Source organism: Homo sapiens, chromosome 1 (genome assembly GCF_000001405.40).
Source record: "Homo sapiens chromosome 1, GRCh38.p14 Primary Assembly".
Classification (NCBI taxonomy): domain Eukaryota; kingdom Metazoa; phylum Chordata; class Mammalia; order Primates; family Hominidae; genus Homo; species Homo sapiens.
The window spans coordinates 60,100,899-60,389,256 of record NC_000001.11 but is presented as its reverse complement, the minus strand read 5'-3'; the positions used below and the strand labels follow the sequence as shown (position 1 = coordinate 60,389,256).

Here is a 288,358-nt window from a genome sequence, read left to right as displayed (position 1 = left end):
AATAAGTTCTAACCTAAGATCTAATGAAAGCATAATGAAAATATACCTTTTAGTACTTGAGAATTTGACATATATGGATATATATTTTTTAAAAATAGATCCGATTTTAAATTTGGGTTCATTAGCTATATGATATCAGACTGTTTCACATCTCTGTCCCTTAGCTTCCTCATCTGCCAAAATAGATAACAATACCTATCTCAAAGAAGTTTTTAAATATAAAAACATTTCAAAAGGGTGAGATGGCTGACACTGAATATTAATTCAATAAATATGAATGATTTGTATGCAATTTAAATTTTAGGTTTTGAGCTGATGATTCTTTAGTTTATAAATGAACTAAAAGCTGCCTGACACACAGGTGTTTAAATAAGAAAGCTAAACAGATGACTAAAAATTGTTTATTGAGCTGAACAAGGACAGTTAATACTACCCGGGTTAACAGGTGCTTAATTGCCATTTCCTGCCCATGGAACATGTTCCCAGGAGCTGTCTGCTCCAGTGGGTTCCCAGGGCACTGAAGCCTTGTGTGAAGCCTCTCTTTGAACACCTCTTCTAGAGGTACGACGTGTGTATTTTGACAATCTGAGCCCAAAGTGGCCCAATATTTTCAGCAAGATTCAGAGCTAGAGCATCTTTTGCAATAACAACCAGTTTAGCTTAAAGCTGGAGGCTGTGCTGACCAAAACGAAAGACAGCCAATGCTTACTTGGCAACTGGAGCACACAGCCAGTTGCAGCCAAAATGCTATCGCCCCATTCACAATGGGGTGCCAATCACAGCAGTCTAGCTCTTCCAGGAAGGGTGCTCATGGTGTCCCACCTAGGTCCCCTTTATGAGGCCAACAACCCATCTATTGGTGATGTGAGTGTTTGTTGCTAACAGCTCAGAGCTATCCTCTTCCTGTGGGAAATGCCGTTGGCACCAAAGAGGTTATGCCTCCTCTCTCCCTGGAGATATACTCCAGGAAATGAGTGATTAAGGTGGGTCTGCAGAAGGCTGGCCTCTTGCCTGAAGATGAGGCAATTCATCTCGCTCCAGTACTTGCTGCAGGATTAGGCTGAAGCTAGTCTCCAGTTGAGACCACATCTGTAGTTTTTTCCCCTTGCCTGTCCTGGTCCTCACACTCCCTTTCTCCTGGGAATATACCCTTTAATAAATCATTTGCACAAGAATCTCCATCTCAGACTGCCTCTAGGGAACCCAATCACATTTAAAGCATTGAATTGTTTCTTGGGAAACCTACCAATGTAAGTAGAAAGGCATCTGTGATGCCACAAAGTAAGACATCAGAGAGTCATAGCTAAGAGTATGGCCTGCAAGGCTAGACAGATACGGGTTCCGATCTTAGCAGCATCATTGACTGGCTGTGTGAACTTGGGAATGTCTCTTTAACTCTTGAAGTATCAATTTCTCCATGGATAAAAATGAGATGAGTGGACGTACCTCAAATGAGATGTTGTCAGAGATAACAGTTTGAAAACTACTTGGCCTTTAAATTTTTATAGCATGCTGCCTTACATAATAAAATTGGGTGATGAATGCTTGCTTATCCATTTATTTGAAAAATCTTTACTGACCATTCATTGTGTGCAAACATAGGAACCACGTTTGGGCTGGATAGAGACCAGTCCTAGGCAGATCAATAGTGGTTGTGAGAATGACAAGTGTCATACAGTAGTGACACTGAGGGACAATGACTTACTATAATTGGAGGATATGGGAATTATAATTTTGAGGAGGCAGTGTGAACATTTTCATGTTTCTGCATGAACGTATACTTTATGAACAAAAGTGATTGGCAACTTGGGTTAAATAATGACTGAATAGAAAATTTAGGATAGTAAAATGCCTTAAAGAGGGAGTGAGAGGTTATCTCACTAGAGGTAAGGATTCGAGTCTCAAAGGAGGATAAAACAAGGAGTCATTTGTATACATCCCAAAAGGTTCTAATAACTTAGATGTCATTTCCAGAGAGGATTTGATGATTTTAAATAAGATAGGCTTATGACTCTCTCTCTCAAAAAAAGAGGGGCAGCTCTCCAGTGGTTCCATAAATTCCCAGATTCATAATTTTGAATTTTGAAATTCCTCTCTCTGTACATACAGCATGACATCTGCCCTCATCACTTTGCTCTAAGGGGCAGCATGTCATAGGGAACTAGTACAGTTGTTTCTGTAAGTAGTAATAAGCCTGGTCTTTGATCCACAAACTTAATGCTTGCTCACAGGATAAAATAAATATAGATATTAAAATTGTATCAATGTTATAAGTTATTAGATAAGAAACCACAAGTGAATTATTGATGTAAGTCATAAAGCATGAATTGGGGTTCAGCAGGCAGAAGTGAACAAAGGCATTCCAGGCAGAGGAAGCAAAATGAGCTGCAGGACATATACATGAAAATAAAATATGGGGATACTATAAGTAGATAAACATTTCCATTGCTTATCATTTAGGTCTGCATTTCTTCCCCATTATGCATAGCCTATCTCCTTTCTGTTCTCATAAAGCAATAGTGTTTGGCCATCACTAGTGCTGTCTGAATGGTGTTCTGTTTTAGGGAGGAAAAAATTAAGCAAATATTAATATTAGGTCTTGAGGTGATACATTATAGATGATGGAATATTTTTTCCTAAACATCAAAAGCAATGTTAATTGAAATAGAGAAGTTTTGATTGCTCAAGGGGCATTAAAAGCCAGCAAGGAGTCAACCTGAACATATGCGTGGATTGGAGCAAGTTGGTCCACATAGCCCCAGTAGAGGGAGATTACCATCTGCAGAAACAAAGAAAGTGATTCAGGGGAGAAAAATCAGGGAGCACGTACAGAACATGCTTGAAGAAACCCTTTGGATGCCTGGTGTCATTTTTCTCCATCCTAGTCCTAATGGTAGCTGCCCAGGGCTAAGGGTTTCCCAGGGGATATTTCTGTGGTTAAGAAGTTCGAGTTATTTAATAACATATTTGGAAAGCTTTCTCAAGTCCACTTTAAATGAAAAACATTAACTTAATGATATAAGAAGACAGCCTTTACTCTTTGAATAATGTTATTTTTGGAAACATGCAAATGCACATACAGTTATAATGCTGGCAGGCACAAGCATAGAGATGCTACAAGGAAGTCGCTTACCTGCAGTAATGGTAATAGTAATAGTAACTCCTTACATCCAAGTAGCACTTTCAGTGTGAAAATATTGTTACATAGTCTTATTGGGTCCTTGAGGAAGACAACCAGGAATTATGAGAAAAGTAGGGGCTTTGGAATGGGACAGACCTGGGTCCATTTCCTGGCTCTTCCACTGCCATGTTATCATAAGCAAATTTCCTAACCTCTCTACAAATCAGTTTCCTTATTCACAAAAATTGGAACACAAACACCTTGCAGAGTCAACTCTGCATTTACCCCAAACGTGGAGGTCACCTAACATAGGCTGGCATAGTAGGTTTTTAATAACTTAACTATTTGTTAAGTTCAGGTGAATTAGGATACCCTGTTTAATTTTTTTTTTTCTGAAGAGAAAATGAAAACTTAAAAGAGATAAATGACAATACCAAGGTCACCAAAGTAGAAAATAAATAAGTTTAAAACCCACCTTTTGTATTCTTAAGATGAGTTCTTTCCATGAGACCATGCTGCAGTCTTGGGTGTGCCAGTTTTTGAGCAGCTCATTTGGGGCCAGTGAAATTGAGTTTGTAAGATAAACCTGCAGAAGATTGATAAAAGCCCTAAATCCTGACCCCACCAAAGATGTCCACATTCCTGTTTCCAGAATCCATGAATATGTTCCCTGACATGGCAAAATGAGCTTTGCGAATGTGAGTTCAGGATCTTGAGATGGGGTATTATCCTGAACTATCTGGTAGGCACAATACAAGAATCTTTATAAGAGGAAAGCAGGAGGTCAGAAAGGAGATAAGATGCTATGCTACTGACTTTGAAATGGAGGAAGGAGCCACAAGCAAGGAATGCAGGCAGCCTCTAAGATTTTCTCCTAGAGTCTCCAGAATGAACACAGCCCTGGTGACTCATTTGAGACTTCTGACCTCCAGAATTGTAAGATAATACAAATTTGTTGTATTAAGTAAGCCATTGAGTTTGCAGTAATTTGTTACAGCAGCAATACGAAACTAATACAGAATCCAATAAAAACTTTAGCCCAGGAAGTGGTAGAGAAAAGTGGACTTTCTAAATTTAATCTATACACATAACAGTGATGATGTTTTGAAAGTAAATGTCTGATACTGCCTCTTCCTGAAACTAGCATTGGATATAATACTCTTATTTTCCTCAACTGTAAAATGGGAATGATAATAATGGGTACTAGAGAACTAAATAGAAATATTTTGTGGATCATGATACATCAATTAAAGTCTGTTATTGTATTAGGCCATTCTTGTGTTACTATAAAGTAATATCTGAGACTGGATAATTTACAAAGAAGAGAGGTTTAATTGGCTCATGGTTCTGCAGGTTATACAGGAAGCATGGTGCCAGCATCTCTTGTGGTGAGGGCCTCAGAAAGCTTTCAATCATGGTGGAAGGTGAAGGGGAGTCAGCGCATCACATAGAGAGAGTAGGAGCAAGAAGTGGGGGAGGTGCCACACTGTTTTAAACAACCAGATCTCACGTAAACTAATAGCAAGAAATCACTTATGACCAAACGAATGGTGCTAAACTATTCATGAGGTATCTGCCCCCATGACCCAATCACCTCCCCCCAGGCCCTACCTCCAACATTGAGAATCACATTTCAACATGAGATTTGGAGGGGACAAACAGCCAATCTATGTCAGTCATTATTATATATATGAAGTTTAGAGTTAATAAAGTGTTCAATAGTAACAGCCTAGATAGTTTAGCTGTGGGTTAGAGGATATGCTAAAAATTCATTGAGAGAAGCTTACATTAGATAGATTTTAGTTGGTCCAAATAAACATTTTTAAGAAATGTATTCTTTATGCTTAAATGGGGATATCTAAGCAAATATAAAGAATATTCCAAATGTATTAAAGTGATTGTTAGACTTATGGAATTGTAGACTCTCACAGTTGGAATGGACCTTAAAGGATCCTGGATCCAGTTATTTGGTGAATGCTATGTTTTCTATTAGGCATACCAGATAAAAGATTCATGGGGAAGCAAGACTGTTCATTTCCATGGCATGTTTGGATATCTACCATTTATTCAGTGGCTGGATCATTGGAATCCCACCACAACCCTTTGAAATGGATCAAGCCCATAGCAATTGCCTATTTTTTAGGAAGAAGAACAAGCAGAAAAAAATAAACTTCTTGCCCAAAGTTATACAATTGGTTAAAGTAATCTCAAACAATTTCTGGGCAAATCCTTTCATGGCTTGGTTGAACTGTGTTTCATGGAAACCTAGGATTCTAAAGAAGAGCTGGGTATGCTGTATGGGGCCGGGGGGAATCAATGCTGAGCAAAACAGGCATAGCACTTGTCATTGTGGAATTCATAGTCTAGTGGAGAAGACAGATAATGAAGCATGGGAATTTCACATGGGAATTTCAGGTAAATAGACCCAGTGGGTGACATGTGGGATCACAGGTCAGTAAAGCCTTGACTCCTAGAATTTTGGTTCCAACTCCAGGTTATGTTTCTTATACAATGTGCCCTCTTCCAGAAGGTAATCAATTCATCATATTATCAAAGATTGACCTATCTGTGAACCTTATTTGCCTCTTCTCTTCCTTGGAGTGTATGTAATGAAAGCTAAAATAATGGCAGAGACAGACACGACCACGCCTAACAACATTGCCTAAATTTAAGAATCGCTCCAAAGAATCCTGCTGAACTTAAGGATTGTAAAGGCATTTAGAGATTCCTGTGGTGGTGGACTCCTTGCAACTTGAACTTCTTGAAGTCACCAAGTTAGATGAGCTCATTCCCGGTGTAGGTGAAGGGAAGGAGCAAGACTTTCTTTTTTTTTTTTTTTTTAACATATTACCAGAGTTCCATTTTTATTTTTATTTTTTTTCTCCTGATCTATAAGGTAATTTTTATCTTTATTTTTTTATTTTTATTTTTTTTTATTATACTTTAAGTTTTAGGGTACATGTGCACATTGTGCAGGTTAGTTACATATGTATACATGTGCCATACTGGTGTGCTGCACCCACTAACTCGTCATCTAGCATTAGGTATATCTCCCGATGCTATCCCTCCCCCGTCCCCCCACCCCACAACAGTCCCCAGAGTGTGATATTACCCTTCCTGTGTCCATGTGATCTCATTGTTCAATTCCTACATATGACTGAGAATATGCGGTGTTTGGTTTTTTGTTCTTGCGATAGTTTTCTTAAAAATCTGGCTTGTGTGGGAGATTGCCCAATGCGTAAAAATTATAGTTGGATAGAAGGAATAAATGTTGCTGTTCTATTGTACAGTAGGGTGACTAATACTAACAATATTGAATCGTATATTTCAAAATAACTGATGATTTGGCTTTCTGTTTGTCTGTTATTGGTGTATAAGAATGCTTGTGATTTTTGTACATTGATTTTGTATCCTGAGACTTTGCTGAAGTTGCTTATCAGCTTAAGGAGATTTTGGGCTGAGACAATGGGGTTTTGTAGATATACAATCATGTCATCTGCAAACAGGGACAATTTGAGTTCCTCTTTTCCTAATTGAATACCCTTTCTTTCCTTCTCCTGCCTTATTGCCTTGACCAGAACTTCCAACACTATGTTGAATAGGAGTGGTCAGAGAGGGCATCCCTGTCTTGTGCCAGTTTTCAAAGGGAATGCTTCCAGATTTTGCCCATTCAGTATGATATTGGCAGTGGGTTCGTCATAAATAGCTCTTATTATTTTGAGATACGTCCCATCACTACCTAATTTATTGAGAGTTTTTAGCATGAAGGGTTGTTGAATTTTGTCAAAGGCCTTTTCTGCATCTATTGAGATAATTATGTGGTTTTTGTCTTTGGTTCTGTCTATATGCTGGATTACATTTATTGATTTGCATATATTGAACCAGCCTTGCATCCAGGGATGGAGCCCACTTGATCATGGTGGATAAGCTTTTTGATGTGCTGCTGGATTCAGTTTGCCAGTATTTTATTGAGGATTTTTGCATCAATGTTCATCAAGGATATTGGTCTAAAATTCTCTTTTTTGGTTGTGTCTCTGCCTGGCTTTGGTATCAGGATGATGCGGGCCTCATAAATTGAGTTAGGGAGGATTCCCTGTTTTTCTATTGATTGGAATAGTTTCAGAAGGAATGGTACCAGTTCCTCCTTGTACCTCTGGTAGAATTCGGCTGTGAATCCATCTGGTCCTGGACTCTTTTTCGTTGGTAAGCTATTGATTATTGCCACAATTTCAGATCCTGTTATTGGTCTATTCAGAGAGTCAACTTCTTCCTGGTTTAGTCTGGGAGAGTGTATGTGTCAAGGAATTTATCCATTTCTTCTAGATTTTCTAGTTTATTTGCATAGAGGTGTTTGTAGTATTCTCTGATGGTAGTTTGTATTTCTGTGGGATCGGTAGTGATATCCCCTTTATCATTTTTTATTGCGTCTATTTGCTTCTTCTCTCTTTTCTTCTTTATTAGTCTTGCTAGAGGTCTATCAATTTTGTTGATCCTTTCAAAAAACCAGCTCCTGGATTAATTAATTTTTTGAAGGATTTTTTGTGTCTCCATTTCCTTCAGTTCTGCTCTGATTTTAGTTATTTCTTGCCTTCTGCTAGCTTTTGAATGTGTTTGCTCTTGCTTTTCTAGTTCTTTTAATTGTGATGCTAGGGTGTCAATTTTGGATCTTTCCTGCTTTCTCTTGTGGGCATTTAGTGCTATAAATTTCCCTCTACACACTGTTTTGAATGTGTCCCAGAGATTCTGGTATGTTGTGTCTTTGTTCTCGTTGGTTTCAAAGAACATCTTTATTTCTGCCTTCATTTCGTTATGTACCCAGTAGTCATTCAGGAGCAAGTTGTTCAGTTTCCATGTATTTGAGCAGTTTTGAGTGAGTTTCTTAATCCTGAGTTCTAGTTTGATTGCACTGTGGTCTGAGAGATAGTTTGTTATAATTTCTGATCTTTTACATTTGCTGAGGAGAGCTTTACTTCCATGTATGTGGTCAATTTTGGAATAAGTGTGGTGTGGTGCTGAAAAAAATGTATATTCTGTTGATTTGGGGTGGAGAGTTCTGTAGATGTCTATTAGGTCCACTTGGTGCAGAGCTGAGTTCAATTCCTGGGTATCCTTGTTGACTTTCTGTCTCGTTGATCTGTCTAATGTTGACAGTGGGGTGTTAAAGTCTCCCATTATTAATGTGTGGGAGTCTAAGTCTCTTTGTAGGTCACTCAGGACTTGCTTTATGAATCTGGGTGCTCCTGTATTGGGTGCATATATATTTAGGATAGTTAGCTCTTCTTGTTGAATTGATCCCTTTACCATTATGTAATGGCCTTCTTTGTCTCTTTTGATCTTTGTTGGTTTAAAGTCTGTTTTATCAGAGACTAGGATTGCAACCCCTGCCTTTTTTTGTTTTCCATCTGCTTGGCAGATCTTCCTCCATCCTTTTATCTTGAGCCTATGTTTGTCTCTGCACATGAGATGCGTTTCCTGAATACAGCGCACTGATGGGTCTTGACTCTTTATCCAATTTGCCAGTCTGTGACAAACAGAGAGCCAAATCATGAGTGAACTCCCATTCACAATTGCTTCAAAGAGAATAAAATACCTAGGAATCCAACTTACAAGGGACGTGAAGGACCTCTTCAAGGAGAACTACAAACCACTGCTCAATGAAATCAAAGAGTATACAAACAAATGGAAGAACATTCCATGCTCATGGGTAGGAAGAATCAATATTGTGAAAATGGCCATACTGCCCAAGGTAATTTATAGATTCAATGCCATCTCCATCAAGCTACCAATGACTGTCTTCACAGAATTGGAAAAAACTACTTTAAAGTTCATATGGAACCAAAAAAGAGCCCGCATCGCCAAGTCAATCCTAAGCCAAAAGAACAAAGCTGGAGGTATCATGCTACCTGACTTCAAACTATACTACAAGGCTACAGTAACCAAAACAGCATGGTATTGGTACCAAAACAGAGATATAGATAAATGGAACAAAACAGAGCCCTCAGAAATAACGCCACATATCTACCACTATCTGATCTTTGACAAACCTGAGAAAAGCAAGCAATGGGGAAAGGATTCCCTATTTAATAAATGGTGCTGGGAAAACTGGCTAGCCGTATGTAGAAAGCTGAAACTGGATCCCTTCCTTACACCTTATACAAAAATTAATTCAAGATGGATTAAAGACTTAAACGTTAGACCTAAAACCATAAAAACCCTAGAAGAAAACCTAGGCATTACCATTCAGGACAGAGGCATGGGCAAGGACTTCATGTGTAAAATACCAAAAGCAATGGCAACAAAATCCAAAATTGACAAATGGGATCTAATTAAACTAAAGAGCTTCTGCACAGCAAAAGAAACTACCATCAGAGTGAACAGACAACCTACAAAATGGGAGAAAATTTTCACAACCTACTCATCTGACAAAGGGCTAATATCCAGAATCTACAATGAACTCAAACAAATTTACAAGAAAAAAACAAACAACCCCATCAAAAAGTGGGCAAAGAACATGAACAGACACTTCTCAAAAGAAGACATTTATGCAGCCAAAAAACACATGAAAAAATGCTCACCATCACTGGCCATCAGAGAAATGCAAATCAAAACCACAATGAGATACCATCTCACACAGTTAGAATGGCAATCATTAAAAAGTCAGGAAACAACAGGTGCTGGAGAGGATGTGGAGAAATAGGAACACTTTTACACTGTTGGTGGGACTGTAAACTAGTTCAACCGTTGTGGAAGTCAGCGTGGCGATTCCTCAGGGATCTAGAACTAGAAATACCATTTGACCCAGCCATCCCATTACTGGGTATATACCCAAAGGACTATAAATCATGCTGCTATAAAGACACATGCACACGTATGTTTATTGTGGCACTATTCACAATAGCAAAGACTTGGAACCAACCCAAATGTCCAACAATGGTAGACTAGATTAAGAAAATGTGGCACATATACACCATGGAATACTATGCAGCCATAACAAATGATCAGTTTATGTCCTTTGTAGGGACATGGATGAAATTGGAAATCATCATTCTCAGTAAACTATCGCAAGAACAAAAAACCAAACACCGCATATTCTCACTCATAGGTGGGAATTGAACAATGAGAACGCATGGACACAGTAAGAGGAACATCACACTCTGGGGACTGTTGTGGGGTGGGGGGACAGGGGAGGGATAGCTTTAGGAGATATACCTAATTCTAAATGACGAGTTAATGGGTGCAGCACACCAGCATGGCACATGTATACATATGTAACTAACTTGCACATTGTGCACATGAACCCTAAAACTTAAAGTATAATAATAATAAAATAAAATAAAAAACAAAAAAAAGAAGATTAAAAGAAGACTACAATTCTAAATACTTTATTTAACTTTGGTTATATTAAAAAATCAAACTGGGACAATGATGAATGGTTTTAAATTTTCCTTTAATATGGTGTCTTTTATTTTGTCTTTACCTCTGACTGGGATAATCATCAGTGATAATTTGGATTTTATGGTAATGGAGGAAATCGGCAAGTCACTTGTGAAATATTATGGCGATAATGGTTTTGTACTAAAGATAAACCCTTTATCTTCTCCAAAGTAATATGATGTGTCAATAAATGTAAATAAGAATCACATATATATTTGTTTAGCCAGTAACCTTTAAAGAAGCTTGCCATGCATGATAATAAAGGTGTTTAAATATCTTTCGTTTTAGTAAAAAAAAAAAAAAAAAGAACAAAATAACTAAAAGAGAAGATTTTGGATATTCTCATTGCAAAGAAATGCTCAATGTTTGAGGTGATAGATATGCTAAATGACCTAATTGATTATTACACAATGTATACATGGATTGAAACATCAGACTATATCCCATACATCTGGACAATTATTATATTAATTAAAAATACAATAAAACTTGAAAAATCTGATTTTTTTTTTTTTTTTTTTGAGATAGAGTTTCACTCTGTCACCCAGGCTGGAGTGCAGTGGCATGATCTTGGCTCACTGCAACCTCTGCCTCCTGGGTTCAAGCCCTTAGCCTCTTCAGTAGCTGGGACTACAGGCATGCACCACCACACCAGCTAATTGTTTTGTATTTTTAGTAGAGGCGGAATTTCACCATGTTGGTCAGGCTGGTCTTAAACTCCTGACCTCAAATGATCGGCCTGCCTCTACCTCCCAAGGTGCTGGAATTACAGGCATGTGCCACCGTGTCCGGCCAAAAATCTGATTTCTAACCCGATTAATGACTGCTACCTTATGTGAAATCATGCTATGTCAGAAAGTACAGAAGTGATAAATTCTATAAAATTTGAGGCATTATTATTACTTCAATTAGAATTAGAGGCAAACTCTAGGGAAAGAATCACAATGTTTCTTGAGTATATTTCAAAATCTGGAAGAATGTTTTGCTCTTGTGTATGTGTGTCTGTGAGAGAGAGAGGAAAGAGAGAGAGAAAATAAAAAATTATCCTTAAATGTGGAGAATGTGCCTTGTTCCGGTGCCATCCTTTGCCATTCTGGGCTGGAGAAAATGCTCTATCAGGAGCTCCATTCTGAAGATTTTTCTGCAAGTAGGACTTGAATATCACAACTTAATCTCACATCCTCACTCTCATACTAATAATACTTCCATTTAGGTCAAGCTCAATAGCAAAATATGTAGATTTTAGCACCAGCTCCAAGTCCATTTGAAATATTGACCTGAATAATACTTTTAGGGGAAGAGAGTAAAGACAGAGGGAATAGAAGGGAGAATACATGATTTGAAATACACATTTATGCTGAAATAATCATCTCTGACATTCCAATTATCCAATCTATAGAATTTCTCTAAGAGCTCAATCAGGGCATTGCTTTTAACTTTTGATCAACTCTTTTCTTCTTTACATTGCTTCTTCAACTTTCCAGATTATATTTTTATCTAGGTTCCCTTCTATCACCATGTTTTCCTCTTGTCTTTTTTGCTATTTTCTATTTCTTTCCTTCCACTCCACATCTTGTCTTTTATGCCTAGCTGATTTCTTCTCTGTTTGTTTCTTAAAATTATTATAGTGCAAAATGGTTGAGTATGGATTTAAAGTACAGGTAATAATCTAGAGTCAGATTTCTTAAATACTGGTTCTACCACTTGTTGAGTGTGAAGACTCAAGAAAGTTACTAATTTCTCAGTCATTCCATTTGTTCATCTATACAATGAGTGTACTTGGTTGCAAAATGGTTGAGTATAGATCTAAAAGTACAGGTAAGAATCTAAAGTCAGATTTCTCAAATACTGGTTCTAACACTTGTTGACTATGAAGACTCAAGAAAGTTACTAATTTCTCAGTCATTCCATTTGATCATCTATATAATGAGTGTACTTCCTTTATAACATTAAGGTCAGGATTACATGAGATAGTACATATGAAGCACTTAGCATAGTGTCTATCACATGGGAAGCACAAAATGAAGATTTATCATCATCATCATCATCATCATCATCATCATCATCATCATCATCAGTGTCATCAACATCATCATCATCATCAACGCCATGTTACCACAACCAATAGCTCTAGCTTTGGCCACTGTCTTCTTAGCTTCCCATTTATCAGCAAAAGTCCGCTGGCATTTCCACTGACATCTTTGAATCCACATACCTAATTCCAAACTTACATTTTTCTTTAGAAATTCTAATTGGATTTGAATTCCCAGACATTCTGACTCATGATGACTGGAACCACAGAATAACTAATTAAGAACTTGGTTCTAAAAGTCTCTGAATAAATAAGGCTATAGAAAGACTTGTTGAGGTAGGAAGGATTTGATAACACAGGGAATGTAGATGGATAGATACACTGGCAATTGTGTTGTTAGGAAATTGCCAGAGCCTCCTGAGTAAGGTCTTAGAGTGACTAGGGTTTTATGAGCATTTTTCTATTGGAGTTGCTTCCATTGCATATGTTTTCTAAATTTAGATCACAGGTCAAGGCACACCACAGGCTCACGATTAGTTATCTCACAGGTAATTCTTTCTTTACATGGCTTAGGGTAGCCTGCCCCATTTGGAGCTACAATCCTAGGAGAGTTGAGATGTATCTAATTCCTATTTTAATGGACTTAACAGACCTTCTTGGCTCCCAGCATTTAGCCAGTGGGCTCAGTACCAGCTTTGACTTTCAATATTCTATCTAGGACACTAATACCACAACCTATTATTTATTGATTTTTTTGTCTTCCTTCTTTGCTTTAATTGGCCCAAGTGTCTTAAAATGAGAATTTTGACTGGATTTTATATTTCTATTACTCTCTGTCTGTATATATTGAAAATTACAAATTCACCGTAATAAATTAAATTCAAATCCAACAACAAATGACTCGTTCTATTTGTTTCCTGTTTGGAACTCTTTTCTCCAACAGTGAGTTATCTGGCTTCCATTATCCTTAACATATTTTCTTATCTAATCAATTCACCTGTATGCTTCCAATCTCCCATTGCCATTATAGCACCTTCCTGAAGCAGAGGCTCTCCTTATTCTACATATGCTTCCACACCCTGTGCTGGGTCTCTGTAAACTCCCTCTCACTGGGCTCCTTACCCTATATATGCTTCCACACTCTGTGCTGGGTCTCTGTAAATTCCCTCTCACTGGGATCCTCTCCTTAAGGAAGGCTCTGACACCTGTGTTAGACTGCCCCAGTGTGTGGAATCCCTTCTCACTATGTAGACTCCAATCCTTCCTTTGGCTCTCTGTCCTCCACACCCCTCCCCCATTGCCTGTAAAATGCTCTCCTACTATGCTTGGTCTCTGATACTCTATACCAGTCTTCTCCCACATGGATGCTCTACCCACTCCCATTTAGGCTTTGATACTCTGCACTAGATCATCAATCTCTGTAGGGTCTCACCCCACTTAGGCTTTCATCCTCCATGCAAGGCTGACTTTCTAAAGAAATACCCACCTCATACTGCCTGGACTCTGACATCACATACCAAGCCATATCCTTGCACGCATGAACATCCGTTTTGCCACACTTGGATTCTAGCTCCCTGTGCTAGGTTCTCCCCATGCATATATATTGTCAAGCCTACTTGGACCTTAATATTCCACATCAGTCTGCCTTCAAGGGGATGCCCCTGCATGATACTCTCTTTACCCTCTCAGGCTTTGACAGCCATGATCAAACATAATCTCACCCTGCTGTAGCTCAAACTCCCCTCTCTGGGACACCATGGCTCTCTTTTGTTTACCAAACATATTCGTCTTCTGGTACACCAGCTAAAATAAATAGTTACAGCAGTGAACTGTCCTGACAGGAAACAAATAGGAAAGGGAGAGAAGAAAGTGAAAAGAAACCCCAGCTCTTTCCCTTTAGATGGAGGTAGATTTCTGATTCACCTGGGAATTGCTGAGCTTTCATTTTTACATACTACTCTGGCTTTGAGTTTCTTCCTTGTTTCTTACAGCTGGAGAGAGATGTACAAGCTTATGCATGTATTTTTTAAAGTAATTGTTATATTGTATCCAGCATATTTTTATATGATTTAAACAGAAACAGAGGCTTCCTGGATCAACCCATTCTGGTGTATTGATGTAATGACACTTGAGTTGAAATCAAAAGAATAAGTGAGGAATTAAATAGATGAAGGAGGAGGACAGACTGTTAAGGCAAATCTGAAAGCAGAAAAGAAGATGTTGGAGACATTATGGTTGCAGTACAGAGAGTGAAGGAAAAAGTATGGTTGAGGATGAGGCTGGAGAAGAAGAAAGTAGCCAGATTACATATAGCCTTTGTGTTTAACCTAAAAGGAAAGGGAGGCCAGGTCTGATGTTCAGAGGAGTTCCCACTAGTTACCTTTCAAAGGCAATGGGTTGCCTCTAGCAATGAGGTTCTACCTTGTTCTACCAGGTAACCAGGTCAATGGAATCTGGCTAAAACAGTGGCAAACTCTTAAGGAAAATTCACCAGGCACTTTGTGTGTCAGATCCCTGGCTCTTTTCTTCAATTCCTGCTTACTTCTTCAGTTTTCTGACTGTCTTTCTTGGAGTTCAGCAGGTTTCTTACTCTCTGGTACATTCTCAAATGAACTCCCAGGTGGTAATCTGACTGTCTGCCCCAGTGCTGCCTCTGAAGTCTCAGACAAAACCTGCCTCCCAAACCCACATTCCCACTTAAATCTGGGTTCACACCAAGTCCCATTATGCTTAGATCAAATTTCACTCAACACATTTCAGCTACAGAGATGGATCTATAAGGTGAATGATATTGTCTCTATCAGGAGGTTTCTGTCATCCTTAATAAACACCTTATCCCCCACCAAGATTCTCTAGGATGGCATTTGTTTGTGTTTCTTTGTTGTTCTCCTGCTGATTTGAACTTTATGTAATTTATGCTGCCTTTACAAAGGTCCCTCTATTTTCTATTTTTCAACCAGAAAGGCCAACAACAAAGTTCATAGGGAAGTCTGGATTATGAGTACATGGAATCTCATCTGAGGATGAATTTAATTCACAGGCATCTCTAAATACTTGGTGATGGTTAAAATGCTTGCCGGCTGTGCCATGGCACATGAATACAATTAATTACAGTATTTTTTAAAAAGAGATGAAATTGGGGAATTGAACACTGACCAAACGTGTAATACCTCAACTGTGTTTACATGTCCATGTGTTGAGGTCTTTAGTAGAAAACTCAGATAAAGATTTCAAAGTGAGAAGAAGAAAACTCTGAAGTGGCTTGTAAAAACTTCAAGAACCATAGTCAATTGACTGAGGTTCCTTCCACAGAAAAGAAAACTGCAATGGAAACAACATTGACTATGAAATCTAGGAGAGTTCAGTTTTCCAGTCCTGGTTACTAGCTCTGACTCTGTTATTGCAGGTAAGTTAGGAAACGTATATGTCAAATATGGAAACATATTCCATACACCTAGCAAAAATTCCAAAGTGTAGGCACTCAATAAATGTTGACTCAGTGTGCTAGGCCATTTTTGCACTGCTATAAAGAAATACCTGAGAATAGGTAATTTATAAAGATAAGAGGTTTAATTGGCTTACAACTTTGCAGACTGTACAAGTATGGCACTGGCATCTGCTTGGCTTCTTGGGAGGTTTCGGGGAGCTTTTACTCATGGCAGAAAGTGAAGAGGGAGAAGGTGTCTCACATAGTGGAAGCAGGATCAAGAAAGAGAGAGTGCATGGGGAGGCACCACACACTTTTAAACGACCAGGTCTCACATAAACTCAGAGCAAAAGCACACTTATCACAAAGCAAATGGCCTAGGTCATTCTTGAAGGATCCACCCCATGATCCAAACACTTCCTACAAAGCCCCACCTCCAACATTGGGGATTATATTTCAACATGAGAATTGGGTAGGGACAAATATCATTCTGCCCTGGCCCCTTCCAAATGTTTTCCTTATCACATTTCAAAATATAATCATCCCTTCTCTAAGTTCCCCCAAAATCTTAACTCATTCCAGCATTAACTCAAAGGTCCCAAGTCCCAAATCCAAACTGAGTTTCTTCCACTGATGAACTTATAAAATCAAAACAAGTTATTTACTCCCAAGATGCAATGGAGGTCTAGGCATTGAATAAACAAAAGGGAGAAATTAGCCAATAGAAAGGGAATACAGGCCCTATGTAAATTTGAAACCCAGCAGTAAAGTCATTAAATCTCAAAGCTTAAAAACAGTCTCCTTTGACTCAATGTCCACATCCTGGCACACTGCTATAAGAGGTGGATTCTTAAGGCCTTGTGTAGCTCCACCCCTTTGGCTTTGCAGGGTTCAGTCTCCAGGCCTGCTGTCATGGGTTGGAGTTGAATGCCTGTGGTTTTTCCAGGAACAGGATACAAGCTGCCAATGGATCTACCATTCTGGGGTCTGGAGGACAGAGACCACATTCTCACAGCTCCTATAACCAGTGGCCCATGGGGCACTGCATGTGAGGGCTCCATTCCCACATTTCCCCTTGGCACTGCCCTAGTAGAAATTCTCTATGAGGGCCCCAGCCCTGCAGAAGCCTTCTGCCTGGCCACCCAGGCTTTCTCATACATCCTCTAAAACCTAGATGGAGGCTGCCAAGTGTTCCTTACTCTTTCATTCTGTGTACCTACTGGCTTAACACCATGTGGAAGCCACCAAGGCTTAGAGCTTATATTCTCCAAAGTGGCAGCCCAAGCTGTACATAGGCCCCTTTGAGCCACGGCTTGATCTAGAGTGGCTGGGGTGTGGGAAGCAGTGTCTTGTGCAAGGAAGAGGGGCCCTGGGCCGGGCTTACAAAACCATTTTTCCCTCCTACACCTCTAAGCCTGTGACAGAAGGGACTGCCTTGAAGGTCTCTGAAATGCCTTTGAGGTCTTTCCCCATTGTTTTGAATATTAGTCGTTCTCCTTTTTAATTATGCAAATATCTTCAGCAAGTGGTTGCTCTGCAGCTTGCTTGAATTCCTCTCTCAAAAAAGCATTTTTTTCCTCTGCCACTGACTAGTCTGCAAATTTTTGAAACTTTTACACTCTGCTTCATGTTTAAATATAAATTCTAACTTTAAGTCATTTCTTTGCTCCTACATCTAAGCACAGGCTGTTAGAAGCAGCCAGGTGATATCTAGAATGTTTTGCTGCCTAGAAATTTCTTCCCCTAGATACCCTAGGTCATCACTCTCAAGCTCAAACTTCCACAGTTCCCTAGGGCATGAACAGAATGCAGCCCAGTTCTTTGCTAAGGCATAGCATATATGACCTTTGCTCCAGGTCACAATAACTTTTTCATTTCCATCTGAGACCTTGTCAGCCTGTATTTCACTGTGCATATCACTAGCAGCATTTTGGTCGCAACCATTTAACCAGTCTCTAAGAAATTGCAAACTTTCCCTCATCTTCTTGTCTTCTGAACCCTCCAAATACTTCCAACCTCTGCCCATTACCCAATTGCAAAATCATTTCCACATTTTAAGGTATCTTTATAGAAATGCCCCACTCCTTGGTATCAATTTTCTGCATTAAGCCATTCTTGCATTACTATAAAGAAATATATAAGACTGGGTAATTTATAAAGAAAAGATGTTTAATTGGCTCATAGTTTTGCATGCTGTACACGCATGCCACTGGCAACTGATTGTTTTCTGGGGAGGCCTCAGTGAACTTTTACTCACTGAGGAAGGTGAAAAGGGATCAGGTGTCTCATAGAGTGGGAGTGGGAGCAAGAGAGAGAGATTCAGGGGAGAGGTGCCACATACTTTTAAATGACCAGATCTTGTGTGAAGTTAGAGCAAGAGCTCACTTATCACAAAGGGCATGGAGCAAGCCATTCATGAGGGGTCTGCCTCCATGATCCAAACCCCTCCCACCAGGCCCCACCTCCAACACTGGGGATTACATTTCAACATGAGATTTGGGTGGGCACAAATATCCTAACTATATCGCCCAGTCTTTCTGTTTGGGCTACAACTACAAACCCACTTCAGCATATTTAAAGTTTAGATTGATTCTTGAAGCTGTCCTTTGAGAATGGATAAAGACTAACATTATTTGATTAATTCTATAAATTGAGACAAGCCACTTTGGCTTCTAGTACTTTTCCCGGTTTCTAGGAATCTCTTTTTGACAAAATATATGTATGAAAGATACATTAAACAATTGAATCTTTATTTCTCCAAACCATTTGCCTCCCTGACCCTATCCCATTCGAAGAAAGCTGAAATGTAATTTCAAGACAGATATGCTTTTCCTTTTCATTCTAATTTGGTATAGCGCAAGCCACGGGTATAGTGGTTTCTTTTTCTTCCAAGTGTGCAAACTTCTCCACATGTAACATTCAAGAAACTTGTTTATTTTGAGAACAGGATCTTATGATGTATTCACTGATTCAATATAGTTTAAAATGTTATTGTTTTAGATGAGAAGAATTACTATTCATTTTAGAGCATTTGAAGACTGCAGAATATCCCCCCACATATAATATAATTAAATAAAAACCTACTGCATAAAAAACTGTTTTCCTGAGAAAGTATTCTTTGAGTGCCTATTCTGTACCCACACTTTGATAGGCACTAGACATCAGCAACACAATAGATATAAAGTTGTTGCTTTCATAGAGTTAGTAGAGGAGAAAGGAAATATAGAAATAAAGAAACAAATCAATGATTAATCATGATGAAATTTGTGAAGAAAGTAAATGAGGTGGTGTTTTTCAAAGTAATAACACATTAGATAAAATGGACAATATGGGCTTTCTAACATGGCTTCTGAGTGAAAACTGAAGGAGAGAATGAGGCACCCATAAAAAGAGTTATGGCTAGAGACTTTCTGGTGAAAGAAAGAGTAATTGTGATTAGGAGACAGAAAGAATCTTGGTGAGAAAGAGAAAGGAGGTAAGAGTGACTGGTATGTTGTGTGCTGGGGGAAAATGATACAGGATAAACTTACAACTGAAAAACTGAAGAACTTGGAGTATGATGTTGAAGGGCAGGCATCCAGCACGGGAGAAAGATGTAGGCTGGGAGGCTAGGCCGGTCTCGCTTTTTCACGTTTTTCTGCCTGCTTTATATTCACTGGCAGCTGATTAGATGGTGCCCATCAGGTTAAGGGTGGGTCTGCCTTCCCCAGCCCATTGATGCAAATGTTAATCTCCTTTGGCAACACCCTCACAGACACACCCAGGATCAATACTTTGTATCCTTCAATCCAATCAAGTTGACACTCTGTATTAATCATCACAATATGGACTCAAACTAAGTGCCTGTCAGTAGTGGATTGGGTAAAAAAAATGGTACATATACATCACAGAATACTATGCAGTCATAAAAAAGAATGAAATTATGTCCTTCACAGCAACATGAATACAGCTGGAGGCCATAATCCTTAGCAAATTAACACTAGAACAGAAAACCTAATACCGTATGTCTCACTCATAAGTGGGAGCTGAACATTGAGTGCACATGGACATAAAGATGGGAACAACAGACTGCAGACTACTAGACAGGGGAGGGAGGGAGGAAAGTGTGAGTTGAAAAACTACCTATTGGGTATTATTCTCACTACCTTGGTGGCAGAATCATTTGTATACCAAACTTTAGTTTGGTGCAATTTACCCATGCGACAAACCTGCACATGTGCTCCCCTATCCAAAATAAAAGTTGAATTAAAAATTAAAAAACAATTCTTTGCCTCTATAAGGAACCGGCTTTGTAAAATAACCTCTCCTTCACATTCATTGCCTTTCTAATAAAATAAGGACAATATTACAAGCACATTTCCTTCAGAGTAGTTGTAAGGATCAAATCAGGTGTATGTAAAACACCTGCACTAAATTCATGTTCAATAAATTTAGTACATAGCACAACACAGTAGGACAAATATGAACTTTGAAATCTAATAGATTAAAAAGAGTTCAGCTCCCAGCTCAGCATCTAATTGCAGGTGAGGCATTCCTCCTCTGAATTTCAGTCTCCTTACATATAAAATGGGAAAAAGAATTTCTTTCTCTCATGCAGGTTGTGGAGTTTTGGCGAAATCACGTGTCTAAAGTGCCTCCTCTGGTGGCACACAGTGGGGCTTATCAAACATGACAGGAGACAGTGCACACTTGCTCTGCTTATGTGGAGACTTGATCAACTGTCTTTTGCTGCCTTGATCTGATCACTTTCCTAGTTTCCCTGAAGGGCACTAAGAAGTGGAAGATGTGGCAGGCATGAGCTGGCAGAGGGCTGGGTGCTGAACTGCGGAGTGAAGACCTGTCATCCATTAGGAAGTCAGTTACTTTGTAAATTCTCAGAGAGAATGTTCCCAAGAAAACCCAACCCCCATCCACAGGCACCTAGGCACAATTTTCAAAACTCTTCACCATGCAACTTTCATAGTGAATAACAAAGAAGTATTTTTATTTCTTCTCTTTTATCCTGGTCGCCGGAGTTCTCTCAAACCCCAGTCTGAAAAAAATTTAGCCCTGGATGTGCAGGGTTAGTAGCTGCATGAACATGCGATCTTCCAAAGGGGCACCCATTTCTATCCCCTTTTGCATAGTGCTTCACCAGAAGGGGCTTTTGGAAAACCTGGCAGGTTCAAGGCCCCGACCGCGGCTTCTCTACCTTCTCAAACACAGATGGAGAGCGATAGGTCACATCAAGGACCAGCCTGGTAGCTACACAGCTCTATGCTCTTGTCACAGGGCCATGCACGCGTCTGCTTTCTCTTCACCCCATCTTAGATGAGAAAGAAGAAAACTGCAGAGAGATCATCTCTTCTGCCTCAAGCCAATTACTGAAGATGGTAAGATGGGAGAGTGGCAGAGCCAGAAAAAGAAGCCGCCTTGACTCTGCCAAGCACTCACTCCTGCTGCCAACTCCAACTCTTTGTCTGCAGACAGTCTGTGCAGCCGACTAGGACCTGCCTCAAGCACCGCATCTGCCCGGGGCTCTTTCCCAGTATAGTTTCCTGCTCTCCAGCCCACCCCGGAGGATGTCACTTTCAGATCCCTCTCCCAGTCCTCCGCGACAGCTTCCTGTCAGTTGACTCTCCCCCACAAGTCTTTTTTGACAAATCTCAGAGATGCAACAGCTGGTCACCCTTCAAGACTTCCACATGTCTCTGCTGCCACTTACACAGATTTCTTTCTTCCTTATTGATTTTTTTTTTTCCATTTCTCCTCTTCTGTTTTGTGGGTAGTCAACTAACAGTTTACAGTCTCTTGTATTGCTCAGTTCTGTCTATTTAAAGTCCCTACCTTGTGGCAACTCCTGCACATATGGACCTTCCAATTATAAAATTAAAAGGAACAATAATAGATACTAACATGTCTCTGCTTACATTCTGTTTTACTGTTCAAAAAGTATTTGCACAAGCAGTTGCATTATAACTTCTCTCTGAGATAAGCACCTGGTGCAAAGATTTAGTTTTAAATTTTTATGAAAGATGAAATAGCTTCAAAATAATAATTATAATGTCTGTTTAATTTTTTTTTTTTGAGAGAGAGAGCCTTGTTCTGTCACTCAGGCTGGAGGGCAGTGGCGTGATATCTGCTCACTACAAACTCCATCTCCCGGGTTCAAGCGATTCTGCTGCCTCAGCCTCCCGAGTAGCTGAGATTACAGGTTCCCGCCACCGCCCCCAGCTACCTGTATTTTTAGTAGACATGAGGTTTCACCATGTTGGCCAGGCTGATCTAGAATTCCTGACCTCAGGTGATCCGCCTGCCTTAGCTCCCTAAAGTGCTGGGATTACAGGCATGAGCCATAACACCCGGGATAATGTCTATTTAATTTTAAAAAGCATCCATGCTCCTACCATCAAACTTATGAAACAGAATATTATCAGCTCCTCTGAGTACCCAGGAACCAGTTCTCTATCTTGGTGCCCCTCTTCCCTCCTCTCCCAGAAGTCATGGTCATCTGGATCTTGGGTTTATGAATGCCTTACTTTTCTTTGTAGTTTTAACACATATCATGTGTCCCTAAATAACATATAGTTTTGTTTATTTTGAAAGACGGGATGTAAGTAAAATTATACCATTTGCATCTTCTCAAACTGTGCTGTTTAACATGATGGCCACCAGCCACATGTGACTGAGCACTTGAAACGTGGCTAGTCCCAGTTGAGATGTCCTGCACATATAAAATTCACTTCAGATTTCCAAGATTTAGAACAAAAAATAATGTGATATATATCGTTAATATTTTCATATTGACTACATGTTGACATGATAATGGTGAACATATTACCTTAAATAAAATACAAATTTATTGTTAAACTAATCTCACCTGTTTTTTCTTATGTTCTTAATATGGCTGCTAGAAATTTTAACATTAAATATGCATCTCACATTTGCAGCTTGCATCATATTTCTATTGGACAGAGCTACTCTGGAACTTGTATTTTTCTTAGTGCCTTCTTTATGAGTCTCATTTATATTGCTGTCTATAGCAGTATTCACTGTGTGTTGTAATATGCTTTATTCCTCTATTCTATTGTTAGTAGATGTTTGGATTTGTTCCATTTATGAATACTGCTGATAGAATCAGCAAGAGTTTTCTAGAGTAATTCTAGGTCCTAGGGTTTGCACCTATTCATATCACTAGATACATAAAGTTGCTTTCAGAAGTGTTTATGCCACTTTCACTCCTACCAGCAGTGTAGAATTCCCATGCTTTTTGTATCAGCGTCAGCAAACATTTTCTGTAAAGTGTCACATAGTAAATATTTTAGGCTTCAGCATCAAGAGGCAAAATTGAACAACTATTCTCCCTGAAAGGCTAATAGTCTTTTTAAACTCTTCATTTAAAAATGTAAAACCATTCCTGGCTTATGGGCTATACAAAAGCGGGTGGAAGGCTAGATTTGGCCTGTGGAATTCACCAACTTTGGCTCTACCTCCTTTTCACCACTTGATATTGTCAGTCTTTAAGTTTAGCCCATCTTATGAATGCAAAGTGATGTTTCACTGTGTTTTTAATTTTTATCACCCTGATTACAAAGGAGGATGACCATCACTTCACTGGTTTATTGACTTGTGATGTTTCTTTTTCTTCAAAAAATGTTGGTTTAAATCTCTGGCCCCTTTTATTAATCTGGTATCATTTCATAGGCAATGGAACTACATTTGCCTGAGAGGACAGACTATGTGAATGTTCTAAGATCCCATAGCTGGAAGGAACAAAATGTAGACCTATCCTTTTTCCTCTAATTATAATCTCTTTGATGCTCTCTTTAAAAACAAATTAGCCAAAAACTCTAACACTATTATAGTGATTTACAATCTTATTTGATACTGCTATTCATTTTACAGATAAATGTCTTTTCTTCTTAGCTTCTAATAGATTTTATAATGCCTGTTTGGATAAGGGTAGTAACATTCGTATAACTTGAGGTGAGCTTTAGAAGCATCATACTGCTTAGAGTGTGTAGCTGATTTTCTCATTGCCGATTTTGCACACTGTGTCTTATCTAGTCTCCATTTCTTCCTAATCAAGAAAGCCTAACTATATATGGACAGTACTTTGCCCAGCTGAAAAGCCTGATTTCCGAGGCTGTCTTGCACCTTGTGATAGCTATTTAACATACATGGAAGTCCATTAAGTGGTGCTTCTGGAAATGATTTTGTTCCCCTGATACAAGGGAATACATTCAAGGAGCACTGGCCTTTTGATTCCACCTCTACTTCTGCCTGGAGTTTAGCCTCATGCCCAACAGTGCAGGAGCCAATTTCAATCACAGAAACTAGAAAGTTCCTGGATTCTCAGTGGCTTCCTGAGCACCTGCACTAGCCTTGGACTACCTCCAGATGTCTTATTACCAGAGAAAAATGAAGCCTCTTCTACTGAAATAAGTTACTGTAGTCAGGCTTTTGCCGAAGCAGCTAAAGCCACTCTAATTGATGAAGGCAGAAACATGGGCTTGCAGAAGGTCTAGCTAATGTTTGAATCACTTTTAGTGACTATTTTTTTCAGGAAAAAAATAAATTCCAGAGAGGATACATCATATGAAGTCTTAAAAATGTTTATAGAATTATCATATATTTGCAGAAAACATTTCCCATTTCCCTGACAGCATTTCACTCTGTAAAAACTAGGAAACTAGGCTGTAATATAAAAGAACACTGTTACTTAGTTTTTTTTTTCTTCAGTTATCCAAGAAATGAATTAAAGAAGACTGAAAGAAGAATATTTGTAGAATCTGGGAAGAGGCATTGGGTCACCATCTAAAATCGCAGAAGGAGATAAGCATGGTATGGGAGAAAAAGTATGGGATTTTGAAGTTGATCAGACAGACCGGTATTCAAATCTTAACTGAGTCATTTAGCAGCTGTTAGGTCTTCGGCTTTCTGAGATTTATTTAGACCGAGCTGTTATAAAGATTAAAGGCATTTTCAACATCCATTACTTCTCTTAGGTCCTCTTTCTTCTTCTGAGAGTGATTTGGTAAAACAAACTTATAATGAATGAAGAATAATTAATGCTAGACACAATACATCCTGAAATGAATTGCAAATGGTTGTAAGAATCCTTGATAATTAAATGACTCGGTTAAAAAATAAAGAAACATACTGATTGTTCTTTAGCCTTAATCTTCACCATTTCCGGTACTTGGCAGACTAGTATAATAACCACACCATCAACTACCCCTCCACATACACATAATTAGTTAGTTGCCTTACTAACGTCTTCTAGTCCCCACTCATTCTTCTAATCTCAGCACTGATTTCACTCCTCACAGGATGCCTGGCCTGAAGCTCTCCAATACCCCACCTTTTCATACTGTGTTTATTCCTGATTTGTATCCTAATTCCTTGCATTACAATTTCTTGCTTACTTGCTGTTTTCTTCCCTAGATTGGGAACTGCCAGAAGGCAGGGGGCATGTTTAAGTCACCATCTTATCCATAACACCAAGCACAGTTTCTAACACAGTAGATGTTTAACAAATACTTCTTGAATGAGTGAGTGAATGTTTGACTTCTTGATGCCAGGTATGGTTGGGTCCACTTGTATGCAAGGTCAATCCAACTGGATTGCAACCAAAAGAGTTCAAATACAATCGCGTGCACTGTGAATCCATTTGTGGAATAATCATATAACTGAAGACAATAGCATTGTATGACGCCTTGAAAAAACAGAGACAAAGAGTAATAATGTGAGGCCAGGTGTGGTGGTTCATGCCTGTAATCCCAGCACTTTGAAAGGCTGACACAGGTGGATCACTTGAGGTCAGTTCAAGACCAGCCTGGCCAACATGTCGAAACCCTGTTTCTACTAAAAGTACAAAATTAGCCGGGTGTGGTGGTGCATGCCTGTAATCCCAGCTACTCGGGAGGCTGAGGCAGGAGAATCGCTTGAGGTAGGGGAATGTTAGGGGGAGGTTGCAGTGAGCTGAGATTGCACCATTGCACTCCAGCCTGGGCAATAAGAGAGAAACTCCACCTCAAAAAAAAAAAAAAAAAGAACAACAACAACAACAAAAAGAGTAAAGAATGTGCCTCCTCCATTCTCCATCACTCCAGCACCTTTCACAGGAATGGGAGCTCTTATTCAAAGAAACATAAAGGAGAATGCAGCAACAGTGTCCTTAGAATCTGAGACCTTTGATTAAAGAGCAATATTTCCTTAGCAGTATTTCTGGAGCACAGCAATAATATATTAAGGAACAAATGTGCCATTTATAGACTTGATCCATATAGTAATATAATATTTGTATGAATATAATAAAGTCATATAGATAAAATATGAGTAAATACAAATATTTATAAATCTATATAAAAGTAGATATAAAATAACATATTGTTTTATAGTTTAACATTAATATTTACACATTAATAGATTGTTTCATGTTTAAATTTTTGGTGAATTAACAGGGAGCAACTTTCTTAAAATGGCCTCAATTAGAATTCTAAGCAGAAGAGCCCTATAAACAGATATCTTCAACACCTCCTCCTCCATCCTGGTTACCCAAAGACCCTTCTCAATCAGATAACCATTAAGTATGTTAATATATTAATATAGGCAGAAACAAATGTGTTAAATTTGGGAATAAAGACTCAGAATTGATCATGCACAAGAAACTATTAAGAGTTCCTGATAAATATATGCTGTTAGGAAATGTGTGAGGATGAAAATTTTTTTATGAACTTGGTATGTTTTATCTCTAGAGGAATAACAATGGGGCCAGAACAGTAATAAGAGGAAAGCCTAGGAGATCTCACGTCTTTCAAAATAAATTTCCACTGAGCTGAAGAGCTAGATGTTAAAATAAAATAAAACAGTAAATGTGGTAGTTTAAAAAAATCGTATCAGAAGGGGAAGGCTTTCTAAGCTTAAAGGCATCTTAGGAACAAGAACAGAGTAGTGAAAAAATAGTGAATACAGAAAGGTATTTAAATTAATACAACCTATTTTTATTTCATTAGGATGGCAATTACAGACAGTAATAAAAGTTTTGGAGGAAATATATTTTAAATCTCGACATAAATTATTTTACCAAAATGAATTTTAAATTGATACATATATGATATATATAATAATCTTTTATATATAATATATATACATATATATATATATATACATATATATATATATGAAGAGTTTCGTGAGGCGATCTGTGCATGTGGAGGGGTAGTTAGTGGTGTAGTTGTTATTTAGTCTGCCAAGTACCAGAAACGGCAAAGATTAAAGCTAAAGAACAATAATACGTTTCTTTATTTTTTAACCTAATAATATATTAACATGCAAGATGAGAAATAGATTTTGCATAGAAATAAGTATCATAAAGGAAGTTAAAAGGAAATTACTAATTAAGAATTTTTTTCACCACTTTAGATTCAACACTGATTACACTACTTAAAATATACTCTTATAGATAGAAATAGAACAAGTCAATTTTGAGAAATGATCAAAGGACATGACTCTGTGGTTCTCAGAAAAAAATTAAGAAGAATTCTAAATGACCTTAGGATTTATGAGTAGATGTTCAATCATACACATAATTAGGGGAATGAAAGTTAAAGCAGGATCACTTCTTTTACCTAGAATAAAAAGCTTGATAAAACCATTCTTAGCTAAAGAATAGGGAGACATACTCCGCAATGTCTAAGTAAAATTAGTATAATCGTAGTGAAGGGAAATTGAGCCATTCCTAATTTTTTGTTTTAAATAGGTACTAGGCTTAATAGCTGGTGATGAAATAATCTGCATAACAAACCCCCATGACACAAGTTTACCTATTTAACAAATCTGCACATGTACCCCTGAACTTAAAATAAAAGTTTAAAAAAATGCATACATGTCTTTTGACTCGGCAATTTCATTTTTAGAAATTTTGACTGCAGCTGTAACAGATGCGTTTACACATGTAAAAGATAAATTAACAAAGATGTTTATTGAAGTTTTGCATGAAATAGATGATAACTGACAACAATGTAAATGTCAATGAATAAAACAAATTGTGGTACATCCATAATACGTAATACTATACTGCTGTAAAAAAGAATGAAGTTTTAAAAAAATTAACATATGCCTGTCTTATGCTTATCATGTGACGTTTAATCTTCATAACAATTTTATGAAGTAGGTAGTATTATTATATCCATTTTAAAGATGAGCAAACTGAGGTTAAATAATATGCTCAAGGTTGCAAAAGCTATTATGTGTTGAATTCAGAATCCAATTCTGGCAGCCTATCTCTAGAATCTGTCCTAATCACAGAATATGCTGCCTATGACAATTATATTGCTCATGTATACTTTTTTATAACAGCGCAGAATATGATTATCATAAGCCCATTTGTATTAAATACATCCATAACATATATGTTTATGAAGCAATCGATATTTCTGGAAAGATACACAAGCAACTAGTCACAGCAGGTATCTCTAAGTACTATGTTGGTAACATTTGCATTTATTGTTATAGCAAAATATTGGTAATATCTCAACTCTGAAAGTATTTAGTCTATAATACAATGGAATTATTGTGGCCATTACATTTTTTGCTTAAAAGAATTCATAGCAGTGGGGAAAATGCTTGTATTACTATATTAACACAAAAACAACATATACAATATGTTCATGACCATATTATATTGAAAAAGTATACTTAAAATTATTACAGTAAAAAATGCACAAAAAAATGACATGGCCGGGTGCAGTGGCTCACGCCTGTAATCCCAGCACTTTGAGAGGCCGATGCGGGCAAATCACGAGTTCAGGAGATGGAGACCATCCTGGCTAACACGGTGAAACCCCGTCTCTACTAAAAATATGAAAAATTAGCCGGGCATGTTGGCACTTGCCTGTAGTCCCAGTTACTCGGGAGGCTGAAGCAGGAGAATTGTTTGAACCTGGGAGGCGGAGGTTGCAGTGAGCCGAGATCATGACACTGCCCTCCAGCCTGGGTGACAGAGCTAGACTCCGTCTCAAAAAGAAAGAAAGAAAAAAAAGACATTAGTTAGTCATTTGGGGGTAGTCTAAGGGTTTTCCAGCTTTCTACATTTTTATATTTCTGAATGTTTTGTATGTATTGCATGTAGTGTAAAATACATTTTATCTACAAAAATAATGTCACCAATTCTGGGAAAAGCAGACTTAGAAGGCTGAGGGTTGGGCTTGGGACTATAGCGATGTCATTAAGATCTATTAAAGATGGTATTTGGCCAGAGGATTTCAGCAATACCTGGCTCCCACTCCCCACTTTGGTCCTATTGTAAGAGACCCCTCCCCTTAAGGTCTTGGGGAGGAGAGGGGAATATATGTATAAGGAACTATGGCTATGCCATGAAACCCCTAATAAAAATCCATTAAATGGAAAAAGAAAACCCGGGGCTAACACAAAGCCTCACAGAAAATTCACACTAAATTAAAACCATATGTATTGGACGATATTGGTCTAGAGGATCATCAGAATAAAGGAAATGCCACTGCAAAAGAAGGTTGAAGAAGGAACTTTCTCCATGCTCCTTGTCAAAAGTTCTAAGATAGTTTCTGGCATCAATTGTGCCGCTTTGTTACATTACTTACTAGAGCAGCATATGGCTGTTTTGTTAAAGCCACATAGACACACGTCTGCTCAAATAAATTAATGTTCCCATCTCAACTGGATGATTTGGCAGGAATAGCACACTCTGCAGCCAATGTGTAGACTGACCCACACAGCTCCCCAACTGAAGGAGCTGAAGTGGAACATTATATATTATGCATATAAGCAGTTAAAGGCAGTATATTTTCTTTTAAAAATTTTTTCATAACAACGTCTACTGATTTTTGCCTAGCATGCGGTTTAATGCATTTGTGTTAGAATTTGAAAATGCAGGAGAGGCTCTGGGAAATGGTGCACAAATTGGGAAGGAGGACAAGATGCGTGTTTTAAATGAAGAGAATAAGATAATAGGCTTCTCACTACTTACTAAAAAATGATACTTTGTTCAAAAGATGAGATACAGGTGCACACACACACACATACACACATTACACTTTTACGTACATGTACCACTTTCTGACTGTCTGGCTACCCTGAAAGTTTAAAAAGCTTTCTAGATCTATATTATTGGAGAATGAACAAAACGTATGTTGCATTAGGACTAATTTATCCTTGTTTGAAGATTCCAGTTCTTTCTGTAATTATCACTGGACTAAACAACTTAGGGTATCCTCTATTCTCTTACTCAAGGGAGTATCAAAGTATTCTGTGGTGTCAGTATTTTCCAGTTATCTGTTCTACTATACTATGAGAAATTGCAGTGTGCTCCCTCTCTGATTTGCATGGAAACACTATATAACTATAACTAAATATATTTGCCATGTAGAGTGTATGAACTGAGAGGTATAGTTATATTTCAATAGGAGCACAAATTCTGGTATCAAACGTTTACTATTATAGCCCACTACAGGATAGCAAAGTGGTTAAAATAATGGGCTTTCAAGTCATTCAAATCTTGAGTTCAAATTCTCACACCTTTTCTTACCAGCTGTATGATTTTGGGTTGTCCCTTCATTCTCTGAGCCTGATTCCTCCTTGGTAAAAGGAGGATAAGTATCAAGGTTAAATGCAATGATATATATGGGCAATTATCAAAATGCCTGGCATATATTGATAATTCAGAGACGGGGTAAAAGGCCAGGGTGGTGGGCACAGCACACTGAAGAGTAGGGCTAGTGAGAGTCATATGAGCCTGGAAAGTTCATGACCATGTTCAGGATTCTCAACTTTAAGGATCTGACTATCCTTAAACTTGGTTAATAAACATATTAAGAATTATTAATGCAACCTTAAGGGCATTAAGAAGGTACCTTTAATATACAGACACATTCTTAAAAGGCTTTTTTCAAGGAATATTTAAAAGGTACCTAATGTGCAGTAATACTTTTCTAGGCACTATGGAATACAAGACAGTCAATCAGTCAGAGAATCTGCTCTCAAGCTGTCTGAACTTCAATTCTACTCAAAATTCCAGTTTTACACCATATTAAGCATTTTGATGCCAACTAAGACATCACTTCCCAAAAAGTTTAGATCTACATTTTAAAACTAGTTTTTAACTTCGGGAGGCTGAGGCAGGTGGGTCAAGAGGTCAAGAGATAGAGACCATTCTGGCCAACATGGTGAAACCTCGTCTCTACTAAAAATACAGAAATTAGCTGGGCGTGGTGGCATGTGCCTGTAGTCCCTGCTACTCGGGAGGCTGAGGCAGGAGAATTGCTTGAACCCAGAGGTTGACATTACAGTGAGCGAAGATCGCGCCACTGCACTCCAGCCTGGCAACAGAGCGAGACTCCGTCTCAAAAAAAAAAAAAAAAACAACAACAATAACAAAAAACCCTAGTTTTTAAAGTATTTTAAAGATAATACATCTTTCTGTCTCTCTGTCTCCATCTCTAACTCTGTCTCTGTCCTCCCTTTCAATCCCTACCACCTCATCAGCTACATGCAGTTTCCTGTCCTCCATGTAGTAAAACCAAATCTCTGCATGGTCTTTGGCTGTTGATAGTAATGTGTCTCTAGAATGTACTTATGTATCTGGTTCTGTCAACGTTATTTTGTTTGGATTACCATTTTGGTACTGGGGATCTGTGCGTGTGATTTAAAAAAAATCTTAGTTGTTGTTCTGATGCTTATATAATCTTTCATACCTTATGAACACTTTAGATTCCAAAAGGTAAAGCTCATGAAGAACTTGCAGTTATAATGATACAACTTCAGAGCTTCAGAAACAGCTACTAAAAAACAGTGATTCCACCCAAGTGAATGAAGCTCTATTCTACTGGGACTGAACAGAGAAACTTAAGAGAGGAAATATTTGGAATTTGGAAATACTTGAATTCTTTGGAACTTCAATTAAAATACCAATTTAATTTTTGAAATTTGCTTTCACTTTGGGAATTTAATAACTGATTCATATCATTCAGATTGGAGTACTTTTTGTATTCCAGGCAATGCATTAATTTAAGTATTTTTGTGTTGTCATTTGAGCCCTTTACATAACCTCTGGTGTACTGTATCAGGTAATGTGCCTCCATATAATTTGAAATGAGATTCAGAACAGACAATGAACTTCCAGCCCATGGTGCAAGGTGGCCTTTAGTCAACATAATTGATGTACCCTGCTGATCCATACCCAAAAACATATCCACATATCTACGATCCTTCTGGCTGGAGGGCTGTTGTGTGGGCTGTAGAGATTGGGGGTGGGGATCTCTGTTCACAGAGACGCTCATGTGAGTGACATTCCCTAGAGAAAAGCCTGAATGATCATTCCTGTTTTGGCGCTAAAAGCTGAATTACCCACCAACCATCCCAGCAGCAGGGGTTGCTTCTGGTGGGAGAATCCCTCTAAAATCATTGTCTTGCTAAACTTCAGACCTTTGCCTCAAGGTAGACAACCCACCATGAGTTGACTTGGGCTTGAGTTAAGATCAATAAGTTGAGGAATGGTATTGCCTAGGTTTTCTGCTAGGGTTTTTATGGTTTTAGGTCTGACATTTAAGTCTTTAATCCATCCTGAATTAATTTTTGTATAAGGTCCATGTCTAAAACACCAAAAGCAATGGTAACAAAAGCCAAAATTGACAAATGGGATCTAATTAAACTAAAGAGATTCTGCACAGCAAAAGAAACTACCATCAGCGTGAACAGGCAACCTACAGAATGGGAGAAACGTTTTGCAATCTACCCATCTGACAAAGGGCTAATATCCAGAATCTACAATGAACTCAAGCAAATTTACAAGAAAAAAACAAACAACCCCATCAACAAGTGGGTGAAGGATATGAACAGACACTTCTCAAAAGAAGACATTTATGCAGCCAACAGACACATGAAAAAATGCTCATCATCACTGGCCATCAGAGAAATGCAAATCAAAACCACAATGAAATACCATCTCACACCAGTTAGAATGGTGATCATTAAAAAGTCAGGAAACAACAGGTGCTGGAGAGGATGTGGAGAAATAGAAACGCTTTTACACTGTTCGTGGGACTGTAAACTAGTTCAACCATTGTGGAAGACAGTGTGGCCATTTCTCAAGGATCTAGAACTAGAATTACCATTTGACCCAGCCATCTCATTACTGGGTATATACCCAAAGGATTATAAATCATGCTGCTATGAAGACACATGCACACATATGTTTATGGTGGCACTATTCACAATAGCAAAGACTTGGAACCAACCCAAATGCCCATCAATGATAGACTGGATTAAGAAAATGTGGCACATATACACCATGGAATACTATGCAGCCATAAAAAATGATGAGTTCATGTCCTTTGTAGGGACATGGATGAAGCTGGAAACCATCATTCTGAGCAAACTATCGCCAGGACAGAAAACCAAACACCGCATGTTCTCACTCATAGTTGGGAATTGAACAATGAGAACACTAGGACACAGGGTGGGGAACACCACACACTGGGGCCTGTCATGGGGTCGGGGGAGTGGGGAAGGATAGCATTAGGAGGTATACCTAACATAAATGACGAGTTAATGGGTGCAGCACACCAACATGGTACATGTATGCATATGTAACAAACCTGCAAGTTGTGCACACGTACCCTAGAACTTAAAGTATAATAAATAATAATAATAATAGCACAATAGGGACTAGTGGTTAGAAGCAGCCAGAGCAGGCCAGCCATATGGGGGCTGCCACACTGCCTCCCACACCTGGCTGTGTCAGCACGGTAGATGGAGTTGAAAAGACCTGGGTTCAAACTCCAGTTCACCTACACAGAAGTGGGAATGCTGTGGTTATAAATTGAATTCAGTTGTCTTCATCAGAAAAGTGAGAATAATACCTAACTTATAGAATTTTCTAAGGACTAAATGAGATCTATGCATAATATTTAGCACAGTGTCAGGCACAAAGTAAACACTAAATGTTAACTATGATAGACTATTCATAATCATGTGTATGTGGCTATGTTATATAAAATTGGGATAAGCTGTTTTCTCCTGACTATTCCTCGACCTAGACAAGTATCAAATGTACCTCTCAACAAGGTTGTATCAATTTACATGATAATAAAGGTATGAGTAAGCCCCCCAGAGAAAATAAGTTGCGGAAACAAAAATTCAGGAATTGTAGGAAACAATGTTCTTTTTTTCTCTTTGTTCTTTCTTCAGCCCATAAAATAGAAATCCTTTCCCTCTCAGAAATACTGGCAAGCAGCCTCTGTCATCCTCCCCTCCCCCTCCACCCCATTTTGTCATCAGGGCCAAACCATTTTCTCCATTACAGCTTTATCTAATGACTGACATTTTGCTCATTAAAAATTAATGCATTTGCAAAAAGGTATACAATTTAAAAATTTAAAACTTCATTTTCCCCATCAAAATCCCAGACATAATCTTTCTAGAACATTTCTATGTAGATAAAAGTATTTTTGTACATGTAAAACAAACATCTTCTACCTTCAATGTATGAGAATCTTTGATCCTCAAATCCTCATCAAATATCATCAAGTTAGGATGATTATGAGAAACTGTTAGTTCTAAGAGAAGAGTTGAATTCTAAGGTTAGATGTTAACGTAAACTGGAAATTATCTAAGACTCGTGAAACAAGTTGCAGTGCTGTTGCCACTCTCACTCTATAGATGAGAAAACTGAGGACCGAGGAGGTTAAGCTCAAGGCTCATATGCCCGGTAGGTGGCTAGAACCCATGATTTCTAAAGCCAATTTTTTCTTTTAGCTCTGTCACCTTGCTTGCCTCACCTCTATACCTTTCCCTTGAATTCACAGAATAATCTGGGAGACACAAAAGGCATGATTCTGTTGTTACATTTCAGATTTGGCTAAATTGTTCTCCATGTGCTTTGGTTAGGTCTACCTTGAGAGGAAGCTGAAGGATAAAATGTGTTTGAAGCTATCTGCTCCCTTACATAAATCACCACACACAGGGGTCTTCCATCACAACCTCTCTAGCATATCATTAAAGGACTGGGATATTTATGAGAAGCTGTTATTTCTTCTAAAAAAGAGTTGTTCCCAGCATTTGAGGTGCATGTCTCCTCACCCAAATGCTTTATGCTAGAGCACCTGTTGGTGGCAGAGTAGGAAACAGTTGGCAGTGAACTATAAGTGTAAGAATTTGAAGGTAACTAGGTCTTATTACCGTATGCCTGCATACAAATATTATTTCCCTACTGTGGATGGAGGAACAGAAGCCTTGTGTCTGCAAAGATATGAACATTTGTTTGGGAAATTTATGTTGATATATAACAGCATATGGTCTTTTTCATCATGGATTTATGTACAGGAGGCAAGCTTCATGTTCACAATTAGAAGCATTAAGGCTAGAGCCACGTGAAGTGACCTCGCGTGTGACTGCCTTGGCTGCAATAAGAAGCACTGTGCTTGGCACACATAGACAATCAAGTGCTCTCCGAAAGAAAAATCGTAAACATGACTCATAAAGAATCTGATCTTCGAAATTATCAAAGGGACACTGACATTACCCTTAGATACTGACTCTAGAGAGAACCACATCCGCTTGGTGTAAAACAGCCACCATATTTCAGAGAGGTTTTCTAGTGCGTAGCCTAAACAAACCGCATAAAGCTAGGAGAAGCAAGAATACATTATGAGGTTTTGCCAATAACTGAAAAATACTCTTTATACTTGCTTTAAAAGACAGAAGGTGGGAACCAGAAGACCCCTAGAAAAATAAGATTGCTAATGCTTATGATTAATAAGCTTTAGGTTTGTTGTGTTAATTTACTGGTTTTCTATGGTTGATGTTATGTTTTATTGATTGATTTTTTTGGTTCATGTTACTAGCAAATTTAATATTTATTTCCTTTTTATTTTTCATACTTATACCATGCATTCCAGAAATACTAGTGGTGCTGAGAGAGACTGGTTACATTTAGAGGATGTTGGACTTGAAAAATTAGAAAACCTGTATTCAAATTCTAGCTCAGTTATTTCTAGTAGTATCTGTGAGTAACTTATGAACTCAGAACCTCAGTTGCTTTATCCATGTAGTGAAGTTAATTATTGGCCTGCCTTTTCAACAAAAGTGCTATCAAACTCAAATACAGTAATATGCATGAAAGTGCTTTTGAAATTGGCTTGAGGGAGGGAGGGAGGAAGGGAGGGAGAGATGGAGAGAATAAATGTGGGTATAAATATAAAAGTATGTGAGTATGCATTAGTTTGCTAGAACTGCAGTAACAAAATACCAGACTGGGTGACTTCAACAAGGGAAATTCGTTTCCTCATAGTCCTGAAGACTGGAAGGTGCCAGCAGGGTTGATTTCTTCTAGAGCTCTTCTAAGGCTCTCTTTGGCTTGTAGATGGACATCTCACTGTGTCTTCAAATGGTCTTTACTCTGTGCACACAGATCCCTGATGTTCCTTTTTGTGTCCAAATTTCCTCTTCATATAAGGATGCCAGACAGATTGGATTGTAGCCCATTCTAAAAGACTTGTGCTAACTTAATCACCTAATTAAAGGCCCTATCTCCAAGTACAATCATATTCTGAGGTACTGGAGGTTAAGACTATAACATATGAATTTTGGGGGTACATAATTTGGTCCATAATCATACTGCATTTTTATTTCCTTCACACACTGTATTTAGAGTTTCTGGTTTTGTGTGGACTTTTTGGCTTTCTGTTATCATCATTTATAACATAAAGGAACTAGGCCACATGCTCCTTCCAACAATTCCATTTATGACTATAGGATAATATATCAGTTTTGTTAAGAAATATCAATAAGCATGAAAAGAAGATGGTAGCTTCAGTTTGAAGCAAATAGAGAAAATGAATAAATACATTCACAATCTGTGTAAAATTTTTATTGTCCCATTGGTATGTTTTCTGTAAGTCCTATGAGGAAAGCCTATTTGGGGAAGCATACAAGAAATATTCCAGCAGAAATTTAACATTAACAATTTTAATGATAAAACACTCACTTTTTTACAGCTTCAATCTGTTTGATGTCACAAGGCTAACTCTCCTCTGGCTTTCATTCTTTGGCTGCATTCTTCTCGTTCTACAACTACGGGCTTCTACCTCTACCTCCCCCTACCCCCACCTCCCCTTCGTCACCTCACAGCACAGCTCCTCCATAGAAAGTGCAAAGCCAAAGACCTGCCCCATCTCTCTCTGTTCTTTCTTGGCACCTAGAATCTTCTGTGCACAGTCTGGCCCCAGATGTGAGTCTAAATAATTGTCTAATTTACTATCCATCTGCATTGATAGATCACCTATGTGGAAGGCTATCACCAGGTTTACATAGCACTCACTTGTCCTCTCCTAGGTCTTCTCTGACAACAATTTGTTCACCCACATAGCACCTGTACTTCTCCTTATATTTCCTCTATTGGAACCCTTGTCATATTGCATGTAATTACTGTTACAATCTCTGCCTTCCCTGCTGGACTGCAGTTCCTTGAAGACAGGAAGTGTATCTGCCTTCTTCTTGGAGGTTTCTATTTAATTTAGCACAGTCCCTGATGCAAAGTAGATATTAATTAACCTTCAAAACATAGGGTGATATAACAGTTTAGAGCATGTATCCTGCAGTCAAACTGCCTCCATTTCAGCCAACATGTGATCTTTGGTAAATTACTTAGCACCTTTGTTATACCTAAAGTGGAGATAATAATACTACTTACTTGGCTGAACATGGTGGCTTACGCCTGTAATCTCAGCAATTTGGGAGGCCGGGGTGAGCAGATCACTTGAGGTCAGGAGTTCCAGACTAGCCTGGCCAACATGTCAAAACCCCATCTCTACTAAAAATACAAAAAATTAGCCAGGCACGGTGGCAGGCACCTGTAATACCAGATACTCGGGAGGCTGAGGCACAAGAATCGTTTGAACCCAGGAGGTGGAGGTTGCAGTGAGCAGAAGTCATACCACTGCACTCCAGCCTGGGTGACAGAGCGAGACTCCATTTCAAAAGGATAATAATAATAGTACTTACAGACTTGTGAGGATTCCATAGGTTAGTACATTTAAGAATTTAGAACAGTGCCTGGCACATAGAAAATTTCAGAAAAGGTTAGCAGTTGGTATTGTTATTAGTAGTTAAATGACTGAACAATGGATTAGTGGGATGAGGGAATCAATGGATGAACAAGTTTTAAGTTGATGTTTGACAATAAGTCTCCAGATTTGTATCACTAATATAGTTTGGCATATATATTTTTTTTCCTTTCAAGGAAAAGACATCTAAAATGTCATTAAAACATGATACATTTGTGCTTCACTATCAAGTTTTTCTTGTCAACAATGATAATATGGGGTCTGTCAGAATCAATATTCTGGCATGAATTTTTAAGAGGGAATGGACTAGGATACAGTTTTCCCTTAGTATTTCTGACAGTATCTGGAATACATTCACATCAGAAGGTTCCCCTTCATTGTATGTTGACTTTTTATCTTTTAAAAACTGTCATTCCCTATGGTGCTGGCAAGTAGTAAGGAACTCAATGAACATTTGTGGAAGGAATGAGTAAATAAGAGAGGGCAAACAATTTGATGAATTATTACTGTTCATAAAGTTCACTGCTAGAAAAATACTGGAAAATTGCAACTGGAGAATCAATAGAGATTACCTTGGGCTCTAACTTTTTGGATGTATGAGGTTGAGGAGCTCATTTATATTCTATGAGCTTCCGTTTCTCTTTGATAAAATAAGTATAATTGTATTCATTTTATGGTGGTATGGAGATTAAATGATATTATTAAGTTGAAATACCTGCTACATAGTAGTATCTATAAAAATTTATATTTCATTTTCTCTGATTAGTCATCAGCAAAATCAGGACATATTTTTCAAATGTTTTTCAGTTTCTCATTGTCATGAAGGAATGGTGATAATTACTGAGACACCATAATTATTGGTGAGAAATGTTTTCCATTTCTTTGAGACTGTTTAACTTTTTAAAAAAATCCCAAATGTTTTCCATTTCTTTGAGACTGTTTAACTTTTTAAAAAAATCCCAAGTTAAAAATGTTAGTTTTATGATGGAAAATGAATGTCAGGAACAGAAAAGCATTTTTCAAAATATTAGAGTTTTGGCCAATTGTTGGGATTTGAACTCTTGATTAGTTCATAGATCTACAGATTAAAGAGCGTCTGTGAACCTGATCAAAACTTGGGGCCTTTAGCTTGAAACAGACTGTCACAAGATCAATACAACTACTTCTACAAAGTATATAGGCAAGAGGTAAAAAATGATTCTACTGCATTTGAAATTGTATTTACATTTTGACCTAGTTCCTCTTTAATTCTTACATACAAAAACAATGCTGTTATACATGTACGTCTGTCAGTTGATGATGGCTATCATTGCACATCAATCAGAGGAAGTGATGATATGGGAGAATGGAGATATGGGTTCTAGTTCTTGGCCTATCCTGCTTAGCTGTGCACATCAGTCAAGTCGCAGCCTCCACCTAATGGCCAGTATGAATCCAGGGCAGCCTTTCTCCCCCAAAGTCATGAGGTTTTATACAAGGAATACCCATCTTTTCCTAACATGTTCCAAAAGCTCTTGAGGTAGAGAAGCTCAAACAGGCAAAGGCTATGAAAACAGTGAAAATTTTAAAAATAAGATGGTTGAGTTCATTTGTTGATAACTGTCACAAGGAAGAAGCCATATTCATCAGCTATTAATCTGATTCTAAATTTTCATTTTATTGTTGAGCCTTTTTTTATTTTTAAAAAATTTCAGAGGCAACACAGTGAAATGCAAAAGGCACTAAGTTAGAAATCACAAGGAACGTTTTCTTGCTGAATTCAGCTTTACCATTTTCTTAACATATTTCTTTGGGCAAGTCATTTAGTCTCTCTCTCTTTTATTTTTTGGTAAAAATAAAAATAAATTTCCCATTCTAGGTAATTCATATGTCCTTTCTGATCACCAAATTTAATTTAACTTTACTTTGTCCATAAGGTGCTATTAGCCAGTGCCAGGCACTGTTCCTTTATGTGTAGTTTTATTGCTACATTCAACAAAGAGTGTTTGACATTCATCATTTGCAGAAGGCTATGCTGGATTCTGGACTACTGTTGTAGTAGTTATAATCTGATGAGGGATGGTGTGTAAAATATGCTGATGTGTAAAATACTACGCAAGAAGTGTGACTATATCACAATAGAAATACAGGAGAAAGGATGGTTAATTCTTCCTGGGATGGTGGCAATGTCACCAAAGGCCTCAGAAAGGTGATGACACATAGGCTGAGTCTTGAAGCATAAACAGGATTTTTCTAGATGGGGAAAGATTAGCAAAACAGAGAGCAGACATAAAAATACTTAGAAAAATGTGAAATTGTGAAATATTACTGGTATTATTTATAACACCCTTACAGTGGTCTGCTCTGGACCTTGCAAGCAGCAGTGACTGTAAGTCTATCTTAATTAATCAACTGGTCAGAATGACAAAATAGAAAAGCCAGCTCCTTTGACCATTCATTTTTCCTCTTGGTGGAGTATCCATGTGTGATCACTATTTTGGAACTGGCTATACCAATTGCTTCTCCATTGTTTTTACCAATTGCTTGTACCATTCCCTCATTAATATTTATGAGGCACCTGCTATGTATAGGCATAGGCTATGTGGATAGCCTCTGTGCTGAGTGCTTTGCATATATTATATCATCCTTTTACTTACTATGATCAAGTGATAGATATATTTTTATTGCATTTACAGAAATAAAATTGGGTGCCTTGTGAATTGATGTGACCTCACCGATGACATAGACTTAGTCAGTGGCGGGATTACAAAACTGGTGTGTCTGAGTCCAGTGCTCATGCAGCTTCCATATTTTGCTGATTCCCTAAAATTTGGTGTATAAGGCTATGGCATAACATATTGGGTATATATAAACATATATAATCTGTAGTGAAGTCTGGTAGATTAGATAACCCTTCTGTAGCTGATTGGTCTGCAATGATTTTTCCCATTTGTTTAGAGTCGTCCCATTCACAGAAGTGAGACTCCATTCCCAAGTCTGTTTAATGTGATCATGCCCCCTTGCCAGAAGCTGACTGGCGAAGTAACAGGTTTTTTCCCCTTTGGATGCATATTTTTTTCTGTTTGTTTGACCTGAATCTGGGAACTAGTCAGTCGCTGGTGGAGACACCCACAATATATGACACTTAGAATTTCCTAGAGGCCATTTGCCTCAACCTGGGAAGAAAACCATTCTTTTTTTTAAATACTAGCTTTGTTGAGATGTAATTCGTATGGTATAAAGTTCACCCTTTTAAGGAGTATAATTCAGTGGTTTTACTATATTCAGAGTTGTATAACTTTTATCAGAAATTCCAGAGCATTTTCATCACCCCAAAAGGAAACCCTGTACCCATTAGCAGGCCCTTTCCTTTCCTCCCTCCCCCTAGGCTAGGACAACTACCAATTTACTCTCTGTCTTTGTGATTTGGCCTATTCTAAACATTTTATATAAATTGAATCATATGAGTAAGCCATTCTTTAGTAGAAGTGACTAAAGTTGATATATAGAAAGAAGTACAGAGAAGAAATAAGTATAGATGAATATAGAGACATTTTAAGAAGCATCTGCCTCTCTAATTTCAGTTGCCCCGAAACACACTTGCATTCCTGTCCTTTCTAGAATTTTGTTGTTCAGACTGTCTTTTGACAGTCTGACGAAGATTAACTTGTTTAACTCAGATGTGCTGATAAAGTTGTTTTGTCTATAAGTAATTTGAACATCCTCCCTAGCCATTCATTATTAATCAAGAGTAAAAGCTGTCCAATACAGTGTAAAGTTTAGTCTAATGCAATAATGTGAAACAACAATTTAGCTACTACTCAGATTCTTTTGAAGAAACACGCAAATCCTTGAAAATGTGAATCCTTCTTTGGTTTGGTGGAGAGAGGATGGGCTTTGGAATCAGCTCGTGCCAGATTTAAATCCATGTTCTGTCATTAACCAGGTAATCATCTCGGGCAAGTCATATCATTTATTTGAGGCTCAGTTTCTTTTTCTGATAGTCAGGATAATGCTAAATAGAGCTTTTGGAAAGATTAGTAAGATAATATATGAGAAGAATCTAAGACAGTGCCTATAATCCTATAATAAGCCATAAATGCCATTTCCTTTGGGAGTCTAGGCATATCTGGGGAATGTATGAATGGCAGAGTCTACTAGAAAGTAGTATTTCCCCCTCAGTAGTGTGGAGTTGTTATTTGCAAACTGGTTATGAACTAACCATGAACTCTCTGGTGAAATGTGAATGAAAGTGTATTACCCAGGGCCAGGGTTTAAAAGAAGCGGGTGTATCTTTGTTCTCTCTCTTTCACCTTAACTGGCTCAAAAGTCCTTTGGGATGGCAGAGCTGCAAGACTGTGGGAACTGAGTCCCTGAATTTCTACAAAGAGAAAAACTGCATGCCAAAAGGGAAGAGAAGTGTTGGACTCTCATATGAGTGAGGAATAAATTTTATTGTGTTAGGCCATTGAAATTTGCGATGTATTGATTATAGCAGCTAGCATTACCATAATTAATACAACATTCATTAAGCCCCTATCCTCAGGATCCCATTGAGAGAGCACAAATTATAATGTCCTAGGGTCCATGGCCTTGTTTCTTCATGGAACACCAAATTTTATTCATCTGAATACAATGGCATTTATGTTGTCTTTATGAGAGTGTTTTCAGAAAGATCAATGAAATAAAACTGTAAAATTCATGAGGCTATTCCATGACCCTTGAATTATTTTTTTCTACCTTTATTCAACATTCATTCAACAAATATTTATTCAGCACTTTGGATAAGAGATAAGAAATAGTGAAGTTATATTTAAAAAAATATATAGAAATACCATACTGGGTAATTGGAGGGTAGTGCTCAAGGTAAGTTGTAGATCATAGGTGTATTATAACAGCCCTTTGGAAAAATCCTCTGACTTCAAGATATGTTTGATTATTGTGTCCACCTTTAAGTTTTTAGCTGTTGCTCATCAGATATAATATGTCTAATTTTTAAAAACTTTTTTTCTCCCCAACATCTTAAACCTGTGAAAGTCCATTGCCAGAGGATTTCCAGGCACCACAAGTGATGTAATTGTTGAGGAAACAGAGACTTCCCCCATCAATTGAGTTTTATAGAAAGAGTGAGGCCTTGGAGCCACTAAATCCTAGGTTCAAATCCCATCTTCAACCTTTCTGAGACTCATGTTTCTTCTCTGTAAAATGGGGAAATTAAGGGCTATTTCATAGGGCCTTAGAGAGGATTTTGAGTCATTTACTTATAATGAACATAGCCTAGTTAATGCCCAGTGAATGGTAGGAGGTATGGTATTGCTCCAAGAAGTCCCATTTAATTCACTACTCCAGATTCTCTGGTGACCTCATGACTCACAAGCATTCTTGTGCAATTTGGCTCCTCTCTGTTTTTCAGATAAACAGAGGACTCTCTGACCAAGTCTGACACCAGTATATGGATGTATACACAGATGTGTGCATGACTGCACATACATATACGCATACATGTGCACATATAAACACACATGTGTGTGCACATACAAACAGGTACACATCAGTGCATGGTATGCACTCAGACACATTTTTCTTCTGTCAGGACATTCATGATGAAGGGTTTAATTTCTATGGCCTGAAGGTTCTAAAGATTCTGCTATTTCTGCCTACACATAAAAGTCTCTACTCAGCTTCCTGAAAGATATTTATTTGTTTTCCTGGTACCTGCTTTAGGTTTTTTATTTTTATCGTTTAGTCCCACAGAGGGGCAAAAACTCTGTGTATCAAAGGTCTAGAATATTTAAAAAGTTGTCTTGATCAACACTCTATAAATAAGCTAAATTAGAATCCTTTAAATATGATATGATATTTCCGGGAACTTAAAAGCCCTGGTGTGAATTGAATGTTCCTTGGTTTTCTGTAAAAACACTTGAGCTGGTGAAGTGCTTAATAAACTTTGACCTTTGCTCTGAAAGTATGCGTTTTCCCTGGGTATGCTGTTAGCTTTTTGTACCCATGTTACTGAAAGAGAAAAATAAAGGAGGAGAGGATTTAATGGGAACGTTTGTCTGTACATGGTTCTCAGATGAGAAAGCCCAATCTAAAACATAAAATAGTGGGGACAGCATTCAATCTGCCTCTTCTCTGACTGCCTCTATGCGTGAGTATAACATGAATCTGCATGAATCTGATGCTACTTTCAGATTTAGGAAAGTTAAAAATTCAGTCCACTAAATGTGCACGAGAAAAACCACCCTCCCTTTTCTGGTTTTTATGAGTTCCCACCCCCATTAGAACATTCAACAAAACCAGTTTCAGAGGAAAGAAAAATCATTGCCTAAGGATCAGGGGTAGCATTTATGTAACACTTACTAAGTGAGCATCTATACATTTTGAGCATCTAATTTAACTCCCAATATCATAAAAACACTCTGAGGAAGGTACTATTATTATTATGCATATTAATAGGTAAAGCAACAGAGACACACATTAAATATGTTGTTTAATAGTGGGGTCAAGGCTTGAACCCAGGCAATCTGGCTCTTGACAACTTGGCTTTAATGACCGTGAAAAGCATGTGTCAAGTATCTGTCAAATTATTAGTGAGAGGCTGTATGATACTTGTTAAGAGGATGCATTATGGTGTTAGATACATATAAATTGTAATGCAGGGTCTGCCATGTAGAAATAATTTTGTGTGACCTTGAGCAAATTATCCAAGCTACCTGAAGTTCTTTACCAGTAAAAGATATAGATAATACCATTTATCTGATAGGGTTCCTTATAGATTTAAGGAAGTACAAATGCTAGGCACTCAGTAAATGTTAGCTATTATGATTATTTCTCTGTCACTAGTTTGTGAGCTCCTTAAAGGCAAATTGCCGTCATCACTATTGTACTGTTCGGTGCCCTGCACCATGCATGGCACATAGCAGATAATCAATAGAGTTGGAATGACTGAAGAAAATGATACTTTTGTTTTGAAGGGCATTGACTCGCTTCTGAATGTGTACCTTCTATCCCAAAGGGTCTTCTGTGTTTGTCTTTGAGAATAAGGTCACTGGGATGTAGAAGACCCTAAGTATAGGGACCTTTATGAAAAGATAAGCCCTTTGCTTAAATAGCTCAGGTTATTTTCCTTCCAGGAAGCTCTGTACACTGACACAACATCCCCTTATGGCCAAATCTCATGAAAAGTTGTATGCTGTTTGGTATCACAGAGAGCCATCCTGACAAAAATACACACAGATCGCTCCGGGCTATTTGTTCATTCACCAAGTATTTATTGAATAACTTCTGTGTGTCTGACTCTTGAATACCAGGGGTGGAAAATCAAGCAACATCAGTTCTCACTCCTGAATTACCCTATAACCCAAGTTAAACATGACAAATATATTGTCCCCATGCTCTTCTAAACCATACCCAGGATGAGGTATCACTGGTTGCCTTCTGCTACTCTGCTTGGGCCGAGAAGTTACTAGAATGAAAGTCCTTAGCAGGAGGCTCTCTGATTTGGTCACTGTATAATTCCCAGGACATGGCCATAATACATGTTCAATAAATATTTGTTGGGGAAAGGGATTGAATGCAGCTGGCGCCAATGGTGAATCTTTTTGACTCCTTTGATTTTGGAGAAGTTATCATTTTAATTATATAAATTATCAGTTTAGCCAAGCAAAACTGGTCTTATCTCCTGGATTGTAAGGAAGGTAAATTCTTCCAATGAAGACCTTTATGCAATTGGTTTAGGATGGTTTTATCCCTTTTCCCTCTCCACATGCTCCTTAGGGATACATGTGTTATAGATGACAGGTGGTATGTGCTACTGCCCTTCCTTCACAATTAGTATTTAGGAAAATAATACAGAAAACTGCCTCAATGTGTGACAAATATAAAAGCTACAGATTACGTTAGTCTGGCACTCACAGTCACTGAGTAATCATCAAAGTGACAGAGACTCTACAGCTTCAAATTCTAAAACATTTGTGTATCTTGCTTGCAAATCCAACTTCTGCTGTGGGGCAGCCCTCTACTCTTAAAAAGAAGCTTCAGATTCAACTCTATGATGACCGTTGTCTTGTTCCTAATTTCAGTGGTTCTTCCTTCCAGATGGGATACAACCTCATTGCATTCTAGATATTTTCATCTCCTCTCACCCCAATCAACCTACCCTCATAACTGTGGAATGCTGTGGCCTATCTCTGTGACTTAAATGGGGAAGGTTACTTTTGATCTCAGTTCTTTTAGAAAATTCTCTTACCCATCAATCTAGGGAACTAAACAATGCAAATGCCTCTGAAAGTTGTTAGCCTCTTTGATGCACCAACAGTGGTTCACTACTTACTCCTGCTCACTCCTCACCACACCCAGCATCAGGCAACTAAAGTTCTAAAGGCTTGATATTTTATTGCTCTTTGTATTTGTATTTATGAGTCAGAGTGACTGCCTATGAAAATATGTAGCTTGTTAATAAATAAATGAAAGGATAAATGAAAGGTGATTAAACCACATGGATGAGACTAGAGATACTACACTTCTCATATTTATATTCACAGGTGAAACAGAAAAGTGGCTTAGTCAGTGCTCTTCCTTCAGGTCCTCAGCTTGTATCATCCATGAAGACGTGGCCAGTGTTCCACTACTGGAAGCCCTTTCTCAGCCCTGGATGACTGAAAATCCCTCCCAAGCCAAAGGAGCCCCGACTGTAGCAGATCAAAAGAGAGAAGAGAGAACATAGTACCAAGAAGACATACACCTCATGGTGGACGGTATGTTCAGCCTCCCAGACTGCACTTCAGTACAGAAAGACTTCCTCCAAATACTGTCAACCTCTCTTGGCTGAAGACAGCTGCCTTGACGAGGGTTTTGCTTCTTCCCAGTGCCAGCCTGCATCCAACGAGTAGTTGATGGGGACAGGGTATATCGCCCCTGCTCAAAAGGGCCATTCAATGTCAGAGTTCCCCAAAGTTGATTACAAACTGAACTTCTCCTCTAGCTAATCTGGTTTTCTTCCATTTCTGTACAGGTATTGATCCCAAGTAGTTCTAATGCCTTCCTGCACCTGCTCCCTTTCCCAGAGACTGCTTTCTAGGTAATCCAGTTTACAATAGATTTCTTCATTCTTTTCACTGGTGATCTTAAAATCTTGATATAGGAAACAGCTTCATCCCACTGGTCCCATTGTGTTCATGACTGTTTCACCAGAGGAAGGGTGCTAGGCTAGGTAGGTAATACTCACAATGTAGACTGTTGAAAAAAATGAAATGGTAGTGAAAAAACAGAGACACAAAAGGCTTTAAAATCATGTAGACAAAGGGTACTTCCTACTGGTGCTATGTGGTCTTGAGCAAAGTACTAAGCCTCTCTGGGCCTATCTTACATACTTCATAAGGTTGTTGTGATAATTATACAAGATCATGCAAAATGAGAGCCTAGGGCAGTAAAAGGCAAAATTATTGGTAATTTCTACTAGTAACCATTGTTTGTGTGATTCATCTTTTACATTAAATGTAGCCAGAATAAGACGATGTACTTAAAGTGTGTACTATTTTTCTAATTATCTGCTGGAATGTGATGTCAGTTTAATGAGTTTTAATTAAACTGCAGTGGAATTACAGGAGGGTCAGAGAATTGAATTCTAATCAGCCAGAGCACATAGTTTCAATCAGTGTATGTCTATGACCTGGAATTTCCTGTGCTCTTATCTCAGATGCTTCAACTGGCCAGAGTTGATTTCCTTTGCTTCCAGCCCCTTGCACTAAGACTTAGTTATCTTAGACAGTATCCTTGCAGCAGTAGGGTAAGGGACATTGTAGTAGAATGGGAAAATCCCAGACTTCTCAGTTATAAAAATATGGTTTCAAATTCTGCCTCTGTTACCAGCTATACAGATTTGGAAAGTCATGTAACATCACTGAGCATCAATTTCTAATCTCTAAAGAGTGGAGGATCTCCTTGGCTTTGGTCCTTAGCCCTTCAGATTCCTGTTCCAGTCTCTTCCTGGAATGATTTTCTAAAGTATAGATTAGACCATGTTTTTTTCTTTGTTAAAACTCTTCAAAGACTGGCTGTATCAGTATTAGTTGTTGGTGGTGATTGTGGGGGATGTTGAAAATACAGGTTCTCTGTCCCATCTCAGACTTAGTAAATCATAATCTCCTAGAATGAGGCCAGTTATCTATAATTTCATTCAGCTGCCCTGTGAAACCAAGTTTGCAATTATTACTGTTACCTCTGCATGGTCTGACCCCAGCCTACTGTCAGCATTATCTCACCTCCTTCAGGTCACTGGCTATCTGTGGCCAAACCAACGGCTGACAGCTTTTGATACAGTATATTCCTGTCCTTGCTGGTGCAGCTTCCTCTGCTGGAATGACTTTTGTATCTCACTTTTCTACTTGGTAATCCCTTACACATTTTACAAGACTTCACAGAAGAGATCTTCCGTGAGGATTTTCCTGCCCCACATCCAGGAAGAATTGATTATGTACTCTTTACAGGCTCCCCAATAGGCTACACAGAATCTGAAAATTAAGTGCATAACTCCCTAATATAAACATTTCACTTCTTGCTTGTGAACCTGTAAATGGCTGGATATAAGTAGTATTATTTGTCTTTATATCATCAGACCCTGCACATAGCATATGGCCAAGAAAATCCTGATGAAGAAATACAGTCCACCTTTTGAAATTATGAACCCTCTTATAGAGATGTGTAACTGTGATGATTGAGGGCACAGAGCCACAAGTTGTAAAAGATCCCTTTGCCTTTGTTATGGTAAGAAACAAATCAGTCACTCTCTTTGGATCATTAAACTTGGCCCATTTCATCTGGGGCTTTGGACAAGCTGTTTCTATTGAATGCTGCCTTCTCCTCTTCAGGGAAATTAGCAGTTTCAGTCTGCAGCTGTGGCATTAATACAGGTGCTGACATATCAGGATGCTCAAAGAGCAAAAGTTTTTTGCGTGGGAAGGTTACCAAAGCTTTTCATTTTAATCCAACCCACAGGCACAGGGATGATCTAAATGGCACACTATTTTATCCATCTGCGATTGCCCAGGGAAGTGTGCTGTATTTTATGGACAATCTCTTGGCAGGAGATATATCATCCAGTGGTTTTTCTACCTGCTGTCTGAATCACAGTTAAAGGTCAGATATATTATGGCTCACCTGCCAATGCTAACTACCTTTCATAAAATTATGGTCCTGCTGAATGGATGAATGTCCCTTAGTACACACTTTCCGTCAGAGTTTTGGAGGTAACGGTTACTGATGCCAGTTGGTTCTTGGCAACAGCAATAAACTTCAAGCCATAGACAATGAGAACCCTTGGACCTTCTGATGTGTGGCTCATGCCTTAAGATCTTTACAGAGAATACAAATGGTGATGCTAAATCAGACTGAACTTTCTCCTACTCTCCTTAAGCCTCTTTTTCTCTCCAGTGTCATTTTCCACTGCTATAAAAAAGTTAAGGTCTGTCAAACAGATATTTATTCTTTGCTGAGTCAGAAACTCACTCTATAGCTACATAATTTTTACTCTTTTTCCATGTAGGAACAGTGATTTTGGACTCTAGTTGGGTGATGAATTCTGCTGAGACATCCTCATATGAAGAGGGTACATGCAAATTAAAATTGAAGTATAAACTTGGGTATTACTTGGGGAATGAGGTACATAGGTTCACAGCCCAGCAACTGTCACATTTCTATAGTTCTTGACCTCTTATTAATTTTTACCATGTGTATTCTGAAAGTGATGCAGTAGAATGTTGCCAGTGTGTACTCTAAGCTAATCAGAACTGGGTTGAAGTCCTACCATTGCCACTATAAATGCATGGCCTTGAGTGAGTTATTCTATGTTCCTGAGAGACAATGGTGGCAAAGTACCATATAGAGCATATAGTAAGCACTGAGTAAATATTAGTTGTTTTTAATCATTTTATCAATGCCTACCTTCTTTTATGGTTATTAGTAATATATTAATCCTTAATATATGTCTCTGCCTCAACATTATAACAAGACAAGAGCTCTATACTGATCATTTCACCTACAGTTCTCCAAAAGTATGCATATTGGAATTTTGATTATATTACTATACATAAAAATTTTTATTACACTTTAATATAACTCTAGTATTTTTTCTAGAAATACAAGTTTCCTGGAAGTGACTTATCCAGATGTGTTATATGAAAATGCATATATAATAATAATTTTCTACTAGGAAGACTTTGTGTTGCACCTAACCTATAGCAAGATCCAGGAAAGATCAAAAACGTGAGTTTGGGTTACACTGCGACTAAAAGCATGGTGGCCACACCTTGGCTCCTTTAATTACATTCTGTATAAGTTTGGGCCAATGAACCTCTCTAAGTTTCAGTTTCCCTTTTCACAAAATGAGAACAATAAAATGTACCTACTTCTTAGATATTTTGTGAGAATAGTTTAAGAAAAACACAGGTGAAACACTTAGAATAGTGTCTGGCACATAGTAATTAATGAATACATGCTCACATCCAAATAGTAGACTTGACCTGTCTGAAATCTAGTACCTAAAGACATAGACAAAATAGGAACAAAAACAATTAAAGCCTTCTTAGCAATAAGTGGAAATCTATAGGAAATATTCGCTATTATTTTCTGGTGTCATTTCAAAGAACTTTCAGATTCACCAGTGTTTTGGGGAAATAGCATTTGAAAGATGTGCAACAAAGTGTATGTGGAGTACAAAATATGACCTATTTGAAATATTTTTTCATTTACAGGCTTCCTAATAGTGACCCTCCAGGGAGAAAGTGAGGCAGCACAGCTCAGTGTTGTGGTGATCTGATCCTTATCCTTCCACAGCCATTGCTGACTGATAAAGAAATGAAAACTGAAATGTGGTAACTGACAGGAAGGATTTCTCAGGCATATGTTAAAAAGTCGCTGAGTGACATAACCAGGTAGTGACATTGAAAGTGAGCACTCCAAGGTTTTTAATTTAGTGGGACTAATGATCAAGTCCCAGACTACCCTTTAGTACTTCTTTGGCTTAGCATAGCAGAACACAAGGCTTGAAAGTGCTAATGAATTAATAGATGAATGAGTAAATAAGATGTGGAGATATTCAACAAAAGCTACTTTTATCATATGCTTTGCAGAGGACAAGAGCTCAAGAAATAGTTAATTCATTAATTAGTTAATTAATTGGGAGATAGGGGCAGGTGACTCATGAACCCCAATGACTCAGGGATAATTGTAATTTTCCTTCAATATTTAAAAGCATTTCTCAAATAACCTTTGCTTTTTTACTAAATAATTTTGAGATTTTTCCAAATATTTACTGGCAAAAAAAGTCAGCACCTTTTCTATGACTTGGCCATTCCTATAATGTGCAGGGAGAAGGGCAGGCTAATTTTTGAGATGGAATGTGAGATGTTCCCTGTGGGAGACTGAATCACCCCATAGTTCTTGATTCTTAGTGATTGATGTAAAAATCTATTTGAAGTTGAAAAACTATATAGTTATGTTTCAGCTCTCACTCTTACCAGTAGTCACAACAATATCTCTATTTTTTTTTTTTTGCATGTAGTCCTTTAAGAAAAGTATCTCTATCTAAAATAGACCAATAGTATTTTGACTCATTGTTCTGTCTCTTTTTAGCTTCAGATTTTTAAAGGTTGGGGCATTGGGGCTTCTTAGTACAGACCTTAGGGTTTTTTTTTTTTTTTTTTTTTAGACGGAGTCTCACTCTGTTGCCCAGGATGCAGTGCAATGGCATGATCTTTCCTCACTGCAACCTCTGCCTCCCAGATTCAAGTGATTCTCCTGCCTCAGCCTCCCAAATAGCTGGGATTACAGGCACCCGCCACCACACCCAGCTAATTTTGTGTCTTTTTAGTAGAGACAGGGTTTCACCATGTTGGGCAGGCTGGTCTCAAACTCCTGACCTCAGGTGATCCACCCGCCTTAGCCTCCCAAAGTGCTAGGATTACAGATGTGAGCCACCGCGCCCAGCCCCTTAGGTTATTTTTAAGACATGGCATTCTTTTAGCTATTAGAAAGGGTCAGAACCTTTTGTGCTATCTTCAAGCATCTGTGGGAATATTGGCTATCATATCTGAAAGTGAAGTTCACATGCCTAGCAAGGGTTTATTTATTTGTCTAATTAACACATTGAAAATGATTACTGGAATGAGGCATAAAACTACAATACAGGCCATCCCAGGAATGGTAACTCCCAAAGAAGCATACTTTCTTTTAAGTCCAGTCATTTTAGCCATGAAACTTCAAGGGTATAATTGCGTTTTTATATAATAGGTAGGAATGTTTTCTAAGAGAATATTATTAAACAAAGATTACTGAAACTTTGAATTGGTTTCTGCTATTGGAGTTTGATATGTACTTTGATTCACTTAGGTTTTCCCACCCTTATTAAGAAAGTCCTATTGGCTAACTTTTTAATATCAAGAATGCATTATGCTGCATTATAAAGGTCCACATGCTTTTTAAGAGTTAGCTAAATACAGGATGTTATGACTCTTTCATCCCATAGGCATCTAGAGTTGCACTGTCCAATGTGGTAGACCCTAGCCAAATGTGGCTATTTAAATTTAAACTTAATTTAGTTAAAAGTAAGCAAAATTGGCCAGGCACAGTGGCTCACACCTGTAATCCCAGCACTTTGGGAGGCCGAGGCTGGTAGATCACGAGGTCAGGTGATCGAGACCATCCTGGCTAACATGGTGAAACCCTGTCTCTACTAAAAATACAAAGAAAAATTAGCGGGTATCATGGCGGGCACCTGTAGTCCCAGCTACTCGGGAGGCTGAGGCAGGAGAATGGCATGAACCTGGGAGGCGGAGCTTGCAGTGAGCCGAGATTGTGCCATTGCACTCCAGCCTGGGTGACAGAGGGAGACTCCGTCTCAAAAAACAAACAAAAAAAAAGTGAGCAAAATTATAAATTCAGTTTCTCAATCACAGTAGTCACATTTCAAGCACTCTAGAGGTGTAAATGGCTACGGTATTGGATGTCATAGTTTCCATCAGCATTGAATATTCCATTGAACAGCACTAATCTAGGGTGACCAACAAAGGTATCTCAAATATAAGAGACTTAATGGAGATCTGCAGCGTAAGTCACATGATGGTGCACTCATCACCATTAGCTCAGGAAATTGGAAGAAAATGTATTTATCCTGAATGACATAGAGTTTTCCATAGTCAATTACTTGCACGTCGCTATTTTTGTCCCCTGTGCTACTCCCATTTCTTCAATTAACTTTTTGTTTCTCAAATATTTCTTTAAGAATGGTGGCACACTGTCTGGTAGGGGGTAAGGAGAGAAAGGAAAAAGGATTAGAGGGCACACTGATGTCTAAGCAATAAAACCCTGGTATTTTGGGTTGAGAAGTTCTCACATTGTAAGAAGTTCTAAAGTTTCATTTTAGAAAAAAAGGACTCTTTACAGCATTTATTTCTGCTTTTTCTGGCAAACCTTAACTTCCTGGTTCAAAGAAAAGACGTGTATAAATGAGACCCACAAGGCTTCTTTGACATCAAATCTCTCTTACAGCAGAACATTTTGATAAGTTAAGTGTAAATGAACCAGAAACATATGGATTAAATTTCCCCATGATAGTAAGAGGTTAGAAAAATTGTGGGGGGAATGTACCTGGGAAAATGCATTTGGGGGCTTGCTGGGCCCTTGATGCTTAAAAATCAGAGCATATTATTTTGCTGGAAGCAAAATGTAAAGTAGAACCAGTCACCTCAGTTCTGTTCCTTTTGCAAAGCTTCTGAGGAAAATTAGAAATGACAGTTGCATTTCCCTTTTAGCTGATAGGACTGTGATGATGTAGGTTGAGAGGGAGCTGGTGCCCATACCTGGCACAGCGGTGGGAAAAACGGAGTGTGGAGTGGGGTAGAGTGGAGTGGGGTGCTCCCTTCCTGTGCCAGTGCACAAGAGTCAGCTGATAAGGTGGGGTGGCTACTGAGAAGAAGCAATGTTTTGTGAAAAGCAGTCCTCTTTGTACTTGGATACACCAACAGGGTCTTTCTGCCTTCTTGGGTGCACTTGAAAGGTTTTAAACTAGGGAAGTGACATGATCATATCACTCAGTGGCCCTGGGGAGCGTGGCTACAGAAAGACTTAAGTAAAGGAAAACAAGTCAGGAATGTTAGGCAAGAGATCATGGGGTCCAAAATTTAGGGGAAAATAGAAAGCATTTAGATAAAAAAGAATGTTAGGGCTCTGTGATCCACTTGATATGGAAGATGAAATAAAAACCTAAGGCAAGAATTAAGGAATCTGCTCCAACTCCCACAACTTTTTTCACATCCAGCTCTTTTCACTCCAAAGTTTCTGACATATAAATCAAACAAGCAATTCGTTCCTTCACTCATTCATTTGATTATTGGTAAGTATTTTTACCAAGTACATCCTATGTGCCAGACAGTGTGAGGTGTTTGAGATGATGATGCTCAGCTTTGGGCTGATTATGATTGTTGCAGGAAGATCAGCTCACTAGTATCTTACGATATTGTTATCCAAAATCATTCGTGGAGACAGACCAGATAATTGGTAAAACTTAAACCATTCACATTTCAGCTAGACTCATTCAGAACTTTTGCTGTTATAGTTTGGCTGAAGGTCTGAAAATGAAGCTGCTTGCTTTTCAAAATCAGTTTGTCTATCTCTAATGAGCCCTTGGTTAGAGTCACTTGTCAGGCAGTGATATCCTGCGTTAGAGGAAATTGCCATGTTAATACTTATAGTCCCTTATAATCACTTTCTCCATGCAAGATCTTAGACCCCAATGCACCAAGTCAAGCCATTGCCCCAAAGAAGCAACCCATTTTTTCAAAAAGGCAACACATCCCCTTATGTTGTCAACAGAAGTTACAACACTTCCACCCAAAGCTGGCCTTGGCCAAGAAGAAAAGCATCTATGTTTTCCTTTTGATTCAAGATCATACAGTTTGATGAGATCTCCTTTAATTAAAACTTGTTTAAAACAAGGGCTAGAGGGATGAAAGGAGGAAATGTTAGGATGATCTTCAGAATTTATTGCACTGACCCTTGTACTAACACCATGAGAAGTGATAGAGCTGGAATTTAAACTATCTACTTTTCAAACCCTTGTTCTTTCCACACCACCACAATTTGTCGATTTGAGGATATATAAGCTGAATTAATCAAGTTATTCACCTCTCCTCCAAATTGTCTTGACCAACAGGTGCTACAGTGAGAGTGGCAGAGAACAGACAGTCTGCAGACCAAGAAGTTAAAAAAAAAAAACAGTTGGCAAGTCACTCCTGAAAGCTAAAGACTTCTTTACTCTGCTACAGTATTTCTCACACAGGTGAAGCTTAGACATAAAAGACATGAAAGTCTCCTAATATATAATATATTGGCTGAAAATGTGATGATGTGGAGATTCTTGTATTCTTGACTGTGACTCTCTATGTGTTCCATGTTTTGTGAAAGATTGTTACTTTTGTGTCATTGTCAACTATCAATCGCTGTGTTCATGTATTGGGTTCATGTTACCCACCTATCTTCTGTGAGGAGAATAAACTATGTTTTTTTAATTTATAAAAAAGGAATGCAGCTGCCCTCTTGGTACCCAAGTTCTTGTCCAGCATCTAGGAAGAATCAGGTCACAGGAATGAATGGAAGGGTGGTGAATGTGGAGGATTTTATTGAGCAGTGGAAGTGGCTCTCAGTGGGGTGGGGAGCTAGAAAGGGGCTGGAGTGGGAAGATGATCTTTACCTGGAGTTTGGCCATCCTTAGCCAAACTGTTCTCCAAAGTCCTGCTATCAAGCCGTCCCTCTGAAGTCAAGCTGCTTCTCTCTGATGTCCAGTTGCTTCTTCTCTTCTCTCCTTCTCTGTTGCTCTGCTCTGCCACTCAGCTGCTCTGCTTCTCTGCCACCCCTCTGCCAGGGGAGACTGGGGTTCTTATGGGTACAGGATTGGGGGGGCGGGTGGGCCAAAAACAACATTTGAGCAGGAAAATAGTAATGCATGTTCTCACTTTGGGCCACAGTCCCAGGCTTCAGGGTGTGGCCCTCACTGGGGACTGCCCTTTTCTAGTCAGTATTTCCATGCCTCCTGTCCATATCACTAATATTTTGGGGATTTATTCAAAATGCATGGATAGGAGACCCTCTTTAACTATTACAGGTTAATACAAATGCTCTCTTGGCAGGTTTAGGTGAGAGAAATGCCTTATTTTCTACTGTCTTGGAGATCTCAAGATCATCATGCAGACTTCAGAGATAAAAAGAAAAGAGGCTACTCTAGTGTGAAATCTTATATTTACATTCCTCATCACTCACTGAGAACCTTAGCAAATATGATTTAACACGTAATATTTATCTGAATATTTCTCCATCTCAGGAGATTAGAAGTAGCAAGCTATGTGAGAAAAGGGAAAGGAAGAAGTGATAAGCAGATTAGGGAAAGTTTGAGAAAACCTATTAAGGAAGATGAAGAGAGTGAGTTAACGTGATATTTGCAATATGTATCACTTATAAACAATAACTACTGCTTGATTAATTAAAAACATATAAACCAAAAAAAGGAATGCTAATGAACATTAAAGATATATTTACACTGATAAGATCTCGCTATTTTCTCTTTTCTAAAACTTCCAAAGACTAGCCATTGTTTCATAAACAAAAAATGTAAGTACCTTAGAGAGACACAGCTCCTCAGGACTAGCCCATATAATAGAGATAAAGCAGGGCCCAGTACTTAAGAGCAAGCTGTGAAAATAGCCCCAGTTTGAGCCTAGGCGCTACCAGTTTCCTACTGAGTAAACTTGGCCAAGTCACAGGATCTTTCTGCATCTCAGTTTCCTCATCTGTATAATGGGAAAAGTAATAGTACTATGACATAAAGTTATGTGAAGATTAAATGATTTATTATACTTAAGGTCTTAGACCAGTGTTGGGTGCATAGTTAATATTCAAATGTCAGCTACTACTCTTTCCTCTCCTGTAAGAACTCCCAGCTGCCTCATCTACTACTCTATGTGTGAGCCCGAACTGCTTTTCATCAGTGCTAGTCTGTACTTATCATTTCTTTCTGACACACATGTATTATTTTAAAACTCAGTAAAAATATAGACTTTTCTAAAAAGGCTTTATTTGATTAAATCTTCATCTCTATAATGGAAACTTTATCTGCATTTTTTGAATCTTATGTCTTTTCTATATTTTTCACATTTTTTTACAGTATAAAGAAACCCTTCTAATACATTTCTTGCTCAACTACTATTGTTTCTGCTATTACTAACTCCTGCTGCTGCTTGCTGCTGGCTACCATTTCTTGGGAGCTTACTCTGTCAGGCACTGTGCCAAGTGCTTCATATGCATTATCCACTTTAAATCTTATAAAAACTTCAGGAGGTTAGTACTATTCATTCATTTAAATCATGTTTATTCAGGGCTTACTTTGTGCATGTCAATGTTCTGGACACCGAGGATATATTAATACTAGTGAGCAAAACAAAGTTCCTATCTTTGTAGAAACTTCATTCTGTTGCTCCCATTTTAAGAAGGTATCTGAGTCTTGCGCAGTTCACAGAGTGAAAGAGGTATTAGCCAGGCCCAAGGCTATTGATTCTAGGTCCCATACACAGCCACCCTTTCAAGGTGTCATTGTGAAATTTTAGTTTTCTTTCCGTTTCTATTTTCTCCTTTTCCTTCCCAACATCTTCCATTTCCTGTTTGGAGATCCATAGGGTTCCAAGGAAATTGATTCTATCTTAGCTCCAGGGATGGAGAATGTGACCTAGTCTAAGGGAAAATACCCCATGACTTTAACTCTGCAGACCACAGGGACTGGTTCAGGGGTACAAATGTGACCCAAGCTGGTCAGTGAATCCACTTTCCTTGGATTGAGGGACAAAAGTACTCTTTCTTCCGGTGGATAGCGTAACGTTTGTATATGAAGCCTGAAACTTCTATAGTCAATTTTGCCTCTATGAGAGAAGCCAGTGTGAAAATCAAGTCAATTCATGGAGGAAGGCAAAACCAAGAGAATTTCAGAGAAAAGAAATTAGAGCTCTAATGACATTATGAACTTCTCGTTCAAACTATGCCTAAAGCTCCTGTATTTCTGTACTTGTAAGAATCACAAGGCAATAAACTCCTTTTATTTTTAACCAGTTTTATTTTAGATGCCTGTGTTTTAACTGTTGTTTTTCTTTGTAACTGAAAACATCTTAAATGATAGACAAAACAAAGGTCAGTGCCTGTTCTTCCTCTTGGCTCCACTCATTACTTTCATCTCTCCTTCATCTCATCTTTACTTATCTTTTTTTACTCCACTTTCTTCTATTCTCTTTCCTACTTCCCCACCCTTCCATTCTCCCAAAATTCATATGGCTTCTATCAACACTACTTGTAGGCACATTAACAGATGTAATAATGAACTCACAAAATATTTATTTCATAAAAAAAATACATAGGGCCAGAAGGGACTTTGAGAGATAATGTGTTCCAGCTCCTTCCTTCACGTAGGTAAGCTATTATTAGTCTCACAAGGCAGATGAAGCCCAGAAATATTAAACAACTTGTTCAAGCTGGTTAACAACAGACTGGGAAATCAACCCTAAATCAGAGGGTCAGAGAATCATGGCATTCAAAATCTCTAAGTATCTCAGAGAGTCTCTGGGTTCAACCCACTCATTTTATACTTTGGGAAACTGAGTATTGATGAGGTTTAGTGACATGCTTAAATTCACATTGCAAATCTGAGGTAGATCTAGGACAAACATAAACTTTCTGAAGCCCTCTCCAGTGTTATTTCCACTACATTAAACTGGTTCTGCCTTTTAAAGTCATTTTTAAAATATGTTGGGTAATTATTGAAATTAATCTGCCATACTTGAGGAGATTCAGTGCTTTATCCAAATGGCTTGTTAAATCCCCTCTATTGCCTTGATCTCTGTTGGAGGCAGATTCATTCATAACACATGACCCAAGCACTCAGAAACAACTTTAACCATAAATCCATAATACTCTTTTACCCTTTGTTGAAATCAGTTACTTTACTCAAAAAGTGTTCTTAATTAATTTTTAATACACAATTTTCTTCCTTTCTTAAAATTAACTCCAGTGTTTGTGGTGGAGCAGGGGTTTGTGTAGTAAAAGCTGACTTCCCACCACCACCGCACTGACATGAAACAGTCTGGATTTTTGTTATAAAAAAACTTCCCCAAGTAAAAAACAATGACTTAGGGGAATTTTCTATCATTACAGCTGTTGAAACCTTTTTTCCATTTCTTTTAGCTTTAGTGCCCAGAAACAATATAATCTCATGACTCCCAAACAAGTAAGAGTTTTTCCAGCCCAGTGGACTAGGCCTGATGCCACCAAATTGCTGAAGCTCCCTTCTTAACTGTTTACACAATTCCTCCAGGTTCAAACATAACTGTTCTTCTCTCCATTCTCCCTTCATCTGCAACTAACACCACTGCGGATCAAAAGCTCTTATTCAGTTTCCCTTCCAAGTCCACAACTCTCAATTTTCTGAGTGGAGAGCTGGGAGTGGGAGGGAGACTCCATTCCTCACTAGTCTTCTTAAGCATTCTTCACACTTGATTATCTTCTCTAATGAAATAGGTTCTAATACACACAATTGTATCTGCCAGGACTTTTATGTTATGACTGCATACCAATAAACTCCAACTTCTCACTTGAATAAAGCAAGCAAGGTTTTTGTTTCATTTTGTTTTCCTCTCATTCATGTTGCATATGCAATGTCATCATCTGGAGATGCCCCTGTGTGTCCTCATTGTATGTGTTCACTACACAGACTGAAAAAGAAACTTGATGTTGCTGTGGCAGAGGGAAAAGAGCATTCTGGAAGGTCTAACTTCAGCTGATACTCCAGCCCAAAAGTAATACATACATCACTTGTGTTCAAATTCATCGGTCAAATAAATTCAAATTATCATCCCTAATTACAACCAGAGTATGAGAGAGAGAAAGCCACAATATGTGTGTGTGGCCCTAAAGAACCAAAGACTACCATATGACATTTAAATGACAATGTTTTTTGAAAAAATATGAATTGACTAAGGAAGGCAGAGAAGGAGGAAGAGGAGAAGGAAGGTGAGTGAACTTTAAGAATTTTCTTATGGTGCTTAAATACTGTTTTTCTACGCCTAGACCCTTGAATTGCAGCCATATGACATTGACAGAGGCAGAGCCAAATATCAGTCTCACAACTAGAATATGGACTCTTGTTTTTACTGGGAGATGGAGAGGGTTTGGGAGCCCACAGGGTAACTTTCAAACATCGTTAAGTTGCCAATAAGAAAAATTATGATCTGGGTCCTATTTACCTCGTTTTTTTTTTTTTTTCTGTTCACTGCTACACTCTGTCCAAATGAAGATTCTTGAGTCCCTTTTACTTTATTAGTGTTATATTTTGTTATTATTATTTAAAATTTTCCCTGATCATTTTCTTAAGTAAACATTTAAAAAAACTTATCAACTGAATGATTACCTTAGATCAGCCTTCTGTAAATAAAGTTGTTCTTTTTAACTTAATGCTGTTTTGTTTCATAAATTTGCATTCAATAAAGTACTTTAGAACTGTCTAGATTATTTTCAATCTATCATACTTACCAAAAAAACATGTTTGGAATGTAATTATTTTTATATGAAAAAGACCTAAAGATTATAGATAAAACCCAATACTTTTCCATCACTAATAAATGGGACAATCTTAAAAAAGCTCTTTCTGTCATTTTCTTGTGTTAATATAGGCCTCTTAATCTTTGGAGATCTGTTAAAATTAAAAACAGTTGTGCAAATCATAGCCTCAGGGACAAATCAGAAGTAGGCTTGACAAGGTGGTTAATAACAAACTCCTCCGAGCTAAAGGAGCATGTTTTAACCCAATGCAAGGAAGCTAGGAACATTGAAAAAAGGCTAGAAGAATTGCTAACTAGAATAACCAGTTTAGAGAAGAACATAAATGACCTGATGGAGTTGAAAAACACAGCATGAGAACTTTGTGAAGCATACACAAGTATCAATAGCTGAATCAATCAAGCAGAAGAAAGGATATCAGAGATTGAAGATCAACTTAATGAAATAAAGCGTGAAGAAGGTTAGAGAAAAAAAGAATGAAAAGGAATGAACAAAGCCTCCAAGAAATATACGACTATGTGAAAAGACCAAATCTACATTTGATTGGTGTACCTGAAAGTGAAGGGGAGAATAGAACCAAGTTGGACAACACTTTTCAGGATATTACCCAAAAGAACTTCCCCAACCTAGCAAGACAGGCCAACATTTAAATTCAAGAACTATAGAGAACACCACAAAGATACTCCTTGAGAAGAGCAACTCCAGGACACATAATTGTCAGATTCACCAAGGTTGAAACGAAGGAAAAAATGTTAAGGGCAGCCAGAGAGAAAGGTCAGGTTACCCACAAAGGGAAGCCCATCAGACTAACAGAAGATCTTTCTCAGGAACCCTGCAAGCCAGAAGAGAGTGGGGGCCAATGTTCAACATTCTGAAAGAAAAGAATTTTCAACCCAGAATTTCATATCCAGTCAAACTAAGCTTCAAAAGCAAAGGAGAAATAAAATCCTTTAAAGACAAGCAAATGCTGGGAGATTTTGTCACCACCAGGCCCGCCTTACAAGAGCTCCTGAAGGAAGCATTCAATGTGGAAAGGAAAAACCAGTACCAGCCACTGCAAAAACATACCAAATTGTAAAGACCATCGACACTATGAAGAAACTGCATCAACTAACAGGCAAAAGAACCAGCTAGCATCATAATGACAGGATCAAATTCACACGTAACAATATTGATCTTAAATGTAAATAGGCTAAATGCCCCAATTAAAAGACACAGACTGGCAAATTGGATAGAGTCAAGACCCATCAGTGTGCTATATTCAGGAGACTCATCTGATGTGAAAGGACACACATAGGCTCAAAATAAAGGGATGGAGGAATATTTACCCAGCAAATGGAAGCAAAAAAAAGCACGGGTTGCAATCCTAATCTCTGATAAAACAGACTTTAAATCAACAAAGATCAAAAAAGACAAAGAAGGGCATTACATAATGGTAAAGGGATCAATGCAACAAGAAGAGCTAACTATCCTAAACATATATGCACCTAATACAGGAGCACCCAGATTCATAAAGCAAGTATTTAGCGACCTTGAAAGAGACTTAGACTCCCACACAATAATAGTGGTAGACTTTAACACCCCACTGTCAATATAAGACAAATCAACAAGACAGAAAATTAACAAGGATATTCAAGTCTTGAACTAAGCTCTGGACCAAGTGGACCTAATAGACATCTACAGAACTCTTCACCCCAAATCAACGGAATATACATTCTTCTTGGCACCACATTGCACTTAATCTAAAATTGACCACATAATTCAAAGTAAAACACTCCTCAGCAAATGCAAAAGAATGGAAATCATAACAAACGGTCTCTCAGAGCACAGTGCAATCAAATTAGAACTCAGGATTAAGAAACTCACTCAAAACCACACAACTACATGGAAATGGAACATCCTGCTCCTGAATGACTACTGGGTAAATAACAAAATTAAGGCAGAAATAAATAAGTTCTTTGAAACCAATAAGAACAAAGACACAACGTACCAGAATCTCTGGGACACAGCTAAAGCAGTATCGAGAGGGAAATTTATAGCACTAAATGCCCACAGGAGAAAGCAGGAAAGATCTAAAATCGACACCCTAACATCACAATGAAAAGAATTAGAGAAGCAAGAGCAAACAAATTCAAAAGCTAGCAGAAGACAAGAAATAACTAATATCTAAGCAGAACTGATGGAGATAGAGACATGAAAAGCCCTTCAAAAAATTAGTGAATCCCAGAGCTGTTTTTTTTTTGAAAAGACTAACAAAATAGATAGACCACTAGCCAGAAAATAAAGAATAAAAGAGAGAAGAATCAATTGGACACAATAAAAAACAATAACGGGGATATCATCACTGATCCCAGAGAAATACAGACCACCATCACTTTGTGAATATTGTAAACACCTCTATGCAAATCAACTAGAAAATCTAGAAGAAATGGATAAATTCCTGGACACATACACCCTCCCAAGACTAAACCAGGAAGAAGTCAAATCCCTGAATAGACCAAAAACAAGTTCTGAAATTGAGGCAGTAATTAATAGCCTACCAACCAAAAAAAGACCCAGGAACAAATGGATTCACAGCCGAATTTTACCAGAGGTACAAAGAGGAGCTGGTACCAATCCTTCTGAAACTATTCCAAGCAGTAGAAAAAGAGGTAATCCTCCCTAACTCATTTTATGAGGCCAGAATCATCCTGATACCCAAACCTGTCAGAGACACAGTAAAAAAAGAAAATTTCAGGCCAATATCCCTGATAAATATCGATGCGAAAATCCTCAATAAAATACTGGCAAACCAAATCCAGCAGCACACAAAAAGCTTATCCACCATGATCCATTGGCCTCATCCCTTGGATGCAAGGCTGGTTCAACATATGCAAATCAATAAACGTAATCCATCACATAAACAGAACCAGTGACAAAAACCACATGATTATCTCAATAGATGTAGAAAAGGCCTTGGATAAAATTCAACACCCATTCATGCTAAAAACTCTCAATAAACTAGGTATTGAAGTAACATATCTCAAAATAATAAGAGCTATTTTTGACAAACCCACAGCCAACATCATGCTGAATGGGCAAAAGCTGGAAGCATTCCTTTGAAAACTGGCACAACACAAGGATGCCTTGTCTCACCTCTCCTATTCAACATAGTATTGGAAGTTCTGGCCAGGGCAATCAGGCAAGATAAATAAATAAATGGCATCCAAATAGGAAGAGAGGAAGTCAAATTGTCTCTGCTTGAGGATGACATGATTGTATATTTAGAAAACACCATCATCTCAGCCCCAAATCTCCTTAAGCTGATAAGCAACTTCAGAAAAGTCTCAGGATACAAAATCAATGTGCAAAGATCACAAGCACAATAATAGACAAAATAGCAAAATCATGAGTGAAGTCCCATTCAAAATTGCTACAAATAGAATAAAATACCTAGGAATCCAACTTACAAGGGATGTGAAGGACCTCTTCAAGGAGAACTACAAATCACTGCTCAAAGAAATAAAAGAGGACACAAACAAATGGAAAAACATTCCATGCTCATGGATAGGAAGAATCAGTATCATGAAAATGGCCACACTGCTCAAAGTAATTTATAGATTCAATGCTATCCTCATCAAGCTACCGCTGACTTTCTTCAAAGAATTAGAAAAAAACTACTTTAAATTTCATATGGCACCAAAAAAGAGCCCGTATAGCCATGACAATCCTAAGCAAAAAGATCAAAGCTGGAGGCATCACGCTACCTGACTTCAAACTACACTACAAGGCTCCAGTAACCAGAACAGCATGGTGCTGGTACCAAAACAGATATATAGACCAATGGAACAGAATCAAGGCCTCATAAATAACCCCACACGTCTACAACCATCTGATCTTTGACAAACCTGACAAAAACAAGCAATGGGAAAAGGGTTCCCTATTTAATAAATGATGTTGAGAAAACTGGCTAGCCATATGCAGAAAACTGTAACTGGATCCATTCCTTACACCTTATACAAAAATTAACTCAAGATAGATTAAAGACTTAAATGTAAGACCTAAAACCATAAAAACCCTAGAAAAATACCTAGGCAATATGATTCAGGACATAGGCATGGGCAAAGACTTCACGACTAAAACACCAAAAGCAATCACGACAAAAGCCAAAATTGACAAATGGGATCTAATTAAACTAAAGTGCTTCTGCACAGCAAAAGAAACCATCATCAGAGTGAACAGGCAATGTACAGAATGGGAGAAAATGTTTGCAATCTATCCATTTGGCAAAAGGCTAATATCTAGAATCTACAAAGAAGGTAAATTGACAAAAACAACCCCATCAAAATGTGGGTGAAGTATATGAACAGACACTTCTCAAAAGAAGACATTTATGCAACTAGTAAACATATGAAAAAAAGCTCATCATCACTGGTCACTAGAGAAATGCAAATCAAAACCACAATGAGATACCATCTCACACCAGTTATAATGGTGATCATTAAAAAGTCAGGAAACAACAGATGCTAGAGAGGATGTGGAGAAATAGGAAAGCTTTTATACTGTTGGTGGGAGTGTAAATTAGTTCAACCATTGTGGAAGACAGCGTGGCGATTCCTCAAGGATCTAGAATCAGAAATACCATTTGACTCAGCAATTCCATTACGCAAAGGATTATAAAGAATTCTACTGGCTGGGCATGGTGGCTCACGCCTGTAATCCCAGCACTTTGGGAGGCCGAGGTGGGCGGATCACCTGAGGTCCGGAGTTCGAGACCAGCCTGACCAATATGGAGAAACCCCGTCTATACTAAAAATACAAAATTAGCCAGGCGTGGTGGCGCATGCCTGTAATCCCAGCTACTCTGGAGGCTGAGGCAGGAGAATGGCTTGAACCCAGGAGGCGGAGGTTGCTGTGAGCCGAGATCGTGCTATTGCACTCCAGCCTGGGCAACAAGAGCGAAACTCTGTCTCAAAAAAAAAAAAAAAAAAGAATTCTACTATAAAGACACATGCACACATATGTTTATTGCAGCACTGTTCACAATAGCAAAGACTTGGAACCAACCCAAATGCCCATCAATGATAGACTGGATAAAGAAAATGTGGCACGTATACACCATAGAATACTATGCAGCCATAAAAAAGGATGAGTTCATGTCCTTTGCAGAGACATGGATCAAGCTGGAAACCATCATTCTCAGCAAACTAACATGAGAACAGAAAACCAACACCACATGTTTTCACTCGTAAGTGGGAGGTGAACAATGAGAACACGTGGATACAGGGAGGAGAACATCAGACACTGGAGCCTGTTGGGGGTTGCAGGGCTGGGGTACGGATAGCTTTAGGAGAAATACCTAATGTAGACGACGAGTTGATGGGTGCAGCAAACCACTATGGCAAGTGTATACCTGTGTAACAAAACTGCACATTCTGCACATCTATCCCAGAACTTAAAGTATAATAATACTAATAATACTATTTTGAAATAATCTATCATGTTAGTTTTTGTTTTGTAATGGAAATTTCTCTACTAATGTAAATAAAGCATTTTGATATGATTTTTAAAAGAGCTCTTGTTACTGTGGCATTGAAGAGAAATTTTAAGTTTTTGTGGGTGTTAAAGAAAAATGAACAGGAGAAGAAACAAGGCTATACCCTTGGATCAACAGATTGACTATAAATAGGAATAGGACAACTTCTCAGGGCCTTTTATGAGGACAACTCCCTTAGGCCTTATAAGTTAGGAACCTCCTTTCTGTAAAGAAAGACCATTGATTAGAAATGCCCCATGTAAGGGAAGAGTCAGTGGTATCACTACCTGGTACAGGAAAAGCTTCATGAAGGCAGAAACAATCAGTGGTATTTCTTTAAAGTATAAGCCCAATACTGAACACATAGTAAGTCCCACATAAATGTTTGTGGATTGGTTAAAAAAAAAACTTAAATTAAAAAATGAGGGAGGCCCCAGGAATGCTTTAAATAGACATGTCTAAAAATAGAAATAAATATTTCCCAAAAAGTATTGACATTGGCCAACTAGGAAGCAGGAGGTAAGACTCTGTGGCATCTGATTACATAGTTAACATAGCATCACTTAGGTTAAATAATTGATTTTTTCTAATGAGTGGAAAAGTCAGATAATTCCATTATCTCTAGGCATATTCTTGTGTATATTATTTTATTTTAAATATTAAGCTTACTTTATATCACCTTGAAAAGTAGAACTTGAGACAATGAATAGCAGTTAAAAGAGGCCTGCTTTCACTTTAATTTTTACAAAGAAATTTCTAACAGCCAGAGATTTTCAAAAATGAAATCAGTATTTTAAGAGTAGAGTGTCTATCTTCAGAGGACTTCAGTGGAGGTCCCCCTGGCATATTTATTGTGAAGTGAATTCCAGCATCAAATGACTTTTAGGGTTCCTGACCTTCAGTGGCTCATTTTCTTTTATTCATATTCATATGCTTTTTGTCTAGATCAATAATGGCAAATACCTGGCTCAAGTATTATCAATCCCTTTCCCATACCCATGCCAGACATCAGTAATCAATTACAGCCACTGTCAGTTAAGTGGAGTTAGCACTGAGGATGAAAATTCTTTGATATTGACCTCAGCCTTAGCTCATACCTGATTCTGTAGCCTCATTGTTTCAAATTCAGGATTTGGTAATGTTGGGTGTTTTTTGCCAAGATGCTACGGTCTCAAATATCTCAAATTAGCATTTAACATGAAGTCTTTAGTCTTGGTCAATTTCCTAATTCAATTATTTTACATTTTGACTTGTTTTTCCTCACCTATTTGGTGGAGTATCTCTCTCTTGCTCTCTTTTTTTTCAGGATTAATCTATAGATTTCCTAGCTAAATTAAAATTCATGTCCAAACCTCTGGAACTCAGGCTTATTCCCTAGACTGTGCATTTTTTAAATTGCAGGAATCAAATACCGTATAGTTGAAAATGTCATTTAGCACAAATACTAAAGGAGTATTTCTGTTCAGCCATGAATCAAGTGCAAAAAATAAATTGACCGGGAAATGCACTCAGCTGATCATCAATAAAAAAGAGAACCACCTATGTAAAAGGCATCTACTCACTAGGCAGGGAATTTCCATAATCCCCAACCTGATCATCTCTGCTGGTCTGCTGATTTCACACACACACGAGCATGTACGCACATGCATGCACGCGTGCGCGCACGCACACACACACACATCTGCTGGTTATCTCCATCTGCATGTTTTACAAGAATTTCCAACCTAACAGGCTCAATATGGAATTCATCATCCTCCCTTCTAAACCATCTCATCTTCCCACATCTTCTATTATTCATTAATTCAACAAGCATTTATAGAGCATTCATATGTGCTAGAAATTATACAAAATGTTGTAAATATAGCAAGGGATGTGTAGATCTATTCCCTGCCCCCATGAAGCTTGTTGCATGTAGAATATACAGAGTAAGCAATTACAGAAGTGATCAATTGATCCCTAAAGCTAGAAACTGAGAGTCATGCACACTTCTGTCTTGCTCTCATCCCTAACATCTAATAAATCACTAAGTTCCTCCAGATTATATCACCTAAATCTCTTTTAAGTCAGAACTTTCCTATGCAGTTCTATTTCCCCTACCAGGGTTTTGTTTCTTACCATCTCTCACCTGCATCGATATAATGGCCACTGGTATTTTCTTCCTCAAATGAATTGCTCACATCTTCATCTCCAAAATGCTGTTTCTAAAATGCAAAGCCCATCTTGAAAACCTCTAATGATTTCTTATTCCTAGAGTATAATTTCCAAATTTTTAACTAAATTTACAAGGCCTTTTAAGATTGTCTAAGATACTTGCTTCTAACCTATCACTTATCTCTTATTTTATGTTCACACAAGAAACATTTTCCGTGTGTATATAATGCATGACACTTTGATTTTGCTCATGGTGTCCTCTCTGCCTAAATGCCTCCCTCTGTTTGACTTCATTAACTCTTAACTCTCTCTAAAACTCAAAATTTATTTCTGAAACTTGTTCTGATTCTCCACGGATGAACCTGGAGTTTCCTCTTTGCACTTCCTGAGCATCTAGAGATGTTTCAATCATTGCACTCACTCCTTTATATTAAAATTGTCTTTTTACAAATTTAACACCCTAACATGACCTTGAAATCCTTCAGAACAGGGACCCTACCTTTATCATCTCTGAGCCCCAAGACCCATTTAAAAAATAAAAAAATAAAAAAAATAAAGTTTAACAGCTAGCAGGCACCCTATAAATATGTTTGATATATGGTAGAATTAATAGGATGTACAAAGAAGACATTCGTATTTTGGAGATAAAGTATTTGTTGGTTGAAAACTACCCATTTTTTAGCACAACATCTGTCTGTCTGTCCTGCTCACATGCATAACAAATCAAGACTTAATGGCTAGGTTTCATGTAATCCAATTCAGAGTAGTTACGCAGGCAGGGCTGTTCTTTGGTTAATACAAACACTGTACCTGACTAAACAATCACCGTTGATCTTTAAAAAAAAATGCACTTTTACATCTGTTCTAATGTACTGTCAAGCTGCAGGCTATCCCACTTTATACTGACTGATTTGATCCATTTCTGTGCACTTATTTAAGTACATTGACTTCATCCTGCTCTGAATCCCTTCACCAACCAGTCCAAGTTGTGCCCCCTCTTGAGTTGGTCTTGAGATCTACTTTGTCACTCAAACATATGCTATTTTGATATCTACATATAAATCTGTCATTCATAGAACAGACCAAGTAAGAAGGTCAGAGATGGTTGTAACAGGGCCAACTTTCTTCCAGGTTTGTGACATGTACTATTTCCAATCTTCCCAGTGACAGAGATGCATCCCTTCTACTTATCTTTGGCTTATCTTTGGCTGTCTTCACACCTAATTATGTCTTTGATGATTAAGCTGCCAGGCCAACAGGCAGCCCTTTTAGAGACAACCTTAAAAATTATGTAGAGAAGTCACTAGACCATCCCTTAGTAATCATCCACCCATAACTCTAAGATGTAAATATCTACTTATTTTCATTTACATAATTTCTCCCAAGTAAACAGCAAAATGGCTGAAGTGATTGGAACCAACTTATTTGCTTAAAGAGAGCAGTAGTCACCATTTCTTTTTTATTTTTTTCTCTTTTGTTTTTATGGTTTTATTTCAATCTTAGGTCTGTGCTCAGAATTTCATGTGGATTATATTATTATGTCTTAAAATGAACACTATGTGTTATACACTATTTACTCATTTTACAAATGAGAGAACTGAGCTTTACTTTAGCAAGGTTAATCTACCTTACTGATGAGACACACAGTACTCATCAGGTGGTAATTCACAGGCTTTGGTAAAGAAAATATTATGCAATTCTAGCCCTGCTGAATGGAGGCAAAAGAAACAGACAATAAATTAATTTATTTTAAAATACACATGCTTCTATTGGCTTAATATCTAGCATGTATAAAAGTTCAAAGGCATAGAATACAGAAAATGTAAACTATGAAAAAATATTCTTTTGAAAAACTACATTTTAAAAAACTATTAAACATTTGGAAAAGAATAGAAATTGTGTAGTTGATGTAAAGTAGTGTATTAAGTAATTCATCCCAGTAGAAATTTTATGAACAATTTGGCAGTCAGCAGAGAATCTTACCAAAATTACCTAATGAATTATGATTTTATTTTAAGCCTATTACTCATCTGTCAACAAAAATTATTTCAATTATATATATATATGTCTGTGTGCCCATTTCTATACTGTATTATATATCAATCTATCTGTCATCTAATGATGTCTTCATGATATTCGTATAGTCATCTGATATGGTTAATATAAAGACAGAAAAGCTTCACATTTGAATCGTCATTGTTTGTAATACTTTTCCAACAGAATTTTACAAATTAAGGTCTTAAGGGCAGTTTCTTTCTGAGTAGTAACAAGTTTATCACACTCTCGCAGTCCAAGTGATGCGATACCCAAGCCAGCAAGGGAAGATGAGGGAAAATGAGATGGATTCTAAAAACAGAGTGAAAGCCAGGTTGAGCAAAGTGTCAGATACTATGGATCGGGATTGAAGACTTCCTATTGTCAGTCTCAGATTTTCAATTGCTGAGACTGGCTTTTCTAAAGTATGTTCTCTATTTGAAGACTTCTCTTCATAGTTAATTTTTTTATATTTAAAATTAACTTTTTAATACACCTAATATTAATACATTGTGTACAGATGCTATGTACCATATTATAAATTCTGAATGAACAAAGATGATATTTTATTCATTTCTTTACTCAGTAATTCATTTAACAAAGCATTTTTTTAAAAATCACCTTCTCTGTGTCAGTCAAAGTTACAGACTTCAAATAACTTGCAATCAAACGGGGGAGACTGAAAAGCAAATTTACCCAACAAAACTTTATCCATTCTCAGATCCGAGCTGCATGATTGGGAGGGCCCATAGGGGAGAATGCTAACTTAGTGTTAAAATGGATTGTGCTCAAGAAAGAGATTTCCAGGCAAGAAGGCTAGTCCTCATAAACACTGGGGAATTAGACTACACTGCACATTTCAAAAAGTTATTTCAATAGAGTTCACAGGGTAGGATATATGTAAGGAAATGCAGTCAGAAACAGAACTGGAAAGAGTCAGTAATAGATCCTGGACAGATATAGATATCATGCTAAGAGTTTGTATTTTAACACAAATGAGGTAAAGCCACTGAAAATACAAGGAAAGAGACAGAATGCAACTTGATTTAGAATGATCTCTCTTACATCAGAGCAGAATGTGTACTGGAAGAGGTTAGACTAGAATTGAGGAGACCACTAAGAGTCTCTGGAAACACTGCAGGAAAAACACAGATATATATATTTTTAAAAGGATTGGTGGAAGGATATTAGAAATTATGTAGCTCACACATGGTGGTAGGAGGTTGAGAGCCAAGGATGTCTGATCTCATGTTTGACACACAGAAATCACCCAGGAAAATGTTTGTAGAATAAGTCAGTAGAAAAGTAAATGAAGCCTAAACACCATCATTATGGTCTCGTTATCATCAATATCATTGACTGAATGCTGATTAGGCACCATGGTCTTATTAAGTTACTTGGACCTATTAACACATTGAATATTCACAATAACCCTAAGCGATGGGTTCTATTATGCTTCCCATTCATAGAATAGGAAACTGAAATTTGCCAAAGATACTTAGTAAGTGGAGTCATAATTCCATACTCAAAAGTGCAACTAGAAAATCCTGTCTTCTATAGCATTCCAGGAGGTTGACATTTATCCACTGTCTTTTGAATGTTCAACAATGCTATGAAAAGCTAGTTTCAATTTTTTAAGGAAATTGCCATCAATTTTTTTACTATGAAATTTGTATTTGTTTTTTATTTTTAATTTCCAACTTTTATTTTAAGTTCAGGAGTACATGTGCAGGATGTGCAAGTTTGTTACATAGGTAAAATTGTGCCATAGTGGTTTGCTACACAGATCATCCCATCACCCAGGTATTAAGCCCAGCATCCATTAACTATTCTTTCTGATCCTCTCCCTCCTCCCACCCTCCACCCTCCAACAGGCCCCAGTGCATGTTGTTCCCCCAACGATATGTCCATGTGTTATCATCATTCAGCTCCCACTTATAAGTGAGAACACGCGGTATTTGGTTTTCTGTTCTTGAGTTAGTTTGCTAAAGATAATGACCTCCAGCTCTATCCACATCCCTTCAAAGGACATGATCTCATTCCTTCTTATGTCTGCATAGTATTTTCATATGTTCATTAGAGTACTATTCACAATAGCAAAGACATGGAATCAACCTAAATGACCATCAGTAATAGACTGGATAAAGAAAATGTGGTACATATACACCTTCAATATTTTACAAAGTACCCTAGATTTTCCTGTCACAGAAGTTGTCAGGATGGAATGCCATGGAATATGGATGGAACTCTGCCTTGGTACAAGCCTAGAAACTTGGGAAAATATAAGATGCATATGAAAGATAGCCGCGTTTCTTTTCTTATGTGAAAATCAACTCACAGGAAAAAAACTAGGAAAAAAGTAAAATGGTGCTTTGTATTCAGTTGCTCCACTGGCACTAAAAATAACACAAGTGATGCTGCATTTTTCTTTTCTCCATAACGTATGACCTAACTGCATTTGGTTATTGCATAAGACTAAAAATAATTTAATTGAAAATGAACTGTGGCTTTGCTTTTTGCAAATGCAGGCAATTGGTTTTCGAATTAGTTTCTTATGCTTCTACCAGGCCTTGCCCTTGTTTTAATAAAAGGAGAGCCCTCAACCCTTTGGACATCCATGGGACAATAACTGTCACCATGAATGTCAACAAGCCAAACTGTTGAGAGAGTTTAATGTTTTCTGTTGAGCTTTTTCATTTCCCTATTAACTGAAAAACAATTCATCATCATCATCATCATCATCATCATAGAATCATCATCATAACGATTCCTGTACCCTGTATAATGTTTGAGAATCTACAAAGCAGTTCCATTTAGAGTATCTCACTTGATACTTTCAAAAATATATCACGTGAGTAAAACAGATATTTCTTTATTGCTTATGAGAAAACAAAATTCAGTTAAGTGACTTCCCTAGATGGCATATTTGAAGAGCCAAAACATAGAACTAACAATCTAAATACAATATTTTTCTAGTGATTAAGGGCCTACCCAAAGATTAAATAATAAGGAACACTCATAATACACATGCCTTTAAGATAGGTAAGGAAAGTAGCCAAGAGGAATAGGCTTTATTATAATAAAAACATTTTGATTTAAATATTGAGAGATATTTCTGGGTTAAGAAGACAGAATAAAACTAGATCAGGATTTTTATTTTCCAGAATACACAATAAATGCAATAAAAATAACAAACAAAAAATTTGAAAATAGCCAACGAAATCATCATCATCACCAAGAACAGCCAACAACAAGAAGGATAAGAAAGTTAAACTAAGAATCAAAAGGTGGTGGCCAAGGGAAGATACAGAAGATTCAGTACAGCAGGCTGAATGGTGCATCTTTTCTGCTCCAAACATTATAAGCAATACTGAAGATAGAAGTTGAACAGATATAGTTGTGAGAATTCACACTCTACACCCTCCAAATTGGAAAGAAAACCAGATGGATGGAGAACTAGTGAACAGGCAGCCCTGGAAGATGTGAAGTAGCATTTCACTTAGGTATATAGCATGCATTTTTTCCCATTTAAAAAGATTTTGGTAAAATATGTGTAACATAAAATTTACCATCTCAGTCATTGTTAGGTGTGCAGTTCACCAGTACATTCATATTATTGAGCAACCATCACCACCATCCATCTCCAGAACTCTTTTCATCTCACAAAACTGAAACTCTATACACATTAAACAACTCCTTATTCCCCCTCCCCACAAACCTTGAAACAACCATTCTATTCTCTCTATGATTTTGATACTCTAGTTACCTCATTTAAGTGTAATCATACAGAATTTTTTTTTCAATTGCTCATTTCACTAAACATGTCTTCAAGGTTCATCCATGTAGTAGCATATTCCAGAACTGAATTTCCTCGCCTTTTAAGGCCTAGTAATATTCCATTGTGTGGTGTGCGTGTGTGTGTGTGTGTGTGTGTGTGTGTGTGCATGTGTGTGTATTATACAGATACACAAGACATTTTGCTTATCCATTCTTCTGTCAAGAAACACTTGGGTTGCTTCCACATTTTAGCCATTGTGAATGATGCTGATATGAACAGGGACTCAAATATAGGTTTGAGTTCCGACGAACAGAAACTCAAATATATGTTTCAGTTCTGACGAACAGAAACTCAAATATACGTTTGAGTTCTGACATTTAATTCCTCGGTATATATACCCAGAAATAGAATTGCTTAATCATATGGTAATTCTATTTTTAATCTTTTGAAGAAGTGTTAAAAATTTCCACAGTGGCTGTATTGTGTTACATTCCCTCCAAAAGTGCACAAAAGTTCTAATTTCTCCACATTCTCACCAACACTTGTTATTTTCTGTTTTTTGTTTGTTTGTTTGTTTGTTTTTGTTTTTTTACAGTGGGCTATTCTAATGGATACAAGGTGGCATCTTGTGGTTTTGATTTGTACTTACCTAATTATTAGTGATATCAAGCAGTTTAAAATGTGCTATTGGTCATTCATGTATCTTCTTTAGAGAAATATCTATTGAAATCCTTTGTCCATGTTTGAATCAGGTTGTGGTTGTTGTCGTTGAGCTTTAGGAGTTCTGCATTATTAATCCCTTACCAGATATATGATTTGCAAATATTTTCTCACATATCATAGGTTGCTTTTTTACTCTATTAGTAGTGTCCATTGGCTGAGAGTGGTGGCTCATGCCTGTAATCCCAGCACTTTGGGAGACCAAGGCAGGTGGATTACCTGAGTTCAGGAGTTCAAGACCAGCCTGGTCAACATGGTGAAACCCCGTCTCAACTGAAAATACAAAAATTAGCCGGGTGTAGTGGCGGGCACCTGTAATCTCAGCTACTCCAGAGGCTGAGGCAGGAGAATCGCTTGAACCCCACAGGCAGAGGTTGCAGTGAGCTGAGATTGCACCATTGCACTCCAGCCTGGACGACAAGAGTGAAACTCCATCTTAAATAAATAAATAAATAATGTCCATTAATGTGCAAAAGTTTTTAATTTTCATGAAGTCTAATTTGTCTATTTTTTCTTTATTTCCTGTTCTTTGATGGCATATCCAAGAAATCATCATCAAATCCAATGTTGTGAAATTTTTGCTCTATGTTTTCTTCTGAGAGTTTTATAGTTTTAGCTTATATTTAGGTATTTGATGCATTTTGAATTAATTTTTATATATGGTGTTCACTAAAAATCTAACCACTTTTTTTCCATGTGAATCTCTTGTTTCCCAGCACCATTTGTTGAAAAGACAAATCTTCAAACTTTCCCAAGTTTCAAAACTTTCCCCACTGAGTAGTTTTGGCACCCTTCTCAAAAATCAAATCTGTGAGGATTTATTTCTGAGTTTTCTATCCTATTCCATTTTTCTATATGTATTTCTTTATCCCAGTACCACATTGTTTTGATTACTATACACTTGTAGTAAGTTTTAAGATCAGAAAGTGTGATACCTCTAGCTTTGCTCTTTTTTTTTTTTCAATATTACCTTGCCTATTTAGGGTCCATTGAGATTTAATATGAAGTGTTGGATGGATTTTTCTATTTCTGCAAAAAAAAATCACTGGGATTTTTTATAGGGATGGCATTAAATTTGCTTTTGGTAGTATGGACATTTTAACAATATTAAGTCTTAACAACCCATGAACATGGGGTATCCTTGCATTTATTTGTGTTTGCTTCATTTCAGTAATATTTTGTAGTCTTTAATGTACAAGTCTTTCACCTCCTTGGTTAAATTAATTCTCAAGGATTTTTTATGAGATTATAAATGCAGGGGGCACATATACATACTTGTGCATGTGTATACACACACACACAAACACACACACAACACACACACACTCACACTGGGACAATTTAGACATGCTATTTAACGTGATGTGCACATATTTGGGATGTGGGGGGAAAGCAGAGTACCCAGAGAAATCCCACTCAGATTTGGAGAGAATGTGTAAACTCCCACAGACAGTGGTCCCAGTCAGGAACTAATTTTTTTTCCTTCTAATCAATGTTATAATGAGAACCTGCTGTATAATCCTTTTAACATGCTGCTGAATTCACGTTGCTAGTACTCTTTTGAGGATTTTCACATCAACATTCACAAGAATATTAGTCTGTAGTTTTCTTTTCTTATAATGTCTTTACCTGGCATTGATATCAGGGGAATGTTGGCCTCATATAAAGAAATAGAACGTGTTCCCTTCTTTTCAACTTTCTGGAAAAGTTTGAGAATAATCATTATTAGTTCTCTTTTAAGTGTGTGGTGGAATTCACCAGCAAAGAAATCAAGTCCAGGCTTTTCTTTTGTTGGGAAATTTCAATTACTGATTACATTACTGATGGTTATTTTTTAGAGATGAGTCTTGCTCTGTCACCCAGTCTAGAGTGCAGTGGTTACTACAATAACAGCTTACTGCAGCATCAAACTCCTGGGCTCCAGAGATTCTTTTGCATCAGCCTTTTGAGTAGCTGGAACTACAGGTGCTGCCACACCCAGCTATTTTTTATTTTTTAATATTTTAGACATGGGGTTCTCCCTATATTGCTCAGTCTGGTCTCAAACTCCTGGCCTCAAACTGTCCTGCCACCCTAGTCTCCTGAGTATCCGTGATTACAGGCACTTGCCATCACTCCCCTGATTCAATCTTTTTCTGAGTTATAGATTTATTCAGATTTCTATTTCTTTGTAATACAGTCTTGGTAGGTTTTGTGTTTCTAGGAACTTGTCCATTTCATCTAGGTCATCCAATTTGTTGGTGTACAGTTGGTTATAATGCTCTCTTACAATGTGTTTTATTTCTGTAGAATCAGCAATAATGTCCCCACTTTCAGTTATTTAAGCAATTTTAATCTTCCATTTTGTAAGCCAAGTAGCTAAAGATTTGTCCATTTTGCTGATCTTTTCAAAGAACTAACTTTTGGCTTTGTTGATTTTCTCTTTGTTGTTTTGTTTACTTTCTATTTTATTTATCCCTGCTCTCATATTTATTATTTTCTTTCATCTGCTAGCTTTGGGTTCAGTTCGTTTTCTTTTTTCTAGTTCCTTGGATTGTAAAGTTAGGTTGTTTGAGATCTTTCTTTTTTAATGTAAGCATTTATCACAATAAATTTCTTCCCTGGCACTGCTTTTGCTGAGTCCCATAAGCTTTGTTATGTTGTGTTTTCATTTTCATTTATCTCTAAGTGTTTTCTAAATTTCCTTGTGATTTCCTCTTTGATTCATTAGTTATTTAAGAATATGTGCTTTAATTTCCACAGATTTGTTAATTTTCCAGTTTTCCTTCTGCGATTGATTTTTACCATCATCTTGGTGTGGTCAAAGAATATACTTTGCGTGATACCTATCTTCTAAAATCTACTGAGGATTTGTGATCTAACCTATGGTTTGTCATGGAGAATGTTTCATGAGCACTTGAGAAAAATGTATTCTATTTTTACTGGGTAAAGTGTTCTATACATGTCTGTTAGATATATTTTGTTTATTGTGTTATTTAAGTCCTCTATTTCCTTACTTATCTTCTGCCAAGCTTTTTCTATCTCTTATTGAGAAGGGGATATCAAAGTTTCCAATAATCGTTGTAGAACTGCTTATTTCTCCCTTCAATTCTGTTAATTTTTGCTTCAAATATTTTGATGTCTGTTATTAGATGTATAAATGTTTATAATAATCATATCTTTTTGTTGTATTTAACTTTTTGTTAATATATAATTTCATTCTTTGTCTCACTCTTCTTTTTTGTTTACTGTTTATATGAAATATATTTTTCCATACTTCATTTTTAACTTACCTGTGTCTTTCAATCTAAAGTTAGTCTCTTACAGACAGCATAGAGCTGAGTCATTTAAAAATATTTCTACCAATCTCTGTCTTTGATTAGAGAGTTTAATTCATTTCTATTTAAAGTAACTAGTGACAAAGAGAGATTCACTTAGGTTATTTTGCTTTGTTTCTATATGTCTTACAGATTTTCGTTCTTCATTTCTTGCTTTAACTGCCTTTTGTGTTTAGTTCATTTTCTTGTGATGAAAGGTTCAATTCCCTTCTCATTCCCTTGTATGTATATTCTACAACTATTGTTTTTTGTGTTACTATAGGGATTACATTTAACATCCTAAAGTTATAACACTCTAATTTAAATTTATACCAGCATAATTTCAATAATAAAAACTCTGCTTTTTTCAGTTCCATTCCCAACCCTTTCCGTTATCAATATCATAAAATTACATCTTTACAGGCTTTGTGTCCAAAAACATAAAGAATTTTTATTGTACTAGTTTCTTAAATGATTTAGAAAACAAATATGGTGTTATAAACTACAGTTACAATAATACTAGCTTTGTAATTGCCTGTGCATTTACCTTTACTGAAACATTTATTTTTTCATATGATTTTGAGTTACAGTCATCTTTTCATTTCAACCTGCAGGACTTCCTTCAACATTTCTTGCAAAGCTGATCTAATGGTAACAGACTTCCTCAGCTTTTATTTGTCTTGGAATGTCTTAAGTTTTCTCTCAATTTTTAAGAAGGTTTAAATATAGAATCCTGGTTGAAAGTTTTATTTTTTTTTTAGCACTGTAGATGTCAGTCCACTGTCTTCTGGCCTCCAAAGCTTCTGATGAGAAATCTATGGATAACATCATTGAAAGTCCTTCATATGAGACAAGTCACTTCTCTGTCATTGCTTTTGAGATTCTTGGTGTCTCAGATGAGTATAGCAGGAGGGGAAAAAAAGATTCTCAATGTGGATCTCTTTGAATTTATCCTGCTTTGAGTCCATTGAGTTTCTTAGATATTTATATTCATATCTTTCATCAAATTTGAGCAGTTTTCAGCCATTATTTCTTCAGATAATCTCTGTCACTTTCTTTTTCTCTTCTCCTTCTAGGATCCCCAAAATGCGTGTGTTGGTCCACTTGATAGTGCCCCACAGGTCCCTTAGGCTCTGTTAAATTTTCTTCAATATTTTTTTTCCTGTTTTTCAAATTTGATAATTTCGGTTTCTTTCAAATTGTTAATTTCAAATGGTCAAGTTTTTTAATTCTTCTGCCTGCTCTAATCTTCCTTTAAATATCTCTAGTAAAACTTTCATCTTAGTTATTATACTTTTAAGCTCTAAAATTTATTTTTAGGGTTTTTAAGATTTTCTATCTCTTTATGGACATTTCCATTTTCTTCATACATTGTTTGCTTGACTTCCTCCACATTTTTCTTTAATTCTTTAAGCACCTTTATGACAGTTGTTTTAAAGTCTTTGTTTAGCTAGGTCCACCTAACTAGTCTTTCTCTGGGACAATGTCTATTGGTTTAGTTTTCTCTCTGAATGAGCTATTATTTCCTGTTTCTTTGTATGTCTTATAATTTTTGGTTGAAAACTGGGCATTTTGAATCTATGAAGTAATTTTGGAAATCAGATTCTCCCTTTTCCTCAGAGTTTGCTCGTTTTTGTTTTGCTTTTTAAAAAATAATGTTACAGGCCATCTCTATTCTGAAGATAAGCCTGAGGTATAAACTTAAGATCTTCAAAGGTATTTTCTGAGCCTATACTTTTCCCTGGGCATGTATGGTGCTTTTCTAATTTCTCCTGTATATGCAGTTTATTTTTGAATGCCCTAGTCTTCAACATCTGTCTCCCAAGAGGGGGGAAAAGAGCAAGATAATGGTGGAGGAAAAGCATCAGCCCTTTAAATCTCATGGAAGTTACTTCAGCTATAAAGGGTGAGGTTTGCAACAATATGGGGCAGGAAGGCAATAATGGCTACCTGCTTTTGTGTCTGCTCCCCCATGAAGCAGCAATCAGTAATCAGAACATAGAATGCCTGTTTTTTGAGGACAGGATTCTTTTTGCCCACCTTGGCTCCCACAACCTGCATGCAAGATGCGCCTGGAATACATGCACTGCTGATTGCCACAGGGATGGGGAATGGTAAATGGGTAGGTGCTGCTGAGCTAAGAGGTAAAATTAACTGAAATTAACCACCATTTACTATTCAAGGCTTTCCCTAGAAGTTGAAAGACTTCAATAGATTCCAGAGTTCCAAAATAGTTACATCAGACAGATTTTGTCAGTGCAATTGTTCTCTAGTTGGGGGTAGAAATTCCTGGTGATTCCTACTCTGCCATCTTCCTAGAATCTTTCTATAGCATAAATCCATTAATTTGTTAATGATTGTTTGGATTGTTTACAATTTATAGCTAACACGGATGAATGCTATGAATATTCTTATGAACAACTTCTTGACAGAATATATTTTCATTTACCTTGTTTAAATATCTAGAGTGTGGTTTTTGAGTAAAGTCATGTATGTTTAACTCCAAAATAAACTGCAAATAAAAGTTCTGGAAAGTAATTATACACACTATCATAATGTACAAAAGATCTTGCTCAAAAAATTGTTGATGTTATGTTTTCATTTCTGTTTATGAGAAACATTTTGTTTTCTCTTGTGATTTTTTTAATCCATGGGTTATTTTAATTTGCAAGCATTTTGAAGGTTTAAAGATACCTTGTTATTTATTTATAATTTAATACTGGTGTATAGGAAACTTTCCCTTTGTTTCAATCTCCTAAAATTTATTGAGACTAATTTTATGGCCAAGCCTATGCTATTTCTGGGTGAACATAATATGTACACTTAAAAAGAATATGTATTCTTCAGTTTTAGAGTGTAGTCTTCTAAACATGTCAATAAGATGAAATTGGTGGATAATGCTGTTTAGATCTTCTAACAGCTGAGTCTTTGATCCAATTTTTTCCCCATTTTTTTCTATAAATTACTGAGAAAAGGGTTTTAAAATCACGAACTATACTTGTAGATTTTCTATTATTCTTTTTCTGTCTGTCAGTTTCTGTTTCATGTAATTTGAAGCACTGTTATTAGATGAATACATACTTAGAATGGTTATATCTTTGTGATACATTATTCCTTTTATCAATATGAATGTCTTTTATTTTCTGAGACTACTTTTCCTCTTGCCAGTTGACTTAGTCTGGTCATTAATATAACCACACTGGCTTCCTTGCACATAATTTTGCATTGTTCTTTATCCTTTAGTTTTCAACCACTAAATCTTTAGAGCAGCATATAATTTAGTCTTATTTTTTATGCAGTATGGCAATCTGTTCTTTTAGTTGAAATGTTTCGTCCATTTACATTTAATAAAATTATTTAGATGCTTGGGTTTGAGTCTATGCTTCAGAATTTTTGTTCATTTGTTTTTGGTTATTCTATCTATTATGTTAATCTGTTTTTAATTTCCTTTTGTATTGATGAGTTATACTGTTTTAATATTTCATTTCATCTTTTCTTCTTGCCTTTTAATATACTTCTTTGTGTATGTGACTTTTAGTTATTGCTATAGAGATTACATTATCCTTGTATATATTCAAATAATATTATATGACTTTAAAATTAGTTTAAAACCTATAATAATATAAATGTTTTTTCCAATTGTCTTATCATTTGCGATTTTATCATATATTTCACTTCCACATATACTATAAGCCACACTATGTATTATTATTATTATATTAAATACATTCTCTTTTATAGAATTTAAAATATACTGCTCTACCTTCCTTCCTGAAATTTGGAGTATTTATATGATATTATTTCTCCTCATCATGATAAACATCTTCTAGCATTTCCTCTAGTGCAGGTCCGTAAGAGACAAATTCTTTCAAATTTTCCTTGTCTCAAAATGACTTTATTGTTGCCTTTATTTTTGAAAAATATTTTTACCAAATATGTGTAGTTCCCTTTCTTTCTCCTTTTTTTGCTTTCTACTTGTGTTAAGCATTGGAATGAAGTATTTTAAAATAAGTCATATTGACTTTGGTGTTGGAAGGAAGATAAAAATCATTGGATTTCTAATGTAAGGTTTATAGAGAAGATGGGGTTTAAACTGTATTTAAAAACAACAACAACTAGAAACTAGTGGCAACAGAATACATTGGAGAAGCTTGTTTCTTCTCTTAGTTCCATTCCTAAGCTGTGGCTCTCTACCCCTTATTTCCCTCTTTCTAAGGGAGGAGGAGAAATAGATCTGACTGGGAAGACATCATATCAGGAGATACATCAGGTAAGAGACTGGTGTTTATTGAGTCATATCGAAGTCGCTGCATTGAAAAAGACAGTATAAATCCTATTTCACTCTCTTCTGAACACTCTGACATCTTGCATTCTTACCAAGATTTTGTTTCTAGGTCAAGACACAATTGTTTACCTCCACAAGAGTAGCTACTGTAGGATAAGTATACTTAGTCTTTGCAGAATAAATTCTCTCCAAAGATTCAATGTCTGGACTTGAGGTAAGATGCTAAGAGTTGCTCTTTCTGGCATCAGGTAATTCCTCAGTTCTCCAATTCAGTCCTAGTAGGGATGCATGGAGAGAAAATGTTACCAAGGTCTATTAATAAAGACTGTTGTTCACTATTTACCATATATTATATTTTTATTACTTGTTGGAATCTGGTTAGGGGGAAAGGGAATGGGATAAGATGTTGCTGTTCCAAAAAAGAACTCCAAAACCAGTGAAAAAATAGAGGAGGAGAAGGAAGAACCCACATATTATATTCGCTATATAGCAACACTAAAGTATGAGGGACAGGTAGAAAGGTAAGAAAGATTTCAGTGATCAGGCATGGTGGACCATGCCTATAATCCTAGCACTTTGGGAGGCCAAGGCAGGAGGAATCCTTGAGCCTAGGAGTTTGAGACCAGCCTGAGCAACAAAGGAAGGCCTCATCTCTACAAAAAATAAACAAAATAAGCTGGGTATGGTGGCATGCACCTGTAGTCCTACTCAGGAGACTGAGGTAGGAGAATCACTTGAGCCCAGGAGGCTGAGGCTGCAGTGAGCCAAAATCACACCACTGTACTCCAGTCTGGGTGATAGAGTAAGACCCTGCCTCAAGAGAAAAAAAAAAAGAGAGAGAGGGAGAGATTCTATATTTATATAACACATACACACATATATATGTATACATATGCATATGTGTGTATGTATATATGTATGTGTGTGTATTATGTATATGTGTGTGTGTGTGTGTGTGTGTGTGTGTGTGTAGAGAGAGAGAGCCTCTATAAAGTGCTTGGCCCAGTTCCTGAAATGTAGTGTTCAATAAAATGTGTCTTAAACAAAGATAAAGACTTACCATTTATTCCTTCATCATGTTGAACTTTTTGAGTAGAGGAAGAAATAAGGGTAAAGAGGTGATATGAAATATTAGATCCAAGGAGGTAAAAGGTCTTAAATATACCTAATGTTAGCCTACCATATTAAATTTGAGAAGTGTAAGGCAGACCAGGGGGAAAAAGACTCCCATAAGATTATATGACAAGCTACAGGCAGAGCTGGTTAGAGGACAAGAGTATATCTCATATTGGGAGCAGAAAATGTAAATGTTAGGAAAATTTTTATGTTTAATACAGTTTATGTTATCAGTGACCAACCAAATGCTTGACATATATTCAGTGTTAAATAAATTATTGTAAAAATAAAAAAAGATGCCAGGCATTGTGGCTCATGCCTATAATCTCAACACTTTGGGAGGCCATGGTAGGTGGGTCACTTGAGCCCAGGATTTTGAGAACAGCTTGGGCAACATGGTGAAACCCTGTCTCTACAAAAAATACATACACACACACACACACACACACACACACACACACACACACACACACACACACACACAAATCAGCTGGGCTTGGTGGTGTGTGCCTATAATCCCAGCTAGTCAGGAGGCTGAGGAAGGAGGATCACTTGAGCCCAGGAGATTGTTGAGGCTGCAGTGAGTCGGGATTGCACCACTGCACTCCAACCTGGGCAACAGAGTGAGACTTTGTCTCAAAAAAATAAAAATAAAAAAAGAATAGAAAAAAAGTCAAGTATTTAGAATATTGATAGGATATAAAATAGATACAAAAACTAGAGACAGCATTGTCCGCCCAGAAATAACTAAAGTCCCTTGTCTCCTGAGGAGCTTCACCTTTGGCTTGATACCTTAAGTTCTTAATATACTGTCCTGGGTGGGGAAAGGGAGAGAAGGGCTTAATTTGAACTTTTTGAAATTGAGAAGGATGTTTCATTCCAGCAACTATAACTTAGGAATCCTTCAAGCTGGCCACTCAGAACCAACAGACTACAGAAAAATTCATTTTAAAAAGAGTCAAGTGAGGTTTATGAATAACAGAGGGTGTTGAGGAAAATAGGGCTGCAAGAAATTACGGACATTCCTCTGCTCTCCCAAACCTGTCTTTAGAGGGCCTCATGTTTAATCTATAACCCAGTTTAGATTCTAAAGGTAATGAAAGCTGGACCCAAGTAAAAGTGTATCTGTTTAGAATAATTCAACCTTGAGAGAACCAAATAGGAACTTAGTCCCAAACATCCAAGAATTATTTGGCATCAAGTAGGTGCCAGTGGCAATGTAGTAGGAGATCTATTGCAAAAGTACATGATAGAAAGTGGCATTTACAGAACAGTAGAGTAAGGCTCCAAAAATATGCTTCTTCAAATAAGCAATGTCAATACTGGCAAAAATGTCAGAAACAAAGTTTTCTGCACTCTGGAAATTAATAAAAGGTTTGTAACAACCTGAGGAGGGTTATTTCAAGAAAATTGATATGTCTTAATAAGAACAGTAAGCCTATTGGTGTTTTTACTTACCCTATTCCCATCTCTCTTTCCTCAACCTTGAAAACCAACAGACTTTCAACTACAGTAGCTGTGAAAAGCAGCAGTCCAGCAGACTTTGGAAAGTTCAGCATTTTCTTAAAAGCTCCATCTCCAGCAAATCGTCACTCTTTAACCTATCAGAAAATACCTGAAGAGCTATATTTAACTCAGGTCTTGATCTGTCTTAACATCCCTGTATTCAGTACATTTGTCAAAAATAATCATTGGCAATTGGTTAACATTGCAGCTTTTTGAGGTGGCAGTATCAGCTGTAGCTAAAAGAGGCTGGCCAAAAGAACTCAGAGAAATTAGAGAATGAGATGTCCCTAGGGTGCTCTGAAAAGGTCTGACATATTCCCGGGAATCTAGAAAGACACATGCATAAGCAGAGCTGTGTGCATGCACAGGAAAAGCCATAGAAGACTCCACTTTCTCACTTCTGGCTTACCTTGAAGCTTTGCACAGCAGAAGGTGAAGATTAAGACAATTATCAATTGCTTACCAGAGCCTTGAAGGCATGTCCCAACACAAACACACACACAGCCTCTCAACAAAAGTTAATTGGTTCCAAATAGTTAGGGATCTTGGTTCAATCATTAGCTGACCACTAAGCTAATTAAACACACATGACAAAGAATACAAACTTTACAAAATTAGACCAGGAAAGTTACCAAACAAACAGCAGGAGCAACAACAACAAAAACAGCCCTAAGGAGGAGAAAATCTGCTTTATCTACTTACCAAATTGTATTACTTAGCATGCCCAGTTTCAACACAAAAATCATGCAACATGCAAAAAAACAAGAAAATGTGGCCAATACACAGGGGTAAAAACAAAATCAAACCCAAAAACTGTCAATGGAAACTATTTCTGAGAAAGCCCAGATGCTGAACTTAATCGATAAAGATTTAAGTCAGCTACTATTAACATGTTTAAAGAAAAAGGAAATCATGTCTAATGCATTAAAGAAAAGTATGAGAACCATGTGTCATCACATATAAATATCAATTAAGACATAGAAATTATTTACAAAAAAGGAGAAGAAAAAAATTCTGGAGTTGAAAAGTAAAATAATTTAAATAAAATGTGTGTTAGTGGGGCTCAAGTGCAGGTTTGAGCTGACAGAGGAAAGAATCAGTGAATTTCAGTAAAACCAACCTCCAAATATTAAAAAGAAATTTCAAAAATTTTGAGATTTATCCAGTCAGAGGAACAGAAAGAAAAATAAATGAAAAAAATGAGCAGAGCTTCAGAGACTTGTGGGACACCACCAAGCATATCAACAAACATATAATGAGAGGCTCCGAAGAATAGAAAGAGGCAGAAATAATATTTTTTAAAATAATGGCCATAAACTTCCTAAATTTGATGAAAAACAATCTGTCCATCCAAGAAAATCAATTAACTCCAAGTAGGATAAACAAAGAGATGGATACCTCAGTGATGGATGGATAGTCAAACTGCTGAGAAATAAAGATAGAGAGAGTCTTGGAAGCAGCAAGACAAAAGTAATTTATTTATTACAAACAAGGGATCTTCAATAATATTAAAAACTTACTTCTTATCAGAAACTAGGAAGGACAGAAAGCAATGGGAAGACATATTTGATGTGCTTTGTCAACCAAGAACCCTATATTCAGTAAAACTAACCTCCAAATATAAAGAAAAATTAAGCCATTTCCAGATAAACAAAAACTGAGAGAACTCATCACTAGTACATCTGCCCTACAAAAAATACTAAAATAAAAATAAAAATAAACAATATCCTTTGGAATAAAATAAAAGAATACTAGATGGTAATTTGAATCCACATAAAGACAGAAAGAACACCAGGTTAAGATAACTACATAGCTAAATACAAAACACAGTATAAACTTATTTTTTACTTATAACCCTTTTATTATCAAGTTTAAAAGATACACAGATAAAGCAATAATAATAAAACTGTGTTGATAGGCATATAAAGTATAAAGATGTAATCTGTATGACAATAAAAGCACAAAGGAAGTGGTTAATGGAGCTACATTGAAACAAAGTTTTTTGTAGTACACTGAAATTAAGCTGGTGTTAACATGAAGTAGATTATTTTAAGTTAAGATGTTAGATGGTGTACTAGAAAATATATGTTTAACATAAAAGAAAAGAGTAATGGAGAAATAGAGAAACAAAAAAGTAAGATGTATAGAAAACAAACAGTAAAATGTCAAATGTCTTACCTTAGCAGTAGTTATATTAAAAGTAATTGGATTAAAGCATTTCAATCAAAAGGTAGAGACTGATAGAATGAAACTCAAAAACCTAATGCTATCATACTTTTTAGATTCAAAGTCACAATTTAAAATCTAAAGAGACTCACTTTAGTTTCAAAGACACAAATAGCTGAAAGTAAAAGGATGGAAAATTATATATATACCTTGCACATAGCAACCAAAAGAGAAATTGAGTGTTATACTAATATCAGACAAAATAAACTCTAAGAAAAAATGTTATTAGAGTATTAAAAAGACCTTATAATGATAAAAGACTCAATCTATTAGGAAGATATAACTATTATATATATATATATGCATCTAGCAACAAAGCCCCAAAATACATTAAACAAAATCCAAAAAAATTGAAGGGAGAAGTAGACAATTCAACAATGGAAGTTGAAGACTTAAATACTTCACTTTCAGTAATGGATACAACAATTAGGCAAAAGATTAATAAGGAAAAATAAAACTTGTACAAAAGTATAAATCAACTAGACCTAACAGAAATCTGTAGTTCACTTCAACCAACAACAGCAAAATGCATGTTCTTTTTACATGCACATGGAATATTCAGGACCTTTCATGACACATACACACACACACACACACACACACACACACACACACACAAAGTAGGAATAAAAAGCAACATCTTCAGCTTGATAAAGTCTACCAAACTCCCACACTTAACATTACACTTAATGGCAAAAGGAATGAAAAATGTCCCTCTAAGCTTAGAAATAAAATAAAGATGTCCACTTCTATTCAACATTGCACTGGACCTTCTAGCCAGGGAAATTTGGAAAGAAAAAGAAATAAATGCATCCCAATTGGAAAGGAAAAAGTAAAAATGTTTTTGCAGTTCTTTTATATAGACAATCCTAAGGAATCTACAATACAACTGTTAGAAGTAATAAATGAGTTCAGCAAGGCTGCAAGATACAAGATCAATATCCAAAAATCCACTGTATTTCTAAACACTGGTGATGAACAATCTGAAAATGAAATTTAGGAATATTTTATTTATGATGGCATCAGAAAGACAAAATGCACAGGAACAAATTTAACTAAAGAAGTGTAAGATAAGTACTATAAAACATTACTGAAAGAAATTTTAAAACTCTAAATAAATGGAAAGATATCTCATGTTCATGGATCAGAAGGCTTAATTGATGTACACACTCAGCACAGTCCCTATTAAAGTCTCATCTCCCTTTTCTGAAGGCATTGACAAGCTAGAACTAAAACTTTTACAGAAATCCAAAAGACCCAGAATATCTAAACAAATCTTGAAAAATTGAATTAGGGGAATTCACATTACCTGATTTCAAAACTGACTGCAAACCTACAGTGATCAAGATCATGTAGTACTGAAGAATAAACATATAGATAAATGGAAAAGAATCGAGAATCCAGAAATAAACCCAGATATTGTAAACTTCCATTTATATAAAATGTTCATAATAGGGAAATTCATAGAGACAGAAAGTAGATTGAGAAAGTAGATTAAGGACTGTGGATGAGAAAGGAGTTTCAGGCAGTGACTGCTAATGGGTACAGAGTTTCTTCTGAGGGGGACAAAAATGCTATAAAATTAAATAGTAATGATGGTTACACAACCCTGTTAATATACTAAATAATACTGGAGTTCATACTTGGAATGGCTGAATTTTGTGCTATGTAAATTATATCTCAATAAAGCTATTATTTAAAAGATAAGTAGAATAATCATCTCTTTAGGTTATAAATATTTTTAAAGAAGCTGTATATGCAATATAGGATAGTTTCATATAAAATGTAATATTTCTCTAAATTTAATATAGAAATCACAATACACTTTATTGAAAAAAGGTTTTATTTTCTTCTTCCATATTCCTCACTCTTTTTTCATCCCGTCAGCGAGTGTCCATTGTACTCTACTGTACAAGCCATCTCTACTCATTTCTACCATCTTACTTTCGGTCCCTTTCCTTTTTCATGTGTATCTACTTACTTTTATAAAAAAAAAAAAAGGCAAGGAAATAGCTTTTCTTTTTTTTTAAGTCTTAGTTTGCTTTTTCCCAAACTTTCCTCCAAGAACATTCTCTGAAGTGACTCATTTGTCAGGAATAACGGCTCACCTGCTAGAATGAGAGGAGGCTGAGAGCAAGGGGAATGATGGAAAACGCATTCACAGTTTATCAAGGTGAAAGCATCGACACTTCATGTTCCTTTTAGAAAGATAGAGAATTAAAAAAGGAAAGAAAGCACTCTCATTGACATTCACATGCCCGTTTTTGAATTATGAAAGTGGAGACAGAGATAGAGATGTGGGTGGGAAAGAGTCTCCTACAACACTGAGGTTGAAAGGATCTCGGAATTATTTCCTTCAACTCCTCACTTAAAAATGAAGAAACCGAGGACTAAATGACTTTCCATAGCGACTGGGCAAGTTACTGAGCTCTTCCGGTTTCTTTTTCAGTGTCTCTTCCACTTTGTCCTTACAGCAAAGATTCCAACTGTCCCCAGTCTTTGTTCTTTTCCCTTTACATTTGGAAAAAGGATACTCTGGATTTTACAGAATACATGACCTATCACTGCAGATATTCCAGTTCTCAGTAGGGATGGCTGGGAAATATGCAATTTATGCATCTCTTCCCTGAGGGAAATCAGGGGCCTTCCAATGCTTTTGTTTTAGTTATCTTCAACTGTGATGAGGAAGAAAACTTCCTAGGAAATGACAAATACATAGTTAGCAAAAACTGCATTTTGGTACAATTTTATGGTGCAGAGGATCCCCAACAAAACTCTCCAAACTGTTGCATGAAAAAAGGAAAAGAAAAAAACACCTCTATCTTACATAACTCAACTGTATTTTGGGGTCTTTTGTAGGAACTTAACCTGTACTTAACAAGTAAAAACATGAAAGAGGATTTCTTTCTTCATGGAAGAAGTGCAATGGTTCACACCTGTAATGCCAGTGCTTTGGGAGGCTGAGGTGGGAGGACCTTTTGGGGCCAGGACTTTGAGATCAGCCTGGGCAACACAGCAAGAGCCCATCTCTACAAATATTTTCAAAATTAGTTGGGCATGGTAGCACATGCCTGTAGTCCCAGATACTCAGGGGGCTGAGGGGATTGCCTGAACCCAGGAGTTTGAGGTTATAGTGAGCTATGACCATGCCACTGCACTCCAGCCTGGGCAACAGAGGGAGACCTCATCTCTACAAAGAATAATTTTAAAGAAAAATGTCCGTGGGAACAAGGAATGCACATTACCTGTCTGTCTTAGTCTTTTCTGCTGCTATAACGAAAATACCATAAACTGGGCGGTTTATAAACAATAAACATTTGTTTCTCACAGTTCTGGAGGATGAGAAGTCTAAGACATAAGTGCTGGTAGATTCAGTGTCTGGTGAGGGCTTTTTCCTCACAGAGAGCAACTTCTTCATGTCCTCACATGTTGGAAGTGGTAATGCAGTTCTCTGCGGTTTCTTTTACAAGGGCATTAATTTCATTCATGAAGGCAGATCTCTTATGACCTGTTTTCCTCCCAAAGGCCTCACCTTCAAATACCATCACCTTGGTGGTTAGAATTCAACCTATGAATTTTAGGGGGACACATTCAGACCATAGCACCATCTTTGCACTCCCAGTGTTTAGCAGAGTGTCTGCTGCATGACATGCATTCAATAAAGGGCTGCTCAATAAAGACAAAAGTGAAATAGGGAACAAATAAGAAAGCTAGAAAAGGGAAAATGTCTGTGGTAGGCAAAATAACAAAATTACTAGTTTGTGAAAACTAAAACTGCTTTTAGGGGAACATTTCCACAGGACCTTTTATCTTTCTTTGCTAATTCTCACAATTTAGAGTCCACAGGGTTAGCTAGACTGAGATGCAGAGGCATTTTGTTATTGAGGCTTCCCCTAGAGGTTCCAGATTGCTTGCTTGGCCCTGATTCTGGATTTGAATCTTATCTTTTAATGAAAGGATACATTTGTAGTTAGTTTTTAAGAGTACTGTGGTCGGCATTATTCCAAACCACCTGAATCTCAGGAAAAGATCCATCTACTCCCCACAAAACTCATGATTTCCTTCAGCCTGTGACCAAAGTTGCATCTGAATATAGATAAATCGGACAGCCAGGCCAGGTCAATGAACTGATGAGTGAAGCCAGTAATACCTTCAGTCCTTTCAAGGCTCCCCAAAGGGGGCTGATAAAGACGTTTGAATGCCCTCCATCATCTCAATAGAAGACATGTAATATACGAGAGACAGACCAGAGCAGAGTGTTTTACTCTGACCCTGAAGAGATCTATTTTCACTCTAGACAGCACTTTCTGTATTAATACTCAGCCAGTGAAAGGCAGTGCTTTGAAGAAAATAAAACTAGTAAGAAAATAATTATTTTAAAGAAGGCAACGATCAAAACTTAATGCCCCAGAAGTTGTGCTATGGAAAGTAGGACTTTAAGGGACATATCAATTTATCTTGCACATCCTTGGCCACTAATGGATTGTTCCCTGGAGCACATTTCCAATTATTTTAACCAGGCTACTTTTAAATGACTCAGGTGGAGAGGATTTTTACAGCTTCCATTGGGGGAGAGTATTCTGCGGTCTGATACACATCACTGTTTCGAACTGGTTGGTTTGGTAGGAAAATTTCCTTTTTAAATTTATTTGTTTTGTTATTTTCCACTGAGAACCTCCTATATTGGGAAGAATTGGGTTACCACATGCTGGTTTCGTATCCTTTTCATTTCACTGTGAATCTCTGTTCTCATGAAGTTTCAATCACACTTCTGGTTATCACAGCCTGCTGCATCAATTCTATCCAGTCTCAAGATCCTTGGGTGAAACCCCCTGGGGAGGGCCTCACAGTTGCCATCAGGAATGATTTCGACCAACACCTGCAGGCATCCTTCTGGCTGATCCATTCAGTTGCCCCCTCCTCCTTCTCTAAGGGCTGTTCCCTTCAGACATTCCCCCCGCCCATACACAGAAACTAGTCATTCTCCTCAAAGTGTTTGTGTGACAGTGTTCTTGAACTTTCAAAGACAATGAAAATATTGGGAATTATGAAACACTTTGTAATAACATTTAATAAAATACTGCTACTCAGATGTCTGTCCTATAGTATTTACTTATTCTCTCCAATACAGATATCATGGGCAAGAATCATGTCTTCTACTTTCTTGTATCTCAAGTTTTGTATCTCTCAGAGCTTGTGTGCCTGCATGTAGCAGGCACTTAAGATGTAGTTTTTAAAAATGTAACTGAAAGAATGTGATTATCTGGATGTTTTAAACATTGCTGTGAGACTCAGGAGATATATATGTATATATATATATATATAATATAAATATATATATATATATAAAATATATATTTGAACCGTGTCACCTTAATAAAATAGCTAGTATGTTGCTGTCTTCATAACTAGTTAATATATCTTCTAATTAAATTTGCATTTATACCACAGTCTCTCTCCAGTGAGTTGTCATAGTATAATTAAAAAATGAATGGACCTTGGATTCAAACAGTCTTTGGTTTGTTATCTACTTAAGGTTGCGTGGATCATCTAACCTCTCTGAGCTTCTGTTTCCTTGTCTTCAAAATTAGCTTAGCAATAATTATCCCATGACCTTGTCTTGGAGATTAAATGGGATCACTTATTCGAAGGTACTTAGTCTGGTGCCTGGCGTGTCGTTTTTAAGTTGAATCAATTAAGATGCTTTAGTACATGGCACAGAAAGTCAAACTAAAAGTGGATTAAATGGTAAGGAAAATTTATCTCGTATTGTAAGAAGTGTGCAGGAGGGCAGCTTCAAGGCTGGTAAATTTAATGGCTCAACAGTGCTCATGAATGTGCTTTGTACCTTTCTACTCCACCATCCTTCATGTGATAGCAATGTGTCTGCTCAGAATTACAGAATGGCTGCCACATATGTGCTTGCAGAGACAACAAATAGGAGAGTCATTTCATCTCATGTATCTCTTCTTTATAAGAGAATAATTTTTTTTCCAAAGCCATCAGCATATATTTTCTTCATATCCCGTTGGTCAATATTGGGTTATATGTCATGTCCCAGCAGCAAGAAATCCTGGAAAAAGAAGTTTCTGTCATTTTCAACCTTTCTGAAGGAAGTAGAATCTGCCAGGCAGGAAAAAACTGCAGAAAGCCTAGTGAGGGGCAAGGCTAGTGAGTTGTCAACCTCTTACCCTCTCCAGGTCAATGACATGTCCTATTTGGTAGGCATACAGTAGCTTGATAGTTGCTTTAATGTTTACCAATTTTATTCTATACCTGGGGAAATGAAGCAGATGATTATATAGAAACACATAGTCAACCTGAATTGTAAACTAATCCCAACTCTGTAATGCAGAAAAGAACTCTGGAGCTATACATTTGAATTATTTATGTGCCTACACATCTTCTTACCAGCTATGTAACACTGGGAGCAAGTCCTTTAATCTCCCTGATCCTCTGTTTCCCAATCTACATGAATAATTAAATAAAGCCCTTGTCTCATAAGCTTAGGATGAGCTTTAAAGAAGATAATATTCACATTGGCATCAAAATTGTAACTGACATATTGTAGGCTTGCCCTCACCATGGATTCAAACCAAATCTAAGTGGTCTGTTTAAAGGCATTTGCCTTTTCTCCTATCATAGCTATTCTGACAATCAAAATACATCATAGAAAGATGACTACTGAGACTGAGGATCCAAATCCTGTTTCTAGCTCCACTGTTTGTTTGTTTGTTTTCTGTGATCTTAGCAGGTAGATTTTCTTGTCTGCCTGTTTCATAGGGTTGTCACAAGAAATTACATGGGCGAGTCACTGTGCCTTCTCATGTAGTAGGCACTTGACTAGTGAACAGATGACATCTTTGAAGTTTTTATTTTCTTTTAGTAAGAAAGATGGAAAGATACCAGGTGCTGGTGATGTAGAAAAATGAGAATGCTCATACACTGCTGCTGGGAATGTAAAACTGTACAAGTTTGGAAAATAATCTGAGTTTCTAAAAAAAAACCATATATACCATATTATTCAGCCTTTCTATTCCTAGATGTTTATTCAAGAGAAAAGGAAATACGTATCAACACAAAGACTTGCATGCAGTATTCATAGAAGCTTTATTTTTAATTGCCCCAAACTGAAAACAACTCAAATACCCATCAACAGGCACAAGGATAAACAAATTATAATATATATCTACACAATGAAATGCTACTCTGCAATATAAAAAGAGACTATTAATCCATGCAACAACATGTATAAATCTCAAAATAATTATGCTGAAAGGATTCAGTCAAAGAAAGAACACATAATATACGATTCCATTTATATAAGCAAGAAGAAGATGTAAACTAATTGCTAGTGACAGAAAGCAGATCAGGGGTTACTGGAGGTGGGGGTCAGGGAAGGACAGGATGGAAAGATTGCCAAGGGACATGATGAAACTTTAGGAGGTGGCAGGTATATTCACTCTCTTGATTGCTGTGATGGTTTCACAGTTGTATACATACATCAATAAATATATGTTGTATACTTTAAAATGGGCAGTTTATTGCATGTAAATTATACAGCAAAAGGTGTTTTTTCTTAAAAGATGTTAAAAGTCATAACCCAGTAGGTGCAATCTTCTGAAGCATAGAGACACAATCAAATGATTAAGTTAAGTGGACCAGGAGCAATTACCATGTAACTGCATTTATAGGTCAATGACTAACAAAAGTCTAATGAGTTATTTTAACCTACATGAGAACTTTAAAGGAAAAGTGGCTTTGAAGATAGGATGTGGGTCTCAATTAGAATCTTAAGCAAAATAGGGCGTGTCTAGACTCACAATTCTTACCTTGCTTAATTGAAGTGAGTCTTGCCTTTGCTGTGGAGCTGGGAGCTTGTGCTTTCCATTGTCCCCATTTTACTTGATCCAAAGATCTTGATTTACTGTTAATCCCTCTACCCCCTTGCAATTTGATGGCCATGTTCTACTTCTCAAGCACGTCTCTAGCTTATTATTTCTTTAATTGCACCCCTTACGCATGCTGCTCTCCTTGGTCACATTTGCTCAATTAGTTTCTTAATTCTAGACCAGGGACATCACAGCCTTGTATATCACGGTTTTCTAACTACCCTGCACACTCATGATAAATGATGAATGTTAAATACCTTTAACAGAAGGAGTTGCTCCCATTCCAATGCCAAGGCAGACTTGTAATTTTGTAGAGGGTCTTGTAAACTGGTATCTTATTTTACAGGGGGAAAATCAAAAACTAGTAAGGTGCTAGAACAGAGGAGACATATAGTTTTCAGCATGTCCCACATGGAAATACAGGACAGAAGGAAAGCCGAGATTTCAACTGCAGAAACATGCAGTCTGCATTGAGTTGCCTACTTTGTGCTCATAATTGCAAAAGCCCTCTCTGTTTGGAAATCCTGGGCATGACATTCTATTCCCAATGTGCTTTACATTCCCCATATCATTTGAAAACAATCATCATTCTTTCCTCTCCTGGCAATGAATTGTGATAAAGAGAAGAATGCCAAGGTTCTGAGGAGAGAGAAGACAGATTATGCAGAAGCCAGAAATAGGAGGTAACCCATAGCAGCGGTGTCTAATCCCAGCTCCAGGATATCTTTCTATTCTGCAGGCACCATTTTCTGCTCTTCAAAACTCTTGGGGCAGGAAATGTGTTTCATGAGCTCAGAGTGTGGTCTTGAATTCTATTTGAAATCAGATAATATTAGATATGTAAGAGTTTTTACTTAATCCAACCTTTTTATTTTATGGGTGAAAAAAAACTGAAGTTTAGGGAACGAAAATTACTTGTCTTATGTCCCACTGTTACTAGGAAGAGTTGGAAAAATTGGGAGAAAGGAAACTTTTTTGACAATATAAAGGTAAGACAGCAAGCTGGGCCCATGACAGCAGGATGCATAACCAGCAGCTGAAGTCTAAAAGAGAGTGGACAAGGAGCATAGGCTAATACTTAAAGCAAGGACAGCAGAGGCTGAGAGGGTTTGACTGGTTCAACCCACTGCCGGATGGGTCTCTTGTTGAATGTGGTATCTTAATCAACCATCTCTAGTAGACTACACAACGAGGGCAAACACTCAAAATTCAAATTGAAAATTGTTTCCTCTGGGTTGGCAAGGCACAAAATTAAAAAAAAATCCCCATAAACCTGGACTCCCATATGTGGTTCTCAGCTGGTGTGAACCCCTGAATGAATTACATGCAGCCAGATAAATTAATGGTACACACATGGGGGACCAACTTGAAAGGAAGAATTGCGTCTGAGAAGACTGCCAGGCATTAAGGAACTCTGGAAAGCAGACAGAGTCCACATTGATATGGCATGCTACAGAGGACCCCCAGTGACATTATGATCAAGCACAGGAATAATGTATAATAAATGAGAAATGACACAAATTGAAAGAAGAGCAAAAAAGCAATAGCAGAATGCCTTAATATTCAGCCTCTATTAGTTGGATGGAACTAGGTGGGTGTTAACTCTCACTTTCCTGCCTGTCGGAAATGCTGCCATGTTTGTGTGAATTTAGTGCTCTTTATACCAGTTAAAGCCTGGAGCCAAATGATTTAGGATGACCCCTTTTCCTCCTGGCCTCATACTAATTGACTTGAGAGTGAGTTACAGTCCCTGCAGAATAGTAGCCATACACTGGGTATATTTTTAATGTCAATTTCTGCAGGAGCTTTTACCCAAGGAAATTGTTGTAACAAAGATTCTCTCTATCCTACATCCTAGGATAGATATTGATTTTTAGCCCATTAGATGGGGGAAAGAGTAGATGGGAATATGTAAATGGAAAGTGGGATGGCAGTCAGTCACTTAGGTCTTTATGTAAAAGGGTGATACCCAGATATTTGAGTGGTTGTGATTTTTGACCCCCCTTTAGAGAGTCCTATAGATTTGGAAAGCTGGAAAACAAGAAGTTTAAATGATTTTTGTGGCTATAATCACAGGGCTGGCAGGTAGAATTAAGGTTAGCAAACTCAGAAATAAGGAATATCAACAAGTGATTGTAGAGATGCTTTCTTTCTGTCATTGATGGCAGCTTTCTGTATTTATGTCTAAAACCTAAAAGTTAAGATTATTTAGATGCCCAGGAGACAGAATTGCTGTGGTGCACAACTCAAAGGACACAATTCACTAGCAAGACTGGCTGGAGCAACCACAGATGGGTGAAGACCATGTCCTGTAGTACCTTATAGGTCAGAATAAGGCAGGGAAGGCATTTGTAAGATGCAATCCAATGATGTGTTAAAAAATTGAAATGAAAACTCCAAAGTTCAAAACTAATTTACTTAAAAAGAGAACTAAAGTTAATTAAAGGTTTTCTCTATTGTGATATATTTTCATTTGTTTTTTTTTTCAAGCAGACAGAAGTGAAAAGGTGAAATATATTATGCAAGAGAGAGACATCTTATGTAAGTTTTGGTCAGAGGACACCGAAAAAGCTCTAAGTTACTAAAGGAGGCAACTTGAACAATACTGGCTGAAGAAGTATGGGCTCTGATTAATGGAAACAGACTTCCATGGTACAGAGAGAAAACCAGAACATGTTCACATTTTACCCAATGTCTATGTCCTAAAGTGGGTGAAGGGCCAGGTCTTAGAAGTCAATCAAAAACAACCTTTTGGTCAGGTGTGGTGGCTCATGCTTGTAATCCCAACACTTTGGGAGGCTGAGGCAGGCAGATCGCTTGAATCCAGGAGTTCAAGACCAGCCTGGGCAACATGGCAAAATCCTGTCTCTACACGAAATACAAAAATTAGTTGGACGTGGTGGCATGTGCCTGTAGTCCCAGCTGCTCGGGAGGCTGAGGCGGAAGGATCACCTGAGCCCAGGAGGTTGAGGCTGCTGTGAGCCGTGATTGCATCATTGTACCCCAGCCTGCATGACAAAGTGAGGCCCTGTCTCAAAACAAAACAATAATACCAACAAACCAAAGAAACCACAGAACCACACTGACCTTTAAATAAAAAACTCAGTGTTACCAGTAATTCCTAAAATCTAAGTGAAATGCCAATCCTTTTCATTGTGAGATAGCACTAGATACCTCATTTGGAAATGAGGAGATACAGTGTTTTTGTCCAAGGTCACAAACATAGTAATTGTCAGAACCAAATGAAGAATCAAGACCATCTAGCTTTGAACCCACATGATTTCTTCTGATCCAGCACAGCCTTCTTCCTACTTCGGAGGGGGCAAATCCCTGGCATATTAATTTCACATTCGCCTTCAGGAGGTAGCTATTTCTTAACAATCATGGTAGATATTTCTTATCAATCAGGATCCTCTGACTCACCCCTGATGTCTTTTCAGAGCAGGCTTTCAGCAGCTGCTGTCATCTGATGGGAGGCGGCATAGGCGAAGAAAACTCTTTTTTTTTTTTTTTAATTTTGCCTTAGACTAAGATGCGTTCATAATTTAAAGCCAGGTTAATTTTTTTACCCTTTTCACTTTCCACTTTGTTGGGATAATAGAACTCGATTGGTCAGCATCATTCTTGCTGATTTTACTTTATACTACTCTTACCAGCCTGGGGTTTTGCTAGAATCTATGATGCAATGGGGAAACATTTTGCTCTTAAGTAGTGTTTCATACATCCTGGAGGGAAACCTGAAAAAGGGCATGGGAGGGGAAGGGAGCTTCATCTAAAATCATTTCCCTTTAAGAGGAACCAAATTTCCTTTTAAAGTATCAAATTGTAAACATGGGGCCTGCATCCTCTGAGATTTTATTCTGAATCTTTTAATACGGTGTAAAATAATAACTGCCCATACCTTGTATCTGTCTGTCTGAAAGTTACCTCCACTGGTCTCTTCATTGACAAATGAGTACTTCTGAAGAATAGGTTTTATTTACAAATAAGGTAAATAATAGCTGATAAAGTCTTATGAAGAGAGGCAGAACAATGTAATAGAAAGAAAACAGAGTAAAGAACTGGTGTTTACACTAGCAACAGAGTCAGCTTTGTGCATCTGAATAATGGGAAAGGCAGTGAGGATCAAAGAGAAGGTACTTTTATACTATATATAAATGCTTATCATAGTTATCATCACTATTATTTACTAAACTTTCTCTGTATCAAAATTATGTGATAATGGGGGATGATGATTTTCCTGCAAATACTGCGAGCCAGGCAGAGCTGGCATTTTCCCCACCACTGAGATGAGGAAACATAGGCTTAAAGACATTAAGTTATGTGGTTAGTAACTTGGGGAGCTGGAATGAGAATCTAAATTTTCTAACTCACAGTCAGGGCTCTATCCATTTTGTGTTGGTATTTTAGCATACCTGATCATAAGAACCACCTGGAGCTCTTTTTTGTTTTTTTGTTTTTTTTGAGACGGAGTCTCCCTCTGTCGCCCAGGCCGGACTGCGGACTGCAGTGGCGGAATCTCGGCTCACTGCAAGCTCCGCTTCCCGGGTTCACGCCATTCTCCTGCCTCAGCCTCCCGAGTAGCTGGGACTACAGGCGCCCGCCACCGCGCCCGGCTAATTTTTTTTTGTATTTTTAGTAGAGACGGGGTTTCACCTTGTTAGCCAGGATGGTCTCGATCTCCTGACCTCATGATCCACCCGCCTCGGCCTCCCAAAGTGCTGAGATTACAGGCGTGAGCCACCGCGCCCGGCCGAGCTCTTTTTAAAGTAGAGATTTCTGGGCTCAACGCCTAAGCTTCCAAATCAGCATCTCCTAGAGTGGGATTTGTGTATCTGGTTTTTATCTAGTTCAAATAATGGTTAGCCAGGTTTAGGTACCCAAGCTGGAGAATTTCTGTTAGTGACTTAATTACTACCACAAGATATTCTCATGCTGTTTGCATTCATACAGTTTGGAGCAGCCAGATAGAGGAGGATGTATGTGACCTGTGAGGCCCACTAGACTGTATACAAAGCCCTTAAGTTCTGCCTCCTAACAGGCTGGACAACCACAGGCAATTCCACACCTCCTCCTGGGCCTCTGTTTCTTAATCTGTGAGTTGGGTAGTTAAACTAGATATTTTCTTGAGGACTCTTCCCACTCTTGATCCAAGATTTTCTGAAAATAAATAAGGGACCAATTGTTAATTTTATTTAGTATGCTCTAATATGACTAGATGCACACTCTGTTGGGGTCTTTGAGGAATGCCTGAAAATGATACCCTTCTTCCAACTTATACTCCGTTACCATGCTCTAGCTGGAGCGATTGTTTCCTTCAGCTACACGAGCATAAAAGCTCCTTCTTGCTCTATGAACTCTGCAATCTTTGACCGCTTCCAAAATATAGTGTTCCATGATCTTTGCATGGCTGGCTCCTCCTCATCATTAAACTCTCATCTCAACAGCTACCTAATCAGAAACAGTTTCCCTGATCACCTTATTCTCTGTAGCCCCCTTTCAGCGAAACTGTGTCATCTTGTTTTATTTTTTTCCAGAAAATTTACCTCTACAGGAAATTATCATGATTTTGTATGTGCTTCTTTTTTTTTGATACTTAATCTATTGAAAATTAAACTAAAACAGGTATCTTCACCAATGTATTCTCACCATCTAGAAGAACCTAGCACATAGTAGGTATTCATTACATATTTGTTAAATCAGTGACAAATAAGTATAATCTTCTTAAATGTACTCGAATATGTTAATTAGCATATTACTCATTCTGACTGGCCTTTTCATTTTTCTGGTTCTTCTTACTTTTTGGTATCTCATTGTCCACTGAGGTTTAAACTGGAAGGCCTAGGGAACACATATGCATTTCCTCTGCTATTTTACAACTATATCTGCTTGACTAGGTGTCTCAGCTGAGCAGAATTTTTGGACTGACATTCTGAGAGGCAGTGCAGGGCTACCAGATGGCCAGCTTCTCTCTCAGATGATGTGGAACCTGGCTTTGGCCTGCAGAACCCCCTCTACCTTCCAACCACAGCAAACACCTCAATGAGGACAGCATTGTACTGAGATGTCAATGCATAAAGCTTTCTCCTAACATTCTACTCTGTTTCTTTAGAGAAGTACTGTCTAGCATTTTGAAAGTGAGAAATGCAGTTGTCTATGCTCTTTTCAGAGACAGAAGGAGTAGGAGTAGGAGGAGGAGGACAAGGAGCAGTTTGTCTTACTGCATATTCCTCCTCCCTGCTGCCATTTAAAGACCTTAACAATACCCATATTGTCAGCCACACCTCTCCCATCCTCTTCTAACTTATGATCCAGACCTTCGGGGCTGCTGATAGACAGAATGGCTCCCACTTTATGTTAGAGTATCCATGCTAGCTATATTAGTCATTCTCACACTGCTATAAAGATATTACCCAAGAGTAGGTAATTTATAAAGGAAAGAGGTTTAATTGACTCACAGTTCTGCATGGCTGGGAGGCCTAAGGAAACTTATAATCATGGCGGAAGAGGAAGCAGGCATGTCTTACATGGTGGCAGGCAAGAGAGAGTGTGGGTTAGTGCAGGAAAAACTACTATTTATAAAACCATCAGATCTCGTGAGAATTTACTCAGTATTATGAGAACAGCATGGGGAAAACACCCCTATAATCTAATCACTTCCCTCCCTTGACACATGAGGATTACAACTTGAGATGACGTTTGGATGGGGACACAGAGCCAAATCATATCACTAGCTGTTTATAAAATCCCAGTGGCTAAACAAAGTAAACATCGATAGCTGTTCACCTCACAGTCCAATTCCAGTCAGTGGCTCTTCTCCAAGAGTGATTGGATCCACATTCCTTCCATCATGTGGCTCCTCCACATCCAGGATCTCCAGGATTTTCTGCACTTAGAAAGTGGGCAAAAAAGAGAACCCATGAAGGATTGCTCAGGGTGCTTCAGGGCCAGGCTGGAAAGTGGCAAACCTCACTTCTGCCCACACTCTCTTGGCCAGAACTCAGCCAATCTCACCAAAAACGAGAGAAACAAAATATTCCAACATGCCAGGAAGTAGAAATATGCTTGGCGATCACCTGGCCAGTCTAGATACTACTTCATTTGTATTCCCAGAGTACTATATTGCAAGCAGCAGCATTTCCATTTGCAATATTCACCAAACTTCTCTTAATTTTTTTGACTCAGAAATTTGTTGAAATATCTTATTTCATTTTGCTCTCCTGTAATGACTTTGTTCCTTTTCAAACTTAGGTGTTTTAATCTAAGTGGGATAAGCAGTAAAAGAAATGTTTGGTCTGTGCCATCATCTTAAATTGAAATAAAATATCTCAATTTTTAAAGCCATTCAGCCCTTCCCAACAATGAGGATTTCTCATTGACTATATTTCACTCTTAAGCCTCTAGCTCAAAAATTTTGACTTTCTCTATCTCTACAGAATATTTTTTTCACATGCACTTACTTAACCCTTCCATGTTTTTCTCTTTCCTTTCTTTCTTTTCTTTCTTGCTTTCTTGCTTTCTTTCTTATCTCTTTCTTTCTCTCTCCCTCTTTCTTTTTTCTTTCTTTCTTTTTTACGTAACCTGGAAAACCACAACATTTTTCTTAGTTTATTAACAAGGACAATTTTGTTTCTTCCTCATAACTCTACTTTCCAGCCCATCGTCTTGGGGCTTATGTTTTTACAATCAAAATGCATTTCTTCCACAGCACTTCCTCCTTAGTGAAAGTATGCAACTGCATGCACAGGTAAGAAAATTGAATATGTAAAGGCTCTGGAAGTAAATCACAGAGAACTCATGTTTGTACCAGACAGGTGACAAGGCTGGAGAGAAGAGGTTGGAAGCAGTGGCCTTAGTTCCTGGACAACTTTTATTCTCTAGTTCTAGTGACAGGGTGACCAAAATAAATACACCAAAATGCAATATTTGGAACTTAGAATATGCACAGGAATTATATATTATGAAATATTATAAATTAGGCATTTACCTATTTTCTCATTTAATCCTTCAGCTTTATGAGATAGATATCATTAAATGTTACGCACATAAGGAATTAACACTCAAATAATTTATCTAATTTTTAAAAACACACAGATAGCCAATTACAGTTTTCCTGTTTTAATGCCTGTGGACACTTTCTTCAACACACTTAAACATGTTGCTTAGAGTCTGCAGTCTGACATTCTAGACTAGTATTGAAATGTGGTAAGAATAAATACTAGAATCCTGCAGCCAGAGAGACCTTGGAGCAAGGCCTGGGCTTGTAACTTACTATGTGACTTTGGGTAAGTGAGTCAAACTCTTCAGTTTCTTCATATATAAAATGGTGAGGATTTTAACGACTTCGTAGGCTTGGGATGGGGATTAAATAAGATGTAGAAAGGCTAGCATAATGTTTAGGTCAAGAAAGCACCCAATAAATGTTAGATATTATTACTATTTTTTTCATCCAAGTATGAATTTTTTGGCTCAAAGAATGGAAACATCCTGGTCAAGGTCATAACACAGCCAACTAAATGACTGACCTGGGATGTGCAGCATTGTCTTCAAACACCAGAGAAACCCCAATCTGTCTTCCATGCCACTTTCTGCTATACAGGCCTTCAGCCAGCATTTTAACAAATAAAAGAGAATTGCCTGGCATAGTTATAGATATTGAGCCACAAGAAATTTGTAGACACCATTTTTTTCCCATGGACTCATCCTTGGAAGTACTTTAACATAATAGTTTTTCTCCTCTGTCCAGAAGAGTTTAAATGTAGACCTTTTTAGAAACATGAAGACATGGTAAATGAATTCTCAAGTGCATCTGCAGATACAGGAACATGAGCCTAGATTCACAACAGACATGTTGTGATTTAAAATTAGAATGGAGAGGCCTATTTGTTGAGCTTCAAGGACTAATAACTGGAGCACTTTATCTTGATCAAAAGATTTTTCACGGGCCTGGAAGAATAGAAGTACCAACCGCCGTACCCCATACTTTCTTTTTCTAATAACCCAAGGTACACACACACCACACACACATGTGCATGTGCACAAGCCCTGCCTGCCCACACTCACCAGTGCCCATCCTCAAGCCACCTACGCACATTCTTGGCAAAACAAAACAAAACAAAACAAAGCAAAAAACAACTATTTAAATCTTTTTATTCATCTTTGTTGAATAGCTTTCTCCCTCTGGTTTCCAGAATTCTTGCCTAAAAATTATGGTTTCAGCCTTATCATTAAAAAAAAAACTTGTCAAATTCTGCCATACTTCAGAATTGAGAAACTTGTGAAGTAAAAATAAGAGTATAAATTAGAATGATTTAACTGACCTCAACTCACTGAGTTAACAGTGTGTCAAAAAAATGAGTATTGGAAAGGGAATCATATATTTGAGATTCTGGACATTCTTTGACTCAAATTAGCCACTGTGGGGCAATTCACATCTTCTTTGTGCTTCAATTTCCTCATCTGTTAACCGAGTATCCTATTAATACTTCCTTCCCCTTAGAGTTTATTCATTCATTCTACAGTTTTGTTATTTTCTTTCAGCACCTTCTTTATTCTAGTTGCTATACTGAGTTCTACAGATACAACATGAAGTAAGACACAAATAGTTCTCTGAAGTAGCCCACATTCTATGGGAAGAAAGCACACAAAGTAAAAAGTGCTGTGATAGAGGTATGTCCAGAGTCCCAATGGGATCAAATACATCTCAAGGGATGTGTATAATATGAGTGCACAGAGTGCTAGATAAGAGGAGGGTGGGAGATGTGTCCCACTGGTGTCTGAGCTCCTAATAGAGCTTCAGTTTCTCTGGTCCAGTTCTCCTTTGCCCTAGCAAGTTGACTCATCCTTCTATGTCCAGGGCCCCACAACAGATTCCAGAGGCTTAACAGTGCTCTGGACCATTGAAAATGGGTGGAAAACTCTCCATGGGACGGAGAGACAGGGAACTGACATGTTGCTGGGCAATGGGCAATGATCTAGATATAGTCAGCAGGTCATCCTTATCAGGCTACAGTGAGAAGGATCACCTAATTTTCCAAGCGATGTACCGTGCTTTCTCAAACAGAAAATCTGCTATCCCAGAAAGGCCTTCCATGGCCTTGTGCTGCTCCCTGGCACCAGCAGCTGCAGGACATTTGCTCCCAATGAGTCAGCATTCTCCCTTTGTAGACTCTATGCCTGCCTGATTATCAGCTTTACTGTGGAACCTTCAGATAGTCAAGGGAAGGAACAGATCTCTTGCTCCTAACACCTTGACCATAGATCTTTAAATTGAACAACAAAAAATTTCTCATATGGTACTCTGCTTCTGATCTAAAAACTTGCTTTGGGATGAGGAATACAGGAAGAATGGTAATTCTTATTTACCCTACCAAGGGAGATATGGTAAATAAGAATTGGACACAGTGGTTAATTCCAAATATCATTCCATCATATGAGCTGTTGTTATTTGTGATGTTACTAGCAGCCAGATCACACCATCTTCTTTAGCAATCCATTCTGCCCCTAGCATCACAGCTTTAAAATGGAATAGGGTACATTTCATAGACTCACAAAAATCCAGCTTTATTTATGTAGCAAGTTCAGATAAGTGATATGATTTGTTCAAATTCATACAGCAGAACCAAGGGTAGATGTCACTTTCAAGTTCAGGCTTCCTCCCAGACCAATTGCTATTTTATTTTATTTTTCCAGACCAACATTTTGTTAACTGCTGATATCTTGTTTGTTGCACAATCCTTAAAGTCAGATTGTTTTCTTATCCTGGCCTTACTGTTTGCTAGCTGGATGTACTTGAGCAAGTCACTTTACTCCGCTGAGACTTATATTCTAATCTGTTAGATAGAGACTCTCATCTGGGGGAAATAATATATGCCCCTTATAATCAATGTGATGATTATATAATTTAATTCATATAAAGGTTTTAGGACAGTGACTTGTATATGATAATTTCTCCATAATTTTTTTAACATTTTAGATAAAGTTGTTTTTTAGATGCTCACCTGGCTCTTGTTTTTTTCCCCTCCTTTATAATTATAATTATTATGCAACAAATGTTACTGTGTTTTAAACACTATGTAAGGTAGATATTTTTAAAATAAGATTGATTATTCTCTAGGTTTTGTGAATAAGAAAGTAAATAAAATCCATCACTTTCTACACATGTACCCCATAAGTATATACAAATATGTAACAATGAAAACATTTTAAAATCCATAACTTCATAATTAATTTACTATATTTTATTAAGTTTTTGAGGTTATGTCTATTTTAAGCATATGGTAGAAACGTTATGTAATGATATACTACTATGAATCTCTTTTCAATTTCGTGTTCAATGACATTACCTTGATTTTGAAATCAACCATGGTGGAAATATTTATACCATGAAAATTGGCAAATGCTGTAAGTCAGGGCTTGATGTATTGTTTTGATGATTTCGCTAGACTTGATAGGTTAATAATGCTGTATTCTGTCTGTGACTATTGAGTCATAAACAACATAAATAACAGGAAATATTTTTCAGTATTAGTGGATTTAACACTATTAGTGAATTTAACAAAGATTCGGCTAATACCATTAACAAACAAGTGAAGTTTTAATATATGCCTTTGTCCATTCACTTTTTTGCTCCCAGTTAACATAAATGAAAATATCAAGCACCATTCATTTCACAATCACACTTGTTGATCAGTGAAGTAAGAGACATTTTTGCTGAACCAGACAGTATTTAAACGTTTATTTGCAGGCTGATATTGTCAAATAATGGTTGGATTGCAATAATAGCTTGGCCATGAATACAAGAGTTCAACAGAAATTAACTAATGTATTCTATGAGAATCAATTAGCTATATGGAATTTATAATAAAGATTATTGTATATTTTATATATATAACATGTAAATTGTGTGCTACTTGTCCTGTATATGAGTGAAATGTATAATAAACTTATGTACATGTACATATGCACATATTTTTCCCCCAGGGAGCTGGTTGTTAAATATTTATCAGCACACCACTGTCCCCAATTCATATCTACCTTCTAGTCATCACCTCTCTGGCTTTGGAGCAGATCATAAACTCTAGAATCCAGACACCAGCCAGTGCAGTACTTCACAAGCTCTGCAGTACTTCTCAGGATCTGTTTTCCCAGGATGACCTTGTGTGAGCTGTAAGTCATCAAAACCTGGTTCCTTTGATCTGCCCTGGGGAGAAAGGAATTATGTCCCTTTAACATGGACAAAACTCCACGGGACCTCAGCTTGCAAATTCAGGATTAAGAGAACTTGAAATTCATTGACATTCTACAAACTCAGAGCTAACGAAGCCTGTGAGGGTCATCCCTTCCAGAACTTTCGTCTTTATGGAATGAGTATCAGAACAGGCCAGTCTCAGGCTCATGTCTGAGTGATTTATCATTTTCATTCATCACCTCTAAGGCTGAGCTGGCCCCAGTTTCCCTTGTCTGGGCTATGGATGTCCCCTGCTGGAATCCAGAGCTCACTGCAGCTCAGGGAATTAGAACAAATGCTGCGGCCGTAGATGCATTGTGTGTATGTGTAAGAACACACTCGCTGTCTGCGTGCCTCTCGACAGGAAACCACTCCGGAAATTCACTCTCTTGTCCTGGTTTTACAGGTCTGCCCTCATTTACTGATTTCATGTCCCAAATGATTGAGAATCATTATTTATCAAGTCTTTTGAATAATGTCTACCACATGGTAAGCTCTCAATAAACATTTACTGAAAAAAATGAGCATAGCCTTGTAAGGTACATTATGCGTGATCTAATTTCATCCTCACAACAATCAAATAAATTAGGAACTATGGTTAACTCCTTCTTGTTTTCAGGTGTTGGAACTCAGGCCTAGAGGTTAGGTCACTTACATAAGGTCACTTAGCTTGGATGTGGCAGCATCAGCCTTAGGGCATAAGTGTCCCTGTCTGCAGGCTCGCTGCTCTGCTACAGCCTGCCATGCAGTCTCCAAAGGGTTCCTTCTCCACAGCTTCTCCAAACAGAAATACCTGCTCCTTTTTGCTTTCGTATTTCCCCACTCCCAGTATTCACCCAGGGTGAATCTCGTCCTTTGTCCTGCTTGCTGTGTACCCTGGCCAAATCCCTTCGCCTTTCAGAGCCTGAGTTTCTTCATCAGATAAATAAAGGGGATGGATTAGCTGACTCTTAATTTTAAAATGCCAATTCTAAAATGCTGACGCTTTCTGAATTTAATTTCAGGATAGACATGCTGAGGTCCAAATTGCTAGGGATTTCCTCTCTGGCCAAGGAAACAAAACTCAGTCATATACTACTTGTGAGTTTGTATCAGGAGGATGAAATTAAGCCCCAAAGTCTGCACTGCCCTTTGGGAACGTACTTTTTCAGATCAGAAGCCAACGATCACTTACATGAGAGGTTATCAGTAGATGGACAAAAAGCACCATTTCTCTCTTCTCTCCAGTGAGCCAAAGCATGGTTGCCAATTCAGACAGCCAGTTGGGAGTTTTCAACATGTGACAAGCCCAAAGGCATTTCTGAAGCTGCCAGCACAGAGGCCTGTCGAATCTGCTAAGGAACCAGATGCAGCAGATAAATATCTTCCACAGCTTGGCATCTGGGGCCTGTGCTTGCCAGCTGAGAGAAGGGGCTGTGTTGCACAGTGCTGGGGGTGGGGATGGCAGAGAGACAGCAGCTGAACAAATCACACATATTTCTCATTGAAGTAGAAAAAAAGGCAATTCTAGAGAGCATTTCAAAATTCTAAAAGGACCAGATTAAATACGGATGGTTATATGTAGGTTATTATTATATGATGGACTGGATTATAAATAGGTAAGTTATATATTGTGGTCTTTGATACCATTGTTTCATTCAGTCTGTTGATATTATTTTGCATTTCTAGAATGCAATAGTCTTTATGCAATTCATTTAGTGCAATTACATTTACAAGACAATCTCTCTCTCTCTCTCACACACACACACATACACACACAAATCTTGTATATCTAGCTCTGCACCAAATAAAAATTACAGAAATAAAGCATTCTTTTCATCATGAGGCAAAAAATGACTATGTGTTGAGTCATGTGTCCAGACTTTGTTTTTTCAAAAATATATTTCCCTTTTAGATTCTTCAAAAGAATTGATGAAATTTCATCAATTTCCTCTCAATATAATTCATAATTATTTATTGAATGCCTACTATGTGCAAGAGATTGCTTGGTGCAATTATTATGAAGAGAAAGAGACAAAGTGTCTTCAAGGAGCTTATTAACAATTCCTGGCATACTAATAATCAATGGGATTTTCCTCAACTTCAACCTGATTAAGGGCATCTTGAAAAACCTTCTGCTAACATCACAATTGGTGGGGAAAAACTGAAGCCTTTTTTCTTAAGCTCAAGTGTAAGGCTGTCCAATCTCACCACTTCAATGTCCTATGAAGGTATTAGCCAATGCAAGAAGGTCGGACAAGAAATGAAACCCATTCAGATTGAAGAGAAAGAAGCAAAACTCTATTTGCAGACAGCCTGGTTGTCTAAGTAAAAAATTCTTTTTTTTTTTTTTAAAATTTTTTTTTTTTATTATACTCTAAGTTTTAGGGTACATGTGCACATTGTGCAGGTTAGTTACATATGTATACATGTGCCACGCTGGTGCGCTGCACCCACTAACGTGTCATCTAGCATTAGGTATATCTCCCAATGCTATCCCTCCCCCCTCCCCCGACCCCACCACAGTCCCCAGAGTGTGATATTCCCCTTCCTGTGTCCATGTGATCTCATTGTTCAATTCCCACCTATGAGTGAGAATATGCGGTGTTTGGTTTTTTGTTCTTGCGATAGTTTACTGAGAATGATGGTTTCCAATTTCATCCATGTCCCTACAAAGGACATGAACTCATCGTTTTTTATGGCTGCATAGTATTCCATGGTGTATATGTGCCACATTTTCTTAATCCAGTCTATCATTGTTGGACATTTGGGTTGGTTCCAAGTCTTTGCTATTATGAATAGTGCCGCAATAAACATACGTGTGCATGTGTCTTTATAGCAGCATGATTTATAGTCCTTTGGGTATATACCCAGTAATGGGATGGCTGGGTCAAATGGTATTTCTAGTTCTAGATCCCTGAGGAATCGCCACACTGACTTCCACAATGGTTGAACTAGTTTACAGTCCCACCAACAGTGTAAAAGTGTTCCTATTTCTCCACATCCTCTCCAGCACCTGTTGTTTCCTGACTTTTTAATGATTGCCATTCTAACTGGTGTGAGATGATATCTCATAGTGGTTTTGATTTGCATTTCTCTGATGGCCAGTGATGATGAGCATTTCTTCATGTGTTTTTTGGCTGCATAAATGTCTTCTTTTGAGAAGTGTCTGCGTGGGCAAGGACTTCATGTCCAAAACACCAAAAGCAATGGCAACAAAAGCCAAAATTGACAAATGGGATCTAATTAAACTCAAGAGCTTCTGCACAGCAAAAGAAACTACCATCAGAGTGAACAGGCAACCTACAACATGGGAGAAAATTTTCGCAACCTACTCATCTGACAAAGGGCTAATATCCAGAATCTACAATGAACTCAAACAAATTTACAAGAAAAAAACAAACAACCCCATCAAAAAGTGGTCTAAGTAAAAAATTCTAAGTAATCTACAAAAATGCTACTAAAACTAATATGCGTGTTTAGCAAGGCTTCATATCAAGTCAGAAACAATAGTTTCCTCCTATTTGCAGGGGATAAGTTTCAAAACCCCAAGTGGATGCCTACAATCATGAATAGTACCAAACCCTAAATATACAACATATTTTTCCTTTTTTTTTTTTTTTTTGAGACGGAGTTTCGCTCTGTCTCCTAGGCTGGAGTGCAGTGGTGTGATCTTGGCTTATTCCAAACTCCTCCTCCTGGATTCAAGTGATTCTCCAGCCTCAGCCTCCTGAGTAGCTGGGATTACAGGCACCTGCCACCATGCCAGGCTAATTTTTGTATTTTTAGTAGAGACGTGGTTTCGTCATGTTGGCCAGGCTGGTCTCGAACTCCTGACCTCAGGTGATCCACCTATCTCGGCCTCCTAAAGTGCTGGGATCACAGGCTTGAGCCACCGTGCCCTGCCTAATATATTTTCCTAAACATACATACGATGAAATTTAGTGAATTGTGCAGAGTAAAAGATTAACAGCAATAATTAATAATAAAATAGAACAATTATGCCAATATATTGTAATATACTGTAATAAAAGTCATGTGAATGTGACCCTCTCTCTCTCTAACTATCCTATTGTTACTATATGCACCTATTTTCAGACCAAGGTTGACCACAGCTAACTGAAACTGAGGAAAGCAAACCTATGAGGAAAGGAGAACTACTGCATATAAGAAGTAATTTTATTTTTGTATACCAGCTGTTATGGATTGAATTCCGTCCCCTTAAAACTCATATGTTGAAACCCTGGCCTTCAATGTGGCTGTATTTGGAGAAAGGGGTGCTTGGGGTAATAAAGTTTAAGTGAGGTCATAATTGGCCTTACTCCAATAGAACAGGTGTCCTTATAAGAAGAGGAAGAGATACCGGAGGGATATCTCTTCCCCTCCCCCTCATGAGTACACTGAGGAAAGGCCACATGAGGACACAGTGAGAAGGTGGCCATCTTTAAGCCAGGAAAAAAAAAAGCCTCACCAGACACTAATCCTGCTAGCACCTTGATTTTGGACTTCTACCTTCCAGAACTGTGAGTAAATAAATTTCCATTATTTAAGCCACGTAGTGTATGGTATCTTATTATGATAGCCCAAACTGACTAATGCACTAGCCACAAATAATGAAAATTAAAATAAAAATGATACAATTACAATAACATCAACAATATGAAATGCCTAAAAATAAATGTTAACGAGCCTAAACATATGTAACATAAAGTCAATATACAAAATTTACGATATACAAAATGTAGTCTCAAAGACTAAGCTATTAAGAGTGACTTTCCCCCCTATATATTAGAAAGACAGATGCAGATAGCTATAGATAGCAGGAGTTGTCATGAAAACTCACAGAGAACTGAGGAAGCTTGTAGATGCAGCTCAGTAGCTACAAGGAAACTCGTAGACACCAAGTGCTTTGGTCATCGTATGCATTTAATTATATGAATTTCTGAAAGTTTTTGGAATGAATGTGTGAAATCTTCCTGTTCTTGATATTTCCTCTAGCTGACTTCAACATTCCAAGCATTAATTAATTTAAAAAAGACATCAGAAGCCATGCCAGAGAGACTCTTTGTCACAGTCTGATTATGAATCTGGAATGACAAGTAAGTTTCAACTTGAGAGCCAACTCTGATAGATTGGTAGTGACTACCTAGAGCAAAAACATTGAGAAAATGATTTTGAAACTTTATTTGAACTCAGTAGGGGAGGGATGTATGGTCAGAGAGCTATGCAAACTGTAGGGGTGTCAATATACATACCTCGTATTAGCCCTCCCTTCCTGAAACCTCACTGGATGCAGGAGGCAGAGGCAGGCCCTCATTTGGCATTAAATAATGCTGCATATATTCAACTTGTGACTTTCAGTGATCATTTAGTTTAGTTGCTATGTGTGGAAAAATCTAGATTTTTCTTGCTCTTTTTACAATTGCTAAACCATTTGATTATTTTGCAATGTTACATAAAAATGAAAAATTCTGTTGTTTAATTCGTATACACACAGGGATAAACACATACACAGAGGGGAGAACTAACATTCATATATGTATCTTGACTTGCCCAATCAGGCAATGGCTAAATGACAAACCCAGATCTGAAATTTAGTTATTTTGTTCCCAAGTCCAGTGTGCATTTCAATACTACAAATATCTTCAATTTATAAGAATCAGAGCCACATATCAGAGCAAAGTGATTTGTTGAGAAGTAGAAAGTTAACGAGTTGCGAAAGAACTCCATGGACCAATCTGGTTAGATATAGGATTATTTTTATTTTACAGTTAGGAGTCATTTATGGGACATTTCATCTACCCTACAATGTTTCATGATGATGTTTGTAATTATCTATTTTCTTGTCTCTTCCCTACTTGATCATAAGCAAACTGAAAACATTCCTTTAATTTCTACCTCTGTAGAGCCTAACACAGCACCTGGCAAACTGTAGGCACCCTAAAACAGTTGGTAAATGCATAATTGAATAAATAGAAATCATCTTAAGCCTTTTACAAGGTTATGACAATTGTCAAGAAAGTTATCTGGGATTTTGAAGAAAATGTAATAATATATCTCTATTGATTTAAATATAATCCATCGGTTGTTAATATCTGCTAGAGGTCCATCCTTGAGCTAGGCACTTAAATCTGCATTATTATTTCTTGCTCACTCACAATATTTGTAAAATGGATTTGATTTTGGACTTTTGAATAGATGAAGAAGTTGATGCTCAGAGAGACCAACCAATATATCCTATTTTACACAGTAAAATACAAATATTTACGTTGAAAGTCCAGCTCCTCTTTCCAGCATAATACTACTTAAACTGGGGGAATACAACTGTGTTTTAAGAATTGCCAGGAATATTTCTTACGATGATGATGATCAGTATTCTCCATAGTTTCTTCAGAGATTAATCTTTCAAATTATGAGATATAAGAACATATTTGTGAAATATTTATCTTCCATTTTTAAGTTAAAGCCTTCTTTGTATCTTAGAATTTAAAGTAAACTTAAAGTAAAACCTAGCAATGTCCTAGCAATATAATGTCTTCCTCTGCTAAGCCCTGAGCAGATCCAACCACGTTGTAATTCAAACTTACAACAATTTTCCACTTGTACCATACCTTCCCTCCCCATTTTGTCCTTTGGATAACCTCATAATGACTTTTACTGTATTTATGCAAGATCTTTCCAATTAGCCCACTGGAACTCTCAAACAGAAGAGAAACAGAAAAGAATGAAAAGAGGAAAGAAGAAAAACGATGATCTGGGGTAGCGTTTAACTAGCAGGAGCTTTTCACACTGTCGGGCCACAGAAACATAGAAAGTCAGAAGGTCCTAGAGTTCTCGTAATCCAGTCCCATAATATTTACAGATGTGTTTACTTTGGCATATGCAAAAGAACACAGGGTTCATAGTCAGTCAATCTGGGGTCAAATACTGACTTTGCTGCTTTCAGCTTTATGAGCTGTGGTATGTTGCTTAGCGTTGTTTTCCCTGATTATAGATAGGAATATTGATATCTAACTCATAGAATTATTTTGAAGATCAAACATGGTAATATGTAATCAGTTAGCACATTTGTGGCACACAGGAAGGGGGCTCTTAAATGTGAGCCCCTATTGTCATTATTCTTGTAATACCGTGGTACTTCATTGCACAATTCTAAATTTATAATCATGTGAGCACTGCTTGGTGTGGGTGCATATTGACCATACTGCTACTGTTCAGCTACTCTCAGGCAGGCCTAGAGCTTAGTAGAGGTGTTGAAAAGTAAATTTAGCCACAACCCCTAAAGATAATACTTTTTAAAAATTTTGGTGCTTAAAACACTATTTTAAGGGTGATACCTAGCAATTCTACAACGATTTTTCTATCTGAATATACATTTTTCCAGTGAGATCTTCTCAATTATCTTGTTCTTCCTTTTATTCATTCAAATTTATTGTATGAAGCTTATTGACTGACCTCAGTAACGTGGACTCAGTTCCTCTAATGCTTTTGAACTCTCTCTCTCTACAAACTCCAGTGCAGAGAAAATAGAATGACACATATGCATTTATAATAGGTAAATTTGGAAGCATGAACTAGTCATGCTCAGTGCAGCTCCTCCATTTTTCTTCGTGGGGCACATAACTTCCAGAAGGCATACATTCTCCCCTGCTCTGATATGCCATATTTTAATGAGAGACAGTCCCATTAGAGAAGACTTGTAGACTTTTGGCTATGACTGTAACTAGCTGGGTTAATCTATGTAATCTGGATCAATATTGGAGGTTTACTTCCCATGTATAAACTACATTCTCTAACTTAGTCTTATCAAAGTAAAGAAGGGAGGCAATATGTTTTGGCCCCTATCTGCTGACTAATTGTTTAAGAAGTTGAGCTATTAATATAAAGGAAAATACTGTTTAAACGACTCCCAAAAGACCATTGTGTTGAGTCTGGGATCATGAAATCTTTGATTCGGACTATTTTCATTTATTTTTCATGCTGCCTTTTATTTAATAGGTCTTTTGCACACTACATTCAAACATTGGAAGAATGATTAGTTTCATACCATGTAACATGCTTGTAAACTAGGTTTGTATACCATTCTGAGATATTTTAGGCCTTCAGATAATAAATATTGACCCTCACTTGGAACCAAGCCAAGGCTAGTCTAGAGTTGCATGTCTTGTCTAATTTTACATTATCTTTGAGGCTCTACATTGTAACAACTGCCAATTATGCTTATGAATATTGGAGATCCAGTGTGGCTTCATCCTTTGAAATAAAATATATTTTATTTATTCCAACGATAAATTAATGAGCAATTTAGAAGGAATGTAGGCTACTATCAATTTAGAGATGCAAGTTCTGCTTGTATGGAGAAAGCAGGAAAAATTACCACAAATCCAAAACAAAAAATTCATAGAAGAAGCATATTTGTGATGTTTTATTATTGGGAAATAGTCTGGCTCAAAAACAGTGCAAGAGCTATAGCAGCAGATTAGGTAATTGAAGGACATTTTGTAGGTGAAGAGAAAATGGGGGATTCAGCAAACATCTTCTTGTTCTGGAAATAACAGTGGATAAACTAAAATACTGGGAAATGAAAAAGTGAGACATGTATTTACAAAGGGAGTTGAGGTTTCTGAGGCCAAACTAGATCTGTGTGAATAGATGAATAAAAAGGAATTCATCAAAGAAACCCAGAGCTAACTGACCTAAAAGGTGAAAATAGAAAAATGGAGGATTTGGGCTGAGCATGTCTGGTTTATTCTCCCCAGATTTACCAATCAAATAAGTCGCTCACCCTCCCTTAGGATATATTGAGTAAACTGACAGAAAGAAGCCAGAAGTATAAGACTAACAGGGCTATCTCCACCTGAAAGAAAATAGAAGGAATGGAGAGAAAAGAATTTTCTCCTAATACGTAACAGTGAATCATGTACAATAAGATCAATAAGTGAAAATATAAAATTAAAACACATGAAAGAAGGGAACAGAAAAACTAGTGACCATTAGCTTTATAATTACCACCATTTGGTTTATAATTTAGCAAAAATTTTCCTAAAACCTACAGCATACAAGGCACCAGGCTAGTTACTATAGATGAACTGACGTAAAAGATACAGTTTCTGCTTTTAGGAGCTTACAGTAAAATGACGAAAAATATATTAAATGAATAACTTAAATATAATGTGTAAATGGTCATATAGAGGTATTCACAAGGGGCTTTAAGAGTACTTAACACAATCTAGAAATGGCTAAGCTTCGGGCTTAGTTCTTGGCTTCTTGGCAGCCAGGAGGAAGAGGTAACAATGGTGAATTTTATAAACTTCAACATCATAAAGAAAAAAATATAGCAATCCTTCAGGAAAGACCAATGTGTCTTTTTTTTCTGTCACTACATTGGAAAGAAGCTTTTTACATGAGATTTTGTAAGAAACGTTGAATGATGTAACGGGTAAAGTTCTCGGCATCAGTTCTTCAGCCCTTGCAGAAGTAGATATCATCTGCTTTGTCTTCATGAATTTTGATGACAGTAAAGAGCATAATATTGTAGAATATTCATTACCAAACTTGTTGCATAGCAGAATCATTTGATCTTTTAAAAACACATATTCCCAGGCATCATTCAATAAGTTCACCCTCAAAGTCTTAAATTCTCAGTTTACATTTTGACAATACCTCACTCCTTTTATCTTTTCTTACACTTTATAAACACTACAGTTGTCTTTAGACCTTATAGAGAACGCCAATTTATTAATCTTTCCATTTCTTTCCAGTCTATTAATTCTCCCCTTAGTTCTCTTTCTTTTCCTGGGTGATTATTTGGCTACTTCCTTGCCAGAATCCTCAACTCCTTAAGCTACTGTAGCACTACACATCTTCAGCCACCACTTTATAAAACGTTAACCCTCTGTGACTTCTTTTTAAAAGAAGTTCATAAACACATAGATGCAAGAACGAATTTTACAATTGATCAAATAGTGTTAAATTATCTTTAGGAAATGTCTCCAAATTATGAGTGAGGACATAATAGTGATAAAGAGCACAGCGATTGCATATGACACCTGCTTGCTATTTATGGAATATAATGGACTGAAAGATATGTTTGCAACACGCAAGGTACGGCAAATTGATAATAAGAGTAGGATGCACTCAGCTGTGTAATAGTCCTTTCCATGAGGAACTTATAGGCTACTTGAGGAGATAAAACAGATAACAATAATAAGATTTATTGAGTGTCTACTAAATTACAAATTTAAATTTGTAATTACTAAACTTCACGATATCCCTATTTATCGGTATCTTTTGCTATATTAACAAACTACTTCAAAATCTAGCAGCTTAAAACAGTCATTCTCAAAATGTGGTACCCGGACCACCTGCATCAGCATCACGTGGGAATTTACTGGAAGCGCAAATTTAGGAACTTCCATGCGAGACCTTTAAATCAGAAACTCTGGGAGCTCATTGGTCTATTGTAACAAACACCCGAAGTGATTCTGATGCAAGCTAAAGTTTGGAAACCACCAACTTAAAAAAGCCATATGTATGTATGTGTTTACAGACGCGTGCGTGCGCATGCGCGCGCGCGCACGTGTGTGTGTATACACACAGAGGACTGAAAGTCCAATATATATATTGGACTTTGTAGTATGCATGCAAGTTTGCATACTTCGTAAGTCCAATATATATATTGGACTTTGTATGCATGCATGTAGGTATATGTATATACATACATACATACATACATACATACATGCATATGGTTGTTTTAGTTGGTGGTTCCCAAACTTTAGCTTGCATAAGAATATACATACATATATATGTATATTCATACATACATACATGTATATTCATACATACATACATGTATATTCATACATACACGTATATTCATACATACACGTATATTCATACATACACGTATATTCATACATACATATATATGTATATTCATACATACATATATATGTATATCATACATACATATATATGTATATCATACATACATATGTATATTCATACATACATATATATGTATATCATACATACATATGTATATTCATACATACATATATATGTATATCATACATACATATATATGTATATTCATACATACATATATATGTATATCATACATACATATATATGTATATTCATACATACATATATATAGTGGATGATTCTTCTCATTTCAGCTATGTTCCCTCATACATCTGCTGGTGAATTAGCTGGGATCTGGCTGATCTACAATATTCTCAATTGAGACAGCTCATCTCTGCTCCATGTGGTCTCTCATGCTTTAGGAAGGTAGCCTTGGCTTGTTCACATGACAGTTGAACATGATTCTAGGAGAGCAAATGGGAGTCCACAAGGTCTCTTGACTCTAGGGGCCTATGTTCAGAACTGGAACCTTTCACATCTGTCATATTCTGTTGGCTAAAGCAAATCTCAAGAACAGTTTAAACTCAGGGAGTAGGGAAACAGACTCTGCCTATTGATGAATGAGCTACAAAGTCACAGTGCAAAGAGCAAAGATACAGGTTTGAAAATTGAGGCCTTTTTGCCAATGGTTTACAGCAGGGTAGATATTTTTATACTTAACATATGTAGGCGTAAGAAATTACAGCTCAGGAAATTTACAAGGTCATCCATCTAAAAAGTGGAAAATACTAAATTTAAACCTAAGCCTGTTTGATTCTGACTGACCAGATCATGTGCAAATAGCTATAATACAACATAGTATGTGCGAAGTAGAATAGAGGCCCAGAAAAGAGATTGTAATAGTTCAAAAGACAGAAAGATGATTTCTGGCTGGAGAAATCAGAAAATTCTCAATGAGAACAATGAAATTTGAAGGATGAGCAATGTAGGAGTGAAATAAGTTTGAGCATAAAACAAAACATTTGTTGAAAACTACCAAAATTCCATTGGTAAATACATGAAAGCTCTTTTAGCTGGAATTTAGGGTATTTAAAAAGGAAAAGAAAGAGATACATTTAGAAAAATAGTCACCAACATGGAGAACTTTGAATACCAAGGTAAGGAGTTCGAACTTGAAGTTTTTGAGCAACACTTATTAAAATAAGGTATTATCATATAAGTTCCAATTATATATTTATCTTCATGCAAATTATCTTTTTGCGGATGTATCCATGGAAAACACTTTACTTTGGAGTGACCTTCCATCCACTATTTTCCAACTGTCTTCCATTCTCTTTAAGGAAATATTCAGGGAATACAGATCTAAGAAGCTAATGTGGCTTTATTCAGATCTGATATTTAGTAGCTGGGGGGTTCAGTTAGGTCACACTTTCCTTAAACCAAAGTTTCCCTAGTGGGCCTATGCAGTGTCATTTATGAGTAATCCTCTCAGCAAGCTGGGAAGCCATATTGATTCTGGAGTGGCTGAAGGCCCCTTGGGTGGTTGCTTCAGGGCAGCCTACTGTGTTCCTTCATTCCAGTGTGCTATGTAAACATTAAGCATTATTAATTTCTATGTGTTCCATATGTATGAGTTAAGAGGCACCACCCTAGAGGCATTCTGTGACCAGGCTCCCAAAGCACAGGGGATGGGGAGATACCTATAAAGCTCCATAACTATGAAGAGATCCTGGTATGTCCCAGAAATGTGCTTGTATTTTGAAGACTCCTAAGTGACTCTAATAGCCCAGCAAATTTCTGGGCACTATTGTAGAAAGCTTCTATCCAGTAAACTTGTCTTCTAATTTCTGGACTTTGGTTCATGACAAACTATAATGGGGAATGTAATGGGTCCCATGCCGCTCCAATTCTGAACTCAGCCCACATAATGGGTTTTCTTACTAAGCACCTACAAAGGCTTTCAATTTCACCTCCCTGCATGCTTTTACTCCATGAGCCACACTTGGGATAACCTGAATTCTTTGAGAAGGCCAAACTTGGAAAGAACACAAACAGATATCCGAACACATGTTTTGATTTGCATGTGGCCCTGGAGCCTCATGAAAGACAGCTTAAATCCAGACCCATAGCTGTACACTAAACTGGAGCTTTGTGAAGACAGCTGAACTGATGGAGAATAAATTAAGTTTCCTGAGAGAAAAATCACACTAAGAGAAGTAGCCTGGCAGAAGGAAACTGACTGTTGGAGACAGCTGTGGTTTCACTTACACTAGCAGATTCTGTTCGAGCATGCTCACATCTAGAGCATCCCTTACCAGCATTAACTTGAGTCACCTGTGTATTCTGGGAAGAAGACTCATTTGAAGAGGAAAACAGTGTCACTAGGGCACATCAGCTCTATTTTAGAAGCCCCCACTGGAAGAACTGGCCTTGTCAAATGGAAAGAGTTGACCCGGTGAAGGAATCCCAGAGGTAGATGCAGGGGAGAAGTAAGAAGAGGATGAACACTTGCCTGAGAGAGATGGGGTGCCGTTGTCTAGAGGAGGTCAGGAAGGGCCCAGGCCAAGACATAGGCAGCAATTTGTGAGTGGCAGCATGATAATGGAAGAGTTGGCTCTCCATTCCAAAAAGGGTATGGTGACTGTAGAGGATGGTGGAATGAAAAGTTGTAAAGATACAGAAAACTTTGGTTATATTTATTAATTAATTTTAATACAAGCTATGTATTGAGTGATTAAAAGGTACAAAGTACTGTTCTAGATCATGGATTTTTGTCAGCAATCAAAACTCAAAAAAGAGAATATCTGTTCTTATGGAATTTACATTTTAGTAGTAGATTTTTTATATGGACAATTGTGGGAAAGTGGGCGAAGGACATGAACAGACACTTCTCAAAAGAAGACATTTATGCAGCCAAAAAACACATGAAAAAATGCTCACCATCACTGGCCATCAGAGAAATGCAAATCAAAACCACAATGAAATATCATCTCACACCAGTTAGAATGGCAATCATTAAAAAGTCAGGAAACAACAGATGCTGGAGAGGATGTGGAGAAATAGGAACACTTTTACACTGTTGGTGGGACTGTAAACTAGTTCAACCCTTGTGGAAGTCAGTGTGGCAATTCCTCAGGGATCTAGAACTAGAAATACCATTTGACCCAGCCATCCCATTACTGGGTATATACCCAAAGGACTATAAATCATGCTGCTATAAAGACACATGCACACGTATGTTTATTGCAGCACTATTCACAATAGCAAAGACTTGGAACCAACCCAAATGTCCAACAATGATAGACTGGATTAAGAAAATGTGGCACATATACACCCTGGAATACTATGCAGCCATAAAAAATGATGAGTTCATGTCCTTTGTAGGGACATGGATGAAACTGGAAATCATCATTCTCAGTAAACTATCACAAGAACAAAAAACCAAACACTGAATGTTCTCACTCATAGGTGGGAATTGAACAATGAGAACACATGGACACAGGAAGGAGAACATCACACTCTGGGGACTGTTGTGGGGTGGGAGGAGCGGGGAGGGATAGCTTTAGGAGATATACCTAATTCTAAATGACGAGTTAATGGGTGCAGCACACCAGCATGTCACATGTATACATATGTAACTAACCTGCACATTGTGCACATGTACCCTAAAACTTAAAGTATAATAATAATAAAATAAATAAATAAATAAATAAATAAATAAATAAATAAATAAGAAAATCGTGTCTCCTCTGCAATACTCAGCCAGAATAATTGAATGTAAGAATCTACGGCAGGTAGTTGTAGAAGGGTAAGTAATAAAGCTGTATTTCTGGTTAATCAAATTAGTTGGAGCTCAAAGCTTTGAGACTCGAGGTATTATTACTTACCAATGAAGAAATTTTAATATTATCCCCAACAAAATACATTTTAAAAGGCAAAATTTTTTAAATCATATAATATATTCTAGTGTATGACCCAAACATTTGGGGACTATCTCTTCTGGATTACTTCAATCACTCATTACTGTATAAATACATAGAAACAACAACTAACTTGCAATCTATTCTGTCCATGAACTTTGAATGAATCATTATTTAGCTCTTTGATAAGTATTGGGAAAAAAAAGATTAACAGAACACAGCCCCTACCTTCAATAGGCTCATGATGCACAAGCATAAATCCATAACAAATCCAAGGAATATCTACAGAAATCCATTTGTTCTGATTAAGGTATGTGCAAATTTCACTCTATTGTGGGAGTTCAGGTAAATAACTGAATAAAGGAGGTGCCATTTGTGCTGGTTCTTGAAGCACAACCCGAACTGAAGTCTGTCAGTCAACCAAGGAGATGAGGGGTATCCCTGCCTAGAGAAACAGAATTTGCACAGAAGTAGTCACATGGAAAAATGTGGAATATGCAGAGAACCACAAAATAGTTTAATAAGACTAGAAAAACTAGATACATAATATCTTTTCCTTAGATTTTTTGAGGCTTGCTTCAGTGCAATATAGGTTCTGACCCTGAGATGTGTCAATGGTGGGCAGTTTGAGGTTGCATAATGTTATGATGCTTACTTTGAAAAGGCTTTGAACTTTTTGTTTTGAACTTCTGAACTTTTTGTTCATTTGCCTAGTCACCCAGCAACTATGTCTGAGCATACTTAAAGGCTAACCAAGCCTTTTTGTGATTAGTTAGAATGACTACAGGGGCTACTAAATAAGGCAGTGGTATTTTAATAGCAGCAGGTGTAAATACATGCAAGAAATCACAATGATTACAATTGGGAAATCATCTTCTGCTACCCCCATTTCACCATTTCAGGACAGAGATAAGTAAAGATGGATTAAACAGAACTTTAAACGTGGAACAACAGGATAGGAGTGATTGGAGATTTCCTAGAACCTCAGTCCACATTATAGCTCAAACATAGCAATTAGACTGGTTGGAAAAGAGCTTCAGCAACTGTGGAGTGTTATGAAGACAGGGAGAAAGAGTTTTATTTGCTATTTATAAAACACTTCTCTCTAGACTTGTACTGTTCAGTACAGCAGCCACTAATAAAATGCGGCTGTTTAAATTTAAATTTGTATTAAATATTCAGTAGAATTTAAAATTCAGTCCTCAATTGCATTGTTTCAAGTTCTCAATAGCCCTGTGTAGCCAGTTACTCCCTTGTTGGACAGCACCAAAGTGGAACATTTTTTTTTTTTATCACAGAGAAGTTCTATCGGGTAGCTCTGCTCTAGATTATATCTTAAGTGAGGCATTCATTTATGTATTAGATTAAAAGGGAAAAATTATGTACTTCTATTGTGTATAAACCAAATACATTTCTATTGTGTACATATACTTCTATTGTGTATCTACCAAATATGTTTCATGCCCTGTGCTTGATTCTAAAAGCACATGTCAGGGAATGGCAGAAGCAAGGGCATGTGGAGGATCCCATGTCGATGAACTTCGATGAATGGTTGGTTTTTTCTTTAGTTTTGGGTTTTGTTTATTTGTTTGTTTGCTTTTTAACCTCCTTGGGGCCCAAGAGCATATTACATAGTAGAAGTTCAATGAATGTTTGTTGACAAAGGTATCAGTTGGTCGAAATTAGTGATTTTCAATCAAATCCTTTCTTGACCATTTTAATATCCAATCTGCTGCAAAATCCATTAGTACAATCAATCGAATCATGCTGTAAAGACATCCAAATCCCACTGGATCACTTATTTTTCAATGCAGAGCTTTTCACAGGGCAAATCCCACAGTAGGAAAAAGATATTAAGATATATTGGAATTCATTTTCCTCTTATTCATCCTAGAGGATGCAATTACTCTTTACAAAGACCTTGAAAATCACTGCATTCCCAGCCTTATCCCCCATGAAAATGGTTTACTCACTCATGACAAATATGCCTTTCTCTCCCCTACCTCTAAACATTCCCACACACATTTCCCTTCCCCTAGTATGCCTTATCCCCCCTTCCCCAACTTCACCTATAAAATATACTATTCTTTAAGGACCTGGTCATCTCTTTATTTTTATTGAGTTCTCTCCTCCCTCACTTACCCTAAAGGAGTCTCTTCCCCTCTAATTAAATCTCTGCTCAACAGAGTTCCTCAGCATTTAGCATAGGGTCTTACTCATAATTGGTCCTCAGTAGATATTTGATAAATGAAAGTATGAATTCTATAGAACTGAAAAATAAGTTTATGATTACAAATGTTGGTACTTTTAAGTTTTCGAAGTACTTTTAACATATATTATTTATCTTCGCAAAATTTCTCTGAATTACATGTTACTATACCCATTTAACAGATGGGACTATTGAGGCTCAGACAAAGGTGTGTCAGTCTCTGTCTCAACGTAGATGGCACACTCAGTGGGCTATGTGAAGACAGTTGAATGAAGGTACTCTGCTCCTGAAAGTTTCTATCTAAGAAGTATTAACACCCTCATGCCTGAAAGGACAAGGGGAGGAAGCTATTATAAGAACTTGGTAAAAGTTATGCTTATAAGAGAGCCACACTCTCCCACCCAGCTCCCAAGAGAAGAGAGCTCTTTAAGGCCTGGCCCAGTAGTTTGTAAGAAGTTAGGGGAAGGTGAAGGAATACCTTGAATTCTTTACCTTTCTCTGATGCTTCCTATTCCCCAAACCCAACAGAAAACAGATAGCAGGACAGCCTGAGAGATGCAGTACTTGGAGATCAGCCTCACAGAACCCATGAGGAGGCACAGGGATGGGAGTATTCTGATGGAGAATGGATGTAGAAAGAAAACCATATTGTATCCGGTATTTAGTCATGCGCTATTGGGTTACAGACCATGATACACAACCCAAAACTTCTGTTCATTTTACTACGCTTCAGCTTCGGCACATAAAAAATAACTCTTTCCCAAAAAAGTACTTGTGTTTGTGTGTCATGTGTGTGCATGTTATATTGTCTCAGTTAAATTAAAACTTCCATAAAATATAAATATCATCTGTGTGACCCTGAACAAGTGACTTAAATACATAGACATTAGTTTCCTTATCTGCAAACTAGTAACAATAGTACCTCTCATGGTGTGGTAGGAATTAAATAAGAAGATATTTATTAAATGCTAGCATGGTGTTTGGCACAGGGGAGGTGCTTCATATATTTCAGTCCTTTATTATTTGTATAACCATCCACAGGGCCTAATTAACACTAGAACCTCAGTAAATGTATATTGATCAAGTAAAAATTAATTAATCGAAAGAAACAAATCAGAAATAAATATGATCAGAGTGTCTTGGGAATATTGAGAAAGAAGTTTCTCACTATGGCCAAATTATAAGGTTAAGTTCTTGCAGGTTGTTTCTATAGAAAGGATGCCATAAAAGAAGTAGAAGATAAAATATGATCCCCTTCCTTTAGGAGATCCCTGTCTATCAGGAAAGAAGGATATTTAAGCAGCCTATTACAACATAGTTTGAGAAGTGGTTGAATATAAGCAGGTGAAACCTGGAAAAGGGAGCCAGTGCTTGGGGAATCAAACAAATCTTCAAAGAGAAAGTGATATTTGAGTTGAGCTTTAGAGAATAAGAGTGTGTTTGAAGAATGAATGAGAGAGGGTAAAAGAAAATTCCAGAAAGAGGAAAAAGATGAACTGTGAAATTAAAAGAGAAAATGTGTGCTAGATCATGTCAAATTTTCCATTAACTTCACTTACAAACATAAGTGAGAGAATGGTCCGGAAATATAGCTCTAAGCACTCCGTCACGAATGCAGAGTTTCTTTGAAGATAATTCTATCTTAAAATATCACGCCAGTGTTGCATTCTGTGCCACAATATATTAGTGTTTTAATAGAAGAAATTGTTTGCTCCCATATTTTCTTTAAAAAAGATAGGACAGATGTCTAAGGCTTATATAAGCTCTTTACAAATGTGAGTTACATTATTATTTACAGACTTTAAACTAGAGTTGGAAAAGTATGGTAAGTCACTCTGGCCTTTTCAACCCCATGGGAAAATTGGTTTTCATACTCTATTCTTCCTTCCAATATAGGTCCAAGTTCAGCGATCCAATGGCTCATTGCCATTTAAAGGAAGGATGAGAAAGTGCCTCTCGGTTTGGCAATAGAGTTTGGGAATTGGCCAGCCCAACTCACTTCAGTGATTTTAATGCAAAGCACTCAGCAAATTAAACTTGTTGATGATAAAATGCTTTCCATTTGCCCCCAGTTTTGGCACTTTTATGGAAAGTTTTACTTCCAATGAGAGAAAAGTTCAAACTAAGAATATGTATAGTTCCCAAACTCACAAGGACAGCCTTGAGGCAAAGGGCAAGATAGAGTGGTGCAACAAGTGGTCTGTCTCTTCCATCTCCAGTCCAAGAGAAAACTTTCAATGGGTAGAACATAAGCATGAGATTTCCAGTCTAAAGATAGGATGTAACTTAAAATGAAAGACTTCTCATCTTTCATTTGTTTATTCACCGAATAGTTATTAAGTGATATTTTCAGTACCAAGCATTATGCAGAAGCCGATAATGCAAAGATGAGTATGAAATATGATTAGCTTTTCAAGGAGCTCATCCTGTAATAGATGAGACACAAAAATCATGTAATTATGAAACAATGTGATAATATGCATTCAGCATTCTGGGGCACCAAAAACAAGCAACTAAGCTAGCATTCAGTAGTGAAAGAGTGAGCTAGTACTAAATCTCTGGACATATTCAACCAGAAGCTGGAAAATTCCATATCAAGGTCACTGTAGACGAATTCTACTTTGGGAAAAATATGAACTGAATTAGAAGTTCTTTTTGACTGCAATACTGTTGACATTTTGGGACAGATAATTCTTTATAGCAGGAGGATGTTCTGTGTATGGGGGGATACTTAGCAGCAGCCCTGGCCACTACTCACTACATGCCAGGAGCATCCTCTGCGCTATAGACTGAAAGCCTGTGTTCCCCCTAAATTCATATGTTGAACCCTAATCCCTAATGTGATGGTGTTTGGAGATGAGGCTTTTGGGAGATGATTAGGTCATGAGGGTGGAACTCTCATAATGAGATTAGTGCCTTGCTTCCTCTCTCTCTGCTCTCTGCCTTGTGAAGACACAGCAAGAAGATGGCAATCGGCAAACCAGGAAGAAGGCCTCCCGAGAACCCAACAATGCTGGAAGCCTGATCTTGGATTTTCCAGCCTCCAGAACTATGAGAAATACATTTTTATTGTTTAAACCATCCAGTCTATGGTAATTTGTTGTACCAGTCCACACTAAGACAAGCTAATTATCAATCAAAAATGTCGCCAGAGATTGCCAAGTGGCTTCTGGAAGAGAACAATCACCTTCAGCTGAAAACCACTAGACTAGATGGTCTCCAATATTTCTTTCATTTTTGGGAATTGAACACAGCGGCCGGCTGGCATTGTTGTAATACTCAAGGAAAACTTACTTCTACTCTCTGATATTGGAGCTACTTAGATTTGACCACAGCTCTGACATGCTCGTAAGGACACAAACCTAAACTAGGAGAAAAACTCAAATCATTAGTCTCAAAGCCACAAATACCGTCTATCTACAATGTCATCAGGCAGTCTCTGCTTGGTCGATGTAAATTGAATAATAATGTCCTGTGCTCAAGCAGTTATACTTCCTGGAAGCCACAGTTACTGACTGAGAGGAACGGCATTGTTACTTGGGCAGAATCAGAACTCAGAATAAAAACGTGCATTTAAAACTGTGCTCTGTGTAACCCCTCCTCCCATCAGAGTTCTGTCCTTTATCTGTTTTATTCATCCATCCTTCTGTGCGTATGTTAAGACAGAAAACATTTGGAAGAACTACTGGACTTCAATTGAGGCCCTGGCTTTTGGTCCTAGTCAGATTATTAAACTCACTGTGTTAATTTGGACAAATTACTTCATATATTGGCTTTGTCATTGAACAAATTATTTCAAGTGCCTGCTATACATGAGAAGCTCTAATGGATGGCTGGAGATACACAGGGGATGACACTGCTCTCCCATTCACAATAGAAAAGAAGGAGAAAAAGAAAGCAGCCCGTATTACATGGGATGGTGTTGGTATGTCATTCCCGCACCACTCTCAGGGGAATTGCAATCAGTTGTTTGCTCCCACATTGCCAGGTTTTTCCATCATGACACTTTCTCCATCAAGGTGACAAACATCCCTGTCTCTGTCCCATCAATTCATGTTGACTGGTGCTAACCATGCCTAGTAATGTCAATGGGCAGGTTATTCATCTGATGTGGTGTCCACACTCAAGGTTGTTCTGTGTTTGTTCTGTGTTGTAGCTTGTTCTGTGTTTCTACCATTTGCTCCCTGGCCCCTGATGAAAGTTGCTTTTTCTGCTTCCCAGTTAAAGGAATCCTATCCAGTCCCTCCTACCTTCTCTTATCAAAATCACTTTTCCATCTTCTCTTTTTCCTTCCCCCAATCTCAGAATTATCTAATCTCAAGGACTCTGAGATTATATTGTGACAAGTATGCATCTGAGAATTTTAGAATCTTCCTCTCTGTTTTGAGAGGCCCCAACTAAACTGAGGTTTTAGTACCAGAGCGGCTAGCAACCCTACCTTAATGGGAAATAAAGGGTGGCTGCACATGGGTATTCACAGCATTCCTTTCACAGGATACTTCCTTTGCCTGGTGGGTGGCCTAATACCTAGTTGTCCAACCTGTGATCCAGGGGTCTCTCATGCAGGAAACTTGTTTATGTTGGCAGATGCCCTTGTGCTCTTGTCTGACCTGTGGCCAGTTTATGCCTGCCTAAGCATCGCTGTGGTGCTGGGGGCCTGATCTTGTGTTCTCCCCAATATCTTGGGGAAAATCTAGCCTAGGACAATTCCTAGTTCTTCAGGTGGAAGACACAAATTCAATGTACCACCACCACCAATAGGAAACAACCTCAAAGATTTTTACTTACAGATTCTGGGCAGGGAGTGCTCAATGAGTTCGCAGGGCAGTCTTCTGGCCCCAGGTCATGGGTCATGGGAGGTAGAAATGAAAATTCAGGAAGAGAAAGAGACAACACATGACAACTAGCAGTATATATAAGGAAATAGGGTGTGGGTCACTTTAAGTATGCAGGCAAATGCCTAAAAGTCTATTTACAGGAGGTGCAGAAAGCGAGGGGTCTAGCCTGCTAGGAAGGAGGGATGCCTCTAAGTTTTATCTCTGGCCACTAGCTTGAGCCATTTGTGTGTCATGTGGAACTTGAAACTGTGTCAAGGGCAATTGATTGCTGCTCTTGGTATGAGAAACTTAAACTTGTATTCAAAATGGATGCTGAGGCAACTTAAAATTATAAGAATTCACTACACTGTCTCACAGAGGTAAACAGTTTCTTTGAGGCTTAATTTTTGCTTCATTTTAGACTGGAAGCAAGGAAAATTATTCCGTGAGAGAGCGAAGGATGAGGAAAATGTTCAGAAAACAGTGAAATAACTAGTCAGGTAGAACCATAACTTGACTCATGAGCTCAATGGTGCCAGTAGCCAGTATGGTGAGCTCAGAGACAGAAGTACCATATTGATACTTCCCAATAAATGGCAGTTGGCAACTTGACCATCAATTTGTAACTGTATGTACTTTTTCTCTAGTGGCCAAGCACTGGTTCTGATTGAAGAGAATGGATCATTGAAGTTATTGGCCAAGACTTCAAATAGCTCTTCATTTTCCCTTTTAGGGCCTCAAATACCCCCAAAATGAAAATAAAATGTTGATTAGGAGCTCTCTTAGATCTGTGAGAGCATTAATATTGTATTATTAGTAGGACTTGAATTCCTTTTCCTACCAGCATCCCTGGTGCACCTCTCTCTCTTACCTAAGAATTACTGGTTGGGGCCAGGCGTGGTGACTCACAGCTGTAATCCCAGCATTTTGGGAGGCCGAGGTCGGGGGATCTCTTGAGCTCAGGAGTTTGAGAACAGCCTGGGGAGCAAAGTGAGACCCTGTCTCTACTAAAAATACAAAAATTAGCCAGGTGTGGTGGCACATGCCTGTAGTCCCAGCTACGGGGGAGGTTGAAGTGGGAAGATGTCTTGAGCCTGGGAGGTAGAGGTTGCAGTGAGCCAAGATCTCACCACTGCACTCCAGCATGGGCTATAGAGCCAGACCCTGTATTAAAAAAGAGAGAGAGAGAGAAATGGTGCTTGATCCAGATGTGAAGGCTGCAACACTAGGTAAAAAGAAAAAGACAGACTCCATTTCTTAATCCACTGGGGAGGTCCTCCTGAGCCTTCATCCACTGGGTAAAGAATTTACCTGCTTTCAGAGTTTTCCTCTGAGAGGCTGATCCATCATGATATGAGCATTGCTGTCCTTTGTGATTCTATAGCATGGACTTGAAGTCAAACCTGAGTGGATATCTTGGTGCCTCCATTTACTTAGTACCTACTGTGATGCTGGACATAGCAACTGAGACTCAGTTTGCTCATCTGTGAAATTAGAAAAATAAATATATGTTGCATGGTATTTTCAGGGCAGTGCCAGGTACTTTTATCCCTACCTCCCAGCATCCAGCCCATAGTAGGCATGCATTAAATGTTAGCCACATTTACCTCCCCACTTCTCGGATTCCCTTTTTAAAGGAGACTTTAATAGCCTCTTGTGTCAGACCACAGAGATATCTTCTTCCTACCATAATTAAGCAACTTGAGAAATCCTGTGAGGTCGATAAATTTGGAAAACGCTTACATAAAACAGAATATAAAATGGCAAGCCCTGCCATAAGAAGCCAGTAAAAGTCAATTGCTTTATGTGACACCTCTACAAATGGCATTATGTCATTGCATAATATTAGTAAGAAATTGTAAGATTTTGTTCAGGCCTATAAAATGTAATGAGTCTCACATCATCTACCAATATAAAAATAAATTGAAAGAAAGTAATATTTTAAAAATAAAAAAATAAACCAAGCTTCCAACTTCTTGGCTTTGTCTATATTTGAGGAAATTTAGTCCATAAAGAAATAAATTTAAATGTTCTTTATTGTGGTTGATTGGCTTTCTCTTTCTTTCTTTCCTTTTTTTTTTTGTTGTTTCTCTTGATTATTTTAAATTTTTCTTTTTGTCTTTTCCATTTAACTGTGAACACCCAAAAACTCTGTTTCAAAAATCAGGCAGTCTTGGCTGAAAAATTCTCCCAATACATAAAAAAGGAACTTTAAATGTTCAAAAAAATGGAAAGTCTTCATGGTGCCAATAAGGAGATGGATTTATTCATCTGGGCTAAAGTACAGGACATTAACTTTCACAGATGCAGTGGTTCATCCAGAAGTTTATGCTAAACCAACTTGAAAAGTCTTTGTACTTCCAAGGAAATGAAGGCTGTATGAGTCTGGGCTAGCAGTGTTTATTTTTTCTTTTTTTTGGTAACAAATAGTGATATGAGAATCCAAAGGCTTCCAGCTAGCATTTCTCTAAGGCAAGGTTGAATGCCCGTTGGTTCTGGAACAGAAGGAATTGATCATTCTGATGAGATTATGCCACACTACCGAAACCCTGGCTTGCAGCTATATTAAATATGATTTGGAAAAATGTAGGCAATAATCTCACAGTTCTTCAACAGTGAAGTCCCATGGATGTGAGCAAACATATCCACTAGGAATAATATATAACCAGATCTAAGTCATTGGGCTCTCTAAATAAACGGTCTGCATATTCGGGGAAGAGAAAAACCAATGTGGTATGTTTGGCTCAAAGAATGAGCTGGGGTTTTCTTCTTTGTCAACATTACCATTCAGTGGTGCAGGTGGGCTAGAGACTCTTGTGGGTAGGGGTACTTTGCTGGTTCAAAATGGAAATAGCATAGAGTAGTTTAAGCCAAGAAGGAAGGCTTGGATCCATGTAACCAATTCAAGTCACTCATAGACTGAGAGAAATTCAAATTTGAATTGAAACCTACAGGTCATCTCTTCAACCTTTAACCCAGTGCTGGAATCCTTTCTCAGATGGCTGAAAGATGGCCATCTAGCCTTGAGATGGACCTTTTCCAGGGGCAGGGAGCTCATTATCTGTGAGTAGCTCTGAGTATAATACTTTGTGTTTATTGTTATTGCCATTGCCACATGGATCACTACTATTTTAAACAGAACTGCAACAATAGCAATAATCCCCAAGGAAACACAAATCTAAGATGGCTGTAGAAGCTCATTTCCTTATTCTCTAGCTTTGCAAGAGCCATCTCAACATTCCTGAGCTCTACCAAAACAGTCTGATACCAGAGGTTAAACTTGGAGAGTCCTCACTTTATAAGCAGGAAGTCATTGAGAGGACCCCTCTTCCTACTCTCTTTGTACAGAAACAGTTTTATGGGGTCAGGGTTCTTATCTATTGGAATACGTTTTGTGGTGTCCCCAATAGAGCTGTCTGCCTGAGTCAACTCTCTATGGAATAAGAACCCAAGGTCTGTGTGTGCTTCCTTTCCACTTGTAAGTTTTATTCTGTATAAATCCTATTTTAGTTTTATACAAAGGGAGTATGTATGTAGGACCCCTTTGCATGACACAATCAGTAACATTAATTGAGCACTTATAAAGTGTAGGCTTCAAGCTAAGCACTTGAGTTTTATTATCATATTTAATCCTCCCAAGGACCTCTGAGGGTAGATACCATACTGATCACCCATTTTGAAGAAGAGAGACCTAAGTCTCTAAGAAGATGACTTGCCCTGGTAAAAACTGGGCTTTTAGCCAAGGTCATGTTTTTAAACTCTGCTACATAGGTGGCCACTTCTGGTATAATGAATAAAGAATAACCTTTGAAGTCAGCCAAGCCTGGGTTCACCTCTTGCTTTTTCCCTTAGTGTCAGTGGCATTAGGTACTTTCTTAGCCCTTTGTAGTCTCAATATCCTTGTCAATAAAATGGTAACAGTATTTCTTCATAATTTTTTCATGAGGATTAAATGGGACCATGTATGTACCATGGATAGTAAATGGGATTTTTCTTGTTGTCCGCAGACTGGAGAGTAGGCCATCAAACAGAAGTAAATATGCATTACATTTCCAACATTATAGAGCAAGAGAAACCAAAGGGCTACCCACAAGCGAGTGTCTCTTAGGCTGAGGAAGAAGTAGGCAAACAATTCTACTACCACTGATGGTCAACTAGCTACCACCACCCACACCCCCAGAATATAAGAAGGAAAATGATAAAGTGGAAAAGCAAATATGATGAGTCATGATGAGTTGACCTAGTGTGGGGAGGGCTGCTCATTTTTCCTCCTCATCCCAGAGGAAATGAGAGGCCCCAGGAGAATCAATGCTAAAGAATGGGAGCACCTTCAAGAAGGAGAGACTTGCATCTCATTCCCTAGTGAGACAACTGTTAATGCAGAAGATTCTTTATTTGCCCACTGTCTCTTTGAACAAGATAAAAGAGAGTTATAAGGAGAAGGTGGAGTAAAAAGTGGAAATTTCCAACAGGTTTATGTCCACCACTTGATGTGGTAAGAATAAGTTAGTTTCCTGTGAATAAAGAGCCCCCAGGAAAGGTGACTTGGGTTGAATTACCTTGCCAGTGTCACCCAAGAGAACAACTCCACACAGGCATGGGGACCAGGACTGCAAGAGGCTGAAGCATATTGCTTATGGTATTGCTGTATGTATATTTTGTGGGGGAAAAATTGAGTAGGAATGGAATATTCCAATTATGAAACTGTGCAAGAACTCATACATGACCCCTACAAAAGCACCTTTGTGTGGAAACCTGCCACACAGAATAATTTGTGTTAGCCTGAGGAGGAGTAGAAACATCCAGGAGAAGATACAACTGCAGACCCAGTTAAATGTAAATGTTTTTCCTCATTTCCCATAAGCCTTTCCGCCTGAGGAGGTAGAACAAGAAGGAGAGGAAGAAGGACAACACCCCACATACACACACCTGCAATTCCCTGGAGCCATGGGTCAAATTTGAACTGGGAGAAGGAAGAGGGTGACTAATCAGTTTGGGGGTTAACTCTGTACCAGACTGAATTTTTAATAATTTAAAATAGTTATAAAGTCATAGCACTCACTTCAGAAGTTAATACAATATGATAATAAAAAGACTTACTATGACATATCTGGTGGTAGCGGTTAGAAAAAAAAAATTTCGTGTGTATACCCCAACCAACTTTATTACTGGTTTTATCCAGTAATGTATGTCAAACACTGGGCAAATAATATCTCTTCAATAAATGTTAGTTTTATCTTCCTTTATGTTATAGCATGTATTGGTTTTCTTCTCTGATTATAACATGAATTATAACTGTTTAGATAAACCAGCTGGAAAAGGCAAAAAAATATGAAGAGCATATTGAATATAAAACATAGCCCTCTTCCTACCTTTAAAAGCAGCATTGAGCAGCTCACTTAGCAAGATTTTCCTTAACATGAACCCATATCTGTTCCCTGAAATTCCCATGCACTGGTCCTAGAACTGCCTTCTGGAGACACAGAGATTCAGTTTCCTTCTTCCTCCATGTGACACTCTTCTAAAAATGTAAAAAGAGATAGTTACTTTTTTTTAACCCCTCCCTTTTATTAACAGGGGAAACATTTCAATTTCTCTCACCATTCTTTATGGATTCTGGTTTCCAGTCCTTTCCTATTCTGGTCAATCAATGTCTGAGGTTTTCTTGCTGGGCCAATGTCACTCTTTAAATATGACACAGAACCTAGCCAAGCCCCAAAGTTGACATGGGCTGATTGTTACCGCCTTCATTTGAACACTATTCTTAAATTTGACATTAAGTACAGCCAAAGAATGTAAAGAGACCAATTTGTCAGCTTGAAAATATTGCTTTAGATTATGCTGACCTATTTTCTTCTTAGGAACTTCTCAAAAAAAAATTCCTGGCTGCTTGGTTTTGAGATTTTACCAATTCAACAGAAGACATTTTTTCAGTCTCTTGAAAGAAATAGAGATTCCTGATGTCTAGGCGTAAGAAAGAATTGTTTCAGAAATAGGTGCTAGGAGAGTTAGAAGCTCTTTTTTCTCCATTCATTCATTCATTTGTTGTAAATAAGAAGGATATATTCCACAGCTTACAGTTGATAAGAAGTATAGTTAAGGCTTTTTTCAAAGCCCTGACCATGCCTATCACAGGCACAAATCATCATTACCATCCTCATCATCCTCTCCACAGTAATCCCCACTGTCACTATCATCATCATTATTCACATTGTGAAGGGCTTGGCATGTACCAAGCCTCTTTCCACAGGGGCATTTATCACAGTTTTCTTCTCTGCCTTTTGCTTATATTAAAAATTACATAATTCCTACTAATAGTGCACATTATTCAGAAGAATTTACTAAGTTTCCCACGGGGACGATCTCATTTAACTCTCACAGTTGCCCAATAAGGTAGAGACTATTGTTCTCTTACTTTACAGTTGGGAAACTTGAGGCCTAATAAGAGCTAATAAGTGGTAGAGCCAGTTTTATTCCCAATAATAAATGACATCAGAGTGTGTGCTTTTTTCCACGCTTTATTAATTTCAAGTGAAATAAAATATACATGTGCTGTCAAGTATAGGTGGTACAAAAATATGTCAAATGCTTAAGGATGCTTCTAAGGTAAGCTGACCTACAAATTGATTTGTTAAAATAATTGAAGGCGAAGTTGGAAGTTGAAGGAGAATGGTCCCTGCCTCAATAGTCAGCTATGGTTTGTCTTCTCCAGTGGTTTCCACAGGAAGTTGCAGTTTCTGTAGCATAAGGGGAAATAATAAAACTGAGTAAAGACTTATGTTTTATGTGACTTGTCCACTCCTGTATTTATTCAACAATCTTATTTAGAGTGGACTACAACTATGCACATGTATTAACTATCTCACCTTGGAGAGGCCATTTAGACTCTTTAAGTTTGGTTTTCCTCATCTGCAAGCTCAGTTTAATTAATAATCCCTGCCAGGATTAACCTCAGTGGTTTTTTGTGACCATCAGATCAATTCATAGATGGGAAAACTTTGTTATTACTAAAGAGTTACATAATCTGATTATTTTTGTTGTTACAGTCGTAATTGTTACCAATATTATTACTTTAGGAGTCCTAAAGAGAAAGTAGAGGGCAATAAGCTCTGTACCATCAAGCCGTAAGACTTTACATTTTTGTATTTTGTGCTTCTGTTTCCTCAAAATAACAATAAAATAGCAATTTACAAGCCCAACATACCTCATAAAACAACTATGGCTATTTATGAAAAATTTTTAAACTGCTTTAGAATTTAAACAGATTAACAATATCTCAGTAATGCATCAATATGTACTGGCTGTTTACTGCAACAAGCTGGTTTATTCAATACCATACTCAGCCCTGTTCATACTCTTTGTATCTAGAAAGGCCTAACTTCCCTTAAAAAATCTTTTGGCTTGGACACTCTGGGAAATGTGTCCCACTGGCAGAGAGAGACTTAAAATGATAAAAGCTGCCATTTATTGAGCACTAATTATATATACCTAATAATATTTCCAATACTAGCCTATGAACTTATTACTATCTTATTATTCTCACAAGAGGCTGCCATTTAAAATAAGAAATGGAAGGCAAGACAGTAACATTTATTTAATATCCACTGGGTTCCAGGAATGTAATACACATATATATATACATATTAGATATAATAGATATTATATATCTATTATGTCTATTATATATAAAATATTTTATTTAATACTCATAACATGTCTATGAAAGAAGATGCCTTCAACTTAAATATATGGAAATTTTCCATTAGAGAAATTAAGTGACTTGCCTATTTTGTCCTTCACTCAACTAGTAAGCAGCTCAGTTGAGAGTCAGTCCCAGAGCAGTCTAGGGCAGAGGCCATGCTCTTTCCACCACAGTGCCCAATTGGTAGTCATACTATGGACTGACTAGTTCAAATTCTGCACTTTACTCACGGTGCTCTTGAGGCCTCTCAAATCGTCCCAAGATGGAAAAGCAAGAGAGACAGTTGTGGAAAAAGTCTCCTACATAGGTGTTCTGAGCCTAATTGTGCTCCTTCCCAAATTTATATGTTGAAGTCCTAACCCACAATACTTCAGAGGGTGATTGTTTCTGGAGACAGGGTCTTAAAAGACATAATTAAGGTTAAATAAGGCCATATGGGTGGGACCTAATCCAATCTGACTTGTGTCTTTATAGGAAGAAAAATTTGAACACAAAGAGACACCAAAGATGCTAGTGCAGATAAGAGACCATGTGAGGACAGTGAGAAGACAGCTCCTTGCAACTTAGGAGGGAGGCCTCAGAAGAAACCAACCCTGGTGACATATTGATCTCAAACACCTCGCCCTAGAATTGTGAGGAAATACATTTTTGTTGTTGAAGTCACACAATCTGTGGTATCTTGTTACACCAGCTCTGGAAAACGAATACAGGTGAGGAAATGAGGACAAACATGAGAAGACAGTGAGAGAGAAGGCTAGTCAGCAAGAGAAGGCCATTCCTACACCCTCTGCCCTGCTAAATTCTCCTTAGAGATCATCACCCTGTCCTAGGTTCCATTCAGACCCTAAAGTGTGAGTTTCTTGCTATAATCAATTTTTTAACATATAAGAACTATATTAAAAAAAAAATCCCAAGCCACTGGAATCCCCCTGCCCTCTCCTACTCCGACTCCTAAGAAGGAAAGCCCCAGTCATAATGAGGAATGGGGTTGGAGTGGGGAAGTGGTGATATGAGGGGAGGGCACTCAAGGAAACTGAGGGAAACAAAATCAATATATCAATATGCATTTTAACAAACAAAAGATATGGAGATGCCAGGATGTCATCTTTCCAGAGAGGAGAGCTTCAGGCTTGAGAAGAGTGCAAGGAGGAGAGTAAATGATGAGCCACTGCCTTGGGCTCTGAGACTTGGGCTCCACTGATGTGTAAAGCAGATCTTTCAGAACTTTCATTGCATGTTGTTGACGGTATACACATAACTACTGAATTTTTTTTTTCTTTTTTTTTATTATACTTTAAGTTTTAGGGTACATGTGCACATTGTGCAGGTTAGTTACATATGTATACATGTGCCATGCTGGTGCATTGCACCCACTAACTCGTCATCTAGCATTAGGTATATCTCCCGATGTTATCCCTCCCCCCTCCCCCCACCCCACAACAGTCCCCAGAGTGTGATGTTCCCCTTCCTGTGTCCATGTGATCTCATTGTTCAATTCCCACCTATGAGTGAGAATATGCGGTGTTTGGTTTTTTGCTCTTGCGATAGTTTGTATCGCAAGAATAACTACTGAATTTTAAAGAAAACTTCAATAAATTTCTACAATACTTCTTGAATAAGATATTTGTTTCATTTAGATGCATTGCTTTGCTTTAAATGAACTAAAGGCAACCCAGCATATTTAAATTATACACAAATATAATGATGGAAAATAAGTTCTGTGTTTTTAATTGGGGATTAAGTCTTCCATCATGGTTGTCTTTTCTTTCTATCATTGTATTGAAACGCCTGGGTTGTGTGTAAACTCTGTGAGGTAAAGGGACAGCATTTACTTTGAATCATCTAAGTATCCAGGCACCTAAATCCTACCCAAATATACCTACTGGTTTCCCACTTGATTTATTCTACAGATAATTGTTGAGAACCTACAATGCTAGGCATTATTTTCTATATAACAGATATAAGATAAAAGTGTTTTCTGCCCTCATGCAGCTTACAATCTAGACTAGATGGAAGATGTGTGGGGGAACAGTTCCCCCAAATAAACATTCTTTGAAGAGAAAGAAGCTGGAATGTCTACAATATCATATACTTGGTATCTAATTTAATTTTCTCTTAAAATTGCTATGATATAGGTACTTAGTATGTCACTTATACAATAAAAATGTTGAAACCAAAACCATTGGGTAATTTGTTAAAGATCACACATCTAGTAGGAGGTAGGCTAGGTCTAGTGTTCATTGGCAGTGTTCTTAAAAATACACCAATCTCTCTTCTTTGAAGGCAAGGCCTTTGTCTTACACCTTTTGAAATTTCTATTATGCCATAAAAAATGACCCACTAAAAGATAGGTTTAATTATTTGGGGTTGAATAACATCTTCACTAATAAATTATTAAAATTTCCTAGGGATTAGTCCATCTTTCCAAGATTTCTATTCTCTACCTGCATTAACTTTCTAGGTTTCATCACTTTAAACACATGATACCTATTGAATTTTTGACTCTAGTCATAACTGAATTCTGGACTTATATACCTAACTTCCTAGTTGAAGCCTCCCTGGGATGGTTAATAGACATCTCCAACCTAACATGTTGAAAGAGAGTTCTTGATTTCCCACTTCAAGCCAGAATTACCCCCTTCCCACCCTGTTCCCCACCTTAATATACTCAGTTGTTGTATTAGTCAGGTTCTCTAGAGGGACAGAAATATATATATATATATAAAAACTATATGTATATATAACTATATATATAACTATATAACTATATATATATAACTAACTATATATGTATATATATAACTATATATATGTACATATATATATATGGGAGTTTATTAAGTATTGTCTCACATGATCACAAGGTTCCATAATAGGCCATCTGCAGGATGAGGAGCAAGGAGAGCCAGTCTACATTCCAAAACTGGAGAACTTAGAGTCCGATGTTTGAGGGCAGGAAGCATCCAGCACAGGAGAAAGATGTAGGCTGGGAAGTCAGGCCAGTTTCTCTTTTTACATTTTTTTGCCTGCTAATATTCTAGCCGTGCTGGCAGCTGATTAGATTGTGCCCACCCAGAGTGAGGGTGGGTCTGACCTTCCCAGTCCACTGACTCAAACGTTAATCTCCTTTGGCAACACCCTCACAGAAATACCCAGGATCAATACTTTGTATCCTTCAATCCAATCAACTTGACACCCAGTATTAATCATCACAAGTCCACCCCTTGTCAACTTGAACTCATACACATCTCCTCAGATCTTACATAATCTTCAAGTAAAGACAATAATCAGGTCATAATTATGCCTAACATAACACAACTCTCCTTCGTACAACCAGAAGCGCACCAATCCCCAACCCAAACGCTATTACATAAAGTTAACAATACTTAAATGCTGATGTGAAGTCAATAAATCTTATGTCACATGATAAAGGAAAAGGAAATAAAATGAAGATATTTTCTTAATATAAGTGTACGCATGCACAAACATGTTTTTAACAAAAGGAGGAAATACTCATAACAACTACAGTCCTTGTTTCTGCAGCTGGTTACGTGGCCATAGCTGGTATTGATGACCTTCTTCTATTACCCATTCTGTATTCCCTTTGCCTTCAGCAAACACCTCAGCAGGTCATGGGTTTTTTCCTGGTGGAGAGACCCAAACCTTCATTCCTGAAAGGTCTGGGTCATTTGTAGTCTTTCCTGGATTGGACTGTTGTAGTTTCCCATTGACCTTAATCACAGGGCATGGTAATACTAAGAGACACCATAATGGGTCTCCTGTATTCCATGCATACTCTTCCTTACCTCTGTTATGTAGTAGTAGACTGACTTCATCTTGATAGTTTGGGTCAATCACCCCAGCCAACAGTGTAACTCCCTTCTTAGCCTGTTGACTTAAAGACAGGAAGAGCCCAAATTGTCCAGGTGGCAATCTTAACTTCCAGGTTAATGGAATTGTTTTTGTGCCTCCTGGCGGCAGTGTTCCTCCCTCTGAAACTAAGACCTCTAGGCCAGCAGAATGTAATGTCCCAGGAACAGAAAGCAAACATTTTGCTAGTGGATCACTGGGGGTAACCCACTTCCACTTCCATCCCTTGATTCATGGACCTGTGAATCCTAGCTACGGGAGAAACAGTGCCATATATTGGACACTGATTCAGAGCATACATGGCCTTCTGGAGAACTTTGCCCCAGCCCTGCAAAGTATTGTCACCTAGTTGGCATTTTAATTGTGACTTCAAAAGGCCATTCCGCCGTTCTATTAATCCAGCTGCTTCAGGATGATGGAGAACATGGTAAGATCAGTAAACTCCATGAGCATGAGCCCACTGCCACACTTCTTTAGCTGTAAAGTGAGTGCCTTGGTCAGAGGCAATGCTGTGTGGAATACCATGACAGTGAATAGGCATTCCATGAGTCCATGGATGGTAGTCTTGGCAGAAGCATTGAGTGCAGGTTAGGCAAACCCATATCCTGAGTAAGTGTCTATTCCTGTGAGGACAAACCTCTTCCCTTTCCATGATGGAAGAGGTCCAATATAATCAACCTGCCACCAGGTAGCTGGCTGATCACCCCGAGGAATGGTGCCATATCAAGGGCTCAGTATTGATCCCTGCTGCTGGCAAATTGGGCACTCAGCAGTGGCCATAGCCAGGCCAACCTTGGTGAGTGGAAGTCCATGTTGCTGAGCCCATGCATAACCTCCATTCCTGCTAGCATGGTCACTTTGTTCATGGGCCCATTGGGTGATGACAGGAGTGGCTGGGGAAAGAGGCTGAGGTGTGTCCACAGAATGGGTCATGCTATCCACTTGATTATTAAAATCCTCCTCTGCTGGGTCACCCATTGGTGAGCACTCACATGGGGTACAAATATCTTCACAGTTTTTGGCCACTCAGAGAGGTTCATCCACATACCTCTTCCCCAAATTTCTTTGTCACCAATTTTCCAATCATGCTTCTTCCAAGACCCTGACCATCCAGCCTCACCATTGGCTACAGCCCACGAATCAGTATATAATTGCACATCTGGTCATTTCTCCTTCCATGCAAAGCGTACAATCAGGTGCACTGCTCTAAGTTCTACCCACTGGGAAGATTTCCCCTCACTGTTGTCTTTCAGGGATGTCCTAGAAAGAGGCTGTAGTGCTACAGCTGTCCACTTTCGGGTGGTGCCTGCATATTGTGCAGAACCACCTGTGAACCAGGCCCTAGTCTTCTCTTCCTCTGTCAACTGATAATAGGGAACTCCCCATGAGGCCATCTGTGTGGGCTCGGGAAGAGAAGGCAAGGTGGCAGAAGTGGAGACCGTGGGCATTTGAGCCACTTCCTCGTGTAAATTACTTGTGCCTTCAGGACCTGCTTGAGCCTGATAATGTATATACCACTTCCATTTGATGAAGGAATGCTGCTGTGCATGACCCACTTTATGGCTAGATGGGTCAGAAAGCACCCAGTTCATTATAGGCAGTTCAGGTCACAGGTGACTTGATGACCCAGTCAAATGTTTAGTTTCCACCAAAGCCCAGCAACAGGCCGAAAGCTGTCCCCCATACTGTTCTTCTGGTAGTGAATAAGTCTCATGAAATCTGATGATTTTATCAGGGCTTTCCACTTTTGCACCTCTCTCGTTTTCTCTTGCCGCCACTATGTAAGAAGTGCCTTTCACCTCCCGCCATGATTCTGGAGCCTTCCCAGCCATGTGGAACTATAAGTCCAATTAAACCTCTTTTTCTTCCCAGTCTCTAGTATGTCTTTATCAGCAGCAGGAAAACGAACTAATACAGCTGTTCAAGCCAAAACCTTGTCATCATCAACTTCTCTTTTTCTTTCACACTTTATACCCTGTGTATTAGCAAATCCTTCAGGCTCCCCACTCAAAATTTATCTTGAATGCTAACTCTTCTCACCATTAACCCCTACTTCCACCTTTTGGTATAAGCCAGTCTCTCTCCCTCTTTCTTCTGGATGGCAGCAGTTAGCTCTTTTAAAAAAGAATTTTAATTGTTATAAGTTTTATTTTTAATTGGCAAATGATAATTACATCCATTTAGGGGGTGCAATGTGATGTTATGAGGTGTGCTTACTTGCCTGCCTGCATCTTCTGTCACCTTCCCAAGGTTTATTCTCCACTCCCCACTAGAGTGCCCCTTTTAGCACAAAAGTCAAACCATGCCCCTCCGCTGCTCAGAATATTCCTATGGCTTTTCCTCTAAGAAGTAGGTATAGTAATTCTCTAACTAACCTCTGGCTTCCTGTTGAACCTCACCTCCTACCACTGTCTCCTTTGTCCCTTCTGCTCTTGCCACATTGAACTCCATGCTATTCTCAGAAAACACTAAAGTGCTCTCATCTCAGAGCCTTTATCCTTGCCCCTGTCTCATAACCAGTCCCTAAATTTTCACAATGGCTCCATTAAGGTTTCTGTAAAACATCATGTCCTCAGAGACTATATATACTTCCCTGTATGTATATGCATACACTATAGTAGGAGCATAATAAATGAATATATGAAATGCATTAGAATCAGAAAATGTATGTAATAACCAAAATTGGATAAAGCTGGGGCTCCTTCTGTTGCTTTAAGAGCTCTGCTCTCTCTGCACTGTTATGTGAATGTTCATAATTACTCCTTTGCTAGTTTCATCACTGTGATCAGGCTCAGAAGCTGGCAAGGAGACCACATAAAACCTTACATCATCACTGTCTACAGCCAGGAAAGTAATGGCACATGTTGCCCAGGATCCATTTGCTTTTCCCATTTGTCTTTAGTTACAAAGTTGGCAGCCATGGGAGCATCGAGAACCTTGTTATGCTCTGGAACAAAACTGATTCTAGATGTGAGGTCAGAAGAAGGATGTGCTGTTTGGAAAGGAAAAGTTTCTTGGACAAAGTGCCAAAGTCAGACAGAGCTGGGCCATGTGCCGTTGTGAGATGTCAAAGGAGCATGCTCTTGCCTGTATCCTTCTCTCCCTCTGTAGAAGCTGAACAACACAGAATCAAAGTCACCTTCATGCATTTGGACAAGATCCCAGCCCAACCAGCTGCATGAGAAAGGCAGTTTTGCTGTCAGTCCTTCAGAAATGAAGTGTTGAAAGATTGGGCATGGTATGGACACATTTTTCTTCCTCCATTTTCTTTGAGTTGTTGTGACATCCATTCATGGCTGGGGTGTGGTTGTGTTCTGGTCACAATTCATTTACCATCAGTTTACAGGTTTACAGTTCACAGTTTGCAAGGCAATATAATTTACTCCTGGTTTACAGCTTTCTTTCCTTTAGAAACAGAGGTGGGGTTAATTAAGAAATGTACCCAAGGCCTTTTTTTAAATGTAAGAATTATTGAGCTTCAATTTTAATTTAGTCTTTGGGACCAGAGAGTCCTGAGTTTGAATGGCTGCCTCAGCACTTAAGAGCCAAAGGACTTTGGGCCTGTCACGTCTCTTGCCTGGCCTCTGCTACTCATCTCTAACATTGGATGATCTTGAGGTCTTAATGAGGAAGCACATGCAGGATTCCTGACAAACTATTTACATATATTAAATCTTAAATAAGCATTATTTCTATATCCATTTGACAATTTTTACCTATCACCTACTATGGGCCAGGCATGTTTGGGAGCAAAGGACACAGAAATAAACAAGACAAAGCCTCTGTCTCACAGAACTTTAAATTCTCATATGGAAGATAGACAATAAGCAAGAGAAAAAAAACTTCAGATTATATACATTAGTTGTCAGTCTCCCTTTTGCCTAAGACCCTGAGTCTTATGCTAAAACGAAGGTACCTCTGTTTATATATGCATACATAAATATACATGCATACACAGAGAACCTGCTTCCCATCATACTCTTATTACTTCCTCATAGATAGAACTCAGTAGTATTGTGTGTTCCTTTATTCTTTAATTCAAACAATCACCTTTTATCCTTTAATTCAAACGGTCTTTTTGAGGACATACTATGTGCTAGATACAGCATTGGACGTTGGAATTAAAAGGTAGTAAGAAATATCTTTCCTGTCAATTGGCTCATGATTTTGAGGTAGAGACAAACCGCCAAATACACAATTACAATACCATATATTGCTTGTTCTGTGGAATGTTCTAGTACTCTGGTGATCTAGAATGTTTAGAGAAAAGTAAAGAACATCTCATGTGGCCCAAGAGGAGGGTGAAATTTTTTTTTTGGTAACTCAGATTCAAACACCTAAATAAGAATTTTCTAGGAACAGAGAATCATTTGTGCAAATAAATAACATAAACAACAGTTTGATATGACTGACCATTAGAGAGCTTCTATTCAATTCAACATATTCTGCTCTAATTAATATGCTGTCAATAGGAAATAAGAGCAAGGTACAGGGGAGTATAAAAGGCCAATGAATAAAGCGAAGATTATAACATGTGGGTGTTACAATATAAGGTAGCAAGAAAAAAAAAAAGGAAGAGGCCCCCAGCAGAATCTAAGATGAGAATGAAAAATTTGATGAAATAGTGGACGTGGGGTCTGAAGTGAGAAATTTCAGGACAGTGGGACTAACTCCTACAAGTTTTTAGTGGGAAACTTTGAGAAATTCCAGAAATTTCCAGTAATTTGTTATGACTAGAAGGAACTCATACTTCATAACTCAAATACCACTGTTTGAAGGAGGCGTTCCCTGAGCCTCCAGACAAGCTCAGTGTCTTCCTCTATCCCCAGCTAGATAGTGCATTCTGTGAGGATCAAGACTCTGCTTCTGTTCAATAATGTTCTCTGTTGCCTCTCACTGTGCCTGGCACAGAATAGCCTTCAATAAATACTAACCAAAAGAGTAACTGGGGCTGGGTGCACTGGCTCATGCCTATAATCCCAGCACTTTGGGAGGCCAAGGTGGGCTGGTTGCTTGAGCTCAGGAGCTCAAGACCAGCCTGGGCAACACAGTGAGACCTTGTATCTACAAAAAATAAACAAAAGATTAGCTGGGTGCGGTGGCATGAGTTGGTAGTCTCAGCTACTTAGGATGTCAAGTTGGGAGGATCACTTCAGCTTGGGAGGTTGAAGCTGCAGTGAGCTGAGATTGTGTCACTGCACTCCAGCCTGGGCAACAGAGTGAGACCCTGTCTCAAAAAAAAAAATAGCCTAATAAATAGACTAATATTTCACACTAAGAATTTGAAATTCAAAGTCTGCGGTCTCCAAACTTTTGTTTTATCACTTACCCTAGTGAATAAATGTTTTTAAGAACTCATTCCCCATATATGCATATTTGTTCTATATAGAATTGCATGTTTTGCCCTAACAGATTACTTACGTTATAAAACATGTAAAAAAAATTGGAGGGTGGCGCCTCCAATAGCAAGAAATAAAACCTGGACAAGTGGAGATTAAGATGAAAATCAAGAAAGTTCTGGGGTTTTACCTTTAACATCTTCACTAATGAGATGTGCAACAACGGGAAAATCACTCCCCTCTCTGGGCTGTAGTTTCTCCATCTGTAAAATAAAAAGTAATAGCAGATGATCTCTAAGGGCCCTTGCAGCTCTGACATTTTATGGTTTCTATAAGGTATTCAGAAATTATTCTTGAGCTGCCTTTGTCAAAAAGCAATAAAATTTAATATAATATTTTAAAATCCACTATTAAAATACTAATGGACTTAAATGACAAGGGTGTTAAGAAGAACTAAATGAAAAGCTTGGGCTTTCTGACCTAATCAATCAACATAAATGGATGGCAGAAAAGAGTACAGAGGATGGAGTCCTGAATATTATCAAGAAAATTGACTTTTGAATTAAAGAGTCAAGCAGCAAGAATTTACCAATTGTGAAAGGTTCAATGTTAAGGATCATGTGGCACGAGCTTGAGGAAGGGCAGGACGAAGACTCACCTGGGGCAGACAGTGATGAAAACGAAGCGGGTACAGATTCAGTAATGGAGGACAATGAACTGGGGATGTTCTGTGATATGAGAGGCAGAGTCTACAGAGAGCAGCCGTGATCCAAAAATGCAGACCACTATGGGGCTGTGCAGACACAGAGAGGAGCTGGCTGTTGGAATAGGAAGACTTCCAAAGATGGTTAAATCTATCTTGCTGAACTCTTTCTTCATCTGTTGGCTACTTTGAATGAACTAACTCAACACATAGTACTGATTTTAAATGTTTACTTTATAATAAAAACTAATGTACATAGAGATAAATATAATACATATGTATATTTATACAAGTATAAATTCTGGACCATCCATTAATGTACTTGCCTATTTTAGCATTAATATGATGATGTGCAGTATTTTAATTGCAGCAGCTTTGAAGCATTTTATCAGTTAGGAATTGCATTCTTCTTTGTGTAACCTAGTAACAGAAAACTAACTATAGTAGCTTAATGAAATAAGAAATTTATCATTCTCATGTAAGAGGAAGCTGAGAGTTAGAGTTCAGGGTTGATGTGGCCCTTGTTGACATTAGGAACAGAAATTTTCTAACATTTTTCTCAAATATCCTTAGTGTGGGTTTCATCCTCATGTCATTAGTTCATGGTTGAAAAATGATTGCTTCATTTCCAGCAACACACTTCTGTTCCAGGCAAGAGCAGAAGGATAGGCTATAATGTTACCTAAAAGTGTAGAAGCGACTTTGGAACTAGCTAATGAGTAAAGACTGGAAGAATTTTGATGTGCATGCTAGTAAAAACCTAGGTTGCTATGAATAAGTGATAATTCTTCTGGTAAGGGCTCAAAAGTAGAGAAAATCTATACAGAAAGCCTCAGTCTTCTTAAAGAATATCCAAGTGGACATGAACAATATATTCATGGGAGAAATATAGATGGTAAAGGCCATTCTGATGAGGTCTCAGATGAAAATGAGGAACACATTATTGGAAACTGGAGGAAAGGCCATCATTGTTATAAAGTGGTAAAGAATGTATACCATTCAGGACATAGGCATGGGCAAGGACTTCATGTCTAAAACATCAAAAGCAGTGGCAACAAAAGCCAAAATTGATAAATGGGATCTAATTACACTAAAGAGCTTCTGCACAGCAAAAGAAACTACCATCAGAGTGAACAGGCAACCTACAGAATGGGAGAAGATTTTTGCAATCTATTCATCTGACAAAGGGCTAATATCTAGAATCTACAAAGAACTCAAACAAATTTACAAGAAAAACACAAACAACCCCATCAAAAAGTGGGCGAAGGATATGAACAGACACTTCTCAAAAGAAGACATTTATGCAGCCAACAGACACATGAAAAAAATGCTCATCATCACTGGCCATCAGAGAAATGCAAATCAAAACCACAATGAGATACCATCACACACCAGTTAGAATGGCGATCATTAAAAAGTCAGGAAACAACAGGTGCTGGAGAGGATGGGGAGAAATAGGAACACTTTTACATGGCTGGTGGGACCGTAAACTAGTTCAACCATTGTAGAAGACAGTGTGGAGATTCCTCAAGGATCTAGAACTAGAAATACCATTTGAACCAGCCATCCCATTACTGGGTGTATACCCAAAAGATTATAAATCATGCTGCTATAAAGACACATGCACACATATGTTTATTGTGGCACTATTTACAATAGCAAAGACTTGGAACCAATCCAAAAGTCCATCAGTGATAGACTAGATTAAGAAAATGTGGCACATATACACCACAGAATACTATGCAGCCATAAAAAAGGATGAGTTCATGTCCTTTGTAGGGACATGGATGAAGCTGCAAACCATCATTCTCAGCAAACTGTTGCAAGGACAAAAAACCAAACACCACATGTTCTCACTCATAGGTGGGAATTGAACAATGAGAACACTTGGACACAGGAAGGGAAACATCACACACTGGGGCAGTTGTGGGGTGGGGATAGGGGGTAGGGAAAGCATTAGGAGATACACCTAATGTAAATGACAAGTTAATGGGTGCAGCACACCAACATGGCACATGTATACATATGTAACAAAACTGCACGTTGTGCACATGTACCCTAGAACTTAAAGTATAATAAAAAAAAGAAAAAAAGAAAACACTAGTAGACACAGAAAAAAAAAAGAATGTGATTGAATTGTATTTGTGTCCTAGTGTTTTATGGAATGTAGAACTTTTGAGTGATGAAATAGAATACTTAGCTGAAGAAATTCCTAAGCAAAGTGTTGAAGGTGCTGAATGGCTTCTCCTGAATGCTTATAGTAAAGTACGAGAAGACATAAACAATTTGAAGATGGAATTTTTAATCAAAAGGAAGCAGAACTTGAACATTTGGAAATTCTCAGCTCATCTATATATATATATATTTGAGATGATGTCTTGCTCTGTCATCCAGGCTGGAGTGCAGTGGTGCGATCTCAGCTCACTGCAACCTCTGCCTCCTGGGTTCAAGTGATTCTCCTGCCTCAGCCTCCTGAGTAGCTGGGACTACAGGCATGCGCCACCATACCTGGCTAATTTTTGTATTTTTAGTAGAGACAGGGTTTCACCATGTTGGCCAGGCTGACAAACTCCTGACCTCAAGTGATCTGCCCGTCTCAGCCTCCCAAAGTGCTGGGATTACAGGCGTGAGCCACTGTGCCCTGCTCATTATTGTACAAAATAAGAAGTGTTTGAGAGAGAACACCAAGAGTGTGTACCATTTGATTAGGAGATTAGTGTAGATCAGCAAGGTGCTTATTCATCAAGATAACGGAAAAATCATACTGAAGGCATTTCAGAATCTTCAATTCTCCCTCTTTCATCACGGGCCTTGGGGGAATAATGATTTCAAAGGAGGCCAAGACATTGGTGCTTGCTGTCCATTACTTCCTCAAAGCTCTTTGGCTGGGAGTCTTGGGGGCTCAACTCCTAATCAGCTAAGCTGAGGAGGCCGGATGTTTGCCTCAGTAAGATTGGAGGGCAGAGCATCAAACCAAAACAAATTATTTCCCATCCTTAAAGTTTTAGACTTAGTTGGGACTCATAATCCCTTTTATTTCTATTTTTCCATTTCGAAATGGGAATGCCATTCCTATACCTATGGCACTATAGTATTTTGGAAGCACAAAACATGTTTGATTTCACAGGTTCACAGCTGAAGAGCAATTTGCCTTAGAATGAACTGTACTTTGAAACTCACTCATATTGATTTATATATTTAGAAGAGACTCTGGACATTAAACTAATAAAATGATGATGAACCGAATTAAGATTTTGGAGCTATAGGGATGGAATACATGCATTTTACATGTAAGAAGGACATGAATTATGGAGGGCCAAGGTGAAACACTACAGTCTGCATGTTTGTGGACCCCTAAAATTTGTATGTTGAAATCCTAACCCCCAAGATGATGGCGAGGTCTTTGTGGAGGTGATTAGGTCACAAGGGCAGAGCCCTCAAAAATGGAATTAGTGTCTTTATAAAAGAGAATCAGAGAGCTCATTCTTCTTTTTTACCATGTGAGAACACAGTAAGAAGGCACCATTCATGAACCAGGAAACAGGCCCTAACTAGACCCTGAACTTGCCAGAGATTTGATCTTGGACTTCCTAGTTTCTAGGAGTGTGAGAAAAAATTTCTGTTTTTTATATGCTACCCAATTTATGATATTTTGTCATAGCAACCCCAAAAAACTAAGACAGTGCTTGTCTTAGAAGTAAGGTTATTTTAAGATTTCTTGTCATTTCCAGTTTGTCGCTTTTTATGCCAATGTTGCTAATTTTTAATTTTACTTTTATTTCAGCTTTATTGAGGTATAATTTAAGCGCAAAAAATTATAATTATTTTAAGTGTACTGTTAACAAGATATGACAAATGAAAAAAACCCTATGTAACCACTTGCCCCTCAAGATACAGAATATTTACATCATTCCAAAAAGTGTCCTCAAGATACTTTTCAGTCAATTTCTCCACCTTCAGCCCGAGACAACCACTGTTTTCCTTTTTGGCCCTTTAGTTTTGCTTATTTTAAAATTTCATATAAATGGAAGCACACTGTATTTACTCTGTATTCTTCTAATCAGTATAATGCCTTAGAGAATTATGTTTTGAAGAATCATTCTGTTTTGGAAAAATCATTTATGCTGTTGCATGAATCAGTAGTGTGTTCTATTTAATTAATGAGTAATAACCCAATGTATAAATAGACCACAATTATTTTTATCCATTCACCTGGTGATGATATTTGGGATAGTTTCAATTTTGAGCTATTATGTACAAAACTACAACGAACATTTGTGTACAAGTATTTCATGCACAAAATGTTTTGATTTCTGTTTAGAAGCTAATTAGTGCTAGAATTACTGGGACAAGTAGTAGTGTATGGTTAACTTTATTTAAAAACTACTGACGTTCTCCCAAAATAGATATAGTATTTTATACTCTCAACATAAATCCATGAATGTTCCAGATGCTCTCACTTTTTGACAAGACTTAGTTTTTGTCATTCCTTTTAATTTTGGCCATTTTAGTGAATGGGTAGTAATATATCCTTGTGCATGTAACTTACATTTCCCTGATAACTAATGACCTTGAGCATCTTACATGTTTCCATTGGTCACCATCTTCTTTGTAATGTGTCTGTTTACACCTTCTGCCCATTTTTGAATTGAGCTATTTGTCTTTTGATCATTAATTTGTAGGAGTTCTTTTTCTATTCTTGATACAAGGTCCTTGTCAATATGATTTGTAAATATTTTTTTCTGGTCTGCAGCTTAACACTTCTTTTTCTTTTTTAAAAATTTCTTTTTCACAACATTTAGAATGATATGCAACACTTTATTTTCTTAATGATATCTTTCTAAGATCAAAACTTTAAGTTTTGATGAAGTCCAACTTATTATCCTTTTTTAAAATAGATAATTCTTTTTATGTCTAAGAGATCTTTGTCTAGCCTAATGTCACAATGAAACCAACCATACTGGTCTTTGTGCTTCTTGAAAAATTGCATATCTTACCCTGAGCTTTGGGTACTGCAACTGCTATTCAATCTGCCTGGATTATGGAATATTTTTTCTCCAGATTTTTGCTTCAATCAATTAGAGTTCAATTCAATCAGCTTTCTGCTCAATATCACCTTCTCAGAAAAACTCTATTCCTCCCAAGTTATTCTACTGTTTTTCTATAACCACTTCTAAAAGTTTTATGTTTTAATTCTTAAAGATGTGTTGATGATCTGCTTTGCATTAATTTTCTTATATGATATGAGGTTAGCATCTAAATTCATCTTTTTGCATGCAGAAATCTAATTATCTCAGCATTGTTTCCTGAAAATATCAAAATGCCTTGTCATCTTTGTCAAATATTAATTAACCTCAAATGTAAGAGTAAAGTTCTGAATTCTAAATTGTGTTCCATCCATACGTATGTCTAACCATACTTTGGTATCGCACTCTCTTAATTATTGTAGCTTTATAGTATTTTGTAATTGGAAAATGTGAGTCCTTCAACTTTGCTTATTGTTGTTATTCTGAGTCATTTCAATTTTTATATAAATTTTAGAATCAGCTTGTAAATTTCTGTTAAAAAAAAAACCAGAATTTTGCTAGAAATTTCACTGAGTCTGTAGACAAATTTGAGAAGAATTTCTATCTTAACAATATGGAGCCTGCCAATCCATGAACATGGAATATCTCTCATTTTATTTAGATCTTTAATTTTTCTCAGTAATGCTTTACAGTTTACAATGTACAAACCTGACACAACTTCTTAAAACTGTATTTCCAATACTTTGTTTTTGGTGATACCATTGTGAATGAAATTGTTTTTTAATTTCATTTTTGGATCATTATTGCCAGTATATAGAAACACAGTTTTGTGAGTGTATGATCTTATATCCTGATTGTGCTGAATTCATTTGTTATTTTTTTGTAGATTCCTTAGGACTTCCTGGTTACAGGACTATGTCATTTGAAAATGAAGATAGTTTTATGACTTCCCTTCCAATCTGAATGCCTTCAATTTTATATATTTATTTATGTATTATGTTTGTATGTATCCATACATTGCCTTATTATGCCACCTAGGAACTCTAGAACTATGTCAAAGTAATGAGAGTGGACATCTTTGCCTTCTGCTTGATTTCCGGAAAAATGCATGCATATTTTACATAACATAGATGAAATTTAATTAAAAGGATTTAAATAACCTCTTTTATTATTATGAGACAGGAGTCCTCATCTAAAGTAAAAAATCTGAGTTTAATTCCTTTCCCACTTAAAGTTTTCAGAACTGTTTTTAATACCAACCAACAAAGTTCATTTTTGTTTGTATGTTTTCTCTACCTAGTCCAGCTTGACCACCAGCAGCCATTTTAATTTCAGCTTCATAAGATAGCTGAAGAGATATATTCATTCCATCAGGCCTCCAGCAGACACAGTAGAAAAAGAGGAAGCAATCTCAGGATTTCTCTCAGGTCCTCCTGGACACGTAACCAGGACTCAAGTGTCTGACCAAAGCAACGTAGGAAAAGGAAACAAGCAGAGAAAGGGAATGGTGCTTATGTGTTTTAAACTAGCATAAGATAACTTAAATAATCCTATGGGAAGTTATTCTATTTTATCACATACTAAGTACTCGAATGGTAGCTTCTGATATTAGTATTACTACTATTAGTATCATTAACCTTATAATTACTATTATTATACATTCAGACTAAACTCTGTTCCGTGAAAAGGGGCTTGATCCTCTCACTTTTCTAATAAAGTAAAAACAGCCCATTAGAATAAAAATCCATTAGGAGTATAACTGGTGATGAAAATGTACAAATCTGTTGACAATTATGACTGCATGTCTCCTGTGTGCTGTTCCCAGCCATAGAAGTGAATGGTCATCAGGGGAATGCAGGAGTGCTGACGCTGTGAAGCCTCAGCTCCATGGGTTGGGGTGACCCCTCCCCAGCTGTATGATGACAAAGCTGTCATTAGTTAGGGGAGCTCTGAATCCCAAGTGCAAGGACCTTATGCAGTGCTCTAGAGATAGGAAATCCCTTCTGTCAGCTGCAAGGAGAGTGGGCAAAGAAAGCCAAGGAGTCGAAAGGGGGAGGGTTTCTGTCCTGCCTGATCCTTGGTCATCTTCGTATGAAGTTGCAGGAAGTCTGCTCTGAGAATCATTGCACAGGCCTCCTCAGCAATAACAAAGAGATCACCTCGAGATGAGGGCATTCTGTGGGTGTGAGCTCTCTTTGATTCCCTGCCAGGCAGCCACAATTTATTAAAGGTGGGTTTGTGAAGTAAGGGTTCTGCCAGGGAGAGATTGGCACAAGAGAAATGAAGACAGCTAATTCTCAGGGGGTCGTCTTTGGCAAAATCCACTATTGAGGCCTCATGCTACTTGTGCTCATAGCTGCTGAAAACCAAGAGTGCCATCTGCAAACTGTGATTCATAAACACTCTGTCAGTCTGCCATCTACCCTGACATCATAAAATAACAAGAAGCTGCATTGTAATAAAGGGGAGGTTTGCAGCCTACCAATTAAATGCATCTAATTTATTTCTCTTACAGCTGAGGCTTTATTTATTAGTAAACAGCTGCATTTGTTACACTTTTTACTCAAAACGTGCCAACTGGCACTTTGAATGATCCATTAATCCTAAATAATCATCTGTGTGCTTTATAGATCCTAGATATATAGGTCTATATGTATAAGATGGTTATTAAAAAGCTAAAGCCTAACCTTGCCAGTCAGCTGGAGGGCGTAGTTCTGGGCATCAGGGTGGGTGAGTTAATGTGACATGAAGTATGTGGACACAAATGAGGTCTGGCTGAGATTTTGGAAAGATTTTGCATGTGGCTTTATTTCTCCCTTTTCCCCAAGTATCTGTAGAGAAACATGCGTGTTAATTTTCTGCGATTGGGCGTTGCTACATTCTTGTCAAAGTCTAATTAGCTTGGTACTACCAGAAGCAGATTATAGGGTTACCTGTTTTTAATTGGCAGTGAACGGATGTGGGATAAGAAGGAAAATGTGTGCTCCCTCACCAGCTGAACTTTTGCAGACCCTGCTAACTGGTGCGTGCTTCTGAGGTTAGAGTTATACCATTTTGGCAAAGTGGATGCCAGTACACACACACAGTTCATTTATTTGAAAATGACTATAGTGCATGAGGGTAAGGTCCTATTTAATCCAGTTTTTGATTGTTTCCTTGATACACAGGAAAACTAGGTAATTGAGAATCACTGTCAGGGAGAAGAGCTGCATCAAGCAAAAGCTAAATGTTTTGCTGGACCACCTTTAAAGGGAGACGATTTATTGAATATTAACTTAGATTTATCCATAACCATTGATTAAAAAATAACGTTCAGTTGCACTGCTTTTTTTAATGCCAGTGGATTCACATTGAAATAGGTCATTGAAGGAAATATTTTCATCTCTAGAAAAGATTGGTTATCCTTCTGAATGTTTTGTTTTTATTTTCTGGGAAGTAATTATAATCTATTCAGAGAAGTATAAATGACCGACTTTGGCCTACTTTAAACTCAATTAAATTAGAAGTCCTCTATAATATGACGTTGCACTTATAGTTGCTTAAATTATGTGGCTATGTGATGGTCACTGGCATATTATTTGCAAACCAATATTCTATTATGGTGTTTTTGAATTAATGGGCATTGATGGAAATAATCAGACTTTCATTTGCTCTTTTGTTTTTATTTTTATTTTTATAGCCATTAGCTTAGGCTAGGCATGCTATATAACTTACATAGTAATTAAGATTTCAAATTTAATAAAAAACTGAAAAAGAAATATGGAAAGAGGATACAGATGAAAGAATCAAAATACAATTTATAAGTTTTGATGTTTTTATATCTCTCTCTTTTTTTCTTTGCTAAATAACAAATTTACATATAACCTTTTTCATGGCCCTATACTAACAGGATCATTACAAGGTATGTGCTAAAACCATGTCAGGAAACGAATGGATGATCATCAACTAGACACATGTTTATCTGTTAGAAAATACTTACAAGTCAAATGTGCTATGTTATTTACAAAGTTGGTTCACAGTGGTTAAAGATGTGGGGTTTTCAACAAGACTTCCTAAATTATATTCCTATTCTATACATAAAAATTGTGAGACCTTGAGTAAGTTACTTAATGATTCTGAGCTTCAGTTTCATCATTTTAAAAATGTAGTTAATCCCAGTTCTTGTTTCAGGGGGTTATTATAGGGATTGGATGAGCTGAATCACAAGTGCTTAGCACAGTATGTAGGACACATAAGCTATCAATAAACGTTAAATTAACAAAGAACTCAATCCCTGTACAAGTAATAACCAGTAGTTAAGATTCTACAATGGGCCCTTTCTGAGATCTCACATTTCTAGTAGTTTTAAGTATTCAGGTGAATGCTAATGTTACCAGGGTAGCAGGTTACTTTACACAAGTCTCTTACTAGACAGTATCTTCAATACAGTAAGTAGTGTGCTGGAGCAGGCCATTTATGTTTGTCTCTTCCTAATTCTGTGTTTCACAGAGTCTGTGTTTAGTGATACCACAATGGTAGTTTGAAATCAGACCTGGTGAGATTATTTACACCAAGGAAATTAGCAAATGCTACAAATTTGAGATTCGTCCACTCCCCTGGTTTTAAACATTTATCAGCTCATCTTTCCTATAGAGAACAAAGCCCAAATCCAGAAAATGAGACCATTAAGTAAAGCCACTGAGAAGCCAATTGACAAAATCCATGTAAGTGTCTTACTAAGTATAGTTCTTGATGTTCTCACTCATGGTATTATCACTCTCAGTTTTCACATAGAACTAACAAGTTTTATTACTTAGTGTCTTTCTAACAGTACACTAGAAGCAGCAAATTAAAAGAGGCCAGAAAGTTGGCAAAAGAGAAACACACATCTGAATGACATGAGCATTCAAAGACATATACAGTCTGAGGTTGTTTGCTATAGGAAAAACAAAAGAGCCCGGAGTACCCTAAAGTTATCTTCTCACAGCACTTCAGAACTCCTGTGTTTATAATGAACTCCTTAAATCATCAAGGAAAATAATAAATTATGTTTTAATTCTATTGCTTCCTCTGATAGGTTAGCGTGAATATATTTAATCATAGTCTAGGAGTTACAATATTAATGCTGATCTTGGGGACTACCATATCCAGCAGGTTTCAAATGTGTTAACTATAGAACAATATTTCAAATGGTCTATTTATTACACAGAAGCCAAGCAGTTAAGAGAAGGCAGCTTTGGTGGGAAAAGTGTTTCTGTTTTGTAGTCTTATCCTTTCACAGTGAAGCATGTTACTTCTGTGAAGGCCTTTGGGCACTCTAGTACAGACCCAGAAACACCCATAGAAAATTCTCCCCACATTTTCCAGGCTTAGAGATCAGAGGAGATATTTATTTAAATCAACCACAATGTATTAGGGACCCAAGCTTAGCCTGACTTTCAGCTGGGGTAAGGAACCACATGAGGTGAAGTTTCCAGGATTAAGCCAGGAGTTGAAAATATTTATATTCAATAAATAACAACATTCAGTTTTGGATAATATTTTAAGCTAATGATTGGTAATATTAACATAAATCATTGATATGTCACTTGCTGTATGTCAGGCATTTAATCCTCAAGAATTCTATATGATAATTATCATTTTAAATTCTATTTTACAGATGAGCAGTCTGAGTCTTGAGAAGGTTAAAAAAACTTCCCTAAGGTCACTCAGGTTAAGTGGCCAACTGCTCACAGTAACTTCAAAGCCCATGTCCCAAAAGAAGATGCTCAATTGTTTCCCCTATGAGCTATATTAACAAGGTGCAAAGTCTGTCAATTGCTAAGACTGACAAATCTGGAGGGACCAGAGACAAATGTCAAACACAGGATACAGAACTAGGGCATAAAGCTGGCAAGAGAAGAATGAGCTAAGATACTGGAATCAAATGAGAAAACTAGGAGAGTGACTTGATTTTATGAACTAGAAGGAGGAAGACACATGCAAATAAGTTGTACTTAAGGAATCCAGAATTGGATGGGAAGTTTGTGGCAGAATTTTTGAGATATTAAGTGACTTTCCTAGGGCCATATACTCAGTTAGCAGTCCAAGTCCAGTTGTTTATCAACTGCATTATAGTTATGAAAGTCCTCTTGAAATTAATGTGATAATATTAATATGCTTTGGAATCAAAAAGAAACGACTACAAGGAAAGTTAATTTTTGTGAACCATATGAAGCCAAATAATTGAAATAATCCTTTGTTCCATTTGGAATATGGATTTAAATGTATGTCACTAAATAATTTGAAATCCAGAGCATAGAAACCAATGTTTATAACCCTTTACTTGAATTAAGTTTTTGGTCTTTACTTACATTACTTGTCTTATCAGACTGGGACCAGAGGTTCAGGAAAAGGTGATCCTCATAGTGGCCCAAATTAGAGGAAATTGCTGCCAGATAATCATCATATTTATACTACCAAAACATTAAACTATTGAATCAGGGAACAAACTAAATTCTATATACCCTCCACACATTTAACAACATTAAAATTACAGTTGGCCATAAATATTTTGCTTTTTTTTCCCAAGAGCTCCACTTTAATGTTCTGCATGGTGTTTGGTGACCAGGCTGCAGGTACAGATGAAACAAAGCATATTCATCTGCTGTTTTGTCTACTCCTTCCCTGACCTTCCCTTCTGCTGAGAAACTGTATTGTCCTAATGTAGTACTCTTTAGGTTTGATGTGGGCAGATGTGAGTGTGTTTTACAAAATCCAGCAGATTATCTTCCCCTTCTCATCTCACCATTCAATGATAATCAGTAAGTCCCTGAAAGCCCATGGTGCCAGCAATATTTGTCCGATAAGTAAAGCCGCACTTCTTAAACAGATGGGAAGGATGTTTCTTTGCCACTGGGTGAAATTGCTTTAAAACGCCTCAGCAACAAACACAGACAGGGAAAGATGAGCCATTGCTGCTGGAAGTCCGGCCACATGTAATACTTGCTGCTTAAAAATCCAATATTGCATTTGCTTCATTACAGTACTTTGTCCACCAGATCATTTGAGTCTATTAACTTAATTGTTCTTTATTAACAAATGGGTCATTCTTTCTGGCAGCAGAGCAAAGCTCAAATGCCAGTTAAATACTTTGATAAATGCAATGCCCCCTTCCATCCCTTCCATTCTACTCCCTCCCTGAACATGCTGTGAATGCAGACACACACACACACACACACACACACACACACACAGATGCTTAGTTAAATGTACTTATACAAAAGGATCATACCAAAAAATGGTTTTTAAAGTTAGCAAGCAGAAAGGAAAGTGCTTGTTTTTACAAGTAAATATCATATTTCCTTTACAAATACATGTCATGTCTTTGATAAAAATGCTATTATTCTTTAAAATGAGCTAATGTTTTGGCTAGAGTGAACAATGACAATAATCTTGCAAGCCTTTTATAAGGTTCTCCTTTAAAAACATGTGCACTTTTTCTAATTTTTCAATTCAGTAATTCTATTATTATTATTTATCTTTCAAAATTAAAATAAAAGAAAGATTTCCTGTTGTCATTGTGTATCTTGGTCTCCCTTTCTCTTTTCTCCCAGCCCCCAGCATACATAACCCTTCTTCTTAGGTGACATTATCCTACTCACCAAACCTGTAACTTTAACAGAGGGTGACAGGGTGACCTTGACGACAGATGTTTTTATGGCAACAGATGGCACTGGCAAACCCGAGAAGCTGCTGTACGCCGTCTCTGTGCCACCTGTGCCTGGTCAGATTGAGCCCATCAATTATCCAGGCTGCCCCATTCCCTGCACAGCCAGTCAGATGGATTGGCCCAGAGGGTTTGCTGTGTGCGTGACAGTAGCCAAGGGGCCAGTGAGGAGGCAGTCAGGTGAGAGGGTCCCCTTCCTCCACCCTTCTATGTTTTCCACCACAACCCCCCATGTATTTCATGACTTCAGTGTATGTATTTCACTCATTCATGTATTTCATGACTTCAGTGAGTAAAAGAGATTACACTTTTTTTTTTCGGTGAGAGTTCACCAAATGACCTTTAAAGATAGCCAGCCATGAGGGTGGCTTACATGCAAATGAACAAATACCGCTATCACATTATACACAGGAGTGTATTTTTATTGTCTAGTGATTCCACCACGTTAGAAAGCTATTCCAGGAATAGATACATAATGTGCAATACGGTCTTTGCTTATCACATTTCCAATTTGACTTATTTCACATTCTGACCATACTTTTGCTTTTAATCTTGTCTTGCTTCTCTTTGCACAGGTTGAAGGAAATAAAGATGACCATGCAGATAAAAAAAACTTAGGAATAATAGTGACTCTGATTTTTCTAACCTGTTACGTTGGGAAAGTGGTAATTTACTAGAGATTTTTATAGTCATAATCCTTAAGCTTCTTAACAAACTTACCATAGATATAATTATTCTCATTTTGTAGCTGAGGAAATTGAGGTTCAGAGATTCAGAAACACGCCCAATGTCTGACAATTAGCGCACAGCAGAGGCAAGATTTGAACACAAGGCAGGTGGACTTTTCACTACAGAACGTGCTTCTGGCAACCAGGGAAATCGCATGATCTGTTTGGTTAGAAATGGATAATATTGGACGATGGATTTGGGCCCCAACTCACATTATTAACACAAGCAACTGGCTTGCCTTCTGCATTTTCAGCTACTATAATAATTATATTATTTATTAATAAGGCAGTATGTGATCTCCAGCAAGTAGGTCAGACATAAGTGTAACCTTTTATTATTTTCATTAGAACAACAGGGTAGTTAAAGTCAAAACAGTTTGGCCTCTCTCTACCCGAAGAAAACTGGAGTATTGTATGAAATCATCAGTAGACCTTAATCCAGATGGTAGTGTCATTTCTAAGAAATAACATATGCTAGCTATTATGATACTTAAATGTAATGGTTTTATATCTCTCCAGTGGTCAAAGAAACCATACAACAGGTTTTAGTCTAGGAATTTTTGTAATGGTACTTTAACCCTCCAAAAGAGTATTTACATAAAGAAATTCAATGGATAGAGCCTGGTTTAACAATAAAGGAACACAAATTTCTGCCTTGTTTCATGCAATAATAGGACAGCATCTGGATTTACTACTCTCTGAGTCTGCTATTTTACATAATGTTACTGAATTGGGGACTATTACATGCTTTTTTGATTTAAGAAAAATTTCCTTAAAGATTATTTACACTCATCTTATAACAAAGAGGGCAATGTGACTAATTTTATTCTTAGTGTGATTCGCCATGAGTCATTTCCTAAGAAATGAGTTTAATTAACCAGGGAAAGAAAATTGCAACAAATCATGAAAGTGGACTGTTTCTAAGTAGGATTAAAAACATCTTTTTAAAAACTGCCATCAAATAAATCACAAACCCTAAGTTATTATTAAAGACATTTTTGTATTTTGAAAATTTCTGACAAAAGGTTAAAAAGAAGAGAAGAATGTGTGGCAGCAGAAGTAGGTTAAATTACTTGAAATACTTTGAGAAACTGATCATAACTCATGGTTCTTAATCAGAGATTTTGGCCTCCATTAGTGTTGCTCACAAATATTTCCAGGTCTCCCTCATTCCAGGCAGATGGTGGAATTAAGAATTCCCTACCACTTTTAAGTTAAATGTGCCATGTGGCTTGCTTTGGCCAATGGAATGAGAGAAGTGGCACTTCCAGGCAGAAGCTATAAGATCCAGTGCAGTGTTTGATCCATCTTCTTCCCACTGCTGTTATGGTCATAGTAGGATGTAACTTGATGAAAAATCCATGTGGCATGAGAGAAAAATAAACTTGTGTTGTGTTAAGTCATTGATATTTTGGTGGGTTTGTTTTTGTTACTGCAGCACAACCTAGCCTACTCTACGTAATAAATGGGTAGATATTAGATTCATCTAGAGAGATTTTCCAGTATATAAAAGCCAGTGCTCATTCAGAACTCTTGAATCAGAATCTTCTGGTTTGAATTACAAATGTATGTGTTTTTAAAGAGTCTCTCTGGTGATCCTGATGTATACTTTGCTCGGGAACCACTGGAGATTGCATTTGTGAGTGGATACATGGGGGATAATATAGCTTTGATATAGTCTTTTAACTGCATATTACCCTAATGGGCAAATATAATGAAGCCTTCCAATTGCGTTTTGCATTTCAGCTTACATAAGTACTTTTGTACTGTTCCTCTTATTTGGTAGTTAAGATATTAGTAAATTATAATGTATGGCCATGACGTCTATCAATGTGTTGAGGATTTGAACCATGAATCTAACTTGCCGAGTTGGTCCCCCTTCTTTCCTCAGTAGCTGCTGTGCATTCTATCAAAACTTGTCTGCTTAGTTGATGATGATAATCATCACAGCAACGGGAGATCTTTGTTCTACAAAGGTCTCAGAATAGTTGCATATTTTGCCTGTGAATTTGCCTTTCTCTCTATGGACAACTGAAACTCCCAGGCTAGGAACATACTGTTCAAAATATTTGAGTTTTGTTAAAAAATACGTAGTTACTATTTCTATCTTTCTCTAATACTTATTTTGGGGACCTTCATATTTATTTTACTCCCAAGTTGTGTGTGAGAAACTGCCATCTTGAAAATGAAAAATTGAGCAAATATTATTAACTTGTGGTATCTTAAATACCACACCGAGGGCTCCTAAAATTATCCCTAGCTTGCAAGCAGAATGCTACATTTATCTATTAAATTAACATATATTGGCTGGCTCTCTATCTTTGATAAACCTTATATAGTTCTTACTATTTATAAGCAAGGATTGTATATACTTATTCACACATATGCTGTAAGTAACACCCAGACATAACCAAATCTTGCCTTTAATATTATCATTAAGGGTACAGACTCTACAGTAAAACTTTGCATTGAAGTCTTAGCGCCTTAACTTGCTAGCTGTTTGCCATTCAATAGGACATTTGAATTTCTTAAGTTTATCTTTCTTTAATTAAAAACAGCATAATAATAGGATTTAACTTATAAGATTGCCATCAGGATTAAATGAGATAATCAGTAAATTTAACAAAGAAAGAAAGAAAGGAAGGTAGGGAGGCAGAAAGGAAGAAAGGAAAGAAGAATGGGAGGAAAGAAAAAGAGGAAGAAAGGAAAGAAGGAAGGAAGGAGAAAGGAAAGAAATGAAGAAAGAAAAGAAGAAAGAAAGAAAGAAAAAAAAAGAAGAAAGAAGAAAGAAAGAAAGAACAAAAGAAAGAACGAAAGAAAGAATCTGGAAATTAATTTAAGAGGTCAGATACCTTACCAAGCAAATTCCCAGAGCCTTGAATATGTAATATTCATTGTGAGTCTATTAAAACTTTGACTGTGGATGAAGGTGGGAATACTAGAGGTTCAGGGAAGACTTTCTGGAGAAAGTGATGCCTAAGTTGCATCTTTAATTAAGGGAAAAGATGTAAGAGCCAGAAAGAGTACGAAGCTGAGAGTGGGGCAAGGACCTGGGGGGCTGAGAGGACATTTCAAGCAAAGGGCAGGGGAAAACCAGAGAGGTGTGAAACAGTAATGGTGTATGTGGGGAGCCTAAACACGTGAGCCTGTGAGGGCAGGGGCCGAGAGACTGGAGAATTTGGCAAGGGCTAGATTTTAAAGAGGCTTTTTTGCCATGTAATGAATTTGAAATTTTCATCCTTTTGGCAATGGCGGGATGCATCAGTTGGGACCTTGGGAGGAAACAGATGGCACCTACAAAAATGTAATTGAGGAAATTGTAATGAAGGGACTGTTTACAAAGGAATGGGCAGGGCTAAAGGGAAACTAACAAGACCTAGGAAAGCATCCTAGGGCTAGCAACAGAGAAGAGATAATACCTCCCTTGGCTTTAAAGGACAAAGGGATAAAGAACTTACTAGAATCTGGAGACAGCTCCAGCCAAAGCTATAGATGAAGAAAGTAACACAACAGGAGCTGTGGCCTTCAGGAGAAAAATGCAGTCAGTGTCCATTTGTGGCCTGACAAGGACAGGATGGGAGAAATAGAGTTTGCCTCTCTCTCAGCCTCGGGTGACAGAAGAGAAAGGTAGAAAGCAGATAGGCTGGGGCAACATAGAAAGTCCAGCAGAGCCAGCAGGAAAGGAACATGGTCTGGTTTGAATTTATATGAGCCACCCTTGCAGCTATGTGGAAATTGATCATAGGAGATATGAAATTCTGGAAAGGAAGACCTAACCTGATAGCCACACAAGAGATGAAGAAAGCCTAAGCCAGAGATGTTCTATTAGAGAAAGAGTGGGAAAGAACAGATTTATGGGAACATTTGGATGTCAAAACTGGTGGAATTTGGTGAGTGGCTATGGCTAGTGGATAACAGAGGTGATTTAAGGATTATTCTCTGATTTCATAGATTATTTTTCTAGTGTGAATGATAAAGTGCCAAGCAATATGAACAAATAACATGGTGAACACAGGAATAGAAGCAAGTTTGTGAAAGAATTGAGGAATTCTGTTTTGAACTCATGGAACTTGAGAGGCCTGAGGAATGTTTACATGGTGATTTGTCACCGGTATTTGGATATCAGAATCTGACTCCAAGTGAGAAAAACCAAGGCAAGAGATACAGATTTGCAAGCCATTAGACTATAAGGCAGCCAAAACTATGAAAGTGGATGACATCCCCAGGAGATGCAAGTAAAGCGATAAGGGGAGCGAGCCAAAAACACCAATATTTAATATCTGAATTCCACTGCATTCCTCTTGGGGACCTGGGAACACACTCAGTTCTTGGCTCTTCATCACTGATCACCTAAATTTCCAGCAAGAGATTCTCCTTGAAGTAATTGTGTTGGCCTGTTCTAGGAAGAGAAAGAGAGTTAAATTGCTGGGCCTCTGGCTCCTAGTAGAGACAGAAAATATCTTGATTTCAGACTTATTGCACTTTAAAACTTAAATTGATGATTTCTTACAGACCCAAGTCACCTAAGTGAGAGAAATATTAGTTAAAACATGTCTTCTTTGTTCTTATTTCTTGGGTCTTAAGGTTTATTGGCTCCTTGCAAGTAAGTTTTTAAAGAACACCTCTCAAAAGTTCCGATCAGCTTGAGCCCAGGGGTTAGAGGCTGCTGTGAGCTATGATCGTGCCACCGCACTCCATTGTGGTTGACAGAGAGAGAGATTTTGTCTCAAAAATAAAAGGAAAATAAAACAAAAAGTTCTGATCACATGGCGTAGCAGTGGAGACCCATGAGAGAGGCTCTCAGGCTTCAGCTCCTGTTCTTCTCACTCTCCTCCTACCCCATGCTTACCTTGGCTTTTCCCTACCTCCTGCCTGGACAGTTTACTAATGGAACACGAGAGAGCAATTATGATAACAGCAGCTATAGGCTGGGTAACCCATGCATGCATGGCTTACTCAGAACCTTGCTTCAGATGATGGAAAACAAAACAATCTCTCATGAATATAATCATAGATAGGTAAATAGGTAGATGGATAAATAGATACGAATATTTATGTACATATATATCTCATGGTTGTTTACCTATATACGAGATAATATGTATTTACATACATGTGTGCACATACATATTAGTGTCACAGATGTGCATGCATTCATGTGTATACGAGTATGAATATGTGTGCATATGTATGCCAGTGTGTTATGTGTGCAAAGGTGTAGGTTCATATATGTATGTGAATATGTATTGATGCCTTTGAGAACGAAAGAAGGAGAAAAATATGCCTGTCTTCCTGTGATAACGAGAAGACAGGAAAGGGTTAAGGCAATCACTTTGCAAACCATTTTCCAAAAAAGCTGCACCCTAAATTAATTTTGGCTGGTAATCTATATCGGGTTAAATAACTCCTCATTATTCTGTAACACAGCTGAGGCATCTCCAAATGTTTATCTTGTTTTGTAACCGGTACCTTCTGGTATATTCTAGTGCCAGCACTCCCAGCTCCTGCTATATTTCATTCTCACTATTTTTGGACCGAAGCTGCTGGTTCCAGGTGATTTAATAAATTGCTTTTTTTTTTTTTTTGGTGTTCCTTTTAACTTACCCATCTGCTCAACACATGCGTAACTTGCAATCTGTCGGCAGTTTGCAGAAAGACAAACTGTCAGAGCTGCATGCATTTGACAACTTTGTTCCCAATTAGATTAGTGGTAATTTTAACAGATTTCAGGGCAATGGAGAAAGGGATGGCATGTTATTAAAGCATCAATTCTGACAGACCCAAGCACATATGATTTCAATGTAAATTATTTTAAATGCTTTAATTAAAACTAGAGAAAGATTTACCCTTTTAAGCAGTAAGTGTTAGCAAGACAAATTTAAAAGGAAAGAGAGTAACCGAGTTTTCTAAATGGTTTATGTTGTGCAGGGTAGTCCAGCAGTCAAGATGACTGTAATCTATGGCAGTAATGTGGAGGCCGAGTTAATTATTCATTGCTTCCTCTCTGTAGCAGATGTGATTCAATACACGAGGTACAGTATTCAGGGCCTGGAACACTGTCTGTGAAAATCTCAGTTCAGGCTTCTTTTGGAGCCATCAGGAAATTGCCAGAATCTGTTTAACACGTTAAATATATTCATAAGAAAAAAAATCTTTTTTTTTTTTGGCTCTTTGTTATTCCTATGTTTCAATGCAGCTGCTTCTCTCCTCCATTAAACTCAGCATCCCCGGCATCCATATTCCCACCCAATCTCCAATCTAATACCCCTGAAGCACATGCACAGATGTACACAAGTGAGTAGATTAGGCAAACTAGGGGATTCTGTACCTCTGGTCACTTTACAGATGCACAACTCACCGGAAAATGCCCCATGTATAATTTAAATGTATTGCAATCGTCACAATGCACGAGTGCAGAGCATCATTGACAGAATGACTGGCGTTCGGGGAGGGAGGTCTCTAGAACCAAGGGCACATATAGGTGGAAAGATTTCTCTGACAAATTTGACAATGTGCTTAATTTATTTAGCCATAAATCTAGCCATTGGTTTAATGCTTTCCATTTGTTCTTAGACGACAGAGGGCATTTTATTATTGAAATCACCAATACATTAATTAAGGTTTAATATTTCCTGAACATAATTGCATAAAATTCTTCTACTTGTACATTTGCTAGACACTTGGGAAGGGTTCACCATTTTATATATGGACCTATTGAGTTGAGAGCTGTCTGCTTTTTAAAAATTATTGAAATGGCTTGGTAAGGAAGGTTATCACTATCCTACATGTAGGTTTCCTTAATTTTTTCAAATTGTTTTTAAGTAGGTTATTGTATTGTGTCTTTAAGGGCATCTTTTAGATAGATTGTTGAATTAGTTTTAATTCATTTGAATTGGTTTACACCTAGGCTGAGTTAGTTAGGATTAAATGTTTGAGGCAAACTGATTTTTTTTTTTTTTTTAGATGGAGTTTTGCTCTTCTTGCCCAGGCTGGAGTGCAGTGGCACAGTCTTGGCCCACTACAACCTCTGTCTTCCGGTTTCAAGTGATTCTCCTGCCTCAGCCTCCCGAGTAGTTGGGATTACAGGTGCCCGCCACCATGCTCGGATAATTTTTTTTGTGTGTGTATTTTTAGTAGAGACGGGGTTTCACCATGTTGGCCAGGCTTGTCTCAAGCTCCTGACCTCATGATCCACCCGCCTTGGCCTCCCAAAGTGCTAGGATTACAGGCATGAGCCACCGCACCTGGCCCACAAACTGATTTTTATCTTCTCTGTTAACACTACATATGAGAAGTGCATGCATCACAATTTGCCGGAAAAGAAATTAGTAACAGCTTTTTTGAAGAATCAACACACAATAGATTTGGAGGATTATATGACCTGTGTATGGTGAATCCATCAGAAATGGCATCCCAGGAATGATGTAAGATTTAGTATACTGAGTCAAGTTCAACAAACTGCAAACTTCCCTCATTTCATTCCAAAGGACATACTGCTAAGCCGTTTCTCTGAATTTCAGACTCTCTACACACAAGAGAGTTTTTTTCTTCTTTTTGTTTTTGTTTCCATTTTTCTTTTTGTATTGGAAGAAGAATATATCCATCAGCCTCTGATAGAAATTTGTTGCTACCACCTCCTAGGTGAATGACCTTTGACAAGCTCTTTAATCTTAGCCCCAGGCTTTTCATCTGTGGGTGTGATGATGAATAGCTGCATTGCAGAATTTTTTGAGATTTAAGTAAGATAATGCATTTCAAGTGTCAGGTATATAGTTGCTGTACAGTAAATGCAAATTTCCTCTATCCCACCACTCACATTTTACTGATGCTTTTACACAATTTTGTGTTTTTGTGCTTACATTTTCTGGTGGATCAGAAAATACAAATAGGAATGACAAACTTTCCAGGAAAGGGGAACTCATCCTTCACCTCTTCAAGGTGAGAATCATGACCTCATAGATATATACCTTCAGGACTACAATTAAACCAATAAGTTGAAGCAAACTTGCAGCAGAAAGACAATATGAGCTTGTATATATTGCAATCAACTCGATTTTTCTCCTGCACAACTGGCATACTAAGCAACTTGGGGTATAAAAAAAAATGCCACATTTTAAATTTCTGTACAATCATTTAATCTACTTTAGTCCTTTATCCTGCCTCAATTACAGTCATTATTGGAGCTCTCTTCTTACCCAAGGTGGTACCCAGGCCTTGAGAGCCTGACACAATCTGGAATATTCAGGACAAGCATCCTGGCTTTTAGTCCATGCTATTCACCTTCAAACACTAATTTCCTGAGTCAGCATGGTCGCTTCCAGTCTTGGATCTCTGTTGTTCCCATTTCAAAGTTGGTCCTAGGGATTCTTGGCTGGCAGTAGGTGCCAAGGTGTCTAGTGCCTATTTCCCTTTGGAGATCTACCACCTTCCCAGGGTGTCATGAGAGAGTAAGGCAGAATCCTGATTCATTGTTACCTGGAGAACCCAAAACTAAACTTGTCCTCATACAACAGCTTTGGCCTTTGGAACTCCAAAACTTTGCACCAAACATGTTTTTAAACTCAAGATCCCAGGCTTTAGTTAAAATAATAATAATAATAATAATAATAATAATAATAATAATAAAGTGTCTTAATGCTGAAGGCTGGTAAAGAGCTAGCTCTTCAGGAATCAAAACCCTGCTGGATCAGGCTGGGAGGAATGGCAGTGGCTCATTGCTGAGTCTTTCTGATGCTTCTACAGAAGGTAGAAAATAACAAAAATGTGAAATTTAATAACTACTCAGCTTCATGTGGATGGTGGCAAGATTTGGGAGAAGCTCTTTATATGTATTGCAAAGATGGCCTTTTAAGTGTCACAAAATGAAATATGACATGAAGCCCTTAAAAACGTTCCTAAAGTCAAGAATTGGGACGTCACATATTAAAATTCCTAATATTATTAAATACATCGATAGGGTATTTTCTATGTGCCAGGCACCAAACTAATAAACTCAAGAAAATAAGCTTGTACACGTATCCACACACACACACACACACACACACACAGAGAGAGAGAGAAAAAGAGAGAGAGAATAGTAAAGTAGTAAACAAAAAAAGAATAACTTAAATATGACAGCAGTACATACAGGGTATAGTATGGAACACAGATTATTATGTAATTAATTACTGCAGATAAAGGAAGTCTTTTTTTATTATTATTATACTTTAAGTTTTAGGGTACATGTGCACAATGTGCAGGTTAGTTACATATGTATACATGTGCCATGCTGGTGTGCTGTACCCATTAACTCGTCATTTAGCATTAGGTATATCTCCTAAAGCTATCCCTCCCCCCTCCCCCCACCCCACGACAGTCCCCAGAGTGTGATGATCCCCTTCCTGTGTCCATGTGTTCTCATTGTTCAATTCCCATCTATGAGTGAGAATATGCGGTGTTTGGTTTTTTGTTCTTGCGATAATTTACTGAGAATGATGATTTCCAGTTTCATCCATGTCCCTACAAAGGACATGAACTCATCATTTGTTATGGCTGCAGAGTATTCCATGGTGTATATGTGCCACATTTTCTTAATCCAGTCTATCATTGTTAGACATTTGGGTTGGTTCCAAGTCTTTGCTATTATGAATAGTGCCGCAATAAACATACGTGTGCATGTGTCTTTATAGCAGCATGATTTATAGTCATTTGGGTATATACCCAGTAATGGGATGGCTGGGTCAAATGGTATTTCTAGTTCTAGATCCCTGAGGAATCGCCACACTGACTTCCACAAGGGTTGAACTAGTTTACAGTCCCACCAACAGTGTAAAAGTGTTCCTGTTTCTCCACATCCTCTCCAGCACCTGTTGTTTCCTGACTTTTCAATGATTGCCATTCTAACTGGTGTGAGATGGTATCTCATTGTGGTTTTGATTTGCATTTCTCTGATGGCCAGTGATGGTGAGCATTTTTTCATGTGTTTTTTGGCTACATAAATGTCTTCTTTTGAGAAGTGTCTGTTCATGTCCTTCACCCACCTTTTGATGGGGTTGTTTGTTTTTTTCTTGTAAATTTGTTTGAGTTCATTGTAGATTCTGGATATTAGCCCTTTGTCAGATGAGTAGGTTGCGAAAATTTTCTCCCATTTTGTAGGTTGCCTGTTCACTCTGATGGTAGTTTCTTTTGCTGTGCAGAAGCTCTTTAGTTTAATTAGATCCCATTTGTCAATTTTGGCTTTTGTTGCCATTGCTTTTGGTGTTTTAGACATGAAGTCCTTGCCCATGCAGAATCTCTGGGACACAAACAAAGCAGTGTGTAGAGGGAAATTTATAGCACTAAATGCCCACAAGAGAAAGCAGGAAAGATCCAAAATTGACACCCTAACATCACAATTAAAAGAACTAGAAAAGCAAGAGCAAACACATTCAAAAGCTAGCAGAAGGCAAGAAATAACTAAAATCAGAGCAGAACTGAAGGAAATAGAGACACAAAAAACCCTTCAAAAAATTAATGAATCCAGGAGCTGGTTTTTTGAAAGGATCAACAAAATTGATAGACCGCTAGTAAGACTAATAAAGAAGAAAAGAGAGAAGAATCAAATAGACGCAATAAAAAATAATAAAGGGGATGTCACCACTGATCCCACAGAAATACAAACTACCATCAGAGAATACTGCAAACACCTCTACACAAATAAACTAGAAAATCTAGGAGAAATGGATAAATTCCTCGACACATACACCCTCCCAAGACTAAACCAGGAAGAAGTTGACTCTCTGAATAGACCAATAACAGGCTCCGAAATTGTGGCAATAATCAATAGCTTACCAACGAAAAAGAGTCCAGGACTAGATGGATTCACAGCTGAATTCTACCAGAGGTACAAGGAAGAACTGGTACCATTCCTTCTGAAACTATTCCAATCAATAGAAAAAGAGGGAATCCTCCCTAACTCATTTTATGAGGCCAGCATCATCCTGATACCAAAGCCGGGCAGAGACACAACCAAAAAAGAGAATTTTAGACCAATATCCCTGATGAACAGTGATGCAAAAATCCTCAATAAAATACTGGCAAAACGAATCCAGCAGCACATCAAAAAGCTTATCCACCATGATCAAGTGGGCTTCATCCCTGGGATGCAAGGCTGGTTCAATATACACAAATCAATAAATGTAATGCAGCATATAAACAGAACCAAAGACAAAAACCACATGATTATCTCAATAGATGCAGAAAAGGCCTTTGACAAAATTCAACAACGCTTCATGCTAAAAACTCTCAATAAATTAGGTATAGGTGGGACATATCTCAAAATAATAAGAGCTATCTATGACAAACCCACAGCCAATATCATACTGAATGGGCAAAAACTGGAAGCATTCCCTTTGAAAACTGGCACAAGACAGGGATGCCCTCTCTCACCACTCCTTTCCAACTCACCACTCCTTTCCAACATAGTGTTGGAAGTTCTGGCCAGGGCAATTAGGCAGGAGAAGGAAATAAAGGGTATTCAATTAGGAAAAGAGGAAGTCAAATTGTCCCTGTTTGCAGATGATATGATTATATATCTAGAAAACCCCATCGTCTCAGCCCAAAATCTCCTTAAGCTGATAAGCAACTTCAGCAAAGTCTCCGGATACAAAATCAATGTGCAAAAATCACAAGCATCCTTATACACCAATAATAGACAAACAGAGAGCCAAATCATGAGTGAACTCCCATTCACAATTGCTTCAAAGAGAATAAAATACCTAGGAATCCAACTTACAAGGAATGTGAAGGACCTCTTCAAGGAGAACTACAAACCACTGCTCAATGAAATAAAAGAGGATACAAACAAATGGAGGAACATTCCATGCTCATGGGTAGGAAGAATCAATATCGTGAAAATGGCCATACTGCCCAAGGTAATTTATAGATGTAATGCCATCCCCATTAAGCTACCAATGACTTTCTTCACAGAATTGGAAAAAACTACTTTAAACTTCATATGGAACCAAAAAAGAGCCCGCATCGCCAAGTCGATCCTAAGCCAAAAGGACAAAGCTGGAGGCATCACGCTACCTGACTTCAAACTATACTACAAGGCTACAGTAACCAAAACAGCATGGTACTGGTACCAAAACAGAGATATAGATCAATGGAACAGAACAGAGCTCTCAGAAATAACACCGCATATCTACAACTATCTGATCTTTGACAAACCTGAGAAAAACAAGCAATGGGGAAAGGATTCCCTATTTAATAAATGTTGGTGGGAAAACTGGCTAGCCATATGTAGAAAGCTGAAACTGGATCCTTTCCTTACACCTTATACAAAAATTAATTCAAGATGGATTAAAGACTTAAACGTTAGACCTAAAACCATAAAAACCCTAGAAGAAAACCTAGGCATTACCATTAAGGAAGTCTTTATGATAAAGTAGATTGAGAATATGTGTCTTAAAGAGTGACCAGAATTTTCTGAGGAATCAAAGTGTAATTGAGGGAGTAGAGGTTTGATATAAGATAGGGTGTATGTTCAAAAACAAGAAAACGCTTGAGCAAAGACACAAAGCTGCATCCATATTTAAAGGACTATAAGTGGTCTGGAGTATGATAAAGTGGAGAGAAGCAATACTGGGTAAAAATCAGCCAGTGAAGAACTTGTTTATGATGAGAACATTAGAGGAGTCTGCAGAATTCATAATATAGTGGACTAGTTACGAGGCTTTCAGATCGTGTGTAATGGAATACCCAATAAAAAATGGCTTAAACGATATGAATTTATTATCTTATATAACAAGAAATCAGAGTGAAGGCAGCTGGGGTTGGGTAATTCAGCAGATCAACAGTGTCAAGGTTCTGGGTCAGTTGCTCTGTGACTCTCTTAGATTTTACTAAAGAATACCAGGAGTCTGCTCAGATCTAAGCATCACATGCCAACATGGTGCTATGAAAAGATGAGAGGCTTTCTGGTAGTGCATCTCTTTATATTTTGGAAGAGAACCTGTACAGAAGCCTTCCAACAGATTCTTCCTTGCATATTGTAGACAAAATTGGATCGCATGCCCTCTGTAAAAAAAAAAAAAAAACACAAACAAAAGGAAAAAAAAACTCTAAAATATTGTTATTGGCTATTGACCTGGGAAGGAGCCACATTTCTGGGTTATACTGCTGTGCAATTCCTAAAAAATATTGGGATATGGATAACAAGAAAGTAGACAAGAATTGGCTAAGACCCCTTAGCCATATTTCAACACAACCAAAATTCAAAAAATGATAATAAAATAAGATTTTACTATTTGTCATTGGACTTCAGTCTAATTAAGAATTTAAAAGCTCATTCAGTCAGTCAGTCATTCTCTCCATAGACATTAGTTAAGCACTAGACAAGTGCCAGGCATCATGGTAGGAGTGCTGGAGGAATCAAACAAAGCACCTAAGAACCAGGGACTTATGTTTACAATGAAACAGACAAGGTAAGGGATGTATGAGTCTACAATCCAATAACGAGAGTGGCAAATGTCTTAAGGAAGATGAATATGTGTGCTGGAGTTGGATCATGAAGACTAATAATGTCTAACTCTTCACACTTTTGCCCTAACTGCTATCCTTTGCTAGTCTGAAATTGCCCATGGTCGAAGAATTTACACCATAGAAATTGGCAAATGCTACAAATCAGAGCTTTAAAAAGTTTGTTTTCTTTCAGAGAGCCAGTCGCTAAATATTTACCAGCATACTACTAGAGGTATAAATATAATGCTAAGAGCATGTTTTCAGGAGGGAAAGATCAATTATCTTAAACATATCATCTCATCAAGCTAAACCAAATGACCAAACAAACAAATGAACCAAGTCGAATTTTAGTTGAACTATTAACTTGAGACCCTTCTAAAATGTTCCTTAGGCTTTTCATTTCTGCTCTGTGGCTCTCTACCTTTGTATGCTTGTTAGGCTGTGCTAAACGTGAAGACAAGAAGTCATGAAAATCTCCAGGAAAATCTTCACAAGAAAGTATATTCTTTCCAGGTTTCTGACCCAACTTGGCAAAACAGGTGTCCTGGATTTCAGAAAGCATATTGCTGAAGAGATGTCTTCCAGCCCTTCAGCTGCCTCTATATTTACTCTCTCTTCTACATGCAACCTCAAATTGTGAATCTATTCCATATGGCAAGATCTCTCCTAATGCTTTTCACAAACAGCTCCGAATATTATCTGCACTCCAAAAAGTCATGGCCTCTTAGGGCTTGCAAGGCCTTAAAGGTCATCTCATCCACCTCAGTCTTCAGATAGGCACACTCTTAATCCACTATCCTGGAGAAAACTGAGGTCATCTTGTTTGGAAGACATATGGTAAGGTACATAACTTGCCTTTATTAATGGATGCTTATGATTAAAAAGCCTACATAGATATGAAATTCTTCCTTTGATCAATTTAAGTCTCACATTTTAGAATTCAATCTCTTCTTTGCTGCCCAGTGGGGATTAGAAAGCAGATGGTGATCATCCATAGTGTAAGAGACATTTAGACAGATGGATCTCCTTTTTCTGAAACGTTTTGGACAAATTAAATTTTATAAATTTAATTGATTTCTATTTGGAATCTTCTCTGCATAAAAGAGAATCTGTTTGAGAGGTGAGGAATCTTCTTGTGGAGTGATTGATTATCCCCTCATTTGGGTTTGTAAACATCAGTTTTCATATATTGGGTATTCTGAAAGCAAAACCCTGTTTCTACACTTAAAAACTCATTGCAAATCATCTTTACAGGATAAATAATTCTCATTTATTTAAGCTTTCTTCATAGATATCATTTTCTTACTACTTTGTCATCTGTTTTTCTAGGTGCAAACCCATATATATAATAAATTCATGAACAATTTTGACTGAATTTATATATTATCAGTGAGAGAAAAAATAGGAAATGATTTTATAAAGGATATGACTATATCCTGACTGACCTGGTTGGTCAACTCCATTGCAACAGCCTATAAAAAATAATATTACCTAATACTCCATAGTTCTTTGTACTTTTTCTATAACCATCTTGCCAGATTCTCACAATAATTCAGAGGAAACAGCAAGAAAATATCAAATGCATTTTGTGGATGAAGAAGTTAATATGAGCACATGTAGACTAATTCACTCAGGGTCACAGAACAATTTAAAGGCATAGTCAAATTTAGAAAAGTCACTAGTATTTTTGGTGTGTCTATTATATGTCACATACTGTACTCAGGAGCTCATTCATTTTCACAAAAAGTCTATGAATTATTATTATTTACATTTTTACAAATTGAGAAATGGAGGCTTAGAGATGTAAAACAATATTTTCATGTTTGCATAGCTAATGTATAAGAGAACCAGCAGTCAAACCTAGGTCTGCCTGACTCCAAGGTATGGAACCGGCAGGTACAGTGTGACTTAGGAGCCAGCAGTTCTGGCAGCATCTCCCTTAACACGAAATTACAGCTTAAGTGATGTGTTTTTAGTGTCGACGTTGCTATGGAAACCCTCAGGTGCCTGCATGAAGGATAATGTAGTGAGATCCTGGTACCAGCAGTTGGCCTAGTGGATTCCTGATATTCCAGATTCCTGATAATAGAAGAGGTAACAGTTCTTATGGAAGGCAAATTTTAGAGTGATTTTGGAGAATCATTCCTGTAGTCCTGCCTTTTCAACAACGTCTTAAGCTCCTACTTTAAAGTATTGAATAACTTTCTGTTTCAAATAGAGTGGTCTCTGTTATTTGCAACTGAGCTCTAATTGTTAACATATCTAATATTATTTTTACTTGTACACTTGGGCAAGGCCTCCAAAATGCTTTCACCTTCCCACATTAGTGAAACTAGAATATTGTTTTATGCTTTGGCTCTCATTTGATTTGAATATGAAAGGAATATTTACTCTTGATTTCTGTAGTTTTGAGTCAATATAATGTAGATGATTAAAGGATTGTCTAAAAAGGCAACACCAGGAAGAAGGATCCCTGAGGCCATATTGAAGACCTGGAATTATCAGATATGGCTAAATCTAGCAGCATTGCCGGTAGAAAGTCAGAAATTATTTGTAGAGAAGAGCTAATGCTATAGCCAGGAAGATAACAGCTTGGAGCTGATCTATAGAATAAAGTATAGAGATGAGGAAATGAGGGCCAAAACTGGTGGATGGGATAGTCGAATTCTAAATGAGATGATGAATGGGGCGTGAATTAAGACAATTGCTTAGAAATGTCAAAAGATGCTTACTGAGCACGTATTGAACAACATACTAGGTGCTGAGGATAAAGCAGGGAAAAATGCAAAGTCCATCATTATTTCTATGAACTAATAGTCTAGCAATAGACATCTATTCCTAATGGCTAAATTAGCTGCTAAATCTCAGAATCTTTTTAGTCACATGCTAACCAACCACTCTATTTCCATGCTCTGAATTTGCAATGTTGAATCACACTTCATTTATCTTCATTTATGTTTTCAATATTCTGGAATTCAGAAGAACTCTGATTTTCTCTTTTAGCATGTTGCCCAAATTATACTCTGATGTTAATAAGAGTCATCTCTAAGCTAATAAACAGATTCAAAATCCAGTTAATATCATGGAGCAGACAAAGGTGGGCTAACCCTTTTCAACTACCTTCCAACTCCATATGAAAAGTAGAAAGTATAGATAGACTATAAACAATAAATTCAAAATATATGAATAATATTGGGTATCTAAAACTAGGAGCTGGGATTTCAACATCTTTATAAACTTATAGGCTCTCATGCACAATGTGAAGTTGAGTCTGGCTTTCTTCTGTGTGCTAGTAATGAATTGTCCCATGTGAGTGTTTATATCTAGAAAAATTCCATTTACCTGTTCAGATGTCTGGAAACTTAACCTGTGAATGAAAAATGAATCACCTATTAAATTTCAGAACCCCAAACCTATGCAGTGTATGGATGAAAAGTCCGAATTTATACTATTCATACTAGATAAAATCCCATCTGAGAAATCACTGAAGAAACATATAAAGCCTAGAAAATCCATTATACCAGGTAGAATCAAGTAAAAATCCATCCATAATTATATTTCCATAACCCGAAGCACATTTGTGAAAACTGATCAAGAAAATTATCAGTGAAAAATAGTTTATGGTTTATAAAAATGGTAAAGAATATGAGGAAACATACTGCCATAAATGAGAATTAGCAAATCGAATATGTGGAAAGAACTTTAACCCAGGTATCTGGAAATAATAAAATACATAGAAAGGGGCCTCAAAGTAAATATTTCAATTATGTTCAAATATATTAAGAAGGAAAGATGTGATCAATAGAGGAAACTGGCTTAGGGATATAGAGGACCTCTTTGTACTATCTTTACAATTTTTCCATAAGCTTAAAACTATTGGACAATTAAAAATGTTTTCCGAAAAAAGAATGAGGCAAGTCCTACAGACAAGAATAAGTCAATGAAACAAAAGCACAAGTAGGTTAGAAAAGCAAAATTAAAATTCTAGAAATAAAAATTAAAATAATTAAAATTAAAAATTAATTGAACTATAGACAGTTGAATTAGTAAATCTGAAAATAGATCTGAGAAAGTATCAGAAATAGAAGAAAATACACAAAATACGAAGGACATATTAAGAAACATGGAGGGAAGAAAAGGAAGCTGCAACATAAATGAGTTAATTAAGAATTCCAGAAAAGGAGAATAAAGAGAATGGGAAAAGACTAGAAAAAAGTAAAATGCGGCCGGGCGCAGTGGCTCACACCTGTAATCCCAGCACTTTGGGAGGCCGAGGTGGGCGGGTCACCTGAGGTCAGGAGTTCAAGACCATCCTGGCAAGCATGGTGAAAACCTGTGTCTACCAAAAAATACAAAAAATATCTGGGCATGGTGGCGGGTTCCTGTAGTCCCAGCTACTCAGGAGGGTGAGGCAGGAGAATCGCTTGAACCCAGGAACTGGACGTTACAGTGAGCCAAGATCACACCACTGCACTATAGCCTAGACAAAAAGAGTGAAACTCTGTCTCAATAAATAAATAAATAAATAAAATACAAGTCATAATACATGAAACAGAAGAGAAGAATTTAAATAGAAGATGACCTTAAGTTCCTTGTCTTATTTGGGAAGATATAGCTACAAAGACTCCTAGTTGCTTACTTCATATCCATTTTTCCATTTATTTATTTATTTATTTATTTATTATTATTTTTTAAATTATATTTTAAGTTTTAGGGTACATGTGCACATTGTGCAGGTTAGTTACATATGTATACGTGAGCCATGCTGGTGCGCTGCACCCACTAACTCGTCATCTAGCATTAGGTGTATCTCCCAATGCTATCCCTCCCCCCTCCCCCGACCCCATCACAGTCGCCAGAGTGTGATATTCCCCTTCCTGTGTCCATGTGATTTCATTGTTCAATTCCCACCTATGAGTGAGAATATGCGGTGTTTGGTTTTTTGTTCTTGCGATAGTTTACTGAGAATGATGATTTCCAATTTCATCCATGTCCCTACAAAGGACATGAACTCATCATTTTTTATGGCTGCATAGTATTCCAGGGTGTATATGTGCCACATTTTCTTAATCCAGTCTATCATTGTTGGACATTTGGGTTGGTTCCAAGTCTTTGCTATTGTGAATAATGCCGCAATAAACATACGTGTGCATGTGTCTTTATAGCAGCATGATTTATAGTCATTTGGGTATATACCCAGTAATGGGATGGCTGGGTCAAATGGTATTTCTAGTTCTAGATCCCTGAGGAATCGCCACACTGACTTCCACAATGGTTGAACTAGTTTACAGTCCCACCAACAGTGTAAAAGTGTTCCTATTTCTCCACATCCTCTCCAACAACTGTTGTTTCCTGACTTTTCAATGATTGCCATTCTAACTGGTGTGAGATGGTATCTCATTGTGGTTTTGATTTGCATTTCTCTGATGGCCAGTGATGGTGAGCATTTTTTCATGTGTTTTTTGGCTACATAAATGTCTTCTTTTGAGAAGTGTCTGTTCATGTCCTTCACCCACCTTTTGATGGGGTTGTTTGTTTTTTTCTTGTAAATTTGTTTGAGTTCATTGTAGATTCTGGATATTAGCCCTTTGTCAGATGAGTAGGTTGCGAAAATTTTCTCCCATTTTGTAGGTTGCCTGTTCACTCTGATGGTAGTTTCTTTTGCTGTGCAGAAGCTCTTTAGTTTAATTAGATCCCATTTGTCAATTTTGTCTTTTGTTGCCATTGCTTTTGGTGTTTTAGGTGTGAAGTCCTTGCCCATGCCTATGTCCTGAATGGTAATGCCTAGGTTTTCTTCTAGGGTTTTTATGGTTTTAGGTCTAACGTTTAAGTCTTTAATCCATCTTGAATTGATTTTTGTATAAGATGTAAGGAAGGGATCCAGTTTCAGCTTTCTACATATGGCTAGCCAGTTTTCCCACCAACATTTATTAAATAGGGAATCCTTTCCCCATTGCTTGTTTTTCTCAGGTTTGTCAAAGATCAGATAGTTGTAGATATGCGGTGTTATTTCTGAGAGCTCTGTTCTGTTCCATTGATCTATATCTCTGTTTTGGTACCAGTACCATGCTGTTTTGGTTACTGTAGCCTTGTAGTATAGTTTGAAGTCAGGTAGCATGATGCCTCCAGCTTTGTTCTTTTGGCTTATGATTGACTTGGCGATGCGGGCTCTTTTTTGGTTCCATATGAAGTTTAAAGTAGTTTTTTCCAATTCTGTGAAGAAAGTCATTGGTAGCTTAATGGGGATGGCATTACATCTATAAATTACCTTGGGCAGTATGGCCATTTTCATGATATTGATTCTTCCTACCCATGAGCATGGAATGTTCCTCCATTTGTTTGTATCCTCTTTTATTTCATTGAGCAGTGGTTTGTAGTTCTCCTTGAAGAGGTCCTTCACATCCCTTGTAAGTTGGATTCCTAGGTATTTTATTCTCTTTGAAGCAATTGTGAATGGGAGTTCACTCATGATTTGGCTCTCTGTTTGTCTGTTATTGGTGTATAAGAAGTTGAATCTCTGAATAGACCAATAACAGGATCTGAAATTGTGGCAATAATCAATAGTTTACCAACGAAAAAGAGTCCAGGACCAGATGGATTCACAGCTGAATTCTACCAGAGGTACAAGGAGGAACTGGTACCATTCCTTCTGAAACTATTCCAATCAATAGAAAAAGAAGGAATCCTCCCTAACTCATTTTATGAGGCCAGCATCATTCTGATACCAAAGCCGGGCAGAGACACAACCAAAAAAGAGAATTTTAGACCTATATCCTTGATGAACATTGATGCAAAAATCCTCAATAAAATACTGGCAAACCGAATCCAGCAGCACATCAAAAAGCTTATCCATCATGATCAAGTGGGCTTCATCCCTGGGATGCAAGGCTGGTTCAATATATGCAAATCAATAAATGTAATCCAGCATATAAACAGAGCCAAAGACAAAAACCACATGATTATCTCAATAGATGCAGAAAAAGCCTTTGACAAAATTCAACAATGCTTCATGCTAAAAACTCTCAATAAATTAGGTATTGATGGGACGTATTTCAAAATAATAAGAGCTATCTATGACAAAGCCACAGCCAATATCATACTGAATGGGAAAAAGCTGGAAGCATTCCCTTTGAAAACTGGCACAAGACAGGGATGCCGTCTCTCACCACTCCTATTCAACATAGTGTTGGAAGTTCTGGCCAGGGCAATTAGGCAAGAGAAGGAAATAAAGGGTATTCAATTAGGAAAAGAGGAAGTCAAATTGTCCCTGTTTGCAGACGACATGATTGTATATCTAGAAAACCCCATTGTCTCAGCCCAAAATCTCCTTAAGTTGATAAGCAACTTCAGCAAAGTCTCAGGATACAAAATCAATGTACAAAAACCATTTTTCCATTTTTATTAGTTAAATAAAATATGTTGAGATTGGCAACATGACCAAAGTTTCATATTTCCTACTGGCCTCTTACGGCTGGGTGAACTTATAAATTAATACCTTGTCAATGAGAAATGAATATTTTGTGTGAAATATTCATAAAGGTTTCTTAAGGGGATATGATTCAGTTGTATGGAAAATCACTTTTTTGCCTTCACCTCCTCCTCCTTATTCATAGAATGTTGGTATAATAGCTCGAGTCCCAGCAGCCACATTGGGTGATAAACTGATCTTAAAGGTGGAAATTATACCCTAGGAAGACGGGACAGAATAAAAAAAAATAGTCTGGGTACTCAGTAACCATGAATCTTCCACATCAGCTCTATAAGGACCACTTCCAAAATTATTTCATGAGACAGATTGATATGGTTAGGCTTTGTATCCTCACCCAAATCTCAACTTGAATTGTAATCCCCATAACCCTCATGTGTCTAGGGAGAGACCTGGTGGAAGGTGACTGGATCATGGGGGCGGTTCCGCCCATGCTGTTCTTATGTTGGTGAGTGAGTTCCCAGAAGATCTGATGGTTTTATAAGGGGCTCTTCCCTTCGCTCTCACTCTTCTCTCTCCTGTGAGAAGGTCCTTGCTCCCCCTTCACCTTCTGTCATGATTGTAAGTTTCCTGAGGCCTCCCTGAGCTATGTGGAACTGTGAGTCAATTAAACCTCTATCCTTTATAAATTCCCTAGTCTCAGGTATTTCTTTATAGTTGTGTGAAAACGGGCAGAGATATAAACCCTTGTGTTTAAACTGCTGCTAGTTTGGGTTTTCTCTCATATGCACCCAAGCATAAACTTAACTGATACATAGAGAAGGGAAGGACAGATTAGCTTTAGAATTTTAAATATACCTGTATAGAGGGAACCACTAAAATTGTAGAAATAGTATGCAAAACTTCTAAACCAGAACTGACATAAAAATGCTGCTGGGAGGGGGGGTGTTGGAGTATTAATTATTTAAAGAAAAATTAGGAAAAGAGAAAAAGTGGCTCTTGTAATTATAAAGACATTTAGGTCAAATATGCATGTAAAGAGTTCTAATAAAATTGTTTCACAAAATGTAAGCATGGAAAAAGCCATATATGTAAATCATACTATTATTTTATATAATACATAATTTGAAAATATGTACATAATCAAATTTATAAATTAAATCTCATACTGCCAATAAAAACACAAAAAGCCAAGTCAGCCCCACTTGTTATTATAGTTCAGGACCCAGCTCATTTCTCCTTCAAACTCATTCCTCTGCCATTACCATCCCTGGCTTTGAACTCTCCACTCATTTTCTTACTTAATTTTAATTTCTCTTTGAACTCATTGATTAATATGAGTTATTTTGCCTTGACTCTTGGCACTCTGAAGTCTTTGGTTTGCAGCTAAATGTATGGATCACCCAATTTTTTTCAAGATCTACAATTTTATATTGTTTCTAGAATTTATGCTTTCAGCCAACAATACTCAAGGATATAGGCCTTGGAGATAAGTATTCCATTTCTATTGAGTTATAATGGCACTAAAAGAAACGGGCTTTGGAATCAGACTAATTTAAATTTCAATCCAAAACTATGCATAAGGCACATGTTAAGAGGTTAAGAATAAAGGCTGCCTAATAAAAATGTGGTAAAAAGACATTAGCAGGTAATTACTAAATATGATATAAAAAGAACATAGATAGATGATAGATAGATAGATAGATAGATAGATAGATAGATAGATAGATGTTTAATCTTACTAGAGATTTTTAAAACTGTAAATTGAAGTAAGACAGGTAATCTTTTACCCTCTCAGATTGGCAAAGGTTATAAGGCGTGATTGAATTCTGTTTTGGCAAGGTACAGAATAGGCTCTTTATACGCTGGTAGATAGCAGCTAGCTTTTTACTGCAGATGATCCTTTTCTTCTAAGTCAACAGCAGGGCCATGTTTCTCTATTTGCACATAGATGTTTTGAATAATGACACGTGGCGGAAGTGATATATAACATCCCCTGCCCTCCACCCACTCCATCCCTCCCACATTGTATTAGTCCATTTTCATGCTGCTAATAAAGACATACCCGACTGGGTAATTTATAAAGGAAAGAGGTTTAATTGACTCACAGTTCAGCATGGCTGGGGAAGCCTCAGGAAACTTACAATCATGATGGAAAGGGAAGCAAACACGTCCTTCTTTACATGTGGCAGTAAGGAGAAGTGCTGAGCTAAAGGGGAAAAAGCCCCTCATAAAACCATCAGATCCTGTGATAACTCACTATCATGAGAACAGCATGAAAGTAACCACCCCCATGATTAAATTACCTCCCACTGGGTCCCTCCCATGACATGTGGGGATTATGGGAACTATAATTCAATATGAGATTTGGGTGGGGACACAGCCAGACCATATTGTACACGTACATATACTATCCGCTTTTTCCTTCCCTGTTGGCTGGATTTAGAAATTCGGGGAGACTTTGATGCCATATATGGAAGTTGCCAGGCTCTATCCACTTGGGTCTCTCACTGACTGCATGGGTCCCACTATGCAATTCACCACCAAATGAAGTTTATATGATTAAGAAATAAATTTCTTTTTTCTTAGGCCACTAAGATTTGGGCTTATCAGTTTAAGCACCTTACATTGCCTTAACCAATGCATATACCATGAAAGGAAGCATGAATTTATAGAAAATATAAAGGGCAGTCTGGTAAAGTGCACATAATTTTACCCATGAATTTCACATTTAGATATCCATATAAGGAAAAAAATCAGATAAATGTAAAAAATATATGTATAAGGCTATTCCTTTAGGTATTGTGTTTATAATAGCAAAAAGAAAAAAGGAAAATAATTTAAATCTCATAGAGAATTGATGAATATGTCATTGCATTCATGTAATGGGTATTTTTTCATTCATTTATTTAGCAAATATTTAGTATATGTCATGTGACATCACTGTGATGGATACCAGGGAGCATATCAGTGAAAAAAGATAAGGCACCCATCAGTGTGAAACCTATTATTTAAGAAATTATACAGACATTTATGATGTAATTTTAAATTTGAATTATAGCAAGTTGTTGTAAAGGAAAAATATGGAATGCTATGAAAGCATATAATGTAAAATGTGTAACTTGTGCTGTTGGCCAGGAAAAGTTTCCTAAATTAACAGACATGACATAAAATATAGCATAGCTGGATAAAAATTACCTCTGATTTTCCCAATAATAATATTCCCTACCCTCCATCAACCAAAATATCTTTTAATTTACTCGAATATGTAAACTTGAATATATAATCAAAAGTTTACTTTTATTATTTCATTCATCAATTTATATAATCACCTATATTACAATGTATTAGGCAAAATAATAAGCAACATCAGAAATATGGCTTTGTTGCATTTGATCTTCATGGAATATCAGACTGCCTGGCATTGAATCCTAACTCTGTCTCTTAATAGTTGTGACTTTGAACAACTTTCCTCACCTGTAAAATGGTGATAATAATAGTTACTATCATAAAATTGAGTCATGATTTAGCTCTTAAAAATACATATTTAGAACAATTGCATGGCATATAGTAAGTGCCAAGTAAGTCTTAGCCATGACAATTCCTTTCTGTCTGTGCATCTTATGTTCTAATCTCGATTATCAATAGTGACATATGAAATCAGGTAACAAGCATCTTCATTTTTGCCTAAATCATTTGAGATTATTTTACAAGTTTAAGAGGCTGTCGGTTCAATTTTCATCTCAAGTAATAAATATTCATTTGCATAACATTTAGCTAGTTTTAGTTCATTTATCCTGCAAGGTTACAGTCATTATCTGTACAATAACGCAACTTACTGTAGTGCTCTGTCTCTTTTCTATCTTCCTTCCTCCGTCTCTACCATATTCCCTTTCCATTTTTCTAAATGCGATGTTCATTTTTATCAAAGAAGACCTATTTATTGCATCTAAAAGTAAATATTTTGAACGAATATTTTAAAGCAGAAGCTCATGCTTCATGTCCCTTTGGTCTTCAATACCACTCTCAGGCTACTGTTACCCTCAATTTATTCCCCAGATTAACTCCTCACCTAAATTTTAATTTATTTTGCAGTTTTATTCTCTATTTTATATTCAGCTTCTTACTTCTAATAACATGCTTATATTGCTTTTCTATCTTTTTCTTCACTTTAGACATTATTTTTTGACTTTACTACTGAAGATAACATTTTAGCTCTTTTACAACCTGTCCCACCTATCCTACATTTATTCTATTTGCATTCTCCTATGATGCATAGTTCTGAACAGTTTTAAGTAAATAGCCAATTTTACATGGCCATACAATTATTGTTCATATCTGAACCATGTATAAAATTAAAATTACTTTTTCTGTGTTGCACAAATCAAAACTTTTTCTTGGAGTTAATAGTTAAATTATATTTTTATTTCCTTGGTTTCACTGATGATAAGTCCTTAAATTAAACCTAAGCCTTCACCAAAATGATGATACTTATTTTAAGTACCCCAGGTAATTGATTGGTCAGTTTATTAATCAAAGATTCCAATTTGAATTGGTTCAGCCTACAATTAGTGATAGCTGTCAGACACACACAAGTGTAATACCCCTTCCCATCTTGTACTCAAGAGAGTATAAATTGTACTTTTCGGAATTTTGCCTAACCCAAGGTCACAAAGATTTTATAAATGTCTTCATTTAGAAGTTTATCACTTTAACATTTAGGTCTATGATTCATTTTGAGTTAATTTATAAATACAGTATGAGGTAAATATCATGGCACATTATTTTTCCATATGGATATCTAGTTGTTTCAGCACTGTTTGTTGAAATTACTGTCATTTCCCTATTGAATTGCTTTAAAAACCAAATGATCACATATGTCTTTATTAAAGTCAGTTGGTCATATATGTATGTGTGTGTGTGTGTATGTTTGTGTGTTTGTATAAGTCTGTTTCTGGACTCTATTTTCTATTCCATTGATTCACATATATATTTATTTGCCAATACTATACTGTCTTGATTATTGTAGCTTTCTGGTAGTAAGTCTTGAAATTACGTAGTGTAATTCTTGCAACCACTCTTCAAAAATGGTTATGGCTATTCTGGATTGTAGACATTTCCAAATATATTTTGAAATTATTTTGTCAATTTCTACCAAAAACAGTCTGGGGTTTGATTAATATTGAATTGTAGCTAAGTAATAAATTGATGAGAGTTGAGATCTTAATAACATTAATTTTGTTCAATCTAGGAATATGGAATATATCTGTGTATTATTTAGTTCTTTTTTTATTTTCTCTAATTTATGTTTTATAGCTTCAGTGTGCATGTCTTATATAGTATAAAGCATATTTTGTGAAGCTTATTTCCAAGTACTTAATATTTTTCTATGCCACTTGTAAACTGAATTTAAAATTCTTATTTTGTAATTGTTTGTTGCCAGGATATATAAATATAATTAATTGTGTATATTGACCTTATATCTTATAACCATACTAAATTCATTTATTAGTTCTAGTAACTTTTTGCAGATTATTGAGGGTTTTCTATATACATGCTTACATTATGTTAGATATATTTTTTTATATTTTGTGTTGAATTCCATGTGAATAGAGGGGAAAAATAAAATAAAATTAGATGAAGTACAACTAAATCCCAGGACATAATCTATGAAGCAAACATAAGAAAACTGAAAGCTGAAAAGAAGAAGACAGACTGGCTAGGGACCTCAGGATCCAAGGAATTGGACAATGGTGAGTTCCTTGAGTTTTTTTTTGGCATCATATATTCCAGACTGGAAACTGAAGAAGCTAGAAAGCTACAAATGCCAATGGATGCAGACAAAAAAAATATATCTTCATCAAAAGCTTTCTTTCTATAGATAGGGTCTAGAAAAGGGGCCGCACAGTGAGATAAAAACCTCTTAGACAATAATTGCACTACTTACTCAAACACTGGAGAAAACCGTGTGACCACTTCTACTCACACAAACAAAGGCCAAGTAGGGAACCTAGATTTTCATTCTTAACAGGATATAAAGAGAGGCCCCAATCCCACCACTGGGTTGGTGTCAGAGAAGTCTGAGTAGGGAGTTGATACTTTCATCATGCTGGGCAGAAAAGGGCTCTCCCCATCCTGCAGTTTTAGTGGATATAATCTGGAAGGCCTGGACTTAAACTCTACTTGTCAGTAACAAGGCACCCCTCCTCATACATACTGGGGTGTATCAGAGAATGACTAGTGGAAAGTCAGGATTTTTATCACCTCTCAGAGGTAACAAACACAACCACACATAGACACGCACACACACACACACACTCAGTGTTAATGGTGACCACATGGGAAGTAATATGACACTTCTCTCCCTCATATGCATCATGGAATCAGTGAAGTCTTAGCGGGGAGCCAAAATTCCCACCCATACCCACTAACCCCACCTTGGTGTTAATGAAGGCTGAGTGGGGAACTCATATTTCTCCTCCATCTGGCAGTGGTGAAGTAGCATCATTTTTGCCCCTGACAGAGCAGTGTCAGAAGAAGTCAGATAAAATAGAACTTTTAAATAAGATCCAGAATTCCATAGTATAATATCAAAAATGTCCAGGTTTCATGCAAAAATCACTCATCAAACCAAAATAAAGAAAAATGTCAACTTGACTGGAAAAAGATAATAAGTGTCAAAATTGAGGGACAGATAAGTTAGAATTATCTAACAAAGATTTAAAGCAGTCATAATAAAAATGCTTAAATGAGCATGTAAGAGCATGTTTGAAAAAAATTTTAAAGGTAAAATGTGTCAACAAGAAAATAGGTGATGTAAATAATAACCAAATGGAAATTTTAGAACTGAAAAACACAGTATCTGAAATGTAAAAGCTCAATGGATAAACTCAAAAGAAGAATCAAGAGGACAGAGGAAAGAATCAGTGAATTTAAAGACAGAAAGTGTGAATTACTCTATCTTAACAGAAAAACAAAGCCACATCCTGGGAAACTGGTGTAACTCTAACAATAACAACAAAAATCTAATGGTTGTGTCATCCAGAGTCACAAAAAAATAAGGCCAAGCTGAAAAAATATTTGAAGAAGTAATAACATAAATGTTCCTAAATTTGACAAAAGACCTCAACCTACATAATCAAGAGTTGAGTAAACAGGAAAAGAAAAAAAGAAACAAAGAAAGATATAGCAGGACACTTTGTGCTCAAACTTCTAAGAACTGAAAAGAAAGAAAAAATCTGGAAAGCAATGAGAAAGAAATATGTTTGTAAAAACGACTTGAATGAAAATGGATTTGTCATCAGAAATCATGGATGCCAGATAGAAGTGGCACAGCATTTTTCAAGTGCTGAATGAAAAGAACGGCAAACTCACAATTCTGTACCCAGCAAAGATATCCCTCAAGAAAGAAGAAGTCAATGTATCTGCAGATTAAGGAAAACTAAGAGAATTTGTTTCCATCAGACCTAACTTTAAAAATGGCTAGAGAAGTTTCTTAAACAGAAAGAAAATGATAAAATAATAAATATTAGAAAATCAAGAAGAAAGAAAGAACAACAGAAAGAGTAAAAATATTGGTAAATACGATATGTTTTATTTCTCCTGTTGAGTTTTCTAAACTATATTTGACATTGGAAGCAAAAATGATAACATTAATGTGTTTCTAAATGTATGTAGGAGAAGAATTTCAAGTAATTATAACTTGGGAATGGTAGAGATGTAAAGGGAGGTAAGGATTTTTACACTTTTCTTGAACTGATGAAATGTAAAAAACAGTAAACAGTGATGTATTATGTATGTATATGATACAATGTAATGTCGATAGCCGTACTTTAAGAACCTATACAGAAGGATACACTCAAAACCCCTATCAAAATTTAGAAAAATAGAATTATAAAAAAAGTTTAAATAACCTGTAGGAAGTCAGGAAAAAGAAAAGCACAAAACAAAACAAATAAGAGAAAGAGAACCAACAGAAAAATAAAATAAAATAAAATGGCAGACCTAAGCCTGATTATATCAATAATTAAATTAAGCGTGAACTGTCTACACACACTAATTAAAAGACAAAAATTGGCATTGTGAATGCACTGTGATGTTCATTGCAGCACTATTCACAATAGCGAAGACATTAACTCAATCTAGATGCCCATCAACAGTGGACTGGATAAATAAAATGTTGTACATATATACCATGTAATACTATGCAGTCATTAAAAAAGAACAAAATCATGTTGTTTGCAGCCACATGGATGCAGCTGGAGGCCATTATCCTAAGTGAATTAATGCAGGAACAGAAAACCAAATACAAATACCACATGTTCTCACTTCATAAGTGGGAGCTAAACATTGCATGCACATGGACATAAAGATGGGAACAATAGACACTGAGCACTGAGGACTACTAGAGCAGGGAGACTGTGAGGAGGGTGAGGGTTGAAAACTACCTATCACGTACAATGCTCACTACCCGGGTGATGGGATTATTCATACACAAAACCTCAGCAACACACAATTTATCCATGTAACAAACCTGCACATGTACCCTGAACCTAAAAGTTGAGAAAAAGTAAATAAATAAAATAAAATAACAAAAAAATAAACCAATTATATATGTCTGCAGAAATTCACTTCAAAATTAACTAAAGTAGCTTTGCATGAAAAAATATATTCATCCAAACATTAATCAAAATAAAATAGGAATGGCTATGTTAATGTCAAATAAAGCAGCCTTCAGAAGCAAAGAAAATTAGTAGAGACAAAGTAGGGCATTACATAATGATAGAAAGGGTCAATCCACCAAGAAGGCATGGTAATCTTAAATTTGTATGCACCAATGCACAAGCAATAGAGCTGTAAAATATGTGAAGCGAAACTGATAAAACTGAAAGGAGAAACAGACAAATCCGCAATTACAGTTGGAGACTTCGCCCCTCTCTCAGCAATTGCTGGAACTAGACAGAAAAAGAGAAAAAATATAGAACTTGGCATCATCAACCAAGTGAATCTGTAAACATTTACGAAACATTCTACCTAACAATAGCAGAATACACTTTTTTTTAAGTGCCCATAGAATATATAAAAAAACAGACCATATCCTGGGCCCTAAAATAAACCTAGGGAAATTTAACAGAATTGAAATGATGCAGAGTTTGTTCTTAAACCACAGTGGAATCAAGTTGGAAAACAGCAACAGATAGATAACAGAAAATCTCCAAACACCTCACACTTAAACAATACATTTCTAAATAATCCAAAGGTTAAAAGGGATGTCTCAAAAGAAATTTAAAAATACATTGAGCTGAATGAAAATAAAAACACAACATTTGAAAACTTGTGTGACACGATTAAAGCAATTGAGAAGAAAATGTTTTATGTTAGAAAAGACAAAAAAATCAAAATTCTATGATTTCAGACTGAGAACCTATAAAAAGAACAAAATTAACCCAAAGCAAGAAGAAAGGGAATAATAAAGGTAAGAGCAGAAATCAATGAAATTGAAACAGAAAATCAATAAAAGAAAAAGCCGGTACATTGAAAATATCAATAAAACAGACAAGCCTCTAGCAAGACTGACAAAAAAGATAGAGGATGCAAATTACTAACATCAGGAATGAAACAGGGGTTATCACTACAGACTCTGAGCATATCAAAAGGATAATAAGGAAACACTGTGAACAATTTATAGGTAAATGTGACAACCTAAATGAAATAAACCAGTTTCTCAAAAGTCACAAACTATTACAAACTACCTTACATAAGCTAGGTAATTGGAATAGCCATTTCACTATTAAGAAAATTGTATGCATAATTTAAAAAATCCCTCTACCCACTCCAAAAATCCTCAGGCTTACATGGTTTTACTAGAAAATCCTGTCAAACTTTTAAAGAGTTCAATTCTACACAATCTCTTTCTTTCATAAAATTAAACAAGCGGGGACACTCTCAAACTCATTTTATGCAGCTACTATTTTCCCGATACCAAGACAAAACAAAGGCAATACGATAAAGGAAACTACAGAATGATATTCCACATGAACATAGACACAAAAATCTTTACCCATAAAATAGAAATCAGCTATCTATATTTTTAAAAACTATATACCGTGACCAAGTAGGGCATGTTGCAGGGATTCAAAGCTGGTTCAAGACTCAAAAATAAGTTATACTACACTATTCTAATTTCTTCTGACATTGAATTTGGGGTTTCTTTGTTTGTCTGTTTTCTAGTTACTAGTTTGTTAATCTGGAAGACTTCTATATTGGTTTTAGAAGGGCCTTTATCTGTGATGTGTTACATAATTGCTCACCTATCCAAGAGTTAGGTTTTTATCTACCCACAAATTTAGATACTCCAAAGGTCAATATAAGAACTAAAGACAAACCAAACTAAACAGAACAAAAAACTTAAAGACAAAAAAAGGTGACTTTATATATCAAAAATTTGTTCCGTTATGCAGGATAATTTTTAAGAAAAACACCGACCAACTGAATTACATTGAGCTGAGGACAACCAGGAGGGTAGTTTGTGACTTATATCTCATGGAGTACATTAAAGGAAACAGATACTGAATTTAAAAAACAGGATATCCAAGGAAGGCATGAGAGATGTCCTCAGACAACAGAAAGGTGCTTGAGTAGAAGGCAAGTGTTTTGTGTTCCGGCGTCCATACTAAAACAAGTGACTGCAAGTGAAAAAGAAAGCTATTTCCTATAAATACGGAAAAATTTTTCTAACAATTAGAGCTGACAAAAACTTTTTTTTATGAATTAGTGAGTCTTGTATCTGCAAAAGTACTTGAGAAAATTCTGGGAAAGCACAAACAGAGATATTATAGTGGGGCTCCCTGTATGGGTGGGAGATTGAGCTAGCTGATACCCTAAGATCCCTTCCAACACAGATTCTGTGATCTTAAGGGAGCAAGGAATGGGCTGAGTTATTTTGATTTTCACTGAGTAGAGAAATCTTAAGCCCTATTTCTAGCCTAAATTGTCCTGTTGCTTGGCTTAAATGGTTTCAATTAGCTAATGTAGTGACGAGATTTAAATGATAAATGTTCACATTAACAAGATTCGAGATATGATCTTGACAGTCCTGCTAGACCGCTCTGCCGAAAAGCACTTCAGGAGCCCTACAAATAGCTCTCATTACTTTTCTCCGTTTTAAAATGATGTTTATTTTAATTTCTCAGAACTCTGGGTCCTATAATTACCTAAGGTTTATACGGCAGTGAACAACTAATTAGTCTATTTTTTTAAGGCAGATGATTCATATTCAGTAATATATCCAACGCTTGCCTCTGGTGCTAACCCAAGTCCTGGAGTTCTTCCTTAAATTGCAGTTGATCTTTGAACAACACAGGTCTGAACTGTGCAGGTTCAGTTACACACAAATATTCTTCCACCTCCACCACCTCTAATGCAGCAAGACTAGTCGCTCCTCTTTCTCCTCTTTCTCAGCCTACTTAATGTGAAGACAATGAGTATGAAGACCTTTGATGACCAACATCTACTTAATGCATTATAAATATATTTTCTCTTCCTTATGATTTTTTAAATAACATTTTCTTTTCTCTGGCTTACTTTATTCTAAGAATTCAGTATATAATACATGTAACACACAAAATATGTGTCAACTGTGTTATTGATGAGGCTTCTGGTCAACAGTAGGCTATTAGTTGTTAAGTCTTGGTACAGTCAAAACTTATGTATGCCTCCTAACTCCCACATTGTTCAAGGGTTGACTGTACAGTGCCTAACCTGTATGATACTGATTCATGTAGTATTTCTTCCTCTACTTCCTCTGATCTGCCAGGTTTAATCAGTGCCGCAATCACCACAGAGAGGGGCTGAGGTCCCAGTTCAAGAGCTGATGTGGAGAGATTGGTTTTGATCAGCTTTCAGTTACTAGTCTCAGAGGAAACACAGCCAAATGTTAACCCCACACCTTCTGATATGTAGCTTAGATTCAAATAAAAGTCAAAATAAGACTAGTGTATATTCTAAATTAACTGAATTGAATTTAATTTACTTCTCACAAAAGAAATGATTAACTATCATTTTCATTACATAGATGTGAACACTGATGTTCACAGGGTTACATAACCTGTATCTGAACACATTGTTAAAAAGAAGCAAAGCTAAAATTCGAACCCAGGTATGTCTAACTCAAAGTACACATCTCTGGAAATCTATTGAATTCCAGAATTATGGCAAGGCAGAAATAAAAGAGAAATAAAACTTTTTAATTCTCATGAATTGCCTTTGGCACCACATTGTGTGTGAGTGTAGATATGCAGGTACATGTTTTTCCATTGGAAGCAATAATATCACTGCTGTGGTATACTTTTTGTGGTAACACACTCATGTTTCTAATTCTTTATATTAATACCATTATCCTCACCACCTATTTTGTTTTATTTTGTTTTTGCACTTCAAGAACAACGTAAAATCAGAGCTCTGATTCAGAATATTTCCTTCATTGCTTATCTGGCTAAAGATCTGAAACCATGCTCAGCTGATGTAAACCATCTCCAAGACAATGCCTTGACTATTTCTCTCTTTGTTGAAATATTTTTATAAATTGGGCAGAGGAAAAGTCAATAGAAACAAATACCTGATTTACACATCTCTTAATTCTTATTCCTCAGTTTACCAACCAGTTATCATAAGGGTCAGCGGTAGAAATGCCCTTTAAGAGCAGAGGAAGTGTTGCATATAGTTAGGCAGACAGTGGCTTGGAAATAGGGTGTATTTCTTAGGAGGTAAATGATCCAATCAGATCCAATAGGGTGTATTTCTTAGGAGGCAAATGATCCAATCAGATGATTGATCTGACTGATCCAGTCTGCCCAGAGGGCCTAAATGGCACAGTGGTGGTGACTGTGGCTCCTTCCTCATCTTCTTTGGGCTGAGAGATCCAAGGCCTCTGTGACCTGGCCTCTGTTTACCTCTCCTCTCTCACTGCTGTGCTGCTCCCTCCCACATAGTTTATTTTCCTGCTAGTACACCATGCTGTTTCCACTTCTGGAACATAATTTTTTCTCTCACCTCAGTGCCTTTGCACATAGTATTCTCTGTGAGAGAAAGGAAACACTCTACTCTTTTTGTGTCAGACATCTAAATATTCTTCAAGATTCTATTCTGCTATCACCTACCCTCTTCCCTGCTGTCAGATTTACATGCTCCTCTTCGGCATTCTGGTAGCACCCTGTGCTTAAGTCCAAGAAGTCCTTACAATAATGTATTGTAATTATTGATTTGCTCATCTGATTTTCACATTAGATGCTAACCTTATTTTTGTTGCCCTAGAACCTAGCACATGACTTGGAACAAAGTTGGAAAAACAAGCAAAAGCTAGAAAGCAAGTCTTTTAGCCACATACTTTTTCTTTGTAAGGAACCTGAATTTTAGTCACAGCAATGCCACTAACTTACTGTGTCAACTTTCAAAGTCGCTCTTTGGGTGCCATTCTTCATCTGGAAAGTGAGATTATTTAACTAGATAATGACTAGTCAATATTTTTTATTAGAAGCAACACTCGTTTTTTCAACGAAATCATCCTGTAAAGGCCAAATAAAACTGTCTAGAGCCCTGCCCATTTAACCTCCCTTTTCCCATTGTCCTACTTCCACCCTCTCTTATGCTTGGAGCAGAGTTTGAAAACCGCAGATCTAGGTGATCTTTAAGGTTCCAGTCAGGCCAGCACTTTCAGATAATTTACACAGCGAACTGAACAGAATCCTTCCTCATGGATGTTTCCTTTTCCGGGTTCTGAGGTACATCTATACCCTCATTTGGTTTTAGTTTTGTAAACTCCAGTAATAGAGTATAGAAGTCATGTTATTCTGGAAGTCAATATGCTTAGTTTTGGCATTCAGAATGTTTGCTGGCTGGTTTATACGGATCTGTATTCTGTCTTATTAATGAAGAAAAAGAATGGCACATATATCTTGGCTTTGAAATTGGAGCCACATTTTAGAATCCTGTGCGGAATCAAGGCACATAATGGTAGCTAAGAGCCAGGAATAGAAGAAATTTCAGTGTTTCTATATGCATAGTTTTTAATTCCTTGTGGTTTGTGAAAGGTGCTAGATAAATTTATTATTGACCTAAGTAGTCAATTAAATGTTGGCACAGAGAGAACACCAGTGTATTTCTTTCATGATATGATGGAATAATTAAAATACAGTAATATGAGATCATTGTTTTTAACTTGCATCTGGTTGGTTGTTTGGTTCATAGGACAGAAAAGATTAGTTTAAAATTTATAGGAGACAAATATAAGTAACTGTAGAATCTGCATCATTTTAAGCTATAATTTTTATGACTGCTAATTATATGAATAGCATCATTTATCAGTTTTCTTCTGAGGACCAGGTTTTATATATCTGAATCCTTCTAATTGATTACATAAAGAGATTACTACTACTAGCCTCATGAGATTAGTACTATTATGCCCATGTTATAAATAAGGAAATGAATCCTAGAGATGTTTAAGAACTTACTATAGTTCACATGGCTTCTGAAGGTGGAGTACATAATAGAAGTGTCAATAGTACATGGAATAAACTACATATTATTTTTAATAGATTTTTTTGTAGAGCAATTTTAGGTTCACACAAAATTGAGAGGAAAGTAGAGAGATTTCCTGTTTATCCTCTTCCCCCACATGCTTAGCACCACCTATTATAAAACTCCCCACCCAGGATGGTACATTTATTGCAACTGATGGACCTCCATTAACACATCATTATCTCCCAGAGTCCACACTTTACAGTACAGTTTGTTCTTGGTGTTGTGCATCCTGTGGGTTTGGACAAACGTATAATGACATGTATTCACCATTATAACATCATAGAGAGTAGTTTCACTGCCCTAAAAATCCTCTGCACTCTGCCTCCCTTCCCCAACTCCTGGCAACCACTAATCTTTTTTGTGACTCCATAGTTTTGTCCTTTCGAGAATGTCATATAGGTAGAATGAAACATTATGTAGTCTTTTCAGATTGGCTTCACTTCCATTTAAGTTTCTTTCATGTATTTTCATGGCTTCATAGCTCATTTCCTTTTATGACTGAATAATAACTTTCTATTATCTGGCTATACCAAAATTTATTTATCCATTCACCTGAAGGACATCTTGGTTGCTTTCAGGTTTTGACAATTACAAATAAAGCTGCTATAAACATTCATGTCCAAGTTTTTGTGCGCACATAGGCTTTCAGCTTCTTTGGAAAAATACCAACGCAAGCAAGTGTTGAATTGTATGGTAAGAGTATGATTAGTTTTGTAAAGCACCTCCAAATTGTATTTCATAGTGGCAGTATCATTTTGCATTTCCATCAGCAATGTATGAGAGTTTCTGTTGTTTTGCCAGCATTTGATGTTGTGGATTTTGGTCATTCAGATAGGTTATAGTTGTATCTCACTGTTGTTTTAATTTGAACTTTCTTATGACATATGATGCGGAGCATCTTTTCATATGCTTATTTACCATCTATGTATCTTCTTTGGTGAGTTGTCAAGGTCTTTGGCCTATTTTTCAATTAGGTTGTTCATGTTATTATTGTTGAGTTTAAGAGTTCTTAGTGTATCTTGCATAACAATTCTTTATCTCATATGTGTTTTGCCAACTTATCCAAATCTGTGGCTTGTCGCTTATCATTTTATCTTCTTGACAGTGTCATTCACAGAGAAGAAATTTTTCATTTTAATAAAGTCCAGTTTATCAATTATTTCTTTCATAGACCATGACTTTGGTGTATGTTTTATTTTGTTTTGTGCTGCTATAACAGAATACCTGAGACTGGCTATTTTATAAAAGACGGAAATTTATTTCCTCACAATTCTGTAGGCTAGGACGTCCAAAAATCAAGGTATTAGCATCAGGTGAGGGCCTTCTTGCTTCACCATAACATGGTGAAAGGCATCACATGGGTGAGAGAGAGAGCAAAAGGACACCCAAACTCAACTTTTTATGAAGAACTCACTCCCATCATAACAGCATTAATCCATCTGTAAGGGTGGAGATCTAATGGCCTAATCACCTTTTACAGGTCCCATCTCTTAACACTGTTGGATTGGGTATTAAGTTTACAATGCATGCTTGTTTGGGGAAGTGCATTTAAACCATAGCAGTATTCCATCTAAATGTGATTGCCAAACCCCAAATTATTTAGATTTTCTTTTTTGTTATCTTCTCAGAGTCTTATGGTTTTTAATTTTACTTTAGACCTGTCACACATTTTGAATTAATTTTTGTGAAGGGTGTAAAATCTGTATCTATACTCCTTTTTTGCATGTGGAAGTTCAGTTGTTTCAGTGGCATTTGATGAAAAAAAAATTTTCTCCATTGTATTGCCTTAACTCCTTTGTCAAAGATCAGTTGACTATATTTGGGTCAATTTCAGGGATCTCTATTCTGTTTCATTGATCTATTTGTCAATTCTTTCACCAATACTACACTGTCTTGATTGCTATAATTTATAGTATGTTTTGAAGTCAAGTAGTGTCAGCCCTCCAACTTTATTCTTCTCTTTCAGTATTGTGTTGGCTATTCTATGTCTTTTGCCCATTCATATAAACTTCGGAATGAGTTTGTCATTATCCACAAAGTGACTTGCTGGAATTTTGATTGAGATTCCATTGAATCAAATTGGGAAGAACTGACATCTTGACAGTATTGAGTCTTTCTATGCATGAATATGGAATATCTCTCCATTTATTTAATTCTTCATTGATTTCTTTCATCATAGTTGTATAGTTTTCCTCATATAGACCTTACGCATACTTTGTTAGATTTATACCTAAGTATTCCATTTTTGGGTTGCCCAATGTAAATGGTATTGTGTTCTTAATTTCAAACTCCACTTGCTCATAGCTGTTATATAGGAAAGCGATGGGCTTTTTTGTCTTAACCTTATATCCTGCAACCTTGCTATAATTGCTTATTAATTTCAGAAGTTTTTGTCAATTATTTTGGATTTTCTACATAAACAAACATGCAATCTGTGCACAAAGGCAGTTTTGTTTTTTCATTCCAATCTATCACCATTTACTTCCTTTTGTCTTATTGCATCAACTAGGACTTCCAGTATGGAAAAGCAGTCATGAGAGGAGATATCCTTGATTTGTTCCTGATACTAGTGGGAAAGCTTTGAGTTTCTTACTTTTAAATATAATCTTAGCTTAGGTTTATTATAGATATTCTTTATCAAGTTGAACAAGTTTCCCTCTTTTCCTGGTTTACTGAGAGTTTTTATCATGAATAGGTGTTAGATTTTTGCAGATAGTTTTTCTGTATTTGTTGGAAAGATTATATGATTTTTCTTCATTACCCTTGTATTAGTTCATTTTGTGTTGCTATAAAGGAATACCTGAGGCTGGGTAATTTATAAAGAAAAGAGGTTTATTTTGGCTCACAGTTCTGACTGTACAAGAAGCATAGTGCTGGCATCTGCTCCTGGTGAAGGCCTCAGGAAGCTTACAGTCATGGCAGAAGGTGAAGGGGGAGCAGTCATGTCACATGGTGAGACAGGCAGCAAGAAATATGCCAGGCTTTTTTAACCAGCTCTTATGTGAATTAATGGAGTGAGAACTTACTCATTATCATGGGGAGGGCACCAACCCATTCATGAGAGATCTGCCCTCATGACTGCCCCCATGACCTAAACACCACCTACCAGGCCCCACCTTCCACATTGAGGATCACATTTCAACATGATATTTGGAGGGGACAAACATCCAAACTATATCAATTCTTTTGATGTAATGGGTTACATTAATTGATTTTTGAACATTGAACCAGGCCTGCATACTGAAGATAAATCTCACTTGGTTGTGGTTTACAGTTCTTTCTATACATTGCTGAATTCAATTTGCTATTATTTTATTGATGTTTTTGCATCTATACTCATGAGAGGTACTGGCCTGTAGTTTTCTTTCCTTGTGCTGTCTTTGTCTGGCTTTGGTATTAGGGACATGCTGGCCTCATAGAATGAGTTAGGAAGTATTCCATCTGCATCTGTCTTCTGAAAGAGAAGGTGCAGAATTAGTGAACTTTCTTACTTAATTTTTTTGGTAGAATTCACCAGAGAACACATCTGGGCCTGGTGCTTTCTGTTTTGGAAGGTTATTAATTGTTCATTCAATTTCTTCAATAGATGTAGGCCTATTCAGATTGTTTATTTCTTCTTGTGTGAGTTTTGGCAGATGGTGTCTTTCAAGGAAGGGTCTATTTCATCTAGGTTAACAAATGTATGCACATAGAATTGTTCATAGTATTCCTTTATCATCCTTTTAACATCTATGGGATTCGTAGTGATGTCCCCACTTTTGTTTCTGATGGAATAACCTGTGTTCTCTCTCTTTTTATTTTTTTTAGTTAGCTCATGAAAGACTCATCAATTTTACTGATTTTTTTTTTCATAAAACCATCTTTTGGCTTCAAGAATTTTCTCTATTGATTTCATGTTTTCAATTTTATTGATTTCTGCTCTAATTGTTATTATTTCTTTGCTTCTCCTCACTTTGGATTTAGTTTGCTCTTCTTTTTCTGGCCTCCTAAGGCAGAAGTAATTGATTTTAGTTATTTCTTCTTTTCTAATATATGTATTTAATTGCAAAATTGCACTCCTTTTTATTGCATTTCCCAAATTTTGATAAGTTTTGTTTCTATTTTTCTTTAGTTCAAAGTATTTTTAATGTCTCTGAAGATTCCTTCTTTGAGCCATGTGTTATTTAGAAGTAGGTTGTTTGATCTTCAAGCATTTTGAGGCTTTTTGGGTTTTTCTATTATTTATTTTTAGTTTAGTTCCACTCTGCTCTAACAAGGTATTTTGTATAATTTTCAATCATATTTTATTTGTTAAGGTGTATTTTACAGTTCAGCATGTGCTCGATCTTGATAAACATTTCATGTGAGCTTGAGAAGAAAAGTACTATAACGTACTCTACACATGTCAGTTATACCTAGTTGATTGATGATGCTGTTCAGTTCAACTATGTCCTTACTGATTTTCTGCCTGCTGAATCTGTCTATATCTGAGAGAGGAGTGTCGAAGTCTCCAATCATAATAGTGGATTTGTCTATTTCTCCTTGTAGTTCTATCGCTTTTTTTTGCCTCATATATTTCAACTATGTCCTTACTGATTTTCTGCCTGCTGAATCTGTCTATATCTGAAAGAAGAGTGTCAAAGTCTCCAACCATAATAGTGGATTTGTCTATTTCTCCTTGTAGTTCTATCAGTTTTTTGCCTCATGTATTTCAACATTCTGTTGTTAAGCACATAAACATTCATTAAGAATTGTTATGTCTTCTTGTGGAACTGACACTTTATTATCATATAATGCTCCTCTTTTTCCCTGATAACCTTCAGTGGTTTAAACTCTGCTCTGCCTGAAATTAATATAGCTACTTCTGCTTTCTTTTGATTCGTCTTAACACAGTATGTATTTCTCCATTCATTTACATTTAATTTATATGTGTCTTTATATTTAAAGTGGGCTTCTGGTATACAATATATAGTTGGATCTTGTTTCATGATGCACTGGAACACTAAGTATCTTCTAATTGGTGCATTTAGACCATTGACCATCAATGGTCTATTCAGATTGTTTATTTCTTGATATAAATAATATAGTTGGTTTAATATCTACTGTATATAGTTGGATTGATATAGTTGGGTTAATATCTACTGTATCCATTACTGTTTTTTATTTGTTGCCCTTGTTCATTGTTCTTCTTTTTGTCTTCTACTTTTTTCTGCCTTTTGTGGGTTTAATTGAGCATTTTATTATTCCATTTCCTCTCTTTTGTTACCATATTAAACTATTTTTCATCTTTTTTTTAGTGCTTACCCTGGAGTTTGCAATGTACATTTACAACTAATCCAAATTTAGTTTCAAATAATGCTATAACACTTCACAAGTAATGCTAGTACCTCATAATAAATAAATAATTCTCCCATCACATTTATATTATCATTGCTATAATTTATCTTGCTTATACGTAGACATATATATACACACACATATAATCTAATACATTGCTACTATTATTTTTTGAAAAAGCTGTTCAATCTGTTGCATTAAGAATAAAAAATATGGGTGGTTCCAAGATGGCCGAATAGGAACAGCTCCAGTCTACAGCTCCCAGCGTGAGTGACGCAGAAGATGGATGATTTCTGCATTTCCAACTGAGGTACCAGGTTCATCTCACTGGGGATTGTCGGACAGTGGGTGCAGGACAGTCATTCTCAGCAAACTATCACAAGGACAAAAAACCAAACACCGCATGTTCCCACTCATAGGTGGGAATTGAACAATGAGAACACATGGACACAGGAAGGGGAACATCACACACCAGGGCCTGTTGTGGGGTGGGGAGAGGTGGGAGGGATAGCATTAGGAGATACACCTAATGTAAATGACAAGTTAATGGGTGCAGCACACCAACATGGCACATGTATACATATGTAACAAACCTGCACATTGTGCACATGTACCCTAAAACTTAAAGTATAATAATAATAAAAAAAGAATAAAAAATATATACCTTTATTTTACCTTCCCTTATTCCTTCTCAGATACTTTTCCTTATTTTATGTAGACCTGAGTTTCTGATCTTTATCATTTTCCTTTTTATTAAATAATTTCTTTTAACATTTCTTTCAAGGCAGGTCTACTAGCAACAAATCCCTTCAGTTTTTGTTTGTCTGAGAAAGTCTTTATTTATTTGTCACTTTTGAAGGATAGTTTCACAAGGTACAGAACTTTATGTTGGTGGTTTCTTCTCTCAACACTTTAAATATTGTACTCCACTCTCATCTTGCTAGCATAATTTCTGAGGGGAGGTTGGAATTATTATCTTTGCTCCTCAATAGGTAAGGTGTTTTTTCCTCTCTGACTTCTTCCAAGATCTTTTCCTTATTTTTAATTGTCTATAGTTTGAAAATAATATGGCCAAGTGTAATATTTTTGACATTTCTCCTGCTCAGCATTCTCTGAACTTCCTCAATATGTGGTTTGGTGTCTGACATTAATTTGAGGAAATTATGTCATTACTCTTTCAAATATTTATTTTATATTAACATATTCTAAATATTTTCTTTGTCTCATCTGCTTCTGGTATTCCCCTTACACACATGTTACACCTTTGTTAGTTGTCCCACAGTTATTGGATATTCTGCTTTATTTTATCAGTCTTTTTTTCTTTGATTTCCAATTTTGTTGGTTTCAATTGAGATACTCTCAAGCTCTGAGATTCTGTCCTCAGCCATATCTAGTCTACCAATAATTCCATTAGAGAAATTCATTTTTGTTACAGTTTTGTTTTATTGCTAGAACTTATTTTTTGGTTCTTTCTTAGAAATTCTATCTCTCCACTTACATTGTCCATCGGTTCTTGCATGCTGTCTACTTTATTCATTACAACCCTTAGCATCTTAATCATAGTTGTTTTACATTCTCAGTCAGATAATTCCAACATTCTTGCCATATCTACATCTCATTCTGAAGCTTTCTCTTCAATCTCTGTTTTTCCCTTTTAGTGTTTTTTGTAATTTTTTATTGATAGCTGGACATGATATATTAGAATAAAGGGATTGCAGTAAATAGGCTTTTAGTAATGTGATGCTAGGCTGTGGAGGGAAGGGAAGCATTCTCTAGTCCTGTGAGGAGGTCCCAGTCTTCCAGTGAGCCTGTACCTCTGGACTGTGAACATCATATGTGCTTCTCAGTGTCCTCCCACCCCTGCTTTGGTGGAACAGGATAGCTAGAGGGTGCTGGACTTGGGTATTTTCCTCATTCTAGGGCAGTTAGGCTCTGACAAAACTCCAGAAGGTTAGTTTCTCCTGAGGACAGGCCTTGTTAAGGAGAACAGAATGCTCTGGCATATTTTTAAATGATTTATATTTCCCTGGTCCTTGCCAGAAGCACAAGGAGATTTTTCTTTATTTACAGTAAGAACCTGGTTGATATGGTTTGGTTGTGTCCCCACCCAAATCTCATGTTGAATTCCCATGTGTTGTGGGAGTGACCTGGTGAGAGGTGATTGAATCATGGTGGCAGGCTTCTCCCATGATATTCTCATGTCAGTGAATAAGTCTCACCAGATCTGATGGTTTAAAAACGGGGAGTTTCCCTGCATAAGCTCTCTTCTCTTGTCTGTGGTCATGTGAGATCTGCCTTTCACTTTCTATCATGATTGTGAGGCCTCCCCAGCCACATGGAACTGTGAGTCCAATAAACTTATTTCTTTTGTAAATTGCCCAGTTTCAAGTATGTCTTTATCAGCTGTGTGAAAATGGGCAAATATAGTAAATTGTTACTGAGAGCATGGCACTGCTGAAGATACACAAAAATGTGGAAGCAACTTTGGAACTGGGTAACAGACAGAGGTTGGAAGAGTTTGGAGGGCTCAAAAGAAGACAGGAAAATGTGGGAAAGTTTGGAACTTCCTAGAGGCTTGTTGAATGGCTTTGACAAAAATGCTAATAGCAATATGGACAATAAGGTCCAGGCTGAGGTGGTCTCAGGTGGAAATGAGGAACTTGTTGGGAACTGGAGCAAAGGTGACTCTTGTTATGTTTTAGCAAAGAGACTGGCAGTATTTTTTGCCCCTGCCCTAGAGATTTGTGGAACTTTGAACTGGAGAGAGATGATTTAGGGTATCTGGTGGAAGACATTTCTAAGCAGCAAAGCATTCTAGGAGTGACTTGGGTGCTGTTAAAGGCATTCAGTTTTAAAATGGAAACAGAGCATATAAGTTTGGAAAATTTGCAGCCTGACAATGAGATAGAAAAGAAAATTCAATTTTCCAAGAAGAAATTCAAACCAACTGAAGAAATTTGCATAAGTAATGAGAAGCCAAATGTTAATCCCCAAGACAATGGGGAAAATGTCTCCAGGGCATGTCAGAGGTCTTCATGGCACCCCTCTCATTACAGGCCTGGAGGTCTAGAAGGAAAAAATGGTTTTGTGTGCCAGGCCCAGGGTCCCCATTCTGTGTGCAGCCTAGGGACTTGATGCCCTGCATCTCAGCTGCTCCAGCCATGGCTAAAAGGGGCCAACATAGAGCTCAGGCCATGGCTTCAGAGGGTGTAAGCCCCAAGCCTTGGAAGCTTCCATGTGGTGTTGAGCCTGTGAGTGCATAGAGTCAAGAATTGGGGTTTGGGAAGCTCTGCCTAGATTTCAGAGGATGTATGGAAACTCCTGGATGTCCAGGAAGAAGTTTGCTGCTGGGGCAGGGCCCTCATGAATAACCTCTGCTAAGGCAGTGCGGAAGGGAAATTTGGGGTAGGTTCTCCCACACAGAGTCCCTACTGGGACACTACCTAGTGGAGCTGTGAGAAGAGGGCCACCACCCTCCAGGCCCCAGGTTGGTAGATCCACCAACAGCTTACACCGTGCACCTAGAAAAGCTGCAGACACTCAATGCTAACCCATGGAAGCAGCTGGAAAGGAGGCTATACCCTGAAAAACCACAGGGTCAGAGCTGCCCAAGACCATAGGAACCCACCTCTTGCATCAATGTGACCTGGATGGGAGACACAGAGTTAATATCATTTTGGAGCTTTAAGATTTGACTGCCCTGCTGGATTTTAGACTTGCATGGGGCCATAGCACTTTGTTTTTGCTAATTCCACCCATTTGTAATGGCTGTATTTACTCTATGCCTGTACCCCCATTGTATCTAAGAAGTAACTAACTTGGTTTTGATTTTACAGGCTCATAGGCAGGAAGGACTTGCCTTGTCTCAGATGAGACTTTGGACTGTGGGCTTTTGAGTTAATGCTGAAATGAATTAAGACTTTGAGGGATGGTTGGGAAGGCATGATTGGTTTTTAAATGTGAGGACATGAGATTTGGGAGGGGCCAGGAGCAGAATGATATGGTTTGGCTGTGTCCTCACCCAAATCTCATCTTGAATTGTAGCTCCCATAATTCCCATGTTTTGTGGGAGGGACCTGGTGGCAGGTAATTGAATCATGGGGGCAGGCCTTTCCCATACTGAAGGCCTTTCCCATTCACTATCTCATGATAGTGAATAAGTCTCATGAAATCTGTTGGTTTTAAGAAGGAGAGTTTCCATGCACACGCTCTCTTCTCTTGTCTGCTGCCATGTGAGATGTGACTTTCACCTTCTGCCATGATTGTGAGGCCTCCCCAGCCACATGGAACTGTGAGTCCAATAAACCTCTTTCTTTTGTAAACTTCCCAGTCTCGGGTATGTCTTTATCAGCAGTGTGAAAATGGACTAATACACTGATTGAGCTCCTGGAGGTCAAACTTACAAAAGTGCGAGGAGACTCTGATGACTGGGTACCCCTGGAATTTTTTATCTGTCAGACTTGTCCATGCTAAGCCTCCAGCAATTTATCCCTTATAGTTCAGGTTTCTCCACCTTGGCACTGATTTCAGCGGAAGTTTGTGCTTATGGATTTCTGTTCTAGCAAGCCACAATTCTCTGAATTTGAATGTTGGGCTCTCCAATTTAGGAGCAGTGGTTTGCCCTGTGACCACAACCCACTGATGTATCTAAGAATAATTGTTGACCCTTCAGTTTGTTCAGTTTTTTACTTGTCAGGACAGAGTGGCAACTTCCAGCTTCTTATATGCTGGACTGAAAACCAAAAGTTCCATGTATTATTTTATGAAATATAAAATATTTTGGAGGAATGTTAAAATTAAAAAATTTACTTCAAGGCAAGAGATTAAAACTTCCACTATAAACTTTGCTAACACCCATAATGGAGTGTATAGTACTATAGCACTAAACTTGTTTTCCTCTGGCTTATAACTAGAAAACTGCACAATCTATGTAAACAACTCTTTTCTCATGTTGAACAGGAGGCAGCCCAGAAGTGTGATCCTTGATATAAGAGAACAAATAAAATAAGTCCTACAACTGTCCCAACTTTCTGCCTGCAGGAATTTTCTGGATCATTATGGAGGAAGAGGGGGAGCCCAAACAAAACACCGGACTCTGAAACAAGTCGACAGAAATCGGGCTTTGGGAGACTGAAACACACGTAATTTTCAAGGTAAAGTAATAGAATGAGGCAGAGAATAACTGTCATAGAAAGAACGATTACCATAAAGCTGTAAGGTGAACAATTCCCAGAGCTCACACAGGGCTGTGACTCCTTCTAAACAGCCAGAGTAAAGAAATCTTGTTTAATATCTGGGGAATTCAGTAAGAACCCCAGAAGCATGATACCTCTGTACTAAACATAAACTAGGCCTAGAATAAAGGTTAATTTCGGCTGCCTTTTAAAATCCTTCAAATTAAGCCTCAACATAATCAAACTAATCTGCAAGAAACTTTATAACCTGCCTAAACCAAGTTCAACTATCTTTAAAAGATGACAGCCAGGCACGGTGGCTCACGCCTGTAATCCCAGCACTTTGGGAGGCCGAGGTGGGTGGATCATGAGGTCAGGAGATCGAGACCATCCTGGCTAACACGGTGAAACCCCCTCTCTACTAAATAATACAAAAAATTAGCCGGGTGTGGTGGTGGGCACCTGTAGTCCCAGCTACTCAGGAGGCCAAGGCAGGAGAATGGTGTGAACCTGGGAGGCAGAGTTTGCAGTCAGCTGAGATCACGTCACTGCATTCTAGCCTGGGTGACAGAATGAGACTCTGTCTCAAAAAAGAAAAAGAGAAAAAATGACAACAAAACAATGTTATGTCCACAGATTCAGCATCTAATGAAAAATTATAATATATATGAAGAAGCATAAAAAATTGACCTATAGAGGGAAAAAACAGTCAATATAAACAGACACAGAAGTGTAAAAACTGATAAAGTTGACTGATAAGGACCTTAAGACAGCTGTTAGAAATACAACCAAGGTTTCAGAATAAATCATGATCAAAATATACAGAAAAATGAAACATTTAAAAACTCTAAAATTTAAAAATGCAATATCTAAAAAATTGTTTGAATCAGTGGATGGTATTAATAGCAGAGTAGACACTGCAAAAGAACTTGAAGACATAACAATGAACAGTGAACTTGGAGACATAGTAATGGAACTCATCCAAACTGAAGCACAAAGAAAAAAGGTTGAAAAAATAATCAAAATCACAGTAACATGAGACAATACTAAGTATGCTAATATACATTTAACTGAAGTCCCAGAAAAAGAAAGGGGATGGTCAGAAAACTCATTTGAAAAATAATGGTTACATTTTTAAATCAATTTCATAAAATCCCATATCCTTTTTTGGAAGCTAAAAAAAACAGCAAGATAAAAAAAAAAAAACCAAACGAACAAAAAGTCACACCGAGGCACATCATAATCAAACTGCTAAAAATCAGTAATTGAAAACAACCTTAAAAGCAGCTGGGAAGGGGGGTGGGGGAAGACACATCACTTACATAAAAACAAATAAAGAATGTTTTGTAACTTTTCTTCAAAATAGAGGTAAAAGGAATACAGAACAAATTAGGCAAATGGAAAATAAATAGCAAGATGGTAGACTTAAATCAAATCATGCCAATACTTACATAAAATGAAAATGGTCTAAAAACTCCAATTGAAAGGCAGAGAAAGTCAGACTGGATAATAAAGCAAGACACTATATTGTCTACAAGAAACTCATATAAGTATAAAGACACAGACTTAGAGTAATTGTAAGCAAACAGGAGTAGCTGTATTATCAAAACAGAGTAAAAGTAAGGAAGCTGGAATAGCTATATTATTATCAAAAAGAGTAGACTTTAAGATAAGAATATGACCAGAAATAAGTGGCATTTCATAGTTATAAATGGTCCACCAACTCATTAATATGATGTAATAGTCTTAATGCATATGTACCTAATAACAGGGCTTCAAAATTCATGTAGCAAATACTGACATCTAAAGAGATAAATAAACATATCCACAATTATAGCTGGAAATTTCATGACCTTTTCTCTAAATAACTGATAAAACAAGTAGACAGAAAATCAATAAGGATATAGAGGTCTTGAACAACACTATCAACCAATTTGACCTAATTGTCATTTGTAGAACATTATACTCAATAATGCAGAATACACATAGTTTTCAAGTGCACATGAAGCGTTCATCATAACAGACAATATGCTTGGCCATAAAGCAAGTCTCAAAACATTTAAACACACTGAAATCACTCAGAATATCTTCTCTGATCACAACCTAATTAAAATAGAAACCAACATCAGAACATTATCTGAAAAATCCCTAAACATCTGGAAATTTGTCTAAGGCAAATGTCTGTGAAATAAGCTTAAGATGTCAGAGATAGTTAAGGTAATTTCACATTCAATAGCCTAATAATTCCCAACTAGTAGTATGTGTCCTCTTCACTGTCACTCATCATAAAACAACTGATTTCTATGTGTAGAGAACTCAAAAACTGTATCCATTCCCATTATTGTACCAGTAAATACTAGTTTCCCAAGAATTTGAAAGGCAACTGGATATGATTTTATTTGAGAAATGAGTTCAATTTAATGTTAAGAATATAACAAAAATGTTTGGGCAGCTCACTGTATTTTAAATGTATCATATAAATCCTACTATCTCATCCTATACATTTTTAAAAAAACACTCTTTTCTTCCCACCTCATTCATCATGTTAGTTAGATTCATCCCAATGTTATAGCCTATGGGAACTTTTTATATCTAATTTGACTATCAAATTGTCTATTATTTTCTACTGTGGGCCACCTTCTCATTTGAAAAACATCTTTTAGAAATCATGCATACTTCGATTCTGCTCTCCTGTCATTAAAACAGATTTGTACAACCTGACCCTCTTCCCTTGGGGTAGGCTCTTTCCCATGAGCCTCCTCAGTCCACTGGGGCAATAGTTATGACACTAGAGGACTTTAACGTTAAGTAAATAATTCAAACACTTTAAAATCACAAAGGTATATTTCCCCCATGTTGTACAGAGATAATCTTGATAATCAACCAATTCCTAGCCAAAATCCTGATATACCAGTCTATGGCGTTTCTCTCATTTAATAATGCTACCACTAGCAGAAAAAATGGTATAGCTGTCCTTTCAGATACTGTTCTCCTTAGGTCAAGGGAGGGGCTGATGGAGATAGAAAGGTGATGGTTTCAGTATGTCATGTTCTTGGTGAGCTGACCCCACACTGTGTTTAATCAAGAACATTTCTCAAATTGGGTGTTTGATGATGATCACACAAGCATGCATTCTGCTACTGTCTAAAAAAGTGCCTCCACTTCTGCCTCTGCCCACTCTTCTCTGTGACAAGGATACTGACTACTGAGGGTGCTGAATTTTGCATTGAAGTTTCTGCCCTCTATAATTGTTGTAGGCACTCTTATGATCTCCTTTCACGGCAGGAGTTGCTGCTCACACTGTATCCTACAGCTATTTGTTTGTTTGTTTTCTTTACTTATTTATCACTCATTGTTTCATAGGACCTCTAGAAAGGCGAGTTCAGTCATGACTTAATAAGGATTGGGCCAATGGAAAATCTAAATGAGAGATGTGAAATTATACTTAATCATTCCTCTACTTCAGCGCCAAGTTTGAACCCAATTTGAGGTCTGATGTTTAATTTCATGTGTTAACTTGAGTAGGCCACAGGATGCCCAGATATCGGGTTAAACATTTCTGGGTGTGCCTGTGTGGGTATTTCCAGAAGAAATTAGCATTAAATTGGTGGACTGAGTAAGGTAGATGGCCCTTCCCAATGTAGATGGGCATCATCCAATTCATTGAGGGTCTGACTAGCACAAAAAGGCAGAGGAAAATTGAGTTTTCCCTCTGCCTGCCTATGCGAGCTGGGACTTCGATTTTTTTTGTTTGTTTGTTTTTTTAAGACACAGTCTCCCTCTGTCACCCAGGCTGGAGTGCAGTGGCACAATCTTGGCTCACTGCAACCTCCACCTCCTGGGTTCAAGCTATTGTCCTCCTTCAGCTGATTAGCTGGGACTACAGGTGCATGCCACCATGCCTGGCTAATTTTTTGCATTTTTGGTAGAGACGGGTTTTCACTGTGTTAGCCAGGATGGTCTCAATCTCCTGACCTCGTGATCCACCTGCCTCAGCCTCCCAAAGTGCTGGGATTACAGGCATGGGCCACCGTGCCTGGCCGAGACTTTGATCTTTTCCTCCTCTCGGCATTTCTGGTTCTCAAGCCTTTAGACTCAGACTGGATTATACCCCAACTCTCAGGCCTGTAAACTACAAGCCAGAATTCCAGGTTTCAGGAATCAAGGGTGGAAATGAGAATGGCACCACTCACTATTACTCCTAGTGACCCATAAGCAAAATTTTTGCTTCCTGTTCTCCTGACCTTATGCTATTCTGGCCTAGAGCTCTTGGATCCAGAGGGAGAGAGGCTTCCACCCACACAATTATCTGATTGAACTGGTAGTTAAGACTGCCACCCAAAAGAATCATCAACTGAAATACACACCAGTAAAGAATTAATTTGTTTTATATAACATGTGTGAAGTACTTGTAAATTTGGAGTACTTTAAAGTACTAGTAACTTTAGAAAATTTTATTTATTCTTCTATTCCTGGCACATGATGGCCGCTTAGTAAAGGTTTTTTGACTGTTAAAAAAAAAAAAAAGACTGTCACCCAGCCACTCTGGGCTCCTCGTGCCTCTGAATCAACAGGTAAATAAGGGAGTTACTGTGCTGGCTAGGGTGATTGATCCTGAATAACAGGGGGAAATTGGAGTACTATTCCACAATCGAGCAAAGAAAAAGTATGTCTGGGATACAAGAGATCCCTTAGGGTGTCTCTTATTAGTACTATGTCCTGTGATTAAGTTCTATGGAAAACTACAATACCCTAATCTAGGCAGGACTACTAATGGCCCATACCCTTCAGGAATGAAAGTTTGGGTCACCCAACCTGATAAAGAACCATGATTAACTGAGGTGCTTACTGAAGGCAAAAAAGACAAGGCAGGGGAAGAGGGTAGCTATATATATCACAAGGACTGTAATCACCCTCAAGCATTTTCTCCTTAGTTTGTTATGGATACACCTGTGTATGTTTCAACTGTGTTTGTTTTCTTTGTTCTCTTATTTCCTTATCATGTACACCAATGCCTTAAAATACATCTCTCTCTCCATATACAAATGTATATATATAAATACAATATATCAACTTGACTAGGCCACAGAGTATATACAATATTATGTTTATATATAATATATTATATTATGTTATATATTTATATAATTTATATATATCATATTATATATTTATGTAATTTATATATCATACATATCATATGTAATATAAAATTTATATATAATATGTGTATATATAATGTATACAATGTATATATATAATATGTATATACATATATTGCCTATTGACTTTATTTCATAGTGTTTAAGTATTAATTTTACACTATAGTAGTTAAGTTATGGGATATCAAGAAGAAGAGTAAACATCATTCAAGGACTTTACCTCCTCTTCTGAAGAATAGTTTAGTGTATTTTTGGATATACAGGGTAGTAGTGTCATGTTAGGCAGAATTATGGGCCTTGTTATTGTGTTTATTTGGAGAATAAGTATCACTTAAGGAGATATCTATGGGTGCCAAGTTGACAAGGAGAGGACTTGTAATGGTTGACTTTATGTGTCAATTTAACTGGGTCATGAGATGCCCAGATACCTGATTAAACATTACTTTGGAGTGTGTCTGTGGAGGTGTTTCCAGAAAAGATGAGCATTTGAATTGGTGGACTGAGTAAAGCAGATAACCCTCCCTACTGTGGGTGGGCATCATCCAGTCCATTGAGGGTCTGAATAACACACAAAGGCAAAGAAAGTTCGAATTTGCTCTCTGCCTGGCTAATAGAGCTGAGACATTAATCTTCCCATGCCCTGGCTTCTTCTGATTCACCATCTTTCCTGGGTCTCTAGCTTGCAGATGGCAGGTTGTAGGACTTCTCGGTTTCCATAATCACATTATTCAATGCCATTTTATCTTCTTTTATAATATGTTCTTACCAAATAACAAATTTATCATGTCTATCATGTCCTTAAATGATCTATTCTGTGGACATTTCCTCATCACATCTAGACATGCTTGAATCCTACGGTGATCTGCTTAGGCTCAGGCTGCAATAGCCATTACACATATTACTCCCATCGAGGACCTGTGAAGCATCCTTTCCGGCTCTGTGAGCCACACGAAGGTGAATAACACATAGCCTCTGACATTAAGGAGCTCGCAAATTACTTTACCTAAGTCCCCTAAATTATCAGGGTATGTTCATATTATGAAGGCCACTGATTTGTTTGTGGAGCATTAATTCTTCCTATGACTCTACTGTGCATGGTGAAAAAAAAAAAAGTGGAAATCACTAGAAGGCAAGGGTGACCCAGGGTTTCTTTCCTTTTTATGTGTTAATTCAGCACTTCAAAATTCTGAATTTCTAGGAGGCTAATCTGTTGATTTTGTTATAAATTGAAGAACATGGGCATCCTATCAGATATTTTTTTTTCTCAGTGCAGAGTAGGTGAGCAATGGGTAGAGGATGATGGTTACACATTTTTATACTTGCCACTGGTTCTGAGATGTTATCCATCTTAGAGAATAAAAATTTCAAAACTAGTAACCTTCTAAAGCTTTTCAGACACTTATTATAAAAGAGTGGTATGTGTTAGAGAAATATTAGTGGTTACACTCTACACTGTGTGTTAGAGAAATATTGGCAGTTACACTAATATTAGTGTAAACTCCATCCACTGACATTGGTTTCCCACTTTGAGAATGGCTAGCAGCTAGACTCATGATCCTGTGACTCCTAAAGGAGCTTACATTTTTTAAAAATGTGTCTTCAATCCAAAATAAAGAAATGCATGTTCTCGTCTCCTGATAATCTTAGGTATAAGACTTTCAGAGACAATGTATTTTAACAACTGAATTTTAAAGAAAGATAAATATGAAGTCAAAAATAATAAAATTCCCCTTTTATTTTAGAAACAATATATAGTTTTAAAGCTATTGAACTGATTGAACTGTCTTCTTTTTCTTTCAAGCTTCTGTATTTATACCATGAGTCATTGTTTATATAATTTAATTAACATTGGCTAGTGCTGGCTAACTAAAACAAATGCTTTAGCATTTGCTTGAAAAGTCTCCTTGTCCCTGAGCTGTCATTTCTTAGCATGATGGATAATGGATAGAAATAATTACCATGAACAAGGCTAGACAGCTTAAATTATTAGAGTTTCAAAGAATTAGCAGCCTTAGCTAAACATCTTATTTTTCAAGATGCATTATTAAAGGAAAATACCATAGAGGCTGTGATGAATCTGAAAACCATCTTAAAACAGTTCCATTGTCCATGATGGGTAAGTTTACACTAAGTGTATTTGCAGAGGCTCGTTTAAATCAGCTTGCCAAACAATACATCATAAATCCTTCCACCAAAGTGGCTTGGGATAGCTTTGACTGTCCAGTGTCAATGCAGAACACACATAAGTGGAAATGTTGGGGCTTGTTTTGTCCATGCCAGGGCCTTGATTTGTCTCTCACAGATGGCATTTTCTGTCTCTTCTGTAGGTCTAAATATTCAAGGGGTTTCTATTTGCTGCATGTGTTACAGATAAGATTCAATATTATCCCATGTATTCCCGACTCAGGCCCATTCTCTTGGCTTGCATAGAATGCCTTCTGTGCTGCCACTTGGAAAGATTTACCACCTTTATTTTATTAGAGCGTTTTTATTGTTCAATAAAATTTTTTACTTTTATGTTCAATATTGTAAATGGTGAGGAGATGATGAAAAACTTTGAGGGCAATCAAATATCTAAGGAAGTAAGCAAATCAATTTAATAAAAGCTATATTCTTTTCAGAACTATATCTCAGACACACAGTGAGCAGAGCCACCAAAGGGCATTTATGCTGATGCTTCTTAATCTTTTCCTAGGAAAAGAGAATAGACCCAATCTCCTGTCTATGGTCAATAATAAGTCCTTTTATCTATTCTATGAACATTCAGTTTTAATCCCATCCCACTGGAAAACATTTTACAAATATTTAAGAGAAATCTCAGGAACAAAAACTGAGGCTGTGCTAGAGAAGTTGTTACTGCTGAGTTAAGCCTGTGGGGCCTGTTTATAATGATGCAACTTACCACATCTGTAACTATAGGCAAGCTATCATCTTGTCAGAGCTGATGTTTCATTTGCAAGTGGGGAAGATAATATTTATTTCACACGGATAATCTAAGGTTCTAATTGGATTACACTTAGCACAGTATTTAGCCCACCTCAGGCAAAACAACAAGAACAGAAAGTTTGCTCACATTTTGTAATGAGAGAAGTGTAATTAACAAATATAAAACAGCATCTCATTGAGATATAGAGGAGGTAAAGGCTGCCCCCAAAAGAATTCAAAGAGACAGACATAATTTAGGGACTACTATGTCCTTCTCCCACCTTCTAATGCCTAATGCACTTATAAAAACTGTTAGTGTCCTTATAATTCTCTCTGATGACCAATCCTTTTTTATCACCAAGATAATATTTGCCTAATACAATACTGTATTTCAAAATTACTTCTTGACAATTCATCTTCAACCAGTAAAACTCTCCTTCTCTTAGAACAATGATTCGCAAATTTGGCTACATATAGTAACTAACTGGGGATCTTTCGAAAAACAAAACAAACCCAATGCCAGGATTCAACCCATAGAGCTTCTGATGTAATTGGTCTGGGTGTAGCCATTGGGATTTTTGAAAGCTCCCAGATGATTCTAATGTTCAACTCAAATTGAGAACACTGCCTTAGAAGTTGATGTCAGGAAAGCAATCTGATGGCTAATGCCAGTGTTTTTCACACATGAAAGTACAACAGAATAGTCTTGGGAGCTTTTTTAGAAACACCAATACCAGAGCATGTCTCAGACCTAATAAATCCAAATTTCTGAGTGTAGCACATAGAATATATTTTTGCATGTCTCTCAGATAATTTTTATACAGCCAGCACAGCACCAAAGTACAAGGAAATCTGATTACTCACTGTGACCAAAATATAAATTGGTATCTGTTTCTGAACACTGGTGCTTCCTACTCTTTGTCCTTCCTCTCCAGCTGCTAGCTGCTTAACATAGTTTATATGTATTATCTTGCCATAGAAAGTAACAAAATACTGTTAAAAATTAACTAAGTTTTACAAAATGCTTACCAAACACCAAGAGTAGGGATGAGAAATTTGTGTGCATTGTTTTATTGAATCCATGCAATAATGCTCTGAATTGGGCCCATTTTATAGCACAGGAGACTGACGTTTAGAGGAGTAAAGTAATTTTCCTGTAGTCATTCAAGTGAAAGAACTTGGATAGGAACCCAATCTGTCTGAGTTTAGACAGTTGTTTTCAAAGTGGGACCCCCCCGCCCCGGGTCACCAGTATCAGTAACATGTGAAAAATTATTAGGAACATAAAATCTTGAACCCCATGCCACACTTGCTGAATCAGAAATTCTGGAGTTAGGACCATCAGTCTGTGTTTTAACAAACCCTCAACATGATTCTGATGCATGTTAACCTTTGAGAACCACCAATCTACCTTATACCATCCACTCACTGAAACAACAATCTCCTTCTCCATGGCACTGAAGAGACTTTTAGTCTCAGTGTCATATGGAGACTCTCTGTGATATTTCCTAAGCAATTAGGGCATGCATTGAGGCCCTAGATTCAGCTTCAGGTAGAGCAGACAAGACCTGTTAGGAGACAGGTTCAGTGGAAAAGGGATTGATGTCGATGTTAAAAGGAAAAGCTTAAACGAATTAAATAGAATTTATTTGAGCAAAAAGTGAATCATGAATTGGGCAGCACTCTGAACTAATGGAGGTTCAGAAAGCTCTGACCAGCAGCATGAATAGCAAGTGTTTATAGACCAGATGCAAAAGCAAAGTAGATAAATCAACAGATTTGCAGCAGGTAGGCATCTGCATTGTTTGGGCATGGCATAATGATCTGGATGCCTGTGATTGCTTACCCAGCTGCTTGCAATTGGCTGAAACTGGGCTTTTTGTTATACTCCTAAATTAGGTTTTAGTTAGTACTAATAATGCAGTTCACTATGTAGGGAATCAAGGTGTGGATGCAGCCTCAGGCCAAATTTAACTCGACACCACCTGCCAGCAAGAAAAGCAACAAGAAGAGAGAAACCACTTCCTCCTCTCCCTTGCCTTGGCTCCTCTCTTTAGGACTGTTTCTTTCCCCAGCTGACTCCAGGAATGCTGGAATTGGCAAATACAAATGATAGTAATTATATTCTTACTGCAAATGACTTACAATGTATGCCTCATTATTATAACACACAATTATAATCACACACAGGATTATAAAAGCTTTTAATTATTTCATTTCAACCTTATTTCTTTCTCATTTATGTATAGTCTCCTCAGAATCTGAATGTCTCTCATTATTTCAGTTACAGTGAGCATTGCTTCTAGCTTTGTTTTCTCTCTCTCTCTCTGTTCTATTCTTAAACTAGTCCAGTTAGTAGAGAGACTAAATTCTACTATATTCTCCTATTTAACAGCTGGCATGGTCACTTTAAATGTTAATGTGTGAAAATGTGTGTAAGTGCACCTAATGTAAATGATGAGTTAATGGGTGCAGCACACCAACATGGCACATGTATACATATGTAACAAACCTGCATGTTGTGCACATGTACCCTAGAACTTAAAGTATAATAAATAAAAAAAAAGAAAAGAAAATGTGTGTAGGTATTATCACCATATATGTATTTTTTCTCTGAGCTTAAAGTTACAACAGTGATGTCTCTTCATTTCGGTCTTGTACTTTAAAGTCCTTTACCACGGTAAAGAGTGATGGATTTTTCATGTATCTTGCAGAAAGCTGCGTTTTTGCTACTGTGATAGCATAAAGCTGAATGGAGAGTGATATGTCAAGAGAGGGATGCGGGAGAGGGCAGTGTGCACATGGTAATGGATATTGGAAAACTCCTTTCTTGCCTCCCTCCCCAGTGTCCTTTTAATGATGAAGTCACTGAATAAGTCAAACATTCCAGGAGCGTTTTAAATCTGTGTTTGTTAGTGGAACAGCTGATTAATATGATATGTAGGGCAAAATGAAAACCACAGACCTAAGGACAAATAAATACAACTTGACAGTGAGTCAAACGTGGTTCTTCTCCTTCCTGCCCTCCAAATTAACCAAGTATTTATTGAATGTAGTCCAATGGAAAGAGGCTGAATTTGGAGTCACTCAGACCTAGGTATGATTCCCAGCTCTACCTCTTATGATCCAAATGTCAGCTCGTCTGGATATTCATTTACTTTATCTGGGCTTCAGCTTCTTCTTTTGTAAAATGGGGAAATAATAGGTTATTGAGAAAATAAGGTGAATGAATATGCATGTAAAAATCTTAGTATAGTGCTTGACCCGTGATTCAATACTATATATTTTTTCTATCTCTGCCCCGTCTACATAATTGAACTGTGGTTCTCTTCAGAATAAAGATTATCTTATGCTCTTCTTTAGAGACTTCTAAGGGTGAGTGACCATCACAATCTTCTCCCTGAACATATTCTCTCATACTACTGGGTACCCCTCTGGAAATAGAGACTCTGAAAATTAAAAGAGAATGGCCTCCCCAAGAGGGTATTTTTATATAACAATGACTGTATTGGGAATTTCCTTCAAATATAGCCCCCATTGTCTACTAATTTGGAGCTGGCTGGAAAAATGAAGGGACTTTAGAACACAGAAAAGTTCTTGAATTCACATACCAATTCTCTGTGATGCACTCTGATATCCTAATCTTTCTTCCCCTTCTGTTTTTTTTTCCCCCCTTTATCCCACACTGTCAAGCATGTGTTTCACATGAGGGAATGAAAGTAAGTAATGTGCAAAGGGAGAAAGCAATCAGATATATATTTAAATATACATGGTCATCAGCCAGAAATTCAGAAGCTGATCCTGAAACCTAAAGATCTACAAGATGGAATGTTCTAAGGCTAAGATTTGAACTCAAATTGTGCCCAGTTAGGAATATCTTGTTGTGTTAGAAAAAGTAGGAATTTTATTATCAAGCAGACAGCACTTGCTTTACTTTCTGGCCATGTGATCTCAAAGCAAGTTGCTCAAAGTCCCTCTAGAGCTTTAGTTTGCAATAACACTTATTTATGGATTGTTTTGAGGAATGAATAAAATGATGGAAATAAAGTGCTTGGTATGTGGAAGGTGATCAGCAATTGAGAACCATGGTTATTTCTACTTGAGGCTATTTTTTCCCATCCTTTTATTTATTACTAAACTCTCCACTTAACCTGAAAAAGAGAATTTAACTCTATCCTGTAAGAGACAATGAGTTGTCTTCAGTGAATTTCATCTAACATGGAGGTCAATGTAAAAACTTAATGCTTTGTCTTTGGCCCAGTTCCAACTCTCTGGCCCTAACTTTCTTTATCAGTGAAGTAAGAGAAAGGTACCTAATGAATCTGATAGTGACACTTCTCACTTTTATAGGGTTTGTAGCACAAGTCACAATATAATAGATTGACTGCTTATTTGACTAATGTCTGTCTTTTACATCAGATTGCAAATCTCAACGAGAGACTGTTTTGTTCATCCCAGCATCCCCTAGGATTAAATATAGTACCTAGCACCTAGAAGATAACTTTTGTGGAATAAATCAGTGAATATGACATGGAGGTCACACATAAATTAATTGTTCCTTCACTCAACTGCTTTAATCATTCATATAATACGTATTTTTAATGTTTAATATGTGCAAAATCATGTGCTTTGTGGTTAGCAAGGCAATTTTCTCTGAGATTATCTCATTCAGTCTTCATAAAACACTGTGGGGAGACTTTGCAATTGCCCATTTTCCAGATAAGGAAAGTAAAACTCAAAGACATTAAAAAATTTCTCCATAGTTACACAAATGTCAGTGAAAATGTGAGCTAATAAAATATCTTTAAACTAGGCTGGGCGTGGTGACTCACGCCTGTAATCCCAGCACTTTGGGAGGCCAAGACAGGTGGATCACCTGAGGTTGGAAGTTCAATACCAGCCTGACCAACATGGAGAAACCACGTCTCTACTAAAAAAAATACAAAATTAGCCAGACATAGTGGTGCATGCCTGTAATCCCAGCTACTAGGGAGGCTGAGGCAGGAGAATCGCTTGAACCCAGGAGGTGGAGGTTTCGGTGAGCCGAGATCACACCATTGCACTCCAGCCTGGGTAACAAGAGCAAAACTCCATCTCAAAAAAAAAAAAAAATATTTAAACTTAATGATATTTTACATAGTTAAGTAGTTTACATATGTTAACTTAATCCTTACAAAAAAGACTTTGAGGTGGTTACTATTGTTATCATCAGCTTTCAGAAGAAGGACAAAGGTATGACTTTCCCAAGGACACACAAATAAATGGAGGTTAAGCAATTTGCCTTGGAACTCAGGTAATGAATAGTGGAGAGGTGATTTGAACCCAGGTATTCTAACTCCAGAGTTTATTCTCTCAGTCATTATGTTATGGTACTTCACAGAAATCTGTACACAACTCCCAGAGAAATAAAAAATGCTGCCATGCTTCTTTTGGTTGGGGCCAGCTGAGTCAGTGACGAGGTGGCTAAAAACTGAAGCACAGTGGAAATGATCCACGTATGTGGTTTATGAAATTCTTTGAGGTTTTTCTGTTTTTATGTCTAAGATAACACAATGATGCACTGCACTTGGTACATGCTCAATAATTTTTTGTTGATATTATGAATGAAGTATACAATGTCAAACCTAATATGTCATATCAATAAATTCAAAATTAAGCATAAATCAAAGCAATTGCTAATTATTCAGCTGCACAAATGGTCTGTTTTCTTAGTATAATATATGATATTCCAAAATAAGAGTTTTAACAAGAGTTGTCTTCAAATTTATCCTCAACACCTTCAGTTAAGTCTGGTTGATATCAGTACAGTAAAAGTGTTAATCCTTTCATCTAAAAACCAACCAACATTCCTTGGAAATGGAACCTTTAAGAGGGGAATTCACTCTTTAATATTGTTATTGATACAGGACAAGAGCTGATTCTTGAAACTCTGGGGGAAGGGGCAGGGTTTGGGGTAACAACCTTTAAATTCAAAAGTAGGCTGTACTGGAAAACAACTTCACCTTCTAGCTTAAGATGTTGATTTTAGTTTATGAAGTTTCAGCAATCAGAATACCCTAAAACGTGGGTATGTGATCTCACAACCTAAGGTTTGTCAAACTGAGGACCTCCCTATCTCGTTTAAAAATAAACTGACTGCAAAATTATGCAACTCCACTGTTTTCATTCTAAGCAGTTTTAAAAGGTGATTGTTGCCAAGGAAAATCTCAGAAGGGTGAAGGCAAAGAAAACAGGCTATAATGAACCTTAGCTCCTTACAGCTACCTTAGTTTTAGCTAAATATATTCAAATAACACTGGTCCAGCTGTTTGAAGTTCAAAAGGAATAAACTCTTATCTTTGTTGAGGTAACTTTGAGATCAACTAGACAACCTCTGAGGTATAAGTCATCAAATCTTGAGTTGTTGTTGCTTTTTTAATTTTCCCAAAACTGTGTTTTAATTTCCTCCAACTAGATTGTAACTTTCCACTTTATAAATAATTCATACATCATGTATTCATTTATTCCACAAACATTTATAGAATGCCTACTATATATAAGACAATAAGAAAACGTATTTACATTTACCACTTCAGTGCCTGCTGTGTACAAGACACTCCATAAAAATGGTTTGAATAATGCAATTTTTCATCTGACTTCTTACTCAAGTTTATCATACTTACAGTGTATTAACTTTTGTTCATTCATTTAATAAATCTTTATTGATGGTTCTCATGCTATTATGCAAAGCACTGGCAGCACAATGATAAGTAAAAAATACATGGCCTTTGCCTTACGTGGTTTATGGTCAAAGGTTCTCACGAACACATGTACAATTTTTATTGAAATGTGCTACAAAGGAGAAATTCTCATTATTTGGGGTGGAGAAAAGATTTTAACTAGTCAGGAATTCCTAAGAAGTGATTTTTAACCTGAGATCTAAACAATTATGACAACCTGTGTAGGTATCTAAGATAGGGTTCCCTAAAGGTGGGCCCTGAAACACCAATTCCTGCGCTAGTGATTTATGATGGAGAGATGGGTATGGGCTGGAGGAGAACAGAGAAGGAAAGGAGGCAAACAACAGTGTGATCTCAGGCAAAGTGGTGCAGAGAGTAGCTTCAGCCAGATCCTTCAGGGAAATTCTGGATCGTATGCCTTGCTCAGAGTTGTCCTGACTTGCCGCAGGGTTGCTGGTCTTTCAAATTCTTTGACTTAGAGTCTTTGGTTAGAGGCCTCCATGGGAGGCTGCCTTAAAAATCTTAGATACCTCCTGTCAGCAAAGTCCCTGCAGTAACCAGAGGACAGGCCTCCACAAAGGAACTGACAGTGGTGGGAGGAGTGAAAGCCCACAGAAGGATAAACTGCAAAGAGTTGATGAAAAGCTTCCCAGGTTATCAAGGAGGGCCCTAGCATTGTGCTTTAGAGTAGATTGGGGTAAGTGTTCCAATAAATGCAAAACTCCTATAGCTGACCAGAGCCTTGAGAATAGGAGGTGCTGAAAGAAATGTAGAATGGTTAGAGCCAACCAAGTCTACAAGGTAGATTGGTATGGGGTGGGCTGGAGAAGGAGTTGAAGACAGGTCGCACGTTAAGACCATGACTTTTATCCAAAGCAATGGAAGGCCACTGAACAGTTCTGAGCAAGGGATCAACACACTTGGATTTGCATTTTAAAGCTTTTTCCAGACACAGTATAGAGAACAAATAGATGCTTGGATGGAGGTAGGCTAACCCACTTAAAAAGTAATCTAGAAATGAAACGGTGATAGAGCAGAGTCAGGTAGTGGTAAAGAGAATTAGACAGAATGGATAAATTTAAGGAGATAATATCACTGAGAATTGTTGATGGATTCTCTGGGGGAGGGGTGTGCAGAGGTATCAAGACTTCTGGCTTGTCTGACTAGATGGATGGTGGTTTCATCCATGCAAAATTAAGAACATTGGAATGCTAGATCCTCAGGGCTTAGAGATAAGAAAGTTTCACATATTCATGCTTAGGTGGAGGCCCAACACCCAATGACTGTCTACTTTAATTCTGACAAGAGATTATCTGCCACCTGGATAATAGTTCAGTAGCAATAAGAGGAACCAGCAGCCAGAGATCAATTTCCAAATGGAGGTTTGGCAGATCTAGACAGGTATTAAGTGGTCAACTTGCTCCAGGGAGGTACCATCATATGGATGAGATGGGACTGACTGGGAAGACAGACCTGGTATAGATGCAGGGATTATAGAACAATTTGAGAGACAATGTAATTAATATTCATGTGTGTGATTCAACTATAAATCAAACATATCTCAGAGAAGTTTTAATGGAATGAAATTATCAAGATTCTAGTCTGTGGTTGGGGACCAAATTTGTTTCCCATTCTTCTGCATTCTAAATACTGCTGGAATGAACATCAAAGGGATTGTGGTAATATACATCACTAGAGTCTCCTGGACAACATAAAGATAAATATATTGATAAATGTATATCAGGGTGTTAGCTGATGTCATTGGCAAGAACAAATAGGCACTGAGTACTTGGTGAGTGTCAGGCTCTGAAGTAGACACCTTGAGGATTTCTGCAAACAGGGATGATGTCTATCTTGTTTATTGTGAAATCCTTAGCACAAAACACAGCAATATCACAAAGTACATGTGAAATAAATAATTACTGGGTGAATGAAGAAATAAGACTTGGAGTATCACCTTCAGTAACTTAGACTAATAAGAGAATTAACACTCATAATGCTAGACTTTTGCTTCTTCTTTTAAAAGGTCTATCAAATCTGTAATTATTTGTATATACATATTTTTACTCCTATATTGTAAAGTTTGTGGTTGCAAAGACCATATCTATTCTGTTGCTGACTGTGTTCCCATTGCCTAGCATAGGACCTGACACATAATAGGGGCTCAATATATATTTGTGGCACGACTGATGGGTAGATATGCCCCAGATTCCCAGCAAGGTAGAATGTGTTCAAAGTCATAAGAGTTGCAAAGAGATTTGGAGAGTTTAGGGATCCAGAATTTACATCTTGTTTAAAGGAATCTACAAAATACAAGGAAAAGGCTGGCATATGAGCTTGACCTTAAAGAATAGACAAAATTTTTAAAGTATGATAGGAAAAATAGAAAGTGTTATTTTAGGCAAAAGAATAGAATTATCAATGGTATCACATGTGTTTCTGTAGGTTTTTGTGACGTTGTGCCTTTTGGAAAGTTAGTCCTATTTGAAGAAAAGTTTAATTGCAGGGACCCACAGCTGGTACCTTAAGTGCCAGATGCTGGTTTTGTTTCATAGTTAATGGTGGCAACACCGCTTAATTGTATATTTACAAGCAAACACATGTTGTTTCATGAAAACTACTTGATAATTACACAGCGACTACTGGAACCCCTGATAATTACACAGTTACATGTGTTACTACTACCAAGTTATCTCCTGATAGCTGAGTAATTAACTTGTCAACTCGGCAAACGGAGCTGGAGGGGAGGCATTTGAAACGTGTGTTCCTTTTCTCACAGATGTCTGTGGGTTCAGTCAGCACTTGTTGAAATTGGTATCATTCTCCTTTCAGTCACTGAGTAGTTGACATGGAGGATGAAACACTTTCTGTCTCCCTAAGCTCCTTAGAGCTCTTTGGACTTCTTGTGACTTTTTAAAACATTTAACCTTGCTGAGAATTTTGTTAGTGTTCATCCATCCATCACATCACAAATATTCATTGAGTCCCAACTATGTGTCGGGCCCTATGTGAGAATCACTGCTACTGCTTCATAAAGCGGTGTAGTATCCCAGTAAGAGCACAAATCTGGTTTTGAAATCTGGAACTGCTATTCTTCAGGTCTGTGATTTTTTGCAAGTTTCCTAATCTATAAATGGACTTAATTGTGGCTAACAGTGTGGTTCTTAGGATGACAGCTAAGGAAAAACCTTGGCATAAAATTAATGCTTAATGAATCTTACCTAACCACTGCTTGCTCCCACCCTCAGACCCAATTAGCCTTAATTGTTTCACCCTCTCACCAAAACAGATCCTGGAATAACCTCTACTTGGGATTGTTAACATTTCTAGATATGGTTTAAATTAAAATAACTGCTTGTTTTAATTCTCAAAATTCAGATGTATTAACTAGATCAACTGGGCATTTTTCAAAGTATATTGCAATTAACAGATTTTGCTAAATGGTGCCCAAAATACCTGAAAATAGATGATACTATTAACACCTACTTCCGGGATGAAATACCATATTATTGAGGCTGAGACAGATTAAATGACTTGTCCATGTTAATGTTAGTAGGAGGTGGCAGAGCTATAATTCAAACTCATCATTCAGGCTCTCAACCCATGCTCTTTATACAACACCACTCTGTTTCAAGCTAATTTACACAGTGCCATGAAAAACTTGCCATCTAATGCTTAATTATTTGTTTATACTTATTAAGTGCCTACTGTATCGTGATAAAATATTAAGCCCTGGATGAATAAAAATGGTTAAAAGTAGAATTTACTCAATGTCGGCTATGTAACAAGCACAAATTTTCTATACTCATTGGATCATCTTAACGACAATGTAGGAAAGGTGCTATTGTCATTCTCACTGTATGTATACATGAAGAACCAAGGCACAGAAATCTAATATAACTTGCCTGAGGTCATACCTTCTTGCGTGGCACAAATGAGATTTGAATATAAGCTGACTCTCTCCAAAGTCCACACAGTTAGCCGCCAAGTTCACTCTGCTCTGTTTTGCTACAAGGCTCAGCACAGGACTAGAACAAGAGCTCACAGTCTAACAGGAAAGAAAGACACAGAAACAAATACCATTCAATATGCTGGGTGTTATGATGTGTGATTGTGATAGAGCCAGCATCCCACAAATCCCTGCTAGTTACTGAAGTTCCCTGAGAAAATATAAAAGACACCAACCGCATGTGCCCTGGTTATTCCTTGCCAGGGTTTTTGTCTGAATCCCTGTCTACTCTGGGGAGCTGGAATAGACCCCATGTGAAATAAGTGGATCAGAAGTGTACTTCAGGCTGGGCGCAGGGGCTCCCACCTATAATCCCAGCACTTTGGGAGGCCAAGGTGGGTGGATTACTTGAGACCAGGAGTTCATGACCAGCCTGGCCAACATGGCAAAACCCCATCTCTACTAAAAATACACAAATTAGCTGGGTGTGGTGGCACACACCTGTAATTGCAGCTACTTGGGAGACTGAGGCACGAGGATTGCTTGAGCCTGGGAAGTGGAGGTTGTAGTGAGCCAAGATCTCACCACTGCACTCCAACCTGGGCGACAGAGCAAGATCCTGTCTCAAAAAACAATAAATTAATTAATTAAATTAAAAAAAAAAGAAGGCCAGGCTCAGTGGCTCACGCCTATAATCCCAGCACTTTGGGAGGCCGAGGCAGGAGATTGAGAACATCCTGGCTAGCATGGTGAAACCCTGTCTCTACTAATACTACAAAAAAGAAATAGCCAGGAGTGATGGCAGGTGCCTGTAGTCCCAGCTACTCAGGAGGCTGAGGCAGGAGAATGGTGTGAACCCGGGAGGCAGAGCTTGCAGTGAGCCAAGATTGTGCCACTGCATTCTAGCCTGGGCCACAGAGCAAGACTCTGTCTCAAAAAAAAAAAAAAAGGAAACAGAGGAGAATGGTAATATTGAGCTTGAAATTAGTCACAAGTAACTAGTAACCCTTTATTCATTGTCTCATCCTACCCATCTGGTCCAATGTGGCCCTCTCAGTCTTAATGATTACCTAGCAAAAGGTATACCGAGGCTAAGATTTATAGACTAGCCACAGGGAAGGATAGAGTGCCCCATGGCAAATAGCATTTTGACCTTTTCATTCCTTTCATAAAGGATCATCAGACATTGCCACAGCTCTCCTTCTAGTTAAAGAAAGAAGAGCAACGATGTGCACCAACACAACAGAAGCCTGGAAAAGTGCAGTGGAAGCCCAGAGGCATAGCTACATGCATGGCTTTTGAGGAGAAAGAGCAGCTTCCAGAGCGGGAAATGTCTGAGTCAAGTTTTGAAGGATGAATAGGAATTGCCAAACACATGGGAAAGTAGAGAATTACTGACAGTGAGAATATACAGAGACACAGAATGGAGAATGGTAAAAGGTTCAGTGTGCACCTGTGTACCTGGACAGGGAGAGGCAAATGATGAGATATGGCCATAGAAGTGGCTGGAATAGATTATAAAGAATTTTCCTTGTCGGTTGAGTAGTTCTAATTTTTCCTGGGATTTATGGGAGATCTTGAGACATGGAACTGGGACAATTTATTTTAATGATACCTGTTGTGGGAAGTCAGGGACCCCAAATGGAGGGATCGGCTGAAGCCATGGCAGAAGAACGTGGATTGTGAAAATTTCATGGACATTTATTAGTTCCCCAAATTAATACTTTTATAATTTCTTATGCCTGTCTTTACTGCAATCTCTAAACATAAATTGTGAAGATTTCATGGACACTTATCACTTCCCCAATCAATACCCTTGTGATTTCCTATGCCTGTCTTTACTTTAATCTCTTAATCCTGTCATTTTGTAAGCTGAGGAGGATGTATATCACCTCAGGACCCTGTGATGATTGTGTTAACTGCACAAATTGTAGAGCATGTGTATTTGAACAATATGAAATCTGGGCACCTTGAAAAAAGAACAGGATAACAGCAATGTTCAGGGAACAAGAGAGATAACCTTAAACTCTGACCGCCGGTGAGCCAGGCAGAACAGAGCCATATTTCTCTTCTTTCAAAAGCAAATGGGAGAAATATCGCTGAATTCTTTTTGTCAGCAAGGAACATCCCTGAGAAAGAGAATGCACCCCTGAGGGTGGGCCTCTAAAATGCCCCGCTACGGTGTGGCCATATTCTATGGTTGAGACTGTAGGGATGAAATAAGTCTCCCATAGCACTCCCAGGCTTCTTAGGATGAGGAAATTGCTGCCTAATAAATTTTGGTCAGACCAGTTGCTCTCAAACCCTGTCTCCTGATAAGATGTTATCAATGACAATGGTGCCCAAAACTTCATTAGCAATTTTAATTTCGCCCCGGTCCTGTGGTCCTGTGATCTCACCCTGCCTCCATTTGCCTTGTGATATTCTATTACCTTGTGAAGTATGTGATCTCTGTGACCCACACCCTATTTGTACACTCCCTCCCCTTTTGAAATCCCTAATAAAAACTTGCTGGTTTTATGGCTCAGGGGGCATCATGGAACCTACTGACATGTGATGTCTCCCCCGGACACCCAGCTTTAAAATTTCTCTCTTTTGTACTCTGTCCCTTTATTTATCAACCCAGCTGATGCTTAGGGAAAATAGAAAAGAACCTACATGACTATCGGGGGCAGGTTCCCCGATAGAGACCAGGGATAGGAAGACAAGTCAAGAGCCTATTCAAATGTTTCAGAGCATATGAGGTTGTGAATAGACCAGAGACTGAAAATGGGGGCTATTTATAAATAATAACCTTCAGGGTTTAGTGTCAGATATGGGGAGCGAGGAGACGGGGAAAGAAGAGATGCCTCGAAAACTTCACTAGGAGAGAAAGAGAAAGTAACAGGTAGTAACACAAACAGTAAAACCCTATAAATCTCTTCTTAAAGAATTAAAATGACAAAATTTCAAAAAATACAGGCACACTTAAGCTTCAGAGCCTTGTTAAATGGGTAGGTGGTGCTAAATGTGAGTGGCAGTGGGGAAGGAAGGGAGATTTTTTTTTTTTTTTTGAGACGGAGTCTCGCTCTGTTACCGAGGCTGGAGTGCAGTGGTGCAATCTCGGCTCACTGCAACCTCCACCTCCTGGGTTCAAGTGATTCTCCTGCCTCAGCCTCCCAAGTAGCTGGGACTACAGTTGCATGCCACCACACCTGGCAAATTTTTTGTATTTTTAGTAGAGACAGGGTTTCATCATGTTAACCATGATGGTCTCGATCTCCTGACTTCGTGATCCGCCAGCCTCGGCCTCCCAAAGAGCTGGAATTACAAGTGTAAGCCATCGCACCTGGCCAAGGGAGGGAGATTTGGCTTCCAGGCAGAGCTCTTCTGTCTGAGTCCTGATGACACCCCCATTGTAGATAATAGTGTCCATTGTGGGTAGATAGCTCACTCTGAGAGAAACAAACCTGTTCTGCCAGAATGCCTTGCCAGTGGCTTCTGACTTACCTACACCTGCTCTATACTGGAATCTTAATTTTCAGGTTGGATCTACCCAGCAAAAGTACTCAATTACAAAAATGCTGGAATCTCATCTTTAACTCAAGGCATTATGAAAACAAAAGTATTACTGACAATGAGTGAACTCATTCTCTGAAATTCTAACAGCTTGTATAATAGCTAATGTTTACTGAGAGATTCCTTTGTTCCTGGCCCTGTACTAAGGGATTTATGTATAGATTGCTAATGCCGTCTTTGCTGTAATATAAGTTTGAGTTTAGGTGTCCATTCTCCTCCCAAATTTGTTTGCTGCAATTCTCCACAGAATTCCCAGCTACCATGGGACCAAAAATAGGTCCATTGGTTATTTGGGCCAAAATGTAATAGAACTTTTATGGCTGGAATGGAATGCAGTGTGGTATAATGATAAGTGTTTGGGGTTTTGAAGTTATGGAGAACTGGCTGCAGTTCAGTTCAGTTCAATTCAGTATAAAAGAGAGACTCTGAGCCACTACTACGGGAATTTTAATATACATGTATTTATTATAAGATAAGTACTGTGCATGTGAGGAGGTACACAAAGAAGAATGAAGACACAGTATCTGCTCTTAAGGACCCTATAAGTTATTGGGAAAAGATGGCACATAAATGGTAACTTTCAAAATAAATTGAGCAATATTAAGATAGTGATAAAGAGCTTTCTCTGGGGTCATGGAGAAGGAACACTTAATGCAGCCAAGATGGTTGCTGACCTACATCTTAAAAGGTAAAGAAGACAGATCAGCCAGGAATGGTGAGTCTCAAATTCCAGGCATAGAGATTATTATGAAAAAAGACACAGAAGAAGGATACATCATAGATATATGAAAAATTATAAACAACATAAAATGAAAAGCAGGGCAAAAAGCAGAGCATATTGATGATGTGAGCCTCACAAAGTTCCCACACCTTTCTGAGTCCCATTTCCTCATCACAAAATGATTATAACATTTAACATTTTAAACAATGTAACATTTAACATTATAAACAATGTCCACGTCATTGGATTTTTGCAAAAATGAAAGATTAAAAACCAACCAAGTACCCAAAATTGTGCTTATATCAGAAATTTCAAAGTGGGTAAGATATTTCACAAAAACACTTGCTCTATGGGATGCTAATGTATGCTTTATTTTAGGTTCTATGGTTAGTTATGATTCGGGAGACTGGAGTTGAACTGAGTACAAACTCTGAGCAGATTTCTTTAGAACTAAAGCTTTTAATATACTGTTTCACCGTGAACCTTTAAGGACATGAGAGAGAATATTTAGCTCTTCCAAAGCTTTTTTTCTTTTTTTCTCTAACTGAGCACCCCAAGGGACTCATGTTCCATAATCACACTGGGAAATATTGGCCAAGACTGGACCAGCATATAGGATGCTTCGGTCCATCTGACTCTTAGCTTCGGTCCATCTGACTCTTACCTTTAGAGGAATACTGTTTTATCAGTTCATATCAGTTCATCATTTTATTTGATGGCCAGAGTTTTTTCTAACCCATGACAAGTCTAAGTCTATGTCAACAATAATTCATATTAATGAAGGGTTCTATGTGTTGAGGTCTTTGGAGAGTTCCCTTTCAATCCTTTAAACAGCTGGTTCATGAGAAGGGCCACACTTTAATCCTTGACCCCTTAAGTAATTGAACTACCATCTAGATCATAACCTACCACATTATAAGTAAGGAGGCAGACTGATGTGATGGCTCTGAGTTTCGCAGTGATGGAGAAAATCACTTAGATGCTCTTCTGGGCCTCAGTTTCCAATACTTAAAAGAGGATGTTTGTTACTGGTAATCAGCAACCCTCTAGGATTCTACAACAGTGTCATATCATAGGTCAACCTAGAGACTATCAATCTGAAACACTGAATTTTATAAGGTAGGAAGCCATGGCTTAGAAAACAGAATTTCATAGTTCCACGTGGATTCTATATTCTGTAATACCTGGGCAGGAATGGAAGGAGTCCAAGCAAGAGTGGATGAGCCAAGTGGAAGAACAGTATTTCCAGCTAGCCTAAGATTCTCTGAAAGAAAATAGGGCCTAACAGTCGGCATGTGTTAAATTGAGTTGACGAAGGGAAGTGGGACTGGGAATACCTGGAAGAAAGTTATTTGCTTGAGTGAAATTCATTCAATTCAGACGACTTCCTAATCTCCACCCAGAGTTCTTCCAAAGCTATAGACCTGTATATCCAACCCAGAAGACATCTCCACCTACCGATTCAACAGACACCTCCAACTTAATGTGTTTGAAAGAGAACTTGTGTGTTTCCTCCTCTACATATCTCTGATATGGAGTTCAAGACAGTTCCCAGAGATGCTGGCAAGTCTAGGAAGGCAATTTCTTCCATCAGATTGGGCAGTCCTGAGAGCCTTCATCTAAAAGTGAACAGGAAATATTTACCAGGGACTTGGCATTTCCTTCGTCTTCAGAGCTTTCACTTGTGCTGTCTTATTTAACCCCCAATAAAAAACAACATTAATAATTAGGTGGCATTATTCTTATTTTTACAAATTATAAAAGTGAAACTTTGATGGAGTAAATGGTTACTCAAGCTTACACAGCTAGTTAAGTCTGGGAGCTGAAATTCCTACCTACACTTGACTCCTTGACTCCAAACCCTGCATTCCTTTGAGTAGGCTGTCTCCAGCACTGAGAACATCAAAGAATTGGTGCAGATGATGCTAGAGCATAGGGTTGCTGAGCTCTGTTCCTGGGGAGAGGCTGTTTCATGCTCTGTGTTGTGCTGTCTGTCATTAGTAAGCATCGTAGAAATGTTCATTGTCACTAGGAGAGAGTCATGGAACTATTGGGCAGGGAAAGAGATGTTAGGATACAGGTTCAGCAGCTGTCACATGTAATATATTAGGAGGATTTTACTTCCTGTACACATCACTTGAGCAACACACACACAAACACATACACACACACTCCCCACTGTAGTGCTTTCTCTCTCTCTCCCTCTCTGACTGGTTTCTGTGGAAAAAATGTAGAAGATATATTTTAAACGTAAAATAGAGAGCAGCTCACATTTTATTGATAACTCTCATTCACTGAGCACCTATGGTAAGCTTGTGCTCTATAAGCCAACCCAACCTAATTCTCACAGCATTCCTCTGAAATGGGTATTATAAATGGTATTTTGGAGACGAAGAAACTGAGGCACAGAAAGTTTAAAAATTGCTTGAGGTCACACAGCTAGCCAGGGTGCAGGGCTAGGAGAATGAGAATGCAAACACAGGTCTGTCAGGCTCCAAAGCCCAGGATTTCACCAGGATACTTGGCTGCCTCAGCAGGCTCACTCAGTGTGGTGCTGGGTGGACAATCTTGCCAAGAAGGCTCCTGGTGAAGAAAATTATTTTTTAAAATTACTGTTCCTTCCATTGTGTAAAAGTTACCATACACACAGCTCAGCTAGGAAAGTATATATATATATATATATATATATATATATATATATATATATCTCAAAGAGAGCTCCTATCCCTTCCCCCTGGAGCAGACAAAACCTCTAACAAATGCTATTTCATCCTGGTTCACGTGAGAGTTGTATGGGGGAAGCATGGAACATTTCTTGCTGCCAAAGACAAGTCCCAGAATTCTCACATCAGTGCTGCAAGACTGACACCATGTGGCCAAGTCAGCCTCCCGAGGCCCTCCCTTAACCACCTCCCACAGGTTGGAGGCTCACCAGCCTTCTCAGACTTTCTAAGGAAGGCACCTGAGAGGATAGGACAGCAAAGAAAGAACCAACCACCAGGGTGGGGAGCTGCTGGTAGAGTCTATTAGCTCTCTACAGAAGGCAAATACTATGCAAGTAGCCAACTACAAAACTAGGCTGTGGCACAGGAGAACAAGAAACTAGACTTTTTTTTCCCCTAACTTCTGTATTTATTTATCCCTTACCTTGTTCCAAATATACACAGGCAACTAAAAAGATGCTTTGAAGTTCCACTAGGTAATCCATTTTATAATTTGGTGGGCAAGATGAAGCAAGGAGAAACAAAATGGTAGAAATAAAAAAACCCCACACATTTGAAATGAAACAATCTAAAACATGCATAACTAGAAATGCAATACAAGGATTGTCTCTACATCTTCTACATGCCAGTGGGAAGGATGGAGGCCTCATGGTTAGTCTGAGATAAAAACAAACCATGAGGCAATGAAGAGCACAACTGTTCCTCATACTACTAGCAGAAAAAAAAATCCTGAAGTCGTTTTAGAGAGGGCAGGATGTAAAGGTCATGAATAATGTCAGTTCACAGATAAGCATAATTGGCCCAAATGATCTTTTGAGCTCAGCAAATCAGAAAGCCTGAACACTTCAACTCATCCTCTACTTTTGCATTCTTAAAATAATACAAGCTTTTTTTCTCATTATTTGCTTTGACTTTGTGTGTGTGTGTATAGAATGTTTTGTGCTTCCCCTTTAAATGATTGTCGCCAATTAGTTTTGTTTGTCTAAAATGCGATAAGATTCCATTTTAAGAAGTCGATGCTGGGCTTTTACTGAGGAACACAATAAATTAATCATTAAATCAATTGTATTGATTGAAGCTTGCAAGACATGAAAAATTGCAGAGCAAGGAATATTTCCACGAAGAGGTAGGAAAGGACCTCAGCATTCTGGGGGAAGGTAAATAAGTATGCTATGATAATACTGTTTCATTTCTTCCCTGGGATATGAGCTTCATTTATCAACTCTACAATAAATATGGTGACCATTTAATTTCAAACATTTACCGTAAATAATAGCTTCCATTTATTAAGTGCTCACTAAGCACTCTATTCTATGCTTAGTGCTTTCATACATTATGTCACGTAACCCTAACAATAAATCTGGTTGGAGCACATCTCTATCCCCATTTTGTAGAAGAGAATACTGAGGCTGATGCGCATGAGTAACTTGTTCAGAGTGACCCATCTAATGAAAATGTCTGGCTTGGAACCCACTTCTGAGTGAACCGAAAGCCCATGCTCTTAACACTGAATTCTATCTTAAATTAATAAACTAATAGAGAGAGAGGCTTGAAATTCTGCAGCATGCTTCCCTACCTTTTTTCAGGGCTGCTCGTGCCTCCTCAAAGTGTGCCAACAGTGTAAGGAAATAGAGTTTTGGAGCCAAGATTAGGTTTTATTTGGAAGAAAATGAATATTGGTTACCAAAGCCAAGGCAATGAGTAGAGTTGCAGGGTAAGAACTGAGACACCAAAAAGCACCCAATGCAAAATGCTTAGATGAGAGCCAATGGACATAAACACCAAGGCAGATAGGAGGCATAGGGTGGGGGTGGAGGGGTGTGTCAGAGTGTTTTATTATTCACATGAAGTGGCACAAAGAGCCTTTGGCAGAAACTGCCAAGGACTTTGGGCATATACAGGCGTAGTTTTCAACTTTCGAGTCCATAGCATGTACCTTAAGCACATCATTTAAGATTCTAAGCCTCAGTGTCCTTATGTATAAAATGGGAGCAGTCAGATCTCCCTCAAACTGCTGCTGTGAGGTTTAAGTGTGATAATGTATGTGAAACTCTTAAAAGGGAACATCTGGTACAGAGTCCGTGGCCAAAAAGGATGGCTCCTTTCCCCCTCTTTTACGCTCCCTTAGCAGAGCCTCTTTGAAGGAACTCCTGTACTGGACTTGGTAGAGGAGTGCGCCTATCCCCAGCTTTTCCCAACAGACCGCGTTGGCTTATCTCTTAACACCCTAAACAGCAGTCCCTCAAGAAGGTCTCTCTTGGCCTGCTACCTGTGACCAGTTACAAAAGCATAATCTGCTCGACAAGGATGAGGAGGGAAAGTGAGAGTGTTGATGGCTCCAACACTCTATTTCCTTCCACTGTGTTGACACACTGTGAGGAGACATGAACAGCGCTGAAAACAGGTAGAGAAGCATGGAAGTGAGAGATTAATGAAATAGCAATGCAGTGTTCATCAGGATGATGCCGATGGCAGGGTGTCTGCTTTATCACCAGACTCTCTGCTCATTTTCATGGGATGAAGCAGTCTGTTTTCAGAAGACCGTCTTGATTCTTAAAGAAGCAAAGACAGATGGGAACCTACTCTGGTCTGTCCTGCCACCTTCTTTTCTGGAAATAGACCCTCTTCCATGCTTAGTGCCAGAAGTAGACTTCTTTTCAGGATAATTTGCATGGAAGAACTCATTCAAATGGAAGAAGAGGCACTATGACTTAATGAAATACTCCCTCCACCAACCCCCACCACCCACACACGTACAAATCAAGTGAGGCTTTATTTTGCTGGGCAATTTCTTTCGACGGAAGTAGACTCATTGGCCAATTTAAAATAAAGGTGGTTATTTATTCACGCCACCACCTCTTGAAGAGGCCAGAACTAAAAGGAGAAGAAGAAAAGTCTCAATTACAGTTGCAGCAGCACTTAACGGCTTGCTGAGTATTCAGCTGAGATTTGAGCTTGAAATTCTGGTACCAGACACAGTTTAGGATTCTAGGGAGGAACAGGAAATGGCCTAGCTCAGAGTATTCCTTTTCACTTATTGAGTCCATTTATTTTATGGTTCTGACCACATGCCAAAACCATTTGGAGTCTTCAAGAGTTTAAATAGCAATGTCCAATTAATAAGGCATAAAGCCCTGCAGCTTCCTCACCCCCATGCATTTAGACAGCCCTTCTCCGTTCTGAATGTCTAATTGATAGGAGACACTTGCAGGCCTGTGTTTCTACATCTATGCTGAGGATGAGAGCAGTTAGAGTGGCTTCCAGAATGGGTTCCTCTGCTTGGAGGCATTTCCCAACCCTATACTGAGCAGTCATGTCAAAAAGAATGACAGTTCCTCATGGACATTGTGTCTGTGGTTGGAATAGGATGAAAGTTCTGGTAGTTTTATTTCCTTCTGAGACATTCTGGAACATTTTAGCAATGAATTTGTCTCCTGGCTTTTTTGAACTAAGAACTCCCCACATATTATTTTCATAATGAGACATTCTGCTGAGGGACTAATGAAATAGCATTGCAGTGTTCAAAGTGACAGTTAAAGCTGTTGTTTTTTTCCCAGCGATGTATTCATCCTTTGGAAATGATTATTTTTAAAAGTTCATGTTTAGATTTTATATTTTACCTTTACTTGAACAAACTGGAAAATATCTGTGTAACAGCTTTGTTCTAAGAATATTCAATTATGTTTAATGGGAGAGTCCATTAAACTTTTCCCGATTTGTTTTTGTTTTTTAACTGGTTTTAGATGATAACAGGTACTCACCACCCAATTTAGAAATAATAATAAGGTCTCTTTTTTTTTGGCCAAGTCTTTTAGTTTTGTTGGAGGGAGGAAAAGGATCTACAATCTCTTCCCTCTATAATTTGTAGATTATACAAACCCTTGTGCTTTTAATAGATGGTTCCTCATTAGACAGCACAACAGAATAAAATAACTGTCCATTATTATCCTTGAGGGGCAGGGCCAAGTTTCCCCCAAAGACATTATCATATCAAACAACTGCATTAAACGCAATGTGAAACACAGGCTTTATGGGAAACCTTTGGATTTCTCCTTCCTGCCAAAGGGGTTCTAAAAGATGAGCCCCTTTGTTATGGATGGCTCTGGCATTCCTCTAATAGGTGTACCAGATGAAAGATGACTAAAGACATTCCAGATGGAAGAGTTGGCTAACAGCAGCACCATAAATACCTGATGGATATACAAGCCTCTTGGTGTGAAATATGGTCTTTGTTCTGATTTACACTTTTACTACATATTTAAAAGAATGCTACATTTGTCAGGTGGGGGGAACGGGCATTTAAAAAAACTTTAGATTTGTGGAGAGAGGTTAAAGAAAGCCTCTTTCTACTCCTTGACTGAACATTATTATGTTTTCCTCATCAGAACCACATCTTTCTCTCCAGAAACTATCGAAAGGGGACATCTTCATTTGCCTGAACAGTTTTTTTTTATTTGCTAGAGATGGCAAATTTCATTCTTCCACATTGATTCTGAAAAATTTTGTTGGATGAAAAGCTGTAATGTTGTGAAATAGTATTGACCTGTGAGTCCAGATATAGGACTCTTTATTTTCATAAAACTCTGTGCTTACTATTGTTTCACTGTTGGCAACAGTGCTATGCCTGGGACTTAGTAGGGCTCTTAGTAAATATTTGTTGTTAAACTGAGCCTCGGTTTTCTCAGCTGCAAAATGGGAGCTAGTAATATCTGCACCATAGGGATTCAACCCCCATTCCATGAGAGCCTCTGGTGCTGTACTCCGTGCTCAGCACTTGGTTCAAGAAACCTATAGGATGGAAGGGAAATGAGTGACACCTATCAACACACATGAAGTTATCATGTATCACTTCAAAGCTTGAATTCTGAAGTCAAGCAAACCTTAGATCAAATTCCAGCTCTGCCACTTACTAGCTCAGTGACCTTGTGAAAATTATTTAACCCATCTTGGCTTCCAATTGTCAGTCAGTGAAATGTAATAAGAATAGTTCCTACTTTATAGGGCTACTATAAAGATTAAATAAAATGACGCATTTAAAACTCTTAAGAAATTGCCTGCATATAATAAGTACTCAATAAATCTTAGTCAGTATCTTGGCTGTACTTAATAAAACCAAGTGCCTAGAATGAACTCTTCACTACTTTTCCCTGATCAAATCATATCTGGAATAATATTTTTATTCTTGGATATCACAATTTAAACAGATGTTGGTACATCCAAAAAGTAATCTCTGAGAAAATGAAAGGTTTGGAAATTATGTCATATGATAAAAACGGTGGAATGACCGAATAATTTGGTTTAAGAAAAAAACCCATCACTATAGACATATTTGAAGAGAAATTCAAGTCTTAAGGAACTTTTAAGGGCAAAACAGGCACCATATGGCAGGGAGGTAGACACTTCTATTTAGAAGAGAAGTTTCTGATACTTAAGGCTTTCTGAAAATTGAATTTTCTGTTTCATGTAGAAATTAATCCCCAACCACTAAAGTTAAGAGAGTAAACATCTTTTCTGTGACATGGATGCAAGCATAAGGTAGAAGATAGGATTTTATTCAACCTGAAATATTGTGTGACTCCTCATCAGTATTAGAGGTCTGACTGTCCTAATATTATATATTGGATGGCAAAAATCCAGGGACATCCCGACTCTCCAGCTACTTAGTGGTAAATGTGTGCTACAAATTCATTCTGCTAATTCCATTCCATTTTTAGAAAGTCATCACTTTACCGCAGGCTTCTCTAAGTGTCCTTCCTCATGTACAAGGCCAACTTCTTCACATTTCTTCTCGATTATGTTATTTCCCATGTTCTTTAAGTTTAGATCTTAAATTTCTTCCTGTCTATCTTTTTGCCCCCTGTTACCTAAAACCATGCTCTGAGCTCTCCTGTTTCCCTCTCTCTTACACTTCATTTTTCATCTTCTATCTTGATCAATAATGTGTTTCTGTTGCCTCCAGTTACTCAACTCCCATTTACTCCTCAATCCACCAACATTCCCAACACTTGACTGAAACAATCCTGGCAAAGGTCACTCAGACCTTTCCTATGCCAAGTCTAATAGATATCTTCTAGACCTTCGCATATTGTACTTCCCTTATCCTTGTCTTCACAGGCTTGTATCTTTCTGCGCACCCTTATTACACATTTAAATATGCTGGAGGGATAGAGAGAGATTATCCAAACAGAGAGAACAGATTATCATTAGCATACAGGCAGGACATTTTGAGAATGTTTAATAGCAATGGCGAATGGTTCATTTTGGTTCACTTTGGCTTAAGTATAATGTTGGTGGTGGGGCATAATAAAATTTTGCAAGGGCTTAAATTCTAGCCTAAAGTATTGAGAATTAATCATATCTATAAAAAGAAACCACTTCAGGCCGGGCGCAGTGGCTCATGCCTGTAATCCCCAGCTCTTTGGGAGGCCGAGGCGGACGGATCACGAGGTCAGGAGATCGAGCCTATCCTGGCTAACACAGTGAAACCCTGTCTCTACTAAAAATACAAAAAATTAGGAGGGCGTGGTGGCGGGTGCCTGTAGTCCCAGTTACTCGGGAGGCTGAGGCAGGAGAATGGCTTGAACCCGGGAGGCGGAGCTTGCAGTGAGCACTGAGCACTCGAGCCTGGGCGACAGAATGAGACTCTGTCTCAAAAAAAAAAAAAAGAAACCACTTCATATGTCTTAGCAGAAAATTATCATGACTTTAAATGATGATATATTGGATGAAAATTTGTGTCAGAAAGGCCGTTTAGGAGGTTACCGTAACAGTCCAGACCCATTTATTTTCCCTTCACTTTCTACCTAGTGAACTGTGTTGTCTCACTTGAGGAGATGGCATGCAAAGTGAGTACTTGCTTGATGTCAGAACAGAAGTTCCCATTTTCACTACTATCATGAAAAGAGCCCTCCATGTGTGGGCATGGAGACTGGATCTCCTGGAGATGGTTTGGGGGAGGATGGAGAAAGGGCATGAAACAGCTTTGAAACGCATAATATGAATTCCAATTATCCTTCAATTCTTTTGATTTGTTTTCTTCCAGACAGAAAAAAATCATTTTGGTCCTCTGTATCTTTAGCATCTCTATAACACTTGCTAATCTTCAGTTTTAAAAAAGAAAGTACACCTCAGGCACAAAGCCTTCCAGGCACTAGACTCTATAGCAAGAATTTAATCACACTATTTTGTTTTCATTTATTTATTTTTGTTATTACCATCTACTTATGGCAAGTGAAATTGCTTTTCCATTTATGGTAGCATTATACATCTTCCTTTTAAAATGCATTTACAAAAGTAAAATTTAAGAAGGAGGGGTGTTGACTTGCAGAAAAATGGTTAAATAAAAGTAGAAGCGCTGTGCAGACATGGTGAAATATGAAAGGGAACACCAGTGAATTGAGTCTGGAAAATCATAGTTAATGTGGAATTTTGAGTCAGACAAAATTGGTTTAATGTCCAAGATCTACTGAACAATTTACTTAAACTCTTTTGGTCTTAGTTTCTTCTTTGGCAATAATGAAGAAAGTAATACCTACTTAGTAGGACTATTTCGAGGAATGAGAAGAAGAGACATTTCAAAGGTACTTAGCATGACACAGTGCTGATAACAAAGTAAACACATCATACATTTCAGTTCTGCCTTACTTTTCCTCCTGCTGACTGCTGAGATCAGCCATTGCTTCCTGTTCCTCCAGTCCCCAGTTCACACTGTAACTGGTGGGCAGGCCCTGGTATCTAATAGCTGCTGAGTGAGCTCTCTCCTTGCCAGTTTCTGCTGCTGACAGCCTGGCACAGGGCCTGCAGTCCGGCTCCCAGGGATGATTAAATGAATGGCAGCAGGTGGCAGGGACTCCCAGACATGCTTACCCTGCAGACGTCTTTCCTTCTTCTTCTTTGTCAAGAAGTAAAATCATTCTTCCTCTTCTACCCTTCTATGTGCAATGCAGCTAACAACCTGCCCTGTTGTTTGGGCCCCTGTGGAGAAATTCAGGAGCTCAAATCCGTGCAGTCAAAACAGCAAGAACCAGCTGATTTCTGGCTTCCTAAGAATTCTTCACCAGCTCTAAAATAAAATACTATTGCATCTCTTACAAGCTTGGAGAAGTCATTTAGTTTCCTTGCCTGAGCCACAATTTTTCTTTCTGCAAAACAGAGGTGTTATGATCCTGTTTTTGGGATTATTGAGAGAATGTAAAAAGATTCTAGTATAGTGCCTGGCTCCTGCATATGAAAGTTGCTCTATGGATATTCATCCTTTCTGAGCATTGCTACATTTATGGACAGAATCACAGTTTCAGAGCTCGAATTCAGAAGAATTTGGAGATTATTAAATCCTTCCTCCTATCAGAAGCAAGGATTTTCTCCATTCTTCAGGTTAAAATTTTTTACTCTCCAGCTATCTACCTTGAAGCCATTTTAGTGTCACTATTTGGCAAACTGCATTTTTTATACAGTTGATTCTAATACTGAGTCTAAATTTGCCTTCATTTATCTGTTATTCTTTCTAGAGCAAGACTGGATTAGTCTAAGTTGTAATCATTTATTCAGTGTTATTCACCTGCTTCCAGGTGGCTTCTGCTCTATTATTTCTCCAACCTCTCCAGTTCCTGTTGAGGATTTCCCGCTGCCTTTGGATTCTCAGCACCAGATGGTTTTTCTTTAACCTATGGTTGGTCCCAGGAGCCTCATTATGGTCATTCTGAAAGCAGTAGATGCAGAAAGAACCCCTAAGACCTTCAGACAAATATCTTGTATTATTCTGGGATTTCTAGGCAGTGTATAAGAGTGGTTAATAAGCTAGCATCTAAAGGGGAAGCGAAGTTCAGAACTCATAGAAAGAAGTCAGAAAGATTGAAGGAGGAGAGCGGCCTTTTGGCAGGCTGGGGAACAAACACTGAAGAGAATAAATTCAGGATAGTATGCCCAGTAAATAGACCAAAATCATATCAGGTAGAACTGGAAGAGGCTTTGAATTCACTAGCGATTTCATTCTAATATTATTGGTGAGAAAGTTGAGTGCTGCCATGGAGAAATTATATGTACAGCCATCCCATACCTGAGTTAGATTCTAATTCTCTAACACCTGACCCAGTGCTCTTTCTCCCATACTTCGTTGTTCTTTGCCCGCTCACTGCTACTCTTTCTCCTGATGGTTTCCCCCAGCCTCCAAGCCTCATTAGATTACAGTCAGTGGACCCATTTTTAGTTCTACAGAATCTGCACAGGAATTAGACATCCAACAAGGCTCCTAAAGACTTTAATCCTTAGAATCAATGGGTATAAAAATCTAGGATCTGGGAAGGAGAATTCAGATAGCCTAGTACAAATCTTTAGTTACAGAAGGGAGAAAAGGAGATGAAAAGAAAGCCCTGAATTTACTTTCCACAGGTTACACAAATTGTTACTGACATAATGATATCTGATTTTACTGAATGGTTATTATGTACCAGATGTAGTGTGCTGTGATTTTTATAATCATTTTCTTATTTATCACTCTCAAAACTCAATGAGATATGTACAATGTTGCCTGCATTTTTCAAGAAGGAAACAAAGGCATGGAGCACTGACTTATCTTACAAGAGGTTGTACAGTGAATCAACGGGTGGCAGAGCTAAGATTTAAACCCACTTGTGTTTTAACCATTACCCCAAACTATTCAGTATTTTTGCTACTCAAGCTCCCTCCAAAACAGTAGAGCACTTTCCTGTCAATACCTAAGACATAACCATCCTTTTTATTTTAAAGTCACCGAGAGAATAAAAGAACTTTACAAAGTCACACATTTGAAAGAAAATGTCCAACGTTTCACACCATTAGAGGAATATCAAGGAATTACAACCTTGGACTAGAGATGCTAAATTTGAAAAGAGCATTTTTGACTCATTTCTAAAGAATTTGAATTTACCTGGGAGCCAAATGATTAAGCCTTAAGCAAAATAAGCCAGGATCCAAGCCTGCTCTTATCTCCTAATTGGAAGTGAGGGATTTCGATTTTGTTCAACTCTGCTATGCTAATGTATCCATAGTCAAGCAGGTGCTGTTGGAGGAAAGTTGGTTTAATTGGTTTAGTGCAGGAAGTACAGGCTTTATTGTCATCCATTTATTCAACAAACTCTATTTACTGAGCATCTACTACATGTTAATATGTGATTTGCAGTCCCTGCCCCCTTACAGTGAATCACAGTATGATATAGTAAATACTACATACAGGAGTTTTGTCATTTGGCATACACTGATCACCACTGGTATAAAAGGCACTGAGGTAGGTGGCAGGAATACAGAGATAAATAAGTAAAAACTGGCCTTGTATCAAATTTGCTCACAGTAGTGGGGCAGGTGAAAATGTAAAATTCAATATGATATTATCAATGCTTTTACAGAGGTCAGTACCTAATGTTGACAGCAGCAAAAAAATAGTACCTAATTCTCCCTGGGTAAGAGGTCAGGCTGGAGTGAGAAAAAAAAAAAAAAAAAAAAAAAAACAGGAGGGAAACACTTCTAGTTTCCATGTACTTACATGAGAGTCTTTGTTCAAAAATCTCTCTAGTTATTTTTTTATTCCTGTGGTAAAATTAAAACATACTCTTTATATAGAAATAGTAGAATAGAAAATGCAGAGAAATTGAACTTAAAAATACCATTGTTAACATTTGGCTGCATTTGTCTGATCTTTTATATAGTTAGGCTTCTTGCAGTTATTTTTTTATTCTCGTACATAAATAAACAAACTCAACTAACATTTGTTGATTACCTTCCACGTGCAAGACATTGAAGATACAGAGATAATTATGACCTACCATCATTCACATGATCTGGTCATAAAGACACACACTTAAACAATTGAGTCTTAGACACTGATGAGTGCAACAGGAAATACTGATAGAGACAGCTCAGGAAACACAGTAACAAATTCCTCTCTGGTCTACTGTACATACTAATTTAAATAATATTATCCTTTTAAAAATATCATAACAAAGTCATTTTCCATTTAATGAAAACTGTTTTGTAAGATCCTCATACTGTTCTGTCAAACTATTCTTTATTTAAACAAAACTTTCAGCTGTTTTGTGATATTCGCTCTTATAAATAACTCAAATGAACATCTGTGAATATTACACATTATTTTCCTCTTTCCTTTGGCCTTAAAATACAATTGGTGGCTCAATTTTCTTTCCCAACAGCCATTTCCTGCATTTTATATATAAGCAAGCTGGTGTTCAAAGGCATTAAGTTGTTTGACCATGTTAAAATAATCAGTTAGGAGTTGATCCAAGCCTGGAATGCAGAGCATTCAGTTTTCAGGGTGATGTCTAAAGACTACCCTCTAGGTCAGGGTTTTTCAATCTTAGTACTGTTGATATTTGGGCTAGATAATTCTTTCTTGTGGGAGAGTGCCTTGGGTTTGTAAGATGTTTAGCAGCATCCTTTGCCAATAGCATCCCACATACACACCAGTTATGACAACAAAAACTATTCCCAGATATTGCCAAACACCCCCTGGGGGATAGACAATTTTCTCCCCATTGAGAGCCACTGCTCTAGGGGATCCCTGCTGCATAGATTTTGAAAGCTGTGACGATGACCCTCATTGACAGCAATGCCATTAAGAAGTCATCCTTTTCTCTATTTAATAGATTTTCATTCACAACCATATGTAGATAAGTGAAGAAAGTGTAACCCATGAAACCTCAGCAAATTCAGGATGAAATAACCATAAAAGCCTTGAAGCTAAGCTTCCCTAAAGAACAAGAGCAAATACATTATTCTGGAAGGCTTTTAGGATTCAAGCTGGTGTCCAAGAGAATATATGATCCACGCAGACAATAAAAGGAAGGAAAAGAACATGGAAACAGACGTCAAATCCATGGCTGTTATGGTCTTCCAAGCTGCTGATCTCCTAGGATTTCTCTCAAACGACAAACCATATGGAGAGCTCATCTACCTTGCAAGAGTGTTTATGAGCCCTTGGGTAGTGATGTGAGGACTTGGGAAGACTCTGGCAGTCAGTAGGGAAGACTGTAAAGCTGGAGGAATTGCCTTCAGCTCATGCACAGGTGTCTGGCTTCTTAGAACACAGAATCAAGAGAATCAAAATCTTATAATGGGTCCTCATATGTGGCTACTGAGTGCATCTCTTGCCCTTCTGATTTCAAGGGATCATGAAAGAAGGATGCTAGTGAGTCTCCCTAAACCCATTCAACATAAAGTAAGCAGGATTTGGCACAAGTAAGCTTTGTGTGAACTGCTGTCATGTGGATACAAAAAATAGAACTGGGCAGAAATTGGCCTGGAGGCTTACCTTGAGATAAACTGCCATTCCACATAAGGGATAAAATGTTTTGTCAAAAGAAGACTCATTCATCTCCACCTCATGTGTCTTCAATCTGATGACCAAATTCTTGACCAATAGTAAATAGACTCCTAACTGTGGCAGAGGAGAAAGAGGTTCTAGAAATTACCAGCTGAGTGTTCTTGGGTAGGTTTCATCACTTCTCTGAACTGTAGCCTATTAAATTAAACAACTATTTCCTCAGGTTGTTTCAAGATTCAATGAGATGACAGATAACTTATCTAGCACAGTATCTGTTATATGCTAAGCACTCAATAAATGTTAGATGTATTTCCCTTTATCACTCTTCAATAGTCAGACTGTGCACTACTGAGCATTCTTCTTATTTTGAAGGCCTTTTGGCATTTTGCTAAATAAATTGTTTAATTAAAATCTAGCACAGAGCAGGATAATAGCCTCCGTGAGTGAAGGGATCATGTCTTGTCTTTTTCTCTAATATATTACCTTGGTGCTTGCTGTGTATTAGATGCTTGAGAAATATTTGCAGAAATAATCGAATATATGAGTATATGAATGAATAATTTGATCATACAATAAAGTCCTGGTATTGGGAAAGGGAAAGATAACATTTATTCAGTGCTTATCCTGTGCTTATCATCTTGATATACACTCTCCAGTCACTGATCCATTCAATTTTCTCAATTTTTATTCCATTTTCAGAAGATGAAACTACAGCTTAATTAACTTGACTAAGGTCATTTGGCCACTAGGAGGTTTAGCTGGGCTAGAAAACCAAGTCTGTCTACTTTCTACGCCTGCTATGGGAAGTCATGGAACTAGGAACTACCCAAAGCAGAGACCAATTCTTAACCATCTTTAATTCCTGTTATCAGTTAAATTACATACCCCCAAAATATATGATGAAGTCCTAACCCCTAGTACCTCAGAATGGGGCCTTATTTGTAAATAGGATCATTGCAGATCTAATAGTTAAGATGAGATAATCCACTATGACTGGTGTTCTTAAGAGAAAAAGAGAGACACGCAGGAAGATGACCATGTGATGAAGGAGGCAGAGATTGGAATAATGTATCTACAAGCCAAGGAATGCCAAGGGTGGTCAGCAAACAACACAAGCTGGAAGATGTAAGGCAGGGTTCTCCCCTATAGATTTCAGAGGGATCATAGCCCTACAGACACCATTATTTCAAACTTCTAGCCTCTAGAACAGTGAGACAATAAATTTCTGTTGTTTTAAGCCACCTGGTTTGTGGTACTCTGTTATGGCAGCCACAGGAAGCTAATACATACCTCTGTACAAACAATTGACTATCATATTAGAGGAGCTCGATGCATATGTATTGACTTAATTTCAACTCAACTGCCCTGGGAAGAATGCTCTTCTCTATTGCTGGAGATGTGCAAACACAAGTGGAAAAACTATTATATGGTTATGTTATTAGGGGATTTAAATCATTTCTAAGGACCCACCTAAACCAGATCCTATGAACTTGAGATCTGAAAACTTGAAGGAGAATTATTCTGGGGCTGTATTACTACATTTGGAGAGGTAACTCTGCCTAGTGTTTCTAGCACAGTTAGATTTCTATAAAGGTATCCAATCTTGTGATCTACAGCCATCAATAAGAAAAAGTATTTTTTAAATGCTGTTCAGGTATTTCTGAATGATTTACTCATCTTCAAACAGTGTTTGTACTCCATGTGCATTATGGCTTTAACTGCTTTCTTTATATCTTGCAATTTTTTAGACCTGGAAAGGAAAATGTATGTTTCAGGTATAAAATACCCTCTTGAACTAAGAAAGGAATGACTGAGACTCGCCAAGCCTTCAACAGATCCCCAAGTTCCTCACTTCCTCTTGGAACGTAAGGAGTATTAAATGACTATGAATGTGGAAACCACCAAAGCTGCAAATGAAGCAAACTGTATAAATTTAAAATTCCTGCTCTTGTGTATGTTCCTTGCTGGAAATAGAGAGCTCCTCCTTTTTATTGTTAAGGGAGTATCAGTTTATTTTTTCAGATTATTCCCACTATTGAATATTGACTTATCATTTATACAAAACTGTAAACAGGAGCCTAATACCTGAGACCAATTGTAGATTATGGAAATGTGCTCATCTTCTCTGTAGGGATTCATCTTCTTATGGGGAGAATTTCACAGAGATAAATATAATTGCTTTGCATAGGTTTGCAAGAAAGTTTAGTGTTCCTAGCTATCAGATGAGGAAAGGAGAGTAGAAAAGGACTAACATTCACTAAGAACCTACTAGGGACCAAGTTCTATGCATGGTACTAAATTTAATGATACTAACACACTGAAGCATAATTACCCTCTGTTTTGATAGAAGACAAAATAGAGGCCCAGAGTGGTGCCCAGACTTTCCCAGGGCTAGTGAAGGAGCAGAGCCAGGGTTCAAACCTGTCTGTCTGCCTGTAAAGTTTAATCTCTTTTCATTTACTGCATTGCCTTTCTGAAATGGAATAGGAATTTCTCAGATAGGGGTGAATGGAGTAATATTTATTAACGTCAACCTAAACCTTGTGCTCTTCCAAGTTATCTGATAGATTCGCTCCAAGGAGCCATTAAGAAAAGCCACTGGTCCAAGGGCTATAAATTAACACTTTCCTCATACACAGCTATAAGCAGCTCTTTAAAACCTGGGTATTATCGTCCTTAAAATAAGTATGTTTTCTGGGCATTTATGCTCTATCACTCTTGGTTTTTCCATCCTTGACTCCATTAAAAGAATTCTTCTTATTTCCTTTTCTCTTTTTATGGCTTTGCAAGGGGCTAATTTGCAGGCAAAATTGCTAATTTTAAAGCTGCTTTCTGCTTTGTCAGCATGAGACTGACTGAGGAGTTATTAATAGAAGAATAGGATTCCCTTTTCATCCTTTTGCTCTTGACTGTTGCAGGAGGTGGGACAAAAATCCATTATTTAATAACATTTGTTCTTCTTGAAAGGTCATCATTCCAGCCTTTTAGTTTCCACTAAACTGCAGCAGTATCAGCAGCAATAGCAGCCACTTTCTCTTCCTGAAAGGCTTCTAGAATTCCTCCACGCTGCATGGCTGGTATAAGACTGTCTTTGAGATGCACCTTGGAAATGAGGTCCATGCAGGAAAATTCTCTCAGTTATTTCTATGCATTTTCCAAATAGTAATTTCTAGCCATAAGTATTTGTAGTTGCCCCGAGTCATCTGCATGTAGATTTCTGGAGCATAGGGTAAATGTGGTGTATATCAGTTAGGAATTGCATTCTGCGGCTAGTAGCAGAGAATAGAAATAGCAGTGGCCTAAAGAAGAGAGAAATTTATTTTTTACATTAAAAAAATCTTAAAATAGGCATTCAGGATTGGTATGTGACCTCACATTGTCATCACGGACCCAGCTTCCTTCTGCTTTTCCATTTACTGTCACAATCATGTGGTTTCCATTCTCACGGATGGCCCACAGTCTAAGACACAGGTGATTCTAAGCAGGAATCAGAACATGAGGGCGAAGGGCAAAAAGGGATAGATCAGCTGTCTGTCCTTCTCTTATGTGCTTTCCTAGAAGACTCCCCAACAATTTCTGTCTACATCTTCAAGCTGCAAGGGAGGCTTGGAAACATCATCTTTTTAGCTGGGCCCATTGCTGCCTCCACTAAATTAGAGTTTTCTTACTAGGAGAAAGGATAGGACAATATTAGAGTGGCAAATGGCATATCTGCCACATGGAACAAAGAGAATGACTAAATAAATTAAGCCAGTAAAACCTCTATTAAGCACCGGTTTTGTGCCTAGAAATAAAATAATAGAAAGTTTTGATTAATCCCTTTAAGGAACAAAAGCTTATTGCTCATGTTGTCTTCTTAGCCTGGAATGCGTTCCCCTTCCTTGCCCACCTGGAAAACTTCAATTAATCATTTAAGATTGCTCTCAAACATTACCTGCTCTCTGATGCTTCTCGGAGTTTCCACCCTTTAATCCCAGAAGGAATTCATCAATGGCTCAGCTCTGACCCTGGAATACTTTATCCTCACTTTTATTTGCCCCTTATATCCTCAGGGGCAGTACAACTGCAGTGAAGATAACATGGGAGATAGATAACACTGGCTTCAACTCGCATCTGTCACTTTGGACTAGATACTTTTGCCCTTTGAGCTGCAGTTTCCTGTCTCTAGAATACAGAACGTTAATTCCCATATCGGGGCATTTGTGAAGATTAAATGAGATGATATGTGACAAGCATGGCTGCAGGAAATTCTTAAAATATTTTAGTTCATCTTATGCTCTATCATATGCCTGTTATGATTTACAGAAAATATTTTTAACTTTCAGTCTTATTTAAACAACTGGTATTTTGTAGGGTTTTGTTGTTGTTTATCACAGTCAGCTGAAATTTAACATATTAATAAAGTCTCTGGAGATATATTACTCATATAACGTTTCCTTAAAAACCTACCTGAAGATATACTTAATCCAAAATAGAGAGACAGCAAAATTCAATGATCAAAAACAGGAAAATTTGATATGAAGAATGAATGAATACTAATCTATGCAACTTAGGATTTAGGCTCAATAATGATAGTTACAAAGTGAGACTGTTATAAAACAGTCTCTTGAAAAAAAATTAACATAAATAATGTGAAAATAACAATAAATTAACTATAATAAATAGATACAAACTTTCCAGGTTACATAAGCAAACAAAAAAATAGAGTAAAAGAGTAAAAATGGATGAAAATGAACCTACGTGATTGCCCTTCTTTGTCACAGAAGAGACCTAGTAGACAGCATTCTGTTGCTGAAGATGCTATACTATGAAATGTAAATGTGGGAACATTACTTACAATTACAAATATAACTATGAATTGAGCTAAAACCAAAGTATACACCTTTCAAATTACTAGGTGAGAAGATCAAAGACAAAATCTCATAGTATAGCTAAATTGTTTTAAAGGGAAGATGAAAGCAAGCACATATTTTTGAAAAAAAACAGAACACGAAAAACAACAGATGTAAGACCACAATCATTTTGTGAAAATAATAACTAATAATTAAAATAGGATAAATGATTAAATACTATTTAATTGCTTATACTAAATCAAAATAAAAACTGATATGCCTAAAAACATTTCAGAAAACATTGATATAAAGGAAGGATGGGGGAAAACCAGACTAATGAAAAAACACAGAATACATTATTATTATTATTATTATTATTATTACCAAACAAACATGAAATTAAGGTAAAATGAATTAAATGCCCTAAACAAGGAGAATTACCAAAAATACAATAGATAATAGACTATAACTCTTAATAACTCTTTAAACATTGAAATAAATAGCATCAAAATATATGAAGCAAAACTCATTGAAAAATGCAGGTTAGGTAGTTTAAAAATTGTAGGAACAGAGACCTTAACCAACACAATAAGTAATTTGACATAATGGAAGTAAAGCTAGAGAAATATATAGATATCTAAATAAAAATAGAGCTAAATCAAAGTTTACCATCTGTAAATATAAAATATACATCTTTTTAAGGGCTTATAGATTTAATAAAGAACATGTATTAAAATTTTTTAAACCTCTATGAAACTTGGGAAATGAAACTATTACATACTACATTTTCATACAAAAATGCAATAATGGTAAAAACTAATAACAAAGCAAATTTAAAAATGTTGAATCAGAAATACAGACACGGTCTTAATTTATATGCCATAGAAGAGAATATCTAGAAAATACATAGACATATCTGAAAAACTACAAAATGGAATACTATTGTGGAAATCTACTTAACTTTGCCAAGATGTACCAAGAAGAGAAGTCACTGAATTTTAGTAAATTAAAATATATTAATTATATACTTAAGTAAGATAAAATAAGTCAAATGGCATAATTGCTAAATAAAGCCAACAAGAGTTCCCTTGAAAAAATAAATAAAACAAATCAGCCATTAGTTTGCCTAACAAAAATAAACCATGAAATCGAGAATTAAATAAAGAAAAATATACCAGACCTACAGGAGAAGTTATTTCAAATAATATTTGTAAAACTCTATTGTAATAATTTTTGAAATTCTGAATAAAATTGATTATTATCTAGGAAAACATATGGATTTAAAAGTAGATTCAAGAAACAAAATTTGTGATTTTGTTCTGTGAATATGGTATACTAGAAATCCTGTGAATCCTCTCACTGTAAAACATTTAGAAATAATACATAAAATAAGAAAAGGTTATACATGAAAGCAGAACTGAGCTTACAAGACTGTAATTAAAATCTTTAATAATGAGATAAAAAGCATAGGCCTAAATTTGGACAGGTAAGCAAACACTAAAAAAGGCAGCTGCCCTATGTATAATTACAGAAACAAATATTTATTATAACCTACAATCTGCCCAGTGCGAGATTAGGCCAGTGCAATCTGAGAAGTATAAATAGAGACCCCAAAAAGAGCTGAGATCTCCAAATCATTGTATCGCTGTATCATTAGTAGATATATACAGAAATAAATATGTGAAGAAAAAATTATGAGATCATAGCAAACCAAAACTCCCATTGCAACAACCAAAAAGTGCCATAAATATTTATAAAATTATGTTGCTAAAGACTATATAAATGCTTTGGAAGCAAAAAAGACTAAAGAAATTGGAATTCCAGGGACACGAGAACCTTTCTAAAATGAGGTGATATCACTGACATTTTCTCTCCTTGGGGTGTGGCTCATGCAAAGGGTTTCTCACCAAAAGTGAGGTTTTTGGTGGTCACACATGGAAGGCATGGCAGATTGAAATATGAAGAGCCATAATATTCTACATTTTTTTGCCCACAACATATTTGTTGCACATGGGAGGTGGGGTTGATAAACTCCAAGGGTAGAGTAAATTCTCCCACACCTTTCCGTCTTTGGAGACAAAATCTTACTAAAAGACGAAGGCATGCATAAAACCCACAGCTGGTCTTCCCTCAAGATAATTGCCAGATTTGGAGGTTTCAGGGGTGGAAGGCTAAAAATTGAAAATTAAAACCTCCAAAGAGCAGAGCTAAATCTCCAGAAATCTTTCAAGAATGAGCAGACAGATAGCCATTGACTGCTCAATCAAAATCCAGGAGGGCAGCACGTGAGGAAATGAAATAAATGAAGGTCATTTCACTAAGCTGCAACAGCCTGAATCCAGTTCAATGCATGTTTAGATTAAGGTGATTAGCCATTATCCTACTTAGAAAACTGAAGCATAGACAGAAGAAAAAGAAAGGAAAAAATAGACAAAGTATAAAGGACACATGGGATACATCAAGATGGGAAATATAAACACATGTCTTATTTGTGTCTTTAGAGTACCAAAAGAGGAGCAGAGAGCAAAAGACACAAATGAAATATTTGAAGATCTACTAGAAGAGAGTTTTCAAAATGCATCACAGAAAACCCCCCAACCAATTCAAGAATCTCCATAAACTCCAAGCAGGTTAAAAACTTATCTAATCGAATTTCTGAAAACCAAAGACATGATATATAGCTATAGATAGATAAATATAGATGTAGACATAGAGTATATATGTATGTATATAAAAATATATTTACACACACACATGCACACATATACATACGTGTGTGTGTATAAGAAGAGGTAGAGAGACAAAGAGAATGCTAAAAGCAGCCAGAAAAAAAAAGACACTTGCCTAGCAAGGAGTAACAATAAAACTGACAGTACCTTCTTTAATAGAACCTATGGAAGCCAGAAGAAAATGGGTTATGTTTTTAAAGTGCTGAAAGAAAAATTTGTCAACCTTTAATTTGTACCTAGCGAACATATTTTCCAAAAAGGAAGCCCATATAGTGATCCTTTTAGACCAAAAAAATGCCAGAAGTATTAATCAGCAACAGACCAAAAATTAAAGAAGCCTTAAAGAAAATTCTGTCTGAAAGAAAATGAACCCATATGGAAGAACAAAACTGTAAGAGAAAAATGAAGAACTAGAAGGGGTAAGCATGTAGTTAAAAATAAAGCATATGGGCTCATTGAAATGATAATATCTTTAGAAAGTTATGACATACATAGAAGTAAATTACATGAGAATAATAGTAAAATGGGTGGGAAGGAGGTAAATGAGGTTACACTGTTTTAAGATCTGTGTATTTAGAGTGGTAAAAGTTCTTATTTAAAATTATTGTAATAACTTAAGAATTAATGCTGTAGTCTCTAGGGTAACCACCTAAAAAATAAATATACTTAAATAAAAATGAGTACAAGAGGAAATATTGAATAATTCAAAAGTGAGTGTTCCAAAAAAAGGAGGAAAAATAAAGTAACATGGAACAGATGGTCCAAAATGAAAACAAATAGCAAGCTAGTAAAGTCAAATCCAATTACATTAACATTATTTTAAATGTAAATGGACAAAACATTCCAGTTAGAACGCAGATATTGTCAGATTGAACTAAAAAAAATTGCCCAACTATATGCTGTCTCCAAAAGACACTGTTCAAATAAAATATAAAAAAAAGGGAACTGAAAGAATGGAAAAACATATATAAACAATAACAAACAAGAAACTGGTATACTTGTGTCAGAGAAAGCAAGCTATCAGACAATAATGATTCCTAGAGCTAAAAAGACTTTTATAATGATAAAGGGGTCAGTACACAGAAAGATATAACCACCCTGAATTTGTAAACATGTAATAATATAGATTCAAAATATATAAAGCAAAATACGACAAAATAGAACACAGAAAAAGACAAATCCTCAATTGTAGTTAAAGAGTTTAACATACCTCTCAGTAAGTATAGAAAAAAGATACAAAAAAATCAGCAAGGCTATAGAAAATATAAATAACACAATTACAGTTATTAATATCTATAGTATACTATATCTGTTTTAGTCTGTTTTCACACTGCTATAAAGAACTACCTGAGACCGGGTAATTTTTGAAGAAAAGATGTTTAATTGACTCACAGTTCTGCATGCTGTAAAGGAAGCATGGCTGGGAGGCCTCAGGAAAGTTACACTCATGGTGGAAGGTGAAAGGGAAGCAAGCACGTCTTACGATGGCAGAGCAGGACATAGAGAGTGAAGGGGGAAGTGTTACAGGCTTTTAAACAACCAGATTTCATGAGAACTCACTCACTATCATGAGAACAGCATGGAGGAAATCCACCCTCATGATCCAATCACCTCCCACCAGGTCCCTCCCCCAATATTGGGAATCACAATTTGACATGAGATTTGGGTGGGGACACAGCCAAACCATATTAACATCCAACAACTGCAAATGATACAGTCTTCTCTAGTGCACCTGGAATTTTTTTTAATTGACCATAGGCTGGTACTGAGCCATAAGAAAAACAAAACAAAACAACAACAAAAAACACCTGTTTTAACAAAACACATACTTATCTTGAAACACTCCCTCTGGGGGAAGCCAGCTGCCATGTAAGAAAGTCCAACTACCCTGAGACCATTATGTAATGCAGAAGGCTAAGCAAGCCAGTTGGAAAGGCAATGTGGAGAGAGAAAAATGCCCATCCTCCCCCAACTCCAGATACTTTAAGTGTTTGAAGAAGGCTTCAGGTGACTCTAGTTTCAATGACTATTTGACTAAGATCCCATAAGACACCTCAAATAAGAAATGACCACCTCAACCCAATCAATGCTCCAGAGCCATATGAGATCATAAATTGTGATCTCAAACCTCTGGGTTTTGTGCTGCTTTGGTATGCAGTGTTGAATAAATGAACAAGCAGTGCAATGAGTATCTCTATACCCCATTTACCACCAAGGAGGAAGTGGGGTATTGTCCCCTCACTTCTGGTAAAGAGAAAGGGTTTTCCTTTAATGTATATGCTCCTAGAACTTGGAATATGTCTCTGAAAATTAGGAATACTTAGTAGACGTATGTCCGGCTCTTCCTTAAAAATCTAGAGAATGTACCATTGCTGCTGCATCAGGATTGGCCTGCATTCCCAGAATTGTTCAGGCAAAAAATATGAATGAATATATTTCCCATGGAATGTGAGAGAAAGTCCATGGACAGATAGTGTTAGGTTCTGCATAATAGGACTTCCTACTGCATAGAGGAGCAAAGGTCTGCAGCACTCAGAAGTCACAATAGACACCCTGATTCCTAGGGACTGAGGCCTGATCAAGAAATCCCCAGCAACAGAGGAACAGGAACTCTCAGCATGACCCATGGTTTTCCCACTGCAAGTAGACATGCTTAAATCTAGGACAAGGAGGGAGACTTAACTTTCATCTTAAATCTGCGGTGCTTTTGATCAGAAGGGTTACAGTTCATCTAAAGTTTCTTGAGAACAGAAGAATATCCCTCAGTGAATAAAGTTTTAAAACATAAAGATGCTCTCTGATTCCATTCAATAAGTCCTTTTTTTTAAAAAAAGTGTGATGGTTACGACATTAAATATTTCAAATAATCTTTACAAAAATATTAACACTTATTTTCTCATGTAATTCTTAGTGATTTTTATTTTCTTCATCATGCTGCTTTTTCTTGTTAGATTTTTTATGACTAAAATACAGCATTTTTATCACAGGAATAAAAGGAGTTCTTTCCACTCTAAACTATAAATCAGAGAATTGAACAAAAAGATTGCATAATATTTCCCAGATTTAAAAATTCTACGATACTAGTAAGCAACAAGTGTGTGTCTGTAATATTTTCTGCCCTTGGGAATTCACCTACTTGAGTCTGAGAAGTCCATTGGCAGCTAGCAGAAAGGTGACATGAAATCCCAAAGCTAGAACTTTACCAGAAAATAAGTCCAGAAGGAGCCTGACTTGGGAGGCCACTTTCTCTAAGTGCTTTGGCAACAAGCCTTGTGGCTAACAGAAGGAAGATGCAGGCTCTAAAGTGTTTGGCCAGCTCTATCCCTTGCCTGATCTACATTGCTGAATCACCACTTCAGCCATCTGCTTCACCTTCTTTTCTGAAGAGCAGTTTCTGATTATTGTTGTGGCTTATATTAATTTTTTTTTCTTGAACTTTTTTGTGCTATCATGCTTATTATTTCATTGAGCTATTATGCTATGCTAGTTGAGTTTTATATACACTTTTTACTTCTTTTAATAACCCTCCCCATATTCACGATCAGAAAATTGTAGTTCAGTGAAATGTAGTTTTTTGCTCATTGTCCAATGATTAGAAGAGTGGACAAACCGGGATTTGCAAACATCCAAAGGCTGTGTTTCTTCCCATCCCCGTTCTGGTGCATAAACAGGTGGAGCTGGTGCTCTAGAACATGTGAATCAATGAGACATTGCTGTCCAGTCTCTAAATGGTTAATATTCTTGCCTGCTCCTGTTCAAGCTTCTTGGAAGAAGGTGTTGGATCTTTGTGCTATAACATCTATTATGACATTAACTTCAAAGCATTCGACCTGGGCGTTTGATCTACCGGCCTGCTTTTCTGACACATGCTGGAAAATAAAAGTAGGAAACCAAGAATGGTTCAGTCATACTTGTTAAACATTTACAGTGCCAGTCAGGAAAGATGTTGACCTTAAAATTAAGAATTAGAAGCACACATTCCATAAAAGAAATCAGTTCAATAAAAACAAAACCAGCGAGGCTGGGGAGAGGCTTCTGGGTGCCCGCAGGAGACGTGAAGCATAAGCAGCCACTAAATGACATATTTTCCTCTGGCTTTCACTATTTATGGTACAGCGCCAGGGTGGTGCAGTTTTGTCCTGCACACATGTTTTTAATGAGAGAAGGGAGGAAACCATGCCATTTTTGTAGTTTCAAAGGCATGAGAAATAGGAAGTGGTTTCAGGAGGGGCAGAAAAAGTGGGCAGTCTACTGTTGCTGCCTCCTCAGTGTGTGACGTGACATTTAAGACATCAGGCCTATAATCCCAACACATTGGGAAGCCGAGGCAGGAGGGTCACTTGAGGCCAGGAGTTCAAGACCAGCCTGGGTAACATAGAGAGATCCTGTCTCTACCAAAAAATTTTTCAAAAAATTACCTGAGGCAGGAGGGTCCCTCGCACCAAGGAGTTTGAGGCTGCAGTGAGCTCGCTATGATCACGCCACTTCACTCCAGCCTGGGAGACAGAGTGAGACACTGTATCAAAAAAAGAAAAAAAAGAAGAAGATAAAGAAGAGAAAAAGAAGAAAAAGAAGAAGAAGGAGAAGGAGAAGAAGGAAAAAGTACTCAGGTAAACAGAAGAATTCAAGTTGTTACAGACAGGTCTGCCTTTGAGGTCAGGTATTTAATATATTTGTATTGTGATAAAATATACATAACATAACTAGTTTCCATAATTTTGTTTAAATATATGTCCCTACTACTGGAATGTCAGCTCTTTATGAACAGAAGACCTCACCTATTTAATTCACTGAGTTGTTCTCAGCACTAATGACACTGCCTGTCAAATAGTAACTATTTAATAAATACCTACTAATTGTAATATCGAACAAAATGGGCTTTTGAGATGTTATCAGACCAGATTGCTTGCTGGGCTCTATTTAAACTTGGAGAATCAAGTATGGTATAGCTTAAATACTGACTTCGGTGGATTGCTAAAGGCTGTCCCTGGTATTGTAATGAGCATGGTTCTGATTGGTGTAGCCAGAGCCAGAGCACGCAGAGCCTTTTAAGCCAGATGCCCTCTTCATAGAACGTCCTTTCCCCAGGTATTCATCTGGCTCACTGCCTCTTCTCCTTCCAACCTTTGCTTCCATGGCCCTTCCTTTACGAGACATGCATTAACAATCCTATTTAAAATGGGAGATAATTCTCTTTCCTTAAATTTCTTGCCCTTCTTTTTAACTTGTTTTACTCTTTTGCGCTTATCCTGATCTGACTATCTTGTCTATTTCCTGCCTCTCCTTAATAAAATGTAGTCTAGAAGGGCAGAAATTTTGTATCTTCTTTGTTCACTGTTGTAATTCAGTACCTTGAACAATTACTGTGCATACTAAGGGTTCAATTAATATTTCATAGATGAATGAATAAATAAATGACTGAAAAGACTTTTTTCTTAGGGGCAATGTAGAAATGTGAATCTTTGAAAGTTTTTTGTTTTGTTTTGTTTTGTTTTGTTTTGTTTTTGCAGAGGAGTAATCAGATCTGCAATGTTTTATCTCTGACGATTATAAGAATTTTGTAATTCCAAATTTCAGACCACTGCCCTCTCCCACTAACTTATTTTCCTACAGTGTAGGTGTGCACTAGAACCAAGTGTTTTTTTTTTCCCATCCAACTGTCCATAAAGGAAATATACAAACATCTTTTGGGCTTGTTTTTTAAGTATTTACTTGAGTAAATACAGAAATCCAGACAGAGTTTAACAAATGAAAAATAGCTACCAATTTAAAAGGTACTGCAGGCTAGGCACCCATACTACCGCAAATAATAGTTCCCTTCTAATTCTTGGTTACAACAGGCCAGGATCTATGCAAAGTACCTCATATACTTTATTCTCACAGAAAGAGAATGATCTAGGAACTATTATTATGTCCATTTTATAGCTAAGGAAACTGAAGCACATATGAATTGCATGGTAGCCTTGGGACTTAACAATTCTAAACCATGATTCTAGACATCTTACCTATGTTTATCTCATTTCATCCTATTACCCATTGAGAAACAGACACTCTTGTTCAACAGGAAGCTAAGGGCTTACTGAAGGTCAATTAACCAATTGCAAAGATATAGGTAATGCCAGATTTTTCTAATGTAAAAATCCTTTCTCTTTTAAGTATACTGCAATTCCTCCTCCAACAAACTGTTAGAGGAAACAAAATACATGAGAAATGTTATTATACGTATTAGCCTTAATTGTCTCTGTTCTATATGAAAATGTGAATTATCTCTCATTCACTAAGCATCCCCTTCATGCCTTTGGAATCAAGCCTACCAAAACTCCACTTCGGAAAGCATAGCAGGCAAAATCTCTCAGCCTTTAATCAACACTAAAGGCAGGTTGGCAACCCTGCCAGTCTGTAGATTTCTCAATTACATCTAGAGCAGAATGTGTGGGACTCTATGACTCATGGCTTTCGCCACTAAGTCTTACCAGTGATCCTGGACCTCTTGGGATCTATTCTGGTTCCAAACCATCAGAAGCATGGTGTACTTCCTTAACTTGTACCCAGATGCTTCTCTCCTGAGTTCCATCCTGCTCCCCTTCCAAAGACGTCTATGGTTCTAATTCCTGCAAGTCATAATATCTATTATGGACTATTTCTATCTTTTCTGAGTGACTTGCCATGATCAGTCTTACTAGAGAATAGGAAATAACATCTATTTTATGTCAGGTGTCATATAAGCTGTATATCACTTAACTGCGGCAACAATCTTAGAAGTCAGGCAGGTATTATTTTATCCCTTTTATAGACGATGAAATAAATATTTAGAGAAGTTAATCCCAAAGTTACCTAGCAAGTAAGAAATGATGTTCGGAATGAACTCATGTTGGACTGTAAATGTGCAGTTAAAACTATTTCCGCCCTTGGATATTTCATTCATTTTCTGTTGCTGAAAACAAACAAACAAACCTCAAATTTAGCAGCTTAACACAGTACCCATTTTTTAATCTCTCAGCTTTGTAGGGCTGAAGTCTGGTATTGAGGGTTCCCTGCTTAGGCTGAAATTAAGGTGTCAGCTGGCTGTGTTCTCGTCTAGGGCTCAGGGACTTCTTCCAAACTAATTCCCATTATTAGCAGAAGTCAGTTCCTCATGGTTGTAGGATTGAGTCCTGTTTCCTTGCTGGCTGTCAGCTGTGGTTGCTCAGCTTCTAGAAATTACTCACATTCTTTGCCACGTGGCCCCCTCTAGCTTTAAGCTGGTAACAATGCATCGAATCTTTCTCATACTTTTCTAATCTTCTAACTTCTCCTTCTAATAGCAGCCAGAAAAAAAAATATTTGCTTTTAAAGGGTTCATGTGATTATATTGGAGTCACCCACGTAATCTCCCTTTTGTCATAAAATACATCATAATTACAGGAGTGATATGTCATCATATCCACAGGTTCCATCAACACTCAGTGGGAAGGGTAGACGAGGAAGCAGCTCATTGGAAATCATTCTTAGAATTGTGCCTTTCACAGATGTTCTAAACCTGAAACTGAAGCCTGGTATTTCACTGGCAGCCACGTGGCCTCAAAGCAGGCATCAATATCCTAGTAGCTTTCCTACAATCCACAAAGTTCCTAAAACAGCCAAGAGTAGATTTCTATCTTTTATTGTTTCTGTCTTTTCCAGTTTCATGAGGTGCCTTCATTCTCTCCACGGGTTGGCTGGGCTAGACAAGGACTGATGCCAGTAACAAATATTATCTAATACATATGATGATGAGAAAGTGGTGGAAGAGAAGTAAAAGTTAAAAGATACGTTCCTCACCACACTCCCTCCTATAATTTTTGTAGACTTGTTGAGTGTCATATAAACTTCAGACTGCCAGAATGAAAGCTCCACGTTGGTGCCCACAAAATGAAACTTAAAATGAAATGGCTACCAACAACTGGTGCTAATTGTGATTCAAAACTGAGGATAAAGAGGTCTCTTCAACTGAATCAAAGGGCACTGCTATCTACAGAGCTGCTGGCCTATGCTGTCCCCTGCTCACCACTGCACACAACTTGAGGCAACACATCGGCCTCAGATTTTAATAAGCGTCCCTGCAGGAGCATACGGAAAGTGGTCATTCTAACTTGAAAGAACAGAAGGATCCCATAACACTCCAAAGTGGAAGGGCACATCCTGGTGGAATACTTTAGCCAGTAGGAACTTTCTGTCTACCTCAGGATTTCTTGTCATCTGTCATATATCCAACAATTAAATGGAAATTTACAGCTGCCAGTTTTCTAAATAGCTCTCCTCCGTATCCTTTTCTGAGACCCTGAAAACTTCCAAAGCATCTTGTTCTCAGCTGTTTAAGAGACTGTGAATCTTTTCAGCTTATCCTGTATTGCCATCATTTTTCTTATCACCTCTGCAAATCTATTGTTACCTTCCTGGGTGTGGAAACTCTGCCTAATTGTATATTTTTATATAACTCAATGCCTGGTACATAATAATAGATTAACAAAATATTTAGTAACCCACCACTAGTCAAATCAGTGTATTCTGTGTCATTTTTCCTGTTGTGCTGTTTTATTTCTAAATATCCTTTAAGACCAAAGTAACTCCTAAGCGAATTAACACAGGAACAGAAAACCAAATACCACACATTCTTATTTATCAGTGGGAGCTAAACATCTGGTACTCATGGACATAAAGATGGCAACAATAGACATTAAGGACTACTAGAGAGGGAAGGGAGGGAGGGGTAGAAGGGTTGAAAAACTAACTGTTGGGTACTATGTTCAGTATCCGGGTGATGGGATCATACATATCTCAAACCTCAGCATCACACAATATACCCAGGTTACAAACCTGCACACGTACCCCTGAACTTAAAATAAAAATTGATAAAGAAAAAAAAGATTTGTTTTATAACCAAGAGAAAAATACCAAGGTTACATAGTTATGAGTTAAGGGGTTATATTTAGGTACTGATTATTAGGGTGCGCTAACCAGAGATTTAACTTCTGTCTCTCCTTGCAGCCACAGTGTGAGCTTGTGAAGTGCATCTGAGATGGATTCACAAAGATCTAGTGAAAGGAACAAAACCACAGGGATGAACTGACAAAGTTCAAACAGGGACTGATAAATCCGGAGAAATGATGAGCTCCAAAGGAGGGTTCAGTGTGGGTACCACCAACCTCTTGCACTACTCAGACCTATTTGTCCTTTCTTATTAATATGAAGCTCCAGGTATACATAATAATTCCATATTTTAAAATAAAGGTGTTCTCACTCTTTCTCTTGGAGGAGAGGTGGAAGTCCAACAATGCACACTCAATGTGGTGGCCAGTTGTGATCTCCTGGAAGACTAAAGCAAGGGAGTTTGTAGAACAAGCTACAATACCACTACAGTATAGTTTGTCTAGAGGGCACAGCTGATATTTCTCCACTGCTATCTCCACTATCCATTCTAGTTTCCCCTCATCCTTGTCTAGCATGTTAGCTGGTCTGAGCTGCTTGCCTGGTGAGGTGACCTCGACCTTAATCCCAAAGGCCTGAGTGTTTAGTTGCTATATTCTTTTTCAAGTATGTTTGCTGAAGTTGCTCATAGATAGTCATTACCACACATGCAAGTATGAAGAGACACCCCAATGATTTCCACGGATTCCAGATTGGCCTGCATAGTATGGTGGTCACCCTTTCTCCTCACAGTGACAGGGTAAGTTACCACAGCCACTATAGCAATGCTCTCCCTGGCCTATTGCTCTACCAATACACGACGAGCTAAAAGTAATTAGATGGTAGTCACAGCACCCAGTTTAGTAGAACTTACTGTATTCCTGGAAATGAGTTTGCCCTCACCACAGAACTAGGATCTGAATCCTAGCAGAACCAAAGATGAAGGAAATGAAAACACAGATTCCACAACTAGATCTCTGAGCATAAATCCAAGCGGTAACTCTCAATTTCATCCCTTGTTTCCCAGAGCCATAGATTTTAATTAAACAAGACAAAGAACTATCAGTTTAAAATATATGCCTTATCCTGAAGGGCAGCATTCCACCCCGTAAGCATTGTCCCACAGCCTGTATCTAAGCAGATCCTTCAAAGGCCATCCCACCCTTCTATGAGGCTGACTATTTCTAGGTGATAGGGTACATAGTAAGAACACTAAACCCATAATCATGAGCCCATTGTCGGGCCTCCTTTGCTTTAAAGTGGGCCTCTCAATCAGAGGCAATTTTGTGTGAGACCCACATGAATGGATAAAACTTTCTGTGACCTTTCAGATGGTAGTGATGGAAAAGACTTCATAGGAAAGTAGTCAAACCTATATCTGGAGTATGTGTCAATTCCAGGAAAGATACATGGCTTGAATGACTTCCTATTCCAAAGTAAAAAGGATTTTCATGTTGTGATCTGCCACCAGATGGCTGCCTGGTCTTCCTAAGTGATTGTGCCCTGGTATTTGCTGCTACTGGATTTGCATTTAGCAGTGACAACGACTAAAACGGTCTCGGTGAGGGAGAGCTTATGTTGTTAAGTCCATATATAATCTATGTACATGCCACCATGGCCACTCTATTGCACAAATACTGGTGCCAAGAAAAGAATATGATTGACATCCTAAGCACAGATAATACTGTCCCCTTGCATTGGATATTCTCTGGTGGCATTAAATGTGAGACATAGAGTTTTGTACATTCTGACAATTATACCACCATCCTGTTCTTAATGATACACATTAGAGAAATCATAGAATTCCTTTGGTTTAAGGATTTTTTTTCAGATCTAGACTTGTGCTTTTCTTTCAGCATTGACTGACACCTGACTCTATCAACCAAGAGATAATGAGAGGTAGTAAGGTTGAGTCTTGAAATAAAAAGAAAAAAAAAAAGAGGGCCGGGTGCAGTGGCTCACACCTGTAATCTCAGCACTTTGGGAGGCTGAAGATGGGGGGATCACGAGGTCAGGAGATCGAGACCATCCTGGCTAACACGGTGAAACCCCATCTCTACTAAAAATACAAAAAATTAGCCAGGCATGGTGGCGGGTGCCTGTAGTCCCAGCTACTCAGGAGGCTGAGGCAGGAGAATGGCGTAAGTAAACCCAGGAGGCGGAGTGAAAGAGCGAGACTCCATCTCAAAAAAAAAAAAAAAAAAAAAAAAAGGATGATCTGATGAAGCACATGCTTCAGGTGAAATTATTACATCATCTCTAGCAAAAGGGAGGCTGGTCTCTTCTGGAGAAAATGAAGGTGCTGATTTTACTGGCCAGAAGTGTCAAGAGAATTTGGGGACTCAAAATTCTCACATTTGCTGATTCAACTCTTACAATCCCAGGTCTCATGGTGCTACTTTTTAGAAGATACCCTGACTTTGGCGTTGGAAACCTCCTGAGATTATGGAGGTATCTGCTTTGTAGCTCAGTCGCTTTTAAAATTAGTTCCTGTGCCTGATTTTCATCACAGTTGTGCCCTACGAGTGCTTTTTTAAAGTTGTCACAGAATCATTCTAGTTTGCAGATTATTCCTTGAGTTTAAATGAACTCTCCTGTGTCTTTAATTTTTTTAAAGTAGGTCTCTGGTGCTATGAAAAGCAGTCACACCAGTGTACAACCTTTATAAAAAATTTTGTTCTCATACCAAATAAGGACTACAACTTCTTCGTCTTCCAATGTCTTACTCTTAAACTGTACTACCCCAATTTTCTACAAGTAAAAACTTGAATAATTTCAAGGCACAATATCTTACTATCAGCAATGGGTTCTTACTTTTTTTAGACAAGAAGGCAATATAGTTTTAAAATCTTGTTTTCTAGACTAATTTCTAGATTTAGCTAAATCTCTATAAAACAGAGGCTGAGACAAGTGATAATACTTTATTTAATTTTTATGGTTTATACTCAATCAAATGTATTTACTTTTTATTTTTATATATTTATTGGTTATAAGTGCAGATTTCTTAATGCACATATTGCATAGTGGTAAAGTCTGGGCTTTTGGTGTATCCATTAACCAAATGGGGAACATTGTATCCAATAGATAATTTTTCAACTTTCACCCTCAACCATCTTCCCACCTCCACGCTCTCCAAAGTCTATTATTCCACTCTGCATGACCATGTGTACCTATTGTCTAGCTCCTACTCATAAATGAGAACATGTAGTATTTCACTTTCTGTCTCTGAGTTATTTCACTTAAGATAATGACTTCCATTTCCATCCACGTCACTGCAAAATACATGATTTCATTATTTTTTATGGCTACGTAGTATGCCATGGTATGTATATATGCAGACATATATGCACACACATATATACATATATATAATATACATATGTATATGCATATATATATATATAAAAAAAACCTTTTCTTTTTCCAGTTCTCCACTACGTATATATATAATCTTTTCTTTACCCAATCCTCCACTAATGGACACAGATTGAATTCATATCTTTGCTATTGTTTATAGGTGCTTTGATAAACATGAGCACAGATATCCTTTAGATATAATGATTTATTTCCCTTTGAGTACATACTAAGTAGTCAGATTGTTGGATAAATAGTAGTTCTATTTTTCATTATTTGAGAGATCTCCATACCGTTTTCCATAGAGTTTGTACTAATTTACAGTCCCACCAACAGTGTATAAGGGTTTCCTTTTCTCCCTAATCTCACCAACATCTGTTTTTTTTTTTTTTTTTTTTTTTTTTTTTTTTTTTTTACTTTTTAATAGCCATTTTGACTGCTATAGGAGGGTATCTCATTGTGGTTTTAATTTGTATTTCTCTAATAATTAGTGATGTTGAGCATTTTTTCATATATTTGTTGGTTGCTTGTATGTCTTCTTTTGAAAAATGTCTGCCATGTTCTTTGCCTACTTTTTAATGAGGTTATTTTGTTGTTGTTGTTGTTGAGTTGTTTGAGTTTTTTTTACATTCTGGATATTAGCCCTTCGTCACACACATGATTTGTGAATACTTATCCCCATTCTGTAGGTTGTCAATTTACTCAGTTGATGACTTCTTTTGCTGTGCAGAAGCTTTCATTTAATGAAGTCCCATTTGTCTACTTTTGGTTTCGCTGGGTTTGCTTTGGAGGACTTGTTCATAAATACCTTCCCTAGGCCAGTGTCCACAATAGTTTTCCCTAGATTTTCTTCTAGGATTTTTGTAGCTTCCAGGTCTTACATTTAGGTCTTTAATCTATCTTGGTTAGTTTTTGTATATGGTAAGGGGTATGGATCCAGTTTTATTCTTCTGCATGAGGCAGTTCAATTTTTCCATCACCACTTATTGAATTGAGTGTCCTTTTCCCAATGTATATTTTTGTTGATTTTTTCAAAAATTGGTTGTTGGTATGTCCCCTTATTTCTGGGTTCTCTATTCTGTTCCATTTATATATGTGACAATTTTTATAGCAGTACCATGGTGTTTTGGTTACTATAGCCTTGTAGTAAAATTTGAAGTCAGGTAATGTGATGCCTCAAGCATTTTTCTTTTTTCTTTGAAGAGATGATACTTTATTTTAAAAAAGCAAGCCTACAGATATGATAATGGGGAATAAAGGATGAAATAAATAAAAAAAATATGCTGAAGCAATGTAATGTATTAGATCAACCAGCCACCCTTTCTCAACATGGTAGGGAAACACACAGCAGCTTATAGTCAGATGAGTTTCCTTGGCCTTTGGGACTTCTTTCAAAGATTAATAAAGAAAATCTTCACCTCAGAGAAATCCACAAAAAAAAAATTAGAAGAAAGCTGACTAGCTCCCTTTTATCTTTCATTTGTCATTGCTCTTGGTTTGCCCTATTGCACTAGATGAACTCCTACAATCAATACAACTACAGCATCATCTTTGTAAATATATCTAACCTGGAAAGTGACCAAATGTTGAGAAGTCATATACATCAATAAGAAAGCATAATATAAAATAGACAGATATAGCAACTAACTTTTACCTGAAGTATTGTAGATGATTTATAATCTAGGGAAAAGACTGGGGAAGAAAGAAACAATGTCACCAGAAATCCATAGAGAACTCTTGGGAGTTTTCATTTGATTATCATGAAAATATGTTTAGCTATCCATGATTATTTTTAAAATCAAAAAAGAAAAATCATAGGCCAGGCGCAGTGGCCCACACCTGTAATCCCAGCACTTTGGGAGGCTGAGGCGGGCAGATCACGAGGTCAGGAGATCAAGACCATCCTGGCTAACACAGTGAAACCCTGTCTCTACTAAAAATACAAAAAATTAGCCGGACGTGGTGGTGGGCTCCTGTAGTCCCAGCTACTCAGGAGGCTGAGGCAGGAGAATGGCATGAACCTGGGAGGCAGAGCTTGCAGTGAGGTGAGATCATGCCACTGCACTCCTGGGTGACAGAGCAAGACTCCATCTCAAAAAATAAAAAAGAAAGAAAAATCATAGGATATTTTACAGAATTGTAAAAACAAATGAGTGGCAATGACATGAAATTCAATTTACAAAAATTTTAAAATATCATTTACTTAAATAGTTTTTAAATTTTGTTTATTCTTTTAAAGCAAAGCAGGCACTTGATATAAGGCTGAGGCAAAGGGACAATGTTGGGGGTACCCACTCTTGAGTGGCCTTTGGGCCCATAAGAAGATTGTTATATTTTTACCTAAAACATGGCCAAAAACTCATATAGTTCTATCGTGGATATGTACATCTATGCTATTACTACAATATTATACAAAAGCCAATGTGTAGTATATTCTGTAACAGCATGAACTGTGTGTTTCAGTCATCAATGGATATACTATATCAAACTTGGTAAGCTTTCAATTGCTATTTATTAAATGACACAATTAGTCAATTGATCAATTCAAAAAACCCTGAGATACTTTTCAATATCTTAGGAATTAAGAAAATCTAATTTTTCTTGGTTCACCCCTCTTGAAGTCTTAATTGTACATCCAGTACAAATTATGTTTATTTATTAAATGATGTTTTAATAGGCCTTCCCAATCTTTCTCATAGCTCTTCTTCACTGTAAGAAATATAAACATTGAAAATTGTATAAATCCATGGCTAAAGAATGAGACTTCTAAATGTCGTGAGTTTAAGACATGGGTTGGGCATAGCTGAATTGTATTCAGAGTGTCTTTGAAGGGTCTATAATATTGTATCATGTCACTATTCATAGGTTTCCAAGGGAGATTTGTTTTCCTTATAAGTAAAGGGACAAATACCAGATTGCTTTATTTTTTTGCTTATTTAACAAATCAATCACACTGGATTCATATTCTACCTAGCATGGGCCAAATTTCCCTATAAACAGCATTTTTTTCTTGCCACCATCCTATATAATATGTTTTAATTCGTGGTTAATAGCCGTAGAAAAGTAAACCTGTGCTTTGAAAGCCATCAAGGCTCTCAGTCCAGAGCATAAATCGGAATGATTCTGTACATCATGGGACAGAATTGAAAATGAACAGATAACTGGCATGGGCTCAAAATAATGAAAGCATACTAAGAATTCTTTATCCAGATTCAACATGTTCAATATAAGTCGACTTTGCTACACCAACCAAATGAGTAGATTTTTAGAGTTGATTGCTGGAAGAATGAGTGTCAGGGAAGTCCTTAGAGAACTCCATGGGATGAAAAATGGCTCTCTGGCCAATAAAAACAATAAAGATGTAAAGAGAAACAACATATTAGCCATCAACAAAAGAAATTAAGTGCTTCTCATCCTTGGTGACATCAGACAAGAAGCCCATAATATTTGTGCTTCAGGTGGGAAGTAATGCTAAGCAGATAACAGTTAGTGGGGTTGATGGCTTCTTGGTAAGCAAGGTATGACAGGATCACAGCTTGGGTAATCTCAGTGGAACCAGGCCTGATTAAGTGGGAAGATGGTAGTTAAAATGGGACACAGGTGAATTTTCTTGTTGCATTACCCAAAGCTAAATGCACGCAGTGAAGTCTTGGGAAAGCTGGGAGTCTGAACCCAGATGTCTCTCGAGTCTTCCATGCCTGCTCAGGAAAAGGACTAAAACATCAATTGTTTGAATTAGTTGACTAGCTCTTAATGATTGAAGTTGTCCAGCAATTATCAGAGCCTAAATCACATCCATATAGTTCTCATTTAATCTAGAGTTGTAAAGTATGATCTCCTGACTAAACTTCTTAACATAGCTGTAAAGTAAGAGCATTTGCCCTATGATAGCCAGTCTTGGAAGCAAATACTGCTCCTTCACACATTCCATGAAGGTAAGGACCTGGGGATATCAAAGAAGATTGCCCAGACTAAACTCCTGTTTTTAGTGTAGACAGACAGGAATATTTTAGTAGCATTCCTTTCTCCCACACATTTCCTCCAATTGAATTATTTGACACTGGATTTTTCCCTATTATTACAGAAGTGATCAATATTCTTTCTCCCATGGAATGAGTAGCTTTCAGGGGCCCTCAGGCTGCTGGTCTCTTAGTCTATGTCTCTGAGAGCTAGTATGATGTAACTACAAGGACCACAGGGCAGGAGACAAGGACACAAAGAGTACTAATCTCAGCTCTGCTAATAGCTCATGGTGTGACCTGGAACCAACCACTTTCCTTTTGTAGGTCACAGTTTTCTAATTTGTCAAAGAAAGAGGTTTAATGAAGAATTTGTAAGCTCAACTTACGGCTTAAAGGTCCTTTAATACAAGAGTAATTTGGAGTCTAGATTTCCCTGGTACTTTCAGGCACTTCATTTACTTCAACAAAAATTAGACTTTCTGGTTATTAAGTATGGGTAATGCCATGGGTGGGAAAAAATTGTTAACTGTTGAAATTTGTGAACTCTTCCAAACTGAATCCGGGTACCTTTGAGAAACGCTGAAAGAACTCATTTGCGTATCGAATCTGATATTGGCCTGAGTGACTGGAAACTTGTCTCTCAGGTGGACAAATCACTTCATTCTCATAAATGGGTTAGTCCCTGTGGCACCTCTTTGGGAATAGCCTTTCTACTTAAGAATATTTTAAGAAGGAAATGGGAGCTATTCCATGCCCTGTGTCTTTCACCCTCTGCCTCCCAGGTCCCATGGACCTTTAGCAAGTGCCTAATCTGAGAGAAAATCAGGGAGTTACTAAGGCATTTTGCCAACAAGAATACATTTTGATTTAGTAATTAGTGCTTCTCAATCTTTTATTGTGCTCACTATGGCTGGTTGAATGTGAATGTTTCATGTATAGTTACCCAGTGGCTTTTCTTCTTCTTTTTATTCATAGACTCTAATATATAAAACATAGAAAGATGTGAAAGGGTCCCTCAGGCAGTTTAACTCTTCATATATTGGTTTAAAATGTTTAAAATTTGGCAAATGGCCAGCTTCTAGAGCCCTTTAGAATAATGCTTGAAGGAGAGAGCTTATGGGATATCATATGCTACAGACTCTCAGCTCATGTCAACAATAGAGTATGTTTTCAATAAATGTTTTCTCTTGCTGTTATTATTATTATTTTCAGGAGAAGTATCAATGCCAGAATTGGCATTCTGCTTTACGCAACTGTTTTCCCCAGACCACATTCTTACTGAGTTCTGAAGGTTGAACTTCACACATATGTGTTGGATGCCATTTGTTTCTCCTCCATAGTCACTCTCCACCCTTTTGAACTATGTAGTCCAGAAGCCTGACCTGCACAAACTGTTAGTGGGCTAGCCTGTCCTCTAACTTCCAGTTCAATTTGGCCAAAAAGGACCACCAGCAGGAAGTTAGAGAGCGAGAGCAAGAGCAAGGTGAGGCTGAGTGTTTATTGCTCTTCTGTCTACTGGTAGGATTGAGGGTTGGTTAGTTGCTATCAACCAAAGGTCTAATCCTCCATCGGGTAGTTATGTTACACAACTATCCCTGTCTCCAGTTTTAGTGTGGCATGACTTTCATGCCAGGACTCTGCCAACACACGTTGTCTCTAGACTATTAACTCCATAAGAACAGTACTCTCTGTTCTGTGTTCTTTGTTGCTGAATCCTCAGCACTTAAGACAAGGCCTGGCATATATTAGGCATTTAAGAAATATTTGTTGAGGCCAGGTGTGGTGGCTTACACCTGTAATCCCAACACTTTGAGGGCCAAGACAGGCGGATCACTTGAGTTCAGGAGTACAAGACTATCTTGGGCAACATAGCAACTCAACTCCCAAAAAATAAAAAATTGGCTGGGTGTGTTGGCACATGGCTATAGTTCTAGCTACTCAGGAAGCTAAGAAAGGAAAATCTCTTGAACCCAGGAGGCTGAGGCTGCAGTAAGCCATGACAGCACCCCTCCAGTGCAGCCTGGGCAACAGGGCAAGACTTTGTCTCCAAAAAAAAAAAATAATTATTGAGTGAACAACAACTGTTTTCTAAATATGGTTTGCCACAGGTTTTATGGGTCCAAGTGCTTTCAAAATTTTAGAGGTTTTCTTTAAAAAAAGGAATATACAAATATCTTACTGTTGCAATGCTTAAAAATATATGGCCTTATTTCTAAGGCTCCTCCCTAGACCTAAAATTGGTCCCATGCAAATAAAGGGTCCTAAAACTACAATTCTCTATCTTCAAACTCCTTTTTGAAATCTTCACTCAAAGTTGCAAGGACTCTCTCCATTGCCTTCACAGAATTATAATCCAAAAAGCATAGGATTGGAAGTCAGATACACACAGGTGGGAATTATACTCCTTTACTTATTAGCCATGAACTTGGATAGGGAACTTAACCTTCAAGAGCCTTGGTCTACTTCCTCTATAATACAGGAATAAAAAAGTCTTCCCTCAGGGCACTGCTGTGAGGATTACTTGAGGTAATTATAGAAAGGGTCCAGTCTTTAATAGGTGCTTGAGATTGTTCAGTCTTACCATGGTGAAGGCAAGAAGCCTCCCTTCCAGATTTCCCCAGGCCTGCTTCCTATGATTTCCATGGTGAGCCCGCTAAAAACCAGCCTAAGAAGCTGCTACTTTAGGATGAGGCCAGGGCCCTGTTCACATCAAGTCCTGGAGCCAGTATTTGCACAATGGAAAGTCCAGCATTTAGCAGTTTGCCTGCTGCCAAACACCCAGCCCTGTTTGCCCGGGATTCCTTTATGTCATCAGCCATAACTCAGCCCGATCTCTGAGGCACCATTTAGATGCTTCAGGCAAATTTTTTTATTGCTTTCTCAGAGGAAAAAGTCTCCCCATATTTCATTTTCTAAGTGATCCTCAAAGACATGCCAGTGGCGTTCTACATAAACATTTTATTATAGAGTTGAGTAAGCCATATTTTAGAGCCTGGAATTTTTTTTTTAATTCTATGTGCTGTTATTAATGTTTCCTCTTCCAGTTACTCAAATACGAATTACACCCAAATCCTTGCTTAAACAATGCAAACTTCATGAAGATAGGAATATTTGCCTTATTCATCATTGTGCTCTCAGAATAGAGCATTGTACCTGACATGTAACAGACAATAAATATTGCTGAAATAATAAATGAATGATTGAGTACAGCATGCAAAATGTAACATCAGAGAATGATCTGGAGGATATGGGTTTAAGATAAAATAAGAAATCAAATACAGGAAATGTTTTACACCATGTAACTACAAGGGTTAAATATTTGTGAGGCAGTGAGTTCTTTATGGCTGAAGGTACTAAAGTAGAAACTGGTGAACATCTGTCAGGAATTCTATAAAGAAACTTCCCGCGTCAAATCAAAGGTTGGAGTTGGTTACCTTTCATTTTAATTTCAACTCTGAGAATAAATTCATAAATTCATACTGCCTGCTAAGTAGTGGTTTGTAGCAGTTTGGGTACCTAATTGACCTTGGAGCTGAATCCAGTTCCACTATACCAGATTTGGTACCTTTACCACATTAGCTTCAGTTTCTGCATCTATAGAGGGAACATAATACTGACTTTACAGGATTATTGTAGATTAAATGAGATAATAAATATAAGAGCCCCCCAGCACCACTCTAAGTATTTATGAACTGTTCGACAAGTATTAAATTTCTTCTCTATCTCCACACCTCAAAATCATGCTCTTATCAATAAAGCTAGAATACTTTAGAAATTTTCAAAAATGTAATGCAAGAAAGAGGCTGGAACTGCAGTTTGGAAGACCTGGTCTCTTAGTCCGTCACTGGCCCTAACCACCTTCGTGATTTTCAGCAAGCCACATGCCATCATCAGCCTCTTATTCTTCAGCTATAACATTAAGGCCCTAGATTAAATACTTACTTAGATCCCCCTCAAGCCCTGAGGTTACGGTATTTCTTCAGAAAGCTCAATTCACCTACGTTTTAGCACTCCTTAAATACTAAGAGTAATATTAGATAGGAAAACCTGCATGTCTCTATCGGGTTTTCTGACCACAATAGGCAGGAGCCCAGGATGCGGCTGATTCTGACGTGATCTCATGAGAATATTATTATGTGGTTTGGTCTTTGTGAAATGCAATAAGCCATGTGTAATTCATTAGCCATAATCAACCTGTCTTGCAAGGTAGCCTCTCTGAGGCAGATCTCTTTCACAATAACTTCATTTTTTTTCCTAGAAAGAGACTGAAGAATTAATACATTGCAACTATTAGGATTATCGTTCAATTTTTCGAAAGAGAATATTCTTACTATAGGCCTGGTATCTCTCCTGCTGCTGCACAATGGGGTTTCCCACCTCCTTCTCTGAGCCCTCCCTCAAAAACCCGGAAAACTCATTCTCTGCTAAACATATACTTCCTTAACCATTGTGGGGAACAGGTCATTATAGCCTGTTTAGAAACCCTACAGTGCATTGTTGTGTCTTTCTAAAATCTGATTAGTTCTTTGAATAAAGAGCCTGATACCTTATCATTATATTCTTCTCCCCCGGGAATAATTTTCAATACTAATAATATAAATAAGAAAGCATAACATTAAAGCAGGGTGAGCTATTCAGTGGAGATGAAGAGCCAGGGTCAAGAAAAGACTCTTTTGCCTCCAACTGGGAAATTAAACTGGCCTCTCGGTTTTGGTTATGAAGGGAAGAAAAAGATATCACTCAACTGTGAAGGCAAAAGATTTGATTGATAGAGCTGTTATCCTTGGTTAGCTTTATAAGGACTTTGCTTGGATGGGTTGATCTCAAGAAAAAAAATGATTTTGAAAATATGACTCTGCCTCCATGTATGTCCATATTTAAGCTACTGCTTCCCTCCCTCCACCCCCATAGCACTTTCCCATAGCACTTTCATCATTAATGAGTAGTATTCGGGTTCCAGATTATTTCAGGCCTCAATCTGTGGGCACACTGACAGATCCTGGTTGTATTAAGCTTTAAAATGTTCTTACCCAGAGGTTTCAATGAGAAATACATTTTTCTGCCACTGCATTCTCTCCCAGGGTCTGCTACACTGACACTTCTTAGGGACCCTATACAGACCTAAATGACCTCCAGCTCAAAGTATCCCTTTGGATACCACTGGACCGTCAGTCCAGAAGGCACAGGAATACTGTGGGCCAAAAGAAAAGACAGAGAGAGGACTACCATCAGGACACCATCCTTCCAAAAAGGTTTTTGGAAAACAACCTCAATCTAGAAATCAGTGTGCTTGAGTATCAGAAGCAACAAGTACTGACTGAGTACCCACTGTAATCTGGAGGTGTTTCACATTATTTCAAAACCAAATCAGTATATCAAGACCATCATTAGTATGACTATTTTATAAAGAAGAGAGTGGATCTTAGAAAGGTTACATGACTTTCCTAAGGTCACAAAAGTGTTTCAGAGTTGAAATTTGAATTTATATCAGCCGATACAGGTTTCTGTTCTTTTTACCATATTATAGTGTTTCCCAAATAAGATTAAAATCCTGGATCTGCTACTCAGTAGCTGTGTGGCTTTGGTGAAGTCACCTACTGTCTCTGAGACTTTTCTATAAAATGATGAGGATGGAGCTGAGGACTGCTCTAGTCCATGATGCACCAAAGAGGAAGAGCTCCCTGCCAATCTGGCATGAAAATAATTGTTACTAATCATAACTAATTGTTACTAAAAGAATTGTCAGAACTAAAGAAAAGTATTCAAATTACTCTTTAACAAAGATCAAAATCACTAATCATTAAGTGAAAAGTACCTTGCACCCAGGAAGATCCAAATTTTCCAATGACCATGGCTGCCCATAGCTTTCAGGATAAAGCTCAGACTTCTTACTTTAACCGACAAGGCCCTTCATTCCTTACTTTCTTTCTGTCCTCTGCCTTCCTTTTTCCTTAATCCACAGGAGTGTGTCTCCGCAGCACTGCCCCCTACCCAAGCCAGTAATTGCAATATTCCAGTACACATGCCACTCCCCTGCCTAGAAAACTGTCTCGCTTCATTCATTCAGTTAACTCAAATGTAAATTTAAAAGTCAGCTCCACGGTGTCCTCTTCTGGGAAGCCTACCTTGACTCCAGCTTAATTTAGATGCCTCTCCTTTGTGTCCTCCCACACGCCATGGAGACCTTGCTGACAGCAGCACTTCGTGATGGCTGATTGACTTGTTTTGCTTCTTTACCAAATTCAGAGCTCCCTAAGGACAGGGCTATGTTAAATTTAACTCGTATCTTCAGCATCTATCACAGTAACTGAAGCATAAAGAAAGACATTGATAAATGATTCTGAATGAGTAAATGATTAAGACAAGAACAATCAGGAAATGATTTTTTAAAAAAAGGAAACAATTTTTATTCCTGAGAAGCCCAACTTTTTCAGCCACAGTAGTTTTCCCTACCTGTACAATTCTATGTATTGCTCCCTGCTGTTCCCTTCTCCCATCTTATAACAAAAAGAATATTATCTGAATCCTTTCCGTGATTATCTCTGATATGTTAAAGTTATGCTCTCAACTTTCACAAATACTATTAAAAATTACTCTAAAAACTCACTATTGCTTCTTATCAATTCCCACACTAGGAATTTCTTGTAGAGTTTATCCCTAAGAAAGCTTAATTTCCCATAGTAAATTAGTATTCTTTCTCTTACTTGACAATGTAAGCTATGTAATTGAGTGTAACTTCATTTTCACTTTAGCTTCTAGGAAATTCAGAGTCAAATTTCTCATCTAACCATAGCAACTATATAAACCTCCTGATTCGCATGGTTTATATTTTTACTTTATTTTCTGGTCTAATTTAATGCAGCCAATATTTTTTGAGATCTTATTTTGTGCATAGACTGTTCTGGAGGCTTGGTATAAATCAATTAAACCAAACAGGAATAAAATTCTATCCTCATGGAACATACCCAGTTTGGAGGTATAATTTTTATGTACTTTATATAAATCAATTCCAGAATTAATGCAGTATATATGATCTAAAGTTGATGCTTTTATCTATTAAATACCTGATTCCTTCTTCCTAAGTGCATTTATTTTAAGTATATCTCTCAACTAAATTTTATAAATGCTGACTTTCACAGATGTGAAATTTGTAAGAAAAACATAAAATGCTGTTGGAATTAGAATCAACTTATTTCTGACTTTCTTAAATAATGGTAATAGAAAGTTGGTAGGCAGCTTCAGTAATCCCTAATCAGCATTTTATAACACATTAGCAGTTGGTGTCTGGAGTCTGACATTTGCTGTGAATGAGTGCCTGGCAGCTTTTGTTGTAAGTTTAGGATGCTTTTGCTTAGTAATGTGTTCCTTGTTGTCTAGAAGGAGGGAATTTTACTCTCCAAGGCACCCTACGCTGTGAATGTCAGTCTCCCAACCCATCCCAGGGCTCACCTTCCACACCTAATACTATTCTGGGGGTTTCCTGGTTATGGGTCAGAAATGACTAGTGCTGTGATTATGAGCGCTTCTCCTGAGATGCACTTGTCAGTCTTCAAAAAGATCCAAATAGCTTTTTATTTACTCAGGACCTCATAGAGACAGCAAAAGCTTAAGTTGAGAGTTGAACCTGCTTCATGGACTGAGAATATCCAGTTTGTGATATAGTTCACAGAAACATAACATATATATCAATTATATGTACAATACAGTAGGAACCTGATGTTTATGTCCTAGTTAACTTCCCCAAAGGTTTAGTGAGAGTGAAATGGGTAAGTGAATGAGATTGATTCTATCTATCCTCATGCCTTTTTTGGTCCAAGCTCCTATCTTCATCCAGGCCCCCTGCTGCTCTTGCCCAACACTGCATGTTCTCTCAAAGTATCCACCAATGGAGGCCTGAGCTGAAAATTATCTCTCACTATGCAGAGAAGTGAAAATCCATTCATGAAATCTGACCCCACCTACTCCATCTCTGTTTAACTATTTCACTCTCATTACCATATAGGTTACACATACAACAATGCTATCTAATCCCGCCTAATTCACGAAGCAATAATTTAATGCATTATTACTGGGTATGCAAAACACACAGAAAGTCAAGACATAATGTAGATAAAAACAGTGGTAAAGACTTAGATCTGTTTCTAGGTCACACCTGACTGTGTAATTGAAAGATGTTTTCACCTTTTGGACCAAAGAGTTCAGTTTATATTTGTTTCATTTCTTACATATTGATGGAAAAATGTGGTTTTTGTACCACAGCAAATTAAGTATCTGCTTGTATTTTCTTTTATTAAATATACCACATTCTCAATAGATCATTTACTTTTCCTTTCAGATAATTGGTAGGAAAATGTGCTCCCAAGCTTCTGATAATACATCAATATATTGCAAATGCATTTACTAGATCAAAGAAGCCAGTCTCAAAAGATGGTATACTGCGTGAATTCATGTATAGAATATTTAGGAAAAGGCAAAACTGAAGAGTGGAGAACAAATCAATGGCTGCCAGGGTTCGGGGAGGAAGAACAGGCTTGCACAGAAAGAAACAGAGTGAGGAAATTTTGGTGGGGGAGGGGTCATCATTAGGTATAACCATTTTAGGAGTGTTTGTATGGACCCATGTTTTTAATTTAAAAACACTGAATTGTATACAACCAGGAATAAATTTTATTCTATGTAAAATAATAAAAAATGTTAAAGGCCATGTGATTTTTTGCATGGTATAAAATGGGAAGAACTTTGGTTAGGTATCTAATAATTATGGATTTGCTACACTACTTAAGATACCATGTATTTATACCATCTTTAGTTATTAGCCTTTGGATTACAATGTCAAAGGCAATACTAGAATTTTGCTAAGGTAGATTCAACTATTTAAGTAACATATAATCACAGAATCAAATAATTAAAAGGGTTCTTGAGAGTAATTTATCATATTAACAGATTAAAAAGGAAAACCATATAATCATCTCAATAGATTAGGAAAATTAACTATCTGACATTCAATTCTGATTTTGGAAAAAAAAAACTAGGTATAAAAGGGCATACCCTTAACCTGATGACAGGTATCTACATAAAACCTAAAGCTAGCATTATACATAATGGTAATAGATTGAATGCTTTCCTTTAAAATGAGGAACAAGATGACAGCGTCTGTTCTCCCCACTTCTATTCAACTTTGTGGTTCTAGCCAGGGACACAGGAAATTTTGGGGAGTGACAGATAGTTCATTATCTTGATTGTAATTATTTTCTTCATGAATGCATATACACATCAAAACTTATCAGATCATAGCCTTCAATGTGTGTAGTTTATTTTATGCCAGTGATACATTAATAAAGCTTTTTAAAAAATGCCATTTAAGTGCAGTCCCTCCACCTGATAGTAAGCAAAGCCTAATCAAGTTCTTTTTTTTTTTTTAACTTTTATTTTAGGTTCGGGGGTACATGTGAAGGTTTGTTACTTAGGTAAACAGGTGTCATGGGGGTTTGTTGTACAGATTATTTCATCACCCAGGTACTAAGCTCAGTTCCCAATAGTTATATTTTCTGCTCCTCTCCCTCCTCCCATCCTGCCTGCTCAAGTAGGCCCTAGTGTCTATTGTTTCCTTCTTCAGGTTCATAAGTTCTTATCATTTAGCTCCCACTTATAAGTGAGAATGTGTGGTATTTGGTTTTCTGTTCCTGAATCAGTTTGCTAAGTATCATTGCCTCCAGATCCATCCATGTCCCTGCAAAAGACATGATCTCATTCTTTTTCATGGCTACATAGTATTCCGTGGTATATATGTACCACATTTTCTTTATACAATCCGTCATTGATGGGCATTTAATTTGATTGCATGTCTTTGCTATTGAGAATAGTGATGCAATGAACATTCACATGCATGTGTCTTTCTGATAGAATATTTATATTTCTCTGAGTATTTACCAGAGATTGGTGGTAGAACTAGAACTACCATTGCTGGGTTGAATGGTAGTTCTGCTTTTTAGCTCCTAGAGAAATTGCCATACTGCTTTCCACAATGGTTGAACTAATTTACACTCCCAACCAACAGTGTATAAGTGTTCTCTTTTCTCTGCAACCTCACTAGTATCTGTTATTATTTGACTTTTTAATAATTGCCATTCTGACTGGTGTGAGATGGTATCTCATTGTGGTTTCGATTTGCATTTCCCTCATGATCAGTGCTAATCAAGCTCTTAGAGTCTTCATAGTCTGTCTATTTTTATTGGAAGTAGGCAGGAAGTCACTGGGTAGAGCTAGACCTGGTAATTAAGATATAGCTAAACATTCACTCCTGACAAATAGAACAGAACAAATCAGACTTCCAGAAAGCCTGTTCACTGGGAGCAGAGAAAAACTATAGGATCCAATCTCACTGATAAGTAGGAAAGTATATTACTAAAACAAAAAAAGACAAAGACAGATTTGAAATCAAATTCTAAATGCACCAATTCTTGTTTCTATTATACTTTCTGAGCTTCAGTTCCTGCTCTGTGAAATGAGAACAAAAATACTTTTTTTTTCTAAAGGGTGCTGTGAATAACAAATAAATTATTCTATGTTACATGCCTTATATATATATGAGGCATTCAATAAATACTGAATAAATTCCCTTTTCTTTGACCCAAGTCTTTTCTGCTTTTCTGTCTCTTAAAAGCCTTATAAATAGTTATTTATCCAACTACTTATTAAGTATGTTCTTTCTATCAACTCCAGTGCCAGGCAGTGGATATCACGGAAGAATCAGGCATGGCTTTTACCTAGGAGGAGCTCATGGTCTGGTAAGGAAGAACAATATATAAACAAATGCTACATCGCCATTCTACAGTCAAAGGCAGTGGTGGAAAGAGTAGAACCACACAGGTAGAGTGACTAGTTTTGCTTAGCTGTCTCAGGCAAGGCTTTTTAGAGAAGGAGCACAAAGCAGGTCTTGAAAGATGCGTGAGAGTTAACCACGTTTATGTGGATTTGATTGTGGATTCCAAACTGAAAAAAACAAAAGCTGTACATTGCATTCATAACTATTACCAACAAAGTCCTTTTTATAGCTCATACTTCATGATATAATTCTGAATCCACATGCACTGAAAACAACTTCAGGGCCTCCCTGAGCTTAGCAATCTGCCCCAATACTCCCTGGTCCATTTAGAGAGGCCTGATCATTCTGTATGATTTTAGCCTCCTTGATCTTGCCTGGGCTCTCAGAAGAGGCTCAGATGCTCAACAATCTAAGACTAAAGAAAGGTTGTCCCATGGAAGGACAAGTTCCGTACTGAGTTTGTGTTTATCACAACATTAAAATCATTTAAAGGCATCATTAGAGAAGTTGCAGGCCCCTCGGGCCTGTCAGATATGGATGGAAGTCTGAATGTTATTTTTCCTGAACAATCTTCAGAGTGAATGAAACAAATTATCTTCCTCCAGGGAGATTGCTGAGCACCTTAGACAAAGGTATCACGTAATCACACCCCAACCAGAAAATCAAAAACATCTGGAACCAGAAATTTTTTGAATACATATCAGAAGGTATATATTGAATAGATCAAGTGAGTATCCTCCTGAGCTACACAAGTTAATGTGATTTGGAGCCATAAATAACAAACTGTTTCATCTCCATTGCCACCTCATGCATCTCCATTCTTGAAGACTATCGTAATATGGTGGTTTGATTTGAAGTTGCCTGGACACGAGATACATCCATGAAATCCTACAAGTACCAGATTCTTCATTTGGAAACTTGTGCTCATTCCACTGCAATATGCTGCTTCTGAGAGAATGAGCATGCCCTTCTCCCCAGTCCCCACCATACATTTTATCAGGGAACCCTGAGTATACGGAACCGAGGACTGCTAAATTTTTCTGGGAAAAGGGGAGAGACTGGAGATTAGGAACATGGCTCCAGGATATGCAATGAAGACACTTTCTACAAAAAAGAAACCTGACAATTACAAGGAGCTAAAAAGAAGCAAAGGAAAGAGAACTAATTATGTGTTTGGTACTGTGCTAATTATTTAATTAAATCCAGTGATAGCTATTAATATATCCATTATAAAGATAAACAGGCTGGGCGGGGTGGCTTATGCCTGTAATCCCAGCACTTTGGGAGGCTGAGGCGGGCAGATCACGAGGTCAGGAGATCGAGACCATCCTGGCTAACACGGTGAAACCCTGTCTCTACTAAAAATACAAAAAAATTAGCTGGGCGTGGTGGCGGGCGCCTGTAGTCCCAGCTACTTGGGAGGCTGAGGCAGGAGAATGGCGTGAACTCGGGAGGTGGTGCTTGCAGTGAGCCAAGATCGTGCCACTGCACTCCAGCTTGGGTGACAGAGTGTGACTCCTTCTCAAAAAAATAAAATAAAATAAAATAAAATAAAATAAAATAAAATAAAATAAAGTAAAATAAAATAAAATAAACAAACTGAAGCTTAGGGTAGTGAAACATTTAGTTAAAGAATACTATTAATAAGGAGCAGAGTACAGATTGGAATTTAAATCAACTTGACTCCAAAGTAAATGCTCTTAACCACTCTTCTGTTTGAAAAAAAAAAAACTAAATTGTTTATACAGTATATTTCAGAGTATGCAATGTGCACTACACAGTATACAGAAACTAACTGGCCCACAGCCAAGAATGAGCTCCCATGCAGAGACCACATTCCCTCCAAAGTCATAAAGTCACTCAACCCTGCCCGTGAAACTACCTGGACACTGTTGTGAGTGTGAAGTGAAGGAGGCATTTGGAATGATTGGGCCTTTAAACCAGTAGTGGCTGTGTAATGCACGAGACTCCACACTGGCAGCTACTGACTTACTGTGATGAGACAGATTAAAGTGGAGTTTCCCTGCTAAGCCAGCAGAATGGCCACTCCGTGGAAGGATCAGATTCATTACTGAAAATGTAGTGACTACATTTTCTTGTATATCTGAATGTAGTGTGAGGATACACCTCCTTACTAAATATGAATACCACTGTGATAAATATAGTTATGTAAATACACAGGGACCCACACAAGCTATGACAGAGAAACTTCAACTAATTTGTGGGCTCAGGTAATGGTGTGGAGGTGATGTGTGAGCAGAAATTAGGAGTAGGAGATAACTCAGTAACCGAATTAAGGGAGCACCCCAGGCAAAATAACAGCTTATGTGCAACTGCCACCAGAGGTAGAAAGAAGCAGAGGAAGGCCTGAACCAAAACTTACCACCATTTACAGCCACCTGTCACAACCAAAAGTGCTCTAAGGAAATTTGCTGGGTCCAGCATGGTGACTCACGTCTGTAACCCCAGCACTTTGGGAGGCTGGGGCAGGAGGATGGCTTGAGCCCAGGAGTTCCAGACCAGCCTGGGAAACATGGAAAGACCCTGTTTCTACAAAAAATTAAAAAAGTTAGCTGGGTGTGGTGGCACGTGACTATAGTCCCAGCTACTTGGGAGGCTAAGGCAGGAGGATTGCTTACGCCTGGGAGGTCAAGGCTGCAGTGAGCTATGATTCCACCACTGCACTCCAGCTTGGACAACAAGCAAGACTCTGTTTCAAGAAAAAGAAAAATTGCTGAATAAAAATAAAATTGTCTCTAGACTTTTTCTTTTTGAGATGGGGTCTCACTGTCTCGCCCAGGCTGGAGTGCAGTGGCGTGACCTCGGCTCACTGCAACCTCTGCCTCCTGTGCTCAAGAAATTCTCCTGCCTCAGCCTCCTGAGTAGCTGGGATTACAGGCACCCACCACAACACCCAGCTAATTTTTGTATTTTTAGTAGAGACAGGATTTTACCATGTTGGCCAGGCTGGTCCTGAACTCCTAACCTCAAGTAATCCACCCACCTTGGCCTCCCAAAGTGCTGGGATTACAAGCATGAGCCATCATGCCCAGCCATCTCTGGACTTTTAATCAACCAATTGGTTAAAAGCTCTCTGCCCAATTTTCTCTATACTTAGTCCTACAGAGTGACCTGATTTCTCTTCCTGACACTAACTCACTGATCAGTAAAATCAACAGGTTGGCTGATTTTCCATCCAACCCTCATTCTGGTTATTTTAATGTTCCAACATAGCTGGAAGTCACAAAGTTTCATTTGAGTCCTGTCTGTATGTCCTCCATTTCTGCCGACATAAAAGGGCCGCCATTTCGTGGGGACACCTCATACTGAAAAGGCCATGGTGATAGAAGAGCATGAGGCCGTGCTGCTACAGGAGTGTATTACCAAGACACACGACTAATTAAAATCTATAACCTGTTCACTCTTCCTTTTTGAGTAATAGTTTTGTATCCCCTTTGAAAGAAGGCTTAAAGATTGTCACAAAGTTATGGGGCTTTTACAATTACCATAATAACATTATCTAGATAGCACTTCGTAGTATACAATATGTTGTTAAATTCATTCTTTTATTTACTCCTCCCACTTTTAACTATATGAAGGGGGCAAGACAGCTACTATTCTTCATTCTATTTTATACATTCTCATACTGGTGCACAGAGTTTTAAGGATTTTGTCTAATTTATTGCTGAAAAAAACTATCTCAAAACTTAGTAGCTTCAAACAAAAACTATCTTATTATATCTCATGATTTTGCAGTTAAGTATTTGAGCAGGGCTCAGCTGTGTGACTTTTCTCCAAGTAGCATTGTGCTCTCTCAGTGGTATTCACCTGGCAGATGGTCTGGTTTAGAGCACCAAGGATGGCCTCACTCATATGTCTAGTGCCTTGGCTGGGATGTCTGGAAGGCTAGACTCAGCTGGAACTTTAGACCAGAGTATCACCACATGGCCTCTTAAGAACAGTGGTTCCTAGTTAGTTCCAGAAGATAGTGTTCCAATGAACTGGGTAGTATACTGCTTAGTTCCCAAAGATAGTACTGCAGCATGGCATTTGTGATCTAACCTTGAGAGTCATGTAATAATTCTCCCATATTTTATTAATCAGAGAAGTCAAAAGCTCACACAAATTCAAGGGGAGAAATCAAAAACTCTATTATGTTTTTCTTGATTTTATATTGTTGGGAGAAAAAAAGTTGCCTATCATTAGATGGGAAGAAATGTTAAGGAAACTGTGATTATGTTTTAAGAATCATAGGCTCACAGGAAATGCTGGAACTGTGATTTAAATCCAGGACTTCTACTCCAAATTCCATTCCTTTGATCCATTATATGAAGAGTCAGCAACAACCCACATGCCTGTAGGATGTAGAGACATGAGGGAAGAGGCTGGCAGGGAACTGTGGCAAACCAGGAAGCATAGACTCAAGGGCAGACCAAGACTCTGTGGCCAGTTGTGTTGACTTATCATAAAAAGATAAAAATCCAGTTTTTTTATATGAAATCCCCCAATTTTTAAATATTGATAAATAATGCAAATTTTAATGCACAGTTTGAAATATCTCCCCTATATCACACAATTTGAGCTTTTCTGTTTTGCTTTTTGTCGGGAAGAAAATTACACAATTATTTGTTTCCTTTAAAGCAAGAAGTGGCCGGGCATGGTGGTTCATGTCTGTAATCTCAGCTCTTTGGGAGGCCAAGGTGGATGGATTGCTTGAGTCCAGGAGTATGAGACCAGCCTGGCCAACATGGTGAAACCCTATCTCAACAAAAAATTAAAAACAAATTAGCTGGGCATGGTGTCACTTGCCTGTAGTCCAAGCTACTTGGGAGGCTGAGGTGGGAGGATTCCTTGAGCCTGGGAGTAGAGGCTGCCATGAGCCAAGATCGCACCACTGCACTCTAGCCTGGTTGACAGAGCCAGATTCTGTCTCAAAAAATAGAAAATAATACAAGTTCAGATTGGGAGTCAGACAGCCTCAGATTCTAATTCTGGTTTTGTTGATTGCTAACTCTGAGACTTACACTAAGTCACTTATGCTCTCTGAGCGTGCATCCTCATATGTAAAATAGGGATAATAATAACAATAACCCTATAGAACTGCCATGAGAATAAACTGAGGCAATGCATGTAAAAAGCCTAGTATAGTTCATGATACACAGAAGATGCTCAGTAAATCATACTTATGATTATGGAGAGAAAAATATCCTACCACACTATAATATGAAACACTATGAAGAACGTTGACCAGAAATCAAAAGACCTGAGTTTTATTCTAGGCTCCATTTCTGGATAACATTCTGATTTTTATCAATTCAGTCTCAATTACTTCATCTATGGAATTGGTGTGGTAATATCAATGCTACCTACCTCAAGATGCTGGGAGATCAACAAACTACCTGTGTGGAAGAGCCTCCTTTGTTGCTCCCAATATTTAAGCCACACTTAAAATACCACCATGGGCCATTAGACATCTTGACCCTCATTGGATATCAGCATCAGAGAAGCAAAGAGCACACTGGTCAGAGATAAGTCTAAGCTATGAATCAGCAATCAGGGAGGCTAAAATGTAGGGGGCCCCTACAAGAGCACAGTCTACTTCAGGCTGTGAATGGATATGTTAGTCCATTTTGTGAGGCTCTAGCAGAATACCTGAGACTGGGTAATTTATAATTAGCAGACATTTATCAGCTCACAGTTCCAGAGGCTGGGAAGTCCAAGATTAAGACAGTAGCATAAGGGGAGGGCCTTCTTGCTGTGGCATCACATGATAGAAGGCAGAAGAGCAAAGACAGGGTAAGATGACACCAAATTTGCCCTTTTATAATGTTATCAACACTGCCTATGAGAATGGAGCTCTTATGGCCTAATCACCTCTTAAAGGTCCCACCTCTTAATACTGTTACGATGGCAATTAAATTTCAACATGAGTTTTGGAAAGGACAAACATTCAAAGTGTAGCAATAAAGCACATGAAAACAGAAGTTACGATCTGTACCGAGGCTGCAGGAATAGGTGAGCAGCATGGTGGGCCCTAGACTTAAATTCTGACCATTATTTAGATGACCTTGGGAATATCACTTCTCTGAAGGTTTTTAATTCATCACAGGTATTATGAATAATATAATCTCCTCTTGAAAGAGTTAATGTGCAGATCCACTCAACAAGCTCATGTTAATTATATGAGACTGTCTCATACATACTCTTAATGAATGTTTATTGAATCTGACTCTGAGCCATTCTAAAGTCAAGCAGAAGACTAAAAATTTTGCCCCTTTGAAACTCAGGAGAAGACACACACACACACACACACACACACACACCACAAATGAGTACAGTAAACTGATAAAACCTGAAAAGTTTTGTGGATTGTACCAATGCCAACTACCTGGTTTCTATATAGCAGTAGTATACTTATGCAAGATGTAACCATTGGGAAATAAACTAGATGAAAGGCAAGCGTGAGTCCTCTCTATATTTTTGTGTGTGTGTGACTTCCTATGAATCTGTAATTGTTTCCAACAACAACAAAAAAATGTTAAAAAAAAAAGAAGAAACAATGGAATGTAAATGAGAGAGAGAAAGATAAATTGGTAAGACATTAATATCAGAAAACAAGGCAAAGAAGAGAGTTGAAAGGCCAGGAACATTGTGGTGAAGGAAGAGGAAATCCACAGACAGAAAAAAAAAAAAAAAAACTTAGGACCTAGCCAAATCCATGGCTGCAGATAAAAATAGGTAAATGTGACCACATGGCTAGAAAGGGAGGGTACGCTATGAAATGGGGGAAGAAACAGGGAAAGAATAGAGGTCACTGGAAAAAAAAATACCAGAAGTGGATTATGCATCACACTGTGTGTGGTTTTTCATGTGTGTCCTGGAGCTTGTTCTGAGGCTAAGTCTTGAATGGTACATTTGTCTTTCTTACAGATTCGTGACCAGTTTCTTGTTTATTCAATCCATAGAAAGGTTAATTATGCTAGTGACTGTGGTTGGAAAACAATTCTTGGAAAATGCTTTGGTAACAACAGGTTGGCAGTGTATGGAAACCATCTGCTTCCTACAAATGTTAAGGTAAACTTTAAAACTTGTGGGGTTAGCAATTACAGATTGTATAGTAGTTTAATGGAGTGAAAATACATGCTGTGTTAATGCAGACTTTCTGGATCTTCTTGACACCCAGCCTAAAAGGAACACCAGTTATAAGAAGAATGGTCTTTGGGCATATCAAAACTTTGAGTAAGTCATCTTTGTTTGCATGTGTTAAGGCTAACAGAACAAGAACACCACACAAGGGAATATAGTATTTATACTGAATGTCTCCTAAGTAAATTAAGTCTCTCTGGTTTGCTCTTGCCTTGACCCACTAATGGGAACCGGATCATAGATGGAAGATTTGTTTCTCATAAAAATATTCTGTTTATTCTACAAAGGAACATAAAATGCTGTTCCTCTGACCTCATGGCATGAGCTCCTCTCAAGGGCGGCACTTGTGGTGGTTGCAGCTGCTTTGTCATAGAGCTGCCTGCTCTCCACTTCTAATGGCAGAGCTCTCCACCTCCATTCTGGAGGAGAGAAATGGAAATGGCTAATGTGCTCCCAACTTAGTAAACGCTGTTGGGGCTGCTAATCCATCACTCTAAGGGTACTCCTCAAAGAAACAGATTCTTGCTAAAACCATTCAGCTGAAGCTGAGATGGAAAATTTTAAGTAGAGTGGAACTCAGAATTATGAATGGCAATGGGGAGTGGACACAAATCATATTTGCTAATGGAAGTGAAAAATCTAATAGGTCCCTTGTGGTTTCAGCTTCATAGCAACACCTTATAATGCCTAGGACTTAGGTGGCTTTTGTCCATTACTTATTGAGGAATGGCCATGCATACATATAAATTAAGGTCTTAGGCAATCCTAAATCTATAGGTAAGTAACATTCTCCACACAACATTCTTACCCTGATTAACTATTTGTAATGCATCTGTTGAGGTCTGACAAAGCCAGAAAAAAACTGTGTTGTCTACTTCAATTTGTATATGTGAACATCTTGTAGGAATAGTTATAAAAAATACAACATACATCCCAGTCAGAAGACTGTAGGGCATAATTAAGAGCCCCAAATTTGGAATTAGAAAATATTTGTTTGAATACAGATTTTGCCACTATATACTTAACCTTGTGATGGGTTTTTAAACTCTCTTACTCATGGAATCCTCCTAATTAAAACTAGATAGATGGCAATATGTCTTACATAGGATGGCTGTATGTGAAAAACAGCTATTTCACTTTGTGACAGATACCTATTATTCCCTCTTTCTTAGTTCATCAAGCCCCAATTTTGCCTAGGTATTCATATTCATATGTGCCCTAGCTATGTGTTCAGAGAAATGAATCCTCCCCAAGCCTAAGTGGAAAATCATGATCGGTCTAAGCCAAACATGGTCATTCCACTTCCTCTGACAGAATCTGGTCTAGGCATTGGTATGTGACAAACTTCTGGACAAAGAGGCATATGAAAGCAAGGCTTTGGGGGAAGGAAGTATCTAACAAATGGATTATTCACTCTCACATAGAGCCCCCTGAAGATAAACTTCACTTTCCTTCCTCAGGATATAGTCAGCCACATGGGACACCTGAAACTACAGCAGCCAAGTAAGAGTCATGAAAATAAAGCCAAGATAACTTCAGAGAAGTCAGCGTAGATCAGTTGCTCAATGACAGGCTGAGTCTATGAGTTAATAGCCCAAGAACCACCCTATCTCTCTATGATAAACTTACTGTGTTTAAGCTACTTTTTTTTTTACTTGCAACAAAGAAATCCTATCTGATATGATGTAAAAATCAAATAAATAATGTCCTGGGAGGCTACACTATAGATATGGGATGAACCAGAGGCAAATGGTAGCTTTCTGAAGTCACGACCTAGCTTCTAGTCATCCCCCAGTCCTAGACTGTATTAAAGTGATCTGTCCTCTATTTACAGTCTTGGGGATATGGGGAACTCACTCTGGAGGAAAATGACATCACTCAGAGATTCTATAAATTCCCATACACAGTGTCTGGCATTCAATTAAACATGCCAGACAAATCAACAGGCAAGACTCAGAGAAAAATAAAAATAATAGAAAAGAACCAGAGATGACCTAGTTTGGGGAGTTATCAGACATAAACTTGAAAATAACTGTGAGTAATATGTTTCAGACAAATAGATGACAAGATAGAGAATGCAATCAGAGAACAGGGACCTATAAAAAAAATTAAATTCTATGGCTAAGAAATATAATAATATAAATTAAGAATTCAATATGGACTCAACAGTTAACCAGGAATTAGGTCAACAGAAACTAATTCAAGCCAAAGAAAGAAGAGCAAAGTAGC

The 288,358-nt window shown here is 37.5% G+C and overlaps 5 long non-coding RNA genes across 5 annotated transcripts, besides 1 other annotated feature; 1 reads left to right on the top strand and 4 right to left on the bottom strand.

Moving 5' to 3' along the window:
• Positions 45,969 to 47,168: an enhancer, noted in NCBI's record as "CDK7 strongly-dependent group 2 enhancer chr1:60807761-60808960 (GRCh37/hg19 assembly coordinates)". NCBI's record gives its function as "activates an origin of replication core promoter dependent on BRD2, BRD4, P300/CBP, MED14 and CDK7 cofactors, with strong dependence on CDK7, by STARR-seq in HCT116 cells {active_cell/tissue: HCT116}" and the evidence as "EXISTENCE:reporter gene assay evidence [ECO:0000049][PMID:35650434]".
• LOC107985379 (uncharacterized) lies at positions 100,003 to 108,794 on the bottom strand. Its single transcript, XR_001738093.1, has 4 exons — positions 108,639 to 108,794; positions 107,272 to 107,437; positions 102,022 to 102,121; positions 100,003 to 100,395 (listed from the first exon to the last, which is right to left on the bottom strand). It is a non-coding gene; the product is annotated as an uncharacterized LOC107985379 (long non-coding RNA).
• A 3,367-nt stretch (positions 108,795 to 112,161) lies between these two features.
• On the top strand, positions 112,162 to 206,533 carry LOC105378761 (uncharacterized). The gene is made up of 3 exons (XR_947431.2): positions 112,162 to 112,542; positions 137,435 to 137,670; positions 206,156 to 206,533. It is a non-coding gene; the product is annotated as an uncharacterized LOC105378761 (long non-coding RNA).
• On the bottom strand, positions 119,035 to 130,175 carry LOC107984962 (uncharacterized). The gene is made up of 3 exons (XR_001738091.2): positions 129,230 to 130,175; positions 122,461 to 122,677; positions 119,035 to 120,953 (listed from the first exon to the last, which is right to left on the bottom strand). It is a non-coding gene; the product is annotated as an uncharacterized LOC107984962 (long non-coding RNA).
• On the bottom strand, positions 130,386 to 274,432 carry LINC02778 (long intergenic non-protein coding RNA 2778). The gene is made up of 5 exons (XR_947430.2): positions 274,284 to 274,432; positions 146,360 to 146,432; positions 134,631 to 134,779; positions 130,570 to 130,742; positions 130,386 to 130,422 (listed from the first exon to the last, which is right to left on the bottom strand). It is a non-coding gene; the product is annotated as a long intergenic non-protein coding RNA 2778 (long non-coding RNA).
• Positions 230,452 to 240,733, bottom strand: LOC107984963 (uncharacterized). The gene is made up of 3 exons (XR_001738092.1): positions 240,604 to 240,733; positions 239,913 to 240,020; positions 230,452 to 230,942 (listed from the first exon to the last, which is right to left on the bottom strand). It is a non-coding gene; the product is annotated as an uncharacterized LOC107984963 (long non-coding RNA).
• Positions 274,433 to 288,358: the final 13,926 nt, after the last annotated feature.